Source organism: Epinephelus lanceolatus, chromosome 2 (genome assembly GCF_041903045.1).
Source record: "Epinephelus lanceolatus isolate andai-2023 chromosome 2, ASM4190304v1, whole genome shotgun sequence".
Lineage (NCBI taxonomy): Eukaryota > Metazoa > Chordata > Actinopteri > Perciformes > Serranidae > Epinephelus > Epinephelus lanceolatus.
In genome coordinates this window covers 34,609,279-34,897,636 of record NC_135735.1, presented here as the reverse complement: position 1 = coordinate 34,897,636, position 288,358 = coordinate 34,609,279, and the positions used below count along the sequence as shown (strand labels likewise).

At 41.0% G+C, this 288,358-nt stretch overlaps 2 protein-coding genes and 1 non-coding gene across 5 annotated transcripts; 2 read left to right on the top strand and 1 right to left on the bottom strand.

The window, feature by feature from the left end:
- The first annotated feature begins 4,032 nt into the window (after positions 1-4,032).
- igdcc4 (immunoglobulin superfamily, DCC subclass, member 4) lies at positions 4,033-78,988 on the top strand. Of its 2 annotated transcripts, none has more exons than XM_078161094.1 (20): positions 4,033-4,357; positions 29,919-30,233; positions 37,416-37,557; positions 42,203-42,336; positions 49,988-50,122; positions 51,437-51,589; positions 51,872-52,282; positions 52,379-52,543; positions 52,995-53,132; positions 54,225-54,407; positions 55,901-56,113; positions 56,603-56,704; positions 56,860-57,046; positions 57,792-57,919; positions 61,832-62,002; positions 62,204-62,338; positions 65,939-66,041; positions 66,225-66,405; positions 66,572-66,700; positions 69,298-78,988. In XM_078161094.1, exons 1-20 carry the CDS (start codon positions 4,291-4,293, stop codon positions 69,832-69,834), a joined length of 3,729 nt encoding a protein of 1,242 aa, XP_078017220.1. In that variant the 5' UTR covers positions 4,033-4,290; the 3' UTR covers positions 69,835-78,988. The 2 variants fall into 2 exon arrangements, with proteins under 2 accessions (XP_078017220.1, XP_033477329.2); XM_033621438.2 differs by having other exon boundaries at positions 66,225-66,456.
- Positions 78,989-79,187: 199 nt separating this feature from the next.
- On the top strand, positions 79,188-79,270 carry trnal-cag (transfer RNA leucine (anticodon CAG)). The gene has a single exon. It is a non-coding gene; the product is annotated as a tRNA-Leu (tRNA).
- Positions 79,271-131,926: 52,656 nt separating this feature from the next.
- On the bottom strand, positions 131,927-270,389 carry unc13c (unc-13 homolog C (C. elegans)). Of its 2 annotated transcripts, XM_033619175.2 has the most exons (33): positions 269,747-270,389; positions 259,290-263,574; positions 245,339-245,361; positions 244,597-244,643; positions 243,394-243,472; positions 237,466-237,519; positions 233,218-233,437; positions 230,729-230,956; positions 226,396-226,537; positions 223,903-224,072; positions 220,480-220,595; positions 219,744-219,907; positions 213,787-213,943; positions 213,239-213,307; positions 202,608-202,697; positions 201,540-201,668; positions 193,398-193,531; positions 190,862-190,947; positions 167,920-168,046; positions 163,107-163,203; positions 162,080-162,223; positions 161,766-161,843; positions 158,623-158,700; positions 157,782-157,808; positions 153,755-153,843; positions 153,235-153,372; positions 151,354-151,477; positions 150,769-150,828; positions 147,088-147,168; positions 142,901-143,048; positions 139,303-139,395; positions 135,689-135,848; positions 131,927-133,575 (listed from the first exon to the last, which is right to left on the bottom strand). In XM_033619175.2, exons 2-33 carry the CDS (start codon positions 263,374-263,376, stop codon positions 133,290-133,292), a joined length of 7,725 nt encoding a protein of 2,574 aa, XP_033475066.1. In that variant the 5' UTR covers positions 263,377-263,574; positions 269,747-270,389; the 3' UTR covers positions 131,927-133,289. The 2 variants fall into 2 exon arrangements, with proteins under 2 accessions (XP_033475066.1, XP_078017213.1); XM_078161087.1 differs by lacking the exon at positions 157,782-157,808.
- Positions 270,390-288,358: the final 17,969 nt, after the last annotated feature.

Here is a 288,358-nt window from a genome sequence, read left to right as displayed (position 1 = left end):
GAATCCACTCATCTGCTGGTAATGTAATAATCCTGATTTTTCTTTGGATCAAAGGTATCCACATCCTACTGAAAAGTTTTGAACAACACATACTGAAGGTTTGATCCACATCTTTTTTTTTTGATCTAATAAAATTTCAGAATCCTTTTCTTTTGCATTTTAAACAGCCCATTTTCCTGATTTGATAAGATTATTTCACAATAACTGGGCCCTGGTACATGATGTGCCACTTTTGGTAGTTGAAGATCACTATGAGCACAACAACAAGCTGCAACTGCCACTCAGATCCTTGGAAGGGAAAATCAAGGTGACATGAAGTGGAGGAGGTGTTGCAGAACATGGAGTCGACTGACCTGAAGGTGGCCTGAGCTGAAATTGAGGTGAGGACTGGGAGGAAATGGTGAAGTGGAAGTGGAGGCTATACAACAGGCAGAGTCAAGGCTGCACCAAAGCAAGCTGGTGGGACTCAAGGCAGAGTAAGACTGGGGTGTTTTCAGCCTTTCCAGATTGACACTGCCAAAAAGAAAGAAAGAGAAGGGGAAAATGTCATGCAGGATGGTGGCTATAGGGCAGCAGGGCACCTGAACAGGGTGAGACAATGTTTGGGAGAGGTAGGTGATATTGTCTGAGCTGTGGAAAGCAGAGCCCCACCCTATCAAGTTCCATGCCCAGGCAGTGTATGGCTTCCCAGTCTGTCAGATCTCCACACATGTTGCAAAGCTTCAACACCTGCTGTGCTCCAAACGTGGTACATTAGAGCATATCCGGAGTTGTTTCCCCAAAGCACTCTGAGAGTGTCAATGATTAAGTCCTGAAGGTAACTGCAGTAACCATCAGTGCCAGAGATGAGCAAGCAGTCCTGCTCTTCAAAACAGGCCATCACCCTCCTCAGAGGGAGGGAGCAGCTACAACCCTCAGTTAGGACATCTATAGGAGTTCTGGCCTCCGCAAGGGACTGGAAGCTGTTAATGGATCTGGAGAAACAACTCAGCACATCACAGTCACCACATTGTGACTGGATGTTGCTCTTATGTCTGAATCCCCAAGCAAGTCATTATGCTGCAGCTAACAGTCCCCTGGGAAAATAGCTTGGCCAAGGACTTCAGGAAGAAGCTCAGCACGTATGAGGGGCTGGTTGGTAAATGCAGGCAAGGTGGCCGGAGGACAAGGTGCTTCCCGGTTAAAGTCGGATGATGCGGGAGCTTTGCGGCGTGATCCTTGGCCAGTTCTTACAGCCCGGGGAGAAAGGAGAAAAGCCACCAGTAACACCACAGATGCAGTAGAGAATGCATCAAGATGGTTTTGGCTTAACAGAGGAAAACCATGGGGGAGGCAGATAGATAGCCATCTGGACACAAGCTGAGGTCTGATCAGCCTCAGCCAGGTCACCTAGAGGAGGCTGTATGATGCTGAAACATGCTGGTGGCAGATTGCATTTCTTCAGTTGGTTCAAGAATACTCTGGTATTCAGAGTAAGTGCACTGGAAACAAGTGTTAAATCTCATCCCATCCAGAATGTTCCCTCACTGTAAATACCACAGTTTTCCTCGAGCACAGCTGACTTGCTCAGCTCCTCACCAACCAATTATAATATTGTCTGTAGTAGAAGAATCTAATTTGTTTTCAAAGAAAAAACAGCAACACCAACCTGCCGTTCACTGCCAAGAGAAACTACTAAAACCTCTTGCTGTTTGACTCAAGCCAGACAAGTTTACTATCCTAATTGGTCTCAGTGGGCAGAGCATCAAATGTGTAAATAATTTTCTCAGCATTTGGCCAGCTCTATCTTTGGCTATCCTGGCTTTCCTTCTTTGACTGGGAAAAGAAAGCTGTGCCTGTTGGAACGATGTCCGTAATTCCTAGAGCACATTGTTTTTATCTTGTAACTGCTTTAAATATGGTAATGAGAGACCGATGTTCAATCACAGAGCCGCCAATCTTACAATACATTTCAACCAGAGTGCATGGCCAGCACTGTCTGACGGGGGGTAACAAATTGCAGATGGGGTTTCAACTGTTGCTGCGGCATGTTCAGTGAGACTGTGGTTTAAGGGAATCAGGTTACTCATAATTAAGAACATAGCTCGGAGCGGGTCGTACCCTCCACCGGGTCAGCTTTTGTGATTCTGACGGGTGACAAGTCATTTCACTTCTGTTTGTCTGGGCTGTTAGCACTGCAACATAAGTTTTACATTGTACAGCCATGTCCTGCATTGCACACTTTATAAACCCTTTCTACAATAACCATAGAGCAGCACACACACACACACACACACACACAGTGTGATGAACAGAGGCACACAGCCCAAACTCAAGCTAATAGCAAGGTGTCAACATTTTGTGAGGTAAATCTACTTCTTGCATGCCTTGTACATTCAGATCATGGCACTTTTGTGGAGTGATTTGTGAGCAGCTGGTAGTTTGTGTTCATTATTTTTACGGAAGCTGGGGAGGGAAAAAGGAGAAGCAGGGAAATTACAGCTTGACCACAATCACAGAGGACACAGCAATGCTATTAGTTTTCCAATGCAATCACATAATCCGATGGCCCAGACATTTGCTTTAATCAGACACCTGGGAAATGCATCCATCCCATTTCATTTCATCAGCTCAAATCAATCTCATATCAGCATTAAATGAATACGCTGAGACGAGAAATCTGGGTGGACAAGATATTATTACCAAAGGGAACTCATTCATTACTGCCTTTTATGATTGCCTGTCTTTCTTCTCCATAGTGTAGGCAGTATAGAAAGCATTCTTCTCCTACATGTTGTAAAACCATTTGTAAAAAACGAAAGGAGGCTGCATTTAAAAGCAAAAAATGTTCACTAAAATTTAAACAGTGCAAGGTGACTCCATTACGGGCTTTACTTTCATCCCAAAATGCACTTTCTGAGTAGATGCCACATCAAAAGGTGGATGTAGCACTTTGGAACTTCTAAGGACAATGCCTTGTTCATTACAGTGTCACAAGCAGCGGCTTTGATATACATGTGGACTGCTGTATAGCCTTATCTGACTGGTTAAAGCTTGTGGTTCTCCCTCTCCTGCTCTATCTTTGTATGCTGGTGAATGTGGGGATGCTGCTGGTATCAGTGATGCTGTGAGTGCTGCACGAAGCGAGTCTTTGTCTGCTCTGGGAAGGCTGGGCTCCAGCTGGCTCCCGCTATGTGCAAAAGTCAGTGGGTCCCTCAGCACTCAGTGCAGGAGGCTGGCTGGTTGATTGATTGGGATGCACACCACCAACGCCCCCCCCCCCCCCCCCCCCCCCACCACCCCTCCTCATTCCCACCTCCTCCTCCTCCTGCCTGTTCTTGCACAGGGAGCACATGTGCCTCTCCTACTCTCCATTTTTTTTTTTTTTTACCCAGACCTGCTTTATTACTCAGGCATTAATGCAGCCATGCATACACGTCCGTGCAAGTGTACAAACAAAGGTGCATGCTCTCTCTCTCTCTCTCTCTCACACACACACACACACACACACACACTGAAGAAAACTGAAAACACACAATGATACCTGGATTATGTCATGTGAATTATTGAGTGTAAATTCTGCATGATTTGAAAATAGGGTTTTGACTGGAACATGTGTATCTGGATGTGTGAGTGCCAATTAAAATAACCAGTGTCTGCAACATTGGGTTCATTCAGGGCAACACATTTGCAGTCATTACAGATAACTGCTTAGCAGGACCATTCTCCACAATAGCAGAGATCCCTAACGAATTCATCATTCCAGACAGAGAGAGAGAGAGGGCGCCTGGGGTGAAATACGGGACCTATTTTGACACATTTGGTATTGCAAGTGTTTCTCCACCGTATCCGCTTTGAATCAATCTCCCAAGTGTTAGTGGGAAGCATGGAGTTGGACAAAAAGGAGGAAGAAGGGGTGTGTTAGAATCACCGACAGCTTTTCAGGACTCCAGCGACGATCAGCCAGCCAGTGTCTGGTGAACGTGCGTGTGCGCGTATGTGCGCGCGCATGTGTGCGCCCATGCGTGTGTGTGTGAGTGTGTGTGGACCAGCAGCTAACACACACTTAACATTCGTTCGCAACATGGCGTTGAAGCGCCGAGAGACACGACGGCTCTCCCCCGACTAATGCAAGCTTATTGTTAGGAAAGCCAGGGGACTGTTAACCAAAGAGACCTAAACATTCACAGAGAGTCCTTTACGCACCGGCGGAGACAATAGCGGATTCCAACATATGCATGTCGCTGTAACAGTATAGCTGGTTGTATAGACGTACGCTGCTACCCCACTGGTGGAAATCAAAGGCTGTACATGGCGGTGGAGAGTACAATTTGGCTGTTCTGTCTTCTTTCGCTGTTTTGTGGTCCATCCAAGCAAGGTAAAAGCGCATACTTTAATCATCTGCATGTTTTTCACTGGAGTGCATGTGTGAGGCAGCGGGCCACTCATATTACACTGAAGTGCAGTTACTCAGATCATAAGTGGGCTGTGATAAAAGATAGGAGAGAGCCACTGGGTGAATTTGCACCTTGCACGGTACGTGCAATATCCCCTGCGTGTTCTGTGTTCACCTCATGTGGCCTCTCCGGTTCGTATGAGGTAGGGTTGTATTGTTACTTCATGGGTGTCTCTGTCAGGACGCGCTGCGAGGATTTGGCGTTGCGAAGTTGCAGCACATTGCCGAAGGAGCAGCCCCTGAATGGTGCCACAGAGCGGCCAGGGGGGCTTGGAGCCGACCGGGGAAGTTTCGGATCAAACACGGGATGGAGCTCATTATGGAGACATGTGGGCTCGGCCTTGGTGTTTAAATAAGAGCGGAGCGTGCTGGAAGCAGCTCAGGCTCAAATGTGTCGATTTCTGTGCCAGTGAAATATCTGAAGTTTTTCTCACGGTTTAATAACCCACAACGAGTGTGCGCGTGGGACGTCTGGTCTTCGCCACTGGCTCAGAAAGTTGAGTGAGAGGATTGTGAGGGAAGGGTAATAATGTCATCACAATGCTATCTGTGTCTGCATGATCTTGATAAACTTGAGGAAGAATGTGTGAGAGAGCTGGTGGAAGATATTTGATTTCCCAGACATTGCGGTGGCTCCTGAGAGAGGCAGCGTGCTGCTGGGAGAGGGAAGTCTGCCTACACAGGCGGCGACGAGTGGGTGAGAGACCGACCACAGGATTTACATGACAAAGACCTGTGCAGAGTATCAGTGGAGGTTATACAGTTCAGGGCCAGAAAAAAAAGCTTAACATTAAAAATACAGTGAGCCTGCCATGCATTTCTTTTCTTAAAACGGACCCTCATAGCGCATGCATACACATGGCGAGGCTAGTCTAATCCGTGTATCACCCATATTATCTTTCTACTAACCTTTAAGGAGTGAAATAAATACACTGAAATGTGTATGTTAAACTCTGACATGGCTGCTTTCAACTGTCACTGACATTAAGGTAAAATATTCATAGCTGCATAAAGTTTCAAGCACTAAGCATTAACATGTTAACAGGTTGGTATTTATCTGTGAAGAGCCTTGCATGAGAGGAGTAGACAAGTGGCACTGTGTATGTGTGTCTGACAGAGAAAGATAGAGGGGTGGCGCACAACAGAATTTTGAGGTTTATCTTCTGTGGACTAAGATCTCCAAGAGGCATTCATGTTCAGGCTGGGGAAATGGTTGGATTTGATAACTCCTGGATTTAAAGCTATACTGCCCCACAGTTTAAATTACAGCCACTAATGGAAATTAATCAACAACTATTTTGATAATCTAGAAACAGTAGCAAACATTATCTGGTTCCAGATTCTCAAATGTTCTCAAAAAAGGATGTGCTGCTTTTATTTTTGATACATTATAGTGAACTTATTTCCTCTGGATTGATTGGTCGGCTGAAACAAGGAATTTAAAGATGCCACTTTGGTTCTGGGAATTCTTTGGCTTGAAGATGAATCAAGAAAATTAATGGCAGATTTACTCATGGAAAGGAGGCTTGTGCTCATGACATGTTAAGATTAGCCCCTTTTAAACTACTTCTTCAAGGTGGGAATTGATGCCATTATGCCACCTTGCCGTTCTATATTAAAGGTACATTCGCCAAATGGGGAGGCCGAGTTGTCTTGCCTTTAAGTCAGCATCGCAGGTGGTAACAACCCCAAAATGATTTATGTATGAAAGGGACAGCCGGCAGGATAGGATCATGGGCACCATAGGTGTGATGTTTTGACATGTTATGTGTGCCACCCATGATGGGAGATTTTAAAAGTAGCTGATAGCAGTTAGCAGCTAACTCATAGAAAAACAGCAGCTGAAAATTGCAAACTGGGAAAACAATGAGGTCAAGGACTTCCTTTTCCTCTGAGCAGAGGACAAGATCAGCCGCCATATAACATGGACAGTAAATGATTGTTAATGCTATTGTTATTTTTAAGAAAATGCTGCCAAAGCACGTTATATGTCACACCGGAGGTGGGCACTCTTGTGTTACATATCACACCTGTCACACCTCTTTTGCTTCTGTGATGCCGGCATGCTATCTAAAATCATACACAGGATTAGAATGATGCCGCAGTTGTTTGATGTTGTGTAAAACTGTGAAGGCAGCATGAAGAAGGGACCTTACAGCAGCCCTATAGTGCGATCTCTTTCTACATATGCTGTCCTCCACGGTTGAGCTGTAATGTTAGCTAGCTTGTTGGTGCAAGGTGAGCTAGCAATAAATAGATGCTTCTTTCTGCACGGTGATACAGTTTGTGGGTGTAATTCGGTAAAGAATATAGTTCTGAGGGCTGCTCACAACTAGGTCTGTGTATTATCTTGAGCAGTGGTTCCCAACTGGTGGGTAGTGGTCCAAAAGTGGGTCGGGGGTCCATTCTGAATGGACCGCATTGACTCGCGAATATGTCAGGTTTGTAAAAAAAACACACTTTATTTTGAAGTACACTGAATTTCTGGCACAGGGTACCATTTTCTGCTGTAGAGTGAATAAATAACAGACAGCTTCTTAACACAGACAGCTAACTAGCTCAATGACTTGACAAAATGCAAGTATGAGTGAATATATTAGACTATGTGGACTTTGAACCAATGACTAAAGTGAACTCTGGACCCCGTAACCAGGTCATGATTTCTGGAAAGGGACATCGTTGAGTATATCAATTTCTTTCTTTTTTTTTGCTTTTTGAGCACCACAAGCCAAGTGCCATCTAGTTCCACTATACTGGAGAGAAGTCAGACAACTCTACAGCTGATATCTCCAACACTCGGCAGCTCACAACAAAACAGTCTAGGTTGATGAATAGCACTACAGGTTGGAGGATAATATGTATTTCTGATTTCATAGTTTACTGTCCCTTTAAAATCTTATACATCCTCTGATGTGAGAACAATCTGTCACATCAGACTACCTTTGACGAATACCTTCAATGTCACAATATCTTATATAATATTAGATTGCTGATATCTTGTGTGGGTTGATGGGTTGATTAGCCCATGCAAATACTGCACAAGCTAATATTTTCCGCTACATCTCTCACTGATGCTTTGTCCAATTTCAATTCTACAGTACAGTACATCTCTTGGCAAAAATGCCTGCTTAAAGATTTACATCGTCTTATCATAGTGTTTGTTTGAATTGTCTCTCTTCCTGCAACACCCATGTAAGCACAGATTTTCATACAAATTGAGAAGAGAGCTTTGCTTACCATTGGCTTTTGTCTCATTCACCTGGCAGTGGAGTTGTGTTTAGTGTATAGCTGCATTATTAAAGTTTTGTCAGAGGATTTTATCCTTCTCTTGTGTCTGGATATTGCCTGCTCATAGTTTTGCTGCTGCTGCAACTCCAGTATGACATGCTCTGCAGTAACTGTTACCAACACCACTATGAGAAATAAAGGAATATTGTCTACAAGGATTGGTGTGGTGGTGAAAAGGCATGCATGGCGGATTGAATATATCAGGAACTTTAAAGTACTTTAGCACATCCAGGTAGACACCATCTCCTTCTGAGATATACTGTAATTTTATCACAAGTTACATTATTCATTGTTCAATTATGCATATAAAGGCCCTAAAAGGGAGGCAACTATAGAGGTATGCCTCCTTGACTTCCATCTGATATAATGGTAGAAGGTCAGAGGATACAATTTATATAGAGTTAGATTACCATGTCCCGCAGACTCCATCAGAGACTGAGTAAGAAATTACTCCCCTTGAGATCCTCCTGACAGGAGAGTGAGTGCCACACTGGGGGCGATCACATCCAGATGATGAAATCTCTTGCAGGTAAATGGCGATTGTGATGGAGGTTGTCTGTGATAAGAGTGAAGTGGAAATTGATTTATTTGTGCTGCGAGATTTATCACTGAAAGTTGGTACCAGTAAGTTTTGACATGTGGTTGCTGTCTAAAAAGCCTTTCAGATTATAAAATAACACGTTTAGAAAATGACTACAAGAGCTTTAAACAATCACACACTAAAACACATTTAGATATTTAAGAATTGTCACTGTGAGTGTGTTTTGCTTCAGAGCAGCAGCCACATTCGAATCTCTCTGCAAACACCGACAGCAGCATCATGCATGTATTATAACTAATTAATGACTTTGCATTGGTATTAGTCATCAAGATCAGTAAACAGCACAGTCAATAAAGGGTGACTCTGTATGTGCATTTTATTGGGTTCAGAAAGTGGAGCATGAATGTTCCGGGTGTTGGTTGTTGTGGGAACAGAGGCTAGTAAGTGGGGGCCGGAGATGATTCTGGGACAGGGATGAATTAGCGGGTGCTGGTGGGGCAAATTTGAGGGCAAGTGCTGTAGCTACAACCACAAACAAAGAGCTTGTTTTGTCCATTCTAAAGATCGAATAGAAATATGTCAACTTTGCTTAAGGTAAGCAACATAACACAAGCAATGAATTAAACAAAAGAGCCCGAGTGTCTGTGTGTTCACAGTCCATACAGATATTAATGAGCATAATAAAGTAAGAAAAACATCTGCACTCCTGCAAGACTTTACGAGCAAATGAATCTGATTATTGTAACGCCTTTGGCCTTTTTATATGCACATGAAAATTGTCAACACAGCAACAGTTGCATGATGAAGCGTTGGCGCTACACTGACTGTGAATGTCAAATGAGATCACACACACAAATTAGTTTGAACTGTTATGAAAAGAGTTTGTATTAACAGTCTAACACTTCACATTTACACTTAATAAAACTCCCAGTCCTCCTAGTCATTTTATTCACCAGCATGTATAGACTGAGCTCACATGATGCTTCTCTGCACTGTTCGGCTTACACGCTTACACGGTTGGGAGATGCAGTGCAACGGCAGTCTCCTGCAATTGCAGCATAGTGTGATATGCCTTGATTTAGTGGAAAAGTACTTCACATTAATTTCGTTCGCTGTACCAAGTACCATCCATTCTCCAAACTGCTTATTCTGCATGTCTATGGGATGAAACCAGTGCGCCTGCAGGAAAATATACGGCAGATATAGTGAGAACATACAAACTCCACAGAGAAGGGCACTGTGCTGCCCATATACAAGTTCATTCTCACTGATATGTATTAGCATAGAGCCTGCTTACACCTGGTAATAATGTGCATTTTATTGAACACAAGCAGACAGCTTAGACGCATCGACGTTCACACCTGTATGCGTGTCTTCAGCTGACCACTTGTGGTCAGACTTCATTACTGCCTATGACGCTTACTCTCACAAGTGAAAGTGCCCTGTGCACAGTTATTACATCCACTACAACCACAAGTGGACAGGGTTGGATCACCAAAGACGCATGTTAATACCAGGTATGAACAGAGCCGTAGCTTAAACACCTTTAACCAGGAAGAAGAAGCTAACCACTAAACATTTTTTAAAGATAGTTTGTCTAAAATGATGTATTGAAATTGGTGAGTGGCAGTCCAGTTGACTGTGCGTCCAGTCAGTTTTTGCTCTATTATTGGTCTCTACCAGCTCTTGAGAGAAATATTTGGCTTTACATGGGCTAAAAGCTTCAGTATGCTGCCAGATAGTCTGTAACTGTTTTTGTCTACTGCTTAGTGCTGAGCAGGTAGAGTACAATGGATTTTTAAATCTTTAAATTCATGAAGTACTGCTTGTGTCCTTGGAGTTTGGATTTAAGTGGTTATGTTTGCTGAAAAGATGCTCCGTGCTTTGTCTCATAGTGGTGCCTTACAATGCTATTTTTAATAACTGCCACTGTTTCAAAACACAAGAGGAGACATACTGGTTTTGAATAACCTGTGGGAAGAATAAACAAAGCTGAATGTTTCTTATTGTCTGCTTTTCTCTCTTCAGAACTCGACATGTGAAATCACTTTTCTCGGACTCGCATACTTGTCCGACTGCTGTCTTTCATTGTGTCTCTCTCAATGTGTCTGTCTCACTAACTCAAGTGGCAGTTCTTATTGGCATGCACAGATGTGATTGGCTGATAGCATCTCATCCAATGTTTAAGGAACACAATTGGTCTAAATTTCTTGGTTGCTATTCCAGTGCTACAAATGCGGCTGCAGTTAAAATAGAAACACTCTCTCAAAACGTTACTAATTCTCAGTAATGTATTGGTTATAAGTCTGGGTCTTGATAGGGTGATATCTGGGTCTGGAACCAGGGGAAGGAGAGGATGGCAGTTTAACAAGGGGGTTGCATTTTGGTCATTCTGCTAACAAGGGGCATTGCATCCTAATCCCCCTCAAATCGCCGACTGCCCTGAGGATGAACCAAAACCTTGAAGAGGTTATCGTATAGATACAGATCCCAGCTGCTTTAAATGTAAAAATTGCCACTAACGTTGCATCTATGATTACAAACAACTTTGATTCTCTTCATCCTTCACAGCAGAGAAACCATTTTACTGCCTTGTTATTAACATGTTGTAGTATTACAGCCAGAATAAGCCTGAATGAGTTAGGTCTAATTGCTGTTGCAGTGCCTTTAATGTCATTGTTTTCTAAGCCCCAATGGCGTTTTCTTCTTGCTGTGCATTTTATTTCATTGGGTTTTAAGCCCAAATTACATCTTACTCAGTTTTATTTTCATGTTGTGAAGCTAAATGGAGGAAAATTGAAGACCCTGAGTGGATCGTGACTTAATGACTGAGGAGAAATGTGGACCCCGAGGCTAGAAAAAGTCAGGAGCCACTGGTGTAAAGTTTAGGAGGAAAACCTGCAGAGTCTGTTTAATGTGTCTCTGATTACATTATGTGGTTATCACAGCTTTCCCCTTCCATTAACTTGTTATGTGACTCTATACAGACGGACAAAATAAGAGTGAGCAGCTAATGTGCACTTCGTATTAATCTATAAATAAAAGTAAATGAAAGGGGACAAATGGACTACCACAGCTTGTTGAATATGTGATCACACTGTAACCTAGTTTAGCTAAGTGAATGCTATGATGACCTTCATTCAAAATAAAGGTATCCAAATGAGCAGCATTTGCTCACATGCTCTTGACATGCCTATGAGGGCTGTGAGCCAGCCCATTATAATCACTACATTCATGATGTCTAATATTCAGTTTGCTTTGAAATCATCTTAGACTGCCTCTGTGATTTCAGCTCTTGGGAGAATTAAATACATATTTTTATTGTGAAATTGATGAATAACTCCTCAACTCAACATTGAGTTACTGTTTTAGGCTTAAATAAATAAATAAATAAAAGCCCTTGGCTCCAATATTCTCAGGTCAGACGCGGTCTTCTCAACAGCTCGTTTCATACCAACTTAATATTTCGACTGAACACCCGAGGAACATTAGCAGTTGGAAACTTACTGTTGAAGTGACCCTGCGCAGTGTTAGGCATGGTGGTGGGAGGGAAATGTTTTTTAGAGTCCACCATTTATTCCACACACTGCAGCAGGGTACTGTGGGGCAAAGTCCACAGTTCTCTAGCTTAAATATCATGGAGATGTAAAGTTACACAAGGGGTTACATTTTCGGCTTGGCACAGTGTCAGAGGAAGATATTTTGGATCTGGTGAGGTTGGTGTGTTACAAACATTGAACCGTTTTTACAAAATCTGAACAAGGTTATTTGTCATGAAATTTAGAGTTCAAATTTTACCACAAACTGCACAAACTTTAGTTTGCAGCAGAGTTAAGTCATGGGTATGGAGTCTGACAAAAGTTGCATCACTGATTGACTGATAACAATCGTACCTGTGCTACATTTAAATGCAATAGCAATTTCTTCCCAACACACACACACAAAACTTTTTTTTTTCAACATTCGTCTGCTTCACTGGTTACCTCCATTATGCTGGCTTCAAGCTAGACGTGTCAAAACACCAGAGAAATGTTAAGCAAAGCAGACCAGATGCTGAAGTGTGTGTCAATAAATAATTCATTGTTGGGCAATGCAAACAAGATACTAAAAACAACCTATATTTGTTTCCTCAAAACATCTGGAAATTTCAATGGGAAGAGCAACAAACCATTACTTAAGGCAGCTTCTAATGGCTAACACTGTGTAACATTTACAGCAGAAGCAAAGCAACATGGACATCCCACTGGAGTCTTTTTTTGCCTCCACCACATTTTGAATATAAGTCCAATGCTCTTGTCTATTGGCCTCTATTGGTCTTCCAAATATTGAGAAAAATTTCTGGCTCAGAAATTAAAGTTTCCTTTAAAGCTTGGTTTTGGTTTCTGGCACTGGTAGTCTCCCTGCTGACTGCTTTTGTCTAATGATCTGATTCTGTTGCGCTGATCCACGAGGCATCAGTGCGCCAGTGATCTGGTGGTGTTTTTAAAGGTTATCCCTCATTCTACAGTTTCACGTAGGCCTACTTGGTGTCAAAGTGGTATCAGAACAGGAGGTAGAGTCAAACTTTTAGCCAAGTATGCATTATATAGAAGGAGCTGTCAGTGGCTCTCAATGTACAGACTAACAAACAAACATAAAACTGCAATGTACCAACCAATATGTATAGAAACAGCCACAGAAAAAAAGGTTGTCATACAGAACTGAACAAACAGCCCCTGTGGCAAGTTGAACTTCCATAGCCACTGCTGGAAGATGGCGTAAATGTAAGTCTCCACCTTTAGGCCTCCTAAGAGTTGACGTTCATGTCTCCTTCTGAGATCTTCTGTCATCTGTAGTGTTTAGAGTGTGTTCAGCTCCAGTTTGTTGTGTCTACTCCAGAGGGCCAGCTGTTCAACCTTCCGTCTAGTGGCAGCTTCAGAATATTAAACATTGAATTTGTAGAGTGAAGTATGCTGTCTGTAGAAGCACTTGCAGGGGCCTTTACTGCTGCTGCTCATACATCTATTATCAGTGTCTAATGGCTTCGAGGTCACCAAAAAATATTTCAGTTTAGGTTTTATTTATGGTTTTTATTCTGACAAGTCAATGCAGTCTCACTTCCAACTTGTCAAACACCAAGGCTTGGTAAATCTCCCTTGGCTTCAGATACCAAGGCACAAACATACCTTTTATCGACGGTATTCGGCCTCAGCAATTTTTTGATGCTACAAGCAACAGCATAGTATAAAGAGCAAGAAAGTTTGCAATAGTTTGAGCAGGAGGGGCGGTAGATGGGTCAAACAATTTCAAACTTTCACTTGGGTTCCTGGAGTTCATTAAACATGTAAAATCAAAAGTCAGTGTTATTTTATTTTGTGGTAGCATGTGTAGCATGCTAGGCTAGTGACTTATGTGACATGTGATGTGGCGTTACATTACATTAGTAAGAAACATACTTATTTTAAGCCAAACCATTATGTTTTTTTGCCTAAACCTAAGGAAGTAAACCTAAAGACAAAGTTTTTAAACCATGTATGCAGTCTGAAAACTTTACATTTCCTGTTAATATGGAGGTTTATTTTGAAAAGACACAATACAAGTAACAAGTGGTAAATTGACATGTGGACCCTGAAAATCCAAAACTGATGCAGGAGGGTTACCCAGAGCATCTTAGTTTAACATTAAAGGCCAAAACACACTGGTGCCGTATGACACACGTCAGAACAGACACCCTATTCTTCTCTATTTACAAACCACAGCACTTCTCGCTATTGTCCCATTTTCCAGCATCACTGCCCTTGAAAATGCGCTTCTTTTTCAGAGAAAAGCCTATTTTGTACTTCCCAGCTCCCGTAGTAGCAGCTCTGTTGAAGAGCAGAGAAGAAGAACTTTGGCGCCATCTATCGTTTGTTTTACTGTCGTCGTTATCGGTTGTTGTATCAATGTCTGGTTGTCGTGGTCGTCCTGTGTTGTGTGTTTTCTTTTTCTTCCTGCGTCTTCTTCCTCGTCTTTTGTTCTATTGGGGGTTGGCAACCAGTTAGTCACATTACCGCCACCTAGCAGAGTGGAGTGTGCAATACAATTCTGGTTAACGCCCCGCAGCGCAATGCTTTCTGTGTGTGTTGGGGGCGGCACTTGACTTGCGTCAATGACGCCGCCGTCATGTGACGCTGCCGGTGTGTTTTGGATTTTAGGGCCACTGACCAAGCGTCAGTATTTGATGAGTAAGTAGTGAGAATGTGTCGCAGTGTGAAAATGTGGAGAAAAATACATTATACCCAACTGTCACCTTCCATTCTTCCATGTCCTGTAGCAGATTAAGCGATCCCTCCCTTAATGACTTCATGTAATTGCATTTCTGATTTAATTGATGTATAAATGATGTACTTATGTAAATTGCACTTTTAATGACTATGTTCTAATTTGTTAGCCTTGTTTAAACTTTGGGCCCAAACTTGTCGCAGTCTTTCTGTGAACATACGTATACAGATCTCTTGAGACTTAAAAACCAGAGTTTGTCAGACGGCGGTGCATGTGGAGAATAGCCCATTACACATTAGCGGTAAATTAAGTGTCTGTGTGTTTACTGAGGTACATTCACCCCCAGTGTGCCTGTCTGCCTGCTTGTGTGTAAGCGTGGGTGTGTCAGCTGCGATTTGTGAGTGCATCTTGATCCCCTCCCCAGAGAGTCCATGCTAAATTAGGATGCATATTATTTAAAGATGCCCTGGGCTGAGTTTCAGCTGGGTATATTTGTGCAGTGAATATGTTGATTTTTATGGTGCCCTGTGTGCGCCTATTCATGCTGCCAGGGAGGCAATCATAAGCACAGAAGTGTTTGTATGAAAGGAGAGGAAGTCTTGAGCTCGATTTTGTCTGCAATGAATTCAAATGATTCGCTCTCTTGGGATGTTCAAAGCACTGTGTTGAATTTATTTTGTTAGTTCTTTTTTTCAGTGATGAATAGCACAGCCTCTTAGATATATCTGAAAATAAAACCTTGTGATTAATGAGTGTTTAAATTTTAAGTGTACATGTATTTATGTCTAGCGTGGGTTGGATCTTTGGGAAAGGATCTCTTAAACTGCTGACAGAGGTTATGTGACTATAATGTGCCAAACAAATATATTTAGAGACCATAAACCTTCAATTTCCTGATTTTTTTTAAACCTTTGTTCACCTTCAGGCTTTTATTGTGTTCCAACATGATGTAATTTTATCAGTAAACCATTTTCAGGTATAGAGCATTTCAGAGGTTGTTTGTCTGCTAAATTAATGGCTCAGTGATGGAAGAGTTCCATTTAACAATTCTCAATCATGACAGGTGGGTGATATAGATCTGCTTCAATGGTATTTGGAATTTGGCCCACAAGAGAAGCCAGTTGCCAAGGTGAGAGATTGTTTTTTGCAATGTGCTGCTAAGCTTTCTTGTTATCTTTACATCTGAAGGAGAGCTGTTTTCTAATTTGGCCATCACGTATTTCCAGCCATTTTTACAAAAGTAGACTAGTTTGCGTTGCTTAAAAAAGTCACATTTCAGAGTCAAGGCCTTACCTCAAAGTCTTCTGTGAATGGTTTGCACATGATACACAAAATTGTCATATGCAAGAGCGTTGTAATCTGGAGCGTGCCGTTACCAGCAATGTTACTGCTTTTGTTCACACTTAAGCTGCATTGAAAATATTACAAGGGAGCACTTTTCAGATGACGCCAACATAAATGGGCAGAGCATTTACATCACAGCGAATTCCTCACAGGAGCTATAATAATAATAATAATAATAATATTCTCCTTTAGCAGCTTTTGCACAGAATTTCACCTTTATTGCACACAGAAATCAAATGCTTCCAGTTCTTTGGTATTGCTGCTATCTGTTTTTTCTTTGATCCGAGGAACACAAATAGATATCACTGCTGCAATGATGCAACTCTCACGGATTGTGCTTTTTCATCCCATTGGCTGAGGTCATTGAGGTTTGCTACATAGTGTAATTGATAACATGATGTTACATGATGTGTGCGCTAATGGTCAGAATGGCACATGGGAGACATTCACCTTTCTGGCAGGAATCTGTTCATTTGAACCCAAACCACAAACCTTATGCTAAGGCTGACCAACCAACTGAACTTCTCCCAGCAGCTTGGAGTAGGGTCACAGCTGCACTGAAGGTGGAATACAGTATGTTATCTGAGCAAGCCAGCACTAACCTCTATCCAAGGCCCAAACATCCTTTGAATCCCAGCACTTGTTCTATCCATAGCCCCAACTCCAGTGGCAGTATTGAATATCAGCTTCATGGTGAAGCTGCAACAATATTGTGTGTAATGAGATTGCTGAATATCGAAGGAAGGCAGTCAACCAGCTCCTTATAGCAGTGGTTACTCTGTCACTCTACAGATAAGCTCAGGGATCTTTTGGGCCCAAATTGAATCTGGATCATAATGATCCTGATCTGGAAATCCTATGTTTTGTTGTCCTGTATCAGATAATCCATCTTACTTGTGTGCCAGTTTTTCAAGGCAACATTGGATTGGATCACGCTGATCTAGATACAAACTTTTCAGTATTACCAAATCTCTCTCATGACCTTCGACCTTCTGAAACAGATATACAACCTACCACAAAACTGTCAATACCTACCTTCCAATACCTACAACCAAAAGAGACCATAAAAAAAGTTATTGATATCCACAATTTCCACATACTGACCCCTCCTTTATTTTTGCAAATAAATTCACTCAAACCTAAGAAATTACTTTCTCAGATCTATAAACTATAAACTGTTCTCATTTCATGACATTACTACCTCACTATCAATAGACAAATGGACTTCAGACCTACAGATTCAAACAGGTATCAATTGGCAAATAATTTGTAACAACACATTCACCATGTCATCCAACTCAAATATACAGCTAATTCAATACAAAGTACTACATAGAGCACACATCACCACCCATAAAATGTACCTGATGGGCCTCACTGACACCAACACCTATACACACTGTCCATCCATAATAGATAATTACCCCATGCATTCTGGTACTGCCCCCAAGTCAAACAGTTTTGGTCGGAGGTCATGGGAGAGCTATCCAAGACTGGTGACCTCTCCTCTCTGTCAACCCCAAAACATCTTCAAACATTCATCCTCATCTCTACAGCTGTGGCAAAAAAAATCATTTTACTTAACTGGATAGACCGAACTAAATTATCACTAAACCACTGGTACAACCTGTTAACGGAACACTCAAATTTAGAAGAAATGTCATTTACCATAAAAGAAAATATCACCTATTACAACAACATCTAGTCCCCATTTTTACAATTTATCCAGAGCTGATCCCTCCAAACACCACATCACATTGTTTTTTTTCTTTCTCTCTTTTTTCTCGCACCAAGAAATTTGACACCCCTCAGTAGGTCTGCTCAATACTCCTTAGCACAGCCCCCCCTATTCTTGATTTGTTTTGAGTTAGAAAAACTTGATGATGACATTGACTTATTGATTTGCTTTTGTTTTTTTTTGTTAGTTAGTTTGTTTGTTTGTTCCGTAATTGCCCCTTGTTCCATACTGTTCTGTACTTGTCTAGTTGTCCTGTGTGTACTTAAATGTTCAATAAAAAAAAAAAAATCTGGAAAAACAGTGCTCCAAATTAGACTACACATCGCAATGCAGGCTATGTAGCTATGTAAGAACAACAGGTAGAGTAGCCAGCATAGGGTTGGGTCACTTAAAGTCTTTTTATTTGAAAAGACAGAAAACAACATGAGGAATGCAACTGTTAGTAACAACTTTTGACCGCGTCATTGTAATAAATATAAAGTGATAAATAAAAGTTGTTATTTTGGGCATTATATTCTTGTGACAAAATCTTTTTTTTTTTAAATTCTGCTTTGCTATCACTGTAAAAATTAGACCAAGTAAGTGCAAAATATAAATATATGTAAATATTTTATTACATTTTGTTCTTTAAATCCACCCTTTATGCACTAGGGGTGGGGTAAGAATCGATACGGTATAGTATCACAATATTTTTGTGTGGCATTATCGTAATGTCACACAGTGCCAAGTATCAATTTATTATATATATATTATATGAATTATTAATTTATACATGCAAATTAAACTTTAGGTAGCCTACTAGAATAATATTTCAATTCCTTTTTCAGTCCACTAGATACATTTTGCTGGCTGAGTGTAGATGAACAGACTGACAACTTAACCTTATTAGATAAAATATAAGTTTTCCTTTGGGGACATAATTTACAGTTGAAAAAAAAAGGTATAAATCGCAATATATCGCAATATATTATCACAATACCCAACAATTGCAACATATTTAAAATTGCAACAATATTTTGTCATGATTTAAGTATCGTGATAATATTGTATCGTGGATCCTCAGGTGATTCCCACCCCAAAAACCCACTCTTCTGCTGGGATCAGGATAATCCTGATTTTTTTTTGGATCAAAGGTATTCCAATCATACTACAAAGATTTTACCACATGTATGAAAGGTTTGTTCCAGAGCAAAACCAAAATTGCATTGCATGATTTCATCTGATTTTGGAATCCTTTTTTTTCTTTTGAACAATCCATTTTCAAGATTTGATCCAGTGTAATAGCCGAAATCCGATCAGATTACTCCTGAAGAACTAGGCTCCGGATTTAGGAAGACGTGGTCACTGATAAGGCAGTGTATTACGCTGGTTAGCTGGGTATTCCTGTTACAATTTAATTTCTCGCTGAAGTTTGTTTTCATTACTTTGACTTTTACTCTACTGGTGTAGCTTTATCTTTGTGTGTGTGTGTGTGTGTGTGTGTGAGGAGAGAGAGGGAAGCAGCAGTCTGGGGGTGCTCACTTGGTCGACTAACCTGCGTTCACATTCCTACCATTCCTCTCTGCTGTATGCTTGGTCACATGAGAGCAGAGGAGTTACACTGACGGTGGTCGTGCAGGTGGGAAGATTTGGGTAAAATATTTCAGTGTCACTCCCGAGTTGTAGTTTAGCTCCAGAGTTATGATATATTGATGAGAACATGCTGCAGAGGGGAAAGGCAGCTCAGGAAATTCACATGCGTAGAAGGACTGACACACAGGACTCTGCTTTAAATCATGGATACCTCATATTACATCTAACGGTCATAGAATACACACATTGAGGAATCTCTGAAATATTTTGTGCATTCATCCTGAGTACACTCGGCATTTAATTCTCATTCAGATGCAGCATATTACCCAAAGATCACAGCACATCTCTCTCACATCAGTGATGGGAAATGTCATTATTAAGAACCCCAGTGTGAGCATAATAATATGTGAAGTTCACTCAGTGCAGTATGCCCTTCCTCAGTGCATGTACCAGGTAGTGTCACATAGCAGTCTCATTCATCATCCTGACCTTGTGTGAGATGCTCAACCCGGATCCTTGCACACGAGCATTATAATGTACATGTGCCTCACTTCAAAGAGTGGAGTTGAGTAAGAGGAGAGTGTTTTTCCATATAAAACCTTCCAGCTCATGCTATTGTCCCGCGTCTCTCTCTACATACCGGGAACCTACATTACCAGTACACTGTCTCATGCGCCAGTGTCACCAGCAAACATTCCTGTACATTCACTGCGCTGCTGCGTGAACAAACAGATTCTGATTCGGATCTCCCGTGTTACTCCCATGTTATTTTTATTGTCTCGCTTTGTTGACTCATGCAAGTGGGCCTGGCACTTGACATGGCCATGTGGAGGCCCCATGCTGCTGGGAGGCCCTGCATACAGGAACGCTGCTCTGTGATTGGAGGAAGCCAGACTGGGATGAATGAGCACTGTACATAGAGCAGGAGGCATGAGGGACTGCACTGGTACGCCCCCCCCCCCCCCCCCCCCCAGAATCACCACCACCATTCTCTATCCCTCGTTCTCTGCTCTGCTCCCTTTTTTCCCTCTTGTGCACACACAGGAGCCATGTTTGTCTCACTACAACCCTCCTTTTCTTTAATTCCACACTAATGCCAGTTGTCAATCCACTAACTTTGAGAAGAGTGTCACTGTGCGATAGTAAATGTAAACGTCAGTCTTGCAGTACATTGCTGTATGCAAAATATGGACACTCTTTGTATTCGATGTTGGAAACAGTAGAGCTATTGTACATCTAAGTACAGTGTGACAGGTGCAGAGGCAGGTTGACAAATCATTACACAAGTTTTGGTATCATGTAGAGCTGAAACAACGTAGAGCTATTTTTTAGCAGAAATGCCAAAAATCCAAGGCTTCCAACTGGATGTCTTTGTCTTCCATGAAAGTAAACTATACATTTTGTTTTCTTTGTTTTGTTTTTTACAGATGAGACAAAGCATCCAGTTTAAATATGTCAAATTGGGCTGAAGGACATGCTGATGGGTATTTTCAGTATTGTCTGATATTATATAAACATAGAACTGTTTGATTAATCAAACAAACAAACAAAAAAAACCTTTTAACTAAGATTAACTAAGATTAATTAATGATGAAATTAACATTTTTCATCATCTTAACATGCCAATAATGTGCTTTTGGGAGGTAATTAGTTGGTAATAGTATAGATTTGTTTGTTTTTGAATTGCAGTAAAGATTTTCAATATGTCACTTGATCTTGATGCAGAGGTCCCGAGCAGCGACAGAATACTTAAAGGGAAACTTCAGTATTTTTAACCTGAGCCCTGTTTTCCCATGTTTTTGTCTCTAAGTAACTACTGGAAGCAACCATTTTTGAAAGTGGTCCATTATTAGGCAAGCACACTGCAGCAACAACCCAACCCTTGCGAGACTTTGGAGCGAAACTTCTCCTTGAGTGAGACTTGGTTAGACGTATAACAGATCGGATCAAGCAAGGTTAAGGGAAACATTTTATATCTTTGAAAGGTCCTTTCCATCATGTTGTCAGACATTAATAATGACAATCTGAGCCTGTTAGTGGCAAGAAGAAGCACTTTTAGTGGACATATACTTTGATGGTGCAATATTGCCCTTAACAATCATATTGCAGCTGTTTTGGCAGTTTCATTTAATACTGGACCAATTTCAAAAAATGCTGTTCCCATTAGTCACTTTTCATTCATTCATTCATTCATTCATTTCCATAACAGCTTATCCTCTTGAGGGTCATGGGGGGGCAGGAGCCTATCCCAGCTGACATTGGGTGATAGTCAGGGTATGTCCTGGACAGGTCGCCAGACTATCGCAGGACTGCGAGAGGAAGCTGGAGTACCCGGAGAAAACCCACACTGTAATGGGGAGAACATGCAAACTCTGCACAGAAGGGCGCCCTCCTGGAATCGAACCAGGAACCCTCTTGCTGTGGAGCAACAGTGCTAACCAAAGTTTCTTCCGAAAGGTTCTATATTAGAGAAGGTGAACATAATACAGCAGCAAACAAGTAACATGTAATGGCATCCTGAGCAGAGAATGAAGCTCACACTCCCTCTGTGTGAGTCTTAATTCAAGCTTCTCATTTTTTTTCTGGAAGTTAGGCTGGCTAGGCTATATGTTAGCGCATGTAAGGTCCTCCTTTCGTGTCCTCCTGGTTAGCTAGTTACCGCTGCTCCTCACTGCACTCAAACGGTAGTTACAGCTGATAACATAGGGATGACGTTGTCATGAAACCACCCACCTTCCAGTTCCCCACCAGGTTAACATAGTTCTGTCAGCACTGCTGCCATTGTTAGCACTGTTAGAGCTGTTGGAGCTGTTAGCACCATTAGTACAGCAAGCACTGCTGGCCACTGCCATTTTGGCTCAGCCACCTCTTATCTGTGTTTGCTTGTGACTTCAGATGTGAGAGGCGTGTGTAGGCACTCTTGGCACAGACTCTGAATGATGTATAGCACCTTTAATTTAGAAATATGCTTGAAACTGTTTTCTATAAGAGAAGAAAGTGCATGAAGTGAATTCTATTAATACTGCAGCTCTGACGGTAGCTGTAAACTCAGTCAACTCTCCAGCGCACTGAGTAAAGTCTTTGCTTCATTCTATCAGCTTGCTGACAGTGAGAGTGAGTGTGTGTTTGTGGTTAAGATGACGGGGTGTGAGAAGAACCCTGCTGTATCGTCATGGGAGGAAACACAGCTTGAACGGTTAACACCTGACACGGCAGCTGTTCAGATTGTTGAGTGACTCACAGCCTCGCTGTGGATTCAGTGAAATGTTGAGCGCTCTGTATGCAGCATTGCTTAACTAGTAAACAGAGACTTTTATTTGCCATCAGAGCAATTTAAGACTCTAAAAGAGGGCTGAATGCGTGTCATGCTTCAGATGCCTGACGGCGCCCCTCATTTTTCTGGAAAGATCCCTATTCCCAAAGCAACAATTTTAATAGGTAAAGCCAGAGATGAAGCCTACCTACTTGATAAAAGCCTAAATGTTTAGACAGTGGTGAAGTGCGTCTGTCAGTCAGACTTTCTGTTTCTTGCTATTACACAGGCATTTCTACCTGCATACCAAAATCTGAGAGGCTCCATCTCCCTGCAGGCTTTATCGCTAGCTGCCTCTCTGCTCAGATTATCACAACTGTGGCTTCAAAATATCGATTTATTCACACGCTGGATAGCTTTTGGCCACAAGCACGTGTAAGTGCCTGGGCTATTTTTTACCTTGTTGTTATCAATGTAAGGGGATTGAATTAGCAAACAAAGGCTGCGCTCAAACAACAGGCGAGCACTAGTTGAGCTTGATTTGAGGTTTGGTTTGTGGGATCCAGACCTACCACACATACACGAACACACACACAGTTATCCTGCTGTAAACGGCCCAGTGCTATCAATCAGACCATCTGTCGCTGTCCACTCAGCCCGTGTTTAGGTTTCAGTGCATCTTGATGTCCTACAACACAATTTTTCCGAGACAAGTACTACCTACATGTACAATGCAATACATTGCCAACATCATTCAGGAACAACTCGTAGCAATTATCTACTGCTGCTGTGTCAATTTAGCAGGAGGTACAAGGCAATCTGGTTATCCCTGCTTTTGAGTGCTTTAGTGGTCCCTCTTCACAAAAGCTCCTGTAATCACATTTCTCTGCTCTCTTTCAATTGAGTCTCAAGGCTGCCCTAATCTTATCTGCACTGTTCAGTCCTGTATTTCATTCTGTAATTCTGGGTTTCTCTCTTGGTCTTGTATCCACTCTCTCAGTTTCTTTTTTGTGACCTCTGTCAGCCTACTTGGCACTTGTTATTCAGCACTATAGTACTTGTACCAGTTTCTAACCATGCTACTATGCAATGTCAGTGTCGTGGTCCATCCACCACTTTGGTCCTGATTGAAATATTTCAACAACTATTGGAGGGATTGCCGTTTCTTGGAGTATGAATTGTAGTAACTTTGGTGATTTTTACTACTTTAATTTATGACGAAATACCTTCAAAATGAATGACATTCCCATCAGCCTCAACTAGTGTTACTATGATACTGGAATTTCTAACTTTTATACAACACCTTAGAGAAGATACTAATATTCAATACCAGGGGGAAAATTGACCTTGAGAGCATACAATTTCATATTTTTAATTGAAAGATAAATATAGGCTATAAGGCTATAATGTGAGGTTTTTTTGCCCTTGTAGCAGAGAACTACAGAAAATAAATGAAACCATTTCAAATTTTCAGTATCGATAAGTATCAATAAAAAGACATTTTTGACAACATCTCAGCTGGACTGTGTGTGTAGTGCTATTTTGCTAATGTTAGTATTCTAATTTGCTAAACTAAGACGGTGACATTATACTTGTTAAGCAAAACATGTTAGCCTTGGCCTTGTGAGCAGCTTAGCATGCCAATGCTAGCATTTAGCACTAAGCATCACTGTGCCTAAGTACAAAAGCCAGCATGTTGTCAGGACTTTGTGTTAAGTACAATTTTACTAATGTTAGCATGCTAATTTGCTAAACTAAGATGATGAACATTATACCTGTTAAACATAAGCACATTAGCATTGTCATTGTGGGCATCTTAGCATGCCAATGCTAGCATTTAGCACAAAGTATCACTGTGCCTACAGAAGCCAGCATGATGGATATCAGGACAAGGTCAGAACTGTGCAAAACAGATGACAACATACAGTATAAATACTGGGGTAGAGGACTGGGCAATATGACACCATGCAATGGTAGAAATGTGTCCACCAGTAGAGCTATTTGGGGCAGGCTACGTAACATTGTGTATGGGTCCCTGCGAGATGACATAAATCCAGCAGCTTCACATGGTAACATGATTATGGCTGACATGAAGGAGGAGAATGAAGCTGTGAATACAGAAATCTATGAAAATATTGTTCTCAGGAACAGTAAAGCTTTGACTTTGAAAGAATTTAAGCTCTACTATTTTGAGTCTTTTTTTTTTATCTTGTGTGTTTTTTTTCTTGTGGGGAAGCTATTTTTTATTTGTATGGAAATTCCAAATAAACACAGAAAATAGTCTTGTGATAAAGTACATTATAGTTATTTTAAACCATTTCTTAATTGAATTTAAAGAACATATCATAATATATAATGTTACCTTGATATGAAATTACATATACAATGACTGGAGATTTGGTCCATATTGCCCACCCCTACTGGCAGCATCAGGAAAAAAGAACATTCAATTCATTTTGTGAAGCACCAGTTTTAGCTGAGCCTCTTTGTCCATATCTCATATAGTTCCTGAAAGGCCTGAGGTATTGGATAGCTTTGCTTGAGAGACTGGAAACTTGAGTTGTGGCCTCGGGGTCATGTGGTGTCCAGTCTCTGTTGACAGCGAGCTGGGCAGGGTGAACTATTCACTGCGTTGGGTCACTCTCCTCCTCCCGCTCCTCCTCTCTCTCCTTCTGTTCTCCCAAACATTTTGTGAATAGGTGATCCATTAACAGAAAAGGACCAGCGGAATAGTGTTGATGGTATCAAGAGCGCTGTCCTCCCTACTTCTCCATTTCCCCTGCCTTTTCTCTCTTCTTCTCTGTGAGGGTGACAGACAAGGACTGTCTGTATTTTTGTCAGTGTGTGTCTTGTTTCTCTTCTGTCCCTTTCTTTTTTATGTGTGTGTGTATTTTATCGTGAACAGGACTGCAAATCAGTCTTCAGTCTATCCATTTTATCTCCTGATATATGGCAGTAGTGTGGAGGTGCACCACATGTGAATTTATTTAAAAAATCTAGGGAATAGTACCCACATATATTCATATTTATAATAAATTACTGTAATTGGCATGATTTAAAAGATATTATACGCCCAAATATGGTGTCAAAATAATTTCTGATCTGCTAAGGGGCACCCTGTCATTTGTGTGTGGAGTGTTTGCGTCTTTGTTTCTCTTTTTCTCTCCTGTTGTCCTGTCATGGTCCTCGGGTTTGTTTGTAGTAACCACAACACAGGCTCTATTTCATCCCCTGGCCCTTTTATAAACCACTGTCCTCTCTCTACTTAGTGTAAGCTATGAACCTCTTGGCACAATGCCATCACAATCCATTCAGTACAGGTTGGTGGGACCACGCCGTCGCGGCTATATCCCAGAGTGCATCCTGTCCTTTCCAGCAGCTCCCATTTGTACAGTAAAATGGCAAAATGGCCACTTCACAGATCCCCCCCACCCCTCCACCCCCTTCACCACATTGTGTCCACATGATACACTGATAGTTACTCTGTGGGCGTGCGTGAGTCTGTGTGTGTGTGTGTGTGTGTGTGTGTTATAATGGGCATGTGGGAACATGTCAACGTGTGAACATGTGTGTATGTGTGTGTGTGTGCTGCACATGGCCACAAATCCAGGGCATGTGGAGGTTTCTGGTGGGAACGTATGACTCAATATCAAGTGTTTTATTCCCAGGTGAAACAGCCACTACCTGAAATATGTGATATACTTACCATACCTTTTTTTTAAAGGATAACAGGTCATGCTAGTCCCTCAACAGGACTCTACTCTTACTGTAACTTTCTTTAAGCTGGACACCTATGTTTCATTTCATCTTATTATATAATTAGCTGTACACAGGTTAATTGGGAAAATTAGTGTTTTCCTGCTTTTTTTCTGTCTTGCATGTTCCTCATCACACTTCCACTCCAGTTTTATGAGACGTAATGGCTTCCATATCCAACGCCGAATGATCCCCACCTCTCGCCAAGTGAAACCATTGGCAGTGAGCTGGGAAATGGCTGCTAACGTTTTAATGACTTAATGAGACCTAATTAGTTGAAATGGGAGCAAGGAAGAGAGGAGCAGTGGAGGTGATCTGTGTCAGTGTGTGTGTGCTCGCACGCTTATACACTGATGTTTCTGTTCCCACATGAGTGTGAGTGTGTTTTAGTTTTCTTTACATGTGTGTTTCTATGTGTCTCTTGGTGCATGCATGTTTATGTTGTCTCCATGGCAGGTTTGTGTGTGTGTGTGTGTGTGTATATGCCACAGCGCGGCGCAGCCTTTCTCAGCATTACCCAGCCTCTTCATCAGGAAGTGATGGTGGGGGGTCAGGCCTCATTTAATCAAGGAAAAAATTCCATCTCCCATTAACTTAATTAATCCAACGCTGGAGAAAGAGAAGCTGAAAGAAACCTGTCCGTGTGTGTATGTGTGTGTGCTAATGTAAGTATGTGAGAAAATAGTGTTTCTATGCTGGATGCATGAAGAGGTTTGTCAAATGACCTATAGAAAGGAAGTTTAAATGATATTACTGCGCGGGTACAGTAATGACTTCATAAAAAAGACGTTTAAATTGGCTTAACCTTAATTTATATTTGTCAGCTATATATGAACCCCAGTTGTAGGCAGAAGTAAACAATCTAACATTACTGTGGTGACACCTCACTTGTGTAACTCTGTGTATAACATTGTAATGTATGCAGATTATTTCACCTCTTTGCCAAGAGCTCTGTCCAAGAGATTCAGTAGAGCTTTTTATTTTTAATAAATAAAAATAAAGGATATCATTTTAAAAATGTAAACTTTAAAATGAAATGTAGTCCAGTTTTGACAGATGGCTGGAAGTCTTTTCTCGGCTGTGCTGCTCCACCAAGAAACAGACACTCTGGAAAAGAGTAGATTATATATTTTTTATTAGGTGATGGATTTCTTCTGATTGCATTGCAAGAAAGCGTAGTGTGGTGATTTAAATCATAAGCTAGCAAGTAATTCCTGCTGGGTTTAATTGCTGCACTGCACTTTTACATCCAGACTGTGGAGGTCAAACAGAAGTGATAGGTTAATGTTGTTTTTTTCCCCAAAGGCTGCCGAAGCTAATTTGAAACTAGCGAGGGTTGTGACTGCAAAACCTCCCCATTCACACAGACTACTTACATCTGATGACTGGCAACAACCCAAACATCTCTGCTTCACTGTCAGTGATAATGTGTTCAGTTGAATTCTGACACCGCAGTAATTGTGGCTACACTTGAGAGCTCAACACATAAGTCAGCCACCAGGTTTGTCTATAGGGGTGGTCAGACAGTAAGAGTACAGAGGTTTTAAAAGCAATATGAGGGAACTCACTTCAAAGCTTAGAAGGTGCTAAATTGGTAGAAGTACTTTAGTCACATAAATGAAAATGAAATCCAAGGAATTTTAAAAATCCTGACAACATACAGTATCTCAAATAGAATTACCCAACAGCAAGGATGGATTACTGTACAGGCCTACCAGGCACAGGCCCAGGAGCCTTAGGTGTCAGGACATACTGACCACAAAAAGACACAAAGACATGCAAAGGAACCACAAAGAGACACAAAACCACAAGAAAATGTTCTGAGTTACTATGACAAGCAGATCCTAAACAAAAAAAGAGACAAAATTACCACAAAGTCTGTATTTCAAACCTCGATGTAGGACATCACCCATTGGTTTATGGACTTTTGACGCCTCAAGTTCAGCATTGCAGCTGTCACCATCTCGTTTTTGGGGCCAAGAGTGACAATATTTGGGCAAGAGGCTAGAACTGTGGAGGAGCGAGGGGTGGATCTGATTGTGAAGCTGAGGACACTATCGGCAGACAGTCTGTTACTAAAGCGGCCCGCCCTTAATTAAACTTAATAAAATAAATGGGCAAGTTATATAAAAATTCACCCTCCTGTAGAGTTGTCATGAAGAAAGAAATGAGCTATAGAGACCAAAACCGTTTTTGTACCAGGCTGTAAACATATTTATTTCTGCTGTTAGTCAGACGTTTGAACATGGGAGTCTATGGTGATTGACTGGCCTCTGGAGCCAGCCTCAAGCAGCCGTTCAAAGAGCGGCAGTTTTTGGCACTTCTGTGTTGGCTCCAGTTTTCAGCCCCGGAGGTTGCTGCTTTATTTGTGCCCAGGAGCCCACTGTCTCATAATTCACCCATGCCCAATGGGGATATGATGAATGTCTCATCACAATTGCCACTTGTTGTACCTAAAGGTCTGACTGTAGCTCTTTAAAAAGTTTGATTCTCACTTCTTCTTTTATAAAATACAAGCATGAAAATGCAGTTACATTTCACCCAAGCACAAAGTGACTCACATTCAATAAGCTCCATTTTACAGCACTTCTCTGGTTGTTTGTAACTTTATTGTCCATTTACAAAGAAGAAAACATTCTCCAGCCTCCCCCAGATCACACAACAGATGTTAATGCACACATTAAAGGCATCAACAATAGATCATCGGTCGGATGTGTAGTATAGTGAAGTAGAGCTATTATTGCCCCTTACTTTAAATGTTTTTACTTTATTTGTGTCATGCCATTCAGCCTGCTCATAAAAGATAATGAACTGTCGTCGTGTCAGTCAGGGTTTGAAGTCTTCAGTTCTTTTTATCTCATATCTCCGTCTCTCTCTTGATCTTTCCCCTCTACTTTGTTCATCAACTCCCTTTTCTCCTAAGATTCTTTTTTCATCCTTTTCTTCTTTCACCTTGTTCTTTAATAGCAGTGTTAAAACTGTTTTGCAGCACTTACTGTTATAAATACAAGATAATATAAACTGTGTGGGTGAGAGACATTAATGTAATGACTGGAGAAAACTGTGTGTCAGAACATACACAACATGACTATGAATCATTTGCAACTTTCTTTCAAAATTATGTTTCCTAATGATAAATAAAAATGAAGTTTTAGCACGGTAATATTCCTGTGATTAGACAACAACATCTCCTTTGACTGGAGTTTGTGTAGCACTCTGCCGCTCATCTCACACCAGCTCATCAACCTCTCACTCCAGGACTTCCTCTCTCTCCCACTGACTTTAATGTCCTGCTGCTGACATACAAATCCCTTTGTGCCTCTGCGCCCAATTCATTTTCAGAGCTCCTCCTCTTCCTCTGACTCTGGCCTCCTGTCTGTCCCCAAAACACCCTGCCTCTGGAATGCACTGCCCCTCTCCATCTGTCTTGCCAACACTATTGATTCCATTGAAATTATGTTATAAGATGACAAATTGCGAAACGCTGAAATTGATAAAGTGGACAAAAAAAATGACAAATGACGCAGATGTCTGAATAATTGGATCAATGAAGAAGAAAAGTGCAATATTTAATTTATAGCTGATGTGTGATAGTGATCACAGAGCAATATAAAGGTTCCTCCAGAGGGTTGCAGCGAGGATCTGTATATATTGTGCACACATTACTCTGATGAATAGATGGTTAAAAATTAAGGATCATATTTAAAAAACAAGATGAACTTAATCAAACTTTTCCCTTTGTCCCAAACAGAAAAGCCTGTTTCCGTGGAGCTGAGCTGCGGGGCTGGGCCCAGCCATGTAGTGTTGGAGCCAGGTTTGCCCCTCTTGCTGGACTGCAACCTTGGGGCCAGCGATACACCCTTCAATGTCACCTGGCTTCAAAATGGCCAGCCTTTGCCTCCGGAGGGGGGCGACTTCCTGCAGTATTTGGCCAACGCATCCCTCCTCCTGCTGCCGACCTCTAAGGATGGCCAGCCTGCCCACGGTGTAGAGGGGGGCTACAGCTGCATGAGTGCCAGCGCCATTGGAGCCCTGACCAGCCGGACTGTAAATGTTCTCCTAGCAAGTAGGTGTCCAGCAGATAGATTTGCAACTCCAGCAGGGCTCTAGCATTCTAATGCCCAAGTATAGCATTTGTTTTGATTAAATGAATGAATCAGAATGTATGCAAATTAAAGCATATGTGCACATGTAGGGCCCCAGGTTAGCTGGAGGCTCAACATTGTGTTTAGGTGCAATACGAGTAGTATATTCTGTCTTTCTGCGGCCCTGATAGACTGGAGATTTGTCTATACTTTATCCTACCTTTTGCCTAATGCATGCTGGGATAAGCCTCAATTCTAAAGTGTAATAAGTTCATGGATAGAGAAAATAAATAGGAATGGATGGAGTAAAAGTAAAACTCAGTAATTTGATTGATCAGGTGATCAACAGAAAATTAATCGCTAACAATTCTGAGCAGTCATTTTAGTCATTTTTTTTAAGTAAAAATGACATAAATTTACTGTTTGCAGCTTCTCAGATGCAGACTTTTGCTGCTTTTGGAGTCTGCTATGATAGTGGTTTGCATATCTTTGGATTTTTCTACTCTTCGTTGTGCAAAATGAGACATTTGGAGATGTTGCCTCGGGCTGTGGGAAACTGTGATGGATATGTTAAGCTATTTCCTGATGTTTTATTCCTAATCATGAGGTTAGATTGTAGCATGAAACCAATATTATGAAGGCCTGAAAAACTATGATCATATCATATGAAAATACTGTATGCTACTGCATGTTACTTCATTGTCATTGTACATGTGGTGTTGTGTCTAGGGGCAGACAAAATGCTACAAACTGCAGGAGGAGTATGATGTAATGGAGGAATATTGGTTTGATTCATTCATCCATTTAAAGCATTCAGCTGGGTATACACACAGGGAGGGAGAGAGAGAGAGAGAGAGAGAGAGAGAGAGAGCAATGTGATTTGTCAGATTTGTCGGGGGAATTTCCCTGCATGGACGGAGATGAACTTGGTTTTCCTCTGCCTCAGATAGCAGACTTATTCTCTGGTGGAGCGCTAACAAGTGTCCTGGGAACAGGTACACTTTTAAACAACAGTCTGTTAAAAGGCATAGAGCGAAGGAGGTCGAGTGGGTTGAAATAAAAAAATGAACAGGGAGATGTAGGTGGGAGGGCCGAGAGGACAGGCTGTAGCTTTTTAATCGCCCTTCCAAGGAGGCCTCTTTCTCTCACACTCTTAAGTGGTAGTCTTTATTTAGTCATTAGCTTTGTGTAAAATGAGACTGTATCCTTTGTGGATGCCCCTGCTTTTGTCAGCTGTCACATGCCTATTTATGAGGATCCCTTGTTTAAGGGACAATAAGGCGTAAAGGAGGGGTAGGGGGTGTGTGTGGGATGAATGGTGAGACGGCAGAAAAGGCTAAAGAGAGTTTGCGGTGATGGTGAAAGGAAAAGCTTCAGAGACCATTAAGAATGACCTTCAGTTTGCATATGTGTGTATACGCACAGGCATGTGTGTGTATGGCTTTTGAATTAAATCAGCGGCGAGAGGCTATGAGATAGATGTGACCAGTGCGCAGGAGGTCGAAGCCGAAACTGCCTCAACATTGACATTGAGCGGACATTCCCATTTCCTACTGCGTCTTCGCCAGCAGAAATGAGACTGAAGAGAGAACGTAGCAGAGATCACATCTGTGAAAACACATTACGAAACCCACCTGCTCCAGTTTCCCTGTCGCAGTACATGATGCATGTGGCCTTGTCTAAAAGCATGTGAATGTGTTGGAAGGGGAGAGACGCAGTGAAAGAGACCTGCCTTCTCCTTGGATACAGATAAACAGTATTTTGGTCTGTACCTCACTTTTCTCTCGGCAGAATGCCAGAGGCGGCATACAGTGCGCGCATTACATTTCCCAAACACATCCACGGGTAAATGATGATGCAGGGGGAAAAAAAAGCAGCTTTTAATGTTAATTAGACCAATTAACCTTTCTCATTATGAGACTGCTGAGGTGAATGTCAATATTTCCTAATTCCTACCAGCTTTTGCAAACCCATTACAGTCAAAAAGCCGATGTCATAATCATAAAAAGTGTGCTCTCTCCTCCATACAAACAAGCTGTGTGCACTTAATACGTTTGCATTTTTGCTCTTCATTTACAAAGAATGTGGTAGAAAAGTACATTTTATTTATTTTTTTAGGCTTTAGAGATATTTTGTACACATTTTTATGCATGCATGTTGATTTAATCACAGTACCTCTTTATTTTCAACTCACATGAGAGTCATGTGATTTTAGTAAATTGTAATTTTGAGGCAGCTTGATATTAATGCATGCAATCATCATCACTCTCAAAATGTACATCTCTATGCACTCCATGCCTTTGAAAAAATGAAAAGGGGACGAGGAGAATCACTTCAAGATGAGCGATGGTAGTCCAAGCACATCTAACACTAATTTCCAGGCTCAAGCATTTATTTCAAACAAAAAAAAAAAAAAAAAAAAAAGTTCCACAGAGTATAAATGGTTTCCTTTTGTCAGTGTTGCTGTGTGACAGGTCATTCCTGCATGAATGCCAAACCTGACAGAACTGAACACCTTTATAAAGCTTAAAAGGGCAGCATACTGTAAATAGGAAATTAAAATTTCATACTGCACATATTTCCCAGTTGCTATTACAAATATCTGTTGAGGCTGGGGGCATGCTTGATGGGTTTTCACACTGTTAGTCAGCCTGAAAGCTGGGTAGCAGAGAGGTCACGGGTGGAATTATCTGCTTGCACAAGGGGAGGGGAAAAATGCTGCAATCTGATAGCTGTGGAGCCAAAGAGTGGGGCATAGATAGGGGGACAGACAAAGACAGAGAAAGAGTCCAGGGTAAAGTCAAGGGCAGGAGAGAGAGAGAGAGGGAAGCAGTGAAAAAAGACGAACAAGAGTGAGCAAAGAAAGACGAGATGGGGACTTTTTATTTAGTGCATTGAAGGGTTACACACTTCTCATAGAGCAGTGCCCAAGGAGCTGCCTGAGAATATTTTTAAAAAAAAAAAAAAAAAAAAAACATAGAGAGACCTTGTTGCTAGGAAACAATTGCACATATTTTTTGACCCTGTGGCTGTATATGTCACCTTTTGTTGGGGGTGTTATTCTGAAAAATGCCATGGTGCCAGGTGCGTCTGTCATGGAATTTCATTGCGAGGGACACTCATGGAGTCCTGGGAAAAGACTAATATGATTATGCTTTGACAGAGCGGAGGTGGAAGCCCAGCCAGTTGCCATTGTTCCATCACAGCACAGGAAAAGTGTCTTCTCTGAGCACCCTCCTCCCCCTTTTGCATTAAAGTGTGCTCATGTGCACTCTCGCTGATCAGCTGTTGTTCACCACTCACATACAGACACCCCCCCACCGACACTCATGCACATACGTAGATGCACACAGTGATCCAGTAATGAAATCACAAGCAGTCCGTGCACAGGCATCAAGGCGCAAGCTGGAGCACTAGAGTAAACACTGAGGTACAAGTAGTTTGCACTCAAGTTAACACACATGCAGTGAGTCTGGCAGTGCTCTTTGGCAGTGTCACAGGTGGAATGTTTACATGAGGGCATCATGCTGTGTAATGGCTGGAAGTAGAAGGGTTTAATGATCAACTCCTGCAAAGCTCGCTATGCAACAGTCATTGCAAGTGTTTCTAAAATGAATCAAATGCTTTCTGCTACTACGGCCAAGCAAGTGTGTGTGCCTCTGTGTACTCATTGAGAAACTTTGTTCCCTCAGCGCGGTAGGAAAACACAGATGGCCAGTTTGTTGCCATGACTAACAGTTGGTGTGATAGGGGTTAGGGTAATCTCGGAAAGTCCTCCCAGTGTCTCATCAAGCTTGCAGTGGTTTCTGGAGGAAATCTTGTCCAATAAATTGGGGTAGCTTGAAATTCGAGAGGCTGCCATGTGATTGGCTGCAAGTTTGAAAACGCCCAGAAACAGAAACAAGTTTGGAAGCTAGTGTGAGGATCTTCACTCAGTCCTCCCTCCCAAAGTTTTGCTTGTCTTAACTCAGGAACATCCCTGTCTCTACTCTAATGCAGCTTTTTAGCCATGCTAGCTGCGGCTTTATGGATGGCAATGTTGGCCTAGTGGCCTGTAAGTCCACCACTAACAACTATTGGATGGATTGCTATGATTTTTTTTACATACAGAGGATGAATAATACTGACTTTGGTAATTACTTGACTCGACCTCTAATGACACCAATAGAATGCATGCAATTTGTGTTTTTAGTGAAATATCTCGATGAGTATTTGGTGGTTTGCTGACTTTTCATCGCGCCACCAGCGGGTAAAAAGTTCTCAAAATCTGCTAGATGGACTGGCACAAAACTGTGTATGGACATTCATGATTTCCAGATGATCTATCCTAATGACTCCGGTGATTCCCTGACATGACATTTCCTCTAGCGCCACAATTAGGCTGAACATTTGTGGTTTTGAGTTTAATGGTCCTGTGTGTATGGTTTAAGAGCATCTTGTGAGAAGGTTGCACACTGCAAACAACTGAAACCTCTCCCATCACTGTGTGCCAAACATGTAAAAGAACTATGATGGCCAACTCTAGAGCCAGTGTTTGGGTTGTCTGTTTTGGGCTAATGTAGAAGCAACATGGCAGACCTTGTGGAAGAGGACCAGCTCTGTATGTAGATATGGCTCATTCTAAGGTAATGAAAACACACATTTTTTTTAGTTTCTGGTGACTGTACACTAACGAAAACATAGGTATAAATATTATATCAGTAGCTAACTGGTTAATTTTTTTCAGAAATACCCTCCAAAACAAAATGATGTGTAATACAAGAGGCCTTTCCTTGTGGTTTCCTTGTACAGTAGGTGCTGCACTGGCACAGTGAGCTTTAGCACTGCGTCTCAAAGTGCTATACTCTTAGTGGTGTTGAAATTTTAATGTTTAATGTCTTGCCGTTTATTTATTATTTTGTGTTGGCTCTGCTGACAAACAGCTTGCTGGCCATGTTAACACACATAGTGGCCACTGCCCATCCTGCAGTCTCTGGTTGGAGCTAGCTAGTGGCACAACTCCAATAGTGTTGCTGCAGAAACATGGTGGCCACCCTCTGGTCTTTCCCTAGGTAGCCCTGGTAAGTAAGCAGCTTCATTTGGAGCTGCCACACCCCCTTAATATTGTTAACTAGCACCACCAACCCTGCTGACACCACTAATGGTGCTAACAGAGCCAATAGTTAACAATGTTAAAAGAGGTTTGCGGCTCAAAAGATTTGTGAGGTGCTCAGGGCAAGAGTTGCAAAATGAACCTATACTATGACATGCCAAAAAATTCTGACTATTGGAGGTATTGCTTGGAGATTTGGTAAACACGATCACGTTCCCCTCAGAATAAATTATCATAGACCATAACTTTTTATCTGGTGCCTAGTTTAAGACATTCCCATCAGTGCTAATCAGCAAACATTTGCATGCTAACACACTAAAATACAATGGTGAATCTGGTAAACATTACACCTGCTAAACATCTGCATTTTAGCAGCATCTGTGAGTGTAATTATATGAATATCCTGTTTATGAGGCTTATCCCAGTTATGATCATATTTGGGATATGATGTTTACATAAGCACAGAGAAAACAGGTTATCCATATTCCCCCTTATACCCTGTATACATCTCAGTTTCTGTCACAGCACTCCAGCTAGCATATTTGGGTTTCTCATAAACAGGAATATGGTGTTTACATGCTCAAACACATAAATGGGATACTTCAAAAACCTTATCATAAACAAGTTATTCATCTCCATGCACACTGGGAGCCTCTTATGATACCTATGTTAGCATAGCACAGTAACACCTCTGCACCTATACATCTCTATCTCTAAGTAAGATCTAATCTGTTGCAAATAAACATATGTTGTTTAGAAATTGTGTAATCTGTTCACATTTAACCACTTGTGTAATAAAACAGTATCTCTGCAGCTTTTTGAAATGCATGAATCAGCTTGTCCTTCCTGCAACGTAGATTTCTGTATTTAACACACCGCTGGATCTTTACATGTTTTCATGCTGTGCAGATTTGGTGTGAACACAGTTCTGCGATTAGCCTCACATGGAGAAAACGTGTTACAGAACAGGATAAATAAGCCAGAAAGAATGACTGATTACAAACTGTGTTTGTGTTCTGATGCATTTATTTATTCACACGTCTCAACTTGTTTTATATTATAGTTTACTGAACTGTATAATGATTTACAGTCTGTTGTGTCGCTAAGGTTGGTTTACTGCCTTCATACAGCACTGTATTTTCTAGCCTACTTACATCAGTTGGGATTTGGAGTCTCCTTCTGTTACCTTCCTGCTTCCTCACTGCCTTTGGTTGCCTCCTCTGTCTTCTTTCTTTGCTCTCTCCTTTGATCCACCCCCCACTCTGCACTCTTCAGTCACAGCTACAGGCGAAGTGGCTGGGACAGCCAACTGGTTTTGTTCTCTTCTCCAACAGCCTGTTGGGGTCAGAGGTTAGAGGCCCTCAGACAGTGCTCACTGCTGCCCCCTGGTGCTCAGTATTATCTACAGTAGGAAGCTTTCCCGTGCGTGTGAATGTGTTGAGGCGATGAAAATTGGAGCCTTGCCAAGACTCGACCTGCAGAGAGAAATAATCTAGCCAAGCCTGATTAAATCCCCAAATTTCTCCTAATCAGGACATTCAATGGTATTTAAATGGTCTGAACAAGTTTTTAATTAAATTACAAAATTGAAAATGGTACCTTTAAAATCCCTAAAATGGCCTGAATGCAATAATCAGAAGTCTGCATGGACAGATTCTGAACTTAAGTATGCCAGTTTTTAAAGAGCACTTAGTGAAATAAAGAAACTCCCATAAAGTTGATATTTTAAATGAAAAGGTATTAGTTTTGCTGCCCATTCAATTTAGTGCACTCATGTGTGTGTATGTGTGTGTGTGTGCTCTGATACTGTCCATGAGGGAGCTGTCAACTGGCAGTGAATCAGGCCTTCAAGATAATTGCATAGTCAGTCACATCATGTGTGACCTACATCAAACAAACTGTGTCCTAGAGGTAGCCGACATGACACTCACATTTTAGATCATTAAAGAAAAGGTCATTTGCAACAAGCGGTGGTTTAGATATGGGCCACTTTTTGTGTCTGTCCTCTGGGAAATCACCAATTCTTCTTTGATAGATACCTCCCTGACCTCTATCACCTCTTTACCCTCAGGTCTGTCCAAGTTCCATCAGGAGCCATCACCCCAAACGGTGCCCGCTGGGGGAGCTGCCCGCTTCGAGTGCCAGATTGAGGGAGTACCCACACCAGTTATTACCTGGGAAAAGGACACAGTGGCTGTCCCCGAGGACACAAGGTGACTCTTTTATGTGTTGGCGTTGACCTTCACCCCTTCTGATTTCATCTTTTCTTCTGTCTTTTTGTTTTCTTACAATATCAGTGAATGAACGATGTGATTACTCAGGCTTGTGTCAGGATTTCTGCTGTTTTAACCCAATTATTTTAAAAGTATATTCTTTTTTACCTCAAATTTTTCTCTTAATTTGTTCTCTCATTAACATCCTAGCGCTGTCTTTTAGATCCAAACATAATGCCATAAAATGATTGACATGAAAAGCCAAATAAGACGTGGCTTTCTAGTTTAAATACTTCCTATAAAAGTGAACTAAAGCGTAGCTCAGTGATGTACTTAATCTGGGAAACACATACAGGCTAAATGTGAATTGTATTCAGTCTGACTATGATGTGAACTCAAGCTGGCTGTTAAATTCCAGTGCAGATAAAAGCTCGTTCAATCAGGAGAGACTCTTTCTCAGAGACAAGAATATGTATTTACATGTGCACATAAGTATGAGAAATGTGAAAAGTCTTTGGCGATTAGACCCCATCACGATGTCATATATTCCAGGAGGATGGTAAAGACGTTGTAGATTAGGGAACCCTCTCTGCAGAGTCTAGACGCAGGTGGTGGTGATGAGGTGATGAGGTGAGATGAAGAGGGAACTGAGGATCTGGACGTGAAAAGGAATGAGCTTTTTATTAACTTGTCCTGGGCTCTGGATAAGGTGATTGGAGGTGAATGGGTTGGAGGAGGGCGCAACGATTCCGCTTAAAATGACAGCTGACAGGCGCAGAGAGGAGAACAGATTTAAAGTGAGCAACATGAGTGGCTGAAGGAAATCGTGGCAAAGGGAACACCTATAGTCCGCTGACTGGTGGAATTGTGAATGGATATAGCATAAAAAAAAGTCTTCCTGATTGAACTTAAACTGAGCTTCATTATTAATGTAACAATAACAAACTTGCATTTGGTTCGGCAAAACTCACATGCTGAGTTCCACAATTGATCAGAAATGTGTGCACATGCCGTGACATGACAGAATGACAATTGTTTGTTAAGCTCATTTTCACTGGAATACACACAGTAAATAAGTGAAGGATTATCTTTTTGCACCATGTAAAAATGAGAGGTACAGCATGAGTTAAATGTTGATTGCATTTGAGCTTCTCAGTTTACTAATTGAAAATGGTACAAGGATTTTTACATGCTTCTGACATACAGTACAGGCCAAAAGTTTGGACACACCTTCTCATTCAATGCGTTTTCTTTATTTTCATGACTGTTTACATTGTAGATTCTCACTGAAGGCATCAAAACTATGAATGAACACATGTGGAGTTATGTACTTAACAAAAAAAGGTGAAATAACTGAAAACATGTTTTATATTCTAGTTTCTTCAAAATAGCCACCCTTTGCTCTGATTACTGCTTTGCACACTCTTGGCATTCTCTCCATGAGCTTCAAGAGGTAGTCACCTGAAATGGTTTTCCACTTCACAGGTGTGCCTTATCAGGGTTAATTAGTGGAATTTCTTGCTTTATCAATGGGGTTGGGACCATCAGTTGTGTTGTGCAGAAGTCAGGTTAATACACAGCCGACAGCCCTATTGGACAACTGTTAAAATTCATATTATGGCAAGAACCAATCAGCTAACTAAAGAAAAACGAGTGGCCATCATTACTTTAAGAAATGAAGGTCAGTCAGTCCAGAAAATTGCAAAAACTTTAAATGTGTCCCCAAGTGGAGTCGCAAAAACCATCAAGCGCTACAACGAAACTGGCACACATGAGGACCGACCCAGGAAAGGAAGACCAAGAGTCACCTCTGCTTCTGAGGATAAGTTCATCCGAGTCACCAGCCTCAGAAATTGCAAGTTAACAGCAGCTCAGATCAGAGACCAGATGAATGCCACACAGAGTTCTAGCAGCAGACCCATCTCTAGAACAACTGTTAAGAGGAGACTGCGCCAATCAGGCCTTCATGGTCAAATAGCTGCTAGGAAACCACTGCTAAGGAGAGGCAACAAGCAGAAGAGATTTGTTTGGGCCAAGAAACACAAGGAATGGACATTAGACCAGTGGAAATCTGTGCTTTGGTCTGATGAGTCCAAATTTGAGATCTTTGGTTCCAACCGCCGTGTCTTTGTGAGACGCAGAAAAGGTGAACGGATGGATTCCACATGCCTGGTTCCCACTGTGAAGCATGGAGGAGGAGGTGTGATGGTGTGGGGGTGTTTTGCTGGTGACACTGTTGGGGATTTATTCAAAATTGAAGGCACACTGAACCAGCATGGCTACCACAGCATCCTGCAGCGACATGCCATCCCATCCGGTTTGCGTTTAGTTGGACGATCATTTATTTTTCAACAGGACAGTGACCCCAAACACACCTCCAGGCTGTGTAAGGGCTATTTGACCAAGAAGGAGAGTGATGGAGTGCTGCGGCAGATGACCTGGCCTCCACAGTCACCGGACCTGAACCCAATCCAGATGGTTTGGGGTGAGCTGGACCGCAGAGTGAAGGCAAAGGGGCCAACAAGTGCTAAACACCTCTGGGAACTCCTTCAAGACTGTTGGAAAACCATTTCAGGTGACTACCTCTTGAAGCTCATGGAGAGAATGCCAAGAGTGTGCAAAGCAGTAATCAGAGCAAAGGGTGGCTATTTTGAAGAAACTAGAATATAAAACATGTTTTCAGTTATTTCACCTTTTTTTGTTAAGTACATAACTCCACATGTGTTCATTCATAGTTTTGATGCCTTCAGTGAGAATCTACAATGTAAATAGTCATGAAAATAAAGAAAACGCATTGAATGAGAAGGTGTGTCCAAACTTTTGGCCTGTACTGTACCCAGATGTGAATGTGAGTGTGCTGCATTTACAAAGCCAACCTGGAAAATCAGAAAACCTTTTAGTCGTCTGGTTCGACATTTAAGTGTTTCCTCTATGTTCATTTGACATATGAAACATACATGTTCATGCAAATCAATTTAGTGCTGTTTAATTACAGTCTCGTTATTATCCCATCACTTCTTTGTATCCTCCCCTGGAACATACTGTCTGCAATTACAAGCTTCAGTGGAGAGGTCAGAGTGCAGTGATTACCAAGCACTCTAATTTGACCTTGACAATACAGTGGAAAACTTACTAATAATAGTAACAATTAACAGAACATCAGGTGCAGGGGCTGAGGGTCCCTCCCTCATTACACACCTGTCAACCACCTCAAAATTTTAAGAGTAAAAATAAAAAATAAAATGTATTATGTAGCCATTGATGATATTTCCAGTATTCTTATTATCGTTTTTAGTCATTCATGAAAGCTTCAAAAATGGCCACTGCCTGATGACCTCAGATGCCCACACAAGAAGTTTTCTTTGACTACAGGAGTCTTTCAAAGTAAATATTCAGGTTTTCTACAACCTTTCAGAAGAGAACTGAAGAATTACCTTGAGGTGTCAAGCTTTTCACTATGAAGCTTCTGTGCTCTTACAGACACAGAAAAAAAAGATTCAGAATGCACGTCTGCTGCCACCTCCTTGACAGATCTCTGTCTGTCTGTTCTCTCACACACATGCTCTCATTTACGGGGCCACTTAACGATGTTGACATTTCGTTGTGACTCTACTGGCTCCAGCGCCTTGGAATTTGTTTCCAGCCTTATTGCACAGGACTAAGTGCTAATGGCTGCTGTAGCCCTGCATGACCTGCAAACAGCCCGCTGCTTATGAGGTCTTATTGGTGGGATGTGGTTCTCCGACCTCAGGCGATGTTAATGGTCTCTCACAAAGATGAGCCAACGGATGGCTGATACATCACTGGCTTTTTCTCTCTCTGTTCTCTCCTGCTCTAATGTGCCTTTTTCTCTCTATTGGCTCTTCTGCCACCTCCCTTCCCATTCCCTTTACATCTCTTTTTCGGTTACACTTCTATCCCCATTTTCTCTTCATTCATGGCTCCCTATCTTCCTCTCATTATCTCTTTCTTTTCTTATTCTTTGTTTTTCCCATCAACTACCTTTTTTTCTCACCTTCTCTCCACTCTCTTCCCCTCTTCCCTTCTGAACAGGCTACCACTGCTCAAATTTAGGTGGGATTAATAGGCTGTGATAAAGTGATAAGAGGTTGTGAGATGGCATTACATTGCCAGGGCCCTGGGGGCTTAGAGTAATATTTCTGGAACATGACCTCCACAAAAGGGGGAGAAGTAGAGTCATGTAGGATTAAAGTAGAAATAGTAAATATCAACAGCACAAATAGACATTGTACTCAAAATGATAAAATACGCAAATGTAATTGTTATTTTCTGAACTGCTTTTTGGGTATTCTGTGCATGCATGATTCTGTGCTTGAGAGATTGTCTTTGTCCAGAAGACAACGTTCATCTTCCCATCCCTGTATTTAAGTTTCTTTTGGGTTGCATGACTTGTAATTGCAGCCTCTCCTTGTTGTGGTCGCACAGAATAGCTTCTCTCCGGAATAAAGATGGATGGAGTCCTGTGAGGCCCCAGCAGTAAACCCTGCAGAGTTGATCAGCTGGATGTTTCATGCTGCAGGGCACTAAGCCATTTATTCAGTCGATTTTCTCTCTCTGTGCCATTCGCCTTCACACTCTTTCTCCCTCTGTCACCTCTTCCTCTGTTTCGCCCTGTGTACAACAGGTTCATTTCCCTTCTTAACGGGGTGCTCCAGATTCTGGAGGTGACCAAGGAGGATGAGGGCGCCTACCGCTGTGTCGCGTCCAACTCTGCCAGGAAGGACATCAGTCATGAAGCCAGGCTCACTGTCACCACAGGTGAGGTCTGTTGCTGTGCTTTATAGTGTTTGAATAGGCAGCCGGGCCCCGCTGGGAGCTGCCAGGCCAACCTCTAAAAAATCTAATGTGAGTTTTAGTACTTGATGCTTGAAATGTGTTGGGTCTCTCTGGTGCTAACAAAATGACATTCTCACTGTGTATTGTGTAACCCAGTGTTTGTATTGTGTGTTGTGGGTTTGAAACTAAAGTGAAAAAACACTGTTGTAGGCAATTAGTTTGCTGGCTGAACTAGCAAAACAGTTTTGCATAACAGATGTGGGATTTGCATTATTTGGATCAAAACATATAAAATACTCTGCTTTGAAGAATCATTTACTTCTGATTTTCCACATCACACTTAAGCAAGTTGCATTTTGTACAATGATTGTATTCCAAAGCCCTTTTAAGGTCATAAAATCATAATTGTTCTCACATGCCTTGAACTCTGATTTAAAGTGGGCATAGAGAAACGTAACCTCTTAAACAGATGAATGTGAAAACATTGTAAATTCCTCTCGTACCTCGCTCTGCACAGTGAAAGTCAAGTAACACAAACTAAAATGCATTCTTTGAGTGGAGGATAGTTTATAGTGGATTGCAATACAACGGAATACAATAGGAGCCGTGAGATGCAAATGAAGAAAAAAATTCCTGGCGATGCATTTTCAAAGTTTGATCTCAGTAGTTTTCCCTCCTGTGTTTGTAACTTAAGAACAGGTGAAAGATGGATTTTGTCAGGATAATCTTTTTAAGTTCCTTAAGTTTTTTCCTTCCGTAAAACAAGTATATTTTAAGGATAATTTTTCTAAATTACTTTTCTTCATAGACCTCCATGTTAAAATCCCCAACTTTACAGCAAAAGTAAACATGTTTACAGCCTAGTACAATAAACGGTTTTGGTCTCTATAGTTAATTTCCCCAGAAATGACAACTGTACAGAGCACAGTGGCACTGAGAATATTATATTATATTATATTAGTATTTCATTTTCTGAATGTAAAAGGATAGTTTAATGTATTGTTCGATTTGTAATGCGTACTCATACAAATACATGCATTGTAACATCCCTACCCATTTGATTTCCTTACCACTGCATTAATTGTAAGCATTCAGTTCACTGGTTGTTTTTAGCATAATTAGCATTTCCTAGCTACATGTAGGCTATAATCAGTTGGCAGTTATCTTCATTATTCGTGTACAGTCACTCAGGGCCAGCCAACTCATCCCTTTTATTTTTCATTTTTTCTTTTAGATTAAATATCTTTTCTAACACTCTTGAGTCTAACATCTCAATTCATTTGTGTAACATTAACAATGTTATTATTTAACTGCTTTGTCTTGACGATACAATGACAAAAGTAGGTCAGTAAGCTGTAAAAACATTCCTTCCCCAAATGTAAAATTGATTATTACATTGAATCTGAGTCCACAATTTAATACGTTTGGCTATGATTTAATGTAGGCTGTGAGTATTGGCATCAACCTACAAATGATAAGATGCAATAAAGGCAGTAAGCTAATCAAGTAAACTTCAGAATCTATCACATCATCAACGAACAGGAAAGCATTATGATCTGTTATCCCACTTTCTCAACCATGTCTGTTAATGTCTTCAGCATAGCTAAAGCAAGTCATAAAGACTCCATTATTACAGCCAGACAGTATTTCCACAAATGCCAGGGCTTGAATGGTTGCTGCTGCCTAATATAGGAAATACAGTTAAGTATCTAAGACATAGCTGTGACAATTCAAACCCTTTTGAACAAACATTTGTGGTATCAAACTAGAAGGGGACAGAATAGGAAAAAAAAATGCCTTTTTAAAACGACTTCAGCTTACTGAACTTCAGCCACCTTTGCCATGTGTCCTTTATGCAATGTATTTTCTATACATTTCTGTTTCATGTCTCATTAAAAGCATCTCTATTATGCAAAGCACTTTAAGCTGCTGATGGTTTGTACTCAATGCAAGTGCGTGCCTGTCCTTCAGACTCCATTTGCTATCACACCTACAGATAGAAAGAAAAAAGCGTTGACAGACAGTAGTCATATTCTACACTGGAGCTGGCATCGGGCTTACACTTTCAATTTGGCCTTCCATAAGCGTCTGACACTGTGTGTTTGTTCATCTCTTCATCCACAGAACTCATTCTCCCTGTTTGGTAGAAGAATTGCAATTTTTTCAGAGTTTCAATTCAGCGACTAAATAAGAGCATGACATATTCAAAGTTACACAATTCAGCTGGAAACTTTATGTAAGTCATACAGAAAGTGCTGTGGGGAAAACGAGGTATTTATGTACATATTTAAACTGAATTGTCTCCCACTAATCTTCATCTTAAACTGCATTACTGATCATTTTGTGCAAACCACAGCAAAGTGTTTAAGAAGGCTGACTCTACGCAGCTGTTGCTTTCTGTAATTTACCTCAATTTACTGTCATCAAAACTATTACACATCTTAATACCACAGGCAAAGAGAAATCAAACCCTGAAAATGTCATGTGCATCAATTCATAACATGGTGACAAAGGATAAATGTTACATTATGATGTGATTATGCTTCAATCAATAAAACCCAAGATGACAATTAAATGCAATGAGTTATGCTGTTTACACATTAAAAGCATATCCTTCAGTATGCCGTATCTACAGTATTTGACGATTTTGACGCCCTTCTCCAATTTGATCAGAATCCCAGGCTGACTGCGCCACACAAGGACTTGCATTAGTGGATTACATGGTGCAGTGAGTCAGTGAATAGTATTGTGAGGTGTGATTTTGCCATTAGGCAACCCACATTAAAGCCATGTCGTATTATCTGCCTCTGTAGCTATCAGTCTACTGTAATTGGCTGCTCTGTGGAAACCATTGTGTCCTTTCTGAGTCACAGCCTTTGTGTCCTTCAAAAGAAAGACAAAGAGGGGGAGAGACAGACAAGGCCAAAAGAAGCAGTCAGAATAGCATTTGGAATTTGAATACTTTTCTCATGCTTCTATCGCAATTTGAGTGCAAAATATGAGGGAAAGTGTTGTCTCTTTTTTGCACAATGGGTGCTCTTCACTTTTGATAGTCTTTAGAGAGCTTTATGAAAATTAGTTTGCCACAATATATATATAGTATATCTGACAGATTTTCACACTTGTAATGACAAAGAGGCTGATGCTATTTTCCCTTGATGGTTTTCCTGCTGTCATGGAACCCCAGAAAGAAACTACTTAAGGCTGTGTTATGAGTCATTAAGAGTAATAGCAGAAATACATGAGGCATGGATGTGACATGTCAGGTAACGGGGGCGGAGCAGCATTTTTTTACCTACTACACAGACTCTGTCTTTGTACTGTAGCATGTGGTTGCTGCCATCTTTACTGTGTGCATGTTGAGTTTTGCTAAGTGATAATGCAGTTGGTTATGCATTGGCTTCTGTGGTCAGTGTAGGAGCTTCAGTTGATTATAATGGGCGCCCTCTGCTGTGGGCATGTATGGTATCTTTTATTTTCAGGCCTTCATACACACACAAGCTGTCTTTGTTAGTTTAAGGAACTCACAAAGAAATACAACCCTACACCTGTGGAGTTCAAGTTTCTCTCATTAATCAAACTAAGACTAGCCCAAGTCGCAACAGAAGCTTTTGTGGCTTCCAATTAAGTTCAAAAGTAGCCGCCCACAGACACCACAACAGGAGATATGATGCACTCACTGTCTTTGCTTTAGTTCTACTCACTGGTTGATGATCTATGGTGCTTTAGTTGGTTTTAGAGTTGACTGATTTGCAGGGTGTATGAAGAGTTGCAAGATGATGCTATGAACTGATTGTCTTGACTGTTGCGTTAAAAAAAGTGAAAACAAAAATCCCCAAACAAACATTCACCAAATTAACACGCCTTTACAAAAACAAAGTTTAAATCAATGAAGTATAAATAGGGCGTCACTGGCTTAGTGGGTAAAGCAGGCGTCCCATGTACAAGGCTGTTGCCGCAGCAGCCCGGGTTCGAGTCCAGCCTGCATGTCACCCCCTCTCCTTTCACCAGTGTTTCATCTAGTTGGTCCCACGACACCTCCAGGAGGCTAGACAGTGATCTCAGGTGTCCCAGAGACACTCCCCTAATGCCAGGTCTCACTGCTCCCCACACCAACCCAATAACCTCCTTTACCTTACTTAGACATGGCTTTCTCAGCCCAAACAGCACCGCCACCTTCAACCAAACCCAGGCTCCGTACATGCGAGCTCCAGGTAGAAGCAATGCTGATACTACCTTTCCTAGCACATTCACCATACTCTATTTCACACACTACATAGCATAACTACAATATAAGCTAAAGTTAAAGGAGATAAATAAACTTACAGGATCAGCAAACACACTCACCTTGCAGCATGGTCTCAAACAAAAGGGATTCAAATAGGCCACTCCCACACTTAAATAACCTTCCTCTTCCTGGATTTCCTCCTGAGAGGAAGTGGATCTCTCCACCTGATCTCAAGGAGTTATGTACTCTGCTTAGTAGTTCCCCCTGCTGGCCCCCAACTGACATTATTTCTACGCTTCCAGATCCATTGGCTACACCTAATTGATTCATCTGACATTTCCTTCACTGTCTTCCTCAAACTCTGTCCCCGCACTCCGAGTTCCCCCAGGAGCGAGACAGCTGATCTTGCTATGAATCCCCTACACCCCACTTCCACTGGACAAATCCTAGTCTTCCATCCTCGCTGCTCAGCTTCTGCTCCTAAGTCTGCATATCTAAGCTTTTTTCTTTCATAGGCTTCTTCCACTGAGTCTTCCCAAGGAACTGTCAGCTCAATGAAATAGACTATCCGTTGACTCACTGACCACAACACTATGTCAGGCCTCTGCTTGGTACAAACTATTTCCTGGGGAACAGCAAACTTTCCCCCTAAATCTAATTGCATTTCCCAATCACAAGCACCTTCTAGGCGGCCACACCCTTGCCTCCTCACTAACTTATCCTTTCTGTATTTCTCTCCCTCACGGACAAACTGAATTGCTAAACTCCTATCCTTAACACCTTCTGAATTCACCTGTCTTCATTTCCCTTCGATGCCTGCAGCTAAACATTTCAACACCTGGTTATGTCGCCATGTATATCGGTCTTGTGACAAGCTAACTTTACAGCCTGACAAAATAAGCTTTAAGGTTGCGATACCTGAACACAACGGGCATGATGGGTGCTCATTTACCCACAGTTTTAGGTTCTGGGGGGTTGGTAACACATCGTATGTAGCCCCTACCATGAATCTAATACAATTCTCCTCCATACTCCACAGGTCCCTCCAACTAAGCTTCCTCTTCTCTACACTTTCCCCATTCAACCACTGTCCCTGTTTAGCCTGGGCCACTACCTTTGCACCCCTTACTATCTCCGCCTGTCTACGTATCTATTCCACAACCAGCTTTCTTTTATCTTTGAGACCTGCTGTATTCCATACTGGTTTGCCTGAGCCAAGCCCCAGGCCTCCCCTGCCAAACTGAACATTACCTACAATCTCTGCATGCCTAAGAGCTGCCTCTGCCTCCTGAACTGCCGATCTTGGGTTCCACTTCCTCCCCTTGGTTGGATTTGGAACTACACTCCTAACTACCACGTCCTTACTCGCAACACTAATTAGGCATCTAGGAGCGCCCAACCACTTCCTAATATAGGAGCTAACCGACCTTTCAATTCTTTCCACAATGGATACTGGAATTTGTAAACTGACAATGGCCTAGGATATAGCCCAAATTGCAAACACCACAACTTCAACTTTCCTGGAAGTTCTGATTTATCTATTCTATCCAATCCTTCAGCCACATCTTTTCTAAATTTCACCACCTGTTCCTCATCATTCAACTCTACACTGTACCACCTACCTAAGCTCTTTACTGACTTTTCCCTAATTGTTGGGATGTCCTTATCATCTATGACAAACTTCCTATCACTTAACTTCCCTCTATGTATTGAGATGCTTCTAGATTTACTAGGCTTAGAGTGACTCAAAAAATAATAGGAAACTAGGACTTGTTAGAAATGGCGTTGACAGAAACAAAATAAAAGTCACCAAAACCGTCTTGATTAGTCCCTCTGCTGTTCTGACAGTCGTCACCTCTAAACCCTTAGATATAAAAATATGCTGAAAATATGCCAGCTTTTTACTAGTCTTGTTATGTCATCCACACCACTCCCAGTCGCCATCTTTCTCAGCTCAATTGCCTGTTCCACCAGTAGAGGCTGACCTCTGGTGGCACATGCTGTTCACTACAATACATTGCCTCAGTACAGCATCTCCATATTTGTTTAAGAGAAGAGCAGCAACTGTATTTTTGACGGTATTGAGTATCATACTGTCGAGGTTTCTACCTTGGTGTACCCTCATAACCTCATACAGCCCAAGCCTACTCAGCATCCATAGCCAAGCTCTGACGCTTTGATGTTGAGGTGCTCTTGTCCATGTATTTCACACATACTTCAGCTGCCTTAAACCTCCACTTTCTAGTTTGTTTCTTCTTTACTTAACCCTCAATTTTCTCCAGGCTTTACGCTTCACCCACACCCATCATATCCCTGCACTAAGACCTGTATAAAGGCACATTCTGCTATGTAGTCCTCGCAAAGGCGCACTGACCCACTTAAAGCCTTATGTATAACCAAGGATTGCTGTAAGTAATCTCAATGATTAATTTATAATGTGTTTACAGAATGCCAGGCCTCTCTCTGGAGGTCATTAGCATTATGTGCTGCTGAGGCTGCCTGGTCCCTTTAACCCATAACCAATATGCTCTGAATAACATCCTTAGTCACTGAAGAGCAAAGATGTGCCTCGATGCCATAATTGAGGCCGTTCTATCAACTGTTTTACCTTTTTCTGTCATGGAAAGGTGATTTGTGTTCTCTTCTTTTCAGGCTTTTTAGAAGCTAAACTGAAGTTGCAAGTATTGCTGCAGGAAGCAAAAGAGGAGACGTATTTCTCGACAACTTCATGTTGGGAGATAACAGCAAACACATGTGCATAGAGCTACCCACTGGGCAATGAAGGCTCCTGTGTTGTAGTGGGTTACCCCATGTCATAACTTCAACTTGAAGTGTGTGTAGAAGAGGTGACGAAATTTGTTCACAAGGCCCACAACAGCTTCCAATGGTTCATTCTCAAATGAGAGACTCACTAGAACTCAGTGAGGAGAGTGAAAACTAAGAATCAGTATTTATAAGGCCAACCAATCTTCCTTTGTTGTTCTGATTTTTCTCAAACTAATCATTTATTATGAGTGTTTTGTTGAGAATGCACGCTCTTAGTTCACACAAATACCCTATAGTTACACCCAAGAGGGCCTGGAAGCTTTTCTGCTCTCTCCTAATGTTGCATCTACGTGCTTGGATGAAATGGTTAGAAAAACTTTCACAGTAATTGGCGAGAGGTGGGAAAGCACTGTAGCCTGATAATCAGACTGAATTGCCACTTTGTTTCACTTCATTGGTAAAGAATAAAGTATTCGATTTGCTGAAAAAAACTAGAATTCAGCAGCAGCAATTCAGAGGTCGGGACCAGGCCGATAGTATCTCTCATTCAGTCAGTGTAATCACACAGGCAACTTTCCTGTTACAATCACTAATATTTACCACTCCATAATACAAAGTATACACTCTTTTTTGTTATAGGCTCTTCTGAAGCCCTAAATGGAGTTGCGATTGTTGCACCACCTCAGAATGCAACAGTCGTACTCGGCCGTCCTGCTGTGATGGAGTGTATGGCACAAGGCCAGCCGAAGCCACTGGTGTCCTGGAGCAGGCAAGGTAACGCTCACAAATGCCCCCACTCCCTCGTTCTCCGACATTCTCATCCTGTGTGTTTTTCTTTTTTTTTTTTACTGCACCTGTCGCATTTCCATTATGTGTGTTTGTCATGCTCTCTAACTATGTGTCTCTCACACACAAAGAACAAATGTCAACACGTCAGAATCAGATTTGCGTACCTGCAGCTGTGAAGTTGTTGTTTTAGCGATGATGGCTGTCTCCTCTCAGCCAGTCTCTCTGTTGTTCTATTGAACACTGACACATGCTTTACATAAGATGACTTGTCACACTGATCAATTCACACCTCTACAGCTCTGATGCACACACACTTGAAGTCTTGGTGGGAATGACGTCATGTGAAACTTTTGGAAGTCCTTTGTGCTGTGATTAGGCAACATCTCTTCAACTTGTTTTAGTCGAGTGCTGCATCTGAAATTCCTCGCTTATTTACATTTAAAGGGACAGTTCACCCCAAAATCTATTTGTATTTATTAATCCTGCATCTATTGCTGGTTTACCTAGCACAGCTGAGCTTTTTAACATTACAGCTGGGCCGAGGAGGATGCCATTAATGTTTACATCATGTGCTGTCATGACGCAGGCCTCTCATCCATGAGTAGATGCACGCTTCCTTCTGCATGGTGATATGGTGGGTGTGGTGAAACTGAAACTCCTCACAACAACGTCTGAGAATTTTTCAGATGTTTTTATATTCAGCAGAGGGCAGACTTCTCTCTAGCCGATATCTCCGATACTGCAACTCACGCCAAAACAATCTAGATTCAAAAATAGCACTACAGATAAGAGAAAAATATGTATTTTTTATTTTGGGGCAAACTGTGCCTCAACATTTCACTATACATTGTATCAGTTGTCAAAAACTGCACTACCCTGTTCAAGTCAGTTGGAATTCAAAGTGGTAGCAGGTGCTTAGTAACTACTTTTTACATGGCATTGTAAGATAATTCACTCTGTAGGTGATGATCTAACAACAGCACAAAATGGCAGACAAACTAAATAGTGGTCTATACAGTGAACAGTGAAGGATTTTACTCACAGCCTAGGAGTGTGCCAGTGCAGACACCTCAATGAACCCAGACTAAAAAGTCACAGAGCCACCTGTTGGTCATCTTGTGGGATTACAGGTCAAATCTGCTGCTGCTCAAAGTGCTGCCTCTAACTCGTGTGCTGTTTCTCAGGCAACTGAAAGCCTGAGAAATGATCTTTGCTTTTCTCAATGCAAATCTCTTGTTGTCTTCATCAATACAATGTGAGATTGTCATGTTCTTCTTTGTTGCCTTTTTCTTTGCACAGATGGAAAGCCCATTTCCACTGATGTGGTCGTCCTTGCAACAAACCTGGTGATTAGGGACACAAGGCGTCACCATGCCGGCGTCTATGTCTGCCGGGCCAACAAGCCCAAGACCAGAGAATTTGTCATTGCTGCTGCTGAGCTGCATGTGCCTGGTAGGACTCATCGTTTTTACTGTGTATAATGACAGATTAACATTTCTGAGTGCTGTTTAGCTCAGACCAGACACTGTCACCAACTTCTCCATAAGTCATCAAGTAATTGAAGGTCTAGTGATACCAGAAAGGAAATGTTTAAAGGTAATTTGCTATCTATGTAGTAAGTCCCCTAACTTTATCAGATTGCAATACAAAATCTCTGGGGTGTCCCTTCAGTTTTGTAGTGCACATCAAATTGTTGGTCCTGTAAGTCTGAGCTTTATTTCCTGCTTCCAACAGCCCCTCCAGTTATTCTCCAGCCCCCAGAGACAGTGTCCCTTTCCCGGGGAAACACAGCCAGGTTTGTGTGCAACAGCTCCGGGGAGCCTCCTCCAGTGTTGCACTGGCTTAAGGACGGTAAGCCCATCAGGTCATTCAGACGGGTGAAGACCCAAAGCCCCGGAGTCCTGCTAATCAACCAGCTTGCCCTAGAGGATGCGGGCTACTACCAGTGCATAGCAGACAACGGGCTGGGCACGGCCTGTGCCACTGCCAAGCTGACGGTCATTGTGAGAGAAGGTCTGCCCAGCCCTCCTCGCCACCTGTCTGCCACGCCCTACTCCAGCACAACTGCCCTGCTCGTCTGGGAGAAACCTGAGTACAACTCGGACCAAATCATCGGCTATTCTGTGCACTACCAACGTGCTGCAGGTGTGTCTTTTTTTTCTAATGTGTGTTACTGTACAGTATGCATGTCTACATTTCCTTAAAAAATGTAATTGATTTGAATATTTTCATCATTTTCAGGCTCAGACAATATGGAGTACCAGTTCGCAATGAACAACGACACCACAGAGTATCACGTCAAAGAGCTTCTCCCCCACACTGCTTACACATTCTTTGTAGTGGCTTACTCTCCCATGGGTGCCAGTCCCCCATCCCCGCGTGTAACAGTAGAGATGCTGGAGGACGGTGAGTAATCAAAGTAATGCATAGGTAAAATGAGGCAACAGAGATAGAATAAGGCCGCACAGGTAAAATAAGGCCACACAGGTAAAATAAGGCCACACAGGTAAAATAAGGCCAGCCTTGAATGCCTCATAGATTCACAGAGCAAGAATAATTGCATAACCAACCTTGTAACTGTAATTTTTTAGACCTCATGAATCATCAGTATCATCTGTTCATGAAGCATCAGTTTGGATTTTAAAAAGTAGTAGTAGTAGCTCACTCGAGACTCAGCATTTTTGCTTTAAAATCCAATTGACAATCGATCCACTTCTTTGAGAAAACACTGACTTGGTGCATACTCCTGAAGTTTTACTAGACATACAGTAGGGTGTCTTACTGTGCAGATCTATAGGGCATGCCTTGAATGTGCATCATCAAACAGTTCGGTGTGTCCTTTTATTCCCTCCTGCAGTGCCAAGCGCACCTCCCCAGCTGTCTATAGCCAGCACCTCCCCCACAGACATCAGGCTGATGTGGCATCCATTGTCCTCGCAGCACAGTCGAGGAGCCGTTACCCGCTACCGCATTGAGTACAGCACTCTGGATCAGTGTGAGTAACCTCTGCTGGACTGAGCAACAAGTCGACCTTAAAGCTACAGTTGGTGACTTTTTTCATATGTGTGGAAAGTGTCACTATATTTATACAGCACTAAATGAGACAGATAATATGTTAAAACAACCAGTCAGAGCTGAGAAGTCTCTAATGCAGCTGACTTCGGCAACTTCAGTCAGACTGTCAAACTAGGTAGTGCTGTTGAAATATGAATCAAGATTCAGTAACTGCATTGCCTATTTCTCGCCTGAAATGTTTTCAGAAACATATTACAGTGAACTGTTTAACTGTAAAATGAGAAAGTGTGTGACCCGGCTGCCATGTTGGATACAGTTAAACAGGAGTACCAAGCACTGCTCACCAGTCAGACCTACTTTCTCTTTTCATATTTGATCGGCGCTGCCTAGTGTGACACTTTGGACAAAGTTCATGGAGCTATGATTGACAGCTAGGTTGGGGACCATGAATGAATGCCATGAATGCCATTAGAGGCAGTAGGACGAAAAATTATCTGTCTCATGTACTTCTCTCAGAATGCAGTGACTGTTTCAGCAAATAGGACAAAAGTTACAAACTGTATCTTTAAGTGCCAGTTAACACACAATTTAGTGACACACTTAGTGTAACTGAGGAGAACTACCCATTTTGGTGTCTTTACATAAGTTATTCATAGAGAAGGACAAGTTTAACAGTCTACTTTACTCATTTTGTATATTTCTGTTCTGTTTCTGATAATTGTTCAAGCTTAAGGGTGCAAAGGCTCAGAAATGTGTGCGATAGGGTCAAGAATATTTTGACAGTTATATATACAGTATAATATTCTAAATGGCCAGCTCTCCAGAATGTGCAGGGAGATCAAGTTAACTTTTCAAGGACATCCCAGATTGTCCTTGAAAACAGCAATATAATAATTCATAGAGAGACAACAGTGAAGAACATGTACTTTTTCCCTGTGTGATAAATATGACCGGTTAAATCATCAATTCCATGAGTTGTGCATTTTCTCTAAAGAAACCATTCAGAACATCACAATAATTAGATACTCCATTAGAAGATACATGTGAGTGTGTGTATTGTGTGTTCCCACAGTGGACACTGTGTTCTCAGTGGAAGTAGGGGGTAATGAGACTCAGTTCATACTGAGAGAGCTGCAGCCCAACCAGGTTTACCGAGTAAGGATAGCAGCTGGGACGGGCGTCGGCTTTGGGGTGCCCTCTGAGTGGGCCCAGCACCAAACATTAGCCCACTACAACCACAGCGACCACAGCATGGGTAAGGAAGACACTGTGCCTGATTCTCAGAGCATTTGTTCTGTTTGTGCTGTTACGTTTTAGTCTGGATTCCCACTGATGTTGTAGTATCATGTTTGGAATGAAATGGAATTTTGAGAGACATAACATACATAAGCTTTTGATATGTCAATTTTCCACTTGTAAGACATGTAAAGACCCAGACACACCAAACTGACATTAAAGATGTTGCATCTCCTCATGTTGCCTGTGATGCCAGAAAATTACACTTAACTTGATGCAAAGACTACAGCCAATGACTTACTAGCATGTAAATTCTGCGCCTGCCTGAGAGGAAAGAACTCCCCATACCAGCAGGCGGCCATAGTCTGTACTCGTCATTCAAAAAGGAAATCGAAGACAAGCAAGACAGATTCAAGACACTATTTAGCCACATTAACAACACAACCTCCGCCCATAGATACTGGATGCCAAGATGGCACCTAATAATTCCAGTGGAGTTGCTCTACTGGTGCATACGCCAAAAAAGTTTTTAGCTTTCAGATTTACTTGAACTGAAACTGTGCTATTGCGTTTCCCTCGCTGGACCCATGCACGAGTTCCCCCTCGGCTCATAGACTTTACATAGTAATTTTAATTTTTTTGAAATTCTTTTCCCATTTCCAGAAAAGTTTTACAAATATAGATCAAATATGGATCAAAAATTTATAATAGAAAGAGTCATTATTGACCTTGTTTGCAGTCAATGGTTTCCTGTCAACAGTTTTACAGACATCTCTTTTACAATGGTGCTTTATGGGGAAAATACTTTTTGGGCTGCAGGGGATTTTTTCACTGCAATACCGCAAGTGGCCACTGAGAGAAATTGGCAGCAAGGCCGAGCAGTGTTCCTGGAGGCCTGGCTTTGCGGGGTCCAAAGCCGATTCAATGTGCTGAATTGGTTAAAAAATTTTAAAAAACAAAACAAAACAGCTGACTAGTGCCAACAATGCAGGACACACTGTAAAAACTAGGGCGACAGGCGTTCACCAACAACCCGTCATTAACCTATGGCTTGCCGGGCTTGGTGTGTCAGGGGTGTAACATGTTGTCATTTATAATATTGTGAACCATAGTAACAAAGGAGCCACGGTATTTTTTAGGATGCAGAATGTAACAGGAGAAAGGTTGTTGACTGAGTCTCATTCCCAGGTTGTCAAATCAACACTTTCGGTTGCCAGTCGGACCGAACCACCAACCAAAAGAGACTCAACAGGCAACTATCTTTCTCTAGAGTTACATACAGCACTTTCAAATAGCATTATCAAGATATTAAACTTTCATTCATTCATTCATTCATTCATTTTTTAACTACAAACACAGAACTGCGTACCATACACACAGAATATGACATATCAGCCAGTAGCAGTACTGTGTGGATGTAGACAGTGATGTTTTCCACAAGCAACAGGTCAAAATGTAGCTGGAGTGAAGTGTTAAAGTTATCATGTGGAATTCTTGGTCATTCTTTTTCAGCGATCTTTGCTCCTACTGAGCTGAAGGTCAGAGCCAGGGTGAACACACTCAATGTGACATGGCATCCCTCGCCCAATCACACCCTGGTCTCTGGTTACAAGCTGTCCTGTCGAGAGGTGGAGGCTGACGAATCAGCCAATGGAGAGAGGACGACACAGACTCACACCATCAGGCTCCGTAAGAAGGCCAGGTATCATCTCCTCACTGGGCTGGGTGAGTTTCTGACACAGGGCTCTTTAAACACAATTTGGGTTCTGCTTTCAAATTTTCACAGCCATTTTCCTAACTTTGCATTCAGCTTTGAGGTAATGTTTAATTAAATCATGCCCACCTGAAAATGACTCATCGATTTTTGCAGACACACACCAAGTAGCTTTTGGATAGCCTTGGTTAATTCTAAGCAAGGGAAATGTTTTTTTCACTTTTGTCCTGTCAGAGTGTTGCATTCCATTGAAAGACATTTTTAAATAAGAAGTAAAAACAGGCAGATGCCTCTCTTAAAAAGTAATAAGTAGTTTGGCGTCTCATTCAAAAGCTGTCTTTTATTCAAAATTGACTGGTTTTAGATTACATTTAAGGCCTCATGTCACACGCATATAAATACATGGCTCACTGTAACATATGTACACAGCATGTGTAGCTGTTGTTTTTATTTTTGTCTTTCTCCCTGTGTGTGTGTGTGTGTGTGTGTGTGTGTATCAGTGCCTGACCGGCAGTACGAGGTGAGAGTTTGGGCATTCAACAAGCAGATAGAAGGAGCAGCTGCAGTGTGGAAGGGAAGGACGGACAAGATCCATGACCGAAGTAATATTCCTCTTACTGCATGTGTGCACACATACCTAAATGAATATATGAATGTATGATTGTCTTGTAAAAGAAAACATACTTGGCATCACTTTTATTAGACAATAAACAATGAAATCATATCAAGTCAAACAATGTGTATATCTGTGTTAAAGCGCCACCGCCGCCCATGCGCCCTCCTCCGCTGCCCCCAAGCAGCATCCAAGCCATGGCCAACAGCTCCACCTCCATCTGGCTGCGCTGGGAGAAACCACGGTTCAGCAACGTACGCATCATCAACTACACAGTGCGCTGCAGCCCAGCAGGAACCACCAACGCCTCCCTGGTCTCCTATTACACCAGGTTAGAAACCAGACTGGACATCAGAGGCTGAATCATTGTTTGTAATGTTTAAAAACCCTTGTCACCATAATTGATGGTCAACATTTGACAATACTACTTCCTGCATAACTTCCTATACATTAATGTTAACATTGCAAAGCCCATTTTAACAATGTTTGCAAGAAACAAAACTGTGACTAAATAAACATCTTTAGAAGTAGCATGACATTATTTACAGAAAAAAATAAAGACACCCAGTAGAGGCATTCCAATATTGGATTTTATACCTTTTCTCAGAAGAGCCAGAAGGACGTTTCTTTTAGGTGACACATTTTTGCATCTTGGTTTCTGCAGTTCAAACACCAAAAAAGTGAACACATTCTTCTTGTAAGAGCTCTTTTAAGTAGCTTTGAGTAGCTCCATTATTAACCATCATTTATACAGTAATCAAAATGAATCACGTAATATTTCCCTTGCATTGATTTTACCCTTGACTCTTAAAGTGGGACTAGTTCTACTCTATGCCAAGAGTTTTACCCCGTATCCCTCCTGTCTTTACAATTCTTAGCATATGATTCATGGGTTAAAGAGGTGCAGACGTACTTGCAAACATAAAACACTCAATGATTGTCAAGTAGAAGGCAGGTAATAAGAGTTAACAATATAAGGGTAATAAGTATTGTAGCCTGGTGTGGTCCAACAGGTCAGTGCAGAATATGAAGCATACACCACACACTCAGGACTCTGCTGGGTTTGTGTGTTGCAGCTCTGCGCAGGAGATACTGCTCGGGGCGTTGAGGCCCTTCACCCGCTACGAGCTGGCGGTGCAGTCTAATGGAGTGGACGTAGTGGGACCCTTCAGCAGCACAGTGGAGGAGTCTACTCTGTCTGACCGTGAGTCTCTGCTGTGCTCCTTTCAGTGTAGTCAGTGAAGTCTGTTTGCATTTTTAAAGACGCAGTGATAAAGGCTCTGAAGATTTTCCTGGAGTATTTTGTAGCCTTTAAGACATGTTTGGTGATGTAGATATCTTTCTATTTAATGACGAAAACTGTCAGTGTGTGTGTCTGTGTAGTCTCACCACCAGACAATCAGAGATCTACGCCTTCTGATAGTCTGGGGACACTCCTTTCTAAAGTGTGTTTAACACACTGGAGAAAACGGACGGCAACAAAGCAACGCCTCTTGCATTTTTGAAAAGGACACGCCCTCCCGGAAATGTGTGCTCCCCGTTTTCTCGTCCGCAAGGACACAAACACACAGAGAGCTTGAAAATGGATGCCGAGGGATTTAACTCTGTTTTATCAAACGTGTGCTCAGTGCACAAGATTGTGGAAATGAAGGACTTACAGTGACTTTGTTTAAACCTTTTAACGCAGTCGGACTATGTTTACGAGCACAAGAGTTCAGCGAGCCACCGAAGGACCGCCCTGCGGATTTACTATTTGTTCTGCAACGTAGGGAGTTTTTTTAAACTCTGAAATTGTATTCGCCCATCTAAACACAAAATCAGGGAGAAAGTCATCAGTCTTTAGTTAAGCAAAGTGTCTAAAGACTGACTTGTGAGTCGAGTGTCTGTGTGTCTGTTCCACGTTTTTCTCCTCACTGACTCGGTCAATCCATTTGAAATTTGGCATATTGGTAGAGGGTAATGGAATGAAGCAATATTACATCAATTGGCCAAAGGGGGGCGCTATAGCAACCGATTGAAATGCAAACTTTGAATGGGCATATCTCATGCCCCGTATGTCGTAGAGACATGAAACTTTGCACAGAGATGCCTCTCCTCATGAGGAACAAATTTGCCTCAAGAACCCATAACTTCCAGTTTATAGATTTTCCGCCATTTTGAGTTTTTTTGAAAAACACTTAAAATCGATCTCTTCCTAGGAAGTTTGACCCATCTGCATGAAACTCGGTGAACATAATCTAGGGACCAATATCTAAAGTTCCCTCTTGGCAAAAGTTGGAAAACTTACTAAAACTGAGCTTCTATAAGGCAATGAATATTGCGGAGGGCGTGGCTCATCACATAAAGGTGTATAACATCTCAAGGGTTTCACCGATCACCACGCAACTTTGTAGGCATATGACCACACATAATCTGAGGGGACCCCTCCATTATTGACCCGATCAAACAAAATGGGGGCGCTAGAGAGCTAATATCTTATCTAGGCCTAACCACCATATTGATTTTTTACTAAACTTGGTAGATATGTAGACTAGGACGCCTCAAGGTGACTGGAAATTTAACTCTAACTGGCAACTTGGTGGCGCTATAACAACAGAAAAATGGCTAAAATGCAGCAGATCGCTGTGGCTGAAATCAAATTCCCAAAATCTCTGTCTGAATACATTGCTCTTCTTAATGGGTTCAGTTGACTATTTAATCTGCAGTTTCCTATGACCTGTATCCCAAACACACACCATGTGAAACTGTACGTGGGCAACTGTGCACTCAATGGGTATGGACTAGTTATACTTGATTTTTTTCACTCATTTTATTTACATTTTATTCTTCTATGTTTTGGGGTTGTCCGTATATCCATCCATTCGTTCCATTCTCATGAGCTTGATATCTCAGGGACGCCAAGAAGGAATTTCCTCAAATTTGGCACAAACATCCACTTGGACTCATGGATGAACTAATTAGATTTTGGTGGTCAAAGGTCACTGTGACCTCATAAAAACATGTTTTTGGCCAAGAGTAAAAAAGTTAATTGTGATAAAAGTTCATACAAATGTCTAATAGAATAAAATGATGCATTGATGACATTTTATATCTAAAAGATCAAAGGTCAACTTCACTGAAGTTCTGCAGAAATAATTCCCATACTACCATACTATATAGTATACCAGAAAAAGATTTAGTATGTCCCAACACATAGTGTGTCCAATGCAGTGTGCAGAGTGCCTGGATGTGTTCTACTACATCCAGATGGATTTTGCAGTATGCAAGCCAGCATGCTTTTCTGTCTGTTCTGACCCACAATCCTTTGCTGTCAGAAGTCACAATGATGCATGACAGCCTATTCAGGAGACTGATGGACCAGTCAATTTGTAAAAACAGAAATAATTGTTTAATTGAATACAATTATCATAAATATAACCAACAACAAAAAGGCATACATATTAAATGACAATGAGAGAGAAATGTATATCCTAAGTAATTTTACTATTGTGAATATAATATGTTAGGATCTACAGTGTATGCAGTTATTACTTACTGCAAAATAACAGCATCAGAGTTGACTGGGTTGACCTCTGTCTTTGGCGAGCTAGGTGAACGCATTTTGTTTTCTCTCCATGAGTAAGAAGTTCAAGGTTCCGGGCATAACATTACGAGGACGTAGTATGTCCCAGTTGTGTGCGTGCTGCATGCAACAGTACGTACTTTTGAAAGTCAGGTGTAGTACCTACTAAAGGTAAAAAGCAACCACCCATTTTTTTGTCCATTATTCAACAGAAGGGGAGACATTTGGTCAGATGCTGAATTGGTGACACTAATTTTGGGTGTCCACCTTGAATTTTGTAGCTTCTTTGCAGCCATCCATATTTGAAACACTGTCTACTTTCATAGCTACATATGAGTCTGGACACACATGGACGTAAACTGCAACTTGACTTGTTGGCAGAAGCATACAACCAAGAGGTGGTAATCCTGCTTATTTTGTAACTTTGCTTTTGAAGGATTTCTTGTAAATAAAGTTATTATTAATAGGTGCAGGCATTCTGACGCTTGCACAGCTATCACATAGGGAATAAAGCTTTTTAGGCATTTACTTGCTGTGGAAATTAGTAGGTAACTTCATTCAAGTGTGCACTTCGTGTATTTTTTCCCTCACTTAATATTGATTAATATAAACACTTCCTACCCTCACAACCTTTGCCGTGCCCTACAGGACTAGATGTAGAGGTGTATAAATCTGTGGGAATACACACATTTACACACCTCTGGGAGGAGAGTGCAAGGTCACTGAGCTTTTTATGTTTAAATAAAGGTAAAAAAACATAGTGAGAGGTTAAATTTCAAGGTCTTGGTCCTTTTGAATTGATTTAAAATCAATCCAAAATACAGTTATTTAAGAGTTGAGAATTTTTCCCAGTCAAGTGTCCAACTTACAGTGTCGCAAATATCTCTTCATTGTTTCTGCTAAAATACATCACCTCATATCCCTTATAAATAATTTATTTCATCTTGTTCTTGAAGTGCACATTCATGCTTTTAAAAATTTTTGACTGATTAGCTCCAGTTTTATTTCTTTATTTTAACCTTGGTCTCCAGCTAGTAAGGTAAAGGTGTTACATATCTGCTCTCTGAAGCCTGCAGGTACTGTAATATATGCATGTGCCTGTGCATGTCAGAGTGTGTGTGTGCTCACTCACATGCAGAGCAGAGTGTTGGCTGGCCAGTGGCCAGTAGACATGGGAATTAGTAGCTGGCATTGATGGCTGATAACTGGCTTTAATGAAACACCCAGGTGTAGTAGTGGCTCTGAAATCGGCCAGCAGCCCTGTCTCCAAGCCAAGTAAGGGTGGAGAGTGGAGAGTGGGCTGCTTTTAATGACATTATTACCACTAGTCACCCGCCACGCTCTCCACTGCCATGCATCATTACCTGAGCCCCAGCCCATTCCCCCATTGCCCTGCTTGTCCCCTCTCTCTTGTACCCAGGTGGCAGGGACACAAGGACGCAGATGGTTGTCACACAACATGTCAAATCCCCCACCAAGACAATATACATTCCACAGCTGTGAGGCCTCATTTCTGGGCTCTAATTACTGACCCAGTCCTCCTCTCTCCTTCAGGGCCCTCCACACCTCCTGAGGAGCTGCAGCTGAGTGCTCTGGACTCCTCCTCTGTGCTGGCGAGCTGGCGCCCTCCGCTGGAGCCTAACGGTATCATCGTCAGCTACAGGATCTTGTTCAGTGGCAACCTCAGCCAGCCTGAGCACTTGTGGGAGAACCTCTCTCAGGATGGTGGGTGTTGGCTGGCATGACACGATTCCTCTTCACTGCACTGAAAACAGTTAATCAATGAACTTTTGGCACCTGTTTTATTCAGTTAAAGCATAACTTACCCCTTTATCCCTATAATATTGTTTAATATTTAATAATATTCAATGCCTGAGCGAAACTGTGTGATTAATAGTGGGCTTTGACCCCCTCTTTCTTTTTCAGGGAGCATTACCAGTGTGGAGGTCCAGGGTTTATCCGGGGGCACCCGTTACTTTTTTAAGCTGGGAGCATCTACTGAGGTGGGGCCAGGGCCTTATACACCTGTAAAGGATGTTCACACACCCCATCAGAAATATGGTATGTGTCAAATAGCACATATATTCAGTTCAATGCAATTCAATTCAATTCAATTTGATTCAATCCAATTCCATTTTATTGTCATTGTTAATAAATACGACAAAATTCAATGAAAAAAATGGCGGCACATATACAGGTGACAGTAAAAATAAGAAATTTGGTCACAGTCGTTTTAAAATCAATGGAAAGAGTAGTCATGGTTGTGGTAGTAGAGGCAGTAGTTCAGGAGAGTGAGGTTAAATCTGTGAATGGAAACTGACATCAGAAGGAGTGAGGCAGTGGCAGTCTCAATGTCACTAGGGTGTAAGATGCTTAATGAGAGAGGGACAACCCTAATCACTTTACTAAGGGCAGAGGCATTAATTAAGGGGAATACTTAAGTGATATCACATAATTAATTGATGATTATTATTCCAACAACGTGACTACTAATTTTAGGTTTTGACTTTCAGTGCATAGGAAAGGGAGGTAACATAAATAATTTCTGGTTTCTGTTCCTTATTTTAATCCCTATATTTGCACCAGAAGTTTTCATGCTCTGACATACAGTACAGGCCAAAAGTTTGGACACACCTTCTCATTCAATGCATTTTCTTTATTTTCATGACTATTTACATTGTAGATTCTCACTGAAGGCATCAAAACTATGAACGAACACATGTGGAGTTATGTACTTAACAAAAAAAGGTGAAATAACTGAAAACATGTTTTATATTCTAGTTTCTTCAAAATAGCCACCCTTTGCTCTGATTACTGCTTTGCACACTCTTGGCATTCTCTCCATGAGCTTCAAGAGGTAGTCACCTGAAATGGTTTTCCAACAGTCTTGAAGGAGTTCCCAGAGGTGTTTAGCACTTGTTGGCCCCTTTGCCTTCACTCTGCGGTCCAGCTCACCCCAAACCACCTCGATTGGGTTCAGATCCGGTGACTGTGGAGGCCAGGTCATCTGCCGCAGCACTCCATCACTCTCCTTCTTGGTCAAATAGCCCTTACACAGCCTGGAGGTGTGTTTGGGGTCATTGTCCTGTTGAAAAATAAATGATCGTCCAACTAAACACAAACCGGATGGGATGGCATGTCGCTGCAGGATGCTGTGGTAGCCATGCTGGTTCAGTGTGCCTTCAATTTTGAATAAATCCCCAACAGTGTCACCAGCAAAACACCCCCACACCATCACACCTCCTCCTCCATGCTTCACAGTGGGAACCAGGCATGTGGAATCCATCCGTTCACCTTTTCTGAGTCTCACAAAGACACGGCGGTTGGAACCAAAGATCTCAAATTTGGACTCATCAGACCAAAGCACAGATTTCTACTGGTCTAATGTCCATTCCTTGTGTTTCTTGGCCCAAACAAATCTCTTCTGCTTGTTGCCTCTCCTTAGCAGTGGTTTCCTAGCAGCTATTTGACCATGAAGGCCTGATTGGCGCAGTCTCCTCTTAACAGTTGTTCTAGAGATGGGTCTGCTGCTAGAACTCTGTGTGGCATTCATCTGGTCTCTGATCTGAGCTGCTGTTAACTTGCCATTTCTGAGGCTGGTGACTCGGATGAACTTATCCTCAGAAGCAGAGGTGACTCTTGGTCTTCCTTTCCTGGGTCGGTCCTCATGTGTGCCAGTTTCATTGTAGCGCTTGAGAATGCCAAGAGTGTGCAAAGCAGTAATCAGAGCAAAGGGTGGCTATTTTGAAGAAACTAGAATATAAAACATGTTTTCAGTTATTTCACCTTTTTTTGTTAAGTACATAACTCCACATGTGTTCATTCATAGTTTTGATGCCTTCAGTGAGAATCTACAATGTAAATAGTCATGAAAATAAAGAAAACGCATTGAATGAGAAGGTGTGTCCAAACTTTTGGCCTGTACTGTATGTAGAGATTAGGGGGGGAGGCACACCTTCCACTCAATGCACTTGAATGGAAGGTGTCCCCCTTACTTTCTTCCCTCACTGATAACAACACGAAAAGTGCAGGAGACTTACATAAAATTAAAGACATTTACACCATAACTCCCCCACCCCAGGTTCAAACCAGGAACCCTCTTGCTGTGAGACAAAGCTAACCACTGCGTTGCCCTGCTCCATATGTGTATCTCCCAATTTTGAAATAAAACCTATGCCCTTGTGTTCTGAAAAGCAGATATGGAAGCAAATAATTCACGATAATTTAAATTGAAATTCAGAACCCACTGAATACTTTACCTTGAAATTTAATCAGTATTGATTAAATTCAAAATCAGGTTTTTGAAACTGCATCACTTTTTTAACCTTCTGGATATTTCAAAGAGCAGAATCCAAACCACACAACTTAGGTGATTATTTTGAAAGTTAAATAATTCAGCACTATAAATTCTGCAGTATTTTGATTTCAATGCAAAGTATTCAGAAGTGGTGGTTAAATTTCACAGATAGATATTCGGTTGCCTCTAAGATTCATAATATTATGGTCATTTTTGCATCCGTAAGCACTCCACAAATTCTCTCTCTCTCTCTCTCTCTCTCTCTCTCTCTCACACACACACACACACACACACACACACAGACCGTTTCCTATTAAAGTGGGTAATTTGTCCTGGCCAGCGGAGAAAGTGGAGCTCAGCAGGACACTGTTATTTCGCCTCTCCTACTCTGGTGCATTTTGAGGACAATATTAAGTGTGGATATCAAAGGGGCAGCCTCATCAGCGACCCCCAGGGGAGATCTTTGAATTACTGCTCTCTGTGCCTTGCAGACTTGCTGTGAAAAGCAATTTCTTTACTCTCATGTCACTTTGTGTTTAAGCATGCAATCTCATTATACACTTTTTAATTCGATCAGTCAGCACTTTAGCTTTGACTGTAATTATTAAATGCCCCTTTTGTCTTTAAACAGAGGGAGTCATAAATACTGAACTATTATGTGAACCACCAGCAATAAAAACAAGTGTACAGTTTAGTTTAAGCATTTAACTTCTCTCTCTTCATGCTCCTATTTAACTCTTTGGTGCAAATTTGATGGGAATTGATTGTCAAAAGGATCAAATATCTGGAATATCCCAACATTAAACCTCAATTCAATAAGCAGTGGAAATGCATTTTTGTTGTACCCAAATCCTTAATAAGGCAGAGTAACAGGTTTATTTTGTTCACATAGGCTGTAATAGTGTTGCCAGTATGCAGTGTGAATGGGAGTGAGGTGGCTGGTGGGTGGGTGAGAGCTCCTGCCATCTGTTTCCTCTCCTCTCAATGTCCAGACTGCCAAAGACACCCAGCATAAATGAATATCAATGAAGGTCTGCTGTCCCTCCTTGAGTGTTGCCTCATATCTCTTCACTATACTGTAACTTTGCCTTAAATGAAGGAATCAATATGCAGAGTGCATTTACATCAGACCCTGGCCAAATAGTATTTCAATCCAGATATGTTATTATAATTCTTAATATTTTCTTAAGCTGGAGCTCTAGATATGAGCCAAAGCTCCTGGCAACAGATCACACATGAAAAGCAATATGGCAGATATTTCTGGGAGTGGCGACATTTCAGCCATGTGCCAACTTGGATTGCTGTTTACATTAATTCTTACGTTTTTTTCCCCTCCTATTCCGTGTTGTGTGATATTTTAACAGAGCTGGACATCCACGCAGTGACAGGCATCATAGTCGGTGTGTGTCTGGGACTGATATGCATCCTCCTTTGCATGTGTTTCAGCTTTCGAAATGGCAAATCCAGGTGAGGTAACTCTACAGTGTCAGCACTTGTCCAGTACCTAAGCACATTTTAGTTTTTTGACTTGCATGGAACAACTGCTGTAAAAAAAGAGAGCCAGCTAAAACAACCCAGGCAACTGTACTATGTTTAGTCTTGTATTGTGCCCAACTCCTATACTATCCCTTTCATTTCTCCTCCAAACAGAGAGGTGTCTGGGGGCTTGGACTCCACAGCTGTGACCCCTCAGTACAGGCGAGGAGGTTGCCCCGTTCCCTCCAATGTGCCAGAGTGCAGCGATAGCCACGAGCTAGAGACACTGATGCCCCCAGGCAGCCAAGAGTCTGGTCAGCAGCTAGAAGAGGCCCCAGAGGAGCAGAGCCTGATGGCAAGTGCTAATCCAGGGGAAGGGGAGGATGCCCCTGCACCTGAACCCAAGGTCAAAACCTGCAGGGGGGGGGGGTCTTCTCCAGATGGGCCTTGGATACTCTTATTTTTCACGTGTTGAAAGAGGGATAATAGTTGTAATTTTGGTGCATTCCACTGTCTTGCAGGCTGCTTGGAATGGCTCTGTGAGTCATAACTGGGCCAACAGAATCACTAGATACAGAGACACCATAACAGAAGACTCTCCAACACTCATTAATGGAGCTCTCAACATGCTAATTACTGATAATGGCACGGTAAATAAATTACCTAAATTCAATGACTAATATATTTTAGCTATCGACTTGTCTTTGAAGAGCAACTCTAGCTGTAGCATCACTGGATCAAATGGCATTTCCAAGTGACTGTTTGCTAAACCACGCCCGCCTTAGTTACTGTTGCTGTGTCTTTCAAGCCTTCTGTTCTTGCATGGCACTATGAAGTTCCCAAGGAGCAGATTAACCACTTGAAATTTACAGTGATATTTTTTAAACAATAGCTCCCTGATATCAGAAAGAGGTTAACAAAAGTAGGGTTTCTCATTTCTGGCTGCTGAACATCAGTTCTGCTGGCTGAAATGAGAATCATCACTGGCAGATTTTATCAGTTATAGCTAGCTGGCTAACTAGGCTAAGGCTAACTTCATGTATTGATTGAAAATGCTGTCTTCAGAAGACTTTTTAATATTTCCAGCTGACCGGTTTAAAACAAAAACTCTGTAAGGCATTCTTAAACATGCACTTGATGGCTAAATATATGATGCTGCGCTGAAGACAGAGGCTAAAGTTGCATATCACAGGCAAAAAGTCAGCTTAAAGTCAACATAATGCTATATCAATTAATAAAACTTTCCTAAATCCAATAGAGCACACCAGGGTGAGAATGTTAGTTAGCATCACCCTGGTTCTCGTCAAAAAGTCAAAAGGCCATTTTTCCATTTAATTTTGGATTACTGCAGAACAGCTGTGTGGCAAACAAAGGTTTATGATACTTTTGTGTTGTGTTCAGCAAGATAATCTTCACCAATCAATACCACTTCAATGACTTTCTAGCCTAAATGCAATTGCCAGAATTAAAAAGCGAACATTAGGTTGTAAACAGACTACACCACAATCGCATTACTTAACATCCCTAGCCGCTTGTTGGCAACCAAGTTTTTAAAGACACATAAAAACTTCCAAGTTCAAGAGTGGGGTATTCACTGAAGTATTTTATGCTGAAGAACGAAATGAAAAAAAAAAACCCATTCAAAAACCCCACTTTGAGACAAGGGAACTGGGAGTGCTCTATATAGAGCGAATGTATATAATGGCATATTACCTTTAGAACCAGTATGCAACTCGTACACATATATACCTAACGTTTAGATCTGTTAAGCGTTTCCACTGCAGATGGTACTCCTAAATGGAGGCAGGGTTCTTACCAGATTGTAATAGCCATATCACTGCTCCATCCAGCCCTTGTTATATTTCCTTTTCATGGGCAATGCACAAGAATGTCTGCACCTCTCTGATTGTCCACACAATGGGGTTGCAGGCCAACATTTTCAGTACAAAAGAGAACAGGCTGGAGTCTATACAGTCACAATCAATGGGATTTTTAAAGATATTGGGTTTGTGGTTTGTGCATTGAGTCCTTGTAGAGCAAGAGTGATGATTCTCTCTTGACTAATAAAGGGACTGCAGGGTTTTTATCTTCACCCTCTAGTATCGGATTAGTGTGCTATGTATCTCAACAGAGGATGTAATGGAATGGATGGTTCCATTGGTACATCCACAACTTCTCACAATGGAAACACAGAAATATCAATTTTAATGTTTAATCAACTAAACTGGACTGAATAGGACTGTAAGGTGGAAATGAGGCTTCAGTTTAGTTATGTGCTCCTTGGCCCTGGCAGTAACACTAACTACAGTATGCAGTGAGCTTGTTACCCTGACATGCTAACAGCTGAAGCATTGTGTTAGAGTGGATAACAATAAACTTTTGCTCTTCATTTTTGAAAGGGGAAAAACACACACCACTCACCTTTAACATGTGAAAAAATTCAGAACTTGACAGGCCAGGTATTTACTAAGCTATGATTGGCCCATTGCTGTCTGGGGGAGGGGTTTAGCAAACAGTCTACTGTGGTGATTACTGATATTGCAACATGTTCTCATCCCAACTCATCATATATTGCAGCTTTTTCAGTGGCCTTTCACGTCTAAATTAAACACGCTAGGTAGCCTCCTGTGTCTCTTGTTGATGTTTTAGGACGGCGTGTCAATTTACGCTTGTTACATGCATTGTGTCTTTTCAAAATACACCTCTGTTTTCATAGGAAATGCACATTCTGCTCATGTAAAACATCTTGTTTTTATGTTTATTTCCTTGTGTAACAAAAGCACGTGGTTAAAAACATCATGGTTTGGCTCAACCATCAAACTGGAAGTGAGCAGCGAGCTCCTGGGTGAAAGTCCAAGGTTTGTTGGACCCATCTACCTCCCGTCCTGCTCGCTCTATAGGGACTTTCCAGCTCCTTACAATACATTTTTACCAGTGGTGTTTCAAACAGACACTGTCTGATGGTGTCACACACTGCCACCCAGTGGCGCATCATACCACTGCGACAGATGCCGTTTTGCATCAGTGTCTGGCGCCAAAATCACTGACAAAGCAGCTGCATTTGATGAGTTTGGAATGAGAACGGGCTGGATATCTATGTATAATGCTCATCATACTCTAAGGATGTGTACTAAGGGGTGTTCCTTTTAAAGCTGTTCAATTTACATGTTGCTAACCCAAAAAATATTGAATGTTTGAGTAACGTGATACAACAACTTGAAGTAACAGTGACATTGTTTTGTTGCAGGACTTAGAAGATTGTCTGTGTACATCGGTGTGCAGTAACCAGGTGGAGGCAGAAGTCATTGTTCACTCAGAGCTGTCAGACCCAGGACGGGTGAAAGAGGAGGAGGAGGGCAGTGACAGTGAGAAGGATTCTAACACCACCAGGGGACCCTCATTATCAGAGGACAGATATTCCCCTCTGAGTCAGCCAAGCCCACCAGGAGAGGGGGACACTCTCGAAGAACTCTCATTGGCCCAAAGCCCCACGAGTCTTTCCTTGATGAAGTTGGTGGCTAATCACAACGGGGAGCTACAGGGCACAGGTGACCAGTTGAGCGCAGACATAGAGGCGCAGCATGACATGGGGCTTACCAATGGCTTCCACTCCCCAAAGACCGTGCGTTCTGCACTGAGGTCAGAGCATCTGGAGAACGGGGACTCCAGACACTGCCCTTCGGCACCAGGGAAGGCCATCTCTGCTGGGCTGTCCCCTGCCCCCTTTGTCAGCTCCGGCCTTGTCCACTCTACCTCAGCAGCACACAGTTATCTGTGCCCGTAGCCCCTGCATGTAGGGCATCGACCCTTACACACACATACAGACATCTGACTGATTTTTGTTCTTTTACGTACCCAGGAAGAATCCCTAAGGATTATTTTTATGCACCTCATTACTGGATTCCTTTCTCATCCTTGCAAAGTTTTTATAGGTACTTAGAATCCATTGTTTCATACGTGTGTGTATATACAGCACACATATACAGTATATTTTTAGTGGTTGAGTACTGTATATGGGTATGCATTCTCAAGCATTGCAACCATATTTTCCTCTGGGGTTTTATTCCTGTCTGTGGGAAAGAAAGAAAAGAAAGATTTAACTTAACCAAGCAGATGGAAGTGGATTGAAGGAGGCTATTCCCACTGTGTCGCACATGGCTCTGCTCCACTCAGGAATGAGAAAGCCTGGAATGTTCTGTGAGTGAGCGAGACAGGCTATCATCATGGATGGGAGGATAGGGAACACAGGCTCAAATGATCTCCCTGGGTTTCGTTGTGTGGATGCTACTTTACCATGGCACTGAGGAATAAGCCTTAAAGAGTATCTGCACACTCTGAGAGTGCAGAACACCTGTGTCTCTCTCCAGCCTCCTGCTGTCTCAGGGTCCACACATACACACATACACTCTGAAACACACACACACAGGAAGCTAAGGTACAGCTGATTCCATGGTATCTCACAGAAACTCAAATGGTCACCCATAAACACACATTTACACACACATATCCTGACTGGAGTGTGGGGGTCTCAGGTGCCTAATTATTGTAGGTGCGTTTATAACCTCTGTATATTTCTATAGATGATTCTATTAAGTACAAGTACAAAACACATGTCAACATGGAGGAAAAAACCCTTAAAATGTAAAAAGATATGGATTATACAGATTTGGTACACATGAAGTATTCTTCTCCAAAATGCCATATATCCAGGTGGAGTGGTTTTGTAAAGCAGGGACACTCAGCTGAAAAGTAAAAAGTGGTTTTGCTGTATTTCAGATGGTGGATATAGCATTTTGGAATCAAAGTATTTACATGTTTATGTTGGTATTGGTTTAATTATGTTGGTGGGAGAACCAGCAAAAATGTTACAACAACCCATCTGTAGACCTAATTGATTTGGCTCCCAATTAGGGATGCACCATACTGTGCTCTTGGTTGTCAATTTTAATTAAGTATAATAATTTTCTTAAGTGAAAGACTTTTTTTAACTGGAGGGGAATTCAACTTGACTCTAGAAGTCTGTCTAATCCTGGCAGAATGAAAAAATATTCCACGACACGATACTCTGCTACAGTACCAGAAACCAACAAAAGCTGACTTGAAATTTTTTAATGTATCTGATAGGAAATAGGTTTAATAAGAAAATAAAATAAATGTTCTCCATTTTTTTTTTTTTTACACTGATCCAAAACATATTCTTTAAGTATTCAATCAGATTGTTTTCCATAATTGACTAATATGTAAAGCAGAGTGAGTCAGTATTGGTTTTGGCAGTGTAAAGCGGAACTGGTGCATCCCTACTCCTTATCAACAACACTACCTCATTTCTTTTCAGGATGGTTTCCAGTGTGGTTTTATTAGTTTTATGTAACTAGCACCTTTTAAAGGTCTTTTTCTTTCTTTTTTTTTTTTTTTTACAGTCTTTGGTATTTGCAGAAATAATCGTCCGACACTGACTGTACGTTCTTGTGTTATGTCAAAGGAATTCATGATGCTTTAATGCATTGCAGCTTCCTCTCATATCTCTAAAATACTGTGTCACTCAGTACAATATTACTGTTAAATCTCAACAGAAAACATAAACACCCAGTGTCTTTGATATGAAGCACCTTAAACTAGGTTCAACCAATTTCATCCAATTACAGTTTTGGATGCCGATTTCCAGTCAAACGAGTGCCACCTATGGGCAAGGAAAGTAATAGCTCCTGTAAATTGACATTTATGCCACCTGCCGGCAATGAGTGTTACTGTTAATTTTTTTTAATGGTTTTTACAGATTCGGAGTGAATATGTCTGCTTTGAAAGTTTTATAAAGCACATTAAAATAATTCCTTTTTTTTTTAGCTAACATGTAACACACAATGTAAAACTAAAAAGTAAAATCCTGGTCACACCAGAAACAGCAGTTCCATTGAAATGAATCACTAATGTAGAGTTTAACTTCAGCGAGGTTTGATATGTGAATTTGCACCATTAACCAATAACAAGCCGTCAGTGCTCACCTTTGCGCCTCGTTTCCACTTACGTATGTGACTGGTGTCCGTAGATCCGTAAATACACGGGTGATGCCTCTAGTGTCCAACGAAAGGAAGTGCATTTCTTTACGGATGGATAGAAACCTGATAGAAACCTAAGGCTAATTTTGTCCGGTTTTTGCCATCCGGTAGTTTGGAATATCTGCTTGGAGCATTACCGGGACATTTTTTTTAGCATGTTTTGAGAAATATTAAAGTAAAAAGACGTATGAACGGCTCAATGAGTCATAATGACAATCTGACTGTATGTATAACCATATTTTAGCAGAATAATGCTACTCAGATTTACAATGTGTTAAAACTATAAACAAGTTATTTTTAATCATAAAAACTCACTTGACAATCAACAAAGGCAACTGAATTGAAGAAAACAGCCTGTTAGTCAGTTAGCAGCCTGTTAGCTAGCACACTGTGATACGGTCTCTTTCAAATCCACTGCAAAAGTTTAATTTTTTTAACTTACCTGAGGCAGATTCGAGACTGAAATATTATGGTGGGGAGTTTCGCAGGCACATCAGATATCGCAGAGATTTCCGTAGGAATGAATGGACAGTTGCCTCGTCTTCATACACATACCTAAGTGAAACGAGGCGGTAAGGGGATGGAGATTTACTACCTCCTCTGTTGAAGTGAAAACAAAATAGCAATGGTTAGCAGAGAGTAATGAGACAGGAGTGAATGGTCCAAATATGTCATTTATATAAACTGTGTGAACTTGTTCTTTTACCGACTGAGCAAAGCTACAAGGCTAGCTAACTAAGCTTGTTAGCTCAGAAAGCTTTGTTTTCCCTCATCATTAACTTTATTGAGCAAAACATTGTGCAGTGGTGAACAAAGTGCCAGGGTGAAGTAAACAGAACAGAAGAGGAGATATTGTGACTGACCAGTGCTGGACCAGCTGGGCAAGCTACTATGTTAAGAGTTAGCTCGCTATCCACATGGATGTATAAAGAAAACTGGGTATTGTGTCAGATGTTGCACAATGGTGCATCAAGCCAAAAAAAAAATTATTTCTGGGTATAAAATTACCTGGATCTTTTGCATCTATAGGGCATAGAGCAAGCACACCAGACTTCCTCCGTCAGAGCAGCTAACTTCCAGTTTAGCCCTTGGCTAACTTGAATGGGGATAAAATTATTTAATCACAAGGCTCTTGTAGACTTTCAAAATGTTTTCGGACTGAATGGATCAAATCCTGATAGTGAAAAGAGTCATTTTGCAGGGGTTGTGTTCGCTGTTTATTCCGTTAAAGAATACTATGACAAAAAATGTTGGTCAAAGACATTTTCTTCCATGACAAAGACAAGACATTGACAAGCTAAAAACAGATATTTGAAATTATAATAATTAAAATTATGACAAAGGTATGTTCTCATGACGAGACGAGACGAGACGACATGAAAATGTTCATGGTGGGCTATCTGAAAATGAGAAGAGAGGAGAAACTTATTAGTAAAAACTGTTTTTAAAGTCAAAGTCCGAGAATGGCTGTTACTTGCATTTATTTTCTTGTGCCGTAGCATTATGAGATCGGACCGCTGAAGGCCTTGTATACTCCGGCAAATAGTCAGTGCCAGGATGTTTAACTAACCAGCAAAACATTAGTGCGAGTTGTGAGCTGTAATTTGGCAGTAAATAAGCAGCCAAGTATGTCTGACTGTGGATGGTGGAACTGTTGAATGGTTTTGTGGAGTTTGTTGGTGCAGCAGCGGCTGTTAGCCTGACAGGCAAGTAGAAGGCTTGTTAAAAGTTTTTATCACTGACTCTTCCAGCGGCCATGAGTCTAAACCTCCAGACAAACATTTTGCAGGTTTAAGAAGAATTCTGGCTGAAGTAAAGTTTTTTTTTCAGCCTTTTAACAGTAGATCAATAAGTTGGCAGGTGGCAGAAGTGTTAGAAATACAGTAGCTTTACCATTCTTTGCCCATAGGAGGCGATACTCATGAGTAAGAGTGAGTTTGTGAGTATATTACAAGCTGGTTTCATGAGGTGCTTCACATCAAACAGACTATTTTAAAGATGACTACACTACACCTAAACTCATTTCGCTTGTGATGGAAAGAAAGGATGAGGGTATGCCTACTCTGTATGAGTGTGATATAAACTGTAGATGAAACCCATACATCTGTATGATTCTGAGATAATGGCAAGTTTGCCAAGGTTGGGATTAGTTTATTAAAAACAGTAATAATAATAACAATAATAAATATTCACTTTAGATTAACATAATTAAGCAGAGCATTGAGTCCAGCCCTCTTGTATATCATCCTCTCTCAGGTGGCTTCCTTCTAGTCATCCAGCAGTGAGAAGGGAGTGGATACTCCACTTCTATTCTGCCCAAGTTTCTACCTATGTCCATGCAAGTGTCAAACTCTCACCAGCTCAACTCAGCCACATCAGCAACAGAAATGTAAATGGTTCCTCATAACATGTATGAAACACCCTGAACATGTTTCTCACCAACATAATAGTGTTTTCTCTAAAACTTATATTGTTCTTGACTTTCCGAACAAAATGCATGGTTGGTACCTCAAAGAAAATTATTTTTTTTAGCCTTGCCATGTATGTATACTTAACATCACAACAAGATGAACATGTTTTTGCAGCAGTAGCAGTCATATAGGGACAGAAGTGAATGTGTTTTTAGCAAACCTGGGTCAAACATTAACTGCAACATCTTTTGGGGGTGAATAAGTGGGGTTTGCCACATCAGGAAAATTCAGATTTTAACAGCTGTCAGTTACAGAAATTTTTATTAATACCTTCTCATTAGACTAAAATGTATGGCACCCACTGTAACGTGCTATTTGGCAAACCTCACTTAAATAGTACTTAAAGAGCAATTTAACATCAAGCTCACCTATGGCAGGAAACTGCTGCTGCACCTCTCAACTCATCAATCTAAAGTGACAAGTGTGTTTTACTTGTGGCCCCATTCCAATTAGGGGTGCCAGAACATGTTGCCATCAGCTGTTAAAACACTTGCTGTGACATCATTTTGGTTAGAATTTAAATGTATAGAAAGCTGTGCAGCCGCGGCTTTCCGGCCCTGTGGTTTGATGATCATTTGTCCTTTATATGCAGTAAGCTCAAGCAAACCACCAAAATGTGTATATTTTTGATTCAGTTTCTTTACTGATACTGTTCTATATTGATGCCGTTTCTTGTTATCCTTAAAAAGCCTGTGTGTCCTGAGTGCAGAAAGAAGCATAATATTCTCAAAAGCATTCCAGTTTGATATCTTAAACATACCTCTCTCAGTCCAGGTCAGCCATGATAATGAACCTTAAGAGGAGAAGTGCTAAAACCTTAGACTGTGTTCCTGCTCTGAAAGGTTTAATGAAGACCTTGGTTCAGTTATCCATTCACTACACCATTTGCAGATACTGAAGCCTGAGCTGCAGTGTTTGCAAAACTGCTTGGACTACGACCAAGTGCATGGAGGTCACTGAACCAGAGCCTTTACAGGAATACTTCACCTGCAAAATGACCATCTGTATAACATTTACCTTGAATTCATGAAGAACAAATTCTTTCCCCATGCTTTCAAAGAAGACGAAGAATCCAAAAAAGGCGAACATTCTTCGTAAATCGAAATAAGCAGGGACTTCATTTAACAACAGCAGCTATATCAAAACATCTTTTTACAAACTCTCACATAACTCCTGCAGTATGATCCAAGTCTCAGTTCTTCAGTCGTACACTCAGTGCTTTCCAAAACATGCATTTTTGCTAAAACATTTAAAAAAATGTCAGTACAAATGGTCCTGCTACTGGGTCATGTGTGGCTTGCACAGAGCTCATACCGCTATTTGTAGGCAGAAGTGTTTTATACAACACATTCTTACTCCGACCTCATCAAATATAAACGTTTTGGTCATGGACTTTCCACGTCCACATAGGACATGCAAGGTACCCTGGGTGCGTTGGTCGTTAACTCTCTTGGGACACCGTGTTAAGTTCTGCCTGTTACATGCTTTGTCTTCATTCAAGATACACTTCTGTTATCACAGGAAATTTACATCAGTACAACACCAAAAATTTACGTTTTTTTGTCGTTCAACAACAAACACATGGTTGGGTTGAACAAAACCACATGGTTAGGTTTAAGAAACAAAAACACGTGGTTGGGTTTAGGAATAAAGAACAAGGTTTGGCAGTCTGGGTTTTTGGGTTTAGAATCATATGGGACGTGAACACTGCTCTCTCGATTCAAAGTCAGTGTTTGTTGGACCCATCGACCACCCCTCCCGCCCCACTTGGACTTTCACAGCCTTAACTACAAGGGTAACCGGCCAATGAAAGGACACCTTTTTTTGTCAGTTTCTGATGCCACAAGTCACTGCCCAAGTGCCGGATTTTGACAACTTCGGAGTGTGACCAGGCTCTTTTATATTGTAATGTTTTAGTGAAAATGCAGGTGTTTGGGAAGTACTGAGCATACGACTGGATAAATGAGACTTGGATTATACTGCACGAGTTGTGTTAATGTTTGCAAATAGATGTTTTTATATAGTTTTGCTGGTAGTAAATGTGGACCCCAATAAGGAATTAAGGAAGAACGTTAGCCTTTTTTGGATTTTCCCATGGAGGCATGCTAGAATAACAAAGATGTCTTAAATTCAACATGACAGTGCAGTGAGTAATTGATATACAAATGGTCATTTTGCGGGTGACATATTCCTTTAAGATAGTCTTTTAAGTAAGTTGTCCGTCACTGTGACAAAAATGAAATTCACCTTTCAAACATTTTCTTGTTTGGAATACAGTGTTTGTGAAGTTGTCTCTCACCCGACATAGCAATTTTCAAAAGAAAATAACACAAATGTGTTTTTTTGTTTGGTTATGTTTAATTTTTTTTGTAGATATATTTCTTAGTGGATGCAAAGCAACCATTAGCTTACATTTAGCAGTGGTTCATCCCTCCATGATAGAGAGTATTCAAAGACACATTGTGACAAAGTCTCTATTGTCACTGTGGACAGTCCACAGCCATTTGGCAATAAAGCAGACTAACATAAAGTACAGATTATTTGCTGTGATGCTTTTCTGCCCAGTAATTCTCTACACCACTACAACAATTTGTCCTAAATGACATTTAACAGACTGACTGAAACTGATTTGTGCCAGCGACTTGCAGTATTTGGATGTAATTCAGTTAAAAAGAAGTTGGATTTTATGATAACTGCCAAAATCTTATGTAGAATCTCTCATTGAAATGGTCCAGTGTACAGTAGATGGTTCATTTTAGTAACACAGTATTTAAAACTAGGGGTTTCATAAATATTTCAGTCATATCCAGCTGTTTTGCCTTTGTTTCAAGTCTTGATGCAGAAGTGGATTATTATGGTGTGTGGAGCCGACACAGAGGGTCTGAAATGGGGATAAGCATAAAACCTGCCTCCAGCATAAAGGATATATGCTCTCCTTATAGGACCTCTATTAACTCTTTTAACCACTATCTTTTAAAACATGTTATTTTTATCCTATTGTTCGTCTCTTTGTTGGCTAGAACAATCAGATTGTTTTTGTGGAGGATACGTACTCATACTCTCATTTTGTTGAGATGATAATTTCTTTGATAATTTTGTTCATTTCATCCTCTTTTATAAGGGTTTTATTAAACAGTATACCTCATGTTGGTAACTTGTTGATTTGATTCTGATCAGTTTCTTGATACTGCACATTTTGTAACGAGTAGAACATATATACCGTACGTTAAGCATCTGGTTGTTTTGTGAGTCAAGAGAGGACAGAATCGACTGTTTCGTTTTACCTCAGTCAAAAGTTTTTACTCAGTGGCCTGGATGGTCCAGTCTAGTGGTGAAGGGGTGAACAAATGAGGGGAGGAGGGGTCAGTGGAAGAAATCTGGATTGACTTTTGGTATTCTGCAATAGTAGTTGCTTTTTAAAGAGTTTAAATCATGGGTTCACTCGAACGGTACTCATGCTTCAAACAAAAATCATGGGAGAGAAAGATAAAAAGTGTCTGCTTCTGCTGAGTAACAGCCTAGCAGACACTTTTTGGTAGAACTCCTCCACTTTAACACAACCCAGGCAACTGAAGTACTAAGCAGGAAGAAGGGCTAAAGGGATATCCTCCCCGGGCAGGTCATACCTCTCAGTGCAGACAGCCATTTCGAAATAATTGTCTCTTCTCAGGTGCCCCATCTTTGCATAAAATTGTAGAGGATCATGCCAGCATATTCAACTCAGATACATGTCATTTGTTGTCAAACAATGCCTCATTTTGTTCTTTTGGAAAGCAAATCAAGGAAACTCTTATGCATAAATGATATTTTGTTTTGTACAAATCACGCAGTGTATTTCTGTCTCTCTGGCTTTTCTCTGTACATTCTGGTGCTTCGGTGGTGAGCTGCTTTGTCCAGTGATGTCACATTGTGCATATTTTGTACGTCTTCTCTAGTTTTGTGTATACCAGCTCAGTCGTGCTTCTCAGAATGTGTAAGCACAGACTCTGTGGTCATGTGCCACCAGCGACGTTCTGCAGCTACTCAGACACCTTTGTAATCATTGTGTGCTGAAAAAGACCTCATCCATGTCAAAGGACGCTACTGTAGGAGCAAATAGTAGAAGCACTTAATAGATTAGCACTTCTTCTTGGGCCATGAGCAACTTTGGACTGTCATCTTTACATTTTTAGAAGTGCAATTTTCTTAGTCTGTAAAACGACAGATGGATTACTCAGTGTTAGTCATGGCGACTGTAGTCATGATTTGTGATAGAAACATTGCTTGTTCAGAGGTACCATCACAGGATAGGTAGTACTTGTGGTTTGTAGAAATATTTCCACTGTGTTACCATATGTGAAAATGTCAAATCTCACAGCAACTCTCAAGATGTCTGTGGAAACTACTCTTCTGTAAATAAACATCAAAGAAAGAAGCAAATAAGGCTCAGTGGATTTTTTTATGCCTCTGCACTGTCAACAGATGCATTATGTTTTCGGGTTGTCTGTCCTTTAGTTGGGCTGTCTCATTCTCGTGAACGCAACATCTCAAGAATGTCTTGAGGCCATTTCCTCAAACTTGGCAAAAACATTTACTTGGACTTAGGGATGAACTGATTAGGATGATGAGCTGTCAGGATGGCCAAGCGGTCAAAGGTGCTGCGTTCAGGTCACAGTCTCCCCTGGAGGCGTGGGTTCAAATCCCACTTCTGACAGATAACTTTTGGGGGTGGCAATAGCTTAGTCCATAGGGACTTGGCTTGGGAACTGGAGGATGGCCGTTTCAAGCTCCCGTCTGGACCAAATATATGGAGTGTGGACTGGTAGCTGGAGAGATGCCAGTTTACCTCCTGGGCACTGCTGAGTTGCCCTTGAGTAAGGCACCGTACTCCCCAACCGCTCGGGGTCCCCTCATTCTGACATCTCTCCATTTAATGCATCCTGTTTGTGCATGTGTGTGTGTGTGTGTATTTCGGGCCTGTGTGTATATGTACAGTATATGACAACAGAGTGAAAAGATTGAATTTCCCCCTTGGGGATTAATAAAGTATATAAAATTAAAAGTAGAATTTGGTGGTTTAAGGTTAAAGGTCAGGGTCAGTGTAAAGTCACAAAACATGTTTTTGGTCATAGCTCAAGAATTCAAATGCTGATTACGACAAAATCTCAGGCAAATGTCCAACAGGATAAAATACTGAAGTGATGACATCCATTAATTTTCCATAACCAATTACCCTGGTACAGGGTCGTGGGACAGCTGGACATTTGGTCAGATACTGAATTATTTAATAATTATTAATGCCAGGGGGAAGATGTGTGTCCATGTTGTGATGTAAACTGTAGCTGCAACTTGACTGGTTCGCAGAGGCATATAACTGTGAGGCAGTAATTCTACATTTAACTTAAACCAGACTCTTCTTTCTTCAGCCTAACTTTAATTTTCCTTTCTATTACTTTTGTCTCCAAAGATTTATCAGTCAATTTAACTCCCTGTGCGACTGCTTTTCCTGACATTTACGTTCCCAAAAATGACATTTAAGATGCCAGGGTGCTTGGCTTCTTGGGTTACTTCTTGTCATATTCCAATCATTTTGACCTTTATGTTATAACTCAGGGTATGATGCTTTGTGTTGTGTTGGTTTTCATTCATAGATTAAAGTTAATCACTCCTTCTTAACTGTGGGAACAGCCCTGCAGATGATTTAATGTATGTAAAAGTACTGGAATGAACAAAAAGACCATGTACTGTATGTGCTCAAGTATTTCACCTCTAAAGCACATACTGTGTACTGTATAATGAAACACTGACCAGTCAGTCATATTAGCTTTGTTTTAGTTACGTTGTTACCACTCATATTTGATTGTCTTAATAAGAGGTACATATATATAACTGCAATGTCACTTAAAAGTCCAGTGTGTAAGATTTAGGGGGAATTAGTGGCATCTAGAGGTGAGGACTGCAGATTGCAACCAACTAAATTGTCTGGTTAGAATTCCTTCAGCTCTCATTGTTCAGGAGGTTTTTACCAGGAGCTGAATTATCCACAGAGGTCTCTTCCTCTCCAAAACAAATGGACACAGCAATTTAAACTGACAATAACACTGAATAAATCAGTATCATGTTACAAATCAGTATTTTTCCCAAGTTGTTTAGCTTGCGGCCACTAGCCCAGCACCTGCTAATGTGTGCTCACTTTTTTTTTCTGATAACTTACAATCCAGATGTTTAGGAGATTTTTACCAGTAGCCGAATTATCTCCAGAGGTCTCTTCCTCTCCAAAACAAACTGACCTGGTGATTTAAACTGTTAAAAACACTGAATTAAGCAATTTCATGTTAAAAAATAACTGTTTTTCTGACACTACTCATTGCAAAGGGGCTGCTAACTACAGTGGCCAAAGCAAAAACCTGAATGGCCCTATCTAGAGCAGGTGTTTTGTCTGTTCTGAGCCACTGTAGAAACATGGCAGAGCAACATGGTGGACTCCATGGATGAAGACCAGTTCCCTAAATATACAGCTCATTCTAAGGTAACAAAAACACCAAGATTGTTATTTTCAGGTGATTATATGCTAAACAAAACACACTTATTACATTCCATTTCTCCCAATATATCCCTCTAAAGCCTACACACTGGACCTTTAATGCAAAAATCGGACAGCTTGGGAAGTTTGCTTATTTGCTTTCTTGCAGAGAATAAGGATACCACTCACATGCAGTAAATTCATAACTACAGCTCGCACAGTTAGCTTAGCCAGCAAGACTCAAGGAAGTCAGCTGTAAAACTATAAATTATTGTTTTAACATTTCAGCTTTTGTACAGATCAAACAAAAGAAATGAAACATGTTAATTGTGAGCTTTGGAAGTGCTGGTATGCACATTATATTACCTCTGAACAACAGAGGACAGAAATATCATAGGCTAGCTGTTCCCACTGTACCAGTCTTTAGTTTATGCTAAGCTAATCAGCTAACCAGCAGCTGCCTGTAGCCTACTACATATTTAACACACAAAAATGAGCATGGTATCATCTTCTATTGTTAAATGCTGTGACTCATATGACTATAATATAGCCTAGGGAACTGTTCACTGCATTTAATCATATTCAAATAATATCATTTAACCCTACGAACAATCAGTAGTGTGCCATTTAAACTGCATAATATATGTATAAGAAAATACTGGAAAAAGAGAAACCGAATTAAGTTACTTTTTCTTATTTCCACTACCCTATTTACACAAAATATGTTGTCTCTAGGGCCTGGGCAACAGAGAAATAAATCCAGCATAATAAAAGCCTGCCCTCCAGCTCCCCTTTGGGCACACACATCAGCCAGGTAACGTGCCCTCTGTTGCTTTGTGCCCCACCCTTTTCACACCAGCAGAGCCTCTGGGTAATAATCAGTCATACTTAAAGGTGTTATTTTTCCATAAACCACCAGGGGGCAGTGTGATCCTTCTTAATGATTCTTGGGAAGAAGCACAGTAACCTGGTGCCACTCCCATTAGGAGAGATTGCTGCCTTAGTGTTGGATCTCATGTGCTGCGCTGACCTCATACCTGCCTTGGCTGCAGGATTGTCTAAATGTGTAGAGTACTGCATATTCCCTCCATACTTATTAAAATACATTACCTCAAGAGGAGTGAAAAAATAGAAGTATATTAAAGAATTTCTCCATTACACCAATTTCCCCTCAAAAAACTCAATCCTAGCATCATGAGCATCATAATCACCATTATGTGTCTGTGTGTGTCCATTTGTGTCTTCTGTCAGTCTGGCAGTGCTTCTGCTTGTGTGTTCTTGCATGTGTGTGTGTGTATGAATGGAGTGGGTGGGTCTGAGTATGTTTATGTGTGAACAGGGGAGGCAGACAGACTGGAAAAAAAAGACAGGAGAGGGAGGTGATGGAGATAAGAGGGTGAGATGAGGGCACAGAGTTAAGACAGGAGCAGTGAGGCGACATCACATGGCAGAATCCCCAGAAGAGTTAGATAAAAGCTCTCGCTGAGCGACAGAGGGGTCGGGCTCACTATCTTCAGCCACTCATCACCGTTAATCAGAGGGCGAGGCTCCTCTGCAGAGGTCTGAGAGAGGACACATATGCACAAACCCACACATGACCACACAATATCACACACGAGCATATAGACAAACACAAACACACATGCATGCATTCTCATACTTCACTGAAGCTGCCGATGCACCTGTCTGAATGTGTAATGTGTACTGTTATCGTGTGCATTGTGTTCAGGCCCTCCAGCAGCAGAGGAGTGGTCTCGGGCTAGTTCAGCATGCCTCATATTTCACTGGAGAGGCAGGCAAGTGGAGCACAGTGAGTCAGGTGAGGGCTGGACTCATGAGGTACAGCTCACTGCCTGTGGGGAAATAACTGTGCGAGCCTCTTGAATCAGCCCATTCATTCTGCCTCTTCCTGCTTCTGCAACTGTAGTAGTGTACTACTACAGTCTCCACCTTCAGCGTCAGCTCTGCTTGTTTCACCACTGAACTGTATGTGCTCTCTGACAGTTCAAAGCGTACAGTGGAAGAACCCCTGGGTTGGCAAGTATTTGCAAATCATTTTTTTGTGCTTGTGGAAACTGGGGATTCTACTATCCAGTTAGCAACAACGCATAAAGGAAAATCAAATTCAAAACTCCAGGAGCAGAAATACCAGAAAGTAGAGAGCTTCTATGCCTAGAAAGTATCTATCAAGTACAAATGGATGTTTACTTATTTGTGATGTGACATTTCGACCACAGTAACGCACCATGAGATCTCAATGATTTCATGTTTTTTTTATGCAGTATTTGTAAAACAGCCATCCAGTTTATGCATCATAAAACATCATCCTGACACTTCTAAACTGTCTGTTCATCATGGTAAAATCAATGTTGTCCTCTGTATAGGTTAAAACAAGGTCTTATGTGCAAATGTTACAGTTTATTTACCTTTGGATATTGGCTCATTCAATTTCAACTAAAAGCATTATATTGACTGCTTCCCTTCACTTCGACTATTCCTACTTTACACCCCCATAAAAAAGCTACTAGTGTTGTGGTTTGTGTAGGTGTACGACATGTGGTGATGACATCATGATTAAAGCTCTGGCGCATGACCCTAGCTGAAAGTCATTCCATCTCTGCTGCCTTTTCTGTGGTTTGCCTTTTGAGTTTCCCTCCAGACAGGTTTTTATGTATATCAAAATACTCTAATATGTTTAATAATTTGATTTAAAAAATTACTTGTGCTAGGTTTCGCTTTTTACTTTCTCCAACATGGACAAAGCAGAGCAGTGCGCACCAAGATGTAGCATTAAGGGAAAATTCTGAGTGTTCCTGTCATACATGTTTGAGCCTCAGTCAGACCCAGACCCAGATGAGTAATCTGTTGTGCAACAAAGCCGGTTACCAGTGTATGTATCAGAATGGTAAGTGTATTTAGCATCTGTTATTTGCTTATGTTGTTGACACAGGATTAGTGGTTGTGAAACATAAAATAATACTGGTATTGTGTATTTTTTTTTACCAGGTCTAATCAAAGTTTGCAGAAAGATACATACATTTCGTCTGGTTGAGATTTTTATATTGTGTGTAATAAATCTGCTCTGAGCTGGAGGTTTCAGGTTTCTTCACCTTTGCATATTAAATGAGATTTATTCTGTGTTGAATTCGTGCTCTAAGCGCAGGCTGTGGCGCTAGATGTGTATCCAATTCCTCGGGATAGCCGCTCAGCCTTGCAGCAATTTTTTGCGGTATTGCAGCAGAAAAAAAATCCCCTGCGGCTTAAAAAGCATTTTCCCCAAAGGCAATTTTAAAAGACAGGTTTGTAAAACTTTTGACAGGACATGTCGGACTACAAACAAAGTCAATTGGAATTTTTGAGCCATGGTGGTTTTATATATGTAAAACTTTCCTGGAGCTGAGAAAAGCAATTCAAAAATCTGTAACTACATCACAGTGTAAAGCCCTTAAGCCAAGCGTGGGCTGCTGACACACAGCTGCTCCTGTAGACAGAGACACTGAATGCAGGTCTCAGTCTGTGTGGAGGGAAAACTACTTTCTTAATGGCGATGATAGTAATACTACCAATCACATTGCGCGGCAAAATGCAAAATTCTCAAAGTGTGCAACATGAAAGAAAAGCATTGAATGACACATTATTTCAATTGAAAATACATCATTTCTGTCGAGAGACATTCATCAAAATCGCCGAGTGTCCAACCTTAAATTAGGCTTAAAGTGGAAAGTGAAAAATAGGTTTAAGAATAACAAAATAATCAAACATGTTTTCTAAAATACATTTTTTGAAGTAAATCTTTGGTCTGATACATTCTTTTGGGCTAAGTTGCCAAGGTCATATTGAATCTTGTTCTACTCTTTTAAGTCACTGTCAGAATTAATCAATAAAAGAATAAAGCTTTTAAAACTCCACACAACAAGCATGCAACAAATGTATAAAGTCTATCTTAGTTTTTCAGATGCTGTGATTTCCTTCTTGTCTCACTGTATTTACCATTAACTAATCATCTGAAGGGTTTATGATGTTGTATATGGTATCATTGTAATCCTTGACCATTAAAACACAGGCGTTGACATCACCTATTCTGTGTTAGTCTGTTTGGTTGAGGAGATTAGATGAAAAATACATTATTCATTTATGGTGGACAGTAAAATGGCCGCTATGTCCACCATTAGGCTTTTGTTTTTTTTTCAATGGCTCCATTTCTGAAAATGTTCAGGGCCCTCAAACTGTACAAGTGTACCAAGTTTAATGCTTTTATGAAAAAGTGAGCTTATCACCTCAAATTTGGACACATATCACCCTGACTACTAGAAAAGGTTTATGGTTTATTCACTGTCTGACAGGCAGGTAGGAGGCTCATTTATGTCAGAGCTGAAAGTCCAGCTGTAATCACAGATGCTGTGAGAGGACATAAGATTAAACCTGTAGACTAACATGAAGAATTATAAAGAATTCAGACAGAAATAAAGTTACTTTTTCTGCTTCTGAAGAGTGAGATTGATGAGTCAGAGTTTGCAGTGAAAGAAGATGGAAATAGTTGTCTAGCTATAAAATTAGTTATTTGTGGTCTTAAAGTTTGAGATTTTCAACTTTTGAAATGAAAATCAGTGTGTACTCATAAATTATCATTTAGACCTGCCAAAACTCTGCCATTGGAATGCAGCTTTGTAAATGTGTAGAAATTATTTGAAGTTGCAAAAAAAGATAAATAAAAAGTTGTGCATAAATTATATCACCAGGGAGGATTCATTAACACAAAGGGCTTTGGAAAACATATGTTAGGGCTGAAAAAGATAATGGAGTAATCAAAATTCCACAAATCTCTTACAAAAGATAGTTGTGGAGAAAACAATGTCAACCTAGGAAAAAAAATACTTGAAAAAAATGCTTGGAAATCCTTAAATTTGACTTGACCCTGTCTGTACGTACCCTGAAGCAGGCTGTTTTGGTATGTTAGTGTATGCATTTTTGGTATGTAAGTTGAAATTATTTTCCAAATATCTTAGAATTTTCACATTAAAATGTGACTTTTACTATGAAGTTTGTCCTTACATTTATATTGAAGCTTTTTAATGTTTTCCTCTGCAGTAACCTAAATGGAACTATCTGAAAATTACCCTTGTCAAACACCAGACCCTGGACAACTGGCCAAGATGGTACTTGATGGCACTGAAACGTGTAAGAAACTTTTTAGTGTTAACAATACCTCACAGCTTTTGCAGGCACTCCACACTGATCCAGTTGGAGTTTCAAGCTCCACATGTTGAAGATAAAAAGGTGACCACTTTGATGGATTTCCATCATTTATAACTATATTTTTTTACAATAGCAAATTTTAGCTGACATATTCCATTTGTGAAGAAACTAATGATTTGAATTTGATATAGTCGTTTATGCAGCCTGGTCCAGGTCACTGAGAGGTCTGTGTTTTTCTTGTATTTTGTTGAAGGACCCGGCAATACAGCTGACATCTCTTTTGGTAAAGATAGCTCCACTGTTCACCAGCAGACAGAGAGTGCTTGTCAAATAGAGTGTCAGTGACCTTGTAGAGAAACATGGATTGTACATTTTAAGTCTTTCTTTAGATATAAGCTCGAGATTAGATTTTCCCATTTCTATTCAGTGATTCAGATCTGAGCACAAACAGATTTAAAACCTCCATAGCATGATCTCCTGACCATACATGAAATACTTTCATGTATTTTCAATCAGTCAAGGGCTTGGCATTTTAGAATTTGTTTTGCTCTGCATTTACCCCTCCACAGCAGAGAAACTGCATTACTGCAATAAACACACTTCCTCCCCTTGCTGAATGTGATGGTCTCTGGAGAGGGTGAGGGATTTCTAAGTATTTATTAATTACTGAAGATGCAGAGTATAGCATTTTCCCATTTTATTTAACTATATAACAGCTGCGATGACACATTCAACCAGTGGCCTTAAAATTCTGCCCCTAAGTTATTAATTTTCACCATACTGCAAATATTTTTAGTTTCTTTTTTGGGTGCAATGTGTGATACAGTATATATGAGGAGAAGTCTACTAGTAGATGTAGTTATTCTACATATTTTTATTTTCCTTTGTAGGAACATTTCTATCTCTCCTGTGTCCCACAAAGGATTTGTAGAAATGAAGCTGCAGATTATAAGATGGAGTCTAGAAGAGTACCAGAGGCACCACCAGAAGAGGAAGTCGCCTTTAGGTACAGCATCAGCAGCCCAGCCTTCACCAGATGAAAACCCAAGTGAATCACTGACTATGATCAAAAGAATGAAACCACCACCAGAGAACATAAGCCCAATCAAGACAGTGATGGAAAAGACTTTCAGCAATCATAGAAACTTAGTCAGCACCCAGTCTCCAACAGTTCCAGACACTGTCCAACAACACCCTGGTTTCATAGACATCCCATGCCTGATAAGACTCATGTTTTATTATCCCAGGTATTGACTGATATTAGCTTTCTGACAGAAGTGAGGCTTGAAAATAGCTGATAATCTAAAATGAAATAAGTAATTTTAGAATTCGGCAAAGCACCTAATGTCTCCATTTCAGCTGAGGAGAGATGGCAGCCATGGTGTGATGATATCAAAGCTTGTTGTGGGGCATTTTCAGAGTGTGTCATAGAGGTCTGCAGGGCACACAGGACAGGAAAACAATTCATATTTATTTGTTTTATGATGACATGTTGATGATGACATGAGGATGACATGATGATGGCATGTTGATGATGACATGATGATTACCTCATGATGGCATGTTGATGATGACATGTTGATGACATGATGATGACTTGATGAAGACATTGATTACATGATGACAAAAGGATGATGACATGATGACAAAAGGATGATGACATGATGACGATATGATAATGACATGTTGGTGATATGTTGATGACATGTTTATGATGACATGATGATGGCATGTTGATGATGACATGATGATGACATGAAGATTAAATGATGATGCTGTGACACTGCCACAAAGGTGAGGGGAGAGTCATGCACAGGCTTGCTAGAGGGTTTTAAAAACTCTCACCCCTGCTCTAATGTTCCTCCTGTGAGTTAACTGTGTTCAGGTGTGCTGCACTCAGGTGAAGGGGTGTGGCTGGTGGGAGATAAAAGAGCAGGGAATTGTTTGGGGAGGTTTTTTTTTATTTTGTTGAGGAAAGAGGAAGACAGCCTGCCTTGGGAGAAGAAAAGTCTTCTATGGACTCATATTTTTTGTGTCTCCTCGACCGTGTTTGTGTGGAGAACCAGAAAGAAATAGACCCATCAAACAGGACCAGATTGTTTTTGTTTATTCCGCCCTGGTGAGCGTGATTCCTTTTTTTTTTCTGAACATTTTTCACGTTGATGGGTTGACCTCTCATCATTGTGCTTGTGATTGCTGTTTCCTAAATCAGCTTGACAAAGAGTTTGGACGACTGTTCGATGGGGAGGCAGAGATGTTCATACGGAACTGGGAATCATCCATTATCCCCAAACTGAAGCAGATTGCCTTTTCGGAGAAGGGTGTTGCGTTCTCCTTGTTGAATCAGACTGGAAACCATAATGATAGTAAATAGCTTTCATTTTATAAAGTTTGCTATCCCAGCTTTCGGGCAAAATTGTGTAATTGATCTCAGTCTGTTGGATACTTTGCTGATTTAATTATCCACTAAATGTAATAATTTTCAGTTTGCAAAACTATTTGTTTGTGCTCCTTTCAAATAGATGAGCTGTGCCATAGTATGGTCCAGGTTCTCGCACACCTGCTTCCACCAACAGCTACAGGACGGAAGGGGTGCCGCATCCTCAGCCCGACGCAGCATAAAGTCAACTATATTATACCTACTGAATTTAGTATTGGTAAGTTTGTTTAAATGAAATGTTCATATAGTCCCTCATAATGCCTGGTGTGGTGATATATGATTTTACAGGAATTCCAATAATGACCTCATCAAATAAACACACACACACACACACACACACACACACAAACTGTGTGCGTTTGTGAAGTGTATTTAATATCTGGAGTGTTCTGGGGTTGAAACCAGTGTTTAAAAAGTAAGTTTTGTGTTTGCTGAGGAAATGTATTTTTTTTGCTGAGAAATTGCAGACCTTCTGTTTGTAATCTCACAAGAGTACAGATGGAAAGATTTACACAGAGTAATTACTGTGATGGTGCTCATTTCGCCAGGCATGACTTGTACAAAAGACACCCAAATGCCTTTCAGATTTAGCTATACCTCGATGATCTGGAAACCACAAATCCTCTGGGGTTGAAAGCAAAGATTCATTAAATGGGGGCTGTGTGTTCCTCCTTAATTAGCCTGCTATCTGAGTGCAATTCAGGCCTGGCAAATACTCATCTCTGCGTTTTTTTAAATTCCATTGAGAGAAACATGTGGTTTTGGGAATGTACTTGAACCACTCTTGGATGACATTAAGATTTCTGAAATGTCATGATATAGAGATTGAGATGAAAGGAGAATCACACTTTTATGAAACAGTGTGCCTGTTTACAGGTGACAGTCTAGCTAGTCTAATCTAACAAGATCTGCCATCTTTGCCTTGTTGATAAGAATACTGTGCTTCACAAATGGTGTTTGATGAAGATGAGCTTAAAAGGAGAAACAGAGACAATCACCAGCAGCATGTTGCTTTAAATGAGGGAACTATGACAAGAATCAAATAAAATTCATGTTTGAGGACTTGAGAATACTTTCATGTAACAGAAAATGTGGGTTTTGATAAAACCACTACTTTGACACAACATTTGTGCCTGGTACAGTAAGATGGAAGAACAGTCCACTTTGAATTTTGGGTATTCAAATGAAAATATAAACCCAGTGTCATCCTCAGTTTGAGGATATCTGAGACTGCTACTGAACAGTGTCTCATACAAACCTTATCTCTCCTTCTTGGAGACTTGGTGAATCCAGGGAGCCCTCACTGGCTGTTATTTCTATTGCCACATGAAATATGCAGCATTATTTTTACTCCCACTGTAACCACGGGACTTGCTGTGTGTGTTTAAAACAGCTCATTATAGACCACCATACACTGTTCAAAGAACTCTATCCAGAGAGAAACCTCATCTCTAAACGCCAGTTTATGATACATCATCCTAACAAGATGGTCTTATTTGGCGGCTGTCCAAACTATGGTGTATGAGGTTCGAAGCCAAGCACATCCCTTTTAAAAGACAAACACGTCATGTGCAATTTTAAGAATATAGGCTATCACAGACCTCAGGTTCAGCAAATTCACTGTTGGAGGTTTGATCCCTAGACAAAGGTCAATAGCTGACTGATAACCTCAGGTCAACTCTTAAAGGGGACATTGCAGAGACAATGTGTGTTTCTCAAACAGTGACTTTGGGTGGACAGATGTACAGAACAGGAGCTGTTATGATAACAGCAGGTACTGATGAACCAGTCTTTGGTCCCTACAGGTAGAGAAAGGCACTGTTCTAGCTTTTGTATGGGTTCTGAGTGTCAACCATTTTGATGTTCACCTTTATGCATGTGCAGTAGAAAGAGGTGATTGGTTCCAACTTGTACAGACTCCTGGCAATTTGTCTGATTTTACGCCACTAGACTTTAACACATTTTAAGGGAAAGCGGCTCTATGTTAACTCTAGATAATAAGGTTTTGTAAAGAGTGTTCATGAGTTACACATTAAATGTTGACTAAATGTCTTATGAATATTTTCAAGTGACATTTTAATTTTTGTTTATCATATTCAACCTTTATGTAGAGTAAAACATACATGTGTCAATATTTGCACATTAATGTATATCAACACATAACCGTGTCAGTAACCCCTCTGTGTTATTATTCTTTACACACTTAATGTGTCACTACTAACAACGATGTGCTGTCCTAAATTCAAATCATTGATGTGAAGGAATTAAACACAGATTGTGCTGATACTGACACAGCCTTGGTAAAGTGATTTATCCTGGCTTCATAAGTCCCTTAGCCACTAGGCTAACAACATTAGCATGCTGCATATCTAGAGAAAACATGTCTAATATGTGACAACTGCTTTGTGAACCTTGTGAGTTTTAATGGGACCAAATTTTGTAATGTTACCTTTGTTAAATGTTGCTGTTTTTCTGGCTTCATCAAAGAAGACAAAAACTCTGCTAGCCACGTGTCTAATTTATGCAATGTAAAATATCATAGGCTTATGCTAATAACATTAGCATGTTATATTTGGGAAAATTTGAATTTGTGCCTCGCAAAAGACAAGTGTTTTGTCTGTGAACCTGGTGAGTTGTAATTGAGGCAAATTTTGTACTTGTGTGCACACACTGTGTTTTAGATCAAATAACTAGTTACAGTCAAACCTTTTAGAAAAACGAATACTTGAACAAACATCAGCATGATAAGAGCTAACTTAAATGACAGACACGATCTTTGGGAAAAATTTATTTGACATAAACTTTTAGTTTGGCCTAAGATACTCTATAACAAAAAATTACAAACTGCCCCAATGGTGTGATATGGTATACAGGACCGGTCTCGTAAGTGGGTGTGGTCTCCTCCCCCGCTTATCCCCTTAGCTTGTTTGGAAGTGTTGTAAAGGGCATGTGGATGGATGAAAGCAGATTCAAAACAATACCGCACTATATATACGTACAGTGTAAATTAAATGTTTGCTCCTTATTTTGCCGTTTGTGTTCATCTGTCAGCTTAATGTCTCATCTCTCATCAGTCTTTTAATGTCCTCTTATCCCCCTCCAAAAACAGTTAAATAATAACAATAATAGCTCTATTTAGTAAACACAAGTTTTATTTCAGTTCTAAATTATTGTTTTACATATAAATCTATTTTAATTGCTGTTTATCAGGTTGGAAAGCAACATCGGCAGCACTGCAGTGAAACGGGACTGACAGTCCAGCACCACAGACAGAGGACATTCTGTGATGCCAGATCTTGTGAGTGTGTTACTGAGACAGAGACAGGTCTCTAACAAAGTTAATTTCCTCCTGATTTGTCTCTCGGAAAAATGTCATTTTTGTGTCAGAATGTTCGGAAGATATGTGTCTTGTGAAAAATGGGTCCAATATTACTTTGGTGACTATGGGGCGAAGAATCAGTCATAATCTGTACTCACATTGACTTCTCCCATTGGAAGGGTGGGGCTTATGTTCTATACTGCATCCAGCCACCAGGGGGCGATCGAGATGTTTTGGCTTCACTTTTTGGGAGCTGTCATGTTGTCCATTTGTCTTTATACAGTCTATGGTTTTAAATCAGTCAAACTTTAAAACACTGCAACACCACACAAGTAGAAATGTTCACAATGCTGTGGGCCATTTGCGTAGCCTACACACAGCTACGTATAAATCAGCCTGTAGACAGTGATGGCTTTCGAATTTATGACATACTCAACCTAGCTTGCTTGGGGTAGAATGTTGAATGTTGTTAGATTTCAGGGGAGTTTACTATAATGCCCTCTTCAGTAAAGGAATTTGAAAACATCTCTCTATTGATAAACTGTTTAGATACAAGTAAGTCAAGGTCAGACATCTAGAGGACATAAGCACACAAGACAAATAGATTTTTGAGTGGAGAGAATCTTTAAATAAACCAGAAAAAAACAGTAAAAATCTTGAATAAATAAGACAATGTCCTTTGTAAAGTGTGCTTGGGGATAAACAGTATATCTTGCTGTGTGTTTAATTAATGTTTAAGCCATTTTCCTCTCATCATGTGAAAACAGACAGTATTCTGAAAGGTTTCACAACCACACACATGTAGTGTTCTACATGCCTGTCCCTGTTTCTTTCAGTATGTACATTTGTGTCCTCTCCCTTTCGCTGCATTGATTTGGATGAAATTTCTATTAGAAGTAATGGTAGGCTACTTAAAGATAAGACGTTTTCTCAATGTCAGCCCAACTGCGGGTTACAACCTGCCAATCAAATATTCCCGGAACTAAACAGAGACAGTCTGAGGAGAAAGAGAATGAACGAGGATGAGGTGGAAGATAAATGAATGAAGCTGGGGAGAGGGGGATTTGAGAGGAGCATGAGCAACGGGGAAGTCATTTGCTCTATTTGGTCTAAATTTCTCCAGAATTATATTAAATCCTGTGTGCTTCACAATAAGCTTTAATATACCTTATAGAGTAGCTGTAAAAGGTGAGCTGATAGGGGCATGGCTGAGATAGAAACCAGGGAGCTGTCAGTAATGGCAGTCCCCTGGGTTCTGTGTGCTGCTCTCTGTTCACTGTTGGCTGGCCACAATAGGACCCCAGAGGGGAGCAGCTTTAAAACTCACTGTATACCAATTTCATCTACTACAACCACTGGCCAAGTGTGATACTGGTGCTTGAAGTGAAGAAATGGTGCATCCTTGACTCCCTTGTCCCGACAAATGTGAGGAGTGGATGGAGGATGTAGGGGTTTTATCATGTAGTTACTGAGGTGCCAATGCAAGATTATTTAGATTGTTAAGCTGTGACAACATTATAACAGCTGGTATTGTTTTCAGCTTTTAGCCTGTGTTTGTGTGTGTGTTATCATGGAAAAATGTCGTCTCTGTGACACCTCTTTTGGCCTGGTGTCTATCTGTACAAAGATTTTGTCACCACAAACCTTAACAGATGTTTGGTTGATATCAATATGGCTGGCTCATGAAACTTTACAGGTGTGCAATTGAGAGCACAATGGCTGAATCCAAATACCCACCCTCTGGACATGCGGACTGAACCCTCGCGGACTTGTACATAGTGTGACATATTTACATATTTACCAATCTGCGAGGGCAGAGACTGCAAGTGGCTGATAGACAGCCCTCGAGACCGCTTTACTCATTGCTGTGGAAACATTCAACTATCGCAGCTGTCATATTCATATATATGTCATGCCTACTCATCTGTCCCTACAGATAACAAAATATAAATCCCATGTATAGCCTTTTTTGTGACTGAACAAAAATATAGGTTATAAATACATCTCTATAGGCTACATCCGCTCAAAAACAGAAATGTTTAAGGAGAGGACTATGACTCAATGAATTAGGTATTAACTTACATTAAAAGTCCGTCTCTTGTTGTTTTTGGCCATTGTTTCAGTCTATTAAACTGCACAGCCTGATAGGCTGCAATAATAAAATGCATTTTCAGTCCCTCTAAAGCCTTTACTTATACATATCCCTGTATCATGATGTGGTTGAATATTATTTGTGGCCTACACAATTCAAGAAGCATTTTAACGGGCCCAACTATCAATAACTATTTTACACATTCATATGTTTTCACACGTTTTCTTTTCGGCAGTTTAAAAACCCACAACGTCATGTCCGTATTGCAATGAATTGTGGTTTATTAAATCAGTGAAGTCTGCACCTCAAGCGGACTCTCTGGAAGTCTGCAGAAAATCCGCTTGAGGCCCTTAATGGACTGGAAGAATTGTGGATTTGGAGCCCTCAGCGCTCCTGGACTTCCCGCGAACGCACCCGCAAAGTCTGCGAGTCTGCAAGTGCAGTGAAGTGCGGACATTTGGATTCAGCTAACAAAGGCTGAGTTCAAAGCTGGGTGTGGTCTGAGCAGGAAGCAGGGAAGGGACCATTGCCCCCCTCCTCCCACCCACCCACACACACACACACACACACACACACACACACATACAACCCCTGGCCAGATTTGTTTTAGGTCAAGTTTTTACCTCTGCCAATCTTATCCTTCATTTTCCTCTCCTACTTACAGTCGAAAGCACACAGGTCCACGGCTGATAAGGGCATGCCTTAAACATGACTGACAGCATGCCCGTCTCCCCGGCTTTACATTGGGCCAACAGTGAGTTGATCCAGCTATAGCTGTGAGCCAACCGTGGCAATGAAAACCTTCAGCTTTGGACGATGCATGTGGATTAAAGCCTGCATGTTGCCTGCCAGTGAGGGCTTGCTCAGAGTAAAGTGCTGGCTTCTGGCCATCAGTCATCCGACAAGGCTTTTACGTGCCCTTACATTACATCCAACTCTGACCTGATGTCAGAGCTGCAGGAGCTCAAATCTCTGCATACATTACACCAGGCCTGGCAGAGTCATATAAGCACACAGGTTCTTTAAACTCCAGGGATTTAATTCTACCGGTGTTTATGCCTGCTAGCAATACAGAGTTATGTATTTGTACTGTTTTGTAATTTGTCGAAAGCAGTGACAGCCAAGTTTACGTGGCGCATTCTGTCTGAAATATGGGACTTTCATGAGAGTTTATGAAGAAGATGCATGCACCATTGTTGCCTTTTTTCTGCTGCTTTTGTTTTTTGCTTCGCTGCATTAAGGCAGAATTACCTTGGGTTGTTTTGCTGCCAATGGCAAAAAGTCAAAGCAATTCCTTGGACAAAAAAAACAGCATTTATCAGTGATAATAACCTTAATGCTCAATATGCTTAATACTCACAGTAAGAAAACAGATTCAGTTTCTAGTGCACAAATTGAGTCTGTCATCCATCACCTGTGTAAGGTCTCCAGAGTGTGCCAACTAAAGCTCCTGTTATAGTGTTACTTTGCTAAATTGGCATAATGAAGTGCAGGTTTATTATTCCTTTAGGGATTTACTTACTTGAGGAGATTCTAGAAAAAGCCATTTTAACACATCCATGTACACAGTGTGGGACACCATACACTTCTGTCTCAACACAACAAATTAACATTTGTCAAAAATTACAGGACACTGACTGTAGTTATGCATACTAAACAGAGATGTGGTGAGAATGACTCATTCTTTATAGAGCTTTGTGTAGCTGGCTGCTGACTGTGGCAGTGTTTGGTAGTGCAGCCTTGCTAGCTGGGCCTGATGCAGGAGACTTATTTCCACATCAGTGAATGGTACAGGCTGAATCTCAGTGGGCTGGATGACCCACTTTTCAGCTCTCCAAGTGTATGTAAGCGTTGTGCGCTGCACATCACACAGCACTCGGCCGTTATCTAGATTCACTCACATGTCTCTGCCACCTTCTCGTAGCAAAAGGCAGAGACGGCAGCGAGGCTTGCCAGCCATTGACGTCACAACCCAAAGAGCGTCAAGAACATCAATGAAAATAATTTGTTGTATATCTTATAGACTTTAGTGTAGCCATTACAGCTGTAATGAAGATGCTTTGTTGCAGACTTGGCTGCTTTTATAATCATAATAACGTCAAGTGTTGGTTCATTTGTAGGGCTGGGTATCGTTTAAAAAATTATAATACCAGTACCAATGCCAGTCCCCTTATAGTGATACCAATATCAATAGAGTACCTAAGTCAATATCCATAATGTGAATGGAGTGGCATGTAGAAAAGCCATACTGAACTGCCATCTCTATCAAATAAATCGTGCCATAAATCTGAACTGGTGTCAAGAGGAGAGCGGAAAGTTTGCTAATGCAACGGGGAGTAGGGAGCATCTGGGATCAGACTCCCGGCACAAAAAAAGATTGAATGCAGGAAGTATAGATTCTACTTAGTACCAGGTTATTTCACTCTATACTGTAAATGTATTAAGTACCAATTTACACCCCTACCTATTGGTCACCTCATGTTATTTTGCAATAGCTGTGCCTTTAAATATACATCTACAGCAGAGAAGTGTGCTAATGCTAACACATATACCAGAGGATGCTAACTGTCCTACTGACAACTGACAACAAAGTAGCCTTGTAGGAAAAATAAGGAACAGTTTGGCTTAACTGGCAACAAGCAGGATATGAACAGGCTGGTAAGTGGTAAACACACAAACAAAAACTGGAAAGCAGAAGGCAACAGCAACATAGACTCAATGGCAAAACTAACAGCAAGCTGCCCTGTGTTTGTATACTGAGACTGATTACTGTTCAAATATAATATTTTAAGTACTGATTGACTGATTTATGATGTCCCAGCTAATTTGTTCAAGGCCTTTGTAATATATCAGTCAAGTTCTGCTAGTTTCAGGCTTCTCAGATTTTATACAACCAACCTATTTCATCAAATAGCAACAGTAACAGTGAATATGATTAATATTCTTGTAGTCTTTATTAAATATTTGGGTATTTATTTGTGACTGATGCGCCCATGCTCAGACCTCACCCAGCTTCGGATTCAACATTCAATGTGATCTCAGCTACACACCTGTAAAGATTAGTGAGTCAGAGACATAAAGTGGGCGACCAATGCACCCTTCTCTACTTCCTACACCCGGATTTCTGACCCCTTTACTCAGACCACACTCATCTTCAAACCATTTTCATTGTGATCTCAACTACATATCTATAAAGCTTTGTGACTAAATCTTGCATGGTTGCTATCTAGTTACATGTATGCTTGCTATCTAGTTGACAAAATCTGTCCACAGGCAAACAGACAAACACCTGGCAGAGTACTCGAAACCGCTTCTGTGGTAGTTCCTGCTACTGTAGGTGCCACTAGAAAGAAAGTTTGCCATGATAACACACACATACACAGACTCACAAAGTGGGAACAATACCAGCCGTCATGACATTGTAAAATTCTTAACGATTTTAAACCACTGCCCTACCCCCATGGGGGGATTAGTGACTGAAAGGATGAGACTGTGGTACAAGTGGCCAAAAGGAGATTCCCCCAGAGGGTGTCAGGGTTCAGCCTAAGAGATAGGGTGAGGAAATCTGACATCTGGAGAGAGCTCAGAGTAGAGCTGCTGCTCCTTTACATCGAAAGGGGCTTGTTGAGGTGGTTCCAGCATCTGATTAGGATGCCTCATGCGCACCTCTTGATAGAGGTTTTCCCGGCAGGTCCAACTGGTTGGAGGCCCCAGGGCAGACCCAGAGCACGCTGGAGGGATTACATATCTCATCTGGCCTGGGAACACCTTGGGGTCCCCCGGAAGGAGCTGGAAAGCGTTGCTGGGGAGAGGAACATCTGAAGTTCTTTGCTCAGCCTGCTGTACCTGCGACCTGGCCCCAGATAAGCAGAGGAAATGGATGGATGGATGGATGGATGGATGGATAGATAGATTTGAAGGCAACACTGGGACATCACTAAAATAATCTATAATAAGAAAAGATCAATTGATTTTATTACTAATTACACATGTTTCGGAAAAAGTAGTGTGTGCCAATGCTATGTCTCTGTAAATGGCCTTTTCCAATGGATAAGTTCCTGAGAACAACTCCAGTCACCATCACAAAGATGTCTGCAGCCCCATCAAAAACTTCAACCCCAGGCTGAGACAGAGGAGGCTTTGAAGATACTATATTCAATGGAACAAGACGAAGTCAAACCATCAGCAAAAAATAGAAGCATAGAAGAAGCCCTCTGCAATGCCCATGTATCTGACACTAACACTTCTCATGGTAGAAAAAAAGTTTGGGAAGACTTTTACAACCCTAGAATGACTCATGACACAAAGGTCAAACATAATCACAGAGAGTTAGGATGAAGCAGAAAACAGCATTCAATTTATTTGAAACCGAGCAGGGTGAGAACCAAACAAAGCAAATGAATCAAAGTCTACCAACAAAAAGACTGATGGGCCGGCCAAAATGAACAAAAGGAAGGGAAGACACCCAGACCAACCCCTCTAACCTAAATCACCAAAACAAGGAAACCCAACAGAAATAAAGCCGTGGAAATAGGATGTCCAGACCCAACATAAAACAAGAAGAAAACAAAGCCAAAAGTCTAAATCATATTACTCACCACACTGCTGCTGCTGTCAGGGCTGGAGGATGGAGGAAGACAACAAAAAATCGTGCCCCTTCTTTATAGGTTGGCCTCAATCAAACCAAACTGTTCCACCTGAGTAGCAAGGCACAAGCAAACTTCACTACGTTGTACTCGCTATACAACAAATAAAGGTAATTGGCTTAGATTTTGACATCAATAAATTAGTTAAATTAGGTCTGGCTAATCCAATTTTGACTGCTTCAATATTTTCTTTTTTTAGTTACATCCAAATATGAGGAAATTGTCAATAGGCTATGTTATAATTTAATTTGAGCTGACTTTCCCTTTAATTTTCTCAAAAACTGTACAATAAAAAAAATAAGATCGCTTGTAGAAGCTTCTTTTTAGACGCGTGTTTTTAGACGTGCATTTTTAGAAGCGCGTAGACGCTGAAAAGTTAAAATATTTTCAACTTTTTGAGCGTCAGACGCCAGTAGCTAGTGCGCATTGAATAAGCACTTCCAGCGTTTCAAGCGTCTTTGAAGCGTCCGCGTCTCTAGTGTCTCATTTCTTTTTTTTAAAGATATTTTTTGGGCTTTTAGCCTTTAATGGATAGGACAGACAAGTGTGAAGGGGGGAGAGAGAGGGGGTGTGACATGCAGCCACAGGCTGGAGTCAAACCCGGGCCGCTGCAGCAACAGCCTTGTACATGGGGCGCCTGCTCTACCACTAAGCCACCAGCGCCCCTAGTGTCTCATTTCTGTGTGATCACCCCCTTACTCTATGCTTGGAATGACATGAGAAATAATAAAACCAAAAGCTTTCAAGAGCAGAGAAGTATTAAATCAGAATTTGTGGAAAAGAAAGACACCTAGAATTACATGTCACTCAACATTAGTACACAATATCCTTGTCTCTGGCACTTGGCCTGTGGCTGCCTGCCTACGACCGAATCACAGCTGTGCTGACATTCAGTACAACAATGCAGTCTTGATTGTGATATTGCTTTTATACAACAGCTCTACAAGTGCCATTTATCAACAGTAAAAAGCGGTAACAGGTTTTAATTTGTTTGCATATTTAACGATTTATTTAGCTCCATCAACACAAATACTTTGGCAACTGGACTGTTGCCAAGCAACACACAAAACACTAGCTTGCTATTTTTTGTAGGTCTACACTTTACCACGGACAAGCTACTGTGTATCATGTAGGCAACATGTGTGTGTCTAATTGATTTTGCGACCAGTGAAATAAGTCTGTTGACGGTGGCTTATGTGTGATGCCAACGAGTTAACAGCTTAATGAGTATGTTGTGTCATCTTCTGGTGTCATATGAACAAAGCTGGAGATTTAGAGTGAAGTATTCAGGCTTCTTTCTGTCCCTTTGTCTTTTTCTGACCATTCATTATTTAACTCAAATGTTATATGTGATAATATGTTTCATTTTGTGGTGCAAAGTTTGTTACGACGACCCTTAATATAACATTAACTGCTCAGAACACTTGTGAAGCTGAGTGATACATGCACACTTAAAAGTCCCAGTGCGGTAATACTGTAAATCAGCACTCATGGAATGCCTCCTGTCCAATCAAAATGCTGAGTCGTAACTAACTGTTGTACAGTCCATAATATCATCAAAATACAGTATTAAGTGTATGCAGAGAAATCTCTGCATGTAAGGGACAAGGCTGAAACCAACACTGAATGCCTTTGAATACTGCATGTGCTTGGGCACACATTGGAAAACTGTTGACAGTGACAATAGTTTGTCGCTGCATCTACAAATGCAAGTCAAGACTCTATCATGCAAAGTGAAAGCCATATATCAACAACATCTATAAAACCCCTCTGGGCTCAAGCTCATCTAGACTGAACTGGTACAAAGTGGAAAAGTGTGCTGTGGTCTGATGAGTCTACATTTCAAATTGGTTTTGAAAATCATGGATGTTGTGTGAGGAAAAGGACCATCCAGATTATTACCAGTGCAAAGTTCAAAAGGCAGCATCTGTGATGGTATGGGGAAAGGGTTAATGCCCATGGCATTATGGGTAACTTGCACATCTGTGAAGGCACCATGAATGCTAAAAGGTTACATATAGACTTTTGACTTTTTAGACCTCCTTTATTAAAAACATGTCCACCATGCACTAATCACAGCACTGTACACTAACATACATACATACAGGTTTTGGAGTGAACATATGCTGCCACCCACACAACGTCTTTTTCAGGGACCTCCATGCTTATTCCAACAAGACAATACCAAGCCACATTCTGCATGTGCTACAGCAGGCTAGCTTTACAATAAAAGAGCGAAGGTACAAGACTGGCCTGACTGCAGTCCAGACATAATTCCCATTGAAAATGTGTGGCACATTATGGAGCAAAGAAATTCAGCAATAGAGACTCCAGACTGCTGAGCAGCTTAAGACGTATATCAGGCAAGACTGGGAAAGAATTTCACTTTCAAAACTTCAACAATTAGTGTCCTCAGTTCCCAAACACTTGCTGAGTGCTGTGAAAAGAAAGGTTGATGTAACAGAGTGATAAACACGCTCCTGTCTCAACATTTTTAAATGTACTGCAGGCATCAAATTTAGAATGAGTGTATATTTACAAAAAAGTAAAGTTTATCAGTTTGATTATTTATTTTCTTGTCTTTGGACTGTATTCAATTGAATATAGGTCAATTTCAATTTTATTTATAAAGCCCAATATCACAAATCACAATTTGCCTCACAGGGCTTTACAGCATACGACATCCCTCTGTCCTTTGGACCCTCACAGCGGATAAGGAAAAACTCCCCCAAAAAACCCTTTAACAGGGGGAAAAAAACGGTAGAAAACTCAGGAAGAGCAACTGAGGAGGGATCCCTCTTCCAGGACGGACAGACTGACAGATCAACATAATAAATTTACAGTAATGCATATGACAAAATTATACATAAAGAGAGACAGAGACAGAGAGAGATGCAGGACAGACAGTAATGATAATAGCTTACAACAACATTAATTTCAGTGATAATATTATAATAATAATAACAGTAATTTTGGTAGCATATGTTGTTAGTATATGTTAACATATGCCAGCATATGCATGTGACAATAATAATCATATGTGTATAATAACAGTAGAAGTATGACTAATGATAACAGCAGCAGTAGGAGGCATCAGGCAGGACCAAGGCAGCAGCACAACCACCACACACCATCCAGGCATAGCAGCGATACGAGTTAACCTGCGAGACAGTGGAGCACAAAGGCTCCAGAGAAGAAGACGAGCTAGGGATATGCAGAAATAGGTTGTAAATGTTAGCAAATGAAGAATAACCAACTTTTCAGAGACTAAGGAGAGAGAGAGAGAAGGAGAGAAGGTGCTCGGTGTATCAGAGAGGATTTGCAAATCATCGCATTCTGTTTTCATTTACATTTTACACAGCGCCCCAGCTTTTTTGGAATCGAGGTTGTACGTGAATGACAAGGATGAGTACCCTCACTGGCTTCGCCCCCACAAACACAGCCAATTGTTTTCTTTAAAACACATAACCCTGGGTCTCTGCAGAGATGGAAATTTACTCCTGCATCACCCATGTGTAGAACCAGTTTATACACTCAGAGTTATAGCAGGTTGAATGCCCTTTTTCAAATGGTAGCATATTGTAGACAGCAAACATCTGAGTCTGCTCAGGCTGCAGTGATCAAAGGTTTCAGACAGAGCTGTCAAGATGAAACTTGCTCAAGGGCCAAGCAATTTATACATGGGTTGTTCATTGATGGGCTTATTTACACTAGATGCCCATGAGGCGCTTTTAGGACCACGTGTCTGTAAAATGTGTTATGGAATTGCAGTGTTATCTACCCTATTATTATTATTATTATTATTATTGTTGGCATATCATTCACACATGGGTCTTAAGTGTAGGGACAGTGGTAGGAATACTGGAGGAAGCGAGTGTCATTACTTGGCAACCTCTAAGTGTCATTGCATCAGTCATTAAGGGTAATGGAAGACATTGCTGGTATAGTAAAAAAAAAAAAAAAGAATCATGGCGTGCCTGTTTTGATGTATGAGATGTAAAGCAGTGCTGTGAAAACAGCTCCTTAGTGTGATCTGTAGTGTGCATATCTAATCTGGTTTATACTCCTAATGCAAAAAGACTGTCTGGGTGGAGGATGATGTATCCTTGCTGAGTAAAGGCTTATCACTCAACGGCAGAGTCCGTGTATAGCCCCCACCTCATGATGTTTACACCAGAGGCTCTCAACACGGGAGTCGTGAGATGATTTTTATTCATCGCTCTTTCATTCTTGCCTGAGATTCTCAAGTATTAAACTTCCGATCAGTCATTTCAGCAGTAGATCTTGACATAATTATCACGCCTGATAGAAAGACAGAAAGATGTATGATACTGTGCTGTTCGGTTCTGGCAAAAAAAAAAAAAAAAAAAAAAGGATAAATGAGCAAAAAACACACATGAAAAATAGTTCAATGAATATGTAAAATCCATTCAAGTGGAGGCATGTGGAATTCAGAGCTCTAAGAATAATAAGATGCCTTTCACCTTTCCTTTCCACTTGCCTGACAAGACCAGCTGGTACGTTGTGTGGGAAGATGCAGGAAATAAGAGGCAAAGGTTAATTACATATTTGAGATGCATTGCCTGGTCTGCATCATTCTGCATCTCTCTGATGGATTTCAGATTTAAGAGATCTTAAGAAACCTTTAGAGTCCACATGCGAATGTGAGTCTTTGAAAGTCACTTCGATTTATTTTTTACTTGTAATTTAGAAGCAACTAACAGGCTGTTTGCTGAGAGGTCCAACCTGAAAGCATCTGCAAAGCAAAACAATTAAAACAAAATATTAAACACAGAGGCAGGTGGGTGATTTGAACCAAGGTTCTGGGCAGTGGGTTTCTATTCATCAGCTTGCATGTGCTGGCAATCTCACGGAGGCTTGATGCAGGAATGGCCTGGGCATGACCCTCATTTTCTGTTTGTATTGTAAAGCTAAGGTTTGGCTCCCACCCAGCACCCTGGAGAAATACCTTGCACCTTGTTATCAACAAATCTTGCAGGGAGGCAACATTACACATCCTCTAGATGTCTACTCCAGGTTACTATGTAGAAAGACACAGATATCTGGCACACACTGCATCAGGATAATCAGAGGTGTTTCTAGCAGCAGAAAGGACACACTGTGTACATTTTTGATTTATTATTTTAGCATTAATTGTGGTGCATTAAACATCCTGTTGTGAAAAACTAATTGCGGTTGCTATACTGGATCAATGGCATTCTGTGTGTCTTAGTAATGGTAAGAGAAGATTGCAAGTTTATGGTTTAGTCGAAGGTTTAAATATACAGTCAGTAGTGCAAGAAATATATCAATCACTGCCTCTGCTGATTTTTACTGCATGTATTGGTTTCACCCCCAGCGCACAAAACAAGAGCAGGCATATGTCAAAAGACTGCTGCAAAACATTGCACAGCATTTACAGGAAACATCATTCACCCAGAGACTGTTGCAAACCGCTGAAGGTACAATGAATAATGTGTCAGCAGTAGGTAGGTACTACAAGCTGTCAGTCACAGAATCCTTTATTAAATTGACTTTCAAATAATATAATGGCCGAACCCTTTCACTGCCCTGTGGGGCAATTTCTGCTCATCAGGGGAAACGACATCAAATAAGGCATTCGCAAATGCTATTTGACTCTGGTCAGCACAATAAGGACACAATGACATACTGGAAGACTCGTGAATCGTTTTTGCAAGCATCCCATCTCAGACTGATTTTTCAGGCGGGGACATTAACAGAGTATCATTGTCCTAGAAGAGAAGGCACCGAGACACTCCCAGCCAAACAGATGACTTGTGCCACGAGGCCATGAGGACACTAGCTCTGCCCGAGCGTGCTCAGCTGATTTATGATTTCAGTGCTCTGCCTGAGCTGAGATGATTATGCAGGCAGCTCCCTGGGCCCCGAGCAGCACCATAAAGGTTATTAGAGGTGCTCCGCCACTCCACACCCAGCCATATGGAGAGACCATGGACAGATGAGGTTTTAAGTGCCGCATTGTGAATCTGCGTCCTCAGAGGGGTTTGGGATCACTTATATGCAGCTGGTCACCAGCATTCAATACAGCACAAACACTTTCACTTTCCCTTATACAAGTTTCTCATCTCAGGCTGAGCTCGGTCTCTTCACAGCAGAGCCACTATCAGTATCAATCTATGTGGTTTCCACCAACAACCTGACTAGCTCTTGCCAAAGGACTGTGTGCAGGGCCTCTGGGGAGAGAGGGAAATCGATACAGGATTGACTCTCCCTCCTTTGCGCTGATCCTCCCAGGCTGCGTCATGTAAAGTCATTTTCTTTGCTGTGTGTTTGTGTTTATTGGGACTGCAGCTTATTGCTAGTCAGTCTGCACCAATATCCCGTAGCTTAGGAGAGATCACTCTCAGTGGCTCGTTAAAGGAATCTTCATTTGGAAGACAAATGACCATACACTAAAAGGCAATGAATCTCTATCTGAACAACCTCAGTGCCCTGTCCTGAACTATTTGGTGAACCTAACATGCAATCACATCTGTTCACTAATTGGGCCAACACTTAGAGGAATACAGGTTTTGCCCTTTTGCCTCATTATTTTCCATTGTATTGTCTCTTTAACTACAACAGTTACTGCCTCAAAGGTGAAATTGTTTCCGTTTTTAGAAATATTCGATCAATTTGACCTCAGAGTGAACACTGTGTCGCCGTAGCTGCATAATTGCGTCTTTGTAATGGACTCAGGTGGTGAGGTGGCTCAATTGTTAGCTCTATGGCTTCACAGGAAGAAGGCTGTAAACTCTAATTTTGACTGTAGTTTAGTCTATGTGGAGTTTAAGTGTTGGCATTAGAGCTTAGATCAGGCCCAAAAAATCCAGCCCGACCCCATCTGCCTGTGCATGTTCTGTCCGAGCCCGACCCGACCTGTCCCTTTAACTGTAATTATGAGCCCGAGCCCGGTTTAAACCCGATATTTTTTTTTAAGGATATGAACGTGGACATTGAAGGCTGACTCTCGCCTTTCTTTCCATGGCATGCCTTCTTCATGAGCTTCTTAAGTATCGAGGTCCCCCTCTTTTTGCTGTCATATACCAGCATCGTGCTGCACTTGGTACAGTCGACGTAGCGGACACATACGTTGTCACTGTCAACAACTCACATGTGCGTGGTTAGTGGGGCCATCAAGGGGGGGCCACCTGGCCCACGGGTCGGGTCTGGGTCAGGTTCAGGCTCGGGGAGAGAATCTAAGCTCTAGTTGGCGTTAGCTGCTCGTAGTGATCCAGTTTTTAATACCAATCCAAAGGTATGTTGGCCGAGTGAGACTTTAAAGCACCCATAGTTTCAAATAATCTCCTGCACGTTTGACCCTGCATATATGTGAGTATGAAAAATAAAATAAGAAATTACCACAGAGATGTTCTTTTTGGCTTAGTGTACTTTGAATCTGATTAATTTATGACCAATAAACATGGTGGATAATCAACAGCTAGACCGTCATCAGTGAGATTTATTTTGACAGCAGCCCCTCTGAGAGCAGAACAATAGAAGTGTGAGATATTGCAGCTGTCCTCTCTTGGCCCAACCTTTCCAACTCATCACGGCCTCACTCCAAAGCCTTTCATTATCTTGCGGCAGTAGCAGCCGCTGCTGAATACAACCAGTATCTCTAACGACATTCTAATGTGCCATCACTTCACCTGCTGAAACAAACAAACCATCAACCATGCTGTCATTAACAATACACCATAACATCACATTATATTACCTGCCTGGTTTCATTTTTACTGTGAACCAAGGAGTGTTTCTTCACATGATTTAAAACAGACACTTCAGGACCCTGAGACCAGTATATCTGATTTGTTTTTCTGTATACTCATGGTGAGGGTGGCTCACAGAATAAGTGAGGAATGATTCAGGAATGACCTGATTATGGATTAATCTTTAATCAGTAGTTCCAGAATTACTGTTATCCCAGGACTGCATAGTAGATAATGCTGAACTTTAGAGAATGACTGGGAGATATAAATCATTAGGCAACTATTAGTCCATATATATATATATCTGTGAACTGACATACTGATCACTTTCTTCATAAGCAATTCCTGATTAAAGCAACATTATGCAACTTTTTTTATCTTAAAATAACAGTTTGAAAATTATTTTGATGGTTAACTGACTTGTAATGGGGCGAACGGCAGCTCTTTCATTCCCACTCTGCACCCTGAACACCTTGTCTTGCACTATGTAACTGGTAAACAGGTAGGATCTCACGGGAGAAGTGAAAAACGCTTTACAGCACTATAGCTAGCACAGCTGTTTGGCACTGCTCTTCATTTTGTTTTCTCAATGCCATGTGTGTGTTTATGATGTTCTCCTTTGATACCATGTAGCCTGTGTTCACAGTTTGAAATGAAGATTTAAAAAAAAATTGACACAAATATTACTGCATTAAGGATGTCAGTTTCAGTTATTTTTGCTTTTGATAGCCCAGCAACCATTAACCAGTATGTATGTCATTTTTTTTTAAGAAAATAAAAAAACATATAGGATAGGGGAGGCCTTTCCTTTTATTATGGCACTTCATTGACTCAGTGAGCTTAAGTACCGCATTTCAAAGTGCTATCCATTTAGAGGTGGTTAAATTTTGATGTTTTGTGTTACCTTTTGTTGTCACTTATTCACCAGGTCGACCTGGAGAGAGAATGGAGGGTGGGCTTAATGTTTCCTTGTGTAGCCCTTGCTAAAATAAAAGAGTTCATTATGTGTATAGGTTGTGTTCAAAAATACATATAATATGGTTCAAATACATAACAGTTTTAAAATGTATAGTATGGAGTTCATATGTGTATTGATTGTGTTTAAAAATACATATATGGTTCAAATATAAGTTTTAAAATGTATGGATAAAAGTGTGCTGAAAATACAAGACATACTATTTACAGTTTCAATGAGGTCTGATGTAGAGGGGTGGGACAACAGATGCAGGTTCAGCGTGACAGAACGACAGAGAAACGAGCTATCACTATGGAGTGGATTTTGGAGTTTGTAGGAGTGCAATACGTTCTTATTTTCCCTGGTTGACGACCTGTTACCTGGAGTTTGAGCTGTTGTGACCTACGAGGAGGTAATTACGAGTTTGTGAGCTGTTTAGGAAATTGTGACCAAGTGTTACGACGTAAAACCGACTGATAATGCTAATTGTGATTAACTGTTAGCATTTAGCCTAGCGGCCATGCCGTCCTTTGCTTACTTATACTCTGTTAGTTTTGCTTTGATGTATTCAGCTAATGTTAGTTATTGCTAATTCGGCATGAGATGGTGTATGGACTGGTTATTAGCTGGGTTATCTAATTCAGGAGGAGGAGACGGCCATTGTGACGGCTTGAGAGAGAAGCAAAGCTCCTGGTGGAATATCAGAGATCTGTGTCCCACCTGCTGGTGTAAGCTGTGGATTTTGTTTGACCCGGTGGACTGTGTGCTGTGAGTGCATCTGCGCCCTTCCGGTGGCCATCTTTCAGTCCCCTCTTCTGTTCCTTTGAACTGTCTGGAGCCGTGAGTACTGAAATAATAGCACATGCCGTTTATTTTCTACTTGTTTACAAGTGAAGCGGCCATTTGGTTTTTAGGCCCAACGCACACCAGCTACGACTCAGGCCTGCAACGGGGGTTTTGTGTACTTCTGTTTGAGACTGTAGCAGAGTGTGTGTGTGTGTGTGTGTGTGTGTGGGCCACAATATTATTAGTTTATTTTTTAATTTAATTTTTTTTTTTCCCAAACCTTAGTGAATGAACACTATTGACACAGGGTATTATTTCTGTTCAACTTTATTTCACCACTGAACCCGAGTGATTACTGTGTGGTGTTTGATTTAAATAATTCATATTTTAGTTATAAGCATTAAAAGGGAAAATCATTATAAAATTTAACAAGAGAATCCAAGCCCCCTTCCATAGGTACATGGGACGGGTGTTACACTTGCAACACTGTTGGGTCAGGAAGGTGTTACCAGTGGTAATCGTCAAATGAGTGGCGCTGCTAGCTAGCTCCCATCAGAACCAGGTAGTGTGCAGTGCAGTAAACTGAAGAGTAGCAAAATAAATCTACAGACTGACATGTGACACTGGTCAAAAGTATTGTCTGAGGTTAACTGAATAATGGTTAACAGCTGACATCCCTAAACTGCATAGTTTAATTTGTTACATCGGAGACTAACCCCAAAATAACAAAAAGAATGAGAGAGTTTTAGTTTGCTAAGCATTTCATTGTGACTGGTGACATCTGGAAAAGCCATAAAACTCACCAGTAAGGGTACAAGCTACGGTGCAGTATTTTATAACTAAAATTGATGTATATCCTGCTGTGGAATTGCTGTTGTTTTCCCAGTAGCCATACGTACAACCCTGCAGGCTTTATGACAGTGGTGTACCACTCTGAAACTGTAGAGGCACCAAAATACCAATTCCTGTTGCTTTAACTATGAGTCAGTTTTCACTGAGTGGCACAAAACAGTAAGTTTCTCAAAATTATCTTCATATTCAGACCACATACATATTAATATTTTCATCCAAGTCACGTTCTGTAGCGTTAGTGATGCCAAGGCCTTAAAAATGTCATTGAGTATGCAGCGTGTGAGCTAAAAGATTTGATTATGCAAAGGCAATTAGTCCTAACACAAACGGTTTTTACAAATCCAATTCAGTAACAAAAGTCTCTAATATATTTGCCACAGTCCAACCACACCAGGAGAGAGGAACAAAAACAAAGCACAGACTTACAATGTCTCATTCCAGAAAAGCATCACATCTCTGGTTGCTTTAGTTTCAGGACAGTTGAACAGATTATTTTAGATTGCTAACAGAATCATGCTACATTATATATGTTATTCAGTTCCTCACCAGTTCCTTAGCAACTACTCACACTTTTGTGCACCCCTCAGCTGTGTACAAATCGATAGACTCAGTGGTTTTACTTCTAGCAGTAATCATCTTTGGGTGTGGTAACAGATTGACAACTGCTGTAAGGACAGGACCTAAAGCCTGGTTGCCTTGTTGAGCCACAGGTAGCTCATGTTATATTAGCAACAAGGATCACTACTCACTGTTACTAGCAACATTAGAGGCTCTTTAAGCCACATGCATGGCAGTTGCTTCCACCAATAAAGAATGCAGAGCAATGTTATTGCAGTCACATCTGGCTGGTCTGCATTATGTCTAAGCTGCCATTACTATGTAATTAACTACAGCATTATTAAGTCCCTGTATGCTCAGATCAAACACAAATGTGTTTTAGGCCATATACTTCCAAAGCAAAGCCAGTGTGCTCAAATTAAACATATGCAAATCTGACCTTTAATTTTTTTTTTTTTGGCAACACAAATTTGCAGAAATGAGTCATCACCATTAAGCAGCAAGAGCAGCCCTTTTTGTAGCACCAGAGGACAAGCTACATTTTAGGACAGTCACCTCCCTATTATGCAATTAAAATATCATTCTTATCAACCATAAACAATTTGAAACAATCCTGCTTCTCAGTCATTGGCACTGAAAAAATGAAAATGATAGAAAAAAAAGGACAAAGAGTCTATCTAAGCACTTTGCTTGTGGATTAACAACCAATTATTTGCCTGGATATTACAGCTCACATAGTCCTTAATCGCCTCACTTCAGTGGACCGCTGTTTTATCTGCAAGAATATGGGGAAATTTTTTGTTAATGTGTTTTGTTGAGTAAGTTAGAGTTATACAGAAGAAAATGTGGACTTGGCTTTTGAAAGGCCATCCTAACCTTACTACTTCTATCTATCTTATCTCTCATCATTTAAAATTTATCTCTGAACCTGGATGTGTCTCTATCTCCCCACTGGATGCCATCACATCACTCTACCTTATCTGCTCTCTAAAACAATAGATGGATCCAAGCTCTACTCAGCTATTCTATTTATTTCCCTTGCACCTTTAACCCAAGAATAACCAGCAAACATGACCTTTATATGCCTCCATTCCACTACCTGTGATTTTGGTGATTTAGAAATTAAAGGTAATTCTAGAGTGAAGAAATCGATGTTGAACTTCGCTATAATTATTTATCTTTACAGCCCAAATTTAAAAAGAGGTAGTTCGTGACTTGTATTATCCTCTAATTACTCAAAAAGTGTTTAACATGTTACGTAACAAGCTGAAACTTTTAATTCTCTCTATTGAAAGTCTTCCTGGTTGAGTCATTTTATTCAGTTCATAAAATTGAAATGTGTATGCCTTTTGTGAAGATAGAATTAGTAAAAGACCAGTTTTTTAGACAAAGACGCAGGGTTTTACAGGAACCTTTCGTGGAGGAACAACTCTGCAACAAAAAGGTAATTCTCTAATAAAGTGTGTTTGAATTCCTATCTCACAAATCCATAACACAAGCACGAGTTTTCAAAGTCTAATATTGTGTTATCTGGTATAGTGTGCTCAGGGATGAGTCCTAAAACCCAAAAACGAGTTAGCATTTTAGCACTCCTAGTTCCTTTGTCTCGTTTAAGAGAATTTTACGTTTTGTTGTACAACATAAAATATGTCATTCAATACCCCATTCAATGCATTTTGAAGCCTTTATGTGTCTTAAAAAAGGCTGTTACTAACGAGTGAGAAATGAGACTACAGCTGAACAGGGATGTTAAGTCATGTGACTATGGTGTAGCTCGTTTATAGCCTTCTGCTATAGCCTTATAGCTTCTTAGAATTCTTGCAATTGCATATATGTCTCAAAAATCATAGAAGTGGTGTTGCTGACCTTGTTTTCTGCAATGATCCAAATCCAATGGAAAACTTCCACTGGCTTCTTGACAAGGGAACCAGGGCAACGCTAACTTCTGCTGCTACCAACAGAATAACGTCATCCCCGGAGCAGCAGTGTTTTTGTAGATGTTTTATTTGTCTTTCCAATTTTACGCTGCAAGGCTGAAGAAAACAACCTTATAATCATTTGAAGACAATTTTCCTACCTTCCCTTGGGAGATATTGCTCACTATATGCAATAAAAAAAGTACAATCATGGCACTTGTCATCTGTATTCACAAGAGTTAGTCAGCCAGAGAGTGACTTTGGCATCGTCTTACCGCGGCTCAGACTGTTTTTGGCTCTTTGAGGCTGTGAGGGCATTTAGGGACCCTGTCAGATGTGGAAACAGAGATGAGTGTGTAAAGAGGTAGACTGCTGGTGATGATGCATCATCTGAGGAGGGGGTTATATACCTGTGCCATCACCTCTCCTTATAGAGATTAATGACCCAGACATCCGTTTAAGCCTATGGACGAGGCTGAACTACAGCATGCCACAAATCATCGTCTTCCAATGCACGTAAAGGCAACAAATCCTCATTCTTTAGACAATGCAGTGTGGATCAACTCAATGAGTTGTGACCCCTAAATCATAGGGCTGTCTGGCTGGGACACCCTCATGTTGGTGTGTTCACAGGATAGTTGTCATCGGCCCTGGCTACATGTGTGCAGATATTTTTAAAAACACGTTTCTGTTTTAGAAAATAATTCTACTCATACAACTTTTGTTTAATAGAATATAGCTGTCCACACAAAAACACAAAAATGATACCAAAGGCTTGCCAGCGTTAGCTCGTCAAAGTGTGCAGGCTGACTTGACCTTTTTCAAAACACTTATTGGAGATCTCACCATGGTTGATTCATATTCAGTTTATACATGAAGGAGCTTGCTCATCCATGCGAGGGATGCTGTGTACATGCAAAAGTTTTCCTTCCAATTTTCATTGACAGCAATTCCACAAAACTGTCCCACCATCTGCTGGTTTAACTGGGCCTGATGCTAAACCATGATTTTGGCAGCCTTTAAACACTGACGCTGAGGTGGAGCAGAAAAACTGGGTGCAGCAGATGCTTCAGTTCATCCCTGAAGTGGTGAAGCAAAACAAACTTTAAATGTAAAGTAGTTATTAGACTAAGCAGTGCTAACAAAAAGTTAGCAAACCAGTAGTAGCCATTGTTGTTTCTAGTGTATGCTACTTACGCAAAGCAACAATGGGCATGTGAATTTAGGAGATTACATCATTGCTTCCCAGATGCTCCATCCACATGGATACACAGTTACTGGAGTTTTAAACATTCAACGTTTGAGTTACCTTAAACGCTATTGCATGTGGACGAGAGGCGAAAACATAGTGGAAAATGTCTGTTTACAAAAATATTAGTATAAGTGTAGACAGGGTGTCAGGCAGGTCAAGATTTGTTTGTTCTGTCCGTTCCACCATGCACTTTGCAGTGTTAGGGCCAACATTCAACAAAACATTTACTGACTGAGGTTTTACTACATTTCTAAGTCTAAATGCCTTCCCTCACATAAAATACAACCACACACACAATCACACAATCACAGATTTATGCATTTATTGACAACAGTTAATAAAACCAAGAGCCATTTATGAACCAAGATTTGTGTCATAAAGGATGTTCAATATAGTTACGGAATGTTCTGCTGGCTTGAGAAACCTAACCTTTTATATGGGTGCTGTGGCTCAGAGGTAGAGCGGGTCTTCCACCAATTGGAAGATCAGGGGTTCGATCCCCGGCTCCCCAACCTACATGTCTAAGTATCCCTGAGCAAGATACTGAACCCCGAATTGCTCCCAATGATGCTTCCATCAGTGTGTGAGTGTGTTAAAAACTAGCGTGTGAATGGGTGAATGTGACTCGTAGTGTAAACACCGCTTTGAGTGATTGGATGACTAGAAGCGGGCTATACAAATGCAGGTCCATTTACCATTTACATACAGAGTTAATGTAAATTGAATGTGATGTCAGGAGCAAAAATACCAAGGAAAAACCACAGTTTAAAAGATGCCTCGATGCCAAAGCCATTGCTAACTTAATGGAGGCCATTGCCAAATAAAACAGCAAGAACTGATACCCTAAGCAAGAAAGTGGAGAGCTGCATAAAATAACTGACTCTCTGTCTACTGACTTGAAAGGCCAGACTGACACAGTTAGTGTTGAACTACAACAATGCTAAAACTTCTACCAGTAAGCAACACCTCTGCAGCTCAGGAGGCTGGCTTAACTAGCCTGGAGGAAAAGGATATTGCATACGCCAGCAGAGTGGTGGACTGAGAGACCAGCATACTCCACTCACAGGAAGAATTGAACATCCTCAAACAGGAGACTTGGAAGGAAGACAGCAGTGGTGAGCCATCAGAATTCTAGCGATCAAAGAAAAATTCAAGGCAGGCTCTCATCTGACCCACTCAGTGGCCGAGTTTCTTTAAAACATCCTTGGGTCTGTACACAGTTCCTGTATCCTGGCTTAAGTTAAGAAGAAGGTTTAAAGATGACCCCGAATTTTATTGATTCCACCCCCTGAGGAAATGAGGTCATTACTGCATCAAAAGTCAAATTCTTTCGCAGGGGAAATGAAATGGATTCACTCAGGCATATGGGATATAAATTAAAGCAAAAAAAAAGTTTAAGGATAGCACAGCTTAATGTTTTTTCTTTCTCTCAAGACTAATTATATACAGGAGCAATACAAACATTATTAACAGTGAAAGGTAATAGGCTACTGTTTGGCTGGAGGCCCAGAGAGGATAACTGGAGAGAAAATTAAGATAGTGTAAATAGGTTTGTTGCTACCCAGGCGCTAAGGCACAGCACAGGTATACTTCTCTTTGATAAAATGCTGTGTTATCATATTGGGAATGACATTATTTCCAATTCAAGAGTTGCCCTCAGGCTCCAGGGCCGTGGTTACTGGGAATCTGTGCAATCTACTCCATCAATCACTCCTGGACATTATGTGAATTTCAGAGCACAACATGCAGTACAAGTCAAATGGTGAGTTAATGTACTGTTAGTTTTGTACAGTTGGTGTTTCAGTGGGTAGTATGGCTAATTGGCCTGTAAATAGTTTTGTTTTTATTGCACACTATCTGATATAATGAAACATCAGGGAAAGAGAAAACTGTTAATTGAGCATCCAAATGGATGATTAGTTTGGATTTATGCTTTTATACATCTGGATCTGACAGCCTGAAGATAATCTGCAGTAGAGTGGGTTAGCTGCATAGCCCAAATCTCCATGGTGACATACAGTACAGGCCAAAAGTTTGGACACACCTTCTCATTCAATGCGTTTTCTTTATTTTCATGACTATTTACATTGTAGATTCTCACTGAAGGCATCAAAACTATGAATGAACACATGTGGAGTTATGTACTTAACAAAAAAAGGTGAAATAACTGAAAACATGTTTTATATTCTAGTTTCTTCAAAATAGCCACCCTTTGCTCTGATTACTGCTTTGCACACTCTTGGCATTCTCTCCATGAGCTTCAAGAGGTAGTCACCTGAAATGGTTTTCCAACAGTCTTGAAGGAGTTCCCAGAGGTGTTTAGCACTTGTTGGCCCCTTTGCCTTCACTCTGCGGTCCAGCTCACCCCAAACCATCTCGATTGGGTTCAGGTCCGGTGACTGTGGAGGCCAGGTCATCTGCCGCAGCACTCCATCACTCTCCTTCTTGGTCAAATAGCCCTTACACAGCCTGGAGGTGTGTTTGGGGTCATTGTCCTGTTGAAAAATAAATGATCGTCCAACTAAACGCAAACCGGATGGGATGGCATGTCGCTGCAGGATGCTGTGGTAGCCATGCTGGTTCAGTGTGCCTTCAATTTTGAATAAATCCCCAACAGTGTCACCAGCAAAACACCCCCACACCATCACACCTCCTCCTCCATGCTTCACAGTGGGAACCAGGCATGTGGAATCCATCCGTTCACCTTTTCTGCGTCTCACAAAGACACGGCGGTTGGAACCAAAGATCTCAAATTTGGACTCATCAGACCAAAGCACAGATTTCCACTGGTCTAATGTCCATTCCTTGTGTTTCTTGGCCCAAACAAATCTCTTCTGCTTGTTGCCTCTCCTTAGCAGTGGTTTCCTAGCAGCTATTTGACCATGAAGGCCTGATTGGCGCAGTCTCCTCTTAACAGTTGTTCTAGAGATGGGTCTGCTGCTAGAACTCTGTGTGGCATTCATCTGGTCTCTGATCTGAGCTGCTGTTAACTTGCCATTTCTGAGGCTGGTGACTCGGATGAACTTATCCTCAGAAGCAGAGGTGACTCTTGGTCTTCCTTTCCTGGGTCGGTCCTCATGTGTGCCAGTTTCGTTGTAGCGCTTGATGGTTTTTGCGACTCCACTTGGGGACACATTTAAAGTTTTTGCAATTTTCCGGACTGACTGACCTTCATTTCTTAAAGTAATGATGGCCACTCGTTTTTCTTTAGTTAGCTGATTGGTTCTTGTCATAATATGAATTTTAACAGTTGTCCAATAGGGCTGTCGGCTGTGTATTAACCTGACTTCTGCACAACACAACTGATGGTCCCAACCCCATTGATAAAGCAAGAAATTCCACTAATTAACCCTGATAAGGCACACCTGTGAAGTGGAAACCATTTCAGGTGACTACCTCTTGAAGCTCATGGAGAGAATGCCAAGAGTGTGCAAAGCAGTAATCAGAGCAAAGGGTGGCTATTTTGAAGAAACTAGAATATAAAACATGTTTTCAGTTATTTCACCTTTTTTTGTTAAGTACATAACTCCACATGTGTTCATTCATAGTTTTGATGCCTTCAGTGAGAATCTACAATGTAAATAGTCATGAAAATAAAGAAAACGCATTGAATGAGAAGGTGTGTCCAAACTTTTGGCCTGTACTGTACCTGACGTGAAAATGAACAGCGATCAAGAAGGGCCAGCCTGACTTTATTCAGATCTCAGTGTGCTCAATAATCTTGCCTCCTGATGCAGTTGCATGAACTCACACTCTGAGTCTTGCTTAATTTTGAATTGAACTGTAATCTAATATTAACTTCAAACACAAATGATGCATAAATGCCAATTTTAATTAAAAGTGTTGTGTTGAAAGATATATTGGTAACACCTGCCTCTTGGCGTTACTGTCATTACCATCACACTGAACAAAATGTAAATTCAGGAAGTTAGGGTTTAGAGTTGGCATACTTTATGACCACAGCAATAGTCATGTGACAGGAGAGCAGAGGTGCTGGAGGACAGTTAGGTCCATGAAGGGAAATGAAATAAGAAGAGAGCCAGTTAAAATTTTGTTAAATCAAGAATACATTTATAGGTGGGGGCGTTGGTGGCTTTGTGGATAGAGCAGGTGTCCCATGTACAAAGCTGTTGCCGCAGCAGCCCGGGTTCGACTCCAGCCTGTGGCCTTTGCTGCATGTCATCCCCCTCTCTCTCTCCCCTCTTCACACTTAACAGGCAAAAATGCCCTAAAAATATCTTTAAAAAAAAAAGAATGCATTTATGGGCTGTCATTTCCAAACAGCTCATATGTCCTTTGCAATCACAAGAAACAAGACAAACAAGATTTTATATTTTGTATTTTGTGTTCATCTAATGCTAACGCAAGGATTCCCTCACATTTTCATGGACAAAATTTAAAAACATTTCCATGACTTTTCAAGGTCCCATAATGATAATAAAAAAAGATTACTTGCCCTACTTGCCCGACATTTTTCAAACATGTCAGATTTAAACTCTATTTAAGTATAATGTGAGCTAGCTAACATAGGCTACTTAGCTTTGGGGTTGCATTTTTGATGTATGAAAGGCGCTATATAAATAAAGTTTGATTGATTGATTGATAGAGGGAGAGATGGAAAATATGGAGAAAATGAAGATGCATAATGTTGTCAAATATAATGACATTTTAAAGCTACTTGCGTCGAACAGCTTCAGAAAATAAATTTGCCTTTATGTTAACGTACATAATGTGGAAAGTTATCCAGGGAAGATTGCTGTTACAGTTTCATTACACACGACAAAATCCCAGGGGTCTGGCCATTGGTCCGACATCCCATTGTTCTGACCATATTAAACTCATTGTTCCGAAGTCCCGTTGTTCCGAAATCATCATGATGCCCTGTGGTTAAGGTCTGGTTAGGTTCAGGCACAAAAACCACTTGGTTAGGGTTAGGAAAAGATCATGGTGTGGGTTAAAATGAAAAAGAAAGTGGCAAACACATAAGCCATGAGCCTGCTTCGCCTCAAGCCTTTCCCAGCTGACCTAGAGCCGGTCGCGGCGCGCCATCAAGGCAGAAATACGCCCGCCGGGAGCCGTTCAGCGCTCCCCACACAACCCGCCCCCCAGAGTTAATAACAGGAGGTTATGGTGTTTCATTCTCTCCTCTCTACAGTATGACACTTGTATCTCGACCAGTAGCCTGCTTTTGTTGTGTTGCTGATCCTCTATGGTACACAAATACAGTATAGCCTAGTATAATCACATATCGGAACAACGGGACGTCGGACTAATGAGAGGTCGGAACAATGCTAGGGCACCAAGTCCCATGACTTTTCCAAAACTTTTAATGATTTTTCAATAATTACATGACTTTTCCAGGCTTGGAAAATGTTATTGTGAAATTCCATGATATATCGCATTTCAAAACAAAGCAAACAAACATAATAATCTCATGATTTTCTCATGATTACCTAGCTAACGTCTGTTTTAGCGTTACAGGGTTAGCAAGCTAATCATGGGAGAATAATGAGATTTTTTTTGTTACAAAATATAATTTCCACAATAGTCACTTCCATCACATCCATTACTGTGATTAAATAAAAAACATGGTACTGAAAATAATAATGCCAGTGTTACATTATTGAAAATATCAACGTATCAAAGTATTAACACATTTCTCTAAATATGTGTTATATTTTCTAAACGTTTCCTGACCAAAATGGATCATTGGGATGGATCATTGAAGAATGACCCATATATATTTATATATTACTCTGTCAGATATACTGTAGTATAATAAAATATAACCCTGCAGTGATTTATGTTCACAAACACTAATGTACAGATAGTATGTGACTGTTAAACAACAAAATTAGAGCAGCTACAGCCAGGCAGCAGCTCTGTTTGGCTGTAGCCTACTTAAGCACAGAGATGCACTAAATGCTAGTATGTATGCTTACCACCCAGATGTTCACAGTTAGCTTGTTAGCATGCCAACATTTACTAAATTATCACTAAACACAGCTGAAGTTGATTGAATGTCTTTGGTTTTGCAGATATTTGGCCATTAACCAAAAGATAGGGCAAATAACAATTTAGATATGGAGCTAGTGCTAAAGGAAAAATTTATTAAAATCATTACAATTCGTCCTGAATTTCATGGCAATCCAGGACATGGCAATTCCACTTGTGGGAGCAGACATGTTGTAAATGTTAGTATGAATGGCTGGGGACGCTGTAGTGCCACATGTCCATTTCGAGAACCACAGACACTTAAGCAGTTTGGTGGAAACTGAGTGATGAAACCCCTCTCTCTGACCATCTGCCATGGGGCTTTCCTCTGTACTCTGCAGTCTGGACAGAAACAGGGGCAGACCATGGTGACCTAATGTTGAAACTGAGACACAGCCGCCTTCCAACTGGGCTGTACTTCCCCGCCTGGTTATTGATGGTCAGAGTGGGAGATGTAGCCACAGGAAGTTGTACATCTTAAACTGTCACTGCTGATATTTGCAGTCAGACAAGCTTCTCAGATCCCAAATGCCATGCTACACAGACACACACACCCCCACACATACACACATATTTTTGCTTAAACAAATATACACTTAACCTTGTACACAAATACGGCATATGCAAAAAAAAAAAAAAAAAAAAAAAAAGGAGAGAAGAGCCATCTCACCGTATGTCACTGAGCAAATGGGCGACTTGCATACAGCGTGTGAATGAAGTGTGAAAGGTGGCGCTATTCCAGTGATTATGATTAATAGCAAAACTGTCACCATGCAACCGCTATGGCTGAGTGCCTGCATATAAGATTATGTTCCACTCTGTGAAGCTTTGTCACACTGGTGGTGGATTTGTGAGGCAGCACAGACATACAGGCATCTCCACATGTCATTTACGTATAGCATGTTGGACAGCCCTCATGCTCCACTGAATTCTATATGACGTAACAAACATTATAGGCAGGTGATCCGTGACGCTTCCTAAGCCTTGACTGAAATTACCAAATGGGATCTTAATGGCTGGTGAGTAGACACAACTATAAATACGCCATTTGTCATATAAACTGTCAGGAATAAATAACCCATAAACCTCTTGTCTTAAATAATAAACCACTGTTTGATTTTTTTTCCTCTACAGATCTCCCTCATGCTCAAATCCAGTCAGCTAGAGAGGTATTTAACGGCTCAGTTCTGACTTAAAACCATGTAAGCTGCAGTTCGGGAGACAGAGCCAGCATTTACCTCTCAGCCAGGCTACAGGTTGGTCAGGGGGCCCCGGATTCAGACTGTGCAGAGAGACATCCAACTGAAGCCCAAAGATGTAATTACACATGAACAGATGGCCTTGCTAGAGGACTCTCCTCCTTCAGTCCCTCCTTCTCTCAGACCTGCTACCTGCAGCGCAACGAGCGCTTGCTGCTTTCAAAGCATTGTTACACATCGATTATTGTCCACAGTAAATGGGGGGTTGGCAGGCTGGCTTTACAGTTAGAGAGACGGGTGTGTTATCAGTGAGCCACGAGCTCCATCACTGACACAGCCAAACCATCATGCCCTCCATGGCTAACCATCTTTAGGCAGTGTATAAAACAATGTGAGTCCTGTATATGGTGTTGTCACACATACCACAAAGAGGTGCTAAAATCCCACACGGGAAGACATCCCTGACCCTGAATATGTGAGATGCCTGAGCCGGAATATATGAGACGCCTAATTGGCGTAACATGAAAAGCATTTACTTTCTCTCAGATTTAAAGAAATGCTGCATTCACTGACTGCAGCAGTGAGAAGAAAAAAAAAACTATATACAGAACAGTGTAGTTGCTATGAATTGAGAGTCTTTCTGTGGACTCCCATGAGATAAAGATGGAGTGGGATAGATGCTTGCTGTGCTTGCCATGTCCTTTGTTCTGTCTTTGAAATCATGCGGGTGATTTACGAGTGAGGAATACAAATAATGCCTCTGTTGTGTTTTGCTGTGGATCAGTGGCCCAGTGCAGACAGAAGCAGAAACATATTTCAGTCCAACTCTAGTTATTCATCAAAGACAATGTATAGAAAAAAAGGATACAAAAAGAGAAACTCTTAATGGATTTATTTACCCATTAAATAAAGCTTTATGCAAAGTAATTAGGGGCACCTAAATGATATGGGACCCCAGAGCTCTGGAGGAAACAAGAGATGGTCAGTATTTATTGTTGTAGGTCAGGAGTCCAGTCGAGCTGTTTTCAAGGGTCCCAGAATAAGACAGCTCCATGCTTTCAAATGATGTAATATGCAATGTAATGATTTGTCAAATCAAAGTGATATATTCGCCATTGAGCGATTTGGTGACCAGACTGTATTTGCAGGCACTTCCTTTTTAATCAAAAGCTGCAAAATGAAACTGTACGCGGTCAACTGAAAACTACACCCAGATGACTGTATCGCAGAAGGAAATAAATTATGTCTCCCCCTCCCTTGTCATCATGCGTGTTTGCTATAAAACTGTCAACCAGCAGAAGCAATTACAGCATTGTTTGCGCCAACTACACACTAACGGTTGGCTGCTCAGCGTCATGGTTCAGTTCAACACCTCATCTATCAGGGTCAAAAACGGCAGCTCTGTCGTCCCGCACGCCATTACAGAGGTCACTGCAGCAATTCCTCGCCATGTCCGATCACCGTAAGATCCCACCTTGTGCCTTTAGGGTGGTGCGTTACTTAGTGCTCAACAAGTATAGCGTCCACTTCTGTGCTTTAAAGGCTGGCTCTTACGTCCCCATTGTGGCTGTAGACCTGCTTTTTTCTCTGTTTAATGGCAGGAGGAGGAGCAGGCTCCCCCGTCCCCACCGAGACACATAGAGGTGTAATTACACTCAGCCAGATTGGTTGGGGAGAGAGGGCAGGGCAAGTGTACACCCAGAGGACCCACTCAAAACACATATTCAAGCACATGCTATATATAAAGTTCATGGGGACACAGCCGGCTCAGTACATCCACATGCAGGTCACACTATAGCATCTTTCTTGCAGCACATACTGTATATATGGTACACATAAATGTTCACACACACACACCTCTCCAGATACACTGTCCTGATGATTTATTGAAGCAGTGAGAGGAGAGAAGGAGCAGCACCGCAGTCCACTGATGGAGGGGGGGGGGGGATGAAGTGGGGTGGAAACCTGGACGACTAGTCACAGTGATACTGGACAGTGTGGGAGTGGATCCAGCTGGGAAACTCTGCTTTCAAGAAAGAAAAGTAAGACATTAAAGTTAAATGAGTTAGCTAGTTTTATGGGTAATTACTGTAATTATAATCCACAACAATGCCATTTTTCCCCCCAGGTAATTACATCTGAAGAACAATACAGTGTGATACAGCAACAAATTATACCACTTTCAGGGTACTAAATCCCAGGAACTGTCTTGCAAGGACTGAAAAACAGACTTTTCTCACAGCAGATGTTTTTGCTTGTCAAACACAGGTGTGACGTACAACATCAGCGTTGGCTGCTGTCTATATAGGTTTGGCAGTGTCATCACCCTGGAATGGTCCATGCTGGCTCACTGGCCTGGCTTAATAGCACACCTAAATTAGAGTGTTGTATGTACCATACCATGGACACTATTTCGCTCCATGGGCTTTTTTCCTGTAAGACATTTTGACATGTCACAGTAGACAAGGCGCAAGTGTAAATAATGGCTGAATTCCATTTGGCTGCTTTGATTTCAGGGTCCTGGTGTTGTGCATGCTGACTCACTGTCACCCTGACAAGAACACTTGAGTAGAACAGAGCCATTGGTAAGGTTATTAGTAACACCTGTGCTTTTCCTGCTATGGCGAATCAAAATATCTGCTGCGAGAAAGGCCTATTCTGGGATGTTTTGGAGTGCACTCAAACAACATAATGCTGGATAGTAAATATAGTGCACTATATAGTAAAGAGAGTGTGATTTTGGACACAGCGTAATGGTCCTTTTTCACAGCAGACATTTGGACTCATCTCAGAAGAAGAAGCACAGGTGTAACAAATGGCATTTTCTTTGACTCTGTCTCATTTAGATATGTGAGTTTAACCCTTTCTCATTCCCAGGTTGTCATACACCAACGCTGTGTTACACCTCTTGGTGTCTGATACTGAAACACGAGGTTCCCTTTAGTGTCTGAGTGAGCTGCACATTCTCACTCCGACCTTGTCACATATCGAAGTTTGGTCATGGTACCCTGGGTGCGCTGGTTGTTGATGTTCTAGGACGCCATGTCAAGTTATGCCTGTTACATGCATTGTTTCTTTTCAAAATGCACTTCCATTCTCACAGGAGATTTACCATTTACATACTATGTCTTTCAAAATAAATTCACTACATCAGTGCAACAAAGCAAATTGACGTTTTTTTTCCTCCAGCAACTAACACACGTGGTTGGGTTTAGGCAACAAAAACACGTGGTTAGGTCTAGGAAAAAAGAACAGGGTTTGGCTTTAGAGTCTTACGGGAAGCGAACACTGCTCTCCCAGGTAATTGTTGGTGTTTGTTTGGTGGACCCATCCACCAAGGTTTACGCCCGCCCTACTCAGACTTTTGCCGCCTTAATTTTATTCTTGTGCCACCACATTTCCCCCTAATGCCGATGAGTGCCATTAAACTATTACACTGACCAGCTGCATATCATGCCAACATTAACAAGCACAGGACTTTCACCCAGGAGACCTCTGTTGGTTTATGAAACCATGAGTCAACACTGAGTTATTTTAACTTCATAGTTAATTCATGTATGCCAATTAAGTCTCATAACAAACACCTTTTTTCACACTAAGGTCTTTTCCTAAACCTAACCAGAAATTTATTTTGAAAAGACACTGTCCATGTAACAAGCAGAGTGACATGTTTAATATGGACACTGGAAGGGTACCAAAAGCGTCATATTTAAAGCATAGGGTCACTGACCAAGCTGCTGTATTTGACGAGTTGGGTGTGAGAACATGTTTGTCAGTGAGAAAGCATGGACAGCATGTAATAACATTACAAAAGTTATTAACAATGCCTGTGTTTCATAACTCATTATTCCTACCTTGAGGTTGTGTTTGCCAGATTAAATGAAAAACTTATGTTAGAGGCTCTGTGCCTTTACTTTCCATGCTGTGACAAATCAAAATAGTCTGATGGTGTACTCTCGGGACTAAGGTGACTTTAATGTGTAAACTTTTTCATAAATAAAATCACTCACATACAATCCACTTGGCTAATCAGGTCTACTTTGAATGTATCAGACTGTTTCCGCATACTGATAAATATATCACTGTTCATGACAGATCTCAAGCTGAATATATTCCCAACAGGTATAAGGTTTTAATATCAAAATGCTGGGCATAAGAGCTGATGATGAATATATAGTCAAGTCTTGTCCATCCTGACGGTTATAAAATGTTTGAAACATTAATGTATTGAATTTCAAGTCAGAATAGTCAATACACATTATGTATGTATGTATGTATGTATGTATGTATGTGTATATATATATATATATATATATATATATATATATATATATATATATATATACATATATTTATTTGTATGTAGTCTGGATGGGATTCTTACTGAAGGACTCTTTTCCCTGTATAAATTAGATTTTTATATTTTTTAATTCTATATTAAATCTATATAGGTATTCTTAGTGACAACAACACACTGTAATATGGCTCCATATTTTACTGTGTCTCATTGTATTCTAATTGCATTTGATTAAACTATTTTATGCTCTATGCAGCTGGGTCAGTTTGCATTCTCTTGCACCTTGAATTATGTTGTATCATATTACATGAAATGGTGGTATACAGTATTTATAATCAAGTATATACCATATATGTTACATTTACAAAAATCCGCCAGTTTGGATCTGTGGTCTGGCCTGAAAAACGTCCTCCTATGATAATGACTTATCCCTGAGGTGAGATTCATCAATCTTCCCCTGAAGAATAAACAGCCCTCTGCTTTGAAGGACACAGAAAAATCCAGGTTGGATGCTTCATGTCTGTCAGGCTGTTACTCATACATAACAGCTGGTTGCATTACATTATCTCACAGATGGACATGTTCCTAACTTCTGGATAATGTATCTTCCTCTTGTTGAGCTTCATTGCTGTTTTATCCTCCTGTCATGTGCCCAATTAGCTGCCCCTGGAATTCATCTCGGCTTTATTTTATTAATCTAATGCAACGTATCAGATTCATCAGTAAGAGAAATCAGTCCAGGGTGGTTGCTTGCCAGCTGCTTGTTCATACACACACATACACACACACAGATAAGACCGGGGGGTTAACAACGTGGTCGTCATCTTACCATAAATTATACCAAACAGCTCATCCTCAGAGATCATAATTTGCCCAGCATCAGTTCATCCTCTGAAATGTGCTGCAGAAGATGACTAAAAATTCCTGGAGGAGTTGACAATATGCAAATAAGAGGTCAAGGTTGTGGAAGTCAGAGTTGATGTAATTTTGCATCTTGGCAGCTCTACGGTAGGATGAGTCAGGTTAGTGTTTTACTCTATTTTCCCTCCCCTCTGGGAGTGACAGTGTTCCCCTTCCCCCTGCTTCAGTTTGCTCTTTTCTCTATGTCTTCTTCTTTTAACTTCCTTCCTCCACTATCTCTGATTACATGGTGAGGAAACAAGCTGGTGTGACTGGCATACTTGGCTCAGCAAAAGAAAAAAATAGAAAATTAAAATTTCAGGTAGGGTGGGGGTGTGGAGCACTCTGGGGTTCTTTAAAAACAATGATGCAATCCCCTGTAATGCAATTCAATCTAAATTCAGACACATTCAACCGCACTTAATGTTGCTGTGACTCAGTAATGACACACTTTTAGCTACAACATATTTAACTAAAGACACCTAACATCTATTTATGTATTAAACTGTAGCTGTTGTATTGGCCATCTATGGTGTTGAATGACCTACGTTCATGTTGATTGCCCTATAACATCATTGATTTGAATCACTGGCCCTATAACTACATCTGTCATTCAGTGTTTTCATCCTGGAGAAGGCAATATGTTAAAGCAACACAATGGAGTTTTTGAGCCCTCAAAATATATATCCAAGATTGTTGTGATGATACATCAACTCACAATAGGATGGATGACACCTCTGTCATTGTTTGAGAGCGTCTGTTTTGCTTGCACTGGCACTATGCTGTTTCGGGGTTCGGGTAGTAACCCGGACACAAAAGACTACAAAATTTGGCTGCTTTACGGCATGTGTCATATGCCCCTCCTCTCTTTAGAGTAACGTAGCCGAACCGAGGGGAACGAAGTTAGACGTGGTTGTCATAGCTGAAGCGACACAGAAAAGGAAGAAGGTGAAGGTGTTGTCCGAGGAGACAAAGAAAAGAAAATGGGAGAGCAATAAAACAAGAGCTCGAACAAGGATTCATTTTGGCCCGGCTTGAGGAGGGATGCCCGACCGATGGTGACCTGGCGCTGTTACTGCTGTTACCCTCTACTTAGGAGACTCACTGTCTGCAGGTCGGCTGCCTCAGGTACATTTTAAGATAAAGTGTTAGCCTGCACACAGACAGCGTTCATTTTAGTTTGTCTTTAAGACTTTGCTGTTAGCACCGCGAGCGCGATGTGCTTGTGTCGACCGCGATCATAAATCATAATAGCGGTGAATGAGAGACTGTGGACAGAGCAGATTGAAATATGGCTTTCTACATGCTGATCACATGTATTGATAAAGTACTGGCTTGGCTGGCAGAGGTTTTATCGCACTTACAGTAACAAGTGTTGTTGTCGTCAACCAGCGTAATCTTGACGTTATATTCCCCTCATCTGCACCGCGGCCTCTCTGCTGTTGTCTGACTTCACTCAGTTGTGTGTGTGTGTGTGTGTGTGTGTGTGTGTGTGTGTGTGTGTGTGTGTGTGTGTGTGTGTGTGTGTGTGTGTGTGTGTGTGTGTGTGTGTGCGCGCGCACTGTGAGGAGAAGGTCAGCCCTGACATGCAGAGAGCAACTCATTTCTGAGTTTAGAAAATAAATAAAGCAATTGGCCTAATCATGTATGTACAAAATGCTATAAGGCTACTTTACCTGTTCTGAAGACACGATGATGGCGCATTACATGGCCAGCTTCAGGAGGTTCACCGGTATCGTTGGCTTGTCAACAAATAAAACGCACAGAAAGATTTTTGCGACATTTGTAACAGACAATAACATCTTTTGTCTGTAGGGGGACCCTGTGAGGTAAAAAGCACAATCCTCCACTGTGTTGCTTTAAAATGTCAGTTTGTGAACAAAGAAGAAAAAAGAAGAAAAAGATTCCTATTAACTAACCACAGTTCCTTCTAATAATTACCACATCACATTAGCAAAGATGAATTGACCTATTGGTTAAAAAATATTTAATATGCAACACTGATGATAGGCTGTTACCTATGAATCTTTGTGCAATCATCTTAGCCAGCTAACGCTAAATCACTGTGCGGCACATGCCTGGAAAGGAAGATATTTTAAGACATTCACTTATTTTTTTCCCTTGTTGATATTTAGGTAAAAAGATCAATACCACTGTCATATTTTGAAGTGCTATTGATCTTTTCTGATTCATAAAGCAAAGCATATTTCCCAGAACGTGCTTTTAGGTATTTGAGCTTGTAGAGAAGCTTGTCATTGTTGTCATCTGCTGGTGTGTTGGCATTTTCCTGGTGAACAGTTTGACTTGTTGGAGCAGAAAAAGCACAGGTGAAACAAATTTAATTAACAATGGCTCAATTCAATTAAGTGTCACAGTAAGTCATGCTGTCTGATGTTAGCAATTACACCTTTAATGTTTGTGTTATGTTCCTAGTCTTCTACACATACAGTGACTTATGTCCACTTCCTGTTACATTAACATTAATTAAATGTTAAAAATAGAATGTACAGTGCAGACAAAGACAGTTAAAACATCCTTCTATAGATGTTCATCTGTCAAGATATATAACACATACACATATAGGAATACACACCACAAAAGGTGTCTATATTAATCTGTGCGTCATAACTCAGGACTAAAAATATCCCCCACATATCCCATTCTTTTTTTCTGAAGTTCGTCACTGTATCTCTTTCTATAGTTTCTCCATATCTTCATCGCGCTCTCACACCCCTGTGTTTTCTGTCGATCTCTGGGTATCTCTCATTTTCTTTCTTTCCCCATCTCCTTCAGATTGGAGTACAGCTGTAAAGAAAAGACAAAAGGGTGACAATGACAAATGGACTTACTTTGTCTGGCCCTCTTATGTGACAGTTCCAGGTGATTAGATACACTGTGTGGGCTTTGGACCAAGGGACTGGCTGTGCCTGGAACGGTAGTTTTTCTCTGAAGAACAAGTTGTTTCTAATGTGCTGTTACGTCTCCCTTGATGGCAAGGTAGAAAGGAGACATCAACACGACAATCAAAAAATAAGATGGAGTCAGAGCGGGTGAATACACAAAGAAAATGGTTTATTGGATAATTAAATCTACTAACAAAAGATCACAATTGTGGAGGAGGGTGGGACAAGGTGGTTGTGCCAAATAAACAGAAAGAGTTACAATAAAACTGGACCTAAACTGAGTCTGAACTTTAAACAAAACTCAAACAAAAACCTGACTCTCTTATCTAAAAAAGAAGCTTAACCAAAAATAAATACAGAGATGGCACCAACCCTAAAACCTAGTGTTTTACAACAATGGATACCTACGTGAATGAAGAAATGCAAAGGGTACCCCGTCTTACCTATGTCCACAAACCTCACTCCACAAAACCTTGTTTTGTGCATCCAAGTTCACTCAACATGTGCAGCAGCTCTAGCAGGCAGAGGAGAAGAGAGTGATCACTGCAGGCATGGTCCTTTTATGCAAGAGCTCTGGATGTGATTGGCCAGTCTGCAAGCACCCACACTCTACAGGTGCAGGCCAATCAGGTTGATGGCACCTGGAGAGCAGAGAGAAGGAGGAGAGAGAGAGAAGACCAGGAGGGAAAAACACACACACAAACACAACTGCACTTTGCCCCTGTCTGGCATGTAACAGTGCTTTAAGTTGTGGGCTTTTTAAATGACGTGTATCTTTCTAAATCATAAATGGGCCTTTGTTAACATCTATACAAGATGTATTTCCTATGTCAGGCACATTTATATATTGTGTAGCACTGGACTCACTGGGCTTTGCAGTGTCTACATTCTCAAATTTAGCCAAAAATGAACTACTCCTTGAAGTAACACAGATGGCTCAAATAATAAGACATAGACGTGGCATTAAAGTTTTGGCAGGTGACATGTTTTTGAGGGATTAGTTCCTGCCACAGACGTGCATTCCTTCCTGTGGGTGTTAAGTGACTGACAGTAAGTAGAGCATAACTGATCTCAAAACACTCATCTCAGGGACCATGAAATCACACAGAAAAGAGTAACTTTGAAAAAGTAAAGCCTTCATGTTCAGTGCAAAGGATTACAGCGTCTTGTGAAAGTATTTGTAGGTGTTTTTCATAGAGTGAGCATCAAAAGTCACAAATGTCTCAGATGTCTGCGACAAAGTCTCAGATGCCATGTGCAGACACCACTAGGAAGATTCTACGGGAAGAAAATTGCTCTTGAAACTTATTCTACCCAGCAGCACAGTGTGTCTCTCACATAGAAACATCTCATGCAAAAATAAAGGACGTAGCTACTGTGACGTCACCCATTGGTTCGTGGACTCCTGTTTTGAAGCCTCAAGTTCGGTACTTTGGCCGTCGTGATCTTGTTTTTTAGGAGCCAGAAGTGACCACATTTAGGAGAGAGGCTGGCGCTGTGGAGAAGTGATAGATAGTTCTGAGAAGCTAAGGATGCTTTCAGCAGACAGCCTGTCAATCAGAGCAGCCTGCCCATAATTATGTGCAACTTCAAGCCTCAACAAAATGTAAACAGGTGAGTTATAAAAGACCAAAACCATTTTTTGTTCCAGACTGTAAACACATCTATTTCTGCTGTAAATTTGGGCATTTTAACATGAAGGTCTATGGGGATTGACTGGCTTCTGGAGCCAGCCTCTAGTGGCCATTCAAGGAACTGCAGTTTTTTGTTGGCTTCATTCAGCCGTGGAGGTTGCTGCTTGGTCTCTCACCCTGAAACTCAAAACAATTAATAATACTTACCTTTTCAGTCAATACCATAACTGTCACATTAATTTTAGGGATATTCCATATTACGTCGTAAAACACCATAAAGTTTAGCTCTTAGGAGTCTGCGCTTGGAATAAGGTTACCTGTGAGGCTGAGTGTGTTCACATATAATCTATGTACAAATATCCATTGGATGTCCTATTGCAAGAGCATTGGGAGATAAAGTTAACACCTTTATTCAGTGTTACAAAATGTGCTTTATGGTGCACTGAGGGATGTTTTTAACACTTAAAAGGCAAGTCGAGGGGATACACACATCAAAGTCTGTCAGGCCTTGTGGAGTACTACAGGATATATTAAAAAAATGTATAGAGCCTTTCGTGGCTCCAGAGGGAGCTGTGCAATGTATGGTATAGTGCCTCAAGTGATGTCCTATGAGGCAGCTTTGGTTAGGTTTGAAGACCACGTCTGAAAATGAAATAAATAAATCTTGAGGTGAGGAATTAAAACAAAGTGACCTTACCAGACCTCTGTAACCTGCTCCTCATCACTGCTTCAGGCAAGCTGCTCAAGGCTACGCTACACAGATAGATACTTTACTCAGCCTCTTTGGGGACATTCAGGTGTTCAGTAGCTCACACAGTTAAAAGCAAAGAGTCATATGAATAAATAAAAAGGTAAAAGCTGCCAGTAAAAAAAAAAAAAAAGTACCACAAAGTCCTTGAGGGATTATTGCACAGAGTCCAGTGGGTAAGGGTAGTGGCAATGGAGAGAGAGGGATCAGATGAGACAGGCAACCAACAGCCTGGGGTTATGAGCCCCCGGCATTGGCTGAAGTGCTGGAAAGCCTGGTGGCTGTGGAGACAAAGGATCTCCTGAACCCTTCAGTCCTGCAGCACAGTGAGATGAGCCGTCCGTTGGCCTGGCCTGCTAACTGTTATTAGTGTAACACATTTGAATCTCTGACCAAACTGCCACCGGTCAAGTTGAATTGTGGGTCATGTATGTGTTAGGCCATGGAAAATGTGTAGAATAAATTTTATCTCTGGTCCATTGAAAAAAAGACTTCAATGCACTTTTTTCCTTTTCTTTCAGCAAAGACACACTCTCCAGCTCTGATATAACTGATGCTATTGCAGCATTGATGCTAACTTTTTTAGGAGCCACCACTGTTGTTTTGAATGAAAAGTCACTTCTCCATGTCGTCAAACACACCTACAATACACCATAGTTGACAGGATTGTCTCACAGGATGCTGATTGGTTCTAACCACTTGTCGTTCACAGTCGCTTTACCTGAACCCTGACAAGATGGATTTTTGTCAATCTTGTGATCTCACGATCGTTGCATGATCTTGTGATATCACGAGAATCGAGTTGCTGTGCAAGGTGACCACTTTGAATGTAACTGCCCACATTTGTCCTCATGTATATTGAGGCTATTTCAGGTTAAACATGACACACCTGCAAACCTCGTCAATCTGTTGCCCAAAAGTGTGTTTATCAGCTACAACACTGACAGCTAGGTGTCATTGCCTTGTGAGTCTGTGTGTGTATGTTTTTGTGTGTGTGTCTCCATGGCAAAATGTGGTCCTGGTGACACCTATCATGGCAGGAACTACCACAAAGGCTATTTTGAGTACCCTGCCAGGTGTTTATATGTCTGTGTGTGTGTCACTGGACAGATTTTGTCACTGTGCTGGCCTCACAACTGTGCAAAATGCAGTTGCAAAACTTTACAGGTAGCTGAGATCAAACTGAAGGCAAAGTTTGAAAAAGGGTTCGGACCGATCAAGGGCACTGGAAGTATTTCTTTTGATTTTTATATTGTTACTCCCAACACAAAATGCAAGAAGTCAGGTGTCATGAGTTTGTACAAGTTGACGGGTTAAGTCTGATTACTTTAGTCTCCTGAGCCTCAATCATAAAAGAAAAGTCAGAAATGATTGTTCCGTGTGTTAAAGGGATGCTTACTGGACAATTGTTCAAAATGACCCAGATGTTTTAACACATTTGCACATACTTTATGCACATTGAAGAAAAGTAGACTTTTGTACAATATCTCACTAAATATATTTACATGACATACAATTCGCCATCAGTGCAATACATAGGAATGTTGCATATTTACCAAATGTTAGACTCTTTCCTTTATGAAGAAAAAATAATTCCAATGACAGAAGCTGATATAACTAATGTGTAAAGTAACATGTGCAACTTTCATATTGGTTAACAGCTTCACAGGAAATAAAAAAAATAAAATCTCAGTACCACCCTATCTATAATCAAATCTTGAGCATTGAAAAAGTAATAGATCACATGTACATATTTATCTTCATACATGTAATGGATTGCTTTTGTACAAATATTTTATATAACTTTGGCAGTTTATCAGGAACAAAGTTATCGGAAAAATATGAAACAATATCAAACTGTCAGCAATGTCATGTAAGCTTGCCTTCCAAAGCTCATGTTCACAGTGGTCATTCAGAAAGGCTGGAAGCTGATGGCCAAAAAGAAATTAAAAAAAGCCAAAGAAAAAGAAAACATTTCCATCCTTTCTGCCAAGACTGTTAGCACTGGAGGCTGTCGTCATTGTTGTCATGGTTATAAAATTACAAACACCTATGAAGGTTTACATAGCAGTCATCGCCATTTACAAAAAACATGGTCTATTTTCAGGTCGACTTAAAATACAAACAGTTTGAAGGCAAGGGGACAGGACCCTGCTCGGTGGTCACTGTGGAATCATGGGAGAGACATGACCGAGAAGAGGACATGCACAACAGTGCTGTGTGGAAGAACGTGAAGCCAAAAAACGAGGGTGCAAAATGAAAGACTTTGCAACAATCAAAACGCCACACGGTCAGAAAATGACTTACACCGGACAAAATAATCGAGCAAATTTCAAACATACTAAGTTCACCATAATTCATATACGTTGGTTTTGTTCTTTTTTTCCACTGGTTTGGCACTTTATTGGAACAAATCTCTGTTCAAAAAGACTAAATGTTGTACAAAAGGTATTTCATGTCTCGTTAACATAACTCGTAGAATATAGTACTTAATAGTAAGCATACGGTAAGTAAACACTTGTACATACTGTAGTTTTAAAATGAACATTCCAACAGATGTTTTACGCACATGCACAAAAACAAACAAACAAACACAACTCTCTCTCTCTCTCTCACTGTCTCGCTGCCTCGCCACATGTGGGCCTCCTGCGCTTCTCTTTGGACAATCTCATCCTCCAGCTTCTCTGCAGAAAGAACATCTGTTGCTACTGCTCTTTCTCCTTCTGCTCTTTCTCTTTATCTCTCACTTAAGACAACACAACTCTTTTAATACTGCATTTTTGTCGCACATTATGACACTTCCTCTGCCGAGCGTGTGTCTGTCTTGAGACGCACAAACTCTTTGGCCACCTCGTCATTGGTCCTTTGAGAGAGTATCCTCATGATGGTGAGGCCAGTTTCGTCCATGCAGATGCTCTTCACCAGGGGGTAGCAGGCGGAGCAGCTGCCCTTGTCCGCCAGCTCTCGGAGCTGGATGACCGTCATGCCGATGATGCGGTCCTCGCGGGCAAAGCAGTAGTCCTTCACTGAGACGTGCAACTCGTAGGCCTCTGGACCATGTTCATTACTTAGAACACTGCGAGAAATGACACAAGGAGATCAGAGAGGTGAAACTCAAGAATTCAAATACAGAAGGACATTATTTAACCTACATGGAATAAAAATGTTGGGTTGACCACATCATGACAAACTGTCATGTAAGTTGTAATTCTTTTAAAAGTATGCTAACATCACTTTGATGTTCTTTTCTGTTATTGTTCAACCTTAATGCAAATCCCAAAGTCTCACTGAACTGCACATGAGCACGCACCAATTACTTTTTGGACACTGACATTAGGCTTTGTTCGCAGCTGAATATAACATGTCAGTGAGACACTCAGGCTGGGTGACATTTCCCCAGTGAAAAGCCGCCTCATTATATGTGTAGCTGTGATGACACAAATTCAGTCATGTTTTGCAAGTGAAATTAATGTTTCTATTCAAATGAGCCATTATTCTGTGCCAGCCTTTGTTTTAGGTTGTTTTCTAATTATCCCCAGCAACTTTAATGGCTTCTTAAAATTCAAATGACAGTGGCAAGAGTAAATCTATAAGCAGACGGCACTGAGCCTGGACTGATCACACTGCTGTTGCCTCTGCTCAGTCCAAGAAGGCTTTAACATCAGGGATCTGGGCCTGGACCGAGGACACTTGACCACAATGTCCAGTTCATTTGATTAGTGTGAACACTGTGTACTCATAGACTGTGTGAGAATAATGGATGTAGCCAACACAACGGGACCCATTTGTTTGGGGACTCCAGTTTTAAAGCCTTAAGTACGGCATTTTGGCTGTTGTCACCTTGGATGTTTGAGCCAGAAGTGAACATATTTGGATGAAAGGGTGGAGCTGGGGAGGAGTGAGGGGTGAGTGACTTGAGCTGAGGTGACCCCTAACCAGACAGGCTCTCACTCAAAGTGGCCACGCCCTAATTATGCATAACTTAATAAAATTTAAATGGGTGAGTTATAGAAAAATTCACAGCCTGTACAGTTGTCATGAAGGGGGAAATTAGCTTCAGAGACCAAAACCGTTTTTGTACCCAGGTGTAAACATGTTTATTTCTGCTGTAAAGTTAGGCATTTTGAAATGGTTGTCTACGAGTATTGACTGGCGTTCAGAGTCAGCCTCAAGTGGCCGTTCAAGGAACTGCAGTTTTTGTCACTTCGGTGTTCACTTTTCAGCCACGAAGGTTGCTGCTTATGTGAACCATACACAGCATGGTCTGTCAATCCATGCCTGAGTCCACTTCAAAAGGTGGTCTCGAGTATGATTCATGTGTACTTGGATAGGGTTCTCATCAGGTGTGAAAACCATTGTACTAAAACACAGAAATTGGTCTGTTATTTAGTGCAAGTAGCAGCTGGCGAGTAGAGTTGCAAAGGCATTTCTCCGCATATGTGTATAACACCTGCCGATCTCATCCTCTGAGCCTCACTGCCATGGGTGATGAAGTGGGAAGGCAGACTACAGGGCTGCTTCTGACACTGTCCCCAAAATATATATCATGGCAGGTGTAATGCAAAGGTTGACTCCATTGTATGGGCTTGGGGTCTTGCCATTGGCACTCTTTTCTACACTGTAGTGACAACATAAACAAATGTCACATAGATGATGATGCAAATTTGCTCCTGTACGAAACATTAATACTAATGTGAAAGCTGAGTGGCGGGGGAGTGGGAGGTACACAGGCACAGTACAAATCAATTGTACCTGATATGAAACCGCCTTAAGATCTCTTTAGCTCTGTGATTTAGTTTGCTCAGCTCAGAGTGACAGTGTCAAAGAGGGGACAAGATTTGACTTCATCCACAGTTTCAATGCTATGAGCAGAAGTGTTGGTAAAGCAACTGCATGCGTTCACTGCTCAGTAACAATTAGAGGGACTCTGGCAGTAAGGTATTACAGCAATTATGTGGTACATATGTTGCTGAAGGCTCTTTTGCAGTGTGCAGATCACACACTGAATACTTGTTTAAAGATACTGCTGTGCGTAGTTAAGGTACATGATCCTGCAAAGTATTTTTAGGTTTTATGTGGGCAGGCGAAATGTGACAAAGTAATTAAGTATGTTTTTTAAAAACACCCTCAGCTTTGCTCCCTCTTCTCTCCACCTCTGTAACTAAATTTAAGGAAGCATGATTACTCACTATTGGAATGTTTCATTGTACTTTGGTGACCAGTTGTTGTTCTTGGTCTTGGTGCTGAATTTGCGCTTCTTGTCAGCCAGGTGCGGTCCCACAGCGTTGACCTCTACAAATGGCCGGAACATGGCATTGGTTTGCCAGATGAGGTTGTTCACTGCGACCACTGAGAAATGGAGAGAAAATAATAATCATCAACATCGCATAAATAGTTCAGAAGAAAGCACAAATGCTGTTTCAATGTATTTCAGGCCCCATTCTGAGTGTATTTACCTTGTTCTCGCAGATAACTGCCTAAATGTAGAAAATGTCATATTATGCTGAGATATTGTCAGAGCAAGTACAATAGAATTGGATAGCAGAAACATTTTCACTTATCTCAAACATTATTGGTAAACATCTTTGGATGTCAGTGCCTATGAGTCAAACTGCAAGCATTTATTTGCAACCGTTTTGCACATAAAAAATGAACAGGGATAAAACCACCATGAAGGAGACAGAGACACTAATACAGATTTTTCTGTGGTGGTTGCCAGGGGGAATTACAAAAACGCTAAACTGCATCTCTTTATTCTGTAATAATAGAAACATCTATACATGATTGCCATAGTAACCTATCTGCAATCAGGTTGTCATGTTACTGCTGTTGGCTGATTATAGCTGATTGCCAGCTGTAGTGCATATGGTGCTACTTTAGGAGGTTGGAACAGAAATCATTGCAGCTGTGGGGTGATGAGTCTGACTTTTGTTGCTGACATTTGGGAAATAAAATTCAACAAGTGTGTAAAAACAGAAATGAACTTCAAAAACAGTAGTGCCTATCTGGGGAAGGGGATCACAAGAAAATCTGGACATTTTTCTCCAACTTGTAGAAAGACAGCTTTAAAAAATATTGACAAGTATTTTTAAGTATTTGAAGTAGTTACTGTATTTATCTGTTCTTTGATTAAAATGAAGTGAATGAAGTTGTCACATATTGAGAGTTGGAAACAAGACAAGATGCTACAACCATGCTAGTGGCTCTGTGAGGCTTTATGCCTGGTTAAGACTACTCAGTATAAGCACAATTATAGCCCATCCTAGACGTTGTTGGGTGTCAGCTCTGATCGAGGACAACAGTGGGTGATGCCGCATGAATCAATTGTTTTATCCGGTGAAGTGTTTCACAACTGACGCCAACTGACGCCACATCTGCTGGAACAGCTGGACCATCCCGACAGAAAGACTAGCATTTAATTTTTCTTTCTTTTGTTATCTTCCATGATGACAGCACTGCCTTTGACTGATAGACAGAAGGTCAGCAGTTTTTTCTTTCTTGTTTAAGGCTTTTCCGAACACAAGAAAGCAAGCATCATACACACTGCCACTGGTTGTTTACATTCTTGTTCCTGGATGTCAGCACCTTCCCAATGATATCACACGTGTAGTGAAAAACGGCTCACTTTGACTGGTCATGGACCAGCGTAGTCCTATGTCTATCGGCCAAGTCACAGCAAGATTTTATGACTCTATAATCAGCTAATCTGACACACTTACCATTGTGTCAGACAGTTTGTATTCTGAACCCAGCATTACACACAGCAATGCTTTGAGTGGAACGTCAGCGTGCTGTCATACTCACAATAAGGGAGCGATCACACCGAGATGAAACGCTAGAAACGCGACGCCAGTAAAACCATTGTTTTCCTATGATACGGTGCGTCTGACCGGCGTTCAAGAGTCTTTTTAGACGGCCGTTTTTCCGGCATCTTTTTAGACGCGCGTTTTTGTAGACACTTCTTTTTAGACGCTTCCTTTTAGATGCGCATAGACGCTGAAAAGTTAAAATATTTTCAGCTTTTTTGAGTGTCAAACGTTTCCTTAGAATTAACTGAACAACTGAGTTGTGAAAAATCTAACTGATCTAACCATGTGTAACATGTCCATATTAGCAAAAATGTAAACATTTATATTTTCAGGCATGATCTAAGCTGCCTAAAAGGATCTGAACTGACATCTTAACTGGAACTACTGCCTTATGGTTGTATGCCTGTGCAAACAGTCAAGTTGCAGTTACAGTTTACAACCATGTCTATCCAGACTCAGATGTAGCCATGAAAGGTAACAATGCCTAAAACATGGATGCTTCACACACATCTTCACCCAGGCAGCACAGAGGATCTATGTAATCAACACAGTGTCAAGATGGGCACCCAAGATCAGTGTCACAAATTCAGAATCAGACCAAATGTCTCCCCTTCTGTTCCTGAGTTGTGGTGTTAAACAATGGCCAGAAAAGTGTTCCTTTTTTGTTTTGTGTGAAATTTTGTCAAAATCAACCAATGAATTCTGGAGTTATGGCCAAAACCAGGTCTTGTGAGGTCATAGTGGACTTGATCTTTGACCTTTGACCACCAAGTTCGAATTAGTTAATCGATCAGTTCAAGTGGACATTTGTGCCAAATGTGAAGAAATTCCCTCAAGGTGTTCTTGAGATATCACGTTCATGGGAACTGGACATACAGATAACCCAAAAATATAATGCCTCTGGCCCTGGCCATCGCCGGCGCAGGGGCATATAAATTATTAGTCATTATATATTGTAAGATGGGTAAGAACAGCACTGTATGTTGTATCTGACATTAAAATGCTTTTAGTTTCTCTTCTCTCAGATATGTACCAGGTCGGGTCTGATATTTTGGACAAAAATGGGTTGGATAAATGTATTTTTAAAAATGATGTGGAACTCTGAACCCATTTCTTGGTGTCATTCCATCATTTCGGACCCATGAAGACCTCTGGTATGAATGTTTGCACCAAACATCATGGCAACACAGCCAATAGTTGCTGAGGTATTTCATTCCTGACCAGAAATGCCAACTTCATTGTGGTACTAGAGGAAATGTCAAGAGATCACCAAAGTCATCAGGATTCATTATTTGGTTGCCTGTAGAAAATTGTGTGCAGTGAATCCATATGAGGCGCTTGAGGTAAAGTCAGGGGATTGCCAATGTCGTTAAGATTCTCCTGGTACCATGTATATCTTTAAAAAACTTTGTATCAATCCATCCAGGAGTTGATCAGAAGCCAAAAATGTAAACCTGTTGGTGGTACTAAAGGAAAAGTCAGTGTATCACCAGTAGGATACGCACTCTTTGTGGACATGAATGACTGCACAAACTGTCATAGCAATCCTCTTAATAGTTGTTGAAATATTTCCGTCTGGGAACGACTGACAGACTGACATTGCCATGCCTAGAGACATGCTGCTAGCAAGGCTAATAAATACACAGACGTTTCAGATCTCTCAATCATCAGTGTTAGGCAAAGCCTCAACTTTTTTAGAGCCTCAGCAAGAATAGAAAAGAAACCTACAGTACAATGCCAGTTATGGTTGTGTTTTGTGTTTGTATAAAGACTTTAATTACGCCATCAGCAATCTTTTAGATGTTAATCTCCTTATTTTCTGTCTCCAAACCGAGCTCTAGGACTATACAACAATGCCACTGATCAAGTCTAAGCAGCAATATCGCACAAATGAGATTACCACCAGTAGCTGTCCATTGTGGATCTTTGAATATTTGCAGAATATATTAGAAAACGAATGACAAAAGCAGGTATGAGTATAGGAAAAAACTCACCCTTCACGCTGACTTTGTGCTCTCCAGTGCCAGGGTGAGAGATGAGATTCACTTGCATCGACACCTCCCCCACGGATCCGTTGGATGACTGACCTGGACACACACCAAAACAACAACAGGAGAATTGGAAAGAGGCATAATGAAACTCAGAGAGAATGGAGGAGTGGCAGAGAGGGAGCCAGCGAGAGAAATAGAGAGATCAGGAAACAGAAATAAGAGGGAGAGATGGAGAGGATGTAAAAGAGGAGTGAGGATGAAAGGACGGAATCCAAATCTGTGGGTGCAGCTCTTTTTGTAGGTGAGGTATCCAGAAATTGATCCAAAAAGTGGTGCATAAACACCTCTCTGTGTGTCAAAGCTAAAATACTGAACCCCAGAAAAACAGTAGGGGAGTACTCTTGATTTCACCCCTATGGCAGCGCAGCAGCAAACACAGCCAGGGTTTCCTTTAGCTTGAGGCTGAACAAGAAGAAGAAAAAAAATGGAAACATGAAATAATCTGCCTAGTTTGAAGGCCATGAAGGAGGCAGATGGTGTGAAGGGATGCACTAAATAAATAATGTTCTGCACAATGAAATCATCTAACTGTTCAACTCAACAGAAATACAAACTAAACATTGGATTAGACTGCGTGCACGCAACTGACGTGGAGATGGAAGCAAAAATACGATGACAGAAAGGAGGTGAAGAGGGGACAAAAGTGAAGAGTGTAAAGGAGGAAATACCCTTTTGGACATCACAGCCGGCACAGTTACATCAGCATTACAGTTTCAATCACATAGGGACATGTTGCTGCCAGGAAACAATTAGAATTGATTGCTGACCATGTGTCTCACTCTGCCTGATGCAGGGAGTCCTGCCTTGTGTTTCACCCAGCCCGGGACAAACAGATGTTGAATACTGGAAGGCAAGTGCCGGTGTGGTTGATGAAGGGGCGTGTTGATCCAATAGCTAATCAATATGTGCCAAACATGCAGTGCCCATTACAGCTGGTAATGAAGAAACAAGCCTCCTGATTTATTGTAATGATGCCCTGAGAGGCTGGAGGGATGGCAGAAAAACATCGCTGCTGCACAATTAAGCTCCAGACTTGTGGGAAATTAATGGAGCAATGCCACAACACATTTACCTCAGCTATCGGCTGAAATAATGTAATATTTAAATAGATTCTGTATGTTTTCTGATTGGTGTCAGAGACGAGACACTGACAGTTAGTGCCTAGAAATGATAAACAGGCATGTACACAGCAGATGCTGGAATGAGCAGTTTGGGGACATGTGAGAGCAGAGTGTGACTTTAACTAGAATGGAAGGAGTCTCAGTCTGTCTGTATGTCTGTCCATTGACTTTCTCAACAACTGTTTATCTGATCGACTTCACTCTTGCTGGGTGTAGCTGGGGACCCAAGGAAGTACAGTGTGGAGTGCAAGCTCTTGAGATCTACGGGACATGCTACTACCGGCGGAGGTACACACTGTTTAATATATTGAGAGGGGACCCATATTAACTGCAATGCCGCCAAACAGCATGTTGAGTACAGCTCGCTCTGATGCTTGCTGCAGTATATTCAGGAACAAATGAAGAAAAAGAGGCTGGAGATATTCCATTGAAGCAAACATTTCAAGCATCAGTGATGTTAACTTTGTGAATGAGCACTTTTGTTCCAGGAAATAGCCGGGCTTTGACTTCACTGAAGCCATAAAATGTGTGTCCAAGTTCGGCTCATTCTACACAGGGAAGTTTTGAACGGGCTCTGCACTAGTAAGATGAATGGCACATAAGGAAGATAAAGGAAAGCAAAAGTAGATAAAACAGAGGTGGCAGTGAGGAGGGTCAGCAGATTAAGTGAGGAAAATGCTAACCAGAGGAGGTAACAGATAAGGAAGCTGAGGTGCAGGCATTAATTGTTGCAGAGTTGTGGTTTAATTCATTGAATTTTTTTCCCTTTTGCTGTTTCAGCACAGAAGAGGATGTCACCCTTAAAACACACCAAGTGACAAATGAACAGAAGATTACTTTATGAGCAGAACGCTGTGAAATATTAACATGAAATTATTCTATGAAGAAATATGTGTTTGTGTTAGTACTGTATTTCCACTGTAGCTTAAAGCAGCTATAAAACTTCAGCCCGCTCCCTCAACAGAAAGACATGTGTGCTTTCAGGCGCAGGAACAGACTAGAGCATGCCATGGTCTAAATGTGTCAGGGCACAGGGGTTGGTGATTAATGAAAGACTGTCCACTGTGCTTCATCAAGCATCAGCACATCCCCACACTGTTTACTGACCTAATGCACATCTACCACCTCACTAACTCCACTTATAGGCATCACATTAGACCACACCAGATACAGAGCGACAACATGGTGTCAACTCAGGGGGGTAAGAGATGAGAGGAGAGACTTAGAGAGGGAGGAAGAGGAGAGAAACACATCGAGCAATCTGAAAATAGCACACAGTGCAACACTGTGCGTCTATGCCCATCTGCCAGTCAGGGAGAGCGAGAGCGCTGGTTCGGCCCGCTGACTGCCTGGCTGACTAGCTTTTTCCCATTGCCATGCTGTTTCCTGCCGCCTGCCTATGCAGCGTTCTGCAAGGCTGAACACACTGAGGCAACCAGGAGCTTAAAGCTTCAACGCCCCACTGGGCTGAATCCCCTTTTGAATCTCTCCGGACACCTGAAGGTATTTCTGCCTTGTTATAGAGAGATGGGAAAAAAGTTCCATATAGAGACAGATGAATGTGACAACAGCACATGAAAATGGGTTGGTGATGATGGAGAGGAAGATCACAAGAGGGAATTTATACATATACATTGCACATTTTTCATATAAATCTGTCATGACAGTACTTTTTATGTGTATAAGAGAGAAACAGAGCATGGGAACATTCAGGCCCCGCAGGGTATGGGCTGAAGTGGCCACTGCAATCTTTGCTTATTTTTTTTTATTTATAGTCAAAGAGATAAAGGACTTGAACAGTTAGAGGATAAATGCAATCACTGCAATGTCCACTGCACATATAAGCCTAAAGAAAATAAAGTGACACAGAGAACATGCTGTAATGTAAAGGAAGCTATGACTGATGTGGAAGCAGAACTATATAGAGGTTAAAATGAGCCACGACTGCAGTCACATTATTTTCAATCAATTCTAAATACCAATAGAGGCAGCGGACGCTTTGGTGGTAATAAGGCTTTCCTTCTCATTTACCACTTTAAGAGTTGACTGTGATAGAAGCGAAACGCTGCAAAAACAGCAGCAAAATGCACTGTGGATTTCACTAATAGAGTTTATCAAATTTAATTAGAATATGTTTTCTAACTAGTGTTTGGGGAAAGTGCTAAAGTGTAGCTCAGATAGTATCCACAACTTTTTTTTTTCGCACCTTTTTATCCTCTTTCACTAAGCGTCTTTTAGTCGTTTTTACATTTCTTACCATTATGGCAGCTTCCTTTAAGTGTGAACCTACCCACGTGAGACACATTGTGTGGTCACAGACTACAGCTCGTAACCTTAAAGTTTTTCATTATTCGAATGCTGGGGCAATTCCACTCCCTGAAATGAAACCTAATTGAGCCTGACCTTGGCGAGCTCATTACCTTGAGAGGTTTGGGTGCATATATATTTCTTGATCAAGGCATCTGTAGGTTGAGTGTAAAGGCTGAGAGCATATTTGAGGGACTTCATATCGGGGCTCTTTTCCAGGAAGGTTTTCTTCAGCCCATTTCCTCCAGCATGGAAGTATTGCTGAAAAAATAAAAGCAGGAAAAGCAGAGGTGAACAGAAACTTTAGAATAACTTTGAACATGATGACAAGAGTTGAGATTATACACCACAGCAGGTTACAGTTGGCTGAGGAAACAGCCTAAGATTATGCGCATGCTATGCATTTTACAAGGAGGCGCAAACACATAAAGAAACCAGACAAGAGGCAGCAGTAATAGCCACTTCTGCAGTTAATTACCATGCATTTAAATCTTAAACCCATGCTTGGATGGTTAATGCACATTTGTGCTGATAAGCCTGATGGCGGAGGACAGACAAGGCTTTGCTTTCTTTTCAAACGCTGTCACCACTCCCACATGTGGAAGGTGGGAGGCTAGCCACAGACAGATCTTATTAAGAGAGGAGGTGTTGCTGAAAAGAAGTGAAGATGAAAGTACTCAGAGACACATTTCTAAACCCTTTACAGCCTTTATTCTTTTGTGCTTGTGTGTGTTTAGCTAGCTCTCCACATGATCGTTACAGGGACAAAGGAGTATTTGTTGGGGTGTTGGCTGAGTTGAGTGTATTGTCGTGATCTAAGTTAAAAAGTCGATACATACTAGAGGTGCTGGAAAAATATATACAGATAGATAGAAACAGGGTTCACATATTGAATATAGTCGCCAGGTGACATTTGATCTCCATCACACATAGAGAGACACTCCCAGTAGGGGCTGGCTGGTAATTATTTTTTGACTGGTGTTTGGTCTATACTTGGGAATTGGCTCAGCACAGTAGGAGGCACTGTTTTCTGCCTCACTAATGACTCATGAGTCACAATATTTGACTGACATGTGCCTCTTGTGAACTATTCATAATCTGGCACGCAAGGTTGTTGAGTCACGGGTGGAGTCTATCCAGAGAAACAAAATAAAATCACACATTAATGATTAATGATAGGGGTACAGGATGCAGTTGTACATTGGTCTAGATAAAGCTTCATCCTTTGAGCCTACAAGAAGTCTCACTTGTAAAAAATATGAATGCTATAATGGTTTTGGTTGCTTATATTAAAGATAAACTATGCAGGATTTCCCTATACAATATGCAGTCTCATTCAGATGTCAGATGTAGCCCCTCTCAATCATCAGGTATGACCTACTAGAAGTATGTGGAGGTGTATTTTTCTGCAGAGACTCTGCCCTCTGTCTGTATTTTTTTCTTATTTTTTGTGGCTGGGACATTTATTGGTATGTACCACAGTGCTCAGGTGAGGATGGGGCTTTTCAAAAAGGTAGCAACGACATGCCAGACTGGCTCCAGACTGTACAGAATGCAGCTGCCAGGCTTTTACCCAGAACCAAGAGACATGATCACATCACTCCAGTTATAGCCTCCCTACACTGGCTCCCAGTATGTTTTAGAATAGATTCTAAGATTTTACTGATTACTTTTCAGGCTCTTCATGGTCTCTGTCCCAGCTATATTTCCGACCAGTTAGTACAGTACATGCCAAGACGTACTTTGAGGTCTTTTGTCTGTTCCAGAGCCCTGACAGAACTATTGGGGACAGAGTTTTTGCTCTCAGGGCCCCGAGGCTCTGGAACAGCCTGCCTGAGGAAATCAGGTCAGCCAAGTCAGTGATCTCTTGGAAGTCCCTTTTTAAACATACTTTTATCAGAGAGCCTTTCCAGATTTTACTTGAGTTTTACGTTCATTTAAATCGTATTTTATTTCCTCAGTTTTCAAATACTAAAGTATTTTTAAAAGTTGTTGTTTTCATGTCTTGAAAAGTGCTTTACAAACAGAAATTATTAGTAATATTATTATTATCAAGTAGCAGGCATTAAAGAGACACAGCACTGAAAACACCCCACAAACATGGCAAAGCTAAACTGTAAATATGGAAGTGAATCTGAGGTTGGCTTTTACTTTCACTTTTGCTAGTGAACGTGTTTAGTTACCGTCAATCCTGCGCAGTATACCTTTAAGGATTCACCAACATGATACAGAAAGAATTATGTATCCAATATTTAAATGTGTATTAAATAGTTTTCTCATTTTGTTGTTGGGGCATTTTAAGGATTCATTAAACTTTCATGTTGTGGTTATGAATTTATTTAAATAAGAAATGCCATTCTGATCACCACATCATGGCATCAAAACCGATGCACTGAGGCGTATTGGTCAAGGAAAGTGTTGTTTCATGTTGGAAGTTCCCAATAGTGTTACTGCTAGGCTGCAATACTGCATTCGGCAGAAAGGCAGAAAGAGCAGCCGACCTGACAGAATCGCCCCACATGCTCAAAATACCACCCTGCCTCCAGCAAAATTACCTGCCACACTGCCACCCTGCCTATATTTTGTCACTGTTTCTTTTTCTTTCTTTTTCTTTTTCTCCTCCTTTCCCTCTAACTCTCCTTATGGTCTTCCTCTCATCTTTGTTTCTTTCATTTCTTTCTTTGTTCTTCTTGTCCTTTCTTTTTTCCTTATTTCATTTTTTGTTTTTTCTTTCTTTCTCTTCCATCCTGGAGACTTATCAGCAGTATAATATGCTATATTACTTTCCATATACAGTATATATCTGACAATAGGGGGAAAAAAAATTAAATTCTTGAAGAAAAAAAAGGGCATCTGTTCTGAAATACCCCACATGTGTAGTCAGTCCATATACACGCTGATTTATCCAGCACAACAAAGCTGGATTTGGTGAGAAAGAAACAGCTGCATTTCTTCTACAATCACTCATGGGTCAAGGTTCAAAGGAGGGAATGAATGGTGCATTATTGGGAATCAGCCAAATGGAGTGCACGCCGTCTTCCATCACTTGCATGCCATCTGCTGTCACACATGCACTACTCTATGGGCTAGTGCTTTCCCCCATTATCCTCTCCATTAATTTACACAGGTTCAAAGTTCAGAATGGATGAAATATCTTCAGTGGGATAATCACTAAGTGCACTCAGGACCAAATATTCTAGTACATATACTGTGCTTGAGTCGCTAAAAACAATATGAACCATTGGGGTAACAGTAGGATGTGCTAGTCGAACACTAGTAGTCAATAATATATATTTGTAGTCGTCAATAACTACAGTATATTTCTTTTCTTTTTGTCTTTTGGAGATTCCAGGTTTAAAGTTTTTGTGCCTGCAGTATGAAAAATATAAGTAACCCTGTGAACAGCATTATTCAGTCTGATGGGCCAACTCTCCTAAGGCATTACTGATCTGCGTTAATTGACTGTTCTCATTGGAATACTGATTAACTGAATTCCAGCGACATGATTGATCTAAACCTGCAGGTAGTTTCCTTGGAGACTGCAAAAATCAATTAGTTTTCTCGGCACTTTATGATGCAGTGTTCCCCCAGTGGCACCTCACCATAACTCTCTCCTTGTCCCTGTAGAACTGAGGCTCGATCTCGAAATTGTCTCAAATCCCTTTACAACAAACAGTCTTATGGCAGTAAATTAACAGCACTGCATTTCACACTTTCTTCTGCTGAGAGGCTTTGGGCATCTTTCCATATTCCTGGATATTAATTACGTCTCCGCAGTTTGGTCTAGACAGCATTGTGTTTTTAAAGCTGTACTGTTACTTTTTTTAAAGCATGTTGTAAGCACTTTGATTTGGGTGTATCATCTTTTTGCAGCTACATTGTGTCTCATAAAGAAACATCAAGGAGATAGAAGTGCTATGGAAAATCAGCCCCTGTCACAAGGCTCTTTTACAATTTGTGAGGTGACAGTGAAGAATAATATTCCTCTCCATTTTAGTCTGATGGCATTAAAATAAACACACACATGAAAGAGAGTGATTTTCCATCAAAATATATACTGTAAATGCACCTTTTCTGAGCATCTATGCTTGCCATACTTTAGATTTCTGCTTCATCCAGCATCTATATACAGTGTATTAAACAGAGCGACAGAGGTAAATATTGTTTTTGATTTACAAAATTCTCATTAAGTCCATTTGCATATGCCTCATGCAGCTCTCCTGTCTTTTCTAAAGGTCATGCTTAGCCATCCAGGTGTCTCTTGCTGCACAGCCAAAAGTGTAATCGACATAAAACTCACCTTGATGGTGGGAAGCACGAGGTCCATGGCTGCACACTGTCGTGGAGTCAGACTTCTGGCCTCCTCTCGAGTTACATGCTCCTAGGGGAATATCAGATCAAGTAAAACACTCCACAGTTGGCAAAACAGCAACACAAGTCGCTCTCAAATGCTTTAAATATAAGCAGTTTCTACAGTTAAATGCTAGGTGAGCCGATGTCCTCGAGATCAAGCATCGACTGTTTACAAAACAGCACCAATAGCAGTCATTTAAGCTGCCGAGTGTTCGATAAATTTGAGCCTTGCTGTTTCACACCAGTTCTAAAAATCTATTTTAATCATGAGAAATGTTTTTTTTTTGTCAATTGTAAAAGACATTTTTCTGATTTGTGAATTGGATACAGAAAATTACTTCTGGCACTGCCTTATTTCCCAGGTGTTTCTCTTATAGGGCATAGACAAAATGGCATTAATGTTTTATGAACAGGGGCTTTGAAGAAACTAAATCACTGATGCTAACACTGCTACAAATGTTGGTCCAAATCTACAGTTTTCCTGCATTTGGCCCCTTGTGTTGTACAAAAGCAGGCAAGTCCTGCTAAGATTTAATCAGAATCGCCACATTTATAGGTGTGCACAATGTACAGTGCCGTGAAAATATACAGACTGTTCCTCAAACTGGAGGCTGCAGATAAAACTAACATACACCTATTTTGTATTCAAAGTAAGATACTGATTTAATCTACCACAGGTCTGTTTAAAGAGCTGGTGTGAGACAGAAAATGCTTTAATCAACATCTGCACTGAGATGTTGTCTGTTTTTGATGCCAGAATTGCACTGGGACCATTTGTATTGACTCAGTTCCAGTAATCTCCTCATCCTGTGAAAACAATGTAATGGTGAGACCCCAAATAAATAAAGGCTGCAGGCAGGAAGAAATGCTCCTCTCTAATGAAAACCCCATGATGCAGATGTGTAGACACCCTGCCTGTTATTTGATGGAGAAAAAAAGCCCTTTACTTGGACAGAATTTTTATTTCTGTTGCTTAAAGGTGGGATAGAGAGAAATCTGATGAAGTTAAAAAACATAAAAAAACCCTCTTTCTGCAGCTCTGCCCTCACGGTCCCTCTGCCACAGTCCCTGCTGCTGTGGACTGCTTCACCGAGGGGAGAGCAGGCAGCAAAAGGCACCAAAGGACCTTTGGTCATTGGCTGTAGCAGCTGGAATTTGGCCACTGCAAATCCTTTCAAGGCTGGGTGTCACAGTGAACTGGTGGCCAGCGGCAGCACCAGATCTAGGCTGGGTGGCCACAACAGAAAGCTTGCTGATTTGACGGGGAGTCGGGGCTGTCTGGTTCCCCGGAGCTGGGGTTTGCCTTGACTGGATTTGGATCTGCTGACTCTGGGTCTGTGTCTGGAGCTGCTGCCTACTCTCCTCCCTGTGAGGTAGTCTGTAGCAACAGGAGTTCAGGCAGAGGATACACTGGATTCGAGGCTCTAGCTAATGTTTGCGACATAAACGTGAACTTGAACTGACGTTTTGTTTTGTTTACTGTCAGACTCTCCTTAAGACTCTGTCTGAAAAGTCTGTCTTCCATTTTTTAGGTTGCTTTGCAGCGTAGGCACTTGTTGCCAAAGCTCTCTCTGCAGTATTTTCCACCACTGAATCAGGCTTTTAACCAAAGGGATGCGTACATGCATTGGAATTTGTAGAACAGCCAATGGGAGCACAATCTCTCTAAAAATGACCAGTGATTGACCAAAACCTTTCGTTCTGAGATTTATAAAGCCTGAAAACAGAGCCAAGAGGAGGTGCAGAAGTCTAGGGTTCTCTCAGTCCACATGAATGACAATATGCTTAAAGTTTATTATGGTATTTTTGCCCAGTGACGCCAAAATAAAACTTCCTACCCCAGCTTTACCAAGAATTGTTGCCTTGATTTCTGATATCATTACTCCAGATAAGTCCAAGTCCATAAGTCCAGACTGATATATTCTTTAAAAGAAATGGTTAAATTACTACCAAATTTAGGAAGGGAAGCAGATTAAACAAATCAAATCCAAATCCTCCTGTGTAACATATGCTTAGGAAGATAAGTGCAACCCAGAAATGACAATGGGATCTGTGGAGCTCAAAGGACATGAGAGTCAAAATACGTCTGCAAAGAGAATTATTTGTTTCTGACAAACAACATATCAGCCTGACTAACTCTGCTGCCAAGTCATGCCATTACATAATATGGGCCAAAGCTACAGCTCTATTTGACAGGTATTCATTCTGTATGTTAACCTGTGTGTAATGTATAATATAATGAATTTAATAAGGATGCTACTAATCGTAACTGAACAACACAACAAGTTAAGCAATATATACACATACTGGACTACATGAAAAAATATTTCAGTAAAGTGAGATAAAGATTATCAGTCGTAATCATCAGATGAGAAAATCACTTTAATGCTCTGGGATGGAGACAGAAACACGCCCATCTGTATACTGAGGTACTGTACCCAGAGCTTCCCACAAAGGACGCCTGACAGAGTCCCACACGACACACAAACATCAGTCCTGACAGACACACATTTAAATGCAGATAAACACATTCAGTTTGCATCCCCAGTATGACTCACAGCTAATATACCTCTCTGAGGTACTGTCATACCACTGTTGTTAGTTAAACCACAGTGTAACCACTGATCCGTTCCAATGCCTCACTGCACAGAGCTCGAGGGATTAAACATCCTCCGGTCACATCAGCAATTAGATACCAGCCTGGGTAGCGTTGCACTGAGTTACACTATACCATGCAAACGTCTTCAGTGGCTTACATGACTGTGTCTCCACATGACAAATCCATCTTTCCAAATATCCAGATAAAGTAGATCTAAGTGCAAAGTGAGGTACAGATGCGAACTGATCATTTCACTGGTATATTTCCTTTCAAACAATTTTAGACTGTGGATTGGTGTCAATTTTGTCAGCTATTTTTTTTAATTTGTGTTAATTTTAGATCTGTGTCAAATGTCCTAGTTGGTTTGACCATTAGTCAATGTTATACTGTTGTTGTTTTTTTCAATCAAGGTTTAGTTGACTAAGTCTGAGCATATCTTAGTCAAAGAAAACCATAACTATTTTAGTATATTTTTAGTCAAGAACAATTCTATAATATTCTTTTTTAGTCATCAGATTACATTGAGCATTCAGTGACGAGCAGTCAATAATAAATAAGTATTTTAGTCAAGTTTTTATTTTTGAAACTACATTTTAGGCGTATCTTTTTTCGTCAACAGTACTGCATGTTAATATAGTCACAGTTAGTTTAATGATGTTGGTGTCGTCTTGTCATCACCTCGTCTTAGTCATGGAAAAAAAGGTCATTGACAAACACATTTAGTCACCGTTTTCATAAACAAAACTAACGCTGTTTGTGATGAGAGGAAAATAAACATCTATTTTATATTCTTGGCAGCCTATCATGATGTTACTCATGTTGACATTTAGCTACATTTCTGGCTAGCTAACACTGCTGTGAGTTTCTTGTAGTACACTGAGTCTGTTTATGTTTGTATTATCTGTAATGCCTCTGATATACAGTTTACAGTGGAAAACATAATCCATGTTCAGCATATTTAGAGATGTCATGTTTTAGTGAGATGACAATGAGTGGGTTAAGCTTAGCTGAGATTAGTCCAAAGATTACCTTTAGTTTGGACAGCTGTCCCAAGTCCTTGGCAGCATTGAAAATCATCTGAGCTCCTTGCTGTTGGACAGACAGATATTTTTCTGTTACGGCGGGAAAACACTCAATGGATGAATATGAAAGAAATGTTTATAAGAACAAAGTAAGCAACAGGAGATGATGGGGTTAAATGTTAAACATGAACTCATTACTGTAATTGAGTTTTAAAGCTGCTCTTGTTATTTTGGAAACTCCGAGTGGCAGAGAGATGAAAATGTTTGATGATGATGGCAATTAAACTGCTCCTTCATGTTTCCATCCACAACAATAACAAAACAGCAGATAAGATATTCCTGAGATGAAAAATGTCAACGTGGCTCTTGCAGGAGGATTAACAATTCACTCCATGTGTGTGAAGATTTAGAGATGCCATGTTGTTTCATCTCCTGTACAGTAATTTGTGTGTTATGATGGAGCGTGAGAGAGCCGAACAGATGGAGGAAATGAGAGAGAGACAGGTGGAGAAGAGGAGGGAGGTGGAGGGCGGGTCAAGAGATGAAAAGAGTGATAGAAATGGGAAAGAGACAGATAATTGATCAAACTCACGGTCTGGTCACTCAGTGGAGGCAGAACGATTGTTCTCTCAATGGTGTTCAGCACGATTTTCCATAGCTCTTTGAGGACTCGTTTCAGCACTGTCTTCTCACAAATCTTGGCGAATAACATCAAACTGGAGAACGGCAAAAGAGGGGCATTTGTCAGGTCAACTCTTGAAGCACGTGTCTCAAAGTGAGCCAACATGGCTGAAGGCTCCAAGTGATGACGCCTTCAGAAATAATATCATTAAATAAAGAAAAACACCTGTGATTCATAGAATAAATGCAGCAGCTTTATGCTTTAATCTCACCCTATTGTGCAAGCAGGGGTCTCAGAGACAGGAGGAAGGATTTGGTATTTCCATATCATTAAGAGGATTCCCTGTAATACCCCGTTGGCCTCAATGTTGCTTTGACAAATGGTTGAGAGCGATTCCCTGCACTCAGCTGAACCATATCATCGCTACGGTTCTTTCAAGAATGCGACAGAAGTAAAAACAGTCCCTTGAATTAATAGACATTTGCAGATAATGCTGGTCTCTCTTTTCTTCTGGAAACAAATGTAAAATGGGAGTAATTATACTGCTGTATTAATCTGAATTGTGAGTTTTATTATGTATTCATGGAAACAAAGCTGGAAAGAGAAACTAAAAAAAAAATGGAACAAAAAATCATCATAAATGGAAATGTGCTGGGTGCTAATAGGTCCCTGATGAAACCTTACTGACCATCTCAGAGCAATTTCTATGTACCTGTTGCTTCTATTAAAACCATAAAGCTCTTCAAACACGAGTTTGACACATGAGCCCTTAATAAGAAAGTACCATCGTAAGGTAATAATGCAGGACTCGGCATAGTACAATGTACTTTAATGTAGTGGTTCCTAACATAATTATTCAACTGAAAATCACTAAAGCCAACTTTCATGCAGTTTAACAGACTTTTGGGGCTCCCTGTGGCCAGGGACACTCTGTCCACTAGGGTAGTCCAGCCTTGGCTATACAAAAACACTGTCCTTACTTCTGAGAGGACTGGGCATATACATAAGTGGGAAGAGGCAGCTGAAGTTTGTGTCTTTACTAATCAACCTAAACTTATATAGTAGATTCTGATGCAGCAACATCACACTGTCATCAGCTGTTGTTAGCCCATCATAATCTTTTTCAATATACATATGCAGAATCTCTGGGCAACAGGACAAGTTTTTGTTATCGTTAAGCATTTGTTTTTGTTAAGCATTCTGGTTTCTGTTTGTAGTGCGAGTAGTATTGACCAATCACGTTTGAGCTGGCTTTGTTTGCATGCAGGTAAACAGATCGGTGGTGAGTAAAAGAGGCGGAACGCTTTGGCCAAGTCCAGTCTTGGAACTCACTGGCAATCCTCTGATGATGATTTAGCTTTTAATTAGCTTTTTTTCTCATTTATCTGCATTCATATGCAGATGTCTGTTTACAGGGATTAGTTGGAATGTTGTCTGGACTTGTCTCAAGTTGCTAATTGCACTGTAAACAATGACCAGTGCATGAAAGAGGAAATCTTGGCCCGCGTATCCGCTGGTTTCACTGGAACCCCCTGAATTTTGGCCATTGACCCCTCACTGTCATCATCATTGTCAAATGATAGCAGGTGGGTTCCAAGATTGAGCACATTCAAAACGTCTCCTTTTCATCACATCATACAAGTAAATTTCAGCAGATGAAATCCTGTCCTGACATCACCTCGATGCCAAAACTCTCAAACTTGATGGTAATTGATTGCTGAGCCTTCTGACTCTTGAATTAATGACTTTCAATTGGTGTGCAAAAGAGGTTGGCCCTGACTGAAAACCAAATTATAAAACTGCCTCACATTTTAGAGGTTAAACTCTAACCTTGCTTCAGTAGATACCCACTTTTTATCCAGGAGGTCCATAAGAGGCCGGAGGACACTCTCTGCATCCATGGCGGCGTTGCTCCCTTTGGCTGGACCTTTCATCTGAACCAGCTCCTGGTTCATCTGCTTCACGCAGTCCTCGATCACACCTTTAAAACTGTGTGATGAAAACAACAATCATTTCAATCCTTTGCTACTGGGTTCAGATTTTTTGCTGCAGTAGAGCAACTTTAAGGAGATTGCCAGCTCACTCCTGCTGGTCCCATCAGATTATTGGAAAAGATGTTAAGAGCAGGGGTGTCTTTCATACGGGCTGAAATATTTAGCAGCTTGCTGTGCTCACTAAGCATGGAGCACACCAAGAGTTCAAGTCAATTATATTTTGAGTACATGTCTGTCAATAACTAAGCAGTCTTGTATTACAATTCCTTTGAAAGAACAAGACATGAATGGATACATTAGCCTTAATGAAAACAATCCCACACCCACCCACCCACTCACACACATACACGTAAATGCTGAGTCACACTAATGCTCACCTGGAGCCAAACACTCCGCTGAGCTCATCCAGCACCGTGTTGAGTTTATTCTGCAGCTCCTTGAGCAGATCACTGGCCTCTGCATCCAGCTGTCAGTGGAAGACAGACAGTTACTACATCATTACACTCCATTCACTAGCCCACACTCACTAGAGCTCTGAATCTCTGCCTCAACTGGGGTGGAGGTGTTTTGGGGGCGACAACAGGCACAGAGGAGAGGTAACCTGCCTCACTGGTGGCCTCCCTCTCATTCTGCCTGCCATCTGTGCCGAGCGACGCTCTGAATACAAATGGACGGCTCACCTCCGAGCTCTGCAATGATGACTGCTTGCCGAGTCATGAGACATGGTGTCAGCAAAGAAGCAGCCAGCTAGTGGTCCCTCAAAAGGGAATATTTTTGTGCACTATTCCTACACAAGTTAGAGTAGAGAGAGAGTATGCTGTCAGGCAGCCTCGACATTGGTACATCTTTGGGAAATAAAGCTTCTTATGGTCCATAAGGAAACAGTGGCTGCATGAGTTTGTTTCACTACAAAATGTATTTGAGTGTGCAACTTAATATTTTGTTCATTATTTAGGACATCTTGGTGTATGTTGATTAATATCTGTTACTATGCTTCAAGCCACTTAAATTCATGAACTACGTGCCTAGATAGCTAGTATGATATACTAGATATATTAGACATGACCTTGCAAGAAATATTCAATACCAGCTCACACAAACACATTTGTAAAAATTGATTGACAGCATGTATGTGCCCATGCATGGCATGTTTTGGGTTTCTTCAGCGCCATATTTATGCATGTGATGGATGTGCAGATGTTTGTTCCTCTGTGGTTTTGAGCATATCCTGAAAATGCATGGGTGGGTATGGGATATTTGTGCTGTGCTGTGTATGTTGGGTCAGTAACTAGGCTACGTGTGAGTGCATCTGTATCAGTGTCCGCCCCAGTGCTTATGAATTACGTTCGCCATGTACAAATGTCCAAATATTGATGTTTTGGATGGAGGGTGGAGAACACGTCGTTGAGGCTCAGTGCCTGAGATGGATGTGTGAGGCCAGGCACCGCACCACATGCATAACAGATCGTCATATTATATCCGATAAGCTTAGCCATGAAGCCGCTCATCTCACACATTAGAATGGCGGATGGCTCAGGTGGGGAGCGGATGTGTGAGCTAAACCTTTTATAGACATTGTTATTCTGCAGACATGCCTCTATCTGCAGCACAGACAGGACGGATTTATATGTAGGTGTATGTGTGTTCACATGTGCGCGTGGTCGTACTAATGTCACCTCAATGGAAATGACAGCAGCATGCAAGATTTTCCTGTCACAGAGGAAATTGACCAGACGTTTGAGTTGTTATTTCACTCTATGAGTAACAGATAACATCTTTTCAAGTGATAGCAGAAAAATACTGTAGGCCCTGGTGTTTTATCGGTTCCCCTTGGCCTGGGGAAAGTTTCAGACTGGGCTCTAATCTGCTGCCTGGCAGTCTCTGAAATTGAGATTCTCCTTTTTTTCCCCAAGAACACTGTGTCTTAATGGGAATGCTGCTACAGGAAATTCATCCTGCTGTTAGACAAACCAAAGCACCTGTCACCTCCTGAGAGAAGAAAATTCCTTTCTGACTCTGTGTGGCTGCTGATGCTTCAGTCAAATGTCTACCTGAAGACTGCAATCCAGTCAGAACAGCCTTCATTCAGGGGTACTCTGACTTGCCAAGTGAGGCAGTTTGAAAATATCAAAAAATCATCCTCTGAAATGTCAGGTTCATAAAGGTCTTGGATTCGTTTAAAAATGGGATATAATGTTGAGGGGAAAAAAAAGATTAAATTCATTTTTAAAAATGTATATCCCGTATTATGAATAGATCCCATGTCTAATGTCTTTCACTCTCCATTTGCACTGTCAGTAACATGTTTAAAGGGACAGTTTACCCCGACCTCAAAAACACACATTTTTCCTCTTACCTGTGGTGCTACTCATCAATCTAGATTGTTTTAGTGTGAAATGCTGAGTGTTGGAGATATCGGCTGTAGAGATATCTGCCCTCTCCAAAGTAATGAAACTAGATGGAACTTGGCTTGTGGTTCTAAAAGCGCCAAAAACACCATTTGAAAAACTCAACAGTAATGTCTCTTTCCAGAAATCATAACCCGGCTATTGAAGATAATGCAAGCAGTTTCATGTGGGACCTATTTTCTTTTATCCAAACTTCACTTACCAACTGTATCACACAGTGCAAAAGGAAGTGCCACATCTACTCATGGATGAAAGGCTCATGAAAGGGTGAGACATAAAATGAATGGCTTCATCCTCTTCAGCTGAGCTGTAGTGTTAGCTAGCTCATTGGTGCTAGGTGAGCTAGCAGAAGATGTGTGCTGCCTTCCACGTGGTAATACAAGATCTGTGGATTACCTTGAGTAACCAGGACATGATTTCTGGAAAGAGGCATTGCTGTTGAGGTTTTCCAAATGTGTTTTTTTGCTGCGTTGAGCACCACAAGCTCAGCCAATTTCATTATGTTGGAGAAAAGACAGACATCTCCCCAGCCAATTTCCAACACTCGACAACTCACACCAAAACAACCTGCATTGAAACATAGCACTACAGGTTGGAGGAAAGATATGCATTTTTGATCTGGGGGTGAACTGTCCCTTTGAGTTGTATATGTGTACCAATATGACAGCAAGAAATTCCTACACTATATAAAGTATGTACTGCACTTAGCGACTGACAGCATTTTTCATTATGGTGATAAAACTTTATGCAAAGGGAACATCAATTTTGGAACATAGAGCACCTGGCTCCTCCATGGTAGCTAGTTTCAGTCGACACTGACTGACATCCAGAGTCCTCCAGAGTGCACACACTCTCCCCTGGCTGACAGCCTATCAACAGCAGCCCAGCTTTGCTTCCCTTTGCCTGTTTCAACAATACAATATCTACTCGCTGGCAGGTTGTTATTCCGAAACATAGTTTGTTGTAAACAGTGCCAAGTAAATCAAGGCTTAATAAACCACCATCACTAAAGTGAGGAAAGCATATTAGCAAACAGGACAACACCCAAAATAAAGTCTGATACCAATCTGGGGAGATCACTCCATGATGATTCCATAAATGTGGGCACTGTAAGAGATTATTACTAATCTCTGTTATTGGTACTGCTATGATAACAGCTCTTGGCTCTCTGGGAGTTAACTGCTGATAGGAAACTGTTCTGTAATGAATAGGCCACTGTGCAGAGGGGAAACTAATGGAAAACTTTCACCTGAAATACACCTCGGCTGTATAATTAGTATTCAACAGAAATTACTTAAGACATTCTTAAAGATATACCTGATCGTCCATTAACAATGGGTATGCATGACTTTACTTTTCCAAAGGGATGTAAGGACTTCTGGTGTCATTATTCCTTTAGACAATAATGACCTGGGAGTAATCCAGGTCTAGAACTGCTAACTGTGGGGAGGTTTGCAGCACCTCAGCCGAGGGCACAGCTGGAGAGATTTGTAAGTGTTTGAGAAGCTCATTAAACATGGTCTGAAAAATCCTGTCTGAAGCATTTTGTGGCTGCAGCCTGGGGAATGGATAGAGATGATCAAAACCACAGCCAGCAACTTGGCGAGAGTCTGCCTCCACTTTTTGCGTCAGGGACGAAAAAAAGAGGGGGGAACAACGAACTAAAATAAATATCGCACTTCTAAATTAGCCATGGATAGAGGAGTGGCAGACGGGAAAAAAAAAGCAAGCTAAAAATAAAAATGGGATCTGGTGGGTTGAGCCACTATCCCCAGAGCGCCGGGGATGGTGAGCTTGAGCAGTCTGTCCAGAGGGGTGATGGGTAATTCAGATTCCGTATGCTCTGTGGCACATGCTGCTGGAGGGGTTGGGGGAGTGGGGTGAGAAGCGTAGGAGCGTGAGGGGTGGCGGGGAGGCACGGGGGGGAGGGGGCGTGCTTTTTCGTATCATTCGGTAAATGGTGGGAAGGGGTGTTGACGAGTCCTATTGCACACACCTTACAGAAGGACACAACCCCCTCCTCCTGGAGACAGAGAGAGAGAGCACAAAAAAGGAAACGGGGGGGAAACAGAAGACACAACGACAGGAGACAAAACGCAAGGCAAGACAGGCGTTAGATACTGGAGAGAAACATGCGTGTAAGTCACAAGAAGCCGCGGCTGCCGCTTCTCAGGTTAGACTGACAGGTCGACAGGGAGAAATACTCAGCGCTGTGTTTAACTCAAGTCACAGATTTATAGGGTTTTAAATCAATATTTACAAAAACACATGTTATACACAAGGAAGGTCTGAGGTGGGGGAATAGGAATGGGGTACAAAGGGAGTTATTGAGGTGCTGGAGTAGAAGAAGTAGTCGGAGAAGGTGATATTAGCAAACGGAACTACATGTCAGATTAGTCTATTAGATGGTTAAATACAGAACTGAGGGAAGGATTACAGCACATCACTGCTGGGGTCAATTCACTTTCACTTCATATAAATGTCATCTGAACTAATCATTTACATAATCATGACACTGCATTTACTTCACAGCAGAGAGCTGATCTGACGATGGAGATTTAAGTGTTCATACAATCTGGCATCAACCTTGCTCAAGTGTCAGAAGACACTGAATCCTTTCAATCCCCGGGGACTCTGTTCTTCCGCTAACCTTGTGGTTTGACCTTCCAGTGTAAGAATGCAGATTATTGCAGTACAATACTGTAATAATTCATATATTCCATGCCTCTTTTTTAAATTTATTTAAATCCAGGTCAGACAATCTCAATCTAATTGAAAGTGAATTGCCTCAAAAGTTGACACAGACACAGCACAGATACACTCAGGTAGACACAGACCTGTTTGCCACCCATGGACTCAAACATCTTCTCCAGTTGGACACGGAGCTGCTGGATGTTGTTGAGGAGGATGCAGGGCTGTAAAAGTACAAGAATCAATAAATGAGATTGTTTTGTACTGTGCACTGTATGATCCTATGTGTCAGGAGAACATCAGCTATATATTTAATGGTGTTGACATCCCTGAAATGCCTAGTACATTAAATATCCATTTTTTTTTTGCACAGCTATTGACATTGTGCTGTAACAGTTTGTAAGCTTGAGACCAGCCTATATAATTGCAACACATTGTCAGAAGGGTAAAAACAGTCAAATCCATCAGTTTGGGTTTTCTGACACATCATCCATACAAAGATGCTAGGTTTCCGCGCGACATCGACAGTCAGCGGGGGAAACGCGATACATAATACAACAGGCAGAGAAATGTCTGCACTGAGTATGTCAGGCATTATCGATTTCCAGCTGCACAACAAGTTTAACAGATGACGGACATTAATCACATTGCTTTTTATGGAGACTGGGAGTAATTCTTCAGAGTTTTCACTCTTTGCAGATTATGTACATTATCTGCCCAAAAAACAACTGACAAACATACAACCTTACAAAATTATGACAGTGGTAATGGATGGTTCTGAAATGATAATTCTGCGCCCCACAGGAGAGGGATGATTGGTGTCTTTCAATCCACAACGCAGCCAATAGTGTCTCTACGGCAGCACATAATAGCTTCCTCTCTACTAGATTTATGAGCATATTTGTACGGGAGTGATAAGATATTCTAAATCTGAGTAAAAGCAATGGAGATTTCTCTCGGCTACATATTTCTCCCTGGAGTGAGGGTGAAAAATATAGAATAAAGGGTTCGGTCCACTAACGCTCATACTGGTTATATTATAATCCATTGGATAAATGCCAGAGGGCTGCTGTGACATCACTCATGACTACATATACCAAAGAGAAAGAAAGACAGTCATTTCACAGGGGTGTGTTTAGTGATTTAGAGTATATGGTGGGGTATTTGCTGATTAAATAGGGTGGTGCTAAAATTACAAGTTTGTCTGCAAATAGTATCAATATCAAGAAATGTATTAATAACAGCATTATGTTTATAGAGGCAGAAATTCTAGATCAGTGGTTCCCAATCTGGCCATGCCCCTGGGGGTCCGAAGATAAATCTGAGGCTTCACAAGATGATTACAGAAATTTTCCCTTACAAAAAAAAGCTGCCTTTATTATTGTGACTTTTGGGGCGGCACGATGTTTGGTTGCTTTACAGTAAGAAAGTTTTAAGTTTGAACATGCTGGCCGGCTGGGGCCTTTCTGTTTGGAGTTTGCACGTTCTCAATGTGCTTGCGTAGGGTTTTCTTTAGGTGCTCTGGCTTCCTCCCACAGTCCAAAGACATATAGGTTAGATTAATTGGTGACTCAAAATTGCCTGTGGGTGTGAATGGTTGACTGTCTCTGTGTGCCAGCGCAGTGACTGACTGGCGACCCGTCCAGATTTTTCAATTTTCTTCACAGACTGCAGCAACCAGTAGCAACACCTTGCAGACCCTGCCCTGCCCTTACATATGTGTATCTTTGGGCCTTAATAAAATGTATATGAGTGAGTTGTAAAGAAATTCACACCCTGTACAGTTGTCCTGAATGTTGAAATTAATTATTGAGACCAAAACCGGTTTTTGTACCAGACAGTATACATGTTTATTTCAGCTGTAAAGTTAAGCATTTCAAAATGGGGGTCTACAGGGATTGACTCTGTTTTAGAGCCGGCCTCATGTGGTCATTCAGTGAACTGCAGTTTTTGGCACTTCGGCATTGGCTTCATTGGCTTTGTACCTCCCAAACAGACAGGCCTTTCTGACGGGGACGTGAGCGCAAAGTGAAGCTTATTTTTACTATCTTCAAAGCCAGATTCTATTAAGTACAACAGTAATTTTACCTCGCTGAACACGGGAGCTGCAGTTCTACCACTGCCTTCATTGGTTCGTTTGTTTGTGTTATTGTGTGACTATTCCGAACTGTCCCTTTAAAACACTGAAGTCACACAATAACACAAACTAACTAACTGATCAAGGCAGTGGTAGACCATCAGTTCCTACATTCAGGGATTTAAAATTTCTGATTTTGTCAGTGGAGTGTGGCTTTGAGGAGAGCATAGCATGTGTTTGGGAAGCACTGAACATATGACTGGATAAATGAGACTTGGATAATAATGCATCAGTTGTTTGAGAGTTTTGTAAACTGAGTTTTGATATAGTTTTGCCTATGACTTCAATTCATCAAGAATTTTCTCTGTTTTTTGATTCTTTGTTCATCGAAAGGCATGCAAGAAAATCAAACATGGGGTGAGTAATTGATAAACAAGTGGTCATTTGGGGGTTGAAGAATTTCTTCAAGGGGTCATAAGCCACAAAAGTTAAGAACTACTGTTTCAGATACTCATCTTTACTTAAACTACTGCTGTCTTTTAACAAATCAGTTTGTTGTTAACAAAGACAGACACAGTATATTCTTGGTGAAGATGGTTATGATGTCAATCATGCATTGTATATGTGACAGTCTAACAAATTGGGGATTAAGTTTAATTTGATGTAATCCTGCTACTGTACAGCTCCATCTGCCTCTTACTTCCTTTTTTCCATCATCTGTCTGTTCGGTCCTCTCTCGAGGAGGGACATTTCATGTTTTCTCTGGGACAATTGTAATGAGCCTGTCAACACTGTACAGAAACATCTGCCTCCTCCGCTAGTACCCTGTGTGTTATCTCTCACTTCAACTTCAAAGACCAGTGAGGATAATTAGGCCACTCAGAAGGCTCTGCATTTAGTCATCCATCACATTAAACAATGGACAGAGAGCCTAGAAATACCAATGACTTCTTCCCATCAGCTATGGGCTGTGACATGAATGACTGCATCTTGGTTAATAGAGACACTTTGTTAAGTGCATTACAAAAAGCGGGGCAGGACTGGAGCGTAAAAGAGACTGTGCTGCCAACTGAAACACTCTTCATGCAAACTGCTGTTAGAGACAGTCATCATGGAAACACCGTCATCTGACTAACCATATTTGCATTTGGACAGAAAACACTCAATGTAACCTTTGCTATTGACATTTGCAGACTTTGAGTGGGCACTTACCACGTTCTCCTTACTCAAATACAAAGGAAAGTCCTTGGATATGATTGCAGCATATTGCAGAAGAACTTTGTTGATAGTCTATAGGAAGGGAGAGAGACAATTTTATAATTGCGGTGCGCTTGCTGTTCTGTTATTGCATTGCTGGAACTCACTGTAAAAATTTAAGCAGTCACAACCTAATAACAAGATATTATCAAACCAAATAAATATACCACAGAGCCTCCTTAGATCAATGGCAAACTCTTTAACTGTGACTTATCACTCCCCACAGTAGTATTCAGGGCTCACTAGGGGGGCTTTCCAAAGAGCCTGACCTTCGCAAAACGGCACATGAAGTGAGCCAGAGCCTGTGGGTTTGGACACTCAAGCTTCTTGATAATCTCAAAACTCTGGTTTAGTTGAGTGAACACATCCACCACCGAACATGAAAAGAGGGCGTGCTCCGAGGTTTGCTGGAACTGTTGAAGGATGGAGAGGGGAAGAGAGGGACATAAAGATTGAGACAGAGATAGGGAAGTTGGAAGAAGGAAAAAGGAAAGACACAGATGTAGAATGTGAGATCTTAAGAGCTTTAAGCACCTCAGAATAGAGAGGCATTATTTAGTGATTTAGCACAGTAAAAAGGCAGTTCAATTAATGTACCAATTACTTTATAACTACACTGCTCACAAAGCAGAAATCTAGACCACTTACTGCCAATTGCACTTGCAGGTGTACTGTTAACCCTCTCTGCATGAATGCTCAGTAGCTGCTGAGGTGCACTAATAAAATGACACTTAAGCTCCCTGTAATTTCAGAGTTATTTTGTGTGCGTATGTAGTCCTGCGTTTATTCATGACTGACATAAAAGTCAGATGCAATGTTATGTTTTATGTGTTTCAGTAAGGATGAATCATAATTTTATCTTCAAACTGTTCAGTGGATAACCGTGGTTACACAAATCACACACATAAATCACAAATGTATAGTTCTATGCAATGCAGCTAGAGGATGCATCAGTATATTGCAATAACTTCCGTGCCAAACTTGTTTTGGGAAGCTTACACCCATTTGTCATCGCTGCCTAATATCCTTCCGTGCCTTTCCTGCCCTAAAAATCACATTTTGCTTCCTGTTTTTATCAATTTTTAATTCAAATTTCATTCATATTCCTGTCTTGTGAAGTCTCTTGGCGAGGAGTGTTTTTGACTGTGTGAAATTTCCTTTATCCCCCACACCCTCTACCTCAAGAGGTAAATTCAGTCTAGCAGGCCGTCCTTGTGAATAAGAAAGCAGATTTAAGTGTCTTTGTTGGTTAAATTCAAAGCTACGTATTGAGAAATAATTCAACACTATACTCACTCCATCTTTCTTGTCCCTCTCCAGTGCTCCATTGAGGAAATCCATGGCAACATCCTCGTTCTCATCAAGCCACTGGATGACAAATGGCTCGAACCACCTAAAAAAGAAAACACTCTATAATTGAAGGGTCAAAATTAGGGATGGGCAAACGATCAAAATTCATTATCTGATCATCAAAAAAATTAACGATCAATTATCGATTAATTGATAAGCGAGTATTTCAAAAGAGAGAAAACAAAAGAGTGCAGTGCAGACTGTCGCTGCAAGAGAGCGCAGCTGCCCCAGTTTTGAGCTTCAACCCCCCAGGCCAAAGAGGAAGAATGGCGCGCATGTGCAGTTCACCCCTGGGTGTTTACAACCGTTGCCAGCCAGAGTTACAGGCTTTGGTTTTCAGCAAAACCTCCGTCTTTCAGTGGCGTAGTGTTTTCAGAGGCCTCAAGGGAAGCTGGCGAGGCTTTGGAGAGCGATGAGAGCCTCCGTCTGGTTCTGATTTTTTTGCCTGGCATAGGTCCGGCGGGGGTCTCGTAGGTCCGTCGAGCTGCCGTGCTCGCCGGGCAGAAGGGTCTCGCTGGCACGGCAACTCGCCGGGCGGGGGGGTCTCGTTTGCACAGTGGACCTATGCCAGGCATTGTAGGGGAAACACTGCGACTATCGATCAAAATTATTTGTGATCGATCAAAAGCCTTAACAATCAATTATCGATAATCGAAAATTGATGCCCATCCCTAGTCAAAATGTAGCTGGGAGGCGTTTTTTTTTAGCATTTTGTTCATCGCACCAGATGCCTGACACCAGAGGAATCAGGGTTTAGTACATGAACAATTAAGAGGCCAAAGCTTTTTAGTTATTTAAAAATTACAGGGGAGCCACTATATTTAAAGGAGATCAATAAAAATTGATTACACATTTAAAAAAATCATCCCAAAAAGACGTAGCAGATTCCAGTGTGGTTTTGGCCAAGGCTGCAATCCATGCAGGCGCTAATATCAGGTTTCAGTTTGTGGACAGATTAGACTGCAAGGCTCAGACAGAGGACAGCAGAGGACAGGACAGGCCGGGGCGGATGAGTCGGGTAAGGAAGTACATTTGTTAGTGGAATAATAATGCTGTTCTGTCTGTTTCACTTTGCCATTCCCTTGTTTAAAATAGTGCCTGAGCCTGTCCTCAGAGCAACGGATGTCCCCCCAAAACTGCTTTGTACTCTGGCTAAGGGCATCTGCTACAGGAGGGAGAGCCAATAAATAAGGTGGGTGTGGCGACAGTGAAAGAGAAGAGAGACGGGCAGACGGAAGAGAAAGACTGTGAGTGTGTGTGTACAGTATGAATCAATCCTGCTAGGAATGGTGATTGAGTGACAGCACTGGCGAGGGGGAGGGGGAGTCATTACTCTGATAAGACTGGTAGGATGGGAGAGGGCATTGCGTTCCCCACTTGCATTACATTTGTTTATATTGCAGCTATCCCTGCTTTGCTGCACATGATTATGCATGCACAATGGAAAACAGGACTATGTGAAAAGAACAAAAATATGCTTTTCGGCAATAAATTTGTCTCCTCATCCAAAACAGTTTATGATCAGCTTGTTTAAAGGCTTGCTGGAATAAACTGCCACCACAGATTACATGGACATGACTGTTTTACAGATTCAGTCTCAACCAAAAACTGATCTGAACATGCTTAGTCTCATATTCATCACAATTTCTGTGGCACTGGAATATTAAAATCAAATTATACAGTAATTAAAAACAGTTTTGGTCAAGAAAAAGACTTCCTCAGGCCACAAAACAGTTTCCTGTGGAGTCCCACAGAGATCAATCTTTGAGCCTCTCCTTTTGTCAACAATATGTAATGAAGCCATTTAACAATTAGACATTTGACTTCTTTTGCAACATTTCTCTCAATTGTAGTCTGCAGATCTTCTCCTCTTAGTTTCCTGCAGCCCTGTTTGTTTTAAATTGAATGTTACAGGCAGTCTGTTCATGTTCTATTTACAGTTTTAACACTTAGCGAGTAGAGAGACAGACTGTAACAATAACTGTACAAAGTGTACAAAAAGAGCAATTACACTTAATGAACAGGGAAAAGGCAACCAGATGGTGTTGGGAGAGGGAGACAAGCAAGAACGGAAAGAAACTGAAATGAATTAAGAGGTGCTGGATGTATTGGGTAGGCACTGCAAACACACCAAACAATACATTGAACTACCCTTTTACATTTGGGGAAAAAAAATATACAGCTTAAATTGTGTTTCTTGGTGCCACTGTGCTCAACAAGGCAGCCCACATGATGTGACAGGCAAAGTGCTGTCTGCCCCTCCCACCCCCAAAACCAAAACATTATACTCCAGTGAGACACCCTGGAAGGCACGCTACATGAAGTCAGGCTAGCAACGCCATTAAAAGACCAGAAGTAGAAGATCCTCAAATAACCTACAGGTCTGGTGCTTGGAATAGCTTTGTTTTAGTTGTGACTTAGGAGGGTGCTGGCAAGGGAGTGGTGGATAAAGAAACAACCATGTGTAACATGTGCTACACAAATGTAAGTTATATCAGTGGGAATACTTCAAATATGTCTACTTATTTATGCAAACCTTCCCCAGTGTGTCAATCGATATACAGTACAGGCCAAAAGTTTGGACACACCTTCTCATTCAATGCGTTTTCTTTATTTTCATGACTATTTACTTTGTAGATTCTCACTGAAGGCATCAAAACTATGAATGAACACATGTGGAGTTATGTACTTAACAAAAAAAGGTGAAATAACTGAAAACATGTTTTATATTCTAGTTTCTTCAAAATAGCCACCCTTTGCTCTGATTACTGCTTTGCACACTCTTGGCATTCTCTCGATGAGTTTCAAGAGGTAGTCACCTGAAATGGTTTTCCAACAGTCTTGAAGGAGTTCCCAGAGGTGTTTAGCACTTGTTGGCCCCTTTGCCTTCACTCTGTGGTCCAGCTCACCCCAAACCATCTCAATTGGGTTCAGGTCCGGTGACTGTGGAGGCCAGGTCATCTGCCGCAGCACTCCATCACTCTCCTTCTTGGTCAAATAGCCCTTACACAGCCTGGAGGTGTGTTTGGGGTCATTGTCCTGTTGAAAAATAAATGATCGTCCAACTAAACGCAAACCGGATGGGATGGCATGTCGCTGCAGGATGCTGTGGTAGCCATGCTGGTTCAGTGTGCCTTCAATTTTGAATAAATCCCCAACAGTGTCACCAGCAAAACACCCCCACACCATCACACCTCCTCCTCCATGCTTCACAGTGGGAACCAGGCATGTGGAATCCATCCATTCATCTTTTCTGCGTCTCACAAAGACACGGCGGTTGGAACCAAAGATCTCAAATTTGGACTCATCAGACCAAAGCACAGATTTCCACTGGTCTAATGTCCATTCCTTGTGTTTCTTGGCCCAAACAAATCTCTTCTGCTTGTTGCCTCTCCTTAGCAGTGGTTTCCTAGCAGCTATTTCACCATGAAGGCCTGATTGGCGCAGTCTCCTCTTAACAGTTGTTCTAGAGATGGGTCTGCTGCTAGAACTCTGTGTGGCATTCATCTGGTCTCTGATCTGAGCTGCTGTTAACTTGCCATTTCTGAGGCTGGTGACTCGGATGAACTTATCCTCAGAAGCAGAGATGACTCTTGGTCTTCCTTTCCTGGGTCGGTCCTCATGTGTGCCAGTTTCGTTATAGCGCTTGATGGTTTTTGCGACTCCACTTGGGGACACATTTAAAGTTTTTGCAATTTTCTGGACTGACTGACCTTCATTTCTTAAAGTAATGATGGCCACTCATTTTTCTTTAGTTAGCTGATTGGTTCTTGCCATAATATGAATTTTAACAGTTGTCCAATAGGGCTGTTGGCTGTGTATTAACCTGACTTCTGCACAACACAACTGATGGTCCCAACCCCATTGATAAAGCAAGAAATTCCACTAATTAACCCTGATAAGGCACACCTGTGAAGTGGAAACCATTTCAGGTGACTACCTCTTGAAGCTCATGGAGAGAATGCCAAGAGTGTGCAAAGCAGTAATCAGAGCAAAGGGTGGCTATTTTGAAGAAACTAGAATATAAAACATGTTTTCAGTTATTTCACCTTTTTTTGTTAAGTACATAACTCCACATGTGTTCATTCATAGTTTTGATGCCTTCAGTGAGAATCTACAATGTAAATAGTCATGAAAATAAAGAAAATGCATTGAATGAGAAGGTGTGTCCAAACTTTTGGCCTGTACTGTAACTAGACAAAAACAAAGAGGAATACACATGCTACATGCTTGTGTTATACCTGCATTATTTAGGCAGCTATTCCTATGTGATTTAAACAGGGAAAAAAATCACTACGGGGATTGCTACATTATAGCCACGGATATGAGCTCCGACTCTGTGAAGGGAAACACAGGCTTTACGAACATGCTTAATGGAATTAAGCCTTGTTACAATATCCCTCCATTTCCTGCTTTGTACAAAAAGCTAAAGCCAAAATTATGAGTTGAATACATTCAAAAATTGAAAAAAACAAGGAATTTTCTGTGGCATTCTTTTGTTTGTATTTGTGTATAACTGCTATATTACATTTAATATTTTCTAATGATGGGTCACCCAGGTAGGGTTGCAGAGATATACTGGTTTTAAGGTACACCATGATATAAAAGTTGACAGTTGGAGAATACACGATATACAGTACAACATCACTCCCTCTCGTGTGATAATGCTTAATTATATATTTAATCTCCCTGAAATTTCCCTGATAGTGTATGTTTCTACATGCACAGAACATGTGGGTAAAAATGAAAGGACACTTACAGAGAATACTCAGGCGGAACATCCTTGAAGGCCGGCAGGTCACGGACATACTCATTATGGAACCATTTGACCTTGAAGTGAAGATTCATGTATTCAGTACTTTTGCATAGGCGGTGCTTGTCATGCTCTGTAATGCAAAACATAAGAAGCACATGTTAGCATATAGAGTAACCACCGAAGCCACAGCTGTTAAACAGAGAAACCTTGTTTTGTAATATATGCGGAGTCGCACACACAGGAACACCTCTGCACTGATCACAAAGTATGTTAAATTGTAGGGCAACATCATTTTCATCAACACATTTTCAGTCTTTAATACAGTAAATGTGTTGCATGTACTCCTGGCAAAAAACAGCACCTCAGTTTCTTTGAACTGCGTCCTCCAAAAAACTCACAAGCACACATATACATACACACACAGTCACACACACACACACACACACACACACACTCACACACACACACACACTAATAGAAATGTACAAATATCTCAATAAGCATAAAAAAGACCTGGGTAGCATTGGTTGCTTTTAATCTGACACGTTAACAGGCTCAATTATGTACAGCCTTGAGCTATCAAAGAATAAGAAAATAAAACCAAGCATGTGAATGTGTCCAGCTCCCTTCAAAAGAAAGAAAGAAAGCCCTTGAATGACTGCAAACAAACTGAAGCTAAAATGGATTAGACTTTCATGTCAGCAGACAAGACTGCTGAGTCATTTAGTCCAGCTCACTGTAGACATTTCAGAACAATTAAACATTTCTATGGGATCCCCTGGAGATGGATGGTGATGGTGCAAGAGAGGGAGTGAGGAAAGAAGAGATGAGGGAAACAAAACCAGTGAAGTTGAATGAGACACAAAAGGACCATGACCAATGAGAAGAAAACTATTTTGCAACTGCAGTGCTGGATAAACTAAATTTTCTTTGCTACATTCTTGCAGATGAGACAATGGCACTGAGAAGAAAAAACAGAATGGACAGGGAAATATGGCAGCATAGAGGATCATGGGAGCAACTGTTACATTATGAAAATAAATACACATCAAAATTACTTAGAAAAGAGGTTATGTTTACCATGTTTACCCACCATATTAGTTTAGCATGAAAGCATGCTAACAATTGCTAATTAGCACTAAACACACAACTGAGTAAAAAATATGTTTTTTATGTTTTTCCATACTTTATGATGTGTATTATATGTAAATAAATGCTTTTAAACTCCAACTGTTAATATATACAGTAGGGGTGTAATGATTCACTGATCTGGTCTGATACATCGATTCCATGATCAACGATCCACTATCATTGATTCAACGTGAAAACATCGATCCATACCCTCATCTTTAGGATACGCTTTTATTTTGAAAGTCTGTGTCACCATCAAACAGCGACAGGCAGATGGCAAGCAGCCAAGAGAAAGACAATGAGGATAATGTTATTTACTCTGGAATAAATCAGTAGAGTGGAAACATTTGGGATTTTGGAGAAAATACATGTCAACAGACAGAGCATGTTTTCAGTTATTTCACCTTTTTTTGTTAAGTACATAACTCCACGTGTTCATTCATAGTTTTGATGCCTTCAGTGAGAATCTACAATGTAAATAGTCATGAAAATAAAGAAAACGCATTGAATGAGAAGGTGTGTCCAAACTTTTGGCCTGTACTGTACATTGGACGACGTTCCACTGTCAAACATCTCTGACCAAAGAGGATGCAATCTAACCAGTGCTACCTATACTTGTTTTATTTTCCATTGACATACTGAAATAAGACCTGAAAAGTACTTAAAAAAAGGTAATAATTTTATTTTGATGGCTTGTGTACTTGTGCACAGCCTTGTTTATTCACTGTGTTGGTATGGGTATAGTTATAGGTACTGGTATAGGTATAGAAGGTATGGTTTCCTCATGCAGAAAAGCTATACAGACCAGGAAATAATTAAAATTGAATTCAATGCTTTTCTAGACTGCGTGGGAACTTTGTGGTTTGTTCAAATGCTTAAAATGGCCTTTGTTTCCTGGCAAGTGACCTCTTGTGGCCATGCGAATAATGACTGCTGTCTGTCAGGGGCAGAGACGGAGGGTGGGCGGTTGGGCGGTTGGGCAGACAGCCTGTCTGACTTAGACACTGAAGACTGCGCATCCAATCTCCTACCACCAGTAAAAATTGAGTTCACTGAACCATGACCTTCCTCTGACCTTAGCCAAAAAGCCTTTATTGCATAAACCTAACCCAACCTCCACCACAGAGGCGGCAGCTTGAAAAACATTCAGATGTCTCGTGTCACATTCAGCATTGTCAGTCCGCATTTGTTTACATTATGGAGGTGTGTGAACACAAAGGCGTCCTCAATTGCACCGAACAATCACCTAATAAATGCTGTATGTGCATTGCATGACAAACCTCCCAAAACCTGAGGCAAGTCACCATGCTCTCTCCGTCCACCCCTCCCTGTGTGTATCTCTCAGTCTCTCCTCTCTGTGACTCTTCATTGTCTTGTTTCACTTTTTTGTCCAACCTCTTCTTTGTCATTTTGTATACTTTTTATTCAGTATGCAAATAGCCATACAATCCCTTTCTTTACGGCAGAGTGCGGATATCTATTTTTGGTTCAGCAGCTGTTACAGTTTTCCACAAATAAAACGTGGGAAGTGGTGAAGCTACATCTTTGAGACATTTTGAATTTGCCAGGTATGAACTCCGATCAACAAAATATGACTATACCTGGACACGAGGCTACAGAAGCAGGGAATTTAAAGGATTGCGATAGATTTCTTTTGAATTTTACAGCATATGCTTTTAAATGGTAAAGAAGAAATGAAGACACGCATATTCACACACTGTTTTGCGGATACAGGATTCATACATTCATGCAACATCAAAGACATGTTTAAATCCAGGCATTGCACCCTGGCTGTCGTGCCTTAATCCTGATAAGAACCTTGGTGCCTGCTCTGATGAATAGTGCATAGCCTGCCAGCCTTTGCTCCTCTCTAAGCTTGGAGGAAAAATATTTACATATGTGTAATTAACATATTTACCTGTGTGGATAATGTTTTCAAATGCACAATGCAAAATTTTACTTCTTGGAAAGGAGCAGATAATGAGTGCTACACTTACGTCAGTCTGTTCTATTAGTGACTGCTGCTGAGGGTAACTTTAGAATTAGGATCAAATTTTTAGTTGTGTACAAAAAACGAGTGTCTCAAGGATTAAAGATGAATCATTCAAGGCACTGGACTAGTTTGACAGTGTTAGTATCGCCTGAGAATATGTCTCTGATGCACAGACCTGTGTTACTTCTCAGTATGGCAGAAACAGTAGGTGTGAAGACAAATACTGTATAAGACAATCTGGATAGCTGCATTAGCTACCACAGCTTCACACATACTGTAGGTATGAGTGGCAGAAACAGAACCTTAAATTGGCAGAAAATCACACTACAGTGGTCTGAGAGGAAGGCATCACAAAACAGCACAGAGACACATCTTTAAATAACCCACAATATGAGAAATACCATTCTTTTTGTGTTAAGCAGCGAGCCCATTTATTTAAAGTCATTTTCTCCACTTGTACAGTAAATGCCTGAGGTGGAGTCTGTATAACTTGCACATAAAGATTTGAACATCTTTACACAAATCCCAGGAGCTAGGGGACTGTTCAAAGTTTTGCAAAGTCTTGCCTATAGCTGATAGGAAAAGACACAATGATACCAACACCTCAGGGTTATTGTCGTTTGGAGCCAAACACGGGAAAACAGCAGGGATCACTGCTTTCATCACCTAACCTTAATGGCCAAAGTGGTTTTGATGGCTGAAATTGCCCAGAGATTTAAGGTTCCACCTGGATTCATGCGGTCAGTCTGTGTCGCTGAAGGAGCAGGTGTTTTCAACGCTGTGAATATTTAGTGGAGATTGTTTTACTACAAAGGACCTGCAGCTACTCTACCGCAGAGGCTGCGTGATATCTGAGCAGAGGGATCCACTGTGGCAGTGCCACTTTAATAACTGAGCTGGCACTGCAAGGCAGCTTATACACATACAGGATGGACACACACACATACACACACACACAATCACAGTTTGTCAACCTTTCTGCCCTAAGCTCTGACTGCAGTCGCTGCACACACACACACACCCTTACTGTCACACACTCACAGTCACCTAAAGGAAGCAGATGGAGGTCAGTTGGGAGACAGAAAAGTTGAGGTCAGCAGGTGTTTTGTTTGGTGCTGTCAGACAGGTTCTGCTAGCTTGCTGTATGTGAGTGTTTGCAGAGTGTGTGTGTGTGCATTACATCCACTCAGACACATGTACTGTATACAGTAAACCTGTACATAATCAATGTAGTAAGCTGCGACTGCCCCAAATAAGAATGAGTTGCTGTTTCCAAAAATAACACATTACAGCTTGAAGTTCTTATTGACTCCCATAAACCCATCCTTTATAGGTGGGGTAAAAATCAATACAGTGACAATATCGTGACATTTGTGTGGCAGTATTGTGTCAATACACTGATGCCAAGTATTGATTTCTTTTGACTTACATAAATTATTTATTGCAAATACAAATTTAACTTTTGGTAGCCTGATAGAATAATAGAATCAATTGCTTTTTAACTAAATATATTTTGCTGCAATAAAAGTGATTGAAGTGAATTAAACAGACTGAAAACTTTATCTTATTCGATAAAACAGATGATGACAAAGTTTTCTTTTTGGGACATATTTTGCAGTTGAAAAAAGGTAATAATCACAACTTATATCAATATATTTTATTGCAATACTCAGCATATACGTAGCAAAAGCTTCAAGTCACAATAATACTGTATCGTGGTTTAAATATGATAATATCATATAACGGTAGAAGTGATTCCTACGCCTGCCACTTTTATGCAAAAATATGAATGACATGCACTTAAGTAAAAAAAAAAACCTGGAAATAAATTAGCATTTTACCACTCCCAGCTCCCTCATCTCAAAGTCAATGACCTCTTTGGTTGGATGCCTGAAATAAGGTTTGTGGTTAACACAAGCTTAGGAGATTTTCATGTTTTGTTGTACGACATAAAATACGTCAGTAAATACCCCACTTGTGAATTTTGAAGCCTTTGTGTGTCTTAAAAAAAGGCAATTGTTAACAAGTTGCCAAATGAGACTACACAACGTCATCACACCGAACACTGCTTCATAGCCTTGTTGTGGTGGCAACGTTGAAGTCATAGGCGTCATTTAGGTATGGCGAGGTATGGCAGCTGCCATACCTTGGAATCGGGAGAAAAAAAATGAGAGGTTCTGTAGTCATCTTACTTGTGAGTGTCCTTCATATTTGTTGCAAGTGATCAGATGTGATATGTTAGATAGTCCGAGGTGCACTGGCTGGTTGTTTTCATTGTATTGCACTTAAATAGGTCAATAATATGCTCATCAGTGAATACGAGTGTTAGTGAATACGAGTGTTATTGAATCAAATTGTTCGCCACTTCGTTCCACTATGAGTTATGTGAGTTATCTGTGTGTTGTAAAAGCATTTTGCTCTGCTGCTGTAGACAGCCTGTCTAAATGATGTCTTGAAGCCCGTCTGATTTTATGTGGGGTTTTTTTCTTCATGTCGGCATGTTAAGCTTGTATTTTCGGTCTCTGGAGACACCCCAATAAATTCGCCTATACAGTATTGTACCAAATTGGCCTTTGTTTTACTGTGTTTCATACACCCGACCCCTTGGTTATCTTCTAGAAATGAGCTTGTAATTAATTAATTTTTTTTCTTTCTGTGAAGTTCAACACATGACTAATAATAATTAAACGTCCGCTCGCTATCCGTGGTGGTGAAATATGTGCCGAAATAGGTCCGATGTTTTCACTGCTCTCACCAAGTCGTGCATTACATGCAGACATGAGGTATTATGAATGTGAGAAACAGCTTCATGTCCTTTGAAACAGTTTTCAATAGCATAGTATGTACTTCTGACAGGTCAAAGACCAAAGTGAAGTTTTATATAAGTTCATATTTCTGAAACTCCATCATCAGTAGCATTTACTTTGTACTTCTGGTGATTGCATTTACACTACAGATGTAAACTTGTACGAATCATAAATGTTTGTTCGCCACAGAGTTTTTTTCCTGCAATAATCCAAAACCCAATGGAAAAATCCCATGGGCTTTTTGAAGCGGGAACCAGGGTGATGCTAACCGGCCTTCAGAAAAATGTCATCCCTACAGCACTTTATTGTGCAAAACAAAATCTATGAAAGGAGATTTATCTACTAAGTACAAACAGTATGAAAGAAGTCGGAGCTGTCTCAAGCTTTGCACTGTGCACTTTGTTCTTTTGTACACTGCAGTAACAACAACAATCTACTGTGCTGAGAATTTTGCAATCCTTAGATCAAAACTATTAGTGGGGATAAAAGTATGTTTGTTCTGACAGTGGTATTAGAGGAAAGCTCATGCTAAGCACAAATCCTTGGGAGATCATGAATGTTCCATGCAAGTAAACATCTTCCCATTATATATTTCTTGTCTACAAGTGAGAAAGGTCAGAGTCACAAAAGATATCAGGATACATACTTGAAGCAGCATGCTGAGTACATGCCATTGGTTCAGATCAGCATCACTGACGCACTGACTATTGAATACACATGTACTCTGACACACAACGTTCTATTTTTTGTTCAACTGCATTTTATTTGCTAAATGGGATGGTTCATGGTGCCAGACGAAAATCTTTCTGCAATAACACTTTTCTTTGAAACTTCTAAATCTGTGGTATGAAGACAGAAATATTTGCCAGAGGTTAAAAGACTGTTAAGTTCTCGAAAAGCTTCTGTCCTTCAAAAACTCTTCATTTTAGGAGCCAAAGAGCTCATATCCTCTCTGTAGAGAATGGAAGCACAGATGGACAGAATGTGCTTCTTGGCACACACTCTGAATGAGAGCAAAAGGATATAATTTTCCATTGCCTGGTTCTCAATGTGATTGTTTGAATAGAGGAGAGAATCTGAGGGAAATGAGGCCACAGGGGGCAGTGTTTTAAAAAGATTCCAATAAAACATACAGAAGCTCCCTGACTTCAGAATGAGTCATCTGTTTTTCTTTTTCTTTTCTTTCTTTTTTAATTTTTTGACAAAATGGTTTTTAAATTTTTCATATCTAAGAATTCCGGCTGAAAGTGTTGGAGACGACAGACAGTTCTTGTGTTTTCAAACACAGTCAAAGCCTCCTTAAAAAAAACTAATTACAGGCTGTCGAACTTCAGTGTCATTAAATTATCATCCATTGATGAATTTCATTTCCGTGACAGGAATTATTTTGTATTGAGGTGTCAGTTTTTTCAAATGGGTATGGCAATTCATATTTATTTATGCTGTTTATGCAAATCTAGCCTTCTGGGACCTCTGTGTGGTCTCACATGGATTGACATGTTAAAAAAGCATTTAACATGCTGTTCATGTGCAGGCTATTCTTGTAGCATCACAAAGACTAGACCAAGCAACACTACAATGTGTTATATTACTGACCTTGAAATATGCTTTATTCATTCATAAGGCATTTTTGTGGCCTGCACAGTATGAATGATGCAAAGGTTTGAAGAGGGACACAATGCATTGACAAAAACCGTGAGGACCAGTCCATCTGTGCTGTCATGGTCATATGGAATATTTTTAGAAATAAGACTTTGACTGCACATTCTTCAACTAAACAAACAAAAAGGCAAGTTTAATGTAATTCTAGCAGAAGTGCTGGTGAGTCTGAGTCCGTAATGAGCTAAAGATTTTCACGAAAAAACACTCTTCTGCCTAGATCACTGAAGTCTCTCACCACCCTTCTCCTCTTTCTATTTTCAGCCAAAATTACCAGGTTACCGGCTGCAACAGCTGTGTGCCTCATCGCCTTCTCTCCAACAGGTTTTATTGTTGCATTGTTAACCGCAATATGATGTGATACAGCAGAATTATGACTGTAATTGGTTTGGTAAAATTAGATCCTGATGAGGGTACAACCTACGCTTCATCTTTTTTAAAACAGGTCTTCAGCAGTGCCTCTCTTCCAAATTGCATTATAATAGTTAATTTTCTGTTGATGCAATCATGCAAATGGCTTGCGGTGCCATATATTCACACCTTGCCACTCACCACTTTCTGGACAACAACAGTATGACTGGAGAAGTCAGCCTGGTCTCTCTTCTTCATTTAGTGAGACATTTTCATTACGGGCAACCATGATTGGTACAGCTGTTTAATAGATAATGTAGCTGGCTGAGAAGATAATGATTAATTACCACACCCATCCCATTTGTATTCCACTTCATCTACACTTCTACTAATAAATTAAACATATATAAACAAAAGTATCAAGCCAGCTTGAATGCGCACCTATTGTATGTGCACATATAATGTAGCATCTCAATAAGGCTGTTAAAATACGGCCCCCATATCTCTGTGTGCATGTGTGTTACATTATGCATATGTGTGCGTGCATACACAGTTGTATGTGTGTGCCTTTGTTGCCCTGCTGGTGGTAAACAGTGTGGGCGGTCCTGAGGGAGGAGTAGGCTCAAGGTCCCTGGTGAGGATGTCATCTTGTCTGACTCGGCCCATAGGGACAGACAAACTCACGGGAGACTCACTCACTCTGCCTCATTGATTTAAATGCCATGGATATTCTGATGAACAGGGCCGCAGCAGTTCCATACTCTAATTATTAATATTCAGTGAATATATCTATAGGAGCGTGTGGTTGGACAGGTTTGTCTGAGACAAAAGACTAGAGAGTGGCAGTCGAGGCCACTATAGTTCTCTCTGTGACATAATTCCTTCATCTTAGCTTCTGACCCAGTTCTGTCAGAGGGCCTCCTAAGCTGTATAACAGGGGCCTACTGACATAGCTCTGCTATAACACCAGAGCCCACAGAGACACTAACTCCTGTTGATGTGACTCCAACATATAATGCATTAGGACACAATCTTATGACTTACTAATGTAAGAGTCCACTCTTCAGTGTAGCGACTCACCATTGCAGTGTATTTTTAATACATTTTCCACTGTAAAATTTATCATTTGGGAAATCTCTTGCTTAAAATAAACCATTATAATCTTTGAGCATAATGTAATTCAAGTGGTTTGCACCTCCTCTTGGCTCTGTTTACATGTTTTAGAAAATCTAGCTTTTGATGGGAGACTTTGGCCAATCACAGGTCATTTCAGAGAGAGGGTGTTCCTACTGGCTGCTTTACAAATGCAATTGAGGGTGCACATCCCATCGGTGAAAGTCTGATTCAATAGCGGAGAATCCTGCAGTGAAAGTTGCCATTCTAGCATCGGCAACAACTGCCTACACTGCAAACAGGAAGACAGACTTATTAAAGGGAGTTGCACAATAAACAACATAAAATTTATGTCAATATTGGTGAAGCATATCAGAGATGGAGAGTAAATGTTACAGTTTAGCCTTCTGCTAACAGAGGTCAAAGGCTTATGGCTGGGGCCTCAAGGTCAAGTTTATGTTGCCAACATTAGCTAGAGCCTTGAATCACAGTGTGTCCTCCGCTTCACTCCCCACCACTACAGACTACCTTGACAGGAGGAAAGCAGGCAGCAGCTACGGAGAAGGAAGCCAGTCAGCAGCCGCATCAAACCAATCCAGCTGACACAAACCTCGCTGCCGCTGGCCAACAGCCTGCTGTGACACCCAGGAGTTCGCACTGGGGGGTTCACACTGGCTTATGTGGGATTTATACCCTGCATCAAATTGACACAGACCTTACAGCGTAGGCTCTGCGTCACACATAAAGCCTTCAATGTAACCTACGCCGTAGCCTGACATTCACCTTCCCAGAAATGTAACTACACGTCGTGGCGACACAGACCTCCTGTCTATTTTTGTAAGCTGAAACCACTTCCCTCATTGGAAACTTTCATTTCACAGATAAGAAACAACAAAATGTGAAGACAATAAAGCCTCCACAAAGAAGCATTTAAGTCTTGTAGGTGATTTATTCTTCAGGGATTTATCCTGGCTTTTTTGAGCAGAGGAAAGTTGTTTTGTTGTTGTTTTGTCAGTGAACCTTGTGAGTTGTAATGGAGTCGAATTTTGTAACAATATCTTTGGTATATGTTGCTGTTCTCCCTAGCCTTATATGAGTAGAGGAAAAGTCTGCTAGCCACTAGGCTAATTTATACAATGCAAAATGCCATAGGCTTGTGCTAATAACATTAGCATGTTGTATTTGTGGGGAAAATATGTCCAGCAAAAGACAAGTGCTTTGTCTGTGAATGCTGCGAGTTATAGTGAAGCTGATTTGTGTATATGTGTTTGACGCTGACGCTATTAAGCCATGTTTAACGTGTGTTTTGGATGTGTTTTAAATCAACTAAACTTTACAGCATTTCACAGAAACCTCCACTGCCAACTAGTGTTTTGGAGGTGTAATGCAGAGTAATACAGACACACCACCGCACAAGTATAAATGCTCACAATGGTGTAGGCCACATGTGTAGGTTACGTTGTAGGCTCTGCATAGAGCTGATGCACAAGTATAAATCCCACTTTAATTTGAGCTGCAACAGCTGCCAACCAAAGGTCCATCTCCCAAGCTGCTGCCAGCTTTCCTCCTAGTGAAGCAAATCACAGTGAGGCGATTTCTGCTTACCCCGGCTATCAATATCAAAAGCCATATGCTGTTAGCTGAGGTACAGCGAGATCAGAATTAATGCTACTGTACCCTGAAAACTGCAAAATAGGCAGCAGAAACTAACAGTTGGAGAACAGACTAACTTATTAAGATCACACTGAAGGATCCAACGCAACCTTTAGCCCTGCCCCAGCCACGTAAACAACGCCTATCTGCGGTGGCAGAACTCCCCTTGCAGAGGTACATTAATTGAAATTCAATTAAAATATTCTATGGAGTGAAGCTGTTCCAACAGGCTGAAGAAGAGTTAATGGGCTGCTGGAGCATTGGATCTTTAATGACATGCTCCAGAGACCGCAGCTATTAAACAGCTACACAGTGAATATACAGCATGTACTGTAGAACTTCATCACACTAGTAAGTCTAGTAGCAGCACTGCTTTTTCTCTTCTTGATAAGGTATCATGGTTTGTTGCTAACACACAGTGAAGGTATTGATATTAACCCTTTATTAAGGCACAGTCTTGATTCAGGTGACATGGGGATCTCCTTCCCTTTTAGCAGCTAGTGATATGCTCTGTTTATCTTATGTGGAGGTTTGGTGAGCCAGCTCCACACCACCTGACCACTGACATCTATTTGAGTCTTAACGCAAATTAGGACATAGACCTGTCTGTAAGTGATCATATAAAATGATAATGATGATTGATAAGTGTTTAAAAAACTAATGTTACGAATAGAGAGTGACCTTTATCATGTAGGTAACTGAATTGAATGAATGAGTGAATGATGTCAACCACAGCCATTCACTCTCTCATGTCCTCCTCCTCCTCCTCCTTCTCTTGCTTCTTATTTTATCCTCTCTCTTTTTGTCTTCCCTCCTACCTCTCTGTTGCTCTCCTCCTCTCTCCCTCTCACACATTCAGAGATTCACGGATGCTAAAATTAGCAGCATCCATTTCTGCACCAGCACTGGCACCGAAGGCCTCCGAGCAGGAAGCAGGGGATGCATCAATGACTTCATTAAGTAATGCACGTGCACATGTGTGCGCACACACCTACACACACAGAGTCCTCTTTTATTCTCATTCATTCTTTCATACTTACGTGCACGGCTCAACGCTTGCATGGCTGCACACACAAACATGCCTGCATGCACACACACACAAACGGAGAAACCAACAAAGCAGGACATGCTGGCCCGCCTCCTTCAGGGTGTCTATGTCAGCCACCCCACCAGTTATGAGTGCCTTCTTATATAAACAGGTCACTCTGAGTTACTTCCATTTGTCTGAAAGACGGGAAGCAACCTGGACTGGCTCAGTATAGCAACGGGACTCCTACCACCTCATTATTGTTATTCACTGTGTGAAAGCAAAAGCAGTACATGTACAAATGGAGGAATATGCACACACACAGTGCATGATGCATATGCACAGCATGCTACTGACAGTATTTGACAGTATGATGGGGGAGAGGAGACGTCACACCAGGGAATTAAAGAAGACTTCCTGGGCACTTTTCTTTCACAACAGATGCAACACATTGGGTGCGTTTGTAAACAGTCACTCTGAGCACCAGAGCGCACTCCGGCACACAATGTACTTTTGTAAATTCGGTGCGCTGTTGAAATATACTGTACCACACTCTTGAAGGGGAAGAAGGAACTCTGAGGAGCGTCAAAACACAGTGAACGTGTGATCAACAGCTGGCATAGCAGGAACTGTACTCGCAAAATGCAACAACTGGACTAGAAGTTTTTAAGTAACTTATTTGTCATACGATTTAATAAAACATTAAGTTAGCTAGGTAACATTTAACTAACTCCTCATATTAGCTTAAAGTCTACATTTCTAACTTATTTTCATAGTCATAATATTACAGTCTACATTATGTCTCATCGTGATCATCTCTTGATCTCTCGTCCTCCTCATTACACTGCTACATTTTTTATTATACATATTGATAGGGAAGATTTTCTTTAATTCATTTTAATGTAACGGTTTATTTATTCATATGGAAATAGAACGCTCTTTTTCTTCGAACCACAGCACTCTCATTTTAGAGTAGAGTGTCAAATTGGATTTACGAATGCACCAACTGAATCAAAGATGACCTCAGCAATCAGTTGCTGGTGTCCCATTAACAATTTCTCGCCTGTGTACGTGCAGCCCAATGATTGTTTCGTGACTGATCTATGTAGAAAGCAGTGAGCCATTATTAGACTAATTAAATCCTGTGTGGTTTCAATGGGTTTTTTTCTCCATATAACCAATCATGTTCTTTTCTGTAGCCACTCTGTTTTTATAGACTTCTAACACAGACACACCAGCATGCACCAGATACATGTGTCTATAACCAGACCAATTTAAAGAACAATTCACTTTTTCTAATAATAATAATAATATACTACTCCGACTACTAATACTATTGCTATTACTACTACTACTACTACTAATAATAATAACATACTTACTTTTTTATCCACTTGAAAAACTGATATATAGCCACACTAGTTACACAGCAGCAATGCATTCTGACAGGCACGTGCACAAATAGACCCCAGGTGGTTTTTTTTTTTTTTTTTTTTTTTTTAGATATCTTTTAATAATTTTATATTTTAGTGTTTATGTTTGCCACGTGGCATCAAATCTCAAATAAAAGCGAAAACTACACCTGAGTTGAGCCCCTGATTCTCTCTTTTCACAGCCACCACAGTTAACATACTAAAATCAAGCGCCCTGCAGAGCAGCATAAACGTCTCCCTGATCTTCACTCATGGACAGCCAGGTGATGATGGTGTTTGCCCCAAGCCTCCACATTGTTTGTCAATGTTGTGAAATTAAAGCACTATTAAAAGATCTCAATACAGCCAGTCTAGCTCAGGCAACAACCCACCATTAAACCTAATGACAACTAAGCTAGTCTGGCATAAAATCACACCGTCTCCCACCAACTCTGTCAGATTCATGTTCGCCAGCTGCTGGGTGCGAGCAAAGACAGATACTTAATTGCTTTCCCATTTTCATCTGTGTTTATAAACCAAAACTCAACATGAAATACTGTCTATGTTTCCCACACAGTGGCTCTGATAATTCATTTAAACAAATCTGACATGCGGTTTGCTGCCACAAGAAAATGCTGTGCACAAAGAGCGCAGGAGGAGGAGATGAGGAGAGGTTAGTGCAGAGCTGCAGCCTCTGCACATGTCTGTTCTCTTCTGGTGAGGAGAGGAGAGGAGAGGAGAGGAGAGGAGAGGAGAGGAGACTTAGCCTTACTGTCTAATTCGGAAGGTAGATGGTTGGTTCATTACTTAATTTAATCAGAAAACCGCATTTTTCAGTTTTGTGTGTTTTGTGTGTTTGAATGTTTTTTATTATTTTATAGACTACTAGAGCGTGCACAATGTGGCGTTGTTTTCCTTGTTGTTAGCTGTTATAAATAAATGATAAACGTAGAAAGTGAATGTGTAACAGCAGCTAGGTGCATAAATATATCTTATTTATGAGGTATTAAGACGCCTTATAAGTAAGATATACAGACATTTACCCTGCTCCTTATACCTTAATTACACATATGTAGGCCTCAAGAGCCCTTTTGGTGGCAACAGATACAAAGAAACCTACTGACATGGCACGCTTTGCTAGCTTATAAAAAAATAACACAAATGAAAAGGATGCCCTTTTTCATTTAAAATAAAAACAAAAACCATCTGAATGATACACATTCTCATCACCACCACCACCACCATCATCATCATCATCATCATCATCGTCATCATCATCAACAAAAACTATACTTTCATACTTGTGATATTAAGTGTGAGTCATACACAGGATCAGCAAATACTGGCTTCCAGGTTACAGCTGGCACCATCTGTTTTTTATGTGATTAAACAGTCCATACAGTAAAGCACATTATGCAGTTTAACGTGCATGCTTGCACCACACTGTTATGCAGTTTATGAGCTGTCAAACCCTCCTTCATTTAACTTCTAGCTTGTCTCTGACAAACCAAACCTAGAACTCCCGACAGCTAGTAGGACCAACAAGAAATGAGCAATAATTCATACAAAGTGCTCCTTTGAGGAACATGACAATCATGTCCTCCTCCTGGCATGTGTCCCTGTGGGCGGGCAGTGATGTACTGACAAGATGAAGCAAGAGGAGGCAAATCAGGGGAAGAGGGTTCAGGCTCAAGGAGCGAGAAAGGGGGTATATGTGACTGAGTGCATCCATGAATCTTGTCTCCTCTTGTAACACGGACACCCTCAGGCAAATCAGACATAAACACACACACACACACACACACACACACAGCCCAAACCTGCTGTGACAGCAGTCAGTAACACCCTAGGTGGTCACATGCCCAGCTGCCCTTACTCAGATGTACACACATACACACAGTTACAACTGCTCTGTGTGTCCCTCTCCTTCTCTTTATTGATCTACTTAACTGTGCATATTATCCTTCATAAAAGGGAAAACACTAGTGATCTAAATAGTTATTGTGCTATCATGAAGCTGTGCTGTTTAGCCTAAAGTGTTGTAATCTTTTGAAAGTAATAAACCTGTAGTGCTGCTTTTGTTTAGGTTATCACTTGGTTCAATAACTCCCATAATAAACAGCGTAAGGAAACCGACGTTGGGGCACCCACAAGACTTCACAGACTCAACCGCTCCCCCCTCCACAGCACGCCAGCTGGTTTCATTCTGCTGGAAAGTCTGGGAGTTGCAAAATGAAAGTTCGGGGCCCCAGGAGAAATGTCTGCATGATTCGCTGCTAAGAAGGGAGGCAATGAACTCCCCTCACAGGTGACCCGCTGGGCAGTGGTAAGAACCGATGTCGAATAGGAGATTTAATTACCTTGATCTTAATTTAGGATTCCTTCGTTCCCGATTTATCTTCACATAGGCCTACTCCCTCACTATCGCCAAATCAAATAACCCACAAACGTGTTACTTCTTGTTTAATCCATTGTACATACTGGTGATTTTGTGTTATTTCATATTATCCTCATTCATTTATTCAGTTGTTACCCATTTAGGTTAAATACATTTTCATTTATCACCAAGTCGTTGTCTGTGGATATTTCTTTTGAGCAGGAATTAAGATCACTGTATGGAGAATTCATAACCCATATATTGAGATTGATTCATTATTCATAAGTGTGCTGACGAATTAAAAATTGGTTTATGGAGTTATTAATTTGATTAGTCGCTTCCCTCATTAGGTGGGTGGTGCCCCAAACTTTATTACGAGTGCAAACATTCTCAAAAAGGTATTTGCCCTACATTTAACACTATTTATGGAGCTAACATTGTTTACTAGCCACCGACTCAGCCACCTCCATGTTGAGAACTATCCATGCAGCTCATATGCTCTGAATTTCGCATGGAGCCCCTTTAAATTTTGTTTACATTTTTGGGATTGATAATGCTTTGTTCACATTCACAGTAAAAACATTGCAGCTGAAGCTCAGCTTTTGGTGTGCAAAACACACATGTTCCAGCTCTGGCTTTGTGATGATAGCTTACGAACCAGTAATTGTTCGTTAATAAAATGTTGGACTAGTATAATTTCTAGAGCCAGACTGCTTAATTACTACAATCCGCTACCCTTAATTTTACAGAATTTCTGTTGGCTGGATTTTGTGCAAAATCTGGTTTGTGTTACAAAACAAGACATACAGAAATCACTCCCCTCTTCAGCACAAACACAGACACAGTTTCAGGGAGTGTTGCATTGCCAGATGATGAAACAAGGTTGATGGAAGAATTATTTTCACAATGTTTTTTATCTTTGGGGAAAAGGAAGGAGATGAGGTAACATGTAACAATATCCTATTTATGACAGAAGGCAATGGAAGTCTGAGAATATTTAACTTTAACATAACCACTGATGTGAGACAGAGGCTACTGATAGTCTTGACTGTTGCCTCATTTGTTTTCAGTAAATACTACACCAAGATAACACAGTTTATTTTATCTTAAGGATATGGTGAATGTTAAAAATTATACTCATGGAATTGTGAGAAAAAGTCAGGATCAGTGATTCAATGTAAATCTGAGTACCCATAATCCAGACATCTTGCCACTATATAGCTGCTCATCACCTCAACACAGAAACACACATCCATATGTGCACACACACTTGTGAAGCTGCCTGTCTCATTAAAATCTGATGCATGGGTACATTTACATGCATAGAGGCCATACACAGTCTATCCAAAAAGCAGATTATATTTCAAACCATCTCATATGTAAAATCAAATTGCATGTACAGAATCTATATACCTACTTAATGTATGTGTGGGTATATAAAGACACCGCAGTTTGCAGTGGCACTTGGTTACCACAGCAACCCAAGATGGCTTAGCGCTGGGAATGCAGCAGGTATGTGCTGTGAAGATGAGGATAAATCACCAATAAGCTCCTTTGGTGCTTCTCTGCCTTTTTTCTTACACACAGTCTTTCCTGATAGAGAGAATTTCCTGATCCTTGACCTCAATCAGATCCCTGCTTCTTTTAAATCTTTCTCTCCTCCTTTTCTGTCACCATCTAAGTAGCAAATATCATGCCCTTTGTCATGTCTACTTTAACATAGAGCTGGTTTACAGGTTCAACTTGAACCGGGCAAGATATGTATGAAAAAACCTGCATCAATTTAAATGTTATAGTCGGGCCGCAGCAGATAAAAGCAACACATGAGAGGTGCAACACATTTGCTTTGATTTCCAAAATGTTGGGAATGGTAATCTTCTCCACCCACATCAAATACAAAAAACTGTGTCCTACACACACAAACAAGCATTCAGTCCAGAGAAAGTCTGGCTTTGATCTGAATTGATCACTAAAGTGAGAAGAATTTGATAAACATGAGCATAGTGTGTGCAGCGTACTAAGCGTACTAATAATGCATGATTTCTGGCTAATGAAGCTCAAGCTGAGCTTGAGATAGAGGGGGCGGGGATTGAAGTCAAAACCCACATTAAAATGGGCCACATCTGTCTTCCTGCCAGCAGAGTAGATCTGAGATATATTGCTTAATCACTGTGAGTTTCTGCTGGAAAAAAGACCTACTTGTGTTAACAAAATGGGTTAACAAAATGGGTCCCCATACAAATGTCTTTGTATGGGGACAAGTATGTAGCCTAAACCGATACAGCACACCACAGCATTTAGTGCCTCGGCTAACTTGCTGTGAATGGTTCTAGATGGGGCCTTACAATACAACTCGACAACAGAGGCACAAGAGACAGTATACAAAGCCAGTTCAACAATAAATAGGTACATTAAGAACACAAAACTCAGAACTCAACAGGTAAAATCAGACAGAACAACACAAGAAAACTATCATACAATAAAGCACCATAAAACAAGAAGCACTAGATGATTCATGACTACATGACTTAGCCCTGTTCAAAACCATTTCAGCTTGAGTTTAAAGGCCCTGTATGCCCCATTCAGAGCATTAATATAGCAGCAAGCAAATGACTATTTGCTATTTAAAGCTATAGTGTAGTAATGGTGTCCTGAGCAGAGAATGAAGTCATGCTCCCCTCTGTGTGTGTGTTGTAATCCGAGCTTCTCTGTTCGTTGTGGTGATCGCTGTGCTGGCTGCACGTGCATGTTCTTGCCCTGTGAGTGTATCCCACTGACAAGCTTATTGCTGCCGCTCTGCACTGTGCTCATACAGCAGTCAGACTGTTCTCATACACTCATGGTATGTATACCTACAAAACAGTAATGCACCAGAATTCGTATATAAACCATGTAAACATGAGCCAATAATTAATGTGCTATATCCCACGTAATCAAGAAGGCTGCAACCACGTGATTAAGGTGCTGACGGGAGTAAAGACCAAATAACTGCCTTAGGAGACAGGTTGGGATGGTAATGGGTCAAACAACACAGGAGCCTGATGTTTGAAACTGTTTGAAACCAAGTAAACTTTGAGTTATTTTAGGGTACGCCAGACACCATGTTTGTTTTCCTTAACCTAATCCCTGTAACTTTACATTGAATACATAATTTTATGTAAGGTATGTAACATCATTTGCTGCTATAGGAATCATCAACACATTCTCACTCCGACCTTGTCTGACTTCACAGGAAATGTTCACTGTGTATCTCTTTCAAAATTAGTGTACAACAATGACTTTTTTTCGCCTACAACAACAAACACATGTGGCTAAATGTAGCCAACAAACTCATGCGGTTGGGTTCAGAAAAAAAAAAAAAATCACAGGGTTTGGCTTGACACTCATACGAGTAATGAACACTGGCCTCCTGGTAAAAGTCGGTGGTTCTTGGTCCGGTTTACTACTTACTGTAGACTTTTTGCCCCCTTAACTTTCGTTGTTGTCCTGCCACATTTCCCCCTGAGGCCATCAGGCGCCATTACACACTGACAGCACCCGGCTGTATATCATGCCAATGTGAAAGGACAGCTTTGTTTGTTGGTGTCTGATGGCGAAGTCACTGCCCAATAGTGATGGTGTGATGAAGCCCCATGAATGTGTCAAATCTTTCAGGTGGATTGCTTCGCCAAAAGGCCGATCATACGAAGCCCCGTTTAACAGCTCATTTAGGAGTACTGACATCGGCTGGTCATTTGATGTACAGCAGTCCTACTGTGATATTACATGTGGGCTACATGTCAGTGGATCTGGCATACACATAATGATGCTTAATGATGATGATTACGTCAGAATCCCCCTATGAGGTATTGTAAAGCCAGATAAAATGAATCTATCCTGAACGTGGTATATCAATAAAGTGCACACACACACACACACACATATATGTATATATACAGTACAGGCCAAAAGTTTGGACACACCTTCTCATTCAATGCATTTTCTTTATTTTCATGACTATTTACATTGTAGATTCTCACTGAGGGCATCAAAACTATGAATGAACACATGTGGAGTTATGTACTTAACAAAAAAAGGTGAAATAACTGAAAACATGTTTTATATTCTAGTTTCTTCAAAATAGCCACCCTTTGCTCTGATTACTGCTTTGCACACTCTTGGCATTCTCTTGATGAGCTTCAAGAGGTAGTCACCTGAAATGGTTTCCACTTCACAGGTGTGCCTTATCAGGGTTAATTAGTGGAATTTCTTGCTTTATCAATGGGGTTGGGACCATCAGTTGTGTTGTGCAGAAGTCAGGTTAATACACAGCCGACAGCCCTATTGGACAACTGTTAAAATTCATATTATGGCAAGAACCAATCAGCTAACTAAAGAAAAACGAGTGGCCATCATTACTTTAAGAAATGAAGGTCAGTCAGTCCAGAAAATTGCAAAAACTTTAAATGTGTCCCCAAGTGGAGTCGCAAAAACCATCAAGCGCTACAACGAAACTGGCACACATGAGGACCGACCCAGGAAAGGAAGACCAAGAGTCACCTCTGCTTCTGAGGATAAGTTCATCCGAGTCACCAGCCTCAGAAATGGCAAGTTAACAGCAGCTCAGATCAGAGACCAGATGAATGCCACACAGAGTTCTAGCAGCAGACCCATCTCTAGAACAACTGTTAAGAGGAGACTGCGCCAATCAGGCCTTCATGGTCAAATAGCTGCTAGGAAACCACTGCTAAGGAGAGGCAACAAGCAGAAGAGATTTGTTTGGGCCAAGAAACACAAGGAATGGACATTAGACCAGTGGAAATCTGTGCTTTGGTCTGATGAGTCCAAATTTGAGATCTTTGGTTCCAACCGCCGTGTCTTTGTGAGACGCAGAAAAGGTGAACGGATGGATTCCACATGCCTGGTTCCCACTGTGAAGCATGGAGGAGGAGGTGTGATGGTGTGGGGGTGTTTTGCTGGTGACACTGTTGGGGATTTATTCAAAATTGAAGGCACACTGAACCAGCATGGCTACCACAGCATCCTGCAGCGACATGCCATCCCATCCGGTTTGCGTTTAGTTGGACGATCATTTATTTTTCAACAGGACAATGACCCCAAACACACCTCCAGGCTGTGTAAGGGCTATTTGACCAAGAAGGAGACTGATGGAGTGCTGCGGCAGATGACCTGGCCTCCACAGTCACCGGACCTGAACCCAATCCAGATGGTTTGGGGTGAGCTGGACCGCAGAGTGAAGGCAAAGGGGCCAACAAGTGCTAAACACCTCTGGGAACTCCTTCAAGACTGTTGGAAAACCATTTCAGGTGACTACCTCTTGAAGCTCATGGAGAGAATGCCAAGAGTGTGCAAAGCAGTAATCAGAGCAAAGGGTGGCTATTTTGAAGAAACTAGAATATAAAACATGTTTTCAGTTATTTCACCTTTTTTTGTTAAGTACATAACTCCACATGTGTTCATTCATAGTTTTGATGCCTTCAGTGAGAATCTACAAAGTAAATAGTCATGAAAATAAAGAAAACGCATTGAATGAGAAGGTGTGTCCAAACTTTTGGCCTGTACTGTACATATACGTGTGTGTGTGTGTGTGTGTGTGTGTGTGTGTGTGTGTGTGTCCACACAAGGTTAGAGTGCTTGTGTGACTGGGTCACTCAATCCTATGCACTTAATGATCTTCAGAATCACCTCGGATCACGCAAAACACTTTATGTATTTCCCGACTCGAATCACACAACGAGGCAGTCACGTGATTCCAGAGAAATGGGGCCTCGTTTGTCTTTGGTCATGTGATCCTGACAAAACGATACGGGCTTCCACACGATCTTCATTTGGACACGCCCCCTTTGCTCGACACAGGCCTCGGGACTGCAGTATCAGCTGTAACATCACTACTGCCCAAGCGCCGGCATTCACTGACTTCGGAATGAGACCGTGTTGGAACCGCTGCATGTGTATTTTTGTAAGATATCATATAAGCCACTGAATGAGAATATGTTGCAGCGGTTGCAGCCGTTATCAACATGGTGTTGCAGAAGCATAGCACCTAACCTCTGGTCTCCCCTCAGTTAACAATGTTAGCTCTGTCAGTAATGTCACTGTTGTCAGGGTTAGGGTTAGCACTGTTAGCTGCTAGCCACTGGCTCAGCCACTTCAATGTTAAGAACTGTATGCAGACGATCCTACCCCACACTGAATCATAGGCATGCTCTAAATGTCCCATAAAGCTCCTTTAAAATGATCCCAGTCAGAACTCAGTATGAGTTTTGCTGGTAAGGTATTCCACATGTTGATTCCTGGAACAGAAAAAGCTGTTTGGTCCAAATTAGGATTTACATGAGGACACCTTGAAGGTCCTCCACGAGTTACTGCACCCACAGCTCTAAATGTGAAATACATTTTGCAGCTTTATTTACTGTTTAAATTAGGCACAACATGGTTGCTATGGAATGATGGATTTACACTCGAGTAATTAGTGATAGTGGAAGAAACTGATGATTCTGGCTCATGGTAGATTACAGACTGTAAATTACTCCTTTCATATGGTGCAAAATTTCCTTGTTATGCCTCTATCCTAAACACTGCAGGCAACTCTTCTAATATACTAATTGCATTATACAGTTACAATGTAATATAATAAGTTCAGTACTTGAATAGATAAGGGCTGCTGTGTATCCAATATTATGGTATGTTTCAGGGATGAGATCTCAAACTGACCTACTACTACCTACCTACCACTGCCTGACGTTTCTAAAAGCTGCCCACTAGTCATGGGTTAAAGTCCGAGACACACAGACACAACCCTAAATTGTAAATCACCTTAACCCTCACATGTCCCTTAAATAATTAAAAAGTAAAGTCTATACTTCAGAGATTTTCCTCTTATCTTATATTGCTTGTGAAAAGAATTGGACCACACAGGTACCAAAATACAGGAACACACACACACACACACACACACACACACAAAAATCCAAGCATCTCTCTTCGAGTATACCACCGATCAATTGTTTATCTTGATTAAAAGAAGTTCTCTATAATAATCAATAGAGTGAAATCCGGGAAGTGTAATCTAGATAGGCAGCTGAGCTGACCACAGCCAGACACAGCCGATAAACAACACCGTGACACCAGCCAATAAACAGCACTCAGATACAGAGAGACACGGCACAGCAACACTTCACACTTATTCCTGAGTAGTTACACAGGGAAGAGAAAGCAACAAATTAGAATTAAATGCTAATTAGTGAATAGCTAACAAGTAGCTACACATTCTCAGCAGTGACTACTCAGGATGTTGTGTAACCTATTATTCTTCGCCAACACTCGATCCATTTATACCATTTATCTTCAGCTCATTCACTCCCTTAAACACACACATGCCCTTGAGCAAGAAATAATTGTCTGATCAGCAGCATTACTCACCTTCCATTGCATACTTCATATCCAGGGCGAAGAGGCTCCACGTGATCTCGGCGCTGATCTTGCCCACATTCAGCTCCTGTGGAAACCTGGTGGAATTGAAACAGATTCCAATCAGACTCATTTCCGTATAATGACGCGCTTGACTGGGTGGCCTGATGGCTTGGCCCAGCCTGAAATCTCTAACAAACGACTTAACAGATGTGCAAGAAGACATGGTTGGTGAATCTCATAATCTAATAATCCCCCGTCATTTCCAGACCTGGTTGAATTGGGGCGGAATGGAGATGCATGCACAGGCTTAAAGATGAGAAAATGTGCAGGATGGAATGACACAGCAAAAGAGCGAGAGGGAAAGGGAGACAGAGAGGGTGGCAACCTATTTGGAAAGTAATCTGCTATTTCGAATGCCGGTAGATTTTTAGTCAAAGCTTGAATGTGAGGTGTCAATGGTTTAATTATCCGTATCTTCAGACAATGATGGGAGGACGTTTATAGATGACGGGGTTTGGCCTGAGAAAGGTCAATTTATTCGGAAATGTTTTACTTTTGCAGGAGACCGCCCTGTTTCCAAAAACAAACACATTTGTCCAACGATTTTTATTGAAACAGTAATCAACTGCTCAGCCCGAACACTCTGCCAGAAACCACCGCCCAAGTGTGCCCGAACACACACACACACACACACACACACACACACACACACACACACACACACACACACACACACTTTCCTTTTCCCACCCCAACCTTCAGCACATCCTTTTGTGAAACAAAGGAACAAACACTGAGACAAGAAGGCGGATTTGTGCTCCCAGTGGCAATTGGAGGGAAAAAACAAACAAGAATCCCAGAGACAATTGCACTCTCTTTCATCTCAATCACTGTCAGAATCTTCCTCTCAATCTCGGTTATTCTTCGGTCTCATCGTGCACACACATGGCGCGCTGTGGGCGAGGCAGACAATGAAAAAAAATCATCATGGCAAAAATGAATGTAACATCTGCAGCTCCTGTGCATGCCTGTAGATGTTTACAATCTACTTCTCCGTGGTGAAATAAATGATGTTATGTGGTTTACAATCCGCATGATGAGTATTCCTGGAAATAATCTCTAAAGCTTCTTATCCTTTACACTTTTAAAAACAACTGCAGCATCCAATTTTATATTTCCAATCATAAAATAAATTCTGTAGATCAGTCTATTGGCACAAAAAAATTCTAGGCTACATTCCCAAGTAAACATTCACAGCATAGAACAACAGAGTAACATTTTAACATTTTTCCCTCTGGCAGCAGCACCCATTATTTAAAGGCAACGCGTCCAGAAATGGGTTTATTGTGAAAAGCATCAGAGTTGCTGTCACTCTGGAACTTGACCAGGGGAATGTGAAAGAAATGGGCATAAATATTGCAAATCTATCATTAGACAGTATATGAGAGAAAGCTCAGGGCATAAACAGAGTCTTAATAAGCATCGTAAATCAGTAGGAGGAGGGAGAAAGAAAAGGGGCAGGCGAGAGAGTGTGAGAGGGTATGTATGAGTGAGACAGAAAGAGAAAAATATGCTTCATCTTATTTCTTCCAAGGCTCCACTCTGTTTTCTTCAGGTCAGGTAATGTGTTTGATTTTATTAACCAAATCATCGGAAGGACGCAAACACAAACGTCCCCTCAACACCGTCACCACAACCAGCCCTCTATCCCTTTTCCCTACAACAAATCTCTCATCTGTTATATAATTCAGCAACACTGTGTTTCCCCTTTTATCCATCCATACTATCTGGCTGCCTCACAGCCTTCTTGCGCAACACTGTGCTCATTCATCTCTTCAAAATCAGTAAATACATTTTTCAAAATTTCAGGAGCGAGGAGTTTTTTGTTTTCCCTCACATTCTTTAAAAAGAAAATATCTTAAAATGAATTAAACTGAGGTGATACTTTCAGAGGGATCTCTCTACCTTGTCTATTTAATCATGTGTGATGAATAATGGAGCCTGATTGGCCTTAATTAAGCCAAATAAATACAAAATTACAGCAAAAAAATAATATAATATATATATATAAATATATATATATATATATATATATATATATATATATATATATATAAATATTGCACAAAATAAGTAAATATTTAATCAGCACGAGGCTTATTACAGACCCGAACATTACATTATTATTAATCTTTTTACACAGTATTTCCATATCAAACACTTCCTTAAGCCTCCTTTCAAGTCAACCTCATCTATGTCCATTTCGTTATGAGTGGTTGGGCAGAAACCACAGCATGAAGCTTCAGAGCAAGCACTGCAAACTCAGCACCTCTCTGCATGTAAAGTGTGTTTGCAGTATGGTCATTTATGCCTTTGAAGTTAAATTGAGGACACATGGTTACAAATGTTAACACAATGTTTAACAATGCGTGTGTCATGAGAATGCCTAAAAGCTGGCATTGCAAATAATCAAGTACACATTAAACACGTGTTTGAACCTTTACTTGGTAAAAATACATGGATGGTATAATAAAGAAGTACATACTGGTTAATGACTGGGGTGTAAGCTGTTCGGTCCTCATCGATTACAGACACCATGAGAGTGATGAGTTTTGGCCAGAACTCCAGGTTCTTTATCGACGGACCCTGCTCCTCTCGGGGAATGTCCTGCTTCCGGCTCTGTGGAGAATAAAATTAGGATGTGAGAGTCTGAACACAGTTTGAGTGTGTTGAAGGTGAAGCAGAAGATATGATAAGAAAATTCAAATTTGGGGATTTTCAAACATTGTTGTTTTCATAACAGATTTTCTGACACTTTTACATATTCTGAATTGCATATCATGGAATAATCTTGTCATGATATTTTTTATGTGATTGATAACATACAGCACTTGCAGTTCATATAACTTACAGGAAATAAGGATCAGTACAATAACATAATAAAGCTGAACAAACTTAAAGGAGCTCTATGCAAAGATCAGAGCGTACAAGTTGCATGAACATGGTTTTCAACATGGAGGTGGCTGAGCTGGTAGCTAGCAGCTAACACTGCTAACTCCAGGTTAAACAATGGCAACAGTGTTGACAAAGCTAATAGGGTTAACCAGAGTGTAACTGGAGGTTGGGCCTTGTACTTCCACATTGATGCTGTACCGATATCAGAAGTAACCGCCATATGAGCAAAGTGCAAAGCGGTTGCAATGAGCTAGCCAGTGAGATACACACGTGCATTCACATGCACAAGCAACTGGACCAGCTTTCCACAACAAAACCACAGAGAAGCTCGGATTACAACACACACAGAATTTGCATGACTTCATTCTTTGTTCAGGACGCCATTACTGTTCATGGTTTCATTTTTTAGCGATAATGTAGTTATTAGAGCTGCCCCTTGATCTTTAGTAGGAGATCCCCAGTCAGCTGAGATTACAGCCATATTTTATTTTTATTTTGTTGCTAGTCGGTGGGCATTGTACTACAAGGGACATTCTGATTCCAAGATTTTGCTGTGGAGTGAGCGCTCTTAACTTTCATGCTAGTCTTTGGTACAGACAGCTGTGGCTACGGACATGATGCCGCGGCGTGACGGAAAAGGGTATGCACCGTAAGGCTCCTCTGTTTAGAAGTGGTAAACTGACAGCTCACAGCCCTTTAATGCAACAAAGACTTTGGGGTTTGTTTGATATTTAGTGTTGGCAAAAAATGTTGTTGGCCATTTCCACCTGTCGTCAGCACAGGTGGCTCGTTTACTATATGTCCTCCTGAGCCAGTTTACACTTTAAAACTTTACACAGAAAAAAAAGAATTGTTGAATATTTGTACTGAACAGCCAAATATGACTCAACTAACATAATTCTGAGTCAGATACAGCCGTCACAGCCTTAGTATTTACGTTCTGTGATTACTGAATATAGAACTTATCATTGTTAGTGGCGGAGTCTGCCATTCCTGCAGTGGATTCAAATTACCGTCTCATTTACAAAGGATCCACAGGAGAGAAATGATGGATGTCTGTAATCCAACGATATCAGCCTCACTGTTTATTGTTCTTTTTATCTATTGATGGTGCAAACTGAATCCTTCCTACTGCAGCTCATTTATAATGGAATGTGTTTTTTATTGGAAACGCAGTGTATTTTTTCTTGTCCACAAAAAAGATGGTGGATTAATGTTAAATATTGCAAGGAGTAAGTTGACAATAAGAAACAGGCACAGTGAGCTGCAGGCTGTACACATCTATCTCTTCATCAAGGCAATAAACTACTGTTACTGCACCTTGCTGTTGGGTGGAAATTTACTCGTGCCATGTGCAGCATAAAATCAGATCATGATTGCTCATAGCATGATGGGAAAATTCTGATTACTGACTGACCTCTTTATTCCAACACCGTGAATTTATTTGGTTGCACCAGAAACAGATACAGCTATTGTAATGGGTTTTGCCAAATCAGAAATTTTATGGATTACAACTTTAAAGTTTTTCAGATCGTAATCACCCCCCAGTAATGTGTTTATGTAGCTGTGGGTGTGCGTCAAAGTGTGTTGCAGAAATATCGGTGACTGTCCCGGGGCGAAAGGTGTTAAAAATGAAACCTCTCACTGACTCTACCATCTGCTCACCCCACACTGTGCAACCACACTGATCTCCAGTCAGCAAGTAACTGTCACAGTCTTTCACTCGGCCATGAACAGGTTGCACAAAAAATGAGCAAGGCTCTGCACACAGAAAACACAAAGCTGAGTGCACATATTGGAACAAACTCAGCCATACTGACAGATCTGTATCATACCCGGACATGATACCATGCAAACACACCCGCGCTTATGCATGCTGAAAATGACAAATATAATCTAGGACTCTGGACTCTGGGGACATTCCCTCCCAAGAGGATACAATACACATTCTCCCATCTCTGTATGTAAATCAGACTAAAGCTAAATGTATGTTTGATGAAAAGAAAATTGTGTTAAAAATGAAATGTGTTCCAATCAGTTATTGAATAATTTAGGTTGAATTATTTAACAACCCTGGTCTTATTGACTTTGGTGCAGCACATAGAGGAGATGTACTGTAGTGAGAGCTCGGGAAATGGAAATGCAACACGAGTCAATTTATCATTGATGCAATCCTTAGAACCTAATCAGCTCCTACAATAATCAACTTTTGTCTGATGCCATTGATTCTTGTTTCAAATATCTGGTGATGCAAGGCAGACGTTGCAACTGGAGGAGCTGCAGAATTTAATCTCACAGAAACAAGAAACACAGAGACGGCTTACAGCTGATTCTGTGACAGTCGATGGTGTCAACCCAGGGTTCACTACTTCAATCATTGGGGTGTGGGGCTGCAAAAGTTAAGTCTATCATCCTGTGTGTCACAGTCATGAAAATAGATTATGACTCATTCCATGGGTGGTTCAATCCCAAGCATCATATTGATCAAAGGCTCATGAATTTCCACTTTGTATATTCACTTATGTTGCCTATGTCGCAACACATGAAAAATGCACTAGCTTCCAAAGTGGAGGCAACAGGGAGCTTTATATTTAAGTGAATCTTAACAGAAAGACTGTGCTGGGACTTGTAATTTAAGCTTGATGCATGTTAACCTGAGTTCACATGTACCCAGTGGAGTAGAATAAATCATGTATAGTATGCGCTGCTAGAACTGTCGAAGAACAGCTGAGATGTGAAACAACACTGGTAAGTGAGATCATAAATAACAGAAAACAGCACCAGAGACAGATCTGCTTGCTCCATTGATCATGAAATTCAAAATATTGAGCAGTAAACAAGCAATTACCTGTGAGAAGAAAAATAAGCAATTCATGTGTTTGGATCAAAGCTAGAAGAAATAGGTCTGCAATCCATTTTGGCGCCTTACTCATAGTTTGTGAAATTAGGATAGTGATAGCTACTTCAAAGAGGAAGGTTTGGCCTGGTATGAGAGGCCCGGGCCATCAGGAGGAGATATGCTATGACATGCAACAATGTACATTTCTGTTAAAGGGGACCTGTTATCCCGGCTGACATTGGGCAAGAGGCGGGATACACCCTGGACAGGCTGCTGTGAGGTGACATTGCTAACCACTGCACCACTGTATCCCCTCTACTTTACCTCCTGTCTCTCTAAGGTGACTCCCCACAAAAGCCCAGTCTGCCATAGGTGGTCGGTGTTTCTGGGTCTTCTGCATCTTGACTTCTCTGCAGCGTTATTTTGGATTGTGAATGACTGTATGCAGTATAGCAGCACTTTTTTACTGTAAAAATTCACCAATAAAAGCTTCCAACTCAAAATCTTCACAACTGTTTATGTTCCAGCAGGAATACAATCCGAAACCAGGGAGAAATTGGCAACCAAATTTGCATGTTACCCTGATGTTAGCATGTTTAGCATGTAGCTACATGTAGCAGTGTGCTTGCAACCTGGCAATGACTGTAATGGAGTATGGCGGCACTTTCTACTGCAAAAAAAAAAAAAAAATCTCTTAAAAAAAGAGCGTCTAAACCAAAATCTTCACAACCGGACATGTTTAGGTTAAATATCAGAAATTGTGGAGAAATGAACACCGGCAACCAAGATTACATATTTTCCTGATGCTAGCATGTAGCTTGATGTAGCTACGTAATGTTAACAGTTGCAGCAGTGTGCTTGGAGCGATGACCATACAAAGAAATCTGTCACAGGCTGACGTCATCTTGTCTTGAAAGTAGAAAAAACATTTGAAACAGAATTTTCAGTATAGTCTGAATCCTGAGGTGTTTTGCTTTTAAATTCAGTATGTTTACCACATAAAGAAAATGAAACTTTGGCCATGTTTAATAAAAACAACTGACATTGTGACATTTGATAGAAAATAGAAAAAAGCATAATAGGTCCCCTTTAATTGGAGGCATGATATAATGGAACAAATATCTCTGCAGGAGGTGACTCAGTTATGCAAAACCTGTCTGTGAGTGTAATATTGTGTGTGTGTGTGTGTGTGTGTGTGTGTGTGTGTGTGTGTGTGTGTGTGCGTGCGTGCATAGCTGTATGCATGTATGAAGGACACTGAAGGTTGTGTCATCCCCACCTAACTTAATGCAGCACGCGTCCGGCTAAAACGTAGCGTAGACTCCCTTTGCTCATCTGTATTCACCTCAAGTAGGCACAAACACATTGTTAAAGGTGATTAAGTAGCTTGCTGTCTTTTTACAGTCAACAACACACCCATGGGCTTCACTCTCACTTGTGCTAGGGAGGTGAATACTGTACTGAACCTACAGTGCAGTATAGTCTCACTGCTTGGTAGTGGTGGTGGTGGTGGTGGTGGGGGGCAGTAGCAGAGATATTCACAGCAGCGTATCGCTCCTCTAGAGGGTAGCTAGTGGTTTATGCTTATTGTTTAGCACTTTCAGTCCCTGTGTGGGAGAAAATCAGCATTAGCATACAACTGGCTTCTCATCAATTCTTACAATGTGACACAAATTACAGAGGCTCTGATTGAAGGATGTTCATGGAGAAGTGATCAAATTCCCAAAAGAAATAGCTGTGGAGGGAACTGAAGCTGCTGCAACGCATTTTAAGGCCCAGAGAAAAGAGGTTGTATGTGTAAATACTATACGTATGGAATACACACTCAAAGGCGCACATTCTGTAAACAAACAAACGTGTACTTCAAACACAGTTAAATCGAACACTTGGGTTTTGTTGGCAAATATGTGATAATGTCGATGACAGACATACTTATCAAATCAATTTGTATTGCTTGCTCAGTAGCAAGTAGAGTAGGCTTCTTGCTCCGTCGCGGCTCTTCTCACATACCAGCACAGTGGATGCATACTTTTGCACACCTGTCAACAACCACCAAGCTCCCTCTTCAAAACCAAATTGCTTCTCTTCATCTGTCTGCTTATGCATTCATATTTGCATAATACATAAGCATGTACTGTATACATGTGCATTTTTCATAGAAGCATGTGTATTTTACAAGGCCTATCCGGTCTATGCATCATCATCTCCGATCGAATTCACAGCAGATGAGCCAGAGAGAAAATGGTAGTTTTTCCTTTTGCTCTTCTCCATGATTCCTTTGCCCTCTTTCTCCTTCACCTTGCTGTTCAACATCTTCCTTTTTCTGCCAGGATTTAAGAAACTGTTGAGCTAGATCTCCCCTGCCTCTTCTCCCCCCCCCGGTCATTTTACGCTCAGGCAGAAGCAGAGAGCTTTGTTGTTATGTTATGCAAGATGCCTTGTCGTGGGATATTTCACTGCCTGCCTGGCCACCGTGTCAGCTCTTGTGTCGCCGCACTCAGTCACTGTTAGCAACTGGAGAATTGGGGTCTGAAATGTGTTCTATCTGCTGAGTCAAAGGCTACCTAGTGTAAGTGAACATAATAATTTATAGTCACAGTGAGATTTGCTTTGGGGTGAAGCTGATGTCTTTTTCTTCTGCCGTGGAGGAAACACTGATGGAGAGGCTGTCAATTGTGAAACTGTGGTGGACGAAGATGTAATTAGCGAAAGCGTCTATCTCTCCGGTTTGGTAATTGCTTACAACCCCTCAGGCTGTTTAAACAAAGGAAGCTTATTATTCAACTTTTGAGCGGATTGCAGGCATTATCTTAAAAGACATTATCTTCTGAGGTGTGGAGGCCAGTCTCCTTGGGAAGTAAACCGTAAAATAATCAGGCAGAACTGCCTGTTACCTGATTATTTACTCAGGCGAGGCCGAAGCCAGTAAACTAGCCCTTTGTAGTCTTCATGTGTTCCAAGAAGCAAACCATAACCGAGAACTGGGTGATGCCACATTTCTTGGGAATGTAATTAATTGAGTCTGTGAGTTCTTAATATGAGAACACGCCTGCAGCTGCTTGTGGCATGTCAGTGATACATTCTAACATGAGGAGGCAGCTTACTCTCATGCCTGTTTATTTATATCATCCACGTTGAAAGCTATTTTTTGTGCTCATACATTATCCATCTGGACACTCAAGATCCAAAAAAGCCCTAAAAAGATGAGATGGTGATTTGAATCAGGTAAGTGCTGCCTGATGCTTGGCTGCTTTTATATGGCCCCTCTCGCAGACTCTCTCATTCTTGGAAGGTTGAAGTCCTTCATGTAAAGTTTGCAATAGACACAGTGCACATTTTTATTGTCTGGTAAATGTCAGTCATGACATATAGCTTATTGATTTCCAGCCATGCCATACTGAATTTATATTTTCTTGGCAGTGTCACCCATTAACACACACTGAAGCTGAAAGGGAAGGTGCAATGTCAGCTTTATGACAGGCTGAAGGTGATTCGTGATAAAGGCATGCGATGAGAGATCTTCTGTCAACACCTGGCAGAAAATTTAAGAAAGAGTGTTTTTACCTTGAATTTGTGATAAATGAATTTGGAGTGGCCCTGAAGTGGTAACTCTGTTCAATATTAATGATTTTAAAAGACTACCAGTAATTAAAGCACATTTTTCAGGGATTCCCCCACACAAATTTAAGTAAGCTACACAATCTTGAACAGCTTACTTTTTCCAATGATGCAGAGACTCACAAAGGCATTATCTGTCTATTATCTAGCTAGTGTTGCTAGCTGTTTGGCTAATTAGCAGATGCTGAGTTGCTAGTTTGTAGATTAAATGTGATTACACAAATCAGCAGAGCAGGTATGCTGTCAGCTGCTTTGTTTACAGTGTTTACTTATGAAATCACTACTCAGAAATACGGAAAACATCACCAAAGATCCTGTGCAATAACAACAGACACACATGCCATAAAAATACAAACTCTCTTGTTAGGAATAGTCTTTTTTATAAGACTTTGCTAAGAGTTTCTTTGCTCCGGATGGGCCGGTTTTTGGCCGGTTTTTGGCTGGGTTATGGCTTTCAAGCCCACGGAAGCCATAACAACAAAAACAACAACCATAATAAAAGAAACAAAAGAACACTAAAGCTGAACAGCTGGCAGACAAATCCCGTACTAAAGCAGGGGCAAGCAAATGCAGCATTTTCACGACTGCAGTTTGCACTAACATTCAGCTTTTCAACATTTGCTGAACGTACAGAAGTTGCTCCAGCCACAGACGAGGTTATGTTCTTCAATGTTTTTGTAAAAAAGTGTCTCAAGATGAGTGATAAGCACTGGGACAGGATTTCAGCCAACTAACAAAACACATCAATCTTTAAGACAAGAAACCAGATGTAAAAGGCAAAACCCTCAGAGCACAGTTTACCTCCTTGGTGTTTTTCTTTAAAAACATACAAGGAAATGTATGTCTGGGAAGGAGGCTGAGGAGGAAGGGATGTTGTCAAGGGTTTCAACCATGCAGCAGACCTTAGTTTGATAAGACTTTAACACTATCCACACCTTATAGCATAGCATCTCAACTTTGTCTTTATCTTTTTGACACAAATGGATGCATGCACAACTATAGTATTGTAACTCATCTTACTCAACCTGCACTTAGCTAAATTGTCTTAGTGTTTGATTGGACGAGAGTGAAATCCAAATGAGGACAAATTAAGCGTGTGTGCTGCTACATCTGCAAAATGTAATGTGAGGACTCTTCACTTTGTGGATGGTCTTTGAGTTTGCACAACTGCTGTAGAGAAGCTATATTGGTACATGTCCAACAGTTGATGTGAGCTTAAATGAGCTGAAAGGACTGATTGGTGGTGACAGTCAGAAGGATCTGGAAGAGATTTACCTGGTCAAGGAGTTGGTTGTACAATTCATGACAGTTATCAAAAATGTATTTGTATGTGGAGTCCAGACACGCCTTCACGCAGTCCTTCACAACCATACTGGCTCTGGGTGGACTCTGAAGCTCTTGTACCTGCACACACACAAATACACACGATTAAAAGATATGCTCTCAGGCTGAGGCGTTCTCCTATGTCTTATAGCAGTTCATTCTATGTAAGATCATCCAATAGCTATATATGATGTTAGCAACCCAAATCAATGACAGTTCCTGTGTCTGAAATGAATTCCTATGTGCAGTATCATCCATCAGTGGAGTGACAACGTAATGATATCATATTACATGTACATGAAATATTAATCCTAAGATATCGCTTGCTTGTGGAAAAAGGGCAGTCTTATTACATCCATTATGTATATCATAATTGACGTGCAGCCAGGCTGGCCTAAAGGTGAGTGTGCAGTATATCGTACAGTAACACTGTAGCTCCTGTGTGTGAGCAGCTGTGCGTATGCACAGTAAAGCTCAGCATGGGCATGGCACTGAGTGAAAGCATTGGTAACCTTAAGTGACAGATTTCATTCCTTTGCTCATAGCTGCCATCTTAGCTATGCCTCAGTGCACCACCACTACACCCCCACTCCAGCCAAAAGAGAGCTGAATGAAGCTGAGTTCTTCATATAGCAGAAGAAGTCAAGATGTACTGTTGGGCGAACGAGAGGTAGAGGAAACAAGACAGGGCTGGAAGCAGTTTAATCATAGAGGGTTACTGTAGTGTGCAAGTCAACACATGTTACATGAACACTATTGCATTGGCCTGCAGTCGAGACATTGTGCAACAATAACTCATTTGGGTTTGAATGGTCAGCGGTGTTAAGAGGGGCAGGTTTTTTCTTATGAAAGGTTATAAATGACGTGAATTTTTGACATCGACAAAGGTCAGTTAGTGCTGTGCTCCATCATCATTTATTACAACGTTTATGTTTCTTTCAATTATCTTAAATTGAGTGCCTTGCTTACCAATCCCGTAACAACCAACACACTCTCCCCCACACACATACACAAAGGTACCTTCATCCTGAAGAAGGTGATGCTGGTTAGCAGATCGACAGTGGACTTCAGATCTTGGAGACGCTCCGGGTTTCCCGCAGGGAAATTATCCTGTAATAAGAAAGAGGGAGAGAAAGGGGGAAATAACATGAGGAGACATCTTGTTGAGAGCAACCTTTTAACGTCACACTCCCCCAACCCACCATATCACATCGCTTAGCCCAAAACATTGAAATTGATTACGGAGCAATGCCCAGCAATCATACCGGAATGACTGTCTGTCTAATCGTTTAGTGGACAAGGGAGGTCCCTGCTGATGAAAACCTCTATTTCGGGGCCATGAAGTCATCAGGCAGCGCAGAGCACCGTGACGGGGAGCATATAAAGCCCTGACAGCCCTGAGGAAAAGCATCACCGCTCCATACATTATCCTACTTCTCCTACTCTCTCAGTGCTCTAAATAAAATTTTGTTCATTTTCTATCCCTCCTCTACCTTGTCAATAAATGCACAATGGAGATTCAGGAAATAGAGCCAGAATCCTCACAGCAGCCTGTAGGCTTGACAGCACAAGCACAGGAGAGGCCTATCTGAGATCAAGGCCGATCAGCAGAAGCAAAACTAGCCTGACATCTTTTGGACGTGTATTGGGTTGATAAATGATTCACTTTAACAAGTTGCAAAGAAGAAGCAAAAAACACTTAACGAACAATGGAGCTTTAAAGAATATCTGTTTAACATGACCCAGAAACTGGTCTCAGAAAGAACCAATAAAGTGGGAAAAACGTCGATTGCTTGTTAATGCTTTACGGACAGTTAGCTGTCTACTTACAGTATATTTCTCTAGTCCCGTGATTAATAGGAGCAGTCTGGTTAGAGGTGAAAGTGTAGTTCCCGATAAAGATAAACAGCCTCCAGCAAAACAAGCTTGACACATTCTGCATGAGCAAATGTGGACCAGTTATACTATATTTGGCTGCTGATGGAGAAAAAAAGAAAATAAAGTCAGTTGGGAGCAGAGTTTTCTCACACAAGTTTGCATCACTGCCTTTTATACGAACACTACAGTTGTTCAAGTATTTCATCGTTTGTTGCTAGCTGGAATATTGTATTTGGTTTAAATTTTAAAATGTGATTTAAGAAGCTTGAGGATCTTGTCTCATCCAGTCCCTGGCAGACTCCTTTTAATGTAAATCCTTCAATTACAAGCAAAGAAAATAATTTTTTTACAGCCACTGCACCGCCACCAGTCTCACTCACAGACTGGAGCCCGTGAGTACCATCAGTCACAACCTTTTCTCTCTCTGCTGACACTGGAATTTCTCTGAAAATAACCTCACATACATGTAGCCTTCACACACAAGTGAAACCATCAGTCCCTTTTGAAACATGGATTCTGCAGCTTCCACCGCAACCTTGAATGTTGCCATCAGTACGCCTCCTGAAATCACTGTGCCAGAACAGTTCAAAATGTGTTTTATCTGTTTATTCTGGGCATAGGAATTGCAACTTTTATAGAGTGAAACCAATTAAGCCTGCAATGTCACTTTGTTGCTAAAAAGTAATTCTGAAAAATAAAGATAGGTAATCCACTAAGGCCCCTGCATTTCTCAAGTAATGTCAAACTAATCTGTGCTTTCTTGCTTTTCCAATAGAGGCATTAACACCTTTATCTGGGAGAGGAAATTCACCATGTGAAAGAGCTGAAATTGCACAGACAAAAAAACTGTGCAATTTCACTACTGCCAGTCTGCCTTTCAGTGATAGTGGAGGTCTGATCTACTTGGTTCTTAAATGGAATTATTCAAACTGAACGCATAATAAAATCATATACTATTATTAAATCATACCATGTTCTATACATTCAAATAGGAAAACTGCATCAAAGCGTCGCATTTTGAATCTGATAATTAGCGGATTCTGACATCAAAAGGTAATCTAGCTGTGTAATTATGGTGATTGAAGCCAAGTAAAGTCGAGTGTTCATTGACACTCATTATGTTAGCTGCAAAAGAGGTAGGTGGGTTCCTCACAAAAACTAAATGTCTACATACAAAATGTTATGATCTCAGCTACCGATCTAATTTGATATTTGACATCCTGTTTTGATTGCAGATGGCAGGGGTGTACAGAAACGCATTCATTATTGACTACATCTGTGGAAAGCGAGGAGCAGCTCAATGGGATTTATCTAAATTATAATCACAGCTTCAGGCTGGGAACCAAGTTCGGGACGCTTAAATAGCTTAAAAACAGCATGTACTGGTGAACCGATAAAGCATTACTAACAAAGCACAAAAACTGTGATTTTTTTTATGATTAATTCAGCTTCTCACTGTTGCTGACCAACATACAAAAATGATTAATCCAGTGTCTTAATTTACAATGCTGGTGTTTGACACAGAGGCACATGTACATCCATCATCTCTGTAGAAACCAGCCTGGTCAGCAGAGGAAAATATTGGCATTGAATGTTTTTGCAAACCACAGATATGTTGCATTTGTACATTTCATACATATGATATCAGTGTTTCTACAGTGATGTTGTCCTGATTACATGCATATGAGCTGACTTTGTCAGTAGGAGGTGGAGGGATGGCATAAGGCACGACTCCTAAGTGAGACAGGTACCAAGCTGCAGACTATTGTTTGAGACCAACAAACAACAAAACCAGTTGTTTTTGAGCGAGACATCAGCTGCATTTCCAGAGGCAATTGTGCCATCAAAACTGGGTGTCAAAACATGATCTTTTTCTAGCCATTACCAGTCATTTTTGTGCCTAAATATAACCACACATTAATGATAAGATAGGAATAACAGTTTCAACATATCTGCTAATTAATAACATACAAATGTTATATATCCATGGTCTGCAAAAACACACAATGCCCACATTTATTCTGGTGATTGGGTTGGTAGAAATACTTCCCTCAAGTGTTTCTAAGAGCACTGACAGTGGTGTAAATACCTCCAACAGCTGCTAGGTCTGAAAAAACAAAGACCGAAAATGAGAAACTCCAACTTCATCAGCAGAAAAACAAAAAGAAAAGGAAACAGATTTATTGCTCAGAAGCAGGCAAGCATACTTAAAAAGCAAAGCATCCATCTCTGAGCCAACAGCAGAGACAACATCAGCACTGCCTTCCAAAGATGACAGAAAGTCCATTATGAGATGGGACGAGGAGTGAGTGATGCTGATGAGCTTTTAGTTCTTTGTCTTTGTTCTAGTGTACATTGAATATTATGTTGGGCTGGTGCCACTGAGTGCAAAACTCCAAAGCAGTGACTGCTTACCATCAAAATAAATAAAACACAGCAGAACTTCATAATGATTGTGTATGATTATCAACTGTATTTTAACATTTAACATTTTACAGAAGCAGCATAATGGCTAAAATAAGTTGGTTGTCAAACAGCAGGCAACAAGTGGAGCGCATGCTGGTAATCATGTGGAAAAAGAGATCAAAAGCAGTCATGCACTGACAGGCGCTGGACCTCAAACTGCCACAGGAACACTGCATTGGTAACCCTGCACTTTGACCCCTGAGCAAAGGCATATGCCACAGAAACTGTGTCTATGTGTGTGGATTTGACTGTCTATTGAAGTTATAAAGTATTATTCTTAATGGGTGTAAATTTTAGATGTTTTGTTAAAAAGAAGTGTCCCTGAAACTCCATTTGAAGTGGTTCAACTACTTCTACTGTTCTAACTGCACTGACCTTTATATGTACTGAACAAAAAATAAAATGCAACATTTTTGTTTTTGCTTCAATTTTTCACAGGTTTAAGTTAAAAATCGCAGACTTTTTTTAATGCATTCAACAGATACAGTATATTTCTCTCACATTTTGGTTGTAAATTTGTCAAAATCTGTGTTAGTGAGCACTTCTCCTCTTCCAAGACAACCAACCCACATGACAGGTGTGGCATACAGTATAAAGATGCTGATTAAACAGGATGATTAGGGCACAGGTGTGCCTCAGGATGGCAATAACAAATGTGAGGCTGGTTGGATGTACTGCCAAATTCAGGAAAACATCATTGGAGACATGTTATGGTAATGAAATGAACATTCAGTTAACAGGGAACATCTCTGGACATTCCTGCAGTCAGCATGCCAATGGCACGCTCCCACAAAACTTGTGACACCTGTGGCATCGTGTGTGATGAAACTGTGACTATCCCAAGGCAATCCTGCATTGTAATGATGCTATTAAACCAACATCTTAATTTGTCACACTTTTCATGTGGATGGATAATCTTTGAAAATAAGCTCACTAACATGGATTTTCACAAATTGTATCTATTATTAATGAGAGTACATACAAAAGTGTTGCATACATTCGTACATTTTGTTCAGTGTACTGTATAATGCAACATCATATCACACGGAAAAGAACTCCTCTAAACCATATATACAGTATACACTCACCGGCCACTTTATTAGGTACACCTGTTCAACTACTCGTTAATGCAAATAACTAATCGGCCAATCACGTGAAAGCAATTCATGCATTTAGGCATGCAGACATGGTCAAGACAACCTGCTGAGGTTCAAACTGAGATCAGAATGGGGAAGAAAGTGACTTTGAATGTGGCATGGTTGTTGGTGCGAGACGGGCTGGTCTGAGTATTTCAGAAAGTGCTGATATACTGGGATTTTCACACACAACCATCTCTAGGGTTTACAGAGGATGGTCCCAAAAACAGAAACTATCAAGTGAGCAGCAGTTCTCTGGACAGACATGCCTTGTTGATGCCAGAGGTCAGAGGAGAATGGCCAGATTGGTTCAAGATGATAGAAAAGCAAAAGTAACTGAAATAACCACTTGTTACAACCAAGGTATGCAGGAGACCATCTCTGAATGGACAACTCATTGAATCTTGAAGCACTTGGACTACAGCAGAGGAACCCACTCCTTTCAGTCAAGAACAATAAACTGAGGCTACAGTTCACACAGACTCAACAAATTGGATAACAGAAGTTTGGAAAACATTGCCTGGTCTGATGAGTCTTGATTTCTGCTGCAACATTCAGATGATAGGGTCAGAATTTGGTGTAAACAACATGAAAGAATGGATCCATCCTGCCTTGTATCAACGGTTCAGGCTGCTGGTGGTGGTGTAATGGTGTGGGAGATAATTTCTTGGCACACTGTGGGCCCCTTAAAACTAACTGAGCATGGTTTAAACACCACAGCCTATCTGAGTATTGTTGCTGACCGTGTCCATCTCTTTATGACCGCAGTGTACCCATCTTCTGATGGCTACTCCCAGCAGGATAAGGCGCCATGTCACAAAGCTCAGATCATCTCAAACTGGTTTCTTGAACATGACAATAAGTTCACTGTACTCCAGTGGCCTCCACAGTCTGCTGCATGTCCACATCATGGACATGCAACAGACAAATCTGCAGCAACTGTGTGATGCTATCACATCAATATGTATGTATGTACATGGATTTTCACAAATTGTATCTATTGAGTGCATGACTACATGTCAATATGTATGTATGTACTTAACAATAAAAATCAGTGTTTCCTTATTTTACTTTAGGAGCAGAGCTTCACACATTTATAATTTAGAGTTCTGTGCCCTTTCAATAACTTTTGTAATTTCTTTTTTTCCCATCAGAGTTGGCACAGAGGTTTCTTATCTTCTGCACTCTGTGAAAGGTGATACTAGCTTGTCTCTCCTTCTTAGCTTTTTACGTTGTCTGTCACAAATTTCAAAGGGTTAGCTCTGGATTATGCAGGTTCTGCTCTGCAATGAACCAGATTATCCCAAATACTTGCAACTATGCAGATGCAGCTTTGTTCTCTGAAAATATTTTCTCCCTCAAGTAACTAGAAGATTATATTTATCTGCAATGTGAGGATGACAGAGGCTGGTTGTATGCTTCTATAGCAGGCCGTGATATGCATAAGTACATCTTGCTATGGAGCAACCTTGTGGTTATTATCTCAGAGGTGTGATTTTTTTGTGTGTACGTGATGCTTTATCAGCTACATTAAGAACTCAGTGTTACTGAATATGACACAGTCCTGCTGTAGAGAGCTACAGGTACAGAATGGAACAACTATTTGATGTTCTTTTTTTACTGGAGGAGGCAGCAGGAACCAATGCAGCGTAGAAAGCAAAGCAGGTGTTTGCATTAAGTAACCTTTTCTCTAAAGACACACTGAAACACTGCACAGAGTTCCATTTTAAAGAGAAAAGCACACAACTCCCAGGGGTGCTTACTGAACAAACATCACTTTATATCAAACTGTCCAAACTAAGCCAACAGCCCAAATCCCTTGCTGCACGCTCTGAATACTGAGATTTTATGTCCGACCCAGAGAAACCTGCAAATCCCAGCTGGGACAGACGGACTGTACAAGGTGTCACTGTGTATCAGGGCTGTTAGAATAAAGTTTAAAGGGAAGAAACGCATATGAAGCAAAATGTAGAGTGGCAGCTGCACCGGCACTCCCTCTCTGCTGATTCAAGCCCTCTGTTTTACAAAAGCAAACTCAATCTCCCTCAGAATGTCATTATAGGGAAATCCATACGGTGAACGGGCGGAGTAGCCAGATCGGAATCTTATTACTGTCCAATAGTGGCAGGCCGGCTCTGTGGGACGGCTTCAGAAAGTGAGAGAATGAAAGATAGAGTATGAACTGTGCGTGTGTGTGTGTGTGTGTGTATGTGTATGTGAACCACTGGTCTGTGGCAGGCTTGACAAGAGAGCAGCAGGGCAGTGCTGGCAGGTGAAGCAATGTGATATTCTGTGACTGCTCTCAGTGAACGTGTCATCGCCAGACAGCCGGGCCATCTGAAAATAAAAGAGGCCATCTCTCCTTCACTTAACCCTCTCTCTCCTTCTCTGTTGCCCACCCACCATGCCTCCTTTCATTCTTCATCTGTTTCTCCCTTCCTCTCTTTCCAAATCCATCTCTCTTTCCCTCCAACTCTCTCCCTTTTTGTCCAAATCCCATCTCCTCCAACTCACTGCTTATTTCATCCAACTCTCTTTTTTTCCAAATCCTCTTTATCCCTCCCCCGCTATTTGCAACTTCATTCTCTGTCTCCCTCAAGTCCTCTCCCTTCCTCTCTTTTTCATGCTATCTTCACCCTCTCTTTTTTCCCGTTGTAGGCAGACAGCAGGATCGGCTGCTATCAGGGTGTGTCTCCATAATCACATGAGGCTTCACACAGCGAGTCGTGGCAAAGAACAGGGGAACGAAAGCAATCACCCACTCAATGACACATTACCTTTTGTGTCACATTAAAGGTGAGAGGGTCATCTTTCAGTTACAGTTCACTGTGTGGTGCCACCAACTGGGGAGAAGTGTGAAGGCGTGTGTGTGTGCCTGCTCAGGTGCATACCTGCATGTGAGTCAGTGGGCGGTTGCAGTCAAACAGCAGTGTGGCTGTCTGCACTTTCAGAAGAGAGTGTGTGAGAGATGTGGGTTTGTGTGTCTGTGGATGTGTGGTGGTATAGCATCTGACAGGTTTAGCTCTCCTGGGATTGCCCTGGAAGATTATGTGCTGTATGTCAGGATTTCAATCTGCTAGAGCAAAATGCAGAGGCACCCTTCAGTGACCTGCAAGTGGCAGATCTCTGGCAATTAGAGATGAATTTCTGATTGCCGGTTCAGTTTCTTCATTTTACCATTTTTGGGGTTGTATAATCTAGGAAATATTAACAATGTTTTTGATTGTCCTTTTCCTATCCATTAGAGTGCTGCAGGGATGATGTTTTATCGACACATTCTTATCTCAAGTCATCACATATTGCAGCTTGTCAGTGGCCTGTCACATCTACATACTACACACTAGGTATCCTTCTGCATCTGCTGCGGATGTTCCTGGAAAAAATCATAAAAAAAAAACCCATCATGATTTGGCTCTACAGTAATGAGAGAAGCAAACACCAGGCTCCGGGGTGAAAGTCCGAGATTTGTTGGACCCATCCACCACCCCTCCAACCCGCCCTATAGAGACCTTCCCGCTCCTTTCATTATGTCATTATCAGCAGCATTTCAACCTGATGGCGTCCAGTGGCGTATCATACTGCTACAACAAGTGCTGTTCGGCCAACCAGTGGCATATCATAATACCGCAAAGGGTTATGTTCGACTGCGTTACATACTGATGCCGCCTGGCCGTGAAATATGGCTTTCACTGACAAAGCAGCAGTATTTGAAGACTTCACACTGAGATTGGGCTGTTTTTTCGAAGGTCATTGTGGAAGGTAACATCGCTCTGGTTCCCTCATCAGAAAGCCAATAAGATCTGTCCACTGGATTTTGGAATATTGCAGACAATAAGATCTGTGGCAAACAAACGCTTATAATACTTACATGTTATATTCAGCAAGATAATCTCTAAGATAATGGGTGTAAAGCCGGAGACAGCCATTCACACCTGGACCCACCTAACCTAATGACACACATGATGGCCGGGAGGGTCAACGGCTCACATGAGACCTTAACAATTCTGAAACTCAGAGCTCACGTGTGACCTAAACGACTCTGTAAGGGTTTACACCCACACAGAGTTAAAAGCCTGCGACTCTGCACCAGTCCGCTCTAATTGAAGAAGCCTTTTGGATGAGAGGGGAAATGTCTTCAAGAAACTCAATACGATACGATATAGCACTTAAAATAAGCAGAAGTAAAAAGCTAACGTTAGGCTGTACACAAACTAAACTGTGGTCGCATGACTTCAGCGTTACCATAACAAGGCTGTAAAGCATGTTCAGCATGATGACATTCTGTAGTCTTATCTAGCCACTTTAGACACATAAAAGCTTCAAATATCATAAGTGGGATATTAACTGATGTATTTTATGTTGTTGAACAAAATATGAAAATAGCTTTTTAGGTACAAATTTTCTCAAAAATATAATTATCTTATAATCTCTTAACTGAGTATACTATCTATCTTTGTATCTATCTTTGAGCAGAGCTTTGTGGACACAGACAATATGTAACCTACTGAGGCATCAAATGGACAGTCAACAGCACACATACGGCCATACATATTGCTGTGACTGGTCAACCAGAAACTTCTCTAAATACAGGGGAGCTTGTGAACAGATGCGCCTGCTGCTCATCATTCAGTGACAATCACCAAACAAATGACCATGAACAATGAACCTCTATCACACAACAACAAAGCCTGTAAGTATGAGCGGCTTAGTGGGGGATGGAATGTCTCTACCCCTGATTACACACAAACTGTATTTCCCCAGCATGTATGCAAGTGGGGGTGGACGAAAGTTAGAGACACATTTCACTATGATGTGGTACAAATCATTAAGTAACATTCACAAAGATGAGGTTTGTTGCAGGGCTGTTTCGTAGAATTGCTTTAGCTTGTACAGATAACTATATTATGTCTTTGTTTTTAAATGTGCTAATAAATGACCCTGATGATTATTAATAGTTATGATACACAGCTACTGGCTATTCCCGAAGGCCACTGTGCCTCATTGCAGCAGGAGCATATAGAGTTTAGCTGTTCCTCCTTCTCTCCACTCCCCTCTGTGCACCACCTTGGTTTTTGCTGCAGTATGCATGGCTAAGTAGCGAGCAGTTGATGATGAAGCCGAAATTCATTTGAAACAAAAGGATCTTTGTTATGCATATTAGTAATAGCCCAAGATCAAATCAATCTGTAGAGGCTGAAGCCTATATATAAAAATGCGGCAGTACACAGCCCAGTTTACAGATGTTTACAAGATGTCTAAAACCGGAAATCCATGAACCACCGTGGCAGACAGAGTGCTGGACACTCACGACAGGGTCTATTTATTGGACCATGAGTACCACTATTTCTTCAGCTGCTGATGGCCCCCTGACACTGTCGGCTGATTATCGATATTTATGAGCCTGGCTACACCTCTGGCTACAGTCTGCTGAAAACTGCAGAAGCACTTCATAGTTGTTTATCATTCTGTAAATCAAATCACAAACCTCATTATCACACCTTAAATCCACAAAGTCTTGAAAGCCTATAAGGTTTCGAATACTATGGAAACACATATGGCACATTTGACATTATCAAATGTCACTCTAGGTGTGATGCCATCACATCTAGGGTGACATTTACCCCGTCCTAATCCTGATATTTAATAGAACACCTCAAACCTGGCATTAACGTGCATCATGACATTGTGTGATTTAAATAAGGCGAGCATGCATTAAATATATACTGAGCTGTATCCAAGAAAGAAGAGATCCCAATCATTAAGAACGTTTGGAGGGTAACAGACACACATTTGGCATTAACAACAAAGTGGAAATGGATTGCTATTCCCAGCCAGATATAGTAAGCACACAGTGTACTATAAACAGAGTTGAATCAACCTCGAAGTCCATCAAATCAAGCAGGTGGCAGATACCTTAGGTGGCATCATTTCTGTCAGACGCACAGTTAGTTTTGAAGGATGTAAATATTAAAGAGAACACACTAAATGGCAACCTGCATTTCCATTTAAAAGGAGAATTGCTCCTGCAGTGTGAAAAACAGAGACACAATGTCCAGTGAAAACATGGTCTAATTACATGCTGTTAACATGGACTGCAAAAATGATCCTTGTTTTGAAGTGACAAAACCTGGGCACGATATCAGTCAACAAACAAACCAAGTTCATACATACCCGATATTTAGAGAGGTCGATCCTCAGTGAGTTATGCAGCTGGTCCAGTAATTTGACAAATTTCTCCCTCTGCCGGGATGAAAAAAATCCATAATTCAGTTCAGAGTGTCACCACACCCAAAGCATTGTGTCTAAAAATTTATAACACTGCGTGGCCGGAAGCACGCCTGCAGTGATTCATATTTACTTCCTGGAAGAAAATTTAGGGGTTTAGCTATATTGCCAGACTCGGCTTACTGCCTGGAAATATTATTTGATGCCTTACAACATTAGCTTATTAAAAGTTCAATCGGAAAGCACTGGCAAACTCTGAGATTCTGTTGATTTCAAATGCACAACTCGCTTTAGACAAATCAGTCGAAATAAGAAGGACGACAGAAAGTAGTGATGTCAAGGGTTTAATATCAGACCATAAGACAGCAATAGATGTTTCTTAACTCTAACTGGAGACCACAGAAACCACATTTTCATTTAGCGCTGCTTTATCATACATCACTGCTGTAATGTCTGCTGATGTCAGACTGCAAGACAATAATAGGTGCACTTACCCCAAAGTTAGAAGCAGCAAATCGGTCTGAAGCGGAGGCAGTAGTTGTTGTGGTGGTGGTGGTGTGGGCGAAGTAGGCATTTATATTAGCAAGCAGGTTGCTCATCACTGCTGGCACACCGGGACACATGTATTTGGCGGACAGACAGGAGAAGTGCCTACAGAGGAGAGGGAAGAAGCTGTTATTCTAAGCAGCACCAGGGGCGGTGCTGTAGCCATTTTTGGACAACATAGAGATAATTTCACCTCACATCAATGACATACGGAGGATCTAAGAGGTAAGGTAGTAAAAAGAAAAATTTGCAGGCTTGCTGGCCAAAACCTAAAGTTATCTCCTACGTAGGAGACAATATGATCAAGACATGCTCCTCAGTAAACCTCAAAGTCTACACAGCGTAAACAGCACTGGAAGAAGACGCATTTCAGAGTAGAAACATTTCTCTTGAAATATATAGTTAAAAAGCGATCCCATACCCTGCTTCTAGCCATTGCTTTACAGTATTCACAGTAAAAAATGAGCAGGCATACTGCAGTACAGTATTTCTTCATTATTTTTCCCCTCTGACTGCTGAGGAGAGAACATATTTTTAATGTTCCAAACAATTACTTCTGGTGGCAGAGTTAGTGCATAAGTAGTTCACTGCCCTGTTCATGTAGTAAAAAGTGTCTTCGATGACTATCTGTAGCAAATGATGTCATAAATCACAGCTGTATAACCTATACTATTAGGGACATACGGCTGCAAAGTAATAGATGGAGCAACCAAGTTTGATAGTAAATCAAGGGCTCCCATAGGGGCTGAGATATAATCCTTTGCAGGGGAACAGAAGAGAGAAATGTAAATTTTACTGTGCACCATTAAACTTTCTTGTTTGTTTCATTCTGTAACAAATACAACAGAGACAAACTCAAGCACAGTATGTGCATTCGCAGAGGTAAGTGTTTTCCACTGAGGTGAATCCACATATGTCAACCCAGCGCAAACTGAATCTCAGCGCACTAAAATTACACAAGTCCCAGAGGAGGGACCAAGGCAGGGGTCTTTTACTGCTGCGAACGTGATGTCTTCTGTTAAGATAAATCGTGTTTCCTTTTCCCCTGTCTGCAGCGCCCTTTTAACTTCCTGAACTTGTAACTACACCCAATGAGAAACTCACATGTAATGCCACTTCAGATTTGCGATAATCTTTGTCTCCCTACACATGCAGACACACATCTGCAACAGCGCTATCCAGCAGTAATTAAGTGCTGCAGCCTGAGAGGCCTGGTTTGAGCAGTGATCTCTGCCTGACTGAAGAGCATATGCTCCTTTTAACACTTCATTCTGCTGCATCACAAGCCATGTGGAATGCCTCCCACACCATAATTCACTGGTTCCTATAGTGAACATAGAGACTGGCTGCCACCTCTCCACAGCCATTCATACAGCACACAAAGGACAGTGTTATTCTAGATAGAATACCTCACATAAAAATATATTTGTGCAATAATCTGTATGTTTATTTTACTGCAGCTGACAATAATATGCGCAAGGGCTTCTTTATCAGCCTCTGGCGTGACCCATAGCAACCAAACATCTGGATACATCGGATGCTTTTTACAGCCTGAGAGTTTAAAGCCAGCTGAGCTTTATAAATAAAGCACTTGTTTAATGCTCATTCTGAAATATATGGAAAAACGGATATAACTGTAATCTGCTGAGTTTCTGTGTATCAACAAAACTCAAATATCTGTTAGCCTACATTCCACATAATGTTGCAATCAAATACAAAAAAGTAAATTGTTATTACTGAGACCTTCACCTTCAGATACTGTAGACAGAAATTAGTAGAGATGTGTATCAAGAACTAGTACCGAATTTGTACCGGTCCCTGACTGGTCTGTACTGAAATCGATAAACTCCTGGACAAGTTGCTAACAGTATTTACTTTATGTAACATTTATTCACTCTTACATAGCTGGCATTTTTAAATTCCCAACCCCTTAGAATGACAAAGCTGCTGGCTTCAGGCAGGATTACGTTTGATGTTGTTACTGCGTGTTTACATTCTGTGCTTGACAGTCATGGCTGACGGGGCAGAACGTTCAAAAGTGTGGGCTCATTTTATGAACAGTGTTTCAAGTTATTTTCTTAGTTATCTATTTCTATTAGCTTCTGAGAAGCTCCAGGGCTAAAGTTCTTTGGTAATTTGTACAGACATATTTTTTAAATTTATCTTCTGGTAGTGAAGCAGCAATTAGGCACACCACAAAATATTTGCTGGTCAGACATGTGTAGCAACTGCTCCTCCATCATTATAGGAGACTCTAAACACACTTTAAGTTAGTAGTAAAATAAAATAAAATAAAATAAAATACTGCAGGGTGTTGCAGTTGTTAGCATTGTCACCACACAGCAAGAGGGTTCCTGGTTTGAAACTTGGGGTGGGGGAGCTCTACTGTACGGGTTTTCTCTGAGTACTCCAGCTTCCTCCCACAATCCAAAGACATGCAGGTTAATTGGTCACTCTAAATTGGCCGTAGGTGTGAATGTGAGTGTGAATGGTTGTTTGTCTCTATGTGTCAGCCCTGTGATAGTCTGGTGACCTGTCCAGGGTGTACCCTGCCTCTCTCCCATCTTTGCACATCTTTTCATTTTTGTCTTTATTTATACACTAAATTACGGAGAGCAGTATCAATAAGAGTATCAGTAATTATAAGCTGTATCAGTATTGATATCGGTATTAATACAATGGTCATCCCTAGAAATTAAAGGTTGGATAATATAACATAGCAACTGTTTTCTTATATGTATTATAAAATATTAGGGGAAATTTGTGTAATCAACATGCTTTTCCATAAATATTTTCCTACATCACCAGTAAGAGGCGACCATAAGTATCATGTAGCCGGATGTTGAGCCTGGAGTAGATATTATGAAACTAAGAACATCCTGCACAGTGAGTCAGTGCTTCATAAACCCAAAGTGTTAGAATAGGCACCGCGTTATGTGGAGTAATGATTGCAGATTTACTCCCCCTCCTGAGTGCCCAAGCACACGCACGCAAACGCGCGCACACTCACAAATAGAAACACAAACATGTTCTCATCGGGAGGCCTATTTAATTACTTTGCTTTCAGCCTCCAAATTACCCAGGAGCACTTGGGGTTAGATGAGCAAAGAGAGTGATGCAAAGAGAGTGATGATGGCATCCGCTGAATTCCCATGGCGCTTTTAGAGCTGGATCTCCTGAGCCAATTTTCAGGAGGAAGATGTTGCTTCTCCTCGTGTTACCCTCCCTTGGTTTTTACCAGATGCACTACGCACACACTCACATATTATTCTACGGTTTCAGATGGCTGGGAGAAATGGGAAAAAGATGATGAGAAACAGGAGGGTGGGAGGTGAGGAAGCAGTGATAGAGGGAGATGAAGAAAAAGGGAACATGAGGGAGGGGTTTGTCGGGGGTTGTTGTGTGGGGCATAGGAGGGACAGTTGAGTCGTCACAGCTGCTGTGATTTATGCAGCCATCATGTCAGAAGTGACTCGGAGTCAAGGTTCTATGATGAAGAAAACGGAACGGTAGGGCCCTTTCATAAATTCCTGATGAAGCGTAATAAGCGCTGATATGAGAAACGGCAAGCTTAAACAAGGTTCAAGCCTGAAGCATTACCTCAACCTGAGAGAGCTGGTAATAAGGCCACTAACTGCTTCACTCATCTGCACTTAAATAACCCTGCAATCTTTCATATGCTGCAATACCCTGTCACACTGACACAACAGTCTGTCACCTAGCAACAGTTTACAGCACCAAAGCAATCAATTGTGTGTCAACAACACTTATATATAACACCACATATGTGTTGTTATCGGAGCAGATCCATTCCCTGCTTGTGTGGACACAACGGATGGTGGATGTTGCAGAATTCTTGAAATAGCGAGATCAAGTTCAACAGAAACCCAATGTCATGTTTTCCCTAAAGGGCCAGTAGGAAGATAAAGACAGGAGCTGCTGTCGAATGTATGAGGTTGAGTCATAATCGCTGCGATCAGAAAACTGGTAGCGAATGGGTTGTGGGATCAAACATGCCACGGTGGAGACAAATCAGAAACAGGATACTAACTGGTCCAAAAATCTGCTTGAGGAATCACTGGTCTAATTTTGCTACAGAACATCCAAAAACCCATCACAAGAATATTTTATGTTGCTAAATTTGTAACATGTTTTAGAAAATGATATCAAGACCGTAAAAAGCAAAACAATTTCTCTGCGTTGCTTCATCCCTGGGATGCATGCGGCCAGATTTCTGGACATGAAAGAGGAATGTGAGCTGCGCTTTTCATTCAATTTGCCAGCACAATCTGTGTGTAATTAGAAGTCTGATTTACGAAGGCAGCAGCTAATTACACAGCCAGATACTGGGACAGTCCAACAAGCGTGCTCTGAAAGGCAAAGAGAGCTTAAAAGGTACGGTTTGGTGATGCAATTTGAGATTTTAAAACAGCAGCTTAGACTGAAATCACAATGCAGTGATGCTGCAGATACTCATTAACTTATAAATTAATTACATGCAATAAAAGTCATAAGCAAACAATAGACAAGAGATTAGGGGTGTAATCCTAAACTACTACAGTATCTGTTTATTTGACAAAAATCTCTGTATTTGGATTTCTACCATAAAAGGGAAGCTCCTCTACCAAAAAATGCTTCATTCTCTTTGTTTAGCTGCCCACGAAATAAGCAAATAACATCAATGACCATGCACCTAAATATTGAATGCTTAAGTATGATTTGTATTATAGTCTGTGTAAAAACTGTGTGACTGTTAAAGGGACAGTTCACCCCCAAATCAAAAATGCATATTCTTCCTCTTACCTGTAGTGCTGTTTATCAGTCTAGATTGTTTTGGTGTGAGTTGCCAAGTGTTGGAGGTATCATCCATAAAGATGTCTGCCTTTTTCCGAATATGATGGAAGCAGATGGCACTCGGCTTGTGGTGTTCAGAGCACCAAAATAATATATCTGATAAGCCGAGAAGGACACTATAATGTTTACATCTCGTGATGTCACGAGCATGAGCCTCTCATCCATTAGTAGATGGACACTTCCTTTTGTGTGGTGATTTGGCTGACAGGTGTAGTTCAGCAGAAAGAAATTAGTTCCAACATGAAACTGCTCATAACAAGGTCTGTGGATTATTCCCAGGACATTACAATGCTGTTGAGTTTTTCAAATGTATTTTTTTGGCACTTTGAGCACCACAAGCTGAGGGCCACCTAGTTCATTTATACTGGAGAGAAGGCAGACATCTCTACAGCTGATATCTCCAACACTCCAACACAACTCACACCAGAACAATCTAGATTGATAAATAGTGCTACAGGTACAGTAAGAGGGAAAATTTTATTTCTGATTTTGGGGTGAACTGTTCCTTTAATGAAGAGGAGGTTCTGCATTCTTTGTGTACTGGAAGTTAGATACATGTAAAGTTAGAGGCACGCTGCAGATTCTTGCTGTGGTAACCATTACATCAGCACTACACAGTGTAACACTGCATGACCTTGATCAATATTCAATGATTTTAATGTTTCAGGTGGCGCATTTTTGCATGCCTGTGTGTGTGTGTGTGTGTGTGTGTGTGTGTAGAGGAAACTGAGTGAGAGAGAGACATTTATGGATGCACAGGGTCACAGAGGATCAGAGAGACAGAGGGATAGAGGGAAACGAGACTGTTTATGTGTGTCCATGATCAATGTGACCAAGGCAGGTAGGGAGTTTTTCCAGGAGACCAGCAATTAATCAATCAAAGTTAGGAGCTCGATAGTCCTCCAAAGCTCTGATTCTGCTGAGGAGACATCTTTACTACTCCTGTTCTCCTCCTGCTCTCCTTCTCTCATCTCCTTCTCCCCTCCACTCTGCCGAATGAGACACTGACAGATTGGTGAGGTAAAAGGCCATAGATCAGGGTGGTGCTCACGTCATAGCCTGATAGATGGACTCCACTCCGTATCTCATGGCGAACTCATCCACTATCTCTTGGGACACGTCGTCAAAGTACACCTTCCACGCTTCGTCCCCTTTCACCTGCGGGATCTTCACCACCCCGCTGTTCTTCACCTCGGTCAGGTAGTGGAACAGGTTCTGTGAGTGGTGCAAGAGATAAGACAGAAGAGGTTACGGTGATGGAGCACAGTGTCACAACAGCTAACAAGTTTGCCAGCGGGAACCTTATCACAGCTGGAGACATCTTCAGCATCTTTTTAAACAATGCTCTAACTATTGTTTGTTGGAAAATCCTGTTAGTTTGCTTCCCATGCAATCACAACAGATATAATGTTTAGTTCTTCAGGGTTTGGCACCCTCCCTCTGGGTGGCGTCCTAGGTGGCCGACTACTTTGCCTAAAGGAAGATCCACCACTGAATGTGACAATGTATTGCTAGTGTGTCATGAAGACTGTGATACAAATGCAGATCTCATGGTTACTCAGATTTTATGCATATGGTGGTGTGTTCTTTATACGGTGGCAGTTTTCCTAAAACTACATTTGAATAATTTGCAATACATCGCCTTGCTAACAGTACTGCAATAAATCGCAATGTTTTATTGTAACCACTATATCATGATACATATCGTATTGTCAGACCCAAAAACAATGCCAAGAGTTGAGTAGAAACTAATTTTGCCTAATGCTGATTCACATTATGATGGTTACCTCGTGTAAACAGGTGTACTGGCCATGAGGAGGAACCACGTTCTCCTCCCCTTTCATCTCCACGCTGATCTTGAGTCTGATGGCACCCGATACCGCAGACTTGTCAGTTCTTTTATCTGCAACACACAGCCAAGCTCAGTTAGCCATAACTGGAGATTCACTGAAAAGTAACTACCAATTACAAGCCACATGTTAGGAAGATTAGCCAGCCCATGCCTACTTGAATTTACGGGCGCTTCTACAAAACAGTTAAGGCTTTACCCACCTATTAAACTCCACAATCTCTATTTAAGATTCAACATTCAAGAACTTTATTGTCATTATGCAAGCATGACGGAATTGCAAATGTGTCCTCCTGAAATGGTGCATACTATTAAAGAGAAAAACACATACATATAGAATAAGGCACGAGTGGAAGCGATAATATTCAACATTAAAAATTTAACCAGCATAAGTACAAAATATAAGCATTAAGTGTATGATTATATTTAAAAGTATAATGAGTGTGCAAACAGCAGCAGCAAACAGCAGCAGCAAAGCTCAGTAAAGGTGCAGTATGACAGCTCAGTCATGTAAATGAACTGATATGAAGTGAAGTGGCCCAATGATGGCCATGAGACGTCCGAGCTCAGCAGTGAAATAGCTATTCCAAAACATACAGTACACTTACTATGCACTATACAGACCAGCTGAGACTGCTGATCTCTTGTTCTGTCTCTGCACAACTTTCTAAATCGTGCATCACTACAGTGGCATTCAAACAATAGCTAATGGTGAAACAAGTGAAAGCCCTGTTAAAGATATTTGATAAAAGTTTGATTCCATTCAGTTGAATAGAAAAAGATTCAGCGCATAAGAATTGATCCTGGCCCGTGATTCAATAAACAACATTATTGTCCACCACATTGGAAATCTGTCCTTGACCACACCATAACAAAATGACATATAAAACACTAAAAGATTAAAAACGAAAGACATTAAAGGCATCATCCAAAATATAGTAAAATAATAACAAACATTAATAGCATGAAATCATCTCCTCAAATACAAATGAGATCATATCTATGCTCACAGCTATGCAGTTTTTTATGTTGTGCATGAATGCCAATTAACACACCGTCTGTACAGTATATGCACGTGCACTTTGTTTCCTGCATGCTCACATACAGCCACAAAGATGCAGGCATACACATTCCTGACAGAGCTCCAGTAATGACTCCACAGCTGCTGGGGTTCGCTGCAGACTTTAAATGGCCCCCCCTCTGTGCTCTCATATACAATTCATCTCTACTGTGTCAAACGAGGGAGATTTCCCCCTACAGTCAGTTGTTGAAGAGACAGACAAGTGAAAAATAATAACGTGACAAAGCGCTGTAAACGCAAAAGCCCAGATTGAAGAGGAGCTGAAGAGGCTTAGAGACGAGAGCAGCTGGAGGGGTGGACACCCACACCAGCAAAGGCCTGTTTAAACATTCATTGTGGACATTTAAAAAGGCACAGAGCAGCAGCAGTGGTCAGGGGTCAAAATTACCACAAATTGCTTCCTTTTAGTGAGAGAGGCAAACAAAGACAGCACCCGCCAGTCATAATACTTCAACAAAAGTGGGAGCTCTCATTATACTGCCATTCAACCTCGTGCAACATAGAGAAACCAGTGATGTATGAGAGCGGGAACAGATAAAGACCCTGCATCAACAGCATCAGTAAACTGAACCACAGGTCTCTGTGGCTTCTCAGTACATGGATATCAATGTTGATCTCAACTGGACCACTCTCTATCTGACCATACATCTATCCTCACATCCTGTTCAATGGTTACAGTGTAACAGGAATTTGTAGAGGAAGACATTAAGAGTTTACATGAGCATGTATATGTTCATGGTGTATATAAACCTTGTCAAGTGTGTCATAATCATAACAATGATAACTTTGGCTGGGCAACAACACAACACATTTTTTGGTACCAACCCTAATATGTTCATGACACAGAAAACAGAGAATGTCAAGAAGGGCTGCAACAATTAGTTGATGAGTCAACTCAATCAACAGAAAATTAATGGATTATAGCATCTCAAATGTGATAATTTGGTGTTTTGTCAGACAAAACCAGCAAATTGCAGACATTACTGTGGCCTCTGAGAATCTGTGAGTGCAATTTATTTTTCTTTTAATCATAGTTTTTACCAGTCTTTTTCATTTAGGCAAAGCTTTTGTGTGGCTGCTTGCACTCACATATTAATGCTGTAGTTTGCAACTTTTATAAAAAAGAAAAAAAGTTTGTGTCATATTTGCTGAAATTGTCATTATATCCTGACAAGAGAACATGAGACAGATAATCAGTGAAAAAAATCATGTTCCACTGCCTCCTCCTACCACTCCTGATGGCATTTGCAAGAATCCACTATAATGGAACAGTAACAAGCAACCAGATTTGAGGAGTCTTTAACGCTGCTGTCAATCACTGCTCGTGAACTGAGGTCAAAATGTCAAACTAGGCAGCACTGATCAAATATGAATCATAATTATATTATTGCATTGCCTAATTTTTACCTAAAATGTTTTCAGAAACACATTTAAGTGTACTGTTTAGCTGTAAAATGAGAAAGTTTGTGACCCAGCTGCCATGTTGAATACAGCCAAGCCAAATCCAAACACCGCCAACTGGCCAGAGCAAAAGTTCTCATTTTACAGCTAAACAGTACACTAAAGTATGTTGCTGTGAATGTGAGGCAAGAAATAGGCCATGCAGTAACACAATGTAAAGCAGGTTTCTCTCTCATGCCTTATCTATAAACTTACTAGTTTCTAAATTAATTATCAAAGGGCTGTGGGTGAAGTGAGAGCACAGGGACAGATTCTCTGTGTAACTTGATCCACTTTATTAAATATCTCACTCCGCCTAACTTAATAACTCTTATTACCTGCACGCAAGGTGTGTGCTATTAAATAGTACCAAATTTAATGTAACAAGCAAAATAAAATATGTAAACAATATATGAATGTAGTTAACATTAAATTATGTAGATGCAAAATAAACAGAGAAAATTCATATTCGATCAGCACTGCCTAGTTTGACAATTTGACCACAGTTCATGAACAGTGATTGCCATGATTGGCAGCAGTTTTAGAGACTCCTTGACACTGATTGGTTGATTCCATTTGTTCAATTGTTTTCTTGTAAATGCCATTAGGAGCACTAGGAGGAGGCAGAGGAACATAATTATCTGTTTCAGTTACAGATGTGTGGATGTAGTGACAGTTTCAGCAAATATGACAAAAAGTTTTACTGTTGTAAAATGGATTATTTTCAGTATAAATCCCAAAACTCAGGTATCACATCTGTGTTGTACTGTATTAAAAATCAATATTCTCAAAATATCACATAAAGTTAACATTTGGACTGACAGCTTATGAGTAACATACCTAGATTGTACCAAACGTCCATCTCTCCACTGAGAGTGCGAACCTCAATGATGGTCTGTCCCAGGAAATCATCCGACTCGCGCTTGAAATGCTGCTTCACCCGTGATTTGATGTCATCATCCTCATCCCACACACGCACCTTGATGCGGTCAGTGGCGTTGTGACATTCACTGCAATGTGGAAGATGATTATGCCAGGTCAAAACAATCACAACAACAGAAACAAGAGCAACAGCCTGTTCACTGACAGCTCATCATGTTGGGGTACTTAGTGGAGCAGAATGACACTCAAACACACAATTCAAGCATAAATACAAGCTGAGGAAGCACCCTGACCCTTTTCTAAGTAACATATGGAGAACAATTCTTGCCTCGATTCAAATGAGAGAATGTGTGTGTCTGTGTAGGCACATGGGTGTGTATGAGTGAGTGTGGGATGTGGGGAAGGGCTCTCTGCCTGGAAGGAGGAATTACCCCAAGACGTCACATGACCTTTTCACAGCATCTCTATATTTTCACTCCTGATGCATGCTAATGTCACCAGAGAGGGGCTGGATGACTGTATAGCATTCAAAGCAAAGATTATTTATTTGTGAATGCTTTATATCCATCTCTTTGCATCAGTGCAGCTGACAGACGTTTCACAATAATGACTCTGCTAAATAGAACAGAGGTGGCCAAAGCACTTAGCTTCAGATGGGGTCAGACTGTTCGGCTCTGGAATTAAAACCGACAGATTACATTTTGTTCTAATGACATCTTGGGTGCTACAGCCAGAGAAACAGTATCTGCAGTATTTTTTTTTTTTTTTAACTAATCCCTTTCCGGGGGAAGCACTGGCTGCTGCTGCTCCACTAGTCCGGGACTTCGCTCTCTGCCAAGCACACAGTAATGTATCGCTCTATTAATCTACATCCCTGTAGTAATGGGGAAGAGTTTTATTACAGCCATCACTGGAGTCTCATTACAGGTGTGGAGCCTTGTTTGTAACTGGCATAGGACATGCACACAGACATTAAGAAGATCTCATGTCACACCCTCACTGATCCTTTAACAGACGGACAAACGAATACAGAAAATTATAAATAAATGGACAATGCAAAGGAGTGCCTGATACCTAATGTGTTGGGGCAAGACCTGGCTCTAACTGACCCTTCGCTAAGTCCCGCCCCCAGAGGCAGACTGGCCAATCATAACATAGCATTGGTCCGGCTCAGACCAGGGTCCGACAATAACACAGCTGTGCTCCATTGACTCTAATGCAATCGTTTCAGATTTCCTTCATTTTCAGGCTGGTTTTGTGGATTTGGAGCTAAATGTTGTGCCTGGGGCACGTTGTGTATTAATGATACTCGTTACCTGGAGAGGTTGGAAAAAGATATACGTTTCTTCCCTGTTCCAAAACCAAAATCAGACCCTTAAAAGTGTAGGGTTAGCTAGCTAGCTACTGAAGATATAGCCTACTGAATGTATACACACCTACCCTACTGTACAGGAATCAGTGAAGGGAAACAGGAAAACTTTGCTGATATTCAATCAGCTGTGTGTCATGGCACTGTGCACAGATGAACTGATCTGATGGTAGCATGATGGAAATCTGATGCTCAAAATGTAACAAAACAACCACTAAGAATTATCTCTGGCAAATACTATTTTGCACCCAGGTCTAGGTGAAGCACTACAGCTCTTAAGAGAAAATTACATGTTCCTTTTCAAGCTGGTTCTTACAATCAAAGTGCTGGCAACACAGCTCAACAAAGGCAGCTTTAATTATTGGGGTTAGCATTGCGAGCCTTGAACGGGGTTCTCAAAGGCTCCAATTTTTCGTGTTTTTGAAACTACTTATTTGGGGGTCAAGTAAATGTTTAAAGCAGTCTCTTCGAAACTCGCTTACAATCATTCATTACATTGCCACTCTAGTTCCTGTTAGATTTGCAGGATGATCTATCTACTGAGACAGTTTTACTTTCAGCTGTGTAAGGGGTAAAAAAAAACGAGTATAACAACAAAACTGAGGCAGAGAGAAAACTTGTAGATTTAGTGGCTATATCCCTGTTGCTGTTTCATGCCTATATGGACCAAGGAGAATAGCCTGTGCTTTAAACAAAGAGACAGACGGTTGGTCAGCACAATGAGAAGTCACGAAGTACTAAAAGCAGTGAAGCACAAAAGTATTTATTTTGTTGTTGAAACAACAGGGTTAAGACCTGGGCTGTCTGTGCTGATGGATGCCATCGTAAAGCTGTTTTTAGCAGAGTCTGCATCTCCAAAATGTCTGCAGTGCAGCTGGAGTGTAACATACTGTATCATAACTGATAGTAATTTCCCGAGCTATTAAGTCAGAGCCAGTAATAAAAGGAAAAAAAAAAAAAAAAAAAAAAGAGTTGTCTTGTACGTATTTACTAATGCCTTGAGATTCCCTTGGAGAGATGATTCTTAATCTTAGCTGAGATTATCTGGCCAGATAGAGGTCAAATTATTAGAGCGCACTCACAAGTAGAACTTCTCATCCCAGACCGGGTTGAGATTGCCGAAGATGGTCTTCGTCCTGCGTTTGGTCTTGCCCACCTGGACGGTGACGTAAGGGTCACTGGAGCCAGTTTTATCCTTGGCCTGTAAGCCCTGTGCACTCATGACTGGAGACAAGAGGGGTTGGAAAAAAGTCAAGAATCATGTAACAACCACAAGCAACATATCTGACTATCTGCAGTTTTCTTTTCATGGATAGAAGGTTACTTTTCTTGGACTTAACTGCGACCTTACTGATTTATGACTCAGTTCTCTGTGGCATATTATTTTGGAAGTCAAAAACAGGAAGCATGCCTGGTGGGTGAGGTTTTACAGCAGTCTCTCAATCCCAGCCATGAATCAACCTCTATATTTTATTTTAGTGCTTACCAGTCAGTTGCCGGAATTTTATTTATTTGATTTTATGGTGTCAACTGAGGAATCAAGGCTTAGTTACTGCCTCCACTGCCTGTAACAACTTTGTAGACGTGCCAAAAGCTGAGGCAACTAAGCAGCTCTTTGATTCATTGACAGCAGCCATTATTCATCTCTTTGTGTATATGTGAAGTGTTAAGTATATCTATGATTGATCTATTCCTACATCCAGGATATAGGTAGACTCTATCCTGTGTGCTGGCCCACTGCTACTACATGTCTGTGCTGAGCTAACACTAATGTTCAGGGTCTTACTTCCACACACACACACACACACACACACACACACACACAGGAAGGTGCAGAGCAGCAGAGACAGTAGTATTTCACAGCGCCATAAAAGGGAAAAAGGACACTGGGGCATTAAATATGCATAAGTGACAGTCTAAATAATTCAGGGTACGTATATATCCCTCAGCTCAATGCTGACAAGAGCTGGTGGGAAGGATATAGAGGCTTGAAGAGTCACGGCCTGCTTGCTCCAGGAGGACTGAAAATCAAATGCCTCGTAGACAGCAACACACAAATCGAGGTGTCAGTATGTTTCAAATTTAGTGCTTATCGGATCATCAAACGGCATCTCTCTGAGACTGACAATCTGACAATCATGTCTGACTGGCCAGATGTGCAGTGGTGAGAAAGTAAGCACACGGTAACCCTCCTTTGTCATAATTCGTATGTACAAATGTGCAACAACATGAATCCCTTTGATGAAAATTGTTAATAAGATGTTCCATCTCCAAACCCCTCTATGTGAAGGCTGGCTTTTTGCCCCGCCCTCAAGTGTGGCTTCATTTTGTGCACCCATGCCTTAAATAGAGTGAACTGGAAGCATTGTTGGGCTCTGATTTATCCACTGAATCTGCGTATCAAAATTTTTTTTGAATCCTTCATTGTCTTTTTAGGATGTATATTGTTTTTCCACACTGCCAGAACACATGCTGAAAAAGGGCGCTTTGCCCGAACTGTCCATGTGACGATATTAAAGTTAAACTGGAGTGCTGTCCTAGTGTTTACTCGTTCAGGTCTTCACACTTTTATGTAACAAAGGTTGGGGATAACTTTCAAAGAACTGAAACCAAGTTTACATTGCAGGCTCTTATAAATAGAGTAGACAGTATATGAGTAAAACATTTATAAAGAAGATTTCTAGCCTAACCCTAGAGAAGAGTTACAAAGGGGACACACCCAGATTAGGGCTGGGTGATCTGGAGAAAATTATACATCACAATATTTTCAACCAAATATCTCAATATTGAGATGATAATAGGTTTGACTATTGGAACTTTCACAAAACATTAACAAAAAGAGATTTTTGATAAATTATCATCAGTAATGAGGATATAATGCAGGTAAAGGAAAATAACAGAACTGCTAGTTTGGGAAGTTGAGAAAATATCATCACTTTACTGTAATGCAGCCTTTAAATACAGATACAGAGACAATGCTTACCATATCCAAAATCTGCGAAGATGTCTGGTCTCATATTACCCTATTGATATAATATTGGTGTACTATTGCCAAGCTCTGTTGTGTGCTGGCGTTATGTGCAATATACGAATGGCTGATGTGCAGTTCTGTTATGTGTAGTAGGGTTTTTTTTTTTATGTTTTTATGGTGCATGCTTCATTTCTTCTGGACTGTTTTTGTCAGGCAGCAAAACTTGTGCAGCTCCTGAGTCCAAGATGAATTTCCCTACGGAGACAATGAAGTGTATTGTATCGAACCGCACCACATCATACCATACCGTATTGTATCGTATCGTATCGTATCGTATAGCCCAGATGCATAAACACTGTGCTTGTGGTATAAGGAATGGTTACTGAACAGAGGAGAGGAGTGTGTTTTCCTATTCAATACACTGACCTCTGTTGCGTTTGAGCAAGTCTTTCAAAAAAACAAATAATATAATTGTTCTGAGACAATTTAAGTCAAGGAAAATATTATGCCATATGCAGTAATGCATTACACTCACACTTCTTTCTGCATGTTTGTTTGATAATGATGTGATCAGAGCATCTGCAGGAACAGTAGAAGGTTTGGTGATCACCAGAGATGTTCTAATTAGCACTCTATAGTATTTCTGATCAAGGTTTATATTCACTGCCAGACCTCGTAGCGTGCACATTAGCCAGAAACAGAATACCTCACGGTCGCTGTGAGAGTGCTGCAGAGTCAATGCCAGTCAGTATTTATCTAATGAATGACAAACAACAACTCAATAACTATATTTTAAAATGGGACGTTCAATAAGCCCCTGGGAAATTGACCGAGGCAATGCTGGCGCTTTTCAACATCTCTCTCACTCCTTTTTTCTTCTTGTCTCCCCATCTTACAGTCCTCTTTTTCGCTATTCCCATCGTCTCCGCCTCCCTCTCTATTTGTCTCCCTCCCTCTCTGTTTCTTTTTCCCTCCAGTGTATTGACACTGCGAGAAATGCAAGGTGAGCAATAAATGAGCTGGGCCTGGCACTGTTACCACAGAAATGGATTGAAGTCTGAGGGTTGAGGTTGCAAAGCTAACTTCCTGACCTTCTCTGCCAGTTAACTAGGAATAAAATGAAACACAGTGATTAAGTCGCAGTATACTAATAATGAAGTGGTGAAATAAAAGAAGAGCCTTGTAATCCTCAAGGATGATGATTCTTTTTTAGGTTTATGGTTTTCAGAAAAAAGGGATAAACAGGTTATGTAATCAAAAAGGGTGCAAAAAAAATAGTGCTGGAAATTAGATTCAAATATGGACATGGGATTCAGTTCTATTCCCTTTGACTGAGAGGATTGGTAAACAAAGGCAACAGAGGTTAGGTAAGAAAAGAAGGAACATCTATTAATTTTCCATTTTAGAAACTGTACAGTCTTAGTCGTTAAATGCACCTAACCCAAGGAAGTGATACTGCCTCCAAAAAAAGAGCAAAATATATGCATGATAAAAAAACACCCAAAATCATTTCTTCACACATGATGTAAAGTGCTGTACTGTCAAACTGCACTCAGGGGCATGACATTTTGATTGGCATCTCTGAGAGCGCATGATTTGGAGCTGTGGGGGGGTTTATTTCCAAAGTACACCGTACGAACCAGCACGCCACCAAGCTCAAAAAAGACATAAAGATCTCTGTCAGTCACAGCAAGTACCCCTCCGCTATAATATTAAGTCACTATTGCTTCTTTATTACTGCCTCTCAGATGCTTAGTATTTACGGTGCCACCATTTAACATTTGGCAAGCATTGTTGCAACCTGATAAGCTCTCCCGCTGCTCAACTTGTATCTTGTTTTCATTACAGCTGCATGTCACGGACTGAGCTCCTGTTCAAAATTCATGTGTTATTAAAACTATGTCATTGTCTGGGTACATGAGTCGAGCGGAGTAGGAGTAAATGAGCCTAACAATTTGTGTCTCTGCATGATGACCAAAATATCATCAATTACTGTCCACAAAACAGTGATGCATTAGTAACCTTCACAATATTATCAACTAATGTCGTCTCCCCAAAATACCTAATCAATTTTTATTTCTATTTATTATTAAATATGCAGTGCTGATTGAGGTTCAGTGTCAGAGGTTAATGACCAGGAGCTTGGGGTTAATTAGAAGTTAATACTAATTAGAATAACAGTGTTTGTCATTTGAGGTGAGCTTGACGTGTAATAGCATTTTTGTTGATTTGGCATTGGAAGAGTGAGCAAAGGGTTATGGGTCACGGACCAAAGGTCAAGAGTCACCTGCGGCAGCATGGGGATATTACCAGTTCCAAAGCATTCATTGCCGTTCAGTTGATTGGTGGTTAATGGGTAAATGAAAGCTAATAAAAACTGCATCATAACTGACAGATTGATTGATTAATGAACTTTGTGGTATAATAACAGGAACCAGGCTAACCTGTGATGCTGATTTTGGCAGACCACTTGGAGGTCCCATCCAAAACAGCCTGCTTGGCTGTCTTCAGATGGCTGGTGAAGTCTTCTTTGGAGACGTGGAACATCTCCTGGATCACCTCAAACACCTCGGGACTGTTCTTCTCTCTTATCTTCATGCGCTCCTTCATAGCCATGATGATATTCTGGGTCTTGTCCTCCGCCCCGTGCTTGGAGCTCTTCTCCACCGCCCCTGAAACAAGCCGAGAGTTAAAGCGTGTTTAATCTCGGTTGTCTGTATATTTAATACCGAGGCATTGGTAGAAAAGCAGTGACAGGGTATCTATATTATTATCATCATTATTATTATTATTATATTCACCACTTTCCTTCCAGTCTTATTTCTTTTAACAACTAAGTTTGACTAATTTTCTAATATGAGACAGTAGGCAAATCAGATTTGTTTCACAAATCAAATCTTAAAGACAGACTGTCTTTAAAGTGATCAAATTGGATTTGTGTGTCCAGACAGCACCAGCCTATCTGAATGAGTTGCTGTGGTAACAACGTGGCATCTTTAATGACGAACCTACGCTGTGACATGGATATCCAGTGTGGAAGCATAAGAAATAGAGGCTAACAACAACTGTTTAATACAGAAAAAATGTTTAAATAATCACAAAAACATTCAGTGTCGGATTTATCATTACTGATTTATTTTACAAAGTCTCCAAAATGACACTGCAGTTTAAGGTTAGATTACAAAGCTTCTGAAAAGGATGCAATTGCACTGGAGCCCTCATTGTAACTGCATAAACGTAAGCATTAAATAAGTAAGACTCTTTCGTGAGGCATTCCAGAGATATTTGATGTTAGTAACATTATGTCGTATATGACATCATCAGCCCCAGAGTTACCCTCTTTGCAGTGAGACAAACTCATGCACACGGCTCAGCTGGAAAAGCTTTGCATCAGTGATACTCAAACAACATTTTGAAATCATATTTTGAACCACCTCTAAATGTGGTGTGGATCTGATTTGCAAAAATTGCATCTCATGTGGCTGTTTGTGTCCAGACTTTCTAAAATCAATCTGGATATGCCAAAAAAAAGAGATATGGGCTGGCAGTCTGAACAAGGTCTTTGAATCTGACTGTGTGTGTGTGGAGGATGGGAAATTATAAATTCACACTTTAATGTTGGTGTTAATGTGTGTGTATGCAAATGTCGCGAGAACATGTGACAGGTAATTATCTGTATCTGATCTCAGCATTGTGTACCCAGAGTGTGTTCATGAGTGCAGATTAAAATGTGATAAAGATGAATCACAGTTTGAACTGTAAAACATTGTTATGCTCTTACAAAAGGGTTAGAAACACTGAGTTTTATATCGGCCAGGGTGCAGATAATCCACTTAGAGTGTGTGAGGATTGCCTGGAGGATGATCCTGAAGCCTGTGTGTCACATTGTTGCTATTTGACTACATGGTAACAGCAGGAGTGTGCATGATTGGAAAAGCTGATTGGAGACTGTATTGACTGCCTGTAAGCAGCGGAAATGCACAATGTCATTTATAGTGATAAGTGCAAGGAGATATGTAATATGTATTAGACAAACCCCCTAACAGCACTCACGTGTTCTGTGGGACTTACAGTATAGTGCTATGCTGGTATTTATAGGAATGTGGAAGATGAAGTGAAAAGATTCTCATACTGGCCAAGTTGTTAGATTTAACCAGTTTTAACAATGATTTAGCAATTGGTTGATTATTAGCCAGCAGTGCAAATAAAAACTGAACTGTAAAATCAGTCACATAAGCATGTAACAAAATGTCAGTGAAGATTCTCAGTCATCCAGGTCATGGTAATCTTACATGCTACAGTATATCGTAGGCAACTCGCTTCTTTGGGTCTGAGCTGAAGAAGCCTCTTGGATAAGAGGTGAAATGTTTTCATGAAACTCAAGCAAGTCCAGTTGCCTACGATATAGCACTTAAGAAAAGCATAACAAAATATGAGGATAGCTTATATCGAATGTATTTCTATATCCTGTCGTTGAAGGAGCAGTGTGTAAAACTGAGGGGGATTAAAGTGGCATCTAGCAGTGAGGGTTGCAGATTACAACCAGCTGAAACAAGATTTTACCAGGAGCCCAATTATCTGCAGAGGTCTTTTACTCTCCAAAACAAATGGACCTGGTGATTTAAGCCTGTAAAAAAAAAAAAAACTGCATAAAGCAGTTTCACGAAGAAAAAATCTGTTTTTCCAACACTGCTCATCACAGGGGCTGCTAACTCCTGCGGCCAATTTGAAAACAGGAATAGAGCCAGTGTTTGGTTTGTCTATTCTGGGCTACTGTAGAAACACAGCAGTGCAACATGGTGTTGCATTGACGAGGACTCGCTCTCTATGTGGATATAAACAGCTCATTCTAATGTAACAAAAACACACACACACACACAGAACCATACAGCACTGGCAAAGGTCAGTACAGTGGGATGAAGCACGTCCTTACTTTGTAAACAATCTGCGTTGAGCAGGTCCTGGCACTTCTCGTGGCATTTAACTCCACACTCTGAGCAGCGCATGCCCTGACGGGCGATGCCCCACAGCAGCCCCTCACACTCATGGCAGTAGGTGGGTGCAGTTGCCGTCCACACCTCGAAGTTATGGGGTGTTGTGGATGAAATAGGGTATATCAAGGCCTGGAGAGTTTTCTTGAAGACATGTAGTTTCTGAAAAGAAAGCAAGGGCATTGAGAAAGTGTAAGAAATAATAAGGCACGGAGAGAATGATAGACAGAGACAAAATATGGGGGTGTGAGAAACACTGGAGGTACGGCTGACTCATGGCACCATGAGCTAGAGAAAATAACAAACCTAACAATATTAAAAGTTAATAAAAAACAAGTTTGTACTTAAATTGCTTTTCAGAAATGTTCGATACGTCTTGAGTTCATTTGGGGGACCACAATAGCCTGATGTAATCACATAAAGTTTTTGCCAAAGTTTTGAAGTTCAACAAAAACAGCTTCAATTGACTTAATTTAAATTGTTGTGCCGTCTGACTTAGATGAAATTTACAATACACTTCTGTATTACAGAAGTCCTGGCAATTATATAAGTTGGCTAAACCGCAGCTATCATTTATCGGTACTGCAGCATTCATCAACCTCTTTTGTTTGAGAAAGCGATCCAGCACATTCCATTACTTGAGAAGATAACACATAGGAGGCTTTGTTGATCCTTTTCTGATTACCTTATCATCAATAGAGAGGTCAGCCATATGAGAGTAAATCAGCCCAACATCTCATTAAGCTTAGATTAACAACATCCTTAGCCCACAGGCTTTGTTCACATTGAGTGGTTTACTGACTAAAGCTCCTACAGACCAAATACTAAAGTCTACTAGAGGCCTGTCTAGACTGATTGCTGTGTAACAGAAGCCTCTTCAAATTGAATGCTTTACTGCAGCAGCCCTGCCATCCACAAGGACTGGAAAACGGGCCGGGACTTGCCAATTCTTGAAGGCAGAATCAATGGATGCTGTAAATAAGGTTTTTAAAAGTGAGCATTATCCAGAATGAGAGAGAGAGAGAGCAAGCGAGAGAGAAAGTGACAGAGGAAGAGAAGGAGATGTATGGCAGTTAAATAAATCTTCAAGAGGTACTTGCTCTCCACTTCTACTGCGCTCCACTCCTCACCCCGTCTCCTCCACCCCTCCCTCTGCTGTCAGCCCCCCTTGTGTGTTGACAATGTGTTTTAACACCTGAACAGTAGCTCTGCACTTTACCAAGAAGACTACTGCACTTCTCCCTCGCGCACACACACACACACACACACACACACACACAAGTACACTTGCACGGATGATTAAATGACACCAGATGACAGGACAGCAAGGCCGGCCAACATTGTGAAACTTCATTGGTGCAGCAGAGAGGCTGCAGAAGCCTGAGGGACCTTTAATGAAACACTGAGGGACACGGAGAGAGATTTTCCTTTTAATCTGAGTGATGAGATGAAGCAGATGTCTGAGATTTATCCACAACTTGCACACAAGCAATATCCGGGCCACACCCGGAAGCCTGCTCCTCACCAAATTTAATACTGAACCGTTAAATACTGACACAGCCTACAGGAAATGGGTGAGCCAAAATTTCTATGAGCATGGGAAATCTCAGAGACCTCTCCATCTCTGTTTTTCTTAATGAGTTGACTTGACTGCTAAATACTGTATACATTGTTTCAGCCTCTATTTTACCAGCCGACTAAATGCTTTCAGTGCTACTGAGCATGTTAAGTGTAGGGCAAAATTTCTGAATTTGCATTTCCTTGACCATTGCATGAGTAGTATCTATGTCATTAATGAAATCTTTTTCTGTCTCTTTAAACTCCCCTCCCTCCCTCTCTGTGCCTCCTCACTCTCAGTCCTGACACTGCATGTCACACTGTGCAGCAGATGTGGGCAGAGTGCTGCTTGTGTGAGTCTCATGTGTTACACTGTGAGGTAACCCTGGTGATTTTGTGCAAGACACTGCTGGAATTGATTGACAGCCACAGCCTCTGCCTGAGAGCAACATGACAGAGAGGAATCTAATCTCTCCTCCTCCTTTCACTCCTCCTTTCCAATTTCACCACCTATTGTCCTTGTCAACCACCTCATTGACACTGCCATTCCAGCCTTCGACACCTCCGATATTTGCTCAAACTACCGAGCCATCTCAGCCCTAATAAGGAATCCATGCGGTTTTCACAAACCGCATGAACTTGGCCTAAAATTTTGACATTTACAAGTATTTAAACTCAATCTCACATGCTCTTTAGATTCAAATAACCATCCAAAATTACTTGAGCGGAAAGCAGAGGCAAGCCTTTTAGAATTAATGTAGGACATTTTGCTGCTAATGACCTGCCTGATGATATCTGAACTGACTTAAAGCAACGCATCACTTCTCATTTCCAGATACTCCTTGACCCATGTCAGATCGTGGTTCCCCTCCTTTGTCTCAGCAGGTAAACACAGCCCCAGTTTATGTTGACAGTCATTGTTAAAAGACTCTGGTGCTTGGATCACATGCAGCTCAGAACATTGAGCGGACACACGGGCCCACACATAATGTTCCTTTCTGCTCTATAAAGCAGATGCATGGGAAACATGACGCAGAAAGAGAGACTTCTATAAGTCAGCAATGACTGAGTAAGAGATTTTAGTCAAATTAAAATGCAGAGGAATGTGTTGTCAGAGGAAATCCATGGAAGAGTTGGGGCACGGATGAGACAAAAAGATTCGAAATAGGTCTGAACATCTCTCCAGGGAGGAGGGGGCAGATTGTACAACATGGCTGCCTGATCAGGAACATCGGGGCCAGAGGTTCATGATGACAAGTCACTCTTAGCTCCTATCTCTCTTCTCTTGTTCTCTCTCGTTTCCCTCCTTTTCTCACCCTTCCTTTCTCCTCTCTTCCTCTCACAGCATATGGTCGTTTACTGACTACTCGCGCAGTCCTCACAGGAAAGCATTCTCCTGGACTTAATGCAGCAGATAAAACTCTGACATCTGCTTGTCCTACTTACCAAGACCGCACAATCTGCAGCTTTGCTCGTAACTCTTCCTCGTTTACTCCGAATCAGAACATTGAACATCCATCCCTGAAGTTGAAGTCCTTACTTACCACTGTGGTGCAATCTCCAAATGTGCCCAAGAATCAGCTCCCTGCCTACACCAATTAACACAGTGCATCTATCACGTCACCTCTCTCTCATCTGGGACACGAGCTGTTCATCCCTAAAGCCCCTTTCATAAAACCCGCAGCTATTAGTAAGCAATCAAGACCCTGTCACTGTCGGGCAACTGGGCATGTGGACCTCAAGGGCCTAGTCAAATATGTGAAACAGACAAGTGATACGAACATGGACACATATCAGTGAGCACAAATTGAGGGCTGCGTCTCATGTTTAAAGGATGAAGTATTTGTGCGTGATGACAGACAGAGCACATTTGAATCCAGTGATCGTGTAGGCTTAGGCAGCCCCTTGTTGCACATCAGTGGATATGAAATTGTCTGCTTATTTGTGTTGCTGAGAAACTGCTTCCTCCTGCTGCATCCAATAATGCCGTCTTCCCTCTGGGAGGGAGGAATTGCAATCAATTAATGCAGAGAGCTTTAGAGGTCAACACAAAAGTGTCCACAGCATCGACAGAGACATTCTCCCTTTTCTCCACAGCGCTGTCTTCCTCGATGCACAGCTTATTATTTATCATAGTAGGACATTGTCTAAATTAAATGATGGGGGCATCTCTTAATTTCTGAACTCAGCCAAATAATCTGACAGAAGGAGCATAGCACAAAGAGTGAGTAGCTGGCCACAGGGACAATTTTAGTAAACTGCCGTATGTATTATAGACAAAGACAGGCAGACTGACAGATGACGGCATGCTGTATATACATCTAAAGAGAAAAAAACAGTAACTAATGCAATCCATCTCATTTCCATTTTGGAACCTCGTGTTCCTGGCATCGTGATCTGGGGCCCTAAAGTACAATGGCTGCAGCAAACAGCACAGCCATAAAAGTTTGTCAGAGTTCCAGCACCCTCTCAAAAAAAAACAAAACAAAAAAAAAAAAAAAACACTCTAAAAAATAATGAGAACATGGGTCCAGCATCCAGTGTCCCTGCAGAAGCCTCCATTACCCACCAACACTCCACAATAAACAGACAATGACTTTCCATGCAGGCATCGCAGGCATGTTTGTACTCACCAGGTCCTCATTATTCAGGGTGGACCGGTTCACCAGAGCGAACGAGATGCCTGCCTTTCGAGCAGTGAGGGTCTGGGAGAGGAAGAAAAGGAAAGATGATGAAAAGGGATAAATCCACCGACCCATTTTACCTATCTGGAGTTTTACACAGCATCTCAGTGGATTACACACAGCAGTACGTAGAACACACAACTATATAGTTACACAGCTTGTGAATCGGCTGATAATATTTTGTGAAAGGACGAAAACCCCTGAACAGAAATGGGTTGCATGTACAATATCATTTGGACAGAGAAACTGGCTAAATAATATTAAATCACAGCTCAAAACAAAAACAAGACCTTTTAAGTTTCTGTATAGAATGTGTCCACAGACCATAGACTGTAGATAAAGATAGACGATATGACAGCTCTCCAAAAGCAAAGCTAAAAGCTATAAGTTTGGATTGATTTAGTTATTTGATACTATAAAAAGGAGGTTTGAAGACATGACTAACAGCCAGGGCTCGAAATACCACGTGCATATGTATGGCTGTGCATGTAATTCCCAGCTTTACACATCCCGTTGGCACAGAACCTATGTTGAGCAGGGCTGCCAACTCTTATGCACTGACTGTGAAACTCACGCATTTAACACTTTTCACAGGCTCTTACGCCACACCTCCATTTTCTCAAATGACAAACAAATTTAAAACTGATAACACTGTGGCGTGAAAAGAGGACACTGAAGCCTTGTTTAGACTCGCGCTGGCAGTACACAGACAGACAAGACAGAGTAGTATGGCACAACAGCAGCAAGACAGCTGCTGTGTAGATTTTGATACACCTCTATTTGTGCCGTTAAAGTACAGGTATGTAGAGTGGCCAAAAAGGACAAAGACAGACCCACAATACAGCAATAATTAATTATTACACATCATAAATTATAAGTCTTCATGTCACCAAATAAGTCCTAATATGATTTAAAAAGAAAACATTTCCGAATCAGGTTTGGTAAGAAGCTGCTCAAAACGTTCATATGACCATACATGTTTTATTGTGACACATTGAAAATAACAGATGGTATATAATTTTAAAAGTTACATGCACAAGTGCTTATATGTAGAAAAGTATTTTGAGCCCTGACAGCTGTGTGTGTCAGTCTGTCTGCTTGTGATCAATGACGCTGCTCTCAGTTGAGTCAAAAAGGATGTATGGGCAGGAACTCGCTAACACGGCTCCACTTCCTGATGGCTTCTGCACAGACTCTGGCTCCAGATGACGTCAACTGCACAAGGTTGCAGCACCCATATACAGGATATTTTGGCTTTTTTTTTTGTATAGTGGGAGGAAGTGGAGATGCCTCGTCCATCTTTATATACAGTCATTGCTGCAGACAGAGCATTCATCTTTTGCTCTTAGCTTGTGAACAAGTAGGTAAACTTACCAAAGCCTGTGGTTTCCAGGAGGCCATGAATAGAGAATGAAAGAAATAAAGAAATTGAATTAGACGAGACATTGGAGGATGACTGCTCAAAGCACAAACAGCAGAAGAATCGCATTTATTATCCATACTGAGCGCATAGGTGTCTCAACTGCCATGCAGGACTGCTGGTTAGGGCACAGAGCTCTAGAAAGATTCAACTATTCATCAAGAGAGATTATACAGCCGTTGCATGATTCTTTATCCGCCCATGCATTGGAAGTTACTAAACTGCAGTCATGCTTGGCATTTATATTCAGTTCTCTGTTGGATGAAGCTTTGATCATATTTTCTGCTGTCTGCTCTGCACATTAGTTTGACACAAACAGAGAAACACAAGACACACACACACACTCACGTATGGGTGAAGCCAGCTGTACTGCACAACACAGATTCCCTCACACACACTCGCTCGCACTTAAAACACACACACACACACATCTGCTCATACATTCACAAACTTAGTCAAACATTAAACACCCCCACAAACACAAACCGGTGATGCACACGCACAGACGCACAGATACACATATGTAAATTAGCTGTTATATTAAATAACCACTGAGTTTGAGTGACCAGAGATTGATAGAACACTTATCCCATACTGGAGGAAGTTACGTAACAGAGGAATGCAGACATGGACAGCTGACAATATTGGATCAGTCTTTACCACGACCCTCTCGTCTGTACAGCCCAGCTATGGTAAAGATCCATGGAAGCCATGGAGAATGTAGGAGGGAACGTGACCTCTACATGAACTGTGAGTGTTGATGTAAGTTTATCAACATGCACCAGCACTGCTGAGGTTGCTACGGGCAATACAATATGACCCTGTGTCCAGATGTAATCTCTTCAGCTACAATATAGTGTTCAATGCTTTGCGAATCGATTTTCAACGCTCTTTTTTTTTGTTTGTTTGTTTTTGCATCCCGCCATGACATGGGGGAACCCTGCTGTCCGTTCCAATCAAACGCTGCAGCTGCCCGGAAGCAATCACACAGCAAATGGGGGACATTGACAAAGGAGAGGCATGAAAGGGGACCAATTAGTTTGCTGACTACTGACTTCATCCCACGTGTAAAAGGCTTACTCAGTGTCACTTTTACATGATTTAAAAGCCTCACACAGTTAAATCAGAAGTCAATGAAGTCTCTCGGATATATTTTTGGGTTGAGTTGTCACCATTTCAAGTTAAATGCAAGGTTGTTGTTTTTTCGACACCTGCCGAGCAACAAAAAAGGGAGAAAAATGGCCAAGCATCGGCGAGGCTGAAATCTGACAACTCACTGAAAAATATCACCCATAGCTGTTATGGGTCTATGTAGGAATGGCAAATATATACACGCAAAATCCAAAAAAAATTAAAAAATTAAAAACGACAACCCATACTTACCAAGACATTGTTGGTTATTAATTTCATGAGAGATATGGACAAATACAGCATCAACTCATGTTGTTCACTGTGATATAAACATTCATCAGCATCTATGTGTATGACATCAAGCTGCATAATATGCATATTACTTCACAAGAAACTCTAAATATTTAAAGAGGAGTATTATACAGGTTGTTTTTAATCAACTCTATGTACGAGCTCTGATCATTTTTTCTATCCTTTTGACTAAAATACATGAAGATGAGAGACAAACACGAGACAGACACACAGTGTGCAGCACGTAATGGACAAACAGTTATAAACAGACATGAATACTACTGGCGTCATGACAGCATGTTGTCTCTGAGAAAGACTAACCATGTGGCACAGTGCTAAAGTGGACTGCACTGCAACAGGCCTCTCTGTGGGATATGTTATGACACATTATGTTGCAATAAAAATAAATGGGGGAGCATCACAGTGATGCAACGTCTTAAACACCCTCTCCAGGCTAATTAATCAAGCCATAGAGTTATGGCTAAGGTTACATTAACATTCCCACAACGCAGTGCTCTACACTAAATGGCCAGTGGTTGCTTTTATCACCAATCAACTCCTTACTGGTGTGTTTTTATTACAATTTAAGTTTTTTTTAAAGCTATTTAAATTTGGCAACTACATAGCAGGTCTGTATACAAGGAAGGTGTTTCACAGCCCAGTTGCCAGAATAACATGTCGGCATTGTACGTTTCTGCAAACCACGGATATGTTACATTTGTATGTTTCAAACATACATCAACGATTCTAAGGTGATGCAGCCCTGATTATAGATGAATTTGGCGAGCGATTTGTGTATGCCGCCATCTTGCGGCGGCGCCATTGCTGCGGTGACATGTGTCAGTCATCAATTCATTACGCTGTCATTGTGAATTGACTCTCTACAATGACAGCATCATGTATAGCTGGATTGATGATGTTAGACGGTGGCCTCCGGTAACTGATGAAGGTGTCTTAAATGAGTACCGACATTAATATAGAAATTAATCATTTGTTTGAGCGATAAGCAGGAAAGATTAGAGTAAGAGGGAGATAATAGACTCTATCATTAAACACTGTGTAATATAATGTTAGCATACGTTACGTGTGCTGACGTTAGCAAGCTAGCAGCGTGACATTTAATCATTATGGACAGGCTACGTGACTAAAAACAACAACAACACGTGTTTGTGTTTTGTTTTAGGTATTCAAGAATATTTCATTGATCGCCTGGCATCCGATGACAAAAAAACGGGAATTACAGGTCTCTGATTGAGGGTCAAAATTACCTGAGCTCCGGATGGGTTGGGCACATTTTACACCGGCTTTTAGACGACCATCATATCATATTGAAGGCGATCAATATTGATCGCCTTCAATATGATGTAATGGTCACGTAGCCTGTCCATAATGATTAAATGTCACGCTGCTAGCTTGCTAACGTCAGCACACGTAACGCATGCTAACGTTATATTACACAGTGCTTAATGATAGAGTCTATTATCTCCCTATTACTCTAATCTTTCCTGCTTATCGCTCAAACAAATGATGAATCTCTATATTAATATCGGTACTCATTTAAGATACCTTCATCAGTTACCAGAGGCCAGAGAGTAAGTTCACACTGACAGCATTATGAACTGATGACTGACACGTCACCGCAGCAATGGCACCGCCGCAAGATGGCGGCATACACAAATCGCTCACCGAATTCGTCTATATGTGCATTTTAAACGCAACACTTTTGTTTTTGCTTCCATGTTTCACAGGTTTGAGTTAAAGATCTAAGACTTTTTTTATTGTTAAGCTGGTTGGATGTAGCGTCAAATTTAATGAAACAACATTGGAGGCAGTAGTAACATTAACATTACGTTTACCGACTACAGCTCTGGTGGACATTCCTGTAGTCATTCCAATGGCATGCGTCCTCAAAACTTGCAACAACTGTGGCATTTTAGTGTGTCATCAAATTGCATATTTTACCTTTGTGACCTGGTTAAAGAGCATCATTACAACATAGGAGTGCCTTGGGATGGTAACAGTTTGATCACACGCAATGCCGCAGATGACTGTCCACCAGAGCTGTTCACTGTTAACTGAATGTTCATTTTATTACCATGAGACATCTCCATTTGCCAGTACATCCAACCAGCCTCTCATTTATTATTGCAATCCCAAGGCACACCTGTGTACTAATGACACCGTTTATTCAGCATCTTGATTTACCACATCAGTCAGGTGGATGGATTATTTTTGAAAAGGAGAAGTGCTCACTAACACAATAAATTTGTGACCAAAATTTGGCAGAGATATATTTGTTAAGGGCATGAAAAAGTCTTAGATTTTTTAACTTTAACTTGTGAAAAATGGGAGCCAAAACAAAAGTGTTGCATTTAAATTTTTGTTAAGTATGTATGAGCTGACTCATCATCTCGAGGTGGAGGGGATGGTGGATGGCTGCAGACCACTGTTTGAGACCAACAAGCAACAAAACCAGATGTTTTTATCGACATTAACGGTATGTTTTGAGCCAAACATTATCTTTTCCTAACCATAACGAAGTGGTTTTTGTGCCTTAATATAACCACGTTAACCAAAGCATTGTTGAAATGTAAAGAAATGTCAAGTTTCAACACATCAGCTGTAAATTAATGTATGAATGTCACTTATCTGTTGTTTGCAAAACGATGCCAACATTTATTCTGGCAACTGGCTTGATTTTCAATCACCCTAATCATGTGTGTAAACAAACTCGTAATTAAAATCACAAATCCAGATTGAGTTATGTTTTAATAACCATTATTGTTGCAGAGATGTCAGCTGAAAGAATAGCAAGGCTAATATTAGTCCTAGGATATATTATGTAACGATAAGAAACAAGCAATGTCACTCTAAAGCACTATAACATTTTATCAGGTTCCCAGTAAAGTTATTATTGTCTTCAGCAGGGCTCCATACTCACACCGAGCAGGATTCCACCAGTGTGTTATAATGTGGGGTCACTCAGATAGATTTGACATAAATCACACATAACCTTGTTGAGGCAGATGACTCACCAGGTCTCGGACAAGAGGCACTGTCCTCTTGCGGCGTAAATCTGGCATGCTGTCAATACCATAAAGAATACTGCCAGCCCTGGAGAAGCAGACAGATTTAAAGTGTATTAATATCATAATAATGCCATGCTGGGGGAGACATTACTACTGTGAAAGAGGGGGCCTTGATTTACACAGCCGGCAAACACCATGGATCACGCCTCCTTCCTAACCTGTCTCACCCCTTCCTCTTCACCTCACATGGTCCCGACCACCGACACTGGAGCTCCATGTAATCCCTCTCACCCTCTGCTGTCCCCATAGACTCCCTGTCTTCCATGTTATCTTAATGCTTATAGTGTATTGCTGCAGTGATGCCCGTTATTGATATATATATATATATGTGTGTTCCTGGGTTTGTATTACATTTTATGAACACTGAAGATGAGATTATTTCGACTGTCTCTACACCTAAAAAATGACGAGACAAAACTTCAGCTCTACTTCTCCTGCTTTCTCCATCCTCCAACTCTCTTGTGCACACTTCACAGCTCCCTCACTGCTTTCCCACCAGTCTCGCTCCTCTCCCATGAGGCTCTCAGTGGCATCACCTCAACTGTCACTCAAAGCCTCTCTAATGACCTCAACATGACATCAAGGCCCCAATGCTTCCATAAAGATAAAGCTCCTCAAGCCTTTCTGTCAGCCCTCTAAGCTACATCAGTGGTGTGACCTAAAGATACACAACGTGACGTGACGAGCCCTTGCCTCACTCTAGGGCCCCCAGCTCTCGCTGCCTCTTTACTGTATGCACAATGCATGCTGCAGATGGCTGCATAGCTATGGCATGAGCTGGGGTAATGGAGGTTAAATATGATTATCAGCTATGTTTCCCTTGTGACATTATATGACAACAGATGGCTTCATCTATCTTTCATAGAGACTTCCTAAATTAATCGTTCATACACATTCAATCTGGCATCAATCAGGCATGTGAAGCCAAGAGAATACACTCCTCTATAGATGTTGTGAAGGCATCAGACATCTTGTATATTCATCTTCTGTCTGTCACAAAACACGGAGCTTGATACCTTAACTGGGGCTGCATGCCAGAGAGTCAGCACGTCTGCTACATATGCCTCAGCATGGGGGTACAAAACAGCACAGCAGCAAAGATTTATGTTATTGTGAACCGATCAGATCAGGAAGTGAGCCACCACTCACCCTCCAGACTGCAAGCCCAGCACTTTGGGGTCCAAAAGACTGCGAGGCTGCGGGGAGAAGAAACACACAATGTAAAAGAAGTAATACAAGGTAAGCACGCACAAATAGACACAAAGCAAACAGCAGCAAAATAAAACAAAAGAAATATACTGTGTAGCAAAATGTACTTGGGAAGATGCAGTGCATTTGGAGGTCAATTGAGGATAAGATAAATGATAGGAGAGGAGGAGTACAGCACAGGGAGAAGGGAGGGAAGCACCACAGGCAAAAGACCAAATTATTCCACATCAATGTAATTTGTGGGCTCAAGACTGAGAGTTTTGCCGCTCTTGGTGCTTCAGGCCAGTTTTGCCTTTTGTGTAACACTCCCTCTTCACTGACCAAAATGTCCAGTTTGGAACACAAATCATTTTCTGAATAGGAATAAAAGGATAACCAGCACAAAGTGACAACAAGATGGCTCAAAGGCACATGCTGCATTCTCATAACTACACATATCACTGCAGTTTAACCACAAAATAATACACATACACACACACACACACACACACACACACATACCCACACACACACACACACACACACACACAGATAGGTAGGTGTATTATTTCAAATTCACTTCAAGGGAGATGCAAAATCAACACACCACATAACAGGAAACACAAGACAAATTTACAAACATATAAACAAACTCATGCACATGCTGTGTTCATGATATTGATGATAAACAGTGACTTAAAACCTGTGTGTCCAAAGCAGTGCTGTCTGAAAGGAGAAAATGACAGGAGGGAGGAGAGTTAGGAACGAGCAGCTCACTGGAAAACACACACACACACACTTAGTTGGGACACTAATCTACTATTACCGCCTGATGACACAATTCTGTTTTGCCAAACAATTTATGCAGAAGTGGAGACAGAGCCAACATGCGCCTCAGGGAGAATGGCTATGAACAGAGGAGTACCGTATAAAGTAGATCCAGTAGAATAAGCTCAACAGAAGGCTCTCAGCTTAAGGTTGAAATGTGAGTATTATTCTCTGCATATAAAACGTCTTCAATCAATGCAGCGCAAATTAAAAAAATGATGCCTTTGATCGATAACATTACCTAATTTGACAATCATAGCTATGGAGACACGGGACATTAGGCAAGCATAAGCTGTTGGTATCATATTGCCATTTTAGAGACGTACTGCGAGAGGGCAAGCCCTTTAAATAAGCAAGACTGCAGAGGTGTAATTACTGTGCTATTGATCCATGGGTGATAAATGGCAGCATAATCATGATCTAATGTGCTACAAACGGAAAACAGCTGTTCACAAGAGAAAGATCAAATTGCTGTTGTGATTAAAACGACACGATGCACTGTTTGCTGTTGACGCGCATTTACTGCATCACTTATACAGCGTAAGACAATGAATTAAAAAAACTAGCTTCCTTTTTAAATTTTGCTAGTAACTAGATTTGGTTTTGTCTGTTTAGTTGAAAGCAGACACCTGAAAACCATGAAAATATTAATTGATAACCATTAAAACAGCAATAACTCTGGACATGCGTATTGATTGAAAACACACCGCGTAGTATTTGGTGGATGCTGTTACCAAGAGTGCTTGAATGCTATTATCATTAGTGTTTACCACAAGTGCACATCTATTCATGATGATAGTGGAGGCACTGATAATTTAAAAATTAATTCCAGTCAACATGATAACAACTAGACTGAATTAATTCTTGAAAGGTTGATATTTAGTTTTGGTACATCCGTGACACTATAATGCTACTGGGTGAGGTGACATCAAAAGCTACACACACACACGCTGAGACACAGCACTCAAAGAGAAGCTAAGCTGCAACTGGGTGCCATGGACAGCGATCCGCTAAGCTACTTTCTGTATGGCTATACAAGATAAAGCCATCTCCTCTACCAGCAAGTCTGCAGCTGCTCTAGATAAAGCCAAGCCACAAAGATAGGCTATAGGCTGCTGATATAAACCTCATTTCACAGGTGCCCTAAATCTATGGAACAAAAATGTAATTGACTGGTAGAAAATCCTTTATATGTGTGTCCGCTGTAGGCAACGTGTCGAGGTATCAACAGAAGCAGTAAATCCTGCATTTTAGTGCCGAAACACATGGTCACACCGTACATAGATCAGAGCTTCCCAGAGCAGAAAAGCCTGCACATGGCTGATAGTATAACCAGGACTGACCCCCGCACCAACACACACAAGAACACGTGTTCTCACACAAACACACACTATCATACACATATTTGTGTGTGTCTAGGTATACACACACAGAATGAGAGAAGAAAGTCCTCTATGCCAGTGAGAAATATCATTATAAAATCAATAAACCCCAGTCAGTGGTGACTGATTTCCAAAAAAGCCTTGATTTTACAGATTCTCCTCAGCATTCAGCACAATAACAATATTTTTCATGATCACAGTCCAACACTGTGAGTGTGTGAGGATATTTCCAAGGAGCTCATCAAAACAGAGAAAATCAAGATAATAAAGGGGACCTGTGACAGCCACTCAAAACCTCTAGCCTTACTTTGAAGTTCAAGGCTCATGAATGAATGCTTGACAGACTGCATGAGGGTATGGGCATGAACAAATCCTTAAAGTATGACATGTCGCTGTCTGCTGTGCTGCCAAAAGCTACAGGCAAAAAGCTTCCAACAGTCTTGTGGTATAGCATTAAACTAAAATAACATTTATGGCCTTTTTAATATTGCTGTTTTTAAATCTGAGTCCACACTGAGTACAGTGAGGTGCAGACCAGCAGAAAGGAGAAGGATTTTGTGGGAGTGGAATTGCCAACTATTGTAGCAGGGAAGTTGAGAGTGAGGTCGGGGCTGAGACGACCACCAGTCTGTGGTCTGACTCATTGGATCATGGTGCCAGTAAGACCCCTGCACAGAACACAGGCTGCAGACCGTACAGTGGACACATCCTGACAAAAAAGAAAAGAAGCTTGCTGGAGCAGAAAAGCCTGCTGGTGTCAACTCTTACATCAATGTTCAAGTCTCACTGTCACACTGAAAAACAAAATCAAGCCCAGCACTGTTAGCTAGCTAACAATCACTAAACATTAAAAAAACATTAAGGTAAAAGTGAGCAAGATAAGGTTTGAAAAGGTTCAGTATTATCACCTCCTCCACTGTCACCTCAGTTGTTGTGTGAAACTTTTGACTCTGCCCTCCAGTGCCATCTTCAGGCTGTATTTATGCCAACATAAAGGACGCATGGAAGTGTGAGGGCAGTAAGGTTTACAACATTTGAAATTAACGTATCTATTTTTGTACATAAAGGGAGTATAGATGAGCCCTTAGGTTGAGCCATTTATATCTACATACACATACGCAGCAGGCCCTCTTTCACAGAGTCAGCCATGTTTTGGTTTTTTTTTGTTTGTTTTGACAAGGAAGTTAGCGTTGCCCCTGGTTCCCTCGTCAAAAAGCCCACAGGCATTGGACATTTCGATAATTGTAGAAAATAAGCTCTGTGGCAAAAATGTATTTATGATAATTGTTTTGTTCAGCAAGATAATCCTTAAAGATGAACACCACTTTTATGATTTTTGAAGCATAAATGAAAGTGCCAGGAGTAAAAAGCTAGCATCAGGCTATAAACGAACTGTACAATGGTTGCGTGACTTGAACGTCAGCACCACAACAAAGCTGTAAAGCCATGTTCGGCATGATGATGTTCTCTGGTCTCATCTAGCCACTTCAGCCTTTCTCATCTTCCAACCGCTCAAAGTGCTTTTTACACTGCAGGTCACATTCACCCATTCCGGAAGAGCCGGGGATTGAACCGCTGATCCACCAATTAGTGGATGACCCGCTCTGCCTCCTGAGCCACAACCTCCCGAAAGCCTTCAAAATTTACAAGTACTATTACTGACCTATTTTATGTTGAAGAACAAAAGTGAAAATCTCTTAAGCTTGTGTTAACCACAGATCTTGTTTCAGGCATCTCACCAAGAATCCATTCAAAAAACTGTCTTCGGGAAGAGGGAATCGGGAGTGGCAAAATGTGACCTAATTTCCAGGTTTTAGTATTCATTCCTGCACCATTTTATTTACAGCAAAAAGCAGTTTTGCGCTGGCTGGGTTAATTTGGGTGTGTACAAACAGCTTAAAATGGCCAACATTTCTATTCAGTGCCAAGACAGGAATTAGTGTGACCTTCATACTGCTGTGACAGTGGCATTTAACACTTCCACTTCTACCTAGAGACCAGGGTTTGTGTGTGTCAACAGTCAACACTGGCTTCTTTTAGAGCAATCTTGTCCCTGACCTCAACCAACTTAGTTGTCTAAACTTGACAAAAAGTACATTTGGTCTGGCCTGGCTTTATCTCACCATCATGCAGATTTAGGTAACTTTAAAATGTAATCAATTATTTGATCCTGTAATAAATTACTCTTTCACTGTTTCATGCCTGAAATCTACTGCAACATTTCACCTTGGAACAGAGCCATCATTAATGTGATTGGTTACACTTGCGCTTTTGTTTTCTTTTCGAGGTATCTTATATCACAATTGAAAAGGTCGATTACTCAACAGTACTAACATTACATTACCTCATACACTGTTGGGAAGGCTATTTTTTTAAAGTAATAAGTTACAGATTACTAGTTACCCTGTTTAAATATAATAAACAACAGAATGAATGTTTTCTTCTACATAAAAAAACATTTACCAAAAAGAATACGTTCAGACATAACCCCAATGTAATCACTAACATTTTGATAAGAAACTGTAATTTAATTACTTTTTTTTCTCTGTAACTATTAGTGATTACAACCAGTTCAATCAAGAGTGCTTTCTATCAACTGTTCAGCTGCTGTGCTCACACTTGCCTATGGAATATCATCTCCCTACTTCTTATCGATACTAAGTCATTATTTTAGATACTAAGTCAGTATTTGGAAAAAATTTCCTATTATTCTGAGATACTATGTCACTGTCTTTAGATAATACGTCATTATTTCGAGAAAGTTTCTCAAAACAGTGATGTACAAGGTCTTTTTTTCCCCCATCACATTGACAAAAATGGGCTTCCATACTTATCTTCACTATTCAACATGCCTGGAAATAAAAAAAAAATCATTGTGGTTTGAGGAGCAACCAGACTACACACTGGAACTAATGTTAAGTTAACATCTTCATGATCTGTTAGATTAGCCGCAGTGCTGTAAAGGCTAATGTATGCTCTGCATTAGATTCTTCTACGGATAGAGACATGGACAAAGTCTCCACTCTGTACTCTGTGGTCACGTTGTCTGTACTGTATTTGTGCGCATTTTCTGAAAGCTTACAAATAAGGCCTAACAGAGAAGTACCACCAGGAATCGTGGGTAATGTAGCGTAGTTCAAGCGAGACACAACTGTAGGAAACCACAAAGACATTTTAAAAATGTCGGAAAGGAATCAATTGGTATTAAAGTTAAGAGAATTCTCCCACCACATGTTGCTTTGTATTTAATGGCCTCAAAGACCATCATCTTCGACAATGCTGCCTCTATTAAAAAGTACAGTATTATAAGCTCCTCCACCATGACCATGTTTGTTGTTGTCACAAACTTTTGACTCTGCCCTCAAGTGCCATCTAGAGGATGAATCTATGCCAACATAAAGGGCGCATGGAACTACTTCGAAAGTGACAGTCACCATGTTTGAAATGAACATATCCATTATCTATGTAAAGGGAATATAAATGAGCCTTAAAGGTACTCACACTCTTCCAACCCTACACAAAACCCAGGTGAAGCCAAGAGGACAAACTATATGGCCTGCTAGGACTGCAATTTTTTAAGGACACAACATGTTAAAAAGACAACTTTGGAGTTACCAAAAAGTCTATTCCCCTTCTTGGCGGAAGCTTACCACATCTCATATGCTGCAGAAATTGGCATATTTCAGTCCAGTGGCTTCATCAAATGCAGGAAGATTAAAAATGCATGTCTATCCTTGCGACCCCCAACCAACTCTCGGTAAAACCAAACAAACAAGCCCACCTGCTTATATGTCAGATAAAGTCCGCAGCTTAACTATATGGTTACTTTATTCCTAAACTTACAATTCTACTGGAAACTCATCACACTGCTGGTCACTCAAACAGGTAAGTTAGATTAATCACTGCCAAAGCAAATGCCAGATCCGCTTAACTGTACTGAAGACAACATTTCAAAATTTCTGCCTTTTAGCTGTCAGATTCATTTATTTGTTATTTTTTTGGTGTAATTAAACATGAGCACAGTGTCAACACTAATAAATTGACAATAATAAGTATTTCTGTTTGCTAAACTATTTTTCATTGTGACATGCTGTTTGGTGAGTCCCCTGAGCATTCTGGAAACTTATATTTATGCATTCCTATACTTATGTGTCTATTTATTTGATGTATATATTATGTAATGCTGGAGTGCCATCGCATTCATCACATACATTTATATATTGCATTTATGATTCAGCAATAACATAACACTTGTACAGTACCTCTTTTATTGCTGTTGTCAGCATATTTGAACATCTGTACAGCTTGATACCTGCTACTGATAGATGACAGCAACAATTATCTTTGTGTTTTACAACCTAAAGTCTCACTCATATTGGGGGAGTGCAAGGAAACAAACTCATGGAGACATTACAAAAGTAATTCATATCTTCACATTAGACAATTGAAAGCTGCACCTTTAATAAACTTACAGATTACATGATAACAGATTTCAGATACAACAGGAGGACAAGGGGAGATGTGTGTAGTGAGAGGTTACAACCCACCAGGCTTTGATTTACTGAAATGTGGTAGCTCAGAGTGAGATCTGAACATCCTGGGTGCCTACGCTACCAATTTGCTCACTGCTTGTCCATCTGATGACTCAAACAATACCACATGACCAAACCATTTCCAGCTATAGAAGAAAACACATCAACTACAGTATATGTGCGCTCACTGTTCCCCTCAGCTCCTAGTTTTTCAGCTTTGACTTTTGAGGCTGTGGCAGGCTGATGTCAGAGGGTCTATATAGTTTTTTTAGTGCAAAAATAGAATCCCTGTAGGCATGAGCCAGGAATAGAGCATTGGGGTAAAATGGGTTCAGCCCTTATCAGCACACATCTAATGAGAGGCACACTTGTTTTGTTGATGTAACTGAGATTTAAATTGTTCACATAAAGGCAAAACTATTATTATTATGAAATTATTCTAGTGCAAGTTTAGGAGAAATAGTTCAAGCATGGTGATAATGAGGATGATTTGGCAAAATTGCAATCAGAGTCAGAGGGTGCAGTGTTCTTAGTGTCTAATCTGAAAGCCAGAGGTTATGTGTTGTAAACTACAGTCATAGCTCCTCTAAACTGTGAGAGTTAACTGAGGAGAAGAGGCTTCCCTGTTTACAACAGTCAAATGAAAACAGCAATATTAAAATCAGTCAGTGCTTTGAATTGGATGGTATCACCTAAAACAACAACAGAGACTCTTCATCCCCTGTATCTGCATTTTTCATATCCACGCTTTCTCGAGAAATGGTGCACTAAGCATAAAGAGGGTCTACCTCCTTTGCTCCCCCAGGAGCAAGCAGCAAACTTCACTAGCAGCAGACCTCTATAAATATTCCAAGCAAGGCTGACCTGGTTACAGAATGCCCTTGGGAGTGTGAATTAGCATCTGAATACAGACGCTGCTGTAGCCGGTTGAAGACAGGCCTGGCAGGAGTGGCAGTGCTGCTGAGACTCCCTTCACAGCTCCCACACAGACCAGCCAGCATGCTACAGAGCATGAGCATGATGAGCATGCATCGGCTACACAAGATGAAGGCATTAAGCAAATGAGGGGGGAGTAAAGAGTACGCATGTCTGTGCTTCCACCTATGGCTATTTCTCCATCAGCAGTGTGATGAGTTTTAAACAACTGTCACACAAATGCATACTGCATATGGTTCTATCAACTCTGAGCAAGTGAAAGAGGTTGTGTAAAATAGTTGTAGCTGGTGGCAATGCAACATTCAATGATCGCTTAAAACTGGAAAGAGTCAGGTTGGCTACATTTTATGTATCTAAGATTTCTGCACGATTAATCTAATTGCAATCGTGATGTCAGGCTGTGCGATTACATAACCGCATTAAAGGCAACGATTTGCGATTTAATGTAAATAAATGTTAACGTGTGTGCCTGTGAACGTGACAACCTCTCCTGTAGTGTATGGAGTTTGTTGACATTACACCCACAAGCTATTGTGGTGTGTCCAGCACGTATGGTCAGGTGACCACCCGGCGTGCAGCAGTGACCAACACAGACGCTGAAGAAGAGCATGAGCACGACCATGAACAGGCTGAGTTGGTGGCGAAAAAAACGCAACGTCTATTATATGGCGATACTTTGGATTCAGGTACGGCGACGTTGAACAGAGAGACGTGCTGTGTAAAAGTTTAAAAGTTAAAGTCGCCACGTCCCGCGGCAACACGACCAATCGATATCAACACTTGAGACAGCACAGCACAGAGAAAAGTAGGTAGAGTGCATGTGAGAGAAAGCCGAGCCGTGCAACGTTAAAGACAAAGGGACAACTGAAAGCCGCCAGAGCCTCACAAAACAACATCCAAGCACAGTTAAGCAAACATTTGTAAGTGTCACAGGGAAATCACGGACTCCATATCAAACTATATAATAACAAATGAAAAACTGAGCAACTTTACTCGGGTTCGGCCCACTTGACACGCTGCTGTGTGGTGCTATGGCGTGCTGGAAGTTGTCATTTACATGATAACGCCTGAACGCAACACAGGCTCGCTCCGCTGTGTGTCCAGTGCTGTGCTGCGCTGCTGTGCGAGCAGCGTGTTTGACTGTGAGAGGTCTGTTAATGGTCATTTACACACTGTCCATAACAATAACTGTGTCAGGTCAGGTCAGTGCCCCCCTAATATAATGTAGGGGAAACACTGAATCAAGCAAGAAGACTCATGATACCATTTATGTATTAAATTGTAATTGCAATAGCAAATCACGATACTGTCCAGTCCAATTGCAATCGCATATTTTTATCAAATCGTGCAGCACTAACCTAACATTAATTAAAGCTGGATTTTTTTGGTGGTCCTTTTTTTAAACAAAGTTTATTGCACAAACCCCTCATAGCACCTTGAGCAAATATAAAACTTTTGTAGGGATATTGCATCTTATTCATAGCTACCACAAACATTATGTGTATAAAACTGCACAGCAGTGTCTCGCTTTTACACTCACATTTACAATGACCTGTTTTCATCAGGATAAGTATTAATATTCAAAAAAAAATCAAATTAGCAAGGTAGATCATTTTATTTGTAAGATAAGTGAGCAAGTTCTTTAGTTACTCGTGCCTCACATTTCTTGATCCCATCTTGGCCTTTCTCACTCTGTCTCCAAATGTTTTTTGCACTAGTGGGTAAAACTAACTATGGCTATGACATGTGGACTCATGCGTCACTGTTCACAGAACCAGAAGACACTATAGAACTATACAGTAAGACTATAGGCAAAGCTTTAAATAACTTCTAGAGAGATGAAGAAAAGAGCAACACAGTCACACACTTTCACTCGGACTCATATGCCCGCAGTCTACTGCATGGCTCTCGCACATGCACGAGTCAACAATGAGAAGTGACTCAATCAGTCAGTGAGTCAGACAGTCAGATTGCTTCTTAACTCTTCTCATCTGGTGGTCCAACAAAAGCAGTGCATGAAAATAAAAATGAACAATCACAGTCAATAAATAGACATTGCAGTACAGAAATGTGAGCGATAGGTTTGAGGTAATTTAGATTCATGTCGCCATTACAAGAGTTGTCCACCAGGGAGCAGTGAAAAGTTTGTTTTTCAACTGTAACATGTTCTGCCGATATACAGTACAGGCCAAAAGTTTGGACACACCTTCTCATTCAATGCGTTTTCTTTATTTTCATGACTATTTACATTGTAGATTCTCACTGAAGGCATCAAAACTATGAATGAACACATGTGGAGTTATGTACTTAACAAAAAAAGGTGAAATAACTGAAAACATGTTTTATATTCTAGTTTCTTCAAAATAGCCACCCTTTGCTCTGATTACTGCTTTGCACACTCTTGGCATTCTCTCCATGAGCTTCAAGAGGTAGTCACCTGAAATGGTTTCCACTTCACAGGTGTGCCTTATCAGGGTTAATTAGTGGAATTTCTTGCTTTATCATTGGGGTTGGGACCATCAGTTGTGTTGTGCAGAAGTCAGGTTAATACACAGCCGACAGCCCTATTGGACAACTGTTAAAATTCATATTATGGCAAGAACCAATCAGCTAACTAAAGAAAAACGAGTGGCCATCATTACTTTAAGAAATGAAGGTCAGTCAGTCCGGAAAATTGCAAAAACTTTAAATGTGTCCCCAAGTGGAGTCACAAAAACCATCAAGCGCTACAACGAAACTGGCACACATGAGGACCGACCCAGGAAAGGAAGACCAAGAGTCACCTCTGCTTCTGAGGATAAGTTCATCCGAGTCACCAGCCTCAGAAATGGCAAGTTAACAGCAGCTCAGATCAGAGACCAGATGAATGCCACACAGAGTTCTAGCAGCAGACCCATCTCTAGAACAACTGTTAAGAGGAGACTGCGCCAATCAGGCCTTCATGGTCAAATAGCTGCTAGGAAACCACTGCTAAGGAGAGGCAACAAGCAGAAGAGATTTGTTTGGGCCAAGAAACACAAGGAATGGACATTAGACCAGTGGAAATCTGTGCTTTGGTCTGATGAGTCCAAATTTGAGATCTTTGGTTCCAACCGCCGTGTCTTTGTGAGACGCAGAAAAGGTGAACGGATGGATTCCACATGCCTGGTTCCCACTGTGAAGCATGGAGGAGGAGGTGTGATGGTGTGGGGGTGTTTTGCTGGTGACACTGTTGGGGATTTATTCAAAATTGAAGGCACACTGAACCAGCATGGCTACCACAGCATCCTGCAGCGACATGCCATCCCATCCGGTTTGCGTTTAGTTGGACGATCATTTATTTTTCAACAGGACAATGACCCCAAACACACCTCCAGGCTGTGTAAGGGCTATTTGACCAAGAAGGAGAGTGATGGAGTGCTGCGGCAGATGACCTGGCCTCCACAGTCACCAGACCTGAACCCAATCGAGATGGTTTGGGGTGAGCTGGACCGCAGAGTGAAGGCAAAGGGGCCAACAAGTGCTAAACACCTCTGGGAACTCCTTCAAGACTGTTGGAAAACCATTTCAGGTGACTACCTCTTGAAGCTCATGGAGAGAATGCCAAGAGTGTGCAAAGCAGTAATCAGAGCAAAGGGTGGCTATTTTGAAGAAACTAGAATATAAAACATGTTTTCAGTTATTTCACCTTTTTTTGTTAAGTACATAACTCCACATGTGTTCATTCATAGTTTTGATGCCTTCAGTGAAAATCTACAATGTAAATAGTCATGAAAATAAAGAAAACGCATTGAATGAGAAGGTGTGTCCAAACCTTCTCATTGAGAGAGAAGGTTTGGACACACCTTCTCATTCAATGCGAGAGAGAGAGAAGGTGTGTCCAAACTTTTGGCCTGTACTGTATATCATTCACAGTTTCTTGAATAAAAGTACTTGTTTATGTTATGTGCAATGTTAAAGGTATTGTACCAATTTTTAAAACTCTACAATACCAATCTTGGTATAGGCCTCAAAAATTCTTCATCGATTCAGGCTTTCAGCAAATATTGTTGCATCCCTTCTGCCTATATTCAAGGGATGGGTGATATAACGTAATATTTACATAAAAGTTATATTTTGTTGTTGTTTTTGCAGTGACTGTCTTATATCACAGTATTAAAGAATTAAAAGAGATGCTCCTTTCAAAACACGATTCTACCTCTTTTCACTCCATTGGCAATGTAAGGGAACATATCTTGCGAAAGAAAAAAAAAGTAAGTGTTTATTGGCTCAAAATAGGAAAAACAATACGGATAGGCCTACATGTGTTTTGGGAGGAATTGCCTTCCCCATTTTGTAGGTCAACTGGTAAATGTAATGTGATTCATTCTAAGTTTTTGTTTTGAGTTGTAGGTGAACTGTATTACTTACATCGCTTACATTTTTGGAGAAACGTCTCAGTAATTTGCATTTGATGCCACCTATTCATATATCAGGGCACGTATGTCCCAAAGGAAGCTGTGGCTATACAAAAGGTTAATCTTTTGGCGTAAAGGTGATCAGTCCCACCCCCAGCTACTGAATTCAATTCCATAAAGGAGAACCAGCATGTTTAATTTCTCATGTTTATAACAAACCAAATGTCATGAAAATCGGTTCAGAATTAAGCAAGTAACAGTCGATATTGTAGAGAGAACGCTGCATCTCTCAATACACACTGTATTTATTTATTTACTTGACTGATCCAGAATGGCAGATGTGCAGATGCATAGCAATGACATACAGCAGCAGCCAATGAGGTATCTACATTTCTATATCTATGCATACCTTAACCTTGACCATTGAAGATGATGGTTTGTGGGTAACGTAGCCTGTACATAACCATAGACAGTGTAGCCTGTATGTGACATAGTTCATCAGGTGTTGTGGCAAGTAGATCTCGCTTTTGTGTGTGGTAAAACCAAAACCAAAACTGTCATTTCTGGTTTACCTACTAATACCTCATAAAGACATCAGTTTGATGGTCTTAACAGTTGGTCACATACAACCACATGACAAAGAAGAAAGCTCTCCTAATTCAAGAATTTTAGTGAATAACATTCTCTGCAGGATGTTTGGTGAGTGTAGCCACTGAAAAGGTTCGTGCACACATCTGTCACAGTCTTCAGGTGTAGCCTGTATTCCCTAAACTACAGTACCTACCTCACCATGAGCACCACAGTTGCAGCTACATATGTAGGTCAAGAGCTTTTTCATTTTAAGTAAGAGTGGAAATTCCCTGGTCTCTTTTTTCAGTCCAGTTGAAAGACTACTTTTCCTTCAATGAAACAGTTTTAACTATTTATATACCAATGTTGATATCAAATTGCATCCTTTTGTACGTAATCCTTGGCCCATTAGCCATACCACATTTTAATCCAAGGCTATTACTGCAGTAAGGCAAAAGTATAATATAAAAGACAAATGAGAGCACAGGCATAATATTCTGCTCCATGCGGAGGATATAATATCTCTTACTGACAACACCATAGTGCATACATCCATGACATACAAGACCTTCTCAGTGGTAAGTCAATACGTATAGACTTCATGTTCACACTTGCTTTAACTGTCTGCCAATTCAATGACATCCAATAACAGACTGTAGTCAGCGGTTTATTCATAGTGAGAACTGATGGGAGTTTTGGAGGCCAGCTCTAGTATAGCTTTTAAGGTCTATTAAATTTTGATGATAAATGACAAACCTTCAGAAAACATATTTGACAGCCTTATCCCTTAAGCCACAGTCTGGGAATCTAGTACTGTACCACCATGGGAATACAAATACAAAGTCACTGCCACCAGTAACACTACCATCCACCTTCAGAGAGTCGCCTCTTCAGTTTTTTCAAGTCAAAATAAATTAACAATTCAAAGAGACATCCTTGATCAAAGTCTGAGGTTCCCATAAATCCAATGATATTAAACCACCAACTTTCAAGCCTTGGGACTGTCTCCACCACATAAATGAAAGTGATTCACTATCATTAAAACTTTAACTAACAACACAGTGGAGCACTGTATGTCATAGGTTACCAAGGATACTAATTCTTTTCTGTGTTTCAGCTCATTAGCTACAAATTGTCTAAAGTCTACATTACTTCCCTCCATCTTCCAAATCTTACTATAACTTTATGGATTTGATTTTTCTCCTCATAAGCAATATATTCATAATATGTTATATTCATTTCAATTCAACTCAAAGAAGCACAAAACTTTTCTGGGATGCTCCAACATCTGAGACTTAACAGTTGATTGCTATGTCTTCTCAATACAATACATGACACTGTAAATTCACATTGCCCCCTCCCTGTTCTCCATGTTTGCTAGTTGTTTGTCTTCCCTGACAAATCTCAGACAGCAAACTTCAATGCATCAAATGAAACAAATTTTTTAAAAACAACTGCAGCTGAGATATTGGCCATTTTTAACACAAAACCACTGATATAGTTCCTTAAGTCCAGGGGCCTTGGTTTTTGCAACTACCCAGCAAACATTGGTTGGACAGTGACGCTGTGTCCCCAGCCAAAAATGGTCACTGTCAGAGGCCGAAAACTGCAATGTGGTTACAAGGTGGGCAGCCAGATGATGTTTTTTCCATGCCCAATAATGGTCCATTCAGACCCAACAAACCAGGAAATGTTGATAATGTTATTGCTATGATAAAAGAAAATACATCTATCTTTGTTGTTTTTTAATACGACTACATTAGTCTTTATCAAAACTGTCTTTGGATGCACATGGGAATAATTTTCTAAGATACCCAGCTAACAGCCAGGTAACATCGCAAACATAGGCACAACTTTGATTTTTAAACTATTTTTGATTCAGGTCACCTTGACTGGACATTCAATGTCTCACTGTTTGCTGGGTACTCATGGTTACAGTTGCAGTTATGTATTAACATTGTAAAAACCTTGTAAAATAGTAGAAATTTAAAGTTATAATGTGATTAACAAAAAGAAGTGAAGAGTCCTACCTCCTGCCAGGATCTGCTGCTCCAGTTCAGCCATCTGCTTCCTGTAGGCCCTCAGAGCTGCCTCCTTAAAGGTGGGTCGAACACGTTTCTTAGTTGGTGCCTCTGCAGGCTTCTCCTCTGGAACATTTTTGTTTTCATCCTCCTGCTGTTCCTCCACTTTTTCAGTCACCTCAGTAGCCTCCTCTACTATCTCCTCTACCTCCTCTAACTCCTCATCACCCTCTTCCATCTCTTCTGTAACATCATTGTCATCTGGTTCTTCTACATCTACATACTCCACCATTGCATCATATTCAGCTGTGTCCTCAGTGAGTTGGGTTTCAAAGTCTTCACTATACTCTTCATCCAAACTGCAGTCATACTCCAGAACACGTGCCTCTTTACTTGCCTCATAGTCCTCTGTGGCTTCAAAATCTTGAGAGGCCTCGTCATCCTGAAAGGCATCGTCTTGAGAGGCGTCAATGTCATCAGATACATCATAGTCCTGAGAGGTCTCACACTCTTGTGCAGGCTCTTCTGTCTCCTCTGCCTCATTAGCATTAGTTCTGTTCTCCAAGTTAGCTAGTACCTGCTCCATTACTTCAACATAGTGGGTCTCATTGTCCACGGGTTGTTCCCCAGCTTCTGCCTCTGCGCCTGGTTTATCTTCCTCTGCCTTGTTGAAGATAGGCTCTGTGTAGGCATCTGAGTCTGTTGTAGTAGTAGAGGTATTTGCACCAGAGGTGGACAGGGTGCGGAAACGCCCCATAAATGATGAGTTGGTGGTCTCCTCAGGAGGAGCGGGGGTAGGAGTCTGAGAGCCAGACTTCCAAACTACCTCCAGAGCTGACTTAGCCCTCTGCAGTGTAGACCCAAAGCCAAAACCAAAGGACTTCTCACTGAGATCTATGCTTAGCCTACTACTCCAAGATTTGGGAACCTCCTCAACCTTCTCTGTTCGAATCTCACTCTGACTGCGGTACATAGTTGTAGACTTATTCTGGGCCTGGTGAAAGCTATGATTGACATCCAGTTCAGGGAATTTATCTTTAGAAACTACTTTGGGGGTTTCCTTAGGGGCATCTTTAGAGGCTGCTTTGGGTACTACTTTAGGGACTTCTGTTGCGGTGGCTTTAGGGGTCTCTTTGGGGGGAACCTTAGGAGTCTCTTTAGGGGCCACCTTCGGGGCTTCTTTAGGTGGAATCTTAGCAACTTCTTTAGGTGGAACCTTAGAGACTTCTTTAGGTGCTATCTTTGAAACTTCTTGTGTGGGTGCTTTACCAGTCTCCTTGGGTGCTACTTTAGGCGTCTCTTTTGGGAACTCTTTTGGGGGTAGTTTTGCAGCTTCTTTGGTAACCTCTTTAGCAACAACTTTCATACCTTCTTTAGATGCAACATGTGGGGCATCTTTAGCAATGACTTTAGGAGACTCCTTAGGTGAATCTTTAGGTGTTAAAACAGGGCTCTCAACTGGGGTTATTTTAGGGCTCTCTTTAGGTGACTCTTTGGGACTTTCTTTAGGAGTCATTATCGGGCTATCTTTTGGAGTTACTTTAGGAGTGACTTTCACAGCCTCACTAGAATTTATCTTAGGTGTCACTTTAGATACTTCTTTAACAGTGGGCTTTGTGGCATCTTTATGTGTGACTTTAGGACTGTCTTTAAGGAGAGCTTGAGAGGACTCTTTAACTGCTGATTTCTGAATCTCTTTCGGTGACTCTTTAGGAGCTGCTTTAGAGGTCACTTTAGATGAAACTTTAGCAGATACCTTCGGGCTTTCCTTTGGCAATATTTTGGTGGTTTCTTCTTTAGGAGCCAATTTAGTTTGTTTATGTGTAGCTTTAGCAGCAGCTTTAGAGGTGTCTTTAGATGTTATTTTTGTGGATTCTTTTGTGATAATCTTATTTCCCTCCTTAGAGTGCCGGACAGATGGCTTAATGACAGACTCGCGTTCTGTGATGGGAGGAATAATGTGAGTGGTTATAGGTGGTAGGGAAGTTTCTCTGTCAAGCATCATGAATTCCTCTTCTCCTTCAAATTGTAAATCAACCTCCTGACATTTAGTGATGTTTTCTGGAAAACCAGGGATGGTTGATGGGTCAAAGGGACTGCTAACTTCTATGGAGGCTTCCAAGCCAGAGTCAGCACCCTGCTCGAGATGATGCCAGTCTTTCCAGGGTGATAGGTCACCTTGCAGAGAGAGCTGGGAACCACTGTAGTGGCTTCTGTCCCCAGACATGCAGACAAGTCCATTGCTCACCCCACTGTCAATAGTTTCTGTGGTCTCAACCTCATTGTGTTCATATGTTTGATTCTCGTGGCTGAGTGGGTTACTATCACTGGCATACCAGGAGGAGGCCATGTCTTCTTGTTTTCTCTGCCACAGTTCCTGATCTGAGGAGGACAGCAGGGAGCAGCCATTAGCCCGTGTAAAGTACTGACTCTCTGAGAAGTCCTCTGAGTATGACTGGCAAAGTTTTGAGCAGTCAGACTCAGAGCGGCTGAGTTTAGGGGTGGAGTAGTCACTCTGGGAAAGCCAACCAGGGGTCAAATCAGAGTAGTAAGCTTTTGCATGCTTGTCTGGGTCATAGTAAGAGTCATCAGCATAGTGAACTGCGCCTGAGTAGCCTGCTTCCTCTCCTGACCGGCTATGGTCATGGGATCGCCTCTTCTCTGATTTGCTCTTGTGAACAGGCTTTGAAATCACCATTGCATATTTATTCCTGCTCAGTTCGTCTAATTCCTTATCACTGTCCATTGAGTCCCAGTCATCACTCTCTACCACTTTATCCTTTCCTGAGACCTTTATATCCATGCTTTCATAGGTTTGTGAGGAAGACATTGTTTTGTCTTTTCTCTCCTTTCCATCATGAGTTAAGCTATCAGTAGAGACTGTAATGCCTGTTCCTTTAAGTTTATAGCACTTTTTCAAGACTATATCCCTGTCTTGGGTTGTTGCAAAAATAACAATAATAGGGCGGGGTTTTGCATTAGAACATTCTCTTTGTTGCCCTAACCTATGAGCAAGCTCGATTTTAAGAGTTTTATGGGCATCAATGAAACCCATTTTGTCTTTTAGTATTTTGTATATTACACTTTCTGTTTTCTCTGACCTTTCTTCAGGTACATTGAGGAACCTCAAGGTTGAATTATTGGCCTGGTGGCTAATTTGTTTTATGTAGTCATGAATATCACGTGTTTCCCTTCTAGACTGGACAAATCCTGAGCGAAGCTGCTCAATCTCACTCTGAACTACTTCCACACTGCTGGAGATCTCATCAATAGAACTTTTTAGGGCATTTACATGGCCCCGTAGCTCAGACAGTTCTGTCTCTATCTGGCTGATCCCCTGTAGCTCCTTAAAGATCATCTCCATGACATCCTGGGTCTGACTGATGCAACCTGTGGAAGAAGAGCCAGGCTCCAGGGTCGAGCTCTTTTGCTGCCGTCCAGCGCGGTCCAAAGACTTGCTCCGGATGCCCAAGGTTTTCCTCCAGTTGCTCACCTCGGAGTCTGAGGAGACACATTCCTGACTCTTTTTCCATTTCCTTAACTTGCGTAGAGCACCCAGCCGGAGTGTGTGTAGACTGGAGCGTTCCACACGTTCACCCTCAGAGCTGCCATCAGAGGGAGCCAAACTGATGAGGCTCTTCCTGTTTCGTCTCACTGGCATAGTGTGTGATTTATGCTCATCCAGTCTCCTGACAAGTTTCGTCTCACTCAAGGAGTCAGAGTAACTACTGTCAATAGAAAGAACCTCAGGAAAGATACTTTCATTATTATTCAAATAAAGAGAGTTTTTCGGGAGTCCATTTGCTATAGCTACACGATAACTGAAAGTGGGTGACAGGGATGAGCAGTCGTTCTTTCCGTCGTCTTCTTCAAGCGATATGTTACGTGCCGAAGAGCATTTGGAAATCTTTTTAACTGTAGTCTTCAGTGTGGTGGAGAGAGTTAGATTGTGTGCTTGCAAATCAGTGGTCAATTTAGGCTCTTTATTTTCGCTTCTCTCTTTCTTCTTGATTGGGTTTGCCAATTTCTTTGTAAACATTCCTTTGCAAATCTTTTTAATGTAGGATGATATAGTATTTATTAGGGTAGAAACCATGGATGGCAATCCTGTGAACTGTTTTAATCATCGAGTGAAAGAAGAAGTTGGCTGAGAATACAGCAGTGGTGAGCCAAGCACAATCACCCAGTGCTTGACAGTGGGATCCCAGCTCACAACCACTAAAACCACAGTCTGCGTAGAGACTCAAGAATACTTTTAAATCCAGTGGCCTTCTTCCGGAAAAGGAGCATTTCTCTGAAAGACAAAAAACAAACAATTACAATTTAGTTGCAGATTTCTAAATCACAATGAAGCACAAGCAGGAAAAAACCTATTATCTTGCAATTATCGGGACAGTACACAATCTGTTAAATCTTTAATATACATAATGTCAAGTCTCTGATTGGTCAGTATAACAAAATAAAAAAAATAAAAAATATAACAAAATTTGTTATAGAAAGAGAGTGATGGGTCAGATGCAGAGACGACTGACCGCTCAATTGAATAATCTGAACATTCAAACATTTCTTTTTCAGTTTTATCATTTAATTGTATAATGGGAGTGGGGGTGGGGGGTCAAGTGCATGTGACCGCGTGTAGTGTACGTGTCAGTCAAGGTCAATAGACACTGGCTACACTGATGTATCCAGCTTCTACAGCAGAAGAGCCAATTATTCTAATTGCTACAATAATCTTGTCGGAGTGTGTCCATCATGAATGAATGTCTAGCTTGATGAAAAATGCCTGAGAAACTGGATTTGGTCTTAATACACTTTGCTATATGTGGACTTTTTTCCTCATTTTTATTTTCAACATCAATATTCTAAAATCTTATTCAAACACAATACAAAATCAGTTTGCTGGCTGTTTTCCATGTATTGATTTTAATGGTGTGGATGTTTTCACTAATTGAAATGCTGAAGTTAATGACCTATGTATGTACATACATTTAATGTCCCAATTAGTTTAATTGGAATGGTTCAACACCTGAACTATTCAGGTGTCACAATGTATATGTGCAGCAGACTACATAGTTACAAAAAGGACAAAGTCGCCATGTCCGTGTAATGGAAGTGTGGCCACAGACTTCTTGAATCATGCTGCACAGTGTAAAGCCTTCAACAGCTTGCAGTGTCTCTGAGAGGTGTGTGTTTACTATGGAGAGGAACTGGCCAGCTGAGTCGAAAGAGGGATGCTTGTTGTGCAGAGAATTTGACAGCTGCTCCACATTATTTCTGGGGTATAGAGCTTGATGTGTCTACAGTCTCATGACCACAGAGGCATGCTCACTTCAAATGAGCTGTGAAACACAGTATCACAGTTATCTTTTAATGCTGGGCTCTGAAGAAGGACCAGGCATTAGCAAATAGAGCTTAAGGCAAGGTTGCCAGCATAGATGTGTTTCTGCCAGGTTCATGTATGATAGAATGAATCAAGGGGCTTGACTATTTGTTACCTTCAAGGGATAAGGTTTGAGGCAGGCCTCGGGCAGGAATGTTGGTGCAATGAAAACACTATTTATTGCATGTAATACTGAAAGGTCTTGTGCAATAGTATCAATCTTAATAGGTGAGTTTACTAACCTCGGCTACTAAGGTACTTACACCTAAGCTGTTATTCAGTTGTAAATAATTGATTCTTCAAAAATTCTATCCATAAGTCGGCCTAGTATAGTCACAACTCACAGCTATGGTCTTCAGTGGTGAAAATAACAAGAAAGCACCATTCAGATTTGTCATCACAGAAATGAAATGACAACTGATTTAGGTAAAGGACTACAGTATATTTAATGGTATGAGGAAGTTCATGACTCAGCTCTCTTGTAGACTGGCGTAAAGCCAAGAGCAGCCTTTTGCAACTGATGGGTCACGACCCAAAACTGTCCCCACCATAAATAAATCACATTAGATATTGTTTTAATATGTCCTGACATTGCCTCAACTACTTCTACTGACATTTTTTAGCTCTTGTATGAATATCAAACCTCTATCTCCATGCATAAACTGAGACTACACAAGCGCAGTCAACTTGTGTCAACCAGTGAGCAGCTGAGGGCTAAGTGCCTTGTTCAAGGGCACCTGTAGTTGTTAGGCTCAGAGAGTGATGGCTTATTCACTTACTCCACCAGGATAAGTGAATATAACCCACTTTTATGTTGCGTAAAGTGTTTTGTCAATGGTATGGTAGGGTATCCCCAAATCCCCTTAAGGAATGATTACACTATTCAGTTCAATATTTAAGGCCGATACACACCCACATGGGTGTTTCCACCTATGTTGCCTGATTAGACCAATTTCTCAGTACTGTGTGGGCGTGCACAGACTACACTTGACTGACATCTCCCACACTCCCTTGTTAGTTTTGTCGCAGCTGTTATGATGGCAAAATGTTCCGTGTTACCATTCTTATTAGTGCGTAGATTTTTGGTAACATCACTTAATTCCCCACACAGCGCCACCCATCTTTAACCTGAGTAAAGCTCTAATCAGGAGAGAAATTGAAAGCGTCTGCTTGAGTGCTCACTGCTTTACTGATTGATAAGCGTTGTGACTATAAAGAGTTTCTTTCAGCAGGATGAACTAAGACGATAAAATGTATATTATACAGTCGTGAGAGGCACCATTTAATTATAATTGGAAATGAAGTCTTTACTTATAACCAGTCAATCTGAAGTTAGTGAGTTCTTTTCCCGTTCAGTGGTTTCTTATAGAGCAGTGTGTAGAAAGAAATTCCAAAAGTGACTATATAATAAATGAATATGTTTATTATCTACACACTTGAGTAACACAATATAATGAGCAGAATTTAATGTGGGCATGGAATAAATAGAAGGCAGAAATAGTGAGTGCAAATGTAGTGGATTAAAATGAAACAAAATTAAGTTAGATTGAAAGGAACACATAAATTATAAAGGAGTTTGGGTGACATCAATACCAGGTTACAGAAACGAAATTAACTGGTTGCAAAAACAACTGGAGGAATGTGGTGGATGATAACAACGCTGCCAACCCATCTTAGCCAAAGAGAGTAAATAATGCAACTTTGGATTGAAACTCTGCTGCCTCCTTCAGTCTTATATGGAAGTGAGATCTTTGTGTTGGCCTTTCCAAGACAGTGGTTGAGGTCATGACTCTGAAGCAGGGATAGCAGGTTTGTTTGTTGGTTTGTCAGGGCTGAGAAGAAGCACCTCTCGCAGGGCTTTCGGGTCAGCAACGCTGGGTTTTCCCCAGACTTTCTCTATGATCAAACAAACTTGAATCACACATAGCAGGGGGATCTTGTCTCCAGATGAACACAGGCAGAGTATCTTCAAGTCACAGAAATGTGCTACTAATGCACAGCTGAAAACATTTCCCCCTGCGGTTGTCAGTGTTAGGCAGAGTGCTGGATGCTGACCAGATATGGCTTCCAACAATAATCGAATATAACCAAATATCTGTTACACTGTGGAAAAAAAGCTTCCAATTCAGTGAATGAATGTTGTTGTAAAAGAAAAAAAACATTGAAACATAGCAAAGATATAAATATAAAGTACAGCGTATCGTAGCCTTGGGTAAACTTTGGCTTTGAGCTGAGCTATTGGTTTTGGTTTGACTAAAAAAAAAGAAAGGAAAAAGAAAGAGCATATTATATTATTAATAGTTACAAATGCAGAGACTAATAATAAAATGTGTGGTTTTGGTGTGGTTGTTAATGTTATCTCATCATGTACATGTGTACACCACTCAGTTGTCAAGTTTAGAATAATATTTGAATTTAATTCTTTCTTGGAATTGCATTTCCAAAACACCCAAATTATATCCTGAGTCAAATTTCCAGTTGTGGTTGCCCTGCCATTGCCCTGGTACCATATTATGAAAAATGTAAAATGGATAGCCAATTTTAGAAAGCATATTTAACCAACACATGAATGTTTTTTTAAAGCTGCATCTTGTTGAATGACTCAACCATTATGGAATATTATCATGAAACACTCCACACAAAATAGGCCTAATGATGACCGCTAGTTAATCTTGACAGATTAAGTCGATCCATTTGTGATGCAATTTTTGTAATGCACTAAACTGAGCTACAGCCACAATCATGGCTGACAGCATCTGGGATATGTCGCTGTTTACTGTAGCAGTGACTGGAACATTTCTTATATAAAGCACTGTGGCTGCACTCTGTCAGGACAAATCACAATAACAGAGTACTAGTGTTTAATGAGTGTTGATTACCAATTAGGGGGCTGCCTTTCTCTTTACAGAGCCAGTATCCTGACATCTGCATGTAAAGGTTTGACAAATGAAGCATTCACCCTCTTCCAGTGCTGGAGTTGATACACAAATGACTTGATAATACCCACGAGGTATCGCCCGTATCGTCCCATTAGGGCGTAATGATGCAAGAATTAGGAGAAAAGGGATGACAGATAACTAGATCACCTTATCCCGTTTGTGTGTGTTATCAATTTGACCACAGAACCTGCAAAGACATGGCTCTGTGAGCAGACTCAGCAGCAAACGGGCTACAAATGGAATGGCAACATTTATTCCGAGCCATCGTGACAAGCACATGCAAGAATGAGATTATATGTTGGGTTATCTAGATCTACGGTATCTCCACTATTGTTTATCCTCACCTTGTGGCATATTACAAGCAGATTCAATGTGATAGAGCTTAGTCAAATGCACCTAAGTAGAGATAAGTGGACAGTAGCTATTGGTTATTGTAATAGGGTGAGTCATAAACATTTAATATACGTAAGTAGCATGTGCTAACACACACACACACACACACACACACTTTCTACCCACCATAAAATAAGGCCATCTGTGGAACAAGTACCTACAATAGGTAGCTATTATTGAGTTTATTACATCATATGATGTGTTCAAGCATGTTACATGATCCATAGGCCTTTGAAATGCATATGGATGTATAGGATTATTTTTATCCAAGCTGCTTGTTCCACCCTTTACAATTCTGAGGGCATGTGCCTTTGAGCAAGGTACTGAACCTCCTACTGCTCCAGTGTCAGCAACTAGCCTAACATGTCTAGCATGCTGTAAAATAACTTGTTCTGTCATCACTTGTTCGACAGATACTGTAAGAGTGTCTGGAAGAAATGGTTGCCAGTGACTGTGACAAAACAAAATCTGGGAATTCCTGTGGTCCTGGGGTAAAGCCCCTCCCATTTGTGAGTCAGACTGGAGAAACCTCCAGAGAAAGGGGGAGCACCTCAGCCACACCCACTCCCTATGCTCTGAGGCACTGCTACCCCAGGCCTTGCATAAATGTCCAGGGACCTATTTCCCCCGCTTTCTCTTAATGCATCTGATTAGCAGAGCACTCTAAAACACTCCATTTCTCACAGTCCCACAGTCTCCGCCACTCTCCTTTAATGAAAATGAGTGTCAGTTGGAGGCATGCTAACCTATTTCTCACAATAGTACAATCTGCTCTTCTCTCCTGATGAAAACGCAAGTATGCCAATTTGAGGTTATTATTCTGCCAGCAATTACACTACATGCTGTGATGTGCTGCTCATTCTCTCATCACTGTGGGTGAAACTGAGGGATATTTGGTTGCAAACGGGTGCATATAGATGAGAGATGCTCATGTGTTACGTCATGTCTCCAGAACGCATGATTATGGATTATGGCCGAGCGTGGATTGGTGTACATGTGGGTGTGTGTGCATGCCTGTGCGTCCGTGTGAGTGTGCAGCCGTGCGTGCACACACATGTGCGCCATGCATGCCTCCGTGCATGATTGCTTTTAAGCATGCATTTGCCGCTCTGAGAGAGGAGCGAAACATACCAGCGGGGGGGGGGGGGGATGAGCATGTGAGGGTGTGTGCATCCTCAGATCATATTGCCCTCACGCCCATCCTCGGCTACATTCTGCCTCCCTTCTCCTAACCTGTGTATTTCCCAACAGTGAAATATCTGCCTGCAGCCCTAGGAAACCAGCCAACATCACAACAGATTGTCTCGCCTCATAAATCAAAATATTACCTTTCCTTTGCCCGGCAAGACGAGAAGCAGTCTCATCGCGTTTGCTCAGTGTGAAACAACAGCATTGCTCACATGCGTTCGTGTTTTGCGTTATGCATAACAACATGGGAAAAGGTTAGAATGGGAGCAATGGGACATTTGTGGGATCGACAATGTTTTTGTCAGATACTGGTTTTAGAATAAACAACAACATGACTGAATAACACAGAGACCTTATTTTCTGTATCTTTCACCACAGCTGCATCGACAGATGATGCCATCTAACCGCATCATTCTCAAATAACGTTTCATTAATCCACTGACAGGGCCACAGAGGGAGGGGAGGGAAGCAACAAGAAGATAAAGGATGAAGTCAAACAGTCAAGATCCCACCCCGCCATGCAAACACGCATCTAGCGCCCAAATGGGCTCCACCGCTGCACATACCTGGTTGTGTCAAATCCCCCCGTGCAGGACGCCAGCGGTTGTGAGCACAGAGAGCCGTGTGGAGCCGATTCCCCGATTTCAGCGAATGGTCGGTGCGAGGAGAGCAGCTGAGGAGGGGAGGGAGGGGAGAGAGCGGCTCGGTGCGCAGCTGCCTGCTAATACCAGAGCTCACAGCATCTCTCCGCGTCCGTCAGACACCACATCCCACAGCCCTGCCTCCGCGCACACACGCACCTCTCCTCCATGCCACCTTCGGTACCCCCCGCTCTCGCTCCTCTGCTGTGCTCCCCTGTTCGCGTTATGGGGGACCGAAGACGCTGCTGGATTTTATTGTCTCCACGATTGACACACGCACACACACACGTACACACGCACGCACACCCCTGCTTGTAGACAGTGCCACAGCACGGGGTGTCTAGTCCAAAACGGGATGCAGACGGGTGGTGGTGGTGGTGGTGGCGCTGATGGGGAGGCAGACAGCGCTGCTCCTGGCTGCCCAGACTGAGGCTCTGCTCCCCGGCTGGAGGATGTCTGTCCCTCCCCTGTACAAAACTCTCCCTCTTACTCTCTCTCTCTCTCTCCCTCTCTGTGCTCACTGTGCCGGGCTGACACACACACAAATACACACGATACCCCCCAACACACACACACACAGGCTCACGCGAGATGCCTTGAGAGGGAAGCAAGAAGAGAAGGAGGGAAGGAGGGGAGAGAGGATGAAATAGTGTGTTAACGTGTGCGCGCCCATGCGTGTGTGTGCGTGCGTGCGTGTGTGTGTGTGTGTGTGTGTGTGTGTGTGTGTGAATTCCTTTGGCTAGGTGACTGTATCATCACACCACTGCAAAAACTACACACACCGACAGAAACGTAATAGTGATGTAATGGGTCAATAAACCTTAACCGCCACGGGCACACATGCAGCAACAATGTTTGGCTACAGGGGGATGGTCTATTTAGATTTTAGCCAGGGCTTGTGCGCGTATCGTGCACGCGCGCCACTGCTTTTTGTGCGCGCATGCATGGGTTTATGGGCATGCCTGGGGGCACGGGGAGGAACGCACTTTTATATTTCTGTCAAACACACACTCACGCGCGCTTTATGATTCGAGCCACCCTCCAGTCTGCACAGAGGGACCATTCCCATCAATACATCACACACAGCAGAGGTTCACGTACACTTACACATCATCTAATTACGTCTCTCACTGGAAATGTCGTCATACATGATTGCTCGTTCCCGTTGCAGATTAGTCATCGATGTACCCCGGCGTATTAAAACACCATCATGAACTGCATGTGGCTGAATTTCACAGCTATGAACAAATCAATTATTTGGAAACAAAAAACACTTAACCTCGCGACAAAATGGCAGGGCAATGTGAGAGGTAATTTCTTTAATTTGTCCTTGTGTGACGTTTGGTTAATTGAGGCTTTCAAGTTGACAGGGACAAATGAAGACGGACACAGTGACATGAAATTATTGCAGGTAGTGTATGACGGTCCACACCATTTCACCGACCCCCCCGCTTCTGTGGCGATTAAGCATTCAAATAGAAGCCACCCCCCCATCTCTCAGCTGGCCTCCCGCGTGCGTGAGTGTGCCTCCCTCTGTCAGTCTCGCTCCCCTCTCTCAGCTGAGATGTGTGTCATGCGTTCCTCCAACAGCCACTAATTGTCTGGCCTTCTAGCGAAATCACATTTCTCTCCCTCTCCCGCTCTCTCTGCCTCTCACATGGGAGCGAGGTTGGGATGTAGGGAGATGCGTGTGTGTGGTTGTGTGCGCAAGCGCGTGCAGACAAGTGGGGGGTTGTTGGAGGAGAGGGGGGTGTGGATGGTGATGTTGTGTGGGCTATGGCTGCTGCTCGCCCCCTGCCGGCGGTGAAAGCAACAGCAGCCTGGAACCTCAGCTGTTTCTGAGCCAGCCTGACCCAAATGATCCCCTCCAATCACTGCAGCGCACTTGTGTTCAGCCAAAGATAGCAGAGCAAAGGCTGATTTATTTTAGCGTTTGACATGGTTCAGCTCAAGTCTAATGTGATCCAAGACTGGGGCAAATGAGCAAATTAGTTGTGTCTGGAGAGGACTTTGTAGTATTTTAATTGTGCAGCATTTATCACAGACTGTAGTGTCGCCTATCACTGTTAGTCTGTCAGTGCAAAATGCTATTTCTGTGAAAAACAAAACAAAGAACAACAATGCCTGATATACCGTTGGGTTCACCCCTCTTATATTCCTCCATTTTTCTGTTTCAGTTTCACTCTCCAGTCATTTCTCTCTCGTGTATTTCACTCTTACTCTTTCTGCCTTTTCTGGAAACAGAGACCCTTGCTTCTGTTTGTGCCTTGAGCTGCCAAGGGACAGCTAGCCAAGACTCCCGAGGACTTCTCCACCTCCATCCCCCACCCTCCTCTCCTCTCTCCAGCCCGCGCCTCTTCAGGCTTGTGTAACAAATATCATCCCTTTCCCTCTCTGATTCTCACTCTCTCTGTCATCACCCACAATGTTTCATTTTATTTCAAACTGCACATATTCAAATTTAACACATTTGCTCTTTATTTTAGATTCAGCTGACAACACACCAATAAACAGAGTATTTGCTCTCATTTACAGTGGATGTTTTGGATAAAAGTAACATACAGCAACCTCTGTACAGCAGGTCAACCTAGTAAACAGATTTAATGAGCATTGCTTCAAAGTCTTAAAACTCCAATGAACTGTTAAAAACATGCTCTGTTCCAAGTGTCAATCATTTTTCATGAAGACACCATTTGAAACACAGATCCAGACAGGCCAAGTGCTGACAGAAGAGAAAGAAATGAGGTGCATGTGTTATTACTGAAATAGCTCCTGGCCTTGTACAACCATTAAGTTAAGGATGTTTGACGTGCTTATTTCTGTAAGCTGATTGCAATCTAACCAAATAAACTCTTTCCCAGAGCTCTAATAGGTTTTTAAACATCACTCAATCTATGAGAATGATTCTGTTCACCAACAAAATCACTGTCAAGGATTGAGAGATGTTTTTTCTTCATGAACAAAATCACAAGCATTCAGTCTATAATGATGCCATTTTGTAGCCAACATCCAGAAAACACAGATTTTCCTGTTGCGAAGAGCTAATTTCACCGACCTATAAGGAATTATTCACATATGAATCTATCTTCTAGCCCATTTGACGATGTATCGCCATCTGTTCTGAAAAGAGTCATTGACGCCAGCCCACGTGTGAAGAGCTCTCCTGTTACTGGCTGTGTCCCCAACTACTATGAGCAACCATTGCACCTCCGTTGATTTATTAATTTCTCACTCCCTCATAGCAATAGATCTAGCTGTATTTCCATTTCTACCCAAAATTCCCAGAAAATGCCTTTACAGCTCCTGGACTTTAACAACACTTTATCTTCACAGAGAGCACCTTTCTTTGTGTCATAAATGACATTTTCATGACATTTAGTAAGGGAACTCTGGTGGCTCTTACATGCCGTTTCTCCTCATTATCAGTGCTGCATTTGACAGTATTGATCTTTCTGGATAAGCACTAAAGCATATATCTGGGCCTGCACATACATGGTTTAAATATCTTCCTAATAGAAAATTCTTGGATTTCACAAATGATTGCATTTCCTCATTAGCTTCTTTAATGGTGTGCCTCAGGGATCAATTCAGGGTCCAATCTTGTTCTGTGTATCCCCCTAGGACACGCAATTTGCCATTTTACTGTTTTGTTGTTAGGCTGATGACAGTTAGACGGTATCCCTTGTGTAACAATAATGAGCCAATGAAGCTAGGCAATTACTGAATAAATAATGAATAAATTAATTTAAAAAAATTAAGGAAGAATTTCTCAAAATGTGTTGCACTTTGATTGTGAAAAATCAGATTTTTTTTTTTTATTGGCTTCTTTCAACTATTATATTGCACCTATAGCACTTTACTGACCTGTCCAAATGATCATGACCTTTAGAGCAAGACTTCTGACAAAAACATGACATAGTTTACACAATACAACAGGTTCTCTTCATAGCATTTCAAAATTTTACTTTTGACTTACGAGGCATTACATGGAGCAGCCTAAGAGCAGGAGCTGGTGGTGATTCAAGGTCAAGGTTAAAAATTAAACATGATTTCTGGTTTGAAAAATTTTCTTACTCACTTGCTCTCTGGGACAGTATTTGTGCATTGTCCTCCCAACCATTGGCAAAGCTCTTGTGATTATTACTATTCATTGGTCCTCATATTATCTTTTTCTACCAAAGAGTTACCTCCTCCCTTCAAATCTGTTGGCTAAGATCACTGCTCCACATTAAACACAGAGCCAAGGAACCATACCTCTGGCTATCCTTGTCAGTATGTGCATTTTTGTGTTTGCATGTGTATTTGCTTTGTTTTCTGACCTGCAGAGGTGACACTAAATGCTGAGCCGCTGTGCGCCTGTGACTTTTACAGATACAAGATTTGTATGCTTAAGAAACGTCATGGTTACAACACTTACAGCCTTCATCTTAACCCAGAGGAATCAAAATATTGAGACCTTCATCCTCTGGAGGCAGAAAAACAGGAAAGTTGGCACTAATGAGACAGGCAGATGGCCTTTATATAGCCTTTTAGTGGTTAAAATCCATTCACTGAAGCATAAAAGGATAGCCGTGGGCTGATGTAGCATTAAATCTAGCACATGACCATCAGCTTGAAGGAAAATATCTTTACATTTATGTTGAGAAGAGAGAGCACATTAAAGGAGTGCATTCAGATCACACAGCTGTCAACACACAGCTGGCATCAATTCATGCTGCCTTCAGCAGTATAGTGGATTAACATTTCATCATATTAGCACCTGGTGAACCAGAGAGAGTTTCATATTGTTACTGGAGGTCCGCAGAAGAGCAAAGACAAATTGCTGTGGATTGAAGAGTAGTGGTTGACAGAGTAACAGTGGTGGTGGAATATTTTTTACATCTATCCATATACATAACCTGTTCTGTGGTTATGAAGTCTAAAAATTGTGCTTGAATAATTTCACACCTGAAGCAACTCAACAAACATGTTTCCAGAGATCCATTACATTTTTACTGCATTAAAACTCTAGTTCTGTCAGCCATCACTGTTTCCCACGTTGTCAGCAAAGAAACAAGAGCAAGACTCCAAAGCCATGCTAGCAACTAGGGGCGTAACAATCCATCAATCGATCCAGTGTCATCAATGCAAAGTGAAAACATAGATCCATATAATCATCATCTTTAGGATACGCTTTTATTTTGAAAGTCTGTGCCATCTTCAAACAGCAGCAGGCAGGTAGTAGCACCCAAGAGAAAGATGATGAGGATGATGTTATTTACTCAGGAATAAATCAGCAGTGTGGAAATATTTTGGATTTCGGAGAAAATACGGGTCAACAGAAAGAGCATATGGTGAATTTAAACAATGCTGTAACGAAATAAAACACAACGTAATGCTACCTGCCTGGTTGGGCAACTCATACTGCTAGCTTCTCTGTTTCAAGTGTTTGGCTGGAAAAACGTACATGCAGGATGAAATTCGATTGTGTTGCTCTGGAGATGCAGAGACTTAAACTACCGGTGAGGAAGAAAAATAATAACGTTAGATGTAATCTATTAAGTTATAAGTAGAGTAGTAGCTATAAGTCCGCTAGCCGCAAGGCTAATTTATGCAGTGTCAACATGCTTAAGCTTATAATGGGAAACTAGGAAAAAACAAATGTTTTGTCCATGAACCTTGACAATATTACTGAGCTGAATTTGATACAGTTGCAATTATTCAACCCCCATTGCATATTAGGCTTATTGGCAAAATGTACAATTTTTCAGCTGTTTGCAATACACAAAATAGACAAGAACAGTTGAAATAGTTTAATAAAACTAATATTACCATGGTTTTTATCCAAATTCAACACAAAATGCTACTTTTAACCACTACTGCAGTCTCAAAATTATTCAACCCCCTGTTTCAAGCACACCTGGTGCAACTAATCAAGGGCTTCATTAGTTCAGGTGTGCTTGAGACAGAACACATAAATACCTGGACTGGCTAGGGGTTTGTTGAGAGTGACGTTTGATTGCATGTTAGAAATATGGCTAAGTCAAAAGAATTGCCCAGAAAGTTCAGAGAAGAAATCATTGCCTTGCACAAACAAGGAAAAGGATACAAAACGATAGCAAAAGCTCTGAATGTTCCTAGAGATACAGTTGGAAGCATAGTTCGCAAGTTCAAAGTTAAAGGAACAGTGGCTACACTACCTGGACGTGGCAGAAAGAGGAAACTGTCAGCAGCTGCCAGCAGATTCCTGAGAAGGCAAGTGGTCAAAAACCCTCGAGTGACTGCAAAACACCTGCGGCAAGACTTGGTGGCAGCAGGCACTGACGTTTCAGTTTGCACAATAAGGCGCATACTAAACACTGAAGGGCTCCATGCCGGGACTCCAAGACGTACACCACTACTGACCCAAAAGCACAAGAAAAGTCGGCTCGGGCTTGGGCGTCATTGGTCCTTCCAACAGGATAATGATCCCAGGCATACCTCAAAGTCCACCAAGGCTTGGTTTCAGAAGAAGAAATGGAAGATTCTAGAGTGACCATCACAGTCGCCTGACTTGAACCCCATAGAAAATCTCTGGTGGGATTTGAAGAAGGCGGTTGCAAAATGCACACCCAAGAATATTACTGAACTGGAGGCCATTGCCCATGAGGAATGGGCTAAGATTCCTCAGGAATGCTGTCTGAAGCTGGTGTCTGGCTATGCATCACGTTTGCAGCAGGTCATAACAGCAAAAGGGTGCTCTACCAAGTACTGAAGATGCTTGTCATGAAGGGGTTGAATAATTGTGAGACTGCAGTAGTCATTAAAAGTAGCATTTTGTGTTGAATTTGGATCAAAACCCTTGTAATATTAGTTTCATTGAACTACTTAAACAGTTCTTGTGTAATCTGTTTATTGCAAACAGCTGAGAAATTGTATATTTTGCCAGTAGGCCTAATATGCAATGGGGGTTGAATAATTTTGATTGCAACTGTACTTATGTTTTATGGCTGTTGGGAGAAGTTTGTCTTCAGGGCGTTAAGCCAGATAGACCTGAAGTTTTATGAAAAAGATGATGGTTTGGGTTAAAATGAATAGATTTCTTCCAGAAATGTCTTTCTGACATAAAGTCCTGAAGGTGGACTTATCCCATGTGCTGTTTTATGAGTGTTAGTGGAGTAGGTTTAAAGTAAACTTTACTGCACTTAGGCGGTTACAATTACTTACATTATTTGTGTGTTGTTTATAACTTTTAGGGCAAAAAACAATAAAGGGGTGGCAGCTTCTTCTGTAACTGACTGTGTTCAATGGGCAGATAATATAGTTTCATATCCATCTCAGGCCCATAAATCACATCAAATTGAAACCATATTGTGGCAGTCTTTGTAATTTCAGCAAATATCATATTGTTGTCCAATGAATCAATACAATATCGTATTGTGATGAAACTGGTGATTTGCACCCCTAAGAGCAACTTGTAAAGACGTTTGCACAGCTGTCAGTATGCTAACACGCTCACAAAGACAACACTAACATACACTGTTTTCCATGTTTGACATTTTAGTTAGCACAAAACATAAAGTTGTTCATTTTCAGGTATTTGGAATAAAAGCAAAGTAATGGTCAGACTGATAATTTAACCTGAAGACAGTGGTAGAAGGAAAATGAAGGTATCACCAGAGTTGACACAATTCCTCCTAAGGAGGACATGAGTATCTGTACCAAAAGTCATGGAAATTCATTCAATACATTTTTTGTATTGAATGAATGTTACTCAGAACCACAGATGTAAACCTTAGGCACTGCTGGAGGCAAAGTCGGATCACCAAATACTTTAGGTTTCAGTCTCTGGAACTGCACAACCTTTTGTGGCAATCGATTGAGTGGATGTTGAGATGTTGTACTGGATAAAGAAAAACTGGGACCTGCTCCTGACACCACAGGAAAAGTTAGCCAATCACCGAAGTCATGACTATATGTCAACTGGGAAAAATCTGTACTAAACTTCATGCCAAACCATCTAACAGTTGCTTAGAGATTTCTGGTGAAGTCTTCAGCTCAGCTAATGAGCATTATGGAGGAGAAACAAAAGTACAAGGAGAAGAAAGTTTAAAAGAACAACTTCTACAAAAGGATAAAGTGAGGCTGCACAGGACAGCAGGTGTAATTTGACTATCAATTGTGCATTCATATCCCAAACACTGCACAGTGTCCATTTTATTCTCAAACCATCACCACTGAGGATTATTTTTATGACCTGACACAAATTGAAAGTGTAAGGATAACATTCAGACCACAAGGCCTACAGTTCAAAATATCGTTTACACTGTTTTGTCCGAAATGTAGTTTTGTTTTTTTTTTTGTCAATTTACAGGAGTGGAGATGGCACTTTTATTCTGAAGCATTCAGTCTTATTGTTGGTGCTTCTCATGGAACACAGGTAAAGTATTTCCCGGGAGATCCCTGGTTTCTTGACAGAATGCAAATGTTTTGTAACAATAAAAAAAGGCTCATGGGAGACAGCAAAAGACGTACAAGAAGGTCTTTTTCCCCTTCCATGTATTATATTCTCCCCAGTGTCTCATGTACAGTAAGTAAAAATGTCTCTGTCAATCACTCCTCAGAATTTTCTCCACATCCATCCTACCATTAAAGAAAACAAATTATGCTTCAGACTTACTTTAGTGTTCAGAGATTTTACCAAGTGGATGAGGAGGTTCACCGATACAAACCACAAGCAAAACACTTACACTGTTAGTTCTCAAAATCCACTGAGAGGTTTAGAGCTGAGCAATTCAATCACAGAGTTAAACACCATGTTTGAGGTTTCACTATGTATTGAAAACTCTAACATGAGGCACTGCTGTGAAATCATGGATTAATTCAAGTGGGTGTTGGGGTCAGGATAAATCTAAACAGGGTTGTGTTTGAGAAACAAATATGGATTGCTTGCACCCTCATGTTTATTCTTTTATGGGATGCAGGATCACAAAACACCATCAACATGTTTGGATTTCAGCCTACAGATTGACAAAAAGAGTGTTGTTTGGGTTCATGAGACGTTGAGAGAGATGCTATGGATCAATCAGAGGGTGTTTAAGTCCCTGGCAGAGCCAGAGTCCTCTCCTCAATTTGTCCAACTGCTGCATTGCAGATAAAAAAACCCTCCTCTGCCAGACACCTTATACACACAACAAGGACCGGCTAACCTCTAAACTCACTAAATTACGCACTATCAGGCGGAGGGTATATTTGTCAATAATCAGTCTTTTTTATTACTGTATGTATGGAACTGGAAAAATACTGTAAATCTACAGTTCAGAGAGCACCAAAGAAACAAATGTTAAGCTAGCTGTTGACATAACTGCCCTATTAGTAAAACAGTCGAGATGTGTTACTGAGGTGGAGACTTGATTTAAGAAGAATTTAAATCCAGTTTCTTTTCAAGACGGCTGTTACTCCTCTTGATTGTGCTTTAGCTCTACAGCCTCCAGAAACTGGTTAAACACATCTTCATAACCCTTTCAGACATCTGCACTGGCATAAATTATCTTTCTGTACACAGTTAAAAAAATTACGTCATTTTCACAAAAGCAGTCAACTTATTCCTTGTTTTAATTCCTGCTCACTCACTTGTTTGCTGCACTCGAGTGAAATGCCCACATTCAAAATAATTAGCATTTATGAATTTAAAATGTGCCACAGTTAACTAGAGCAGACATTTTTCATTTTGTGTAAGTATGGTTTATTAATGCAATGCCATTGGGGATGTGCTGCTTTACTTGCATTGCTTAATTGGACTTTGGTGCCAGATGGATAATAAAAATATCCCATATAGATATCTTGTAATTATCACTAGAGGGCTGGTGTTGATGTGTCGAGCACTTTGCCTTCACAGAAAATCTAATTTTGACATGCATGTGGCAGTAGACTAAAATACTGTATATTACATCCAATACAATTTTATACATGATTGCATGAAATGTAAGGTTATCTAAATTTCACTGCAATGAAATAACACTGACATAATGCTATTTGACTATTGCTATTGCTAATGCTATTTTAACTATATTCAATGTCCATTACTGAGTTTTTTTTACTAAATAGAATTACACATTTAATACAGTTAAAACAAGTGAAAATGTCAAGATAATGTGGTTTCCCATATACATCTACTACTACAAACAATAATAAAGATAATAATACCGATGATGAAAAAAACTGTAATGTTAACAATTACAATAAAAGCGATGATGATGATGGTGATGATGTTGATGATGATGATGTTGATGATGATGTTGATGATGATCAGCAATGTGCTACTGGTAAAATAAATCATGAAAAAAACAAAAGAATGATGCAACTCAATGTAAGCCTTTAGGTTTCATAATAATAAGATGTAGGTTGCTCAAACTGCCATTTGATAATGAAATCCTCACACGCACCAGGTGTAGAGCTTCTGTAGTCTTCCCTTTGAATTCTGTGTATACAACAGAATTCAGACGTGGCAAAGCAATTTGTCTCCACTCAACTACAGTGTAGTACCTTTGTGCTGCTTCACTAAGCTAATTATCATCTTTGCTGTTGACTGCAGCAGGTAAACCAGGATGTTTTGAAAGAGTGAGTGAGGCTCGACACTTAAAACCTTAATGGGCTGAGAGCTTATCCTCCAAACACAGGATGTCATGCCCCAGACGACAAACTGGCCCCGTCCTCTGAAACCCCTGGCTTTTTTTGACAGGAATATTTTACAGCTAGAATCATAATAATTATTCTTGCTGCTCACGCTGCCTTACAGCATAAATTGTCTCCATTAACACTGCTGTGTACACCTTAACTGACTGTGATTAGCCATCAGTCCGGAGTTGGAGGTGATTTATCAGACTGTGAGGCCCAATGGTAAATGAATAATGGTAATGTGACTTCATGGACCATCATAACCCAGCACATAGCTCCCAGTGAAGCCACAATGTAATATTTTTACATTTCACTCTTTGTTCAGATTCAATAAACCTGAAATTATGAGTTCATTAGTGAGATTCAGACGCGCTAGCCAGGCTAGCTAAGATAACCGGACGCTGTCTGAAGCTTTAAGGGAACCTTTCACACTTTTCCTCATTTTCTGTCATAGACAGGATATAATGTTACAATGTCACATGTTCATATTAAACATGGCCACAATTTCAAATAATGAGGTAATTGTATGTAGAAGTAATTCATGTGAGTAAAAACCTCAGACTGTTCAAATATTCAGTTCTTTTACTGTTTTTTTTTTCTACTTTGGCAACAAGATGACATCAGATCCTGAGAGATTTCATTGGTCATATTTCCTCCAGGTGCAGCAAGCCCTACACTGCTACATGAAGCTTCATGCTAGAGTCAGGGAAACATGTAATCATGGTTGGTGGTGTTATACATTTTCCCCCAATTTAAGATCATATTCCTGCTGTAACATGTCTTGATGTGTTAAGAAGCTTTCACTGGTGACTTTTCACATGTCAAAAGTGCTGCTATTCTCCATTAGTTAATTCCCCGCGTGCAATGATGGTGCAGAGACACTGATATATGGAACATCTGTAAACAGCATGAGGAAAATAAGCATGTAAGCTTGCTCTAGCAGAAACTTTAAATACAAGTACGAACCTGAAAATAGGCAACAGACCCACTTTAAAAACTGACTTAACAAATATGAGAGTTGCACTGACCTTCTCATCTAACTCTCACAAAAAAGTCAACATGCATGTTTCATAAAAATGTCTTAAATATTCCTTAAAAAATGGAATACAGTACAAAACAAGAACATATGGATTAAACTGACCTGTTTTTTGCATTGTAACTGTAGCATTTCCCAGCAGAGCAGTGACTACAGTGATGTGGGAGTCAAATGCTCAGCATCAGCAAATACAACATCAATTAAATTAAACCTGATGGCAAGGCTGGATGTGTGACTTGATTTGGCTTGATGTGACCTAACAAATGAGGATCTGAGACTCAATTTGAGAATTGGCCCTTTGGCTCAAGACAAGAACGTAAAATCTGACAACTTGTGACCAGCGTGGGTGACCAAGCCTCACCTTAGTGGCGCTGATGATTGATTTAGCCTTACCCAAAGCTAGGAGCTGCCTGTGTCTATTTCTTTTTAGTTCTCTCTCTCTCTGTCTGTCAGTGTGTCTCTTTCTTCCTCTGTCTCTCTCTCTCACACACACAATCACCAGAAAACAGTCAGTGGCCTAGCGGTGACAACCTGTTGATTTCCACTGTCCTCAGCTTCTTACTTGCAGCTGAGTCACTACAATGCGCACACACATACACACTACTGACATACACTGTTCACAACCATAACCCCTGAGGTGAAATGCTACACTAAGAATTAAGAATAGCATTAAGCTAACAAGGACACTACACCTAAATACACACATGCAAGCGCTGAGTGTTTTAACATAAGGTGAAGAAACACCATCAAAGCACTGACAACAAGGTACCCAAAACCCAAATAAACGCATACTAGTATTCAGACAGCAATAGTGCAGCTGTCTCTTATTTAATCTTTATTTTTTTTACACACACACACACACACACACACACACACACACACACACACACAGCGTTCCTCAGGTGTCGATGCCTGATGCTTCAGCAATGAGAGAGAGAGTGCATAGCTGATTATCATTAGAATTAGCTCTGAGCTCTGCAAAGGCTCTCTTCAATGCAGCGTTAGCGGCATGGCTGTGTCAGCACAGCACTTCCTGTTTACTGTTTAGTCCCGCAGCAGGCTGCAGACGCCAGATAACAACAGGCACAAAGCATGCTGGGAGATAAAAGCGCCACAAAATGTGCTGGGGCCCCTGTAGCCCCTGTCGCTGCCTGATGTGGCATCAGTCAGTATTACTGCTGAGAATGGTACTCCCTCAAACAACCCAGCACGAGGGAATGAGGGAATGACAGAGAAAGAGGGAAAGAAGAAGAGATGTGCGTTTGTGATACAGTCAATATACGTACACTGTAGAACTGGTACACATCTACAAAGGACTGAACCTACAGTTGTTTTCGACCTGATGATTCATACTGCATTGAAATATTAAGCAAACGGTGCTTCAACACTCCTGCTCCTCATCAAATTTATATTGTGCCCCATACTGTCTGTCTGTGTTTGAATGATCACATTTCTATGATAAGGAGCCTTGCCTGAACCCAAAAGATGTGAAAAATAACAGCAGGTCCAAGGTTAGAGAGACGACTTGTAAAACAGACTACAGATCTGAATCCCAGGTAAATCAGCCAAAATACTGGGGGCAAGGGCTCAAATTGCCACTTAGCATCAATCAGATCTGTTCTAGCCTTGAGCGAGACACATATTTTCTTTTGCAGTCACAGGGTCATGAAAATTTAAGTGGGGTTATGCATGTTGAGATGTGCAGTTCGATATATACACAATATATCTGATAATACGTTTTTCTTCCTCTTGGCTTATTTATAGTGTATATACAGTGCAGCCAGGACAGGACAGTGAGACACTTTTCATTGTTTTGGCTCTGTACTCCAGCATACTGGACTCAAAATGAAACAATGACTTTGAGGTTAAAGTGCTGACTCTTTGCTTTAATTTGAGAGTGAGATGAATGGTGTTTTATACGCCGTACCCTATTTTCAGTTTCACAAAGTTTTTATGACTGGTGCTCTGACTGGCCTGTGTTGCTACCATTGAGACTGTCTGCCTGTTTTGGAGCTTTATGCCTCCAGTCCTCAGCAGGTGAAACACAAGCTCAGTTGGACTGATGTCAGGTGTCTTGGCCAGTCGAAAACATTTTGGTTTGACTTAAAAACTCTGGTTTGCTTGTCTGTTTGTTGAGGATTGTTGTCCTAAAATTGCAGGTGGTCTACGATTCCTTCACTATTCAGCCAAACACTTCTACAAACACCTACTGGGCAGGCCAGCGTTGATGAGCCATTCACACCAACATTTTTGAACATTTTGTGTTTTTATTATCTATTTTGGGGGATACTGACTTGTTAGTGCAATCTGTCCCTCACACTTTCTCTGTAAACAACAAACAGGCATAAATTAACAAGACAAAAGCTGATCATACACTGTACCATTTTAGACTGCTCCTGACCTGACGATTGAGCTGCAGGACTCATCTTAGAGTCGGACTGAATTTCAGTGTCATTGGATATCATTTGGAGGAAGCAAGGACCAGTCATTGCCCGATCAACTGCACCCGATTGACTGTTGGATGAATTGTTGATGTGAGAAATTTTGGATGGCTGTTGACAGGCTCTCGCACAGAGAGCAAGAGTCAATTCAACAAGTTCAGTGCTTTTTTGTCTCTCAGTCCATTGTACAGTGTAGCATATACCAATCTGTCTCTACATTATTGTGGAGCAAACAAATTTCTACCTTCTCACAGCCTCAAAGCTTTCAAACAATCTTTATTTACAATTGTCAATAGCCAGGTCAGTCCACAGGGCCCGACGGACCGTTTTATTGCCTATTTTACACGTACAGTGTGAGCACATAGATCATTAAGTTTGGCTTTACATCACAGATGATTTACTCATACAGTGGCAGTTGAAATTAATCAATGTTTCTACGACGGGCTCAAAATAGTACAGTGTATGCCCAGGTTAACAGTTGACAGCAATGCAAGGCTCTTTGAAGCCACACTTGGGCAAAGCAGTGTTTTGAGCTTATCGCTAACATTGGTTCACAATGACACTACTAAAACATGCTGATGTTTAGCAGGTATACTTTTCACCATCTGCATGTTAGCATGCTAACATTTGCAAATTAGCAGCAAGTTCAGTTAAGGTCATTGGGAATGGCAATTCTTTTGCTTGTTTTTGGTCATAAGCCAAAGTACTGGGCAAACTATAACCTGGTGGTGGCGCTAAATGAAATTAACTACAAATCATCCTTTGGGAACCATCAGTATCTGTAACAAAACTCCCTGCAATCCATCCAATAGTTGGGTTGAGATATTTCAATGAAAAACAAGAGCCAGACCAACATCGCCATATCTACAGCCAAGCAGCTAGCATTGCTAAAAATGTGTAAATCTTCATATAAACAGTGATAACGATTAAGTGTGAAGATCCTGGATTTAAAAAAGCAGTTTAAACTTTGTCATTTAGGCATTTAATTATTAATGGCAAACTTTTTTGAAAACACTGGTGTGAATGGAAAGCTTTGAACACATAGCTGGCACTGTCACATTTATCCACATTAGGGTAGACATGGGTTAAATGAATTTGACTGCAGCTGTACTGTGTGCCAGGTTTAAAGCTGAGACATCCATTTAGCTTTAAAAGGTCACACCCATTCCTCAAAAATAACAGTTTGTGCTGTATGAGCAGTCTGCTGAGTCCTCCATGAAGAGTTCAACAGCAATTTCCATGGAGCAAAACAGCAGCAGATAGGCTGCTCTAACCTGGACTATCCAGTCTGTGAAAAGCCTCCATTGGGATGATCACTGCACCCATGGGACTGGCTTCATTAATAGTCAGTGCAAACTTACACATACACACGTACAGTAGTTGTACTTGTGTCCTTGTGAGATCCTTCCACTGACGTTCATGCCTGTGCCCATTAACTCCAACCTTACACATCTGGACCGCATGCTCAATGTGCAATTCTTCACCAGTCTAAACCCAAAATGACCTGACTTTGCAAAAATGTCCTCACTCAGGTGTAAGTGTTCAGTTAGCACAGACAATGTTACATGCATGCACATGTGCACAGAAAGACACATACTGTACTGTACCTCAAACAAAACCCACAGGTTCACCTGACATACTGTAGATGAAGGATGCGTTGCTTAATAGTGTAACCTTGTGGATGGTTTCCTGGCAGAATGAAGCTGTAAATGTCTGTGCATATGTCTGCCCTCGCTACAACAGGCTAATTATGTTTCAGCCTCAGTGATAAATGTGGCTCTGCTTTGATTTACTTGCAGCTGCCCTCACTGCATTCATGGCCTGTCTTTCCCATCTCTTTCTCTCTCTCTCTCTCTGTCTCTCTCTCACACGCACGTACACACACGTACACCAAATTGAATTCCCCCCTGAGAGCAATTATCATGGAGTTCTACAGAATGCACTTGTGTTATTAATCTCTTCACTGACTTTGCTGTGACAATACAGCACTTTCTGCGCTTATTTACAGAACAATTCCTGTTCGATGGATTTTACTGCAGCCTATAATTACAGGCACAAATAAGCTGATGTATAGAAATCCAGCGGCTCGAAGAGTGAGTTAGCCTGTTATTGGGCAGGTGCAGTGGAGAGTGGGGGGCCGTCTCAACTCAACAACATGGAGAACCAGTGGGGCGCCTAAGCTAACTGTCACAGTCACATATATGAACATGTAAGAGGAGAAATATATAATAATGTGTATATCTATCCCTATCTGGCTGGCTGTGTGTGTATACACACACACACAGACACACACAGACACACATACACAAAATATCCACTGAATCAGTGGTGATGGCAAATATTAGGACATTTTGCCACTACTGTTGGAGAAGCAGATGACAACACAGCACAGCAGTTGTTAGCAAACAGTTGAGATAGACAGAGAGATAGAGCAACATTAGCATTCATTTGAAGTTGTGTTGCTGTGCACCAGTCAAATATAAGCCCAAATTTCACATTTATTCTAACTCTGTTTGTTCTCTACCAGCACTTGAGGGGCGTGCCTGGCTCTTTAGTTGCTTAATGTTTCGCAATGTTCAACAGCTACAGTAACTGTCGTCTCTGTCTGCCATTTTGTGCTCAGCGGGGAGTGTGTGGTGACTTTTTTAGCTTTTTCTCTGAAACAGCTGTCAGCTGAGGCCAATAATGGCACTAATGAGTCAGAAGATGCTGGAAAACTAAAACAATTAGTGGAAATACACTAAAAAGTTTTGACAAATTGTGGCATTCACAGTCCACACATCCCTGTCAACCCTTAGTGTTAATTTATGATCATAATGTTTTCTCACTTAGCTCTTGTTCCTAGTAACTTTACCATCAACTGAAAGTTTAACATGGGTCAGTCTAACATAAATTACTAACTGTAATTGTCTTTGAAGAGTCTTCCTAATCCAGGTTGCAGGATTTCTATAACATTCCCCTGGCTTAGATAATCAAAGATGGCCAACCAGGCCAACTAATGAGTGTTGTTGTGTAAGCTGTGTTCTCTATTAATGGCTAGACAGAAATTTTATAGAGTTTCTATATTTTGGAAACTTATATTAAACACATTGCAAGGTCAAATTGTTATTTGAAATTATCGGTGTTAATCTCACTAAATATTTAATGTAGATTTGATGCAACAAAGAAGAAAAGTTTGTAAAAACATTGACTACTACAGTTGATTTAACTACATTTTTACAGCAGATCTCTTAAATTTTACTCAGATTAATTAAGTCTGATGTAGTTCATAAGCTGACATTGAATAAACTTGGTTGAAGTCATTTTCTTGGCTTTTTCATACAGACTGTACTCAATGTTTAGTCTTACAGTTATTATATGTATTAGATTGAGTTTTTCCAAATTAAAATACCAAGAGGTTTAACAAACTTAAAAAAACTGTTTTACATTGAAATCAAAGGCAACTGGATTTGATGTTTACCAAATATCATATCATTAAAACTTTACAAAATTCAGCTTTCTTACCCACAGTCTATGTTCACACATTGGAAATCTGACAACATCTGGTCCTCCTTAGCCCCATTAGTTACCTAAATATGAGAAGCTTGTCATTTCCATTAGGTCTTACAATCAGGCAGTAGTCAGGTTATTGAGAGACAGAAGGAGGAGTAGGCCATGGGAGGCTAAACAACAGGGGTTTGGAAAGGGAGCGAGAGGCGAGATGAGATCGTAACAGATGGCCTTTCTCTGGACTTCGTCCATAGGCTTCATAAACACACACACACACACACACACACACTCGCACAAACACACACACACACACACACACACACACACACACACACACACACACACATATTCACAGCCAGTATTCTAGTACTAAATATGCCTGTTGGAGGATCACAGATGACCGGGATATTTAGCTTCCTGTTTGTTTGCAACTAAGGAACAGTGAAAGCCTACCAGCTCCGGGGGCACAACTCTGCTGACCCCCCATTACTAATATGAAATACATTTGCTTATTATCATTCACAGCACTAGTGAAAACATTTTTTTTAACATTCATTTCTTTCTAATTATCCCAACATTAAACCTAACAATAGCTGACATTCAATTCTGTCCATCACCTTCACCTTTACAACTCAATCATAGCTGAAGGTGACTCGCTTCATCAACTCAGAATCAACTCAGAATGGGTTCTGTTATCATCTTTCTCCCTTTGAGCAGCCTTTTCATTACCCAGGGAACATACAACAAGAGATCTAAGGCATTCCTCACAAGAGTAAAAGCAATTAGCTTGTTCATTGAACGTGTAACCCCCCCCCCCCTTGTTAACGTATACTAATTGTAAGCCTTGTCTTAAAGCTCTTGTGTGTTGTTGCAGAAATAAAAAGAACAAAATAGAACACTGTACACCATTGAGGTTGGAGGATCACAATAAAGGTG

Excerpts from the sequence above, each read along its gene's own strand:
- igdcc4 (XM_033621438.2), top strand. The coding sequence starts at position 4,291 with ATGGCGGTGGAGAGTACAATTTGGCTGTTCTGTCTTCTTTCGCTGTTT. Across the intron at positions 51,590-51,871 it reads TGCTGAGCTGCATGTGCCTG|CCCCTCCAGTTATTCTCCAG; the intron begins GTAGGACTCATC and ends TGCTTCCAACAG. Across the intron at positions 53,133-54,224 it reads GTACAGCACTCTGGATCAGT|TGGACACTGTGTTCTCAGTG; the intron begins GTGAGTAACCTC and ends GTGTTCCCACAG.
- unc13c (XM_033619175.2), bottom strand. The coding sequence starts at position 263,376 with ATGGTTTCTACCCTAATAAATACTATATCATCCTACATTAAAAAGATT. Across the intron at positions 213,944-219,743 it reads TCCATCTATCAGGCTATGAC|GCACTTCTCCTGTCTGTCCG; the intron begins GTGAGCACCACC and ends TCTCCTCTGTAG. Across the intron at positions 168,047-190,861 it reads TATGAAGTATGCAATGGAAG|AGCATGACAAGCACCGCCTA; the intron begins GTGAGTAATGCT and ends TTTGCATTACAG.